We start from the raw sequence: 282,850 nt of genomic DNA, 5'->3' as shown, positions 1-282,850 counted from the left end.
CAGCAGGACAGTGTTTGTGGGACTGAGTCAAAATAAACTACAGTGTGTGTGTGTTCATGGTAATGAAGGAACATGTCACCCAGTGCACCAGCGTAGCTCATTAGTTTTTGGACAACAATGGAGCTCTATGGCACAGAGGAAGAAGATATATCAGGCTTTAGATACGCACACAATTCTTGTTGGTTATGGTTTGTTAACAATAAGGACAGTATAAAATATCGCCAGACTTATACTTTAAATGAAAATAATTTACAAAGCTTAACCCTCAGGTCAATGACTTGACAAAATAGTGCTTTTGTCCATATTTTAATTTATATACAAAAACAGCATAATTTAATTGAATCGCTTATTTTCATGAAGTGACATGTTTTTGTTTTTGAAACAGTCTGAAGAACATGTTTCTCATAGTTTGAGTTAAAGAAATGAAAGCTTGTGTCTAAGAGAGAAAGAGAGAGAGAGGAGGTATACTTGAGTGTGAGTGCGAGCTCAGATACAATTTTTTCATCTCTCACACACACAGAAATACATTCTTACAGCATAAAAGAAACAAACTATTCACCACAGTCGAGCCCGTCCCTCATAGACAGAACATAGAAAAGACTACATAAAAGACTTCTGCTCTTATAAGACTCTTCCCTGACTTGGCTCACCTTGGCAAGACCAACAAGACTCCTAATTGCGTCCTTACCTGCCCTCAATAGCTGCTTCATCACATCAAAGTTGAATTTAATTTCCGAGTTTAAATTGTGGGACTCTGATTTCTCAGTTGTGGCCTTGTAATTTCTTTTTTTTTTTTACTTTCCACAAGCGTCTTTCACATTCTCAAGTGTGTTTTTGGCGTATTAATGCTTTCTTCTTTAAGTCTTAAAGCTGCTCTTGATAAAACTGCGTATTATTTTTCAATAAGACATACAATACTAAATTAAATAGAAGTGTTCTTGTAAATTTAAAACAGTGCAGACATCATGTCAGCATAGCTGCCAGCAGAAGGATTATATAAATGCAACAGTTTGCCCTTCATTTAATACAGTGTCCAATGTGAATAGACGTCTTCATTCTCTCACATGGCACAAAACAGAAAGGACATGAATACCACCTCCAGGGAAAAAAGTCTCTCTGAGACAGTGAGGAATAAAAGTTAGAGAAAGAGAGAAAATGAACTTGTGCCGGTTACACCCTGTGTATTCAGACCTTAAAACACCCAAGATAAAAGCTCCGGCTCTTCTTTGTGGACTTAACCACATCTTTTCTTTGGCCGTCTGAATGAAACTGGGAAATCTTTGCTAAATGTGTCAGAGCTTTGTTCCCCCGGTGTAGTCACGGGTCAGAAAGTGTCCAAAAAGCTATTCACATAAAACGCCACAAACACTACAGGCGGAGGGTCTGACTTCAATAAAACCTGATATGATACACTAGTTCATTCTACGGTGGCCCTGAGAGCTCAATGCACTGCAAGTTAAGAAAACACAACACAATCAAATGAAGAAAAATCTGCACCAAGAGAAGAAGCACAGAAACTGACACTAAAAAGTGAAGCACATGGCTGGGACATGCTATATATACAATCAAATACAAAGATATTGCCAAGAAGTGAAAGTCAGTTGTTCATTGATTCCATAGCAACATCAGCGCACAGCAGCAGAGCTACGCTTCCGTCATTTTGGACTGAAAGCGACTACCGGACGGCAGTAAAACGTCTGCCTACAAAGTGTCGTACAAAAGTAAAACAAAATGTTGTCATAATTTGAATTTCTCTACCGAAATGACCTGTGTTGAACAATACAAATATTATAAATATGCATACTATTATAACTATTTACTTATTTACTTACTTATTTATTAAACGTTTTTGCCCGGCAAGTGCTTAAGTCGTGAGAACACCGCTGCAAGGCAATGGCAATATGGACGCCACTGTCAGCGTCTAGAAGCCATCGAGGCAAACAAGCAGGTAACACAATGCAAGAAATGCAAAGGCATCATGACAGAGGAGATAAGATGAGTCCTTTGGGAATATCAACATTTTCCTCAGACATATTATACAGTTACAAAGAAAAACAATATACGACTAAAATTGCAATATATTAACTTATCAACCTGATCTCACAGGTAAGTGTATAAATAGCACGACATTACAAAGACATTCTGCTTGTCATGAGGATGCATTTTAGCCATTTCGCGTGTCTTTAGTAGGCCGCGCAACAAAACTACGGTAACGTCCGCAGTTAAGTTTAGGCAACAAAACCACTCACTTTAGGAAAAACGTCATGTTTGGGCTTAAATCTGTGCGGAAACAACGTAACATAAGTACGGAAAACACGTCACAAACGTCATTAATGTATAACTTACAAAACACAACACCGGTCTCTTGTTTGAAAGACCTGTGTTTGTTGGACCCATCCACCTCCCCTCCCACCGCCATAAGCAGTCTTTCTCCCTCTTTAATCTACATCACTAGCTCTAAGCGCAGCATATTTACACGGATGCGTTTACACTGCAGTCAGTACAGACTACATGGCGTACAAATGACACGCCAAAAGCAAGAATGGTAAACACGACCCCATTTGAAGGCAGCAATAGTTCCTACCTGTGGCATTATTTTCTGCTGTACTGAATTGTTTGTCCTCCTTTTTGTTTACGGGCGACAATGTGTACATGAAGCATGCGTGCTCTGAACCACCGTTTTACCGTGTTCATACACAGAAACTTTCGTGGTGACGCATTCCTTTCACTTTCTTTCTTTTATATTTTCCTCCACAATAATAATACTACTAATAATAATAATAACTTTGATTTATCTAACGCCTTTCAAGAAATCCAAGGACATTTAACAAAGACATAATAGACACAACAAACAGAACATAACAGTAGCTAAAGGCCAAAGTTGAAGCGGTAAAAGCTTCTTTTCTCTCCTTCATCTAGAAGACGTCTGTCCTTTAATGAGCTTTTATAAGCTGACGGCATTCATGCAGCTGCAGTCAGAGCGCTTGAGCCTCTCCTTCTCCTTGGCGGGAGAGACGGTGGGATCAGGTGAGCGATGGATTTCATTTTACACACCCAGCTCTAATCCGATTTCATAATTAATTTAATAAATAAATTATTACCATAGTGTTTCTGCTGTGTTTGGTAATGAACAGCGGAAATTATTGAAATAATATTTCATAAATGTAAATTTTGAATCTACAGGACATATGATGAAAATTGATTATAACAAAGAAAGTACTTGTTTATGATTGCTGTCTTATATATTATATTATATGTGATACATATTATACTATAATATACTCATATTATACTATATTTCATAATCTATTCGATATTGCCGTACTACACTATATATTATGGTATACTATATAACTATATTATATTAATATGTTATACTGTTTTATTGCATTATATATTATTATTTTTATTTCCATATTATTTCTATATTAATATAGATAAACACTATAGTATCTTTACTTAAAATCATTAATTATATTATTCTGGTGTACACTGTTTACATACACTACACCTTGCTGACTTTGCTGCTACTTTATCAAATCACATCACATCTTGCCTTTTGACTTTAATTGCTCTTGTGTAGTTGTTTAGTCTTATTTTTTATTTTACATTTTTTATTTTGGACGGACTAGGGACGGCGTGTCAATATACGCTCCTTACATGCATCGTGTCCTTTCAAAACAAACTTCTGTTTTCACAGTAAGTTAGGTTTAGGCAACTGAACCACTTAGTTAGGGTTAGGAAATGGTCGTGGTTGACGTTAACTTCACTGACTAATGACTCGCATGACTGACGATACCGACGAGTCGCATGGCTAAAGACTGATGTGACAAAATAAATCAACGTTACTTTTAGTCTCACATGGGACACAAACACCAGTCTCCTGGTTTAAAGTCTTATTTGACCCATCCACCACCCCTCTGACGCTAATAATACTTCGTCACTTGCTCCGACCGTCAAATAACGCCGTGGGTGGGTTAACATAGGGGTTAGTTGAAAGCCCGGTTCATCACATACTGTTGCTAAAGGGTATGTCCGTCGGTCTCCCATGCCGAGAGCCACTTACCAAATGGCCGTACTTGACGAGTTGGGAGTGAGAATGGGTTGTTAATAAAGATACCAGCATGCATGCTATTCGCCATCACCATCGAAGCGTGGGGGCGCAATATCAAACTCTTCACTCAAAGATCTTTCTTAGTCACACTCATTCTGCACACCGAATCACCGTTATTCATTTATCACTCACCCCCGTAAAAAAAAAATGACTAAAATGTTTCAGAATGGTGTTGATAAAAGATGTAATCTGAGCAGCATTACATTTCTTGTTGCAGATTAGTAGCATAGAAACATAATTTCTCTGAAACACGGCTGAAATTTTTTTTTTAAAAAATGGATGATGAACACAGCTACAGATTTTCTCAGTTGCATGATAAGATGATGTGGTCGCAGGTGATGCGTATGACTGATACATTGAAAAGTGTTTCATATTTTTGTAATAAAAACTGAATTAAACACATTTGAGACCTCTTAATAATCCACTTGAATTTTGGGGTCTCTTTTCGTTCTTGCACCTAACAGGTAGGTCGACCGGGCCAGGCTCTGAAAATTCACAGTATTTCTTTAAAGATGATCCACCACAAAAGCTACAAGTAACTGAAGGATTGATGTGACAATTGTACTATACAGCGTTATGATCATATGAATGAAAGAATGAAAAATGAAAGCAAATTCACTTAAGTGAATATTCAGTCCAAGGGCACGGAGAGTCCTGTTGTTTACTGGGCTTTCACGTGAAAGGCAGACAATCCTTTTTGTGAAACCTTGTCCCCTGAACCTTGAGCAAATTGTTTCCATTTCTGAATGCCACTTAATGCATCAGAAATACATTTCAGCTTTGCTCTGCTAATGGACATTGAACCGGCAGAATGGTGATAGGAGAATTACAAAAATGCAACTTTTTCAAAAACCTACACCCCATAGAAAGGATTCCCTTTTACACAACTCACTCACCAAGGGGGGAAAAGTATGATTTCTTTTTCATTATTTGTCCTTGAGCAAACAACAGCCATGTTTTCCTCACGCCTCTGAGGAGAGGAGAGAGCACTTGTTGCCAGACACTTAAAAGGAAGAAGCATCGTCTCTGAGTTGCAGAGAGAGATGAAACATCTGCAAAACCACCAGCTTGCCTTCAACTGAGGACTTTCTGATGCTGTCTACAGGGGGGACGACAAGTGTATAATATAGTGTTATGAATTCATCATTTTGAGTAAAAAGAAGCTAATAAAAATCAACAAATACGGTCCAGTCAGCAGCAAATCTTTTCCGTTTGTGAACCTGGAAAAAATGTCTGGAACGATTATCAAAATAGTTGCCAATTCATTTTCTGTCAATCGACTATTGACTAATCAACTTATCGTTTCGTTGTATATAAACTATTGGGTAGTTTAATTCATAACAAAACATAATATTTTATAAGCTTTCCATATGTTTTGTGTGCACAAATCTTCTAAAGCTGTCAGATAAATGTGGTGAAGTAAAAAGTACAATATTTGCCTCTGAGATGTAGAAGAGTAAAAGTAGTAAGTGGCATGAAAAGAAAAGACTCAAATAAAGTAACTCAAATTTATACACAAAGGTGTTAAATGCAAGATTGGGAGCATTTCTATTGTCTCTCCGCGGCTTTCAACATGGCGGCGGCTCACAGCTAACAGCACTAACAGTGAAAACACTGCTGACAGAGCTAACAGTATTAACCTGGGGGGGAGACCGGAGGGTGGGTGCTACGCTTCCGTCGAACGAGGTGGCGTTATCAGCTGTAACCGCCACATGAGAGCTGTGCAGAGCTGCGGCCATGAGCTAGCCAGTGGGGCACGCTCACATGCACTAAAAGGCACGCACGACCGGCCGGCCGGATATGTCAACAACGGACAGAGAGAGAGACTTCATTCTCTGCTCAGGTAGACATTACTCCTTCATATCTTTACATAGCAAATAGTTGTTTGCTGCTATATTAATGCTCTGAATATCATATAGAGAACCTTTAAAGGATAAGGTATTTTTCCTGGACCATGTTTTTGTGTATAAGTGTCTAATGGGTACAACCCTTTTTGAAGTTGATCCAGTACTGAGGGAGAACGCTGCTTGTTATTGTGTGTCTCGCTCAGAGAAGTCTCGCTCAGAGAAGCATCGCTCTGAGACCTCACATCGCCTCCACATTGTCGAAAATCTTTTAGCTAACACTGAGCTACGCTTTCTGTCCTCCAACACAACAAACTCTGACAACACCGGCACTCCTCTATCCACTCTCACTGTTGTTTCCACCGTTGTCTCTTCTGGCAACAAGTCACATGGAACAATAACAAACAGAAAGTGAAATGTAAGAAAAATGTTTTATTACTCTGTAGGGTCTTTTCCATAATGTTGTCAGACATTTATGATAACAATCTGAGCCTGTCAGTGACAAAAACAAGCCCTTTTAGTGGACGTAAACTGACGGTGGTTGCCCCAAATGATCACATTACAGATTATTTAGCGGCTGGCGGCTGCAGCGTTGTCCCTCAATACTCGACCAATTCCAAAAGGTGTTATCCCAATTTGACACTTGGGACACAAAAACATGAGAAAATAAGGTTCAGGTTGAAAAATACAAAAATGATCCTTTAAGTACAGTAGTTGAGTAAATGTACCTCTGATTTGATGCAAAGATGATTACTTTGTTGGGTGGTGATTCATTAGTTATTGGTCATACATTTTTGAAGAAATAACATTGCAATATATTTACATGTATTTTGAATAGAGTACATGAAGTCAATCCACTTTGCTATGTGAATGTATTTTTGAATACATAGTGCCATACGTGCATTACAGATTTCTACAAATACCATCATTCAGCCTCTTCCAAAGAAGCTACAGGTTCCTTGATCTCCATAATTACACACCGTTTTCCAAATCGCCCTCCTAGGCTAAGGTCCTTGAGAAGATTTTTTTGTTTCTAATGAATGTCATCGACGAATTTCACCTTCTTTGAGAAGAAAATTCAAGGCTCACTACAGTACCAAGTCTGCTTCTCTGAAGCTGACTAAAGACCTCCTAATTGCTGCTAACAAATGAGACGGCTCTTCATTCATTAAAGAGCGCGAAACCTTCATGCAGTTTTTTAATCAATCAGAGATTGACGTTGGGCTGATTGACTCTTAATTAAATCGTAGTTTTCTGATAGAAAATTACATGTCATAATTATTTTGGTGTTCCCCGAAGAACAGTCCGAGGGCCTTTGTTTCTGTTATAGGGTCTTTTTCATCATGTATCAATGTTTGCTACAGATACCTGAAATAGATGTGAGTGGATAAACAAAATAGTTGAACTTAACTGTTGGATTTTAAGGTTAATCATACTTTAAGATCCTGAATTCTCTGCTTGCTGTCACTTGATTTAGGTTTTAAAAAATAATAATTTGACTTTAGAGGTAAAAGCTCTTTTGCTACGGGAGATAGGAGACAATTGGGCCCACATCTATGCAGAGAACTGGCTCCATCGTGGCATACTGAATTGGGCTGTTGCACTGGACGGGCTACTTATTTCAGCCTGTTCTCACTAAATGGCGTATGAATGGTACTCCAATTTGCTTTTGGCGTGTCATTTCACACCATATTGTCTGCACTGACTGCAATGTAAACGCATATGCATGAATATGCTATGCTCAGAGCTAGTGACGTGGAATAAAAAGTGATAAAAAACATGCTTATGGCGGGCGGGAGGCGAGATGGATGGATCCAACAAACACAGGACTTTCAACCAAGAGACCAATGTTTGTGTCCCAAAGTGTGGTGAAGTTATTGTGACGTTACGTCAGTGACGTTTGTGACGTATTTTCCGTACTTATGTTACATTGTTTATGTACATATTTTACTTAGTTTACATACTTATTTTAAGCCCAACCATGATGTTTTTCCTAAACCTAACTGTGTTTTGTTGCCCAAACATAACTGCGACCATTTCACAGTAAGGGTATGGCGTAAAATGAAACGCGAAAAGCTGTTTCACAACGTCGGGCTATTTATACGCCTTCCCATGAGATCAGTTTGCTTATTTTCTCAATTCCTACCTTAAAGTTAACCCCATCTTCAGATCATAACTGTAAGTATCAGTGTTGTGAAATGTTCATGGCCAGACAGGAACTTGTATTTGTATTTCTACTCTGAGATATTTTATTTAGCTTTGTGTTAATGCCAGGCCGGGTCTAACACACACTTTGTGTATGTGTTTGTTGTGCCTACCTGTCTGTCTGTGCTTGAATAAAGGAGTATTCTGTATTTCTGTATTGTCGTCTCCCTCCTCTCCTTCTTCTCTGACCTTCTATTATGAGTTGCTGGGAGACTGACAGAAAAGAAGCGCTGTCTGACCCTTTATATACTTCCTTTTTTCCCTTCCTGCATCCATCATCCATCCCCCATATTTACCTCCATTTCTTAAACCCTCTACCCCCTCGCGTCTTTGTTTCTGTCTCTCCCTTCAGATATCAAACATGCTCTCACTGTCCTCTAGTATTCACAGCAGCGAGTCATCCTCCCATATAATGTTGGTGGTGTCTGGGTAATAGGGTGTGCACACTAATACACACCCATCCTTTATTCACAGCTTTTCATTGTCCCCACTCTCTCATTCACACGGTGCGAGACATTGGCCTTGGGATGGATGCGTTAGACCCTATTTGCCCTGTAAAACATGTGATTTCTACCGTCTGCCCTCTCCCTATGTGTTTATGCACATGCAACAATCGCTTAAATTGAGTCTATACAACTAAAAAATTGAATTTATCAACCCCCAGCTGAGTGGCCGTCAGCATTTGTAAACCAATACAAGCACCAGCTACAGCGCGATTTGATTGATTCCCATTTGTCTGTTGTCTGTTTTGCACCTGTGTTGCTGGGAGTGAATGGGAGGAATATGTCACATAGTGATCTTTCTCCTCTTAACAAGCCAATTTATCAGGTGGCTCCTAGGTCCTTGGTGAACGTGGGTCTTTTCATTACCCAGCCTCTCCCTCTTTTCCTCTCCCTCTTTATCTGCCAATTCAAAGAAAACCTTCAACAGAAAAAAAAAAAAAAAAAAACGCCCAGGAAAAAGAAAACCCCGTTCCTTATCATAAAGAAAAAAAGGAGTAAATGACAAGAAAGGCGACGCTCCTTTTCTTCAAAGCCGGACAATGAAAAGAGGGTGAAGATGATTCGTCTTAATTAAGGAGCGGGGTAGATATAGCTAACGAGGTGGTTCTAATTAAGAGCATCCTGCGAGGTGACGAGGTGAGGCTGAGAAGCGAGACCCGGGAGAAACAAGGAAATGTTTTCAGTTTAGCATTCAAAACTGCGGAGAGGAACAAAGCTGAAATGCGAGAAATGTTCATCAAATGCTTTACCTTTGCTTTGCATAATGACCAGTTTTGTTCCGTTTGAATGGTCTGGATGACTTCTTAGCGCCGGCTGCCAGAGCCGGACTCCCGGGTGATGGAATATATTTCCCCCCCCAACAAGTGTCGAGCCTGTTTCTTCTCCCGCCGAGCCCCAGAGCCTGACACCTGGTAACAAGAATGTAGCTACTGCCCCTTCTGCCTTTATCCTCGAGACCCATTCAGCTAATCAACAACAGGTTAGATAGCGAGGTATGAAAGCAAGAAAAGACAGGGGCAGGCGGAGGACATGTAGAGCAGGATGGATAATTAAAATTGATGTAATCAGGAATCTGCAAAAAAAAAAAGAGCATCCTAATTAGTCTGTTTGGTTAATGTGTTCACAGCGGATTGTCTTATCTGATTCCCTTCTTGCTGTATGAGTTATATTTCTGTCACTTAAAGATATTATGGATAAAATTATAGCAATGTTAGAAAATAAAGTTGCAAAGTGATTTGTGATTTTTAATGAACCTGTTAAAAATCCGACCGGGCTTAGCGGGTTTTTAAAGCTAGAGTGAAGATACTGGCATCATATGAACTAGAAAACCTAACGAATCCATTGGTACCAACCATTTTCAAAGGGGTCCCTTGACCTCTGACCTCAAGATATGTGAATGAAAATGGGTTCTATGGGTACCCACGAGTCTCCCCTTTACAGACATGCCAACTTTATGATAATCACATGCAGTTTGGGGCAAGTCATAGTCAAGTCAGCACACTGACACACTGACAGCTGTTGTTGCCTGTTGGGCTGCAGTTTGCCATGTTATGATTTTTTTATACTAAATGCAGTACCTGTGAGGGTTTCTGGACAATATTTGTCATTGTTTTGTGTTGTTAATTGATTTCAAATAATAAATATATACATACATTTGCATAAAGCAAGTGTATTTGTCCACTCCCATGGTGATAAGAGTATTAAATACTTGACAAATCTCCCTTTAAGGTACGATTTTAACAGATAAAAAATGTCTGATTAATCATGACTAACTATGGACAATCATGCGATTAATTGCGATTAAAACAAAATGTTGTATTTTAATCGATTGACAGCCCTATCAAAAATAACAAACCACAGGGCAGGAACTCTAGTCAAGACACACTGCACACCCATCCACCATCCTGACCTCCACACCTGTGCTTTTTGCACAGTACTTGCATTGGCGCCGACTGTTAACACTGGATATAAATTGAAAGGTGAAAACTCATCTAATATGAACTTAATTCTTAGATACTCAACTTAATTCTTACTGTAGATAATCGACTTCAGGAGCACTTTAACCTCATTGTTCCTTTTCAAAGTCCAACGTGATAGAATACAGAGCCAGAATAATGAAGAATATCTCCCTGATCTACGGACTCTGTCGTTGTGAAATCTGCCCTTGTACACTGTAATTTCTTCCCATCCATCCACTGTCTAATACAAAACAGAAACTTTGTGAAAAGGAACCGTGAAATGTACAGTACAGGGGATGAACATCTACAATCTCATACAACCCAAAAACCCAGCAACAAATACCACTTCTGAAGGGTCAGTTTGTCCAAATCACACACATAAAACAACACATTTTCTCACTTGCACCTCGTGCAGATGCTATTGAGATTTCTGCTGCCGCCCCGATACAATCAATAATTTCACTTATGCTGCTTAAAATAGTGGAAAAAAATAGGTAACACTTCATATTACAGGTCCGCAAATTTCATGTTAATAAGGTGATAATTAGCAAGTTGCCTATTTGAAATTTATTTTGAATTACTGCCAAATGACCCCAATATTTACCTCAAAATGTATCAAAAATTACTGTATTATAAACATTATTTAATAATTTTATCCCGCTATTTCCCAATAGCTGGTCATTTATTTAATACATTTCCAGGAAAAGAATACAAAGTTAATTGATATGCTTTATTTTACATGTCTGCTGATAAATAGATAATAATTAGCAAATAACTTTTTTGAAATTTCTTAAAAAAAACTCCCTGAATCATTACATTAAGTACCAGGTTACATTTGTGTCGACAATAAGTCACACAATGGTGCAGATTTGTGAATTATGTGCTATTTTAGCATATAATTATTAAATAATGTTTATAATAAAGTAATTTTCGATACATTTTGAGGTTAATATTGGGGTTATTTTGCAGTAATTCCAAAGAAACTTATAATAGGTGACTTGCTAATTATCCCCTAATTACCATGTAAAACCTGTAAAATTAAGTGTTACCAGACTTAACACTATAGGATCAACATCGGCCGGGCCTTCAATTCATGGAGGGACCTTCGTTTGGTAAGCTGACATGTGACCTGTGATATATATAGTGATATTGTGGTATTAGCTGGCTGATGTTGCTAATCAAAAAGATGCCTGTCAATCACTTTCAGTCTCGCTGACTGTCGTTGACTTCATGGCCACAGGTGTCACTGTTAACAAGCAATTCCTGATTCTTACAGAGAGTCCATTTAACCAGAATATTAAATTAATTAAAGGGCCCCAAATTGAACTAAAGCTGAACTTCACTCTGCCGTTCTGTTTTTGGGAAAATGAGGACAATAACTGTATGTAGTGAGTGAACCACTGATCTCCCCCATTGTTTCACTGTAAACCTTCACATGACCTCAACCTCTCTCTCTCACACACAAACAAACAAACACCCAAATGAATGCAAACCAACCTCCAACCTCCACTTCGTTGTTCCTCCCATGTTTCTCTGCTGCCCTACTAAGGTTTCAGTCCTGCGTCTAACTTAGTGCCCGTCTCCCTCTCTGTCTATCACACACACACACACACACACACACACACACACACACACACACACACGCACACACACACACACACGCACACACAGAGGGCCAGATTTCAGGGACATTTCTAACTCGGCTACATGAGATGAGGGCACTCACATGACTCGTGATTCATGAGGACGCTCATAGAGCTGTCACACTGGAGGCAGGTGTCTCTCTCTCTCACACACACACATACACACAAATAGAGAAAAAGGGGAGTCTGACCTCATCCCTAAACCCTGCAAGATGGTGGTCGAATGGCTGGCAGAAGAGTCTTGTTGCCAGTCACAGGACCTAAGCTTCACACACACACACACACACACACACACACACACACACACACACACACACACACACACACACACACACACACACACACACACACACACACACACACACTGACATAGAGGGTCTTTTCTAAACAGTGAGTTGAAACCGGATCAAGCTGGCGAAGCTACAATATCATATTAAAAGTTATGACTCGTCCTGCTGATAGACGCCTCCTCTGTTTCCTCTGTTGCCACCATTTACTCACTGGCACCTATCAGCGCCCATGGGTGGTGTGTGCTACCATTACAGCTTTCACTGCTACAGACACACGGAAAAGATTCATTCAATTGCCCGGTAACAGAGAAATAAAAACGAGTGATTTGACCTTCATTGTATGCATGAAAAGATCCCTTACATTTGTTGTTCTTGACACCTGAACAGCAAAATAAATCAAGCTGTTAGTGTGAGTAATGGCTTACAAAGCTGAATAAACATTAACAATATTGCACTACCTAAAATAACAAAATAAGAAATAGTAATAAACAAATCAAAGATTAAAAAATACAATGCTGTGCTTTGATAGTTTGCAGTGAAAGCACCAGAGGGATCGTGTCTCTGTGTTTGGTTAAAGAGATTATGTGGTTGAGGAGATTATTTATAAGCTGTTGGTCTTGATGAGCTGGAGGTGGGGTTACATAAACGAACGAGGCTGTTGGTAATAATAGAAGGAGCCGTAAACATCCTGCAGCCCCTCAGTTCAGAGACAACAAGTGACCCTCAAAGACAAGAAGGTTCCTGAATGATGTGTTACTGTATCTTTGTAAATTATGTTATTTACTTCAACTTTGATTTTATTATTATCGTGTTTTAATATAGGCTATGTTTGTACTTTATTTAAAGCTCTTTAAATGTCGTCTCTGTGTTTGAAGTTGCTTTACAAATAAATAACTTATCTCAACTTAACTCAAATTAATTAATTTGACCTTGTTCAACTTAACGCAAATAAACAGAACTCAACTTAATGTAAAAAAACATAAATCAATTAAAATTACATAAATCTAACTCAACTAAAATAAGCCTAACTCGACTTAAAGTAAATAAATCAAACACAATTTAACTTACATAAATCTAACTCAAATGAACTTAAATAAGCGTAACTTAGCTTAACTCACTTCAATTTGCTTTAACTTAAATAAACTTAACTAACTTGACTCAGTTTAATTTAACTCAATTTAATTTTAGTTCACATACTTAAATAGGAAAAGGGAGTAGCCTCTAATATTAGCTATTGTAGCTAAATACACCACCCTTTAAGTTAACTCCACTCTAGTTAACTATGTTTTATACATTACTTCACAGCAGTAGATTGTATATGTGTATATTATATATAGTATATATACAGTATGATACATTACATACAGTGTAGTAGTATTGTATACAGTATAGTAGTCAACCTTTATCTCATGCTCAGTATTATAATTTAATCATAATTAAATCTTTTTGATCACTGCCAGCAAATCAGGCTGTTGCAGCAATAAGATCAGAAAATATACTAATGACAAAGTACGCATAAATTACAGTATTAAATAAGCAGTAACATAATAAAATAAGATGTAGCCTTGACTTCTAGTCGTCAGATTTCATGCATGATAAGTATCGGTATGTGTGGCAACTTTTGGACATGAATACATGTACGAGGGGGGTGATATTTCCACAGATTTGCTGCATCTCTCCACACAATCAAACTGATCTGGAACAAGTGAGCGTGGAGGATTCGGTGTCTCATATTCTAGTGCAGAAATGAACTGTGACAAGCCGTGAATTCCTCCCGCTCGCTGCAACACCAGAATTCCTCATTTGTAGACTGCGCTGTTCACTTTTTACGGGGACGCCAACGGAGGATTTGTGTCAGGAATCCGTGTCACGCAGGACACAATCCGACGAATGTGGCACAGTTTTAACACCGCTGCTAAGGTTTCTGGGCTGAGACGTCCAGCCCGTCTCCACGCTCGTCTGCATTCTGCTACATACAGTTTACACCGACTGCTGTTAAGTCAATGTTAAGCTGTTTCCGTGTCAGTTATTCTTACTTTAAGAAACTGAAAGAGAGACGACACTCAACAGCAAACTTAAAAATAAAGATTAATGACTAAAAATGTATGTAATTCAGCACCTTCAGGCTAAATGTGTGACCTTAATGCACTTTTTACATTTAAATTGTTCCTAATTTTTGGATTAATAATTGGATAACATCTGAAATTATTTGACTTGATTCATGTAAAGGTCACTTGCCTCATCTTGATTAGACATTATACATATTACTGCCTATCTAGGGGCCTCTGAACCACCCATGTTTGAATACTATATGTGACCGATCCTTGTGTGTAATGGATAATCCATATTGTCCTCCAAGACAGTGTGGGTTTTCTCGTATTATAGCTTGTCATTTTTATTATTATTATTATTATAGTATTATTATGTATTTAGGAACTTCCGGTCTTACTGTTGGCTGTACAAGGTTTATCCCTTTTTGGGATTTCTGTATTGTTTTGTGGTTGTCATTTCTGTTTTGTTTTTAGTTAATTGGTTTTGTATTGTCCTGTTTGTACAGGCTGTAATTGATTTTATGTTACGTTATTATGTTATGTTACCTGATTTATATTTGGCAAAGATATAAACAATGTCTGGTCATGTGAGGTTATTACCCGGGCAGTTTTCTTTTCTTTTTTTTTTTTATTATTCTGCTTGGTTATCAAAAAGTTTGTAAAAATTTAAACTGTATGGTGGTTCTTAAAAATATCAATAAAAAAAAGAAGGAAATTATAAATTTTTGGGGTTAACATTTTTTGTTATTATTATTATTAGCCTACTATTTTTAAATGTTTCCAAAACCAAACACACCATCCTTCCTATCCCTTCCTATCAAACTCATGCCAATCCCTCAGTGCATGTTGTTCAAAAAAATATCACCATACAATATACTGTATATAAGCAAGCATTCGTACGTCCATACATACGTGAATGTATGCACATCAATGTAGGGTACAAGGTCTATGAGCACACATCAAAACCTGCCTGCTTTGTATTTACATATGTTAACTGAATGCACAGCATTTGATACGGTAAAAATGTTTTTTTTACGTACATATATATTTCATAGGAACAGTTTGTTTATTTATTTTCTTCTTTATTTAATTAGCTAGCAGACTAAAACCAAACATTGACAATATTGATCAATAAACTTCCACTGTGTCTTCATCGGGGAGGTTTGTTTCTCTCACCTTCTACTCTTCTCACTTACTGTACACCATCCTGAATCTAACACTGTTGTGTTCACATTGGTCGGGAATCAACTCTTCTATTATTTATTAACTGGGATTTAAACTGTATTTTTATTTTATTTGGAAATTAAAATTCATGTAATACTGTATGAAAAGGCTTTCTGCAAAAAGGAAAGTAGTATCTGTGTAGCAAAAAAAGAGGATTTATGAAATAAATATTGAGGGAAGCTCGATGTGGTACTGAAGACTGTAACTGAGCAACAAATCATGCATTTGAATAATTTGAAATATTGTCTCAAGGTGTCTGTTTTTTGAAATTTTTCAGAAATCATGACATAAAGCCAACATTAGCTGAAATTATGACTCAATCGTTGTTTCTATTTTCCTCGTTTACAAGTGTCTCTTGATGTTCATAAAGCTGATAGAAAAAGAAATTTACTTCAGATTTTTTGTGACATTTTACTATAATTGCTGCCGGATAGAAACACGTCTCTCTAACCCGGTGATCAGTGCGATAACAGTGAAAGCTAGGGAGAAGAGCTCGCCGGTCTAAGCATGGAGATTCTCAAGATTCCCCGCAGCATAGCAGCCGTGCTTCGCAGTGTTTCTGCAGCTTGTTAAGAGGGGATGCCGCGCATGGTTGTGCCTGTGTATATTTTCATTTAGTCTGAATGCTTGGCACACTGGGGCGGTAAACGGAGAGGCAAGGTGGGCATAGATGGCATAGTTACTTTGCACTTGTATGTGATGAAAGAAAACATTCATTAACAGATCTAATTTACATTGCTCGGAGAGGCAGTCGGGGGGGCGCGTGGCTGGGCTGAGGGTCTGTGATTAACACCAACACACACACACACACACACACACACACACACACACACACACACACACACGCACACACACACACACACACACACACACACACACACACACGCACACACACACACACACACACACACACACACACACGCACACACACACACACACGCACACACACACACACACACACACACACACACAGTAGTTTGAGACAATAAATTGGTGAGATTCAATACTCTCCCTTTCTGTCACTGAACTCAAGAGTTTTAACTGCGAGCGTATCATACTACGGATAGTTTAACAACATTATATTTGGAATTTACAGCTGCAAACTTTGACCTGTACATTTACAATCTCTACCCCATGTATGCACCCAGGCATATCTTGTACTGCAATATATTACAGTACTTTAGGTGCAGCGTACTAGTTATGTATGTAACTTGCATCAGGTAGTCAAAAAAAGAAAATTACTTTTGTTTGTAGATTTACAAGATAGATATTCAGGTAGAAAAACTGCAGTATTCTTAATTTTAATTTCATCTGTGTGCACTAAACACCAGCCTTTGTCATGCACATGTTGTGTATCCACTCCTGCCCATAGTATGACTTCCATGTCCCCTTATTTTCCATGTGTGTTTGTGTGTGTACACTTGGTGCGTGGTATGTGTCCGCTGAGCACCTCTTCTTCCAAGTATGGTCACTATGAAGCAGAGCTGTCGCTTAGGGGCCTTTGGTGGAAATTAATGAGCGACAGCCAAGGGCAAAAAAGAGGAGACAGCTGGGCCTGTCAGCACCCAGAACAGGAGCAGCAAGCACCCAGGGGCCCGACAAGGAGGCGAGGGAGCGGAGTGAGGGGAGAGGGGACCCTCAGCATGAGGAGACATGTAGCGGGGTGGTAACATAAGACGAGCTGTATTGATCTCTGTGGGGACTCAATAAAATGTACTCAAAATACATTCGAAAATACAATATAAAGGGAGAATGAAAAAGTTTATGGTACTGATGTAAATACCTTCAATCAAATGTGACAGGGAATAAAATTAAAGGGTCAGTTCACCCAAAAAACTGTTTGCCATGTTATGATTTGAGCATATTTTTTATGCTAAATGCAGTACCTGTGAGGGTTTCTTGTCATTGTTTTGTGTTGTTAATTGATTTCCAGTAATAAATATATTCATACATTTGCATAATGCAAGCATATTTGTCCACTTCCATGTTGATAAGAGTATTAAATACTTGACAAATCTCCCTGTAAGGTACATTTTGAACAGATAAAAAACTGTGCAATTAATTTGCAATTAATTATGGACAATCGTGGGATTAATCACAATTAAATATTTGAATTGATTGACCCTAATTATCAGCTAAATTTAAGAATTAAAAGTAAAAGCACTTTTTTTGCAGCTCATCAATATGTAAGCAGCATTTTACTGTTGGAGGTGGAGCTAGTTTTAACTACTCTATATACAGTTTAGTCCAGTAATTCCCTGCAAAGCGTCACAAGATAAATCTGAGGGGTCGTGAGATGAAGAAGATAAAATCAAAGTTCTGCTCTGCCATTTCTCCAATCTTTAATTTCTTTAACCTCTTTGGCTCTCAAACTGTTATTAAAATGAAGCCATGTGTGAAGTTTAAAGGGTAAATGTCTCTTTGGTAGAACTGCTAACAATTCATAGACTTGTGAGATGAGAGTCCGCACATTGATTTTTTTTGCAAGCAAAAAAGGTTGGAACCCATTAGTTTAATCTTTAACAATGTGTTGTATTCCATTAGTTTATAATGTGTATTTAAGCAAAGCATTAATCAGTAAAGTAACTAAAGCTTTCAAATAAACGTAGTGCAGTAAAAAGTACAATCCTCTGAATTGAAGTGGAGTAGAAGTATAAAGTAGCATAAAATGTAAATTTCAATATATTTAACTACATTACACCACTGCTCAACAAGCTCACCGCCTCTGCTGCCAATATGCCTTGAATATTTTAATTCTGTTGACTTTTATTTAATATTTCTTTGTTCTGTTTCAGGCATTAGCCAATGGTTCTTTTTTTTACCATTTTGTATAAATACATCCTGTTATATTTTGACCTCTATTTGACTAAGTGTTTGTGACTCATACTGAAGCTTCTACAGTATATGAGATTAATTATCTTAAAAAATTGAACATAGCCTTACAAATACACATCTTTCTTCATTAGTAGTCGGTAGTTAAAGCCACGCAGCATCCTATACCTGAATTGGCCTTTTATGCATTGCAGCCGTGTGCAATCATCTAAAACTCCCGTCTTTTCATGTGAATGTCTCCATAGCCTTGTGTCAGAGAGCTCTCTTTTTCATGGACTGGTAATGGTTTCTATGAAGGCAGTCACACAGAAAAGCTGTTTTCCTCCTTATGACATAGTAAGTGTTTTTAAAGTTTTGTTGAATGTTAACTGCACTGAGTTGTAAAGGCATAAAGAGGAGAGAGTGAGGCGCGAATGTGAATGCTAAAAGGAAAATAAGGAGGAACAAAGGGGAAAAAAGGAAGAAAGGAATTAGTGGAGAGAAAGAGACACACTTCAGTCGTGATCCGCTGAGGTATGTCTGTCTGTTTCTGTGTTGCTGCTAATGGCTTTGCATAGAGGAGGTGCTGAAATAAGCAACACGCTGGACAGTTTAGAGTGGTTACAAGAGCAAGGACAGCCATGATCTACCTGGGTCACAAGTCTTCAAAGAATTTTAAAGAATTTAGTCTTAAGATTGTTGGTAACATTTTTCACTTATTTACTGCAGCATATTTTTACTAATACTTTTCTATTTTTTCTTTGTGTTAATAGGCTCTGGTGCTTTTAGTAATGACCCCGATGTAAACCCATGAAATGCTGAATTCATATCTCACACTTTCCATTTATATCTTTGTAGTTAACTTGTATTGAAACATCAGTTGTGTTTAATTGTTCAACCGATAATTTCTATTGTTTATCTTTGCTGTACTACTACTCTATACGTTGCTATGTGAACTTTGGGGAGGCACATTGCATTGCGGTCACATCCATAAGGCAACGTATCGTCATACAACGGTTCATACAGTATGATTAATTACGAAAAGTTATTCCTCATTTTTCGTGCATTTTCCTACGAATGTCCAGCAACACGTGACGCACATGTAGATTTCTACTCCAGTCTTTTCAATATAAAACTACTTAGTTAGGTTTAAGCAACAAAAATACTTAATTAGGTTTAAGATTGCGGTTTGAGTTAAAAGAACACCGGAAGTGGCGTAACTGAAGTACGGAAGTTACGTGACAAATAAGTCAACGCTGACTTCTGGTTTCACAAAGGATACGAACAGCGGTCTCCTGGGTTGGGTGGGTTCTATGGGTACCAACGAGTCTCCCCTTTACAGACATGCCAACTTTATGATAATCACATGCAGTTTGGGGCAAGTCATAGTCAAGTCAGCACACTGACAGCTGTTGTTGCCTGTTGGACTTGAGTTTGCCATGTTATGGTTTGAGCATATTTTGTATGTTAAATGCAGTACCTGTGAGGGTTTCTGGACAACATTTCTCATTGTTTTGTGTTGTTAATTGATTTCCAATAATAAATATGTACATACATTTGCATGAAGCAAGCATATTTGCCCACTCCCATGTTGATAAGATTATTAAATACTTAACAAATCTCCCTTAAAGGCACAGTTTGAACAGATAAAAAAAGGTGTGATTCATTTGCAATTCATCGCTTAATCAATTGTCATCCCTATATATATATATTAACATTTTATGTTAATTGGAACCAAATATAACTACTTGAAACGCTAAATTAGGCGATTTCCTCCCAGAAATTTGCTCTTGATATCATCTTTGATTAAATAATATTTTTTTTTGTAATAACTTTCTTTGCAAAAACATCTGATGTATTCGCTGAATATACCTCGAAGAAGATCTCTATATTTTCGCTCATTGGGATGTTAAAATAGTATTCCCTGCAGTTACCTTAAATATAAATTCAGCCAGTGGATTTTTATTCCCATGACAAACTCGCACAAAAGCCAGCAGTCCCTGAACCTTCAAGGTTTTCTGTTGGGAGGCCATCACAGAAGTTATTCTATCAAAACCACCACATGATGAATAAAAAATTAAATAAATGGATATTCAGACACACTTTCGAAACACTGCCCTTGCTATACCCGATGTGATAATAAATTTAAATTAATTCAAAATTAAATGCTTATAAATTGTGAAAAGGTGAAAAAACTGTTGTCCATTGCTTCTGATTAAAAAGACCATTTGTAAGGTGCCGCGAATGTTTTTTTGTGTGTCAAAAATGAAGCAAATCAGCCATTTTAATCAATGTAAGATTTAATTTAATTTTTATCAATTAAATATGAATGGCTGGGGAGTTGATTAAAAAAGTTTTGTTTGATTAAAATGTTTTTTTGGATCTTTGTGTTCTGACTTTCTTTGAAATGGAGTGAAATGACATTTTCAGACATGAAAGGCCAAAAGTGAAAAAGGGAAAATAGAGAAAGAGAAAGAGGAGGAGGACTGCAGTGAACTTTAAAACTCTCAGGTCATCTGTTTAAAAGAACTGTACATGATTTCTTCTTTATGTTCTTCTTTGCTAATGTTTTTATTCTTGATATTCCTTGTTTCTTCTTCTTGTTTAGGCTCTTGTTCGTGTTCTTCTTTGATTTTGTTCTCAATAATGTTTTTCTTTGCTCATGTTCCTATTCTTAAGGCCTTTACACACTGAAGGCGTGAACAAAAAACAACACAAAAATGAAAAACTATTCATACCAGCAGCGATGTGAAGTTGCAACAGTTGAAACATGAGTTCAATAAAAGATTCAAATAAAAGGTTTGAATGGATTTGCAAAGGCAGAGGACCAACTACTGGGATCCTTTTGACCCACAGCAGCGTCTGGCAGTCTGTCGGAGGTAAAGTGTTGTATAGCCTAAACTACTGTAAGCTATTTTATAGTGTCCTTTTGCACTGAGTGAATTCGCCTCTGGCAAACAGTTATATAGCAGCGTATATGTCTAAGGCTTTTATTGTGAACGGTATGAACTGAAGGAGTGGATGTAGTCTGCGTTGCCTTTGTCAAGGTTGAAAGGAGTAATACGCATTTACACGTGTTGCTGGACATTCATAGGAGAATGCACAAAACATGAGGAATAACTTTTAAGACATACTACGAACCATTGTTTGAGGATACGTTGAGATGTGTACATCATGTATAGAGAAACAACACATACTCAGCACATACTGTAATGTAATATACTCATGTTGGTTGTTATTTTCCAATAAATCCTGTGAGTTGGATGTCAGGCGTGTCCAAAGAGCTGACAGGTTGGATGAATGGAGTAGTGTAAGGAAGTAGGGAGTACGCTCTCTCACACACACACACACACACGCACACACACACACACACACACACACACACACAAACAGCTGACAGAGGCTAGCTGTGGCCCATGTGGGGTTAAAGACTTGTTCCACTGTTAAGATTTCAGCTACTTCCTCTCAGCAACACACCTCACACACACACACACACACACCAACACACAACTTCATTGTTTCTTGATGTAAGTGACAGGTGTGTGTGTATTTGTGTGTGTGTGTGTGCCACAGTTGTGTTTCAGAGCTGTTGGTGTGTTAAAGTTTCAGTATTGGATAGTTCAGACTCTGCTTTATAAAGCTTTAAATTACATACCTACAATGCATATCTGTTCAAAATGTACCTTAAAGGGAGATTTGTCAAGTATTTAATACTCTTATCAACACGGGAGTGGGAAAATATGCTTTCTTTATGCAAATGTATGTATATATTTATTATTGGAAATCAATTAACAACACAAAACATTGACAAATATTGTCCAGAAACCCTCACAGGTACTGCATTTAGCATAAAAAAAATGCTTAAATTATAACATGGCAAACTGCAGCCCAACAGGCAACAACAGCTGTCAGTGTGTCAGTGTGCTGACTTGACTATGACCTGCCCCAAACTGCATGTGATTATCATAAAGTGGGCATGTCTGTAAAGGGGAGACTCGTGGGTACCCATAGAACCCATTTTCATTCACATATCTTGAGGTCAGAGGTCAAGGGACCCCGTTGAAAATGGCCATGCCAGTTTTCCCTCGCCAAAATTTAGCGTAAGTTTGTAGCGTTATTTATCCTCCCTCGCAACAAGCTAGTATGACATGGGTTAGTAACAATGGATTCCTCGGATTTTCTAGTTTCATATACCAGCACCTTCACTACAGCTCTTCATTCTAGCAATCCCGCGGGTCTCAGGTGGTTAACACAGTGTTGATGGTTGTATTTGGTCATTGTGGGCAGTATTGGATTTACAGGACTGTAGTATCACTTGATGAATTAAAATGTTAATTATAAATGGAATAAACGTGTTAATGTTATGTTTTTCTTTTCAGAAATGTTAAATGCCTGTGCTTTTAATGTAATAGGGTGGGAATTGTTATATACTGTAGCTTGTAATAAAAAATATTGTTTTTATTTCTATTTTCAGTGTTACTGCAGAAACTACACATACTGTATACGCACATACACGCCTAAACGTGCACACTTAAAAACCTTTGAGTGCACACAGGTATACATGAAGAGGTATGAGGCATGCTCTCAAGTCCGCACGCACACACACACACACACACACACACACACAAACACACAGACGGAGAGAGCGCTGTCCTTGGTGGGACATTGGTGGGCTAGTGGGAAATGGAGGGTCATGTTCAGGTCTTCCTCATCATGCGTCCGAACAAAACCTGCACACTCCTCCTCCGTGGGGGAAATGCAAGCGGTGAAGGATGAATGAGCTTGAACAGGATGCACTCTAAGAACCAAACACACCTGCTCAGATTCTCCAACCTCTAAATCTACAGTATTTAATATGAATTATTGTAATAATTTAGACTGTAGATTGTATTAGAGCTGAAACAATGAGTCGATAATTAATCAGCATCACATTTGATAATTGTTTAGGTTATTTTGAAGGAAAGATTTGGTTCTGTATTATCATTATAACTTTAATATCTTCTGTTTTGAACTCCTCGGGCTTTCACTAGTCCCTGATGTTTTACGGATAAGCATACACGTGCAAAGAAAATCTGTTTTTACATAAGTTTATATGTACTTTGGCCTCCAAATTTAGGGGCTTGGTGGACCATGGGGCCACCGCTTGAAAATATTAGCGTCCCTGTAATGCACAAGTACAAATTCAGCTTCAGCATGATTACATGTTGAAGGTAGCATTAAATGCCAAATGGACTTGCATTTACAGTATATAGCACTTTTCTAGTCTTCCGACCACTCAAAGCGCTTTACACTACATGTCAGCATTCAACCATTCACACACACATTCATATTCACACATCGATGGCACAGCCTTCGGGGGCAATTTGGAGTTAAGTGTCTTGCTCAGGGACACTTCGACATGTGACTGGAGGAGATAGGGATCAAACCACTGACCTTCCGATAGGAGGGCAACCCTTTCTACCTCTGAGCCGCCCCCTTTAGGCTCAAAGCAGTAAGCCTAACAGCTGACAAATTGCTGCTCAGACTGATGAAAGTCTGACAATGTAGAGCTGAGCCTGACAAGCTGATAAGGCCTTTATTCTTGTGCCCCCCAGAGCAAAATTTACATTTTTGTCCCCTCTAGTGGTAAGGATCCAGAAAGTTATATGTCCATTTTTCATCCATCCAATATTTACCATGTTTTCTAAAGAGCATAACAGCCTCACAGGGCTGTTATGATGGCTTTAGTCATTTAGTGTTGTTAAAATAACTTTGTTATACAGAAAGGAAGTCCAGGTCAAACTCATGGTGGGACACTGGGAATCCGGACATATTTAAATTTTAAAATTTCAAAACAAAAGTCAAATTCACAGATCATTTTTCCTCTCTGGTGTTGAGGAAAATGAAACAGTACTCTGTCTTTCTTTGGGTAGACATAACACGAGGATCAGCCACAAGCATGTGGTTCTGGACGCATTCCAGTATGACCAGTATGTGTGTGTGTTTGCACATTTGTTAAGTCCTGGGCACTCCAGAGTCAGTTCTCCACTCATGCTCGAGCTGTTAATTGTGTGCTAAAGAGCATTGATGTTTTGGTTTGTGTGTGTGTGTGTGTGTGCAGCACATGCTTGTAGTCATGCACGGTATGGCCACAGCCAGTGGGGTTAATTTGGGCGCAAAAAATGTCTCTTATTTCAGGATTTCCAACATGTTTTGGAGGTTTTCTGTCAAAATTGTGAGCTAAATTTGTGGTGCAACGGTTCAACAAGCCTACGGTTCTGTTTGTATTGCGTTTTTTGGGTCACGGTTTCGGTTTGGTTCGTTTTGCACATAAAGGGGGAAGAAAAACAGAATCATTTCTAATGTGTTTGACCTCCAAATTGTACAAATAGACTGATTGATTGATAGTAATGAATGTTATTTCTATATTATACAGTATGAAGCCAAAACACAGATTTTATACATGAAAGTAAGGACTTATTTGACCTTATTGGTCAAGTAGGCCTATGTTCAGATAATTGCCTTCTTTTATGTCTCTGATAACTCACTACATAATTAGCAGGCCTGTATTTAATAGTAGTGCAACGGTTCAACAAGCCTTTGGTTTGGTTTGTACGTCATTGAATGGTTCGGTTTTGCATCCCTAATTACCTCCACCAAGGTCAAACAAGTTGGTTTGTTTGTTGGTTTGTCCGTTTGGAGGATAACTCCAAATGTCCACAATGGATTTGAATGACATTTTTTGGAGGGGTTGGAGGGGGTGGAGCGACATACATGAAACCTGCCTTGGCAGAGGTCTGCGCTCTCTGAGTGCACTTCTACTTTATATCTACTACAGCAGCAGAAAGTAACATTTGACTAAGATGAAACTCAACAACAATGAATATGAAATGATGAAATTGAACTTAAGCATTTCATCAGTTGATATTTTCTCAGCTCTTCAGTAAGGAAGTATCATTAACTACTTGACTTGGACTTGACTTACCCCAAACGTCCACTGGATGTGTTTCTGCTTCCATCTCTCTTGCAGCTCTTTTATCTGCTCCACTATCTTCAATCATCGGGTCTATTTTTGTTGGACCAGCACTCTCCTCTGAAGCCTGGAATTCACCTGTGAATGTATATAAATGGCGACATTTATTGACAATTGACTGGAAACTAATATTAAACGATGCATTGCATTTAAGACTTAGTCGCAAAATTATATAATTTAGTTTGTTTATGTAACTTCGTCTCCAACCTTTATAAATTTTTACTTGCAAATTTGTGTCATTGACCAATGGCAAACCGTCTTGACAATGCTGACCTTTGAGTCCAAAATTAATAAATATACTTTAATTTCCTTGAACAATACAAAATAAATAAAACAGTGAGCTATATATATATAAAAAAAACACTATAAAACACAATTCGCTCAGAATATCCCTGCTCCTCTTTTGTTTTTTCCTGCTGTTGAAATAATACAAAGAGCATTGAAACACCTGATTCTTGTAGTAACCTTCTCTCAAATCCATCAAAGCTGTGAGTGACAGCAGAGAGAGGACCAGTCCTCATTGAACCTTGGCGGTTGGAGGTCCACAATACACACAGATCGATGGTTGAATAGTGCCTGCGAGATGAGCTGAGCTGCACATCAATGGGAGATATTTGGGGTTTTAATAGCTTCCCCGCGCCACTTGTGGTGGGGAACAGGTGTGCCGGTTGTTGGAGGGGTCAGCCAAAAGGACAGTCAAGTGCCAGAATGACACAAATCACAACAGCACATTATTAATACAAGGGCAAAATCCACGTTGATAACATAATGGGTATATTAAAGTGCAAAGTTTTATTTTTGAAATACTGCTCGTTTACAGCAGAATCTCACATACTAACAACTTATTACCCATTAAAGTTTCCTAACATTTAGCCTGACCACTCATGTAGTCTCATTTTGGGTCAGTGCAGGCAAATATTTGAGTTAATTAAAATAACACGTATAAGCTCAAAAGCCTGAAGAAGCCACAACAAGTGGATCATTGTGGCATTAAAAAAATTGAATGATTTCTTGTATTTTGATGACATTATGAAAGTGACATTGATTATTAACAGGATCTTTTTTTTAAGAGAAATATTCTACTTTTGCTCAGTCAGAATTTATAATGATATTTCAGCTGGAGACTTCATTATAAGGGATCACAAGTTTGTGTAAACAGCTCAGCCTAAAATAAAATTAGTGTGACTGAAAAGTCAGATGTTGCTAACTTGACATCAAAAGGTGAAAATTAGGGTTATCAAAGTTAACGTGATAATAACGTGTTACAGTTAATTCGTATTAACGCAACTAATTTCTTTAACGCATTAACGCAACTTGCAATTTTTAGGTTGTAGCGGGCTCAGATTTAAAGCTAGAGTGAAGATACTGACATCATATGAAACTAGAGAACGTAAAGAATCCATTGGTACCAACCATACCACCATAGTTGATTATATTTTGTATTAATCTGAATCTGCAAAGTAACTAAAGGCATCAGGCAGAATGTAATGTGTCTAAATGTAGTGCAGTAAAAAGTCCTCTGAGATGTAGCCGAGTAGAAGTATTAAGAAGCTAAATTAAGCTTAACAGTTCTGGAGAAACTGTAGCTTGATAATTGTCGGGTAAGTTGCTGGTGACCCCTGACCTCTAGTAATAGCACCAAACTGGGAGCAAACTATTCGACCTTTAACCTCCAGAATTTGGGAGGCCACTGAGGGATTGTGGGACTTCATAGCATTACATTCCACTCATTGGTCGGTTTGATTTGTTTACTCATTTCAATTAGCAGTAAATGCCACTTGGTACATTCTTAACTGAGGCTTCAAACACAAGAAAAACTACAACTGTGCGTTCTCCAATTGTCAGCCACAATAAATAACACAGGAAATATAATGATTACTAACTATCAGGTATAACATTTAGAATTTTAGCATGAACATTTAGTCCTTTAACTTACCATGCTCACAGATCACTTTGTGATTTTCGGCTGATAAGAGCAAATTTGTACAAAATGATGTCAGTTAAATGAGGATTTTTTTTTTTTTTAAACAAGAATTCACGATTTTCAGACTTTTTCTATTAAATCTTTTCATAATCATCATACTCTCTACTTGACCTTATACCTGTGGGTATTGGGTTGATTTGTGATTATGAAAAATAGAGCCACTATCACAAATAAGAACCAACATTAAAAAGGTGCTAAATGCAAGATGGAAAGCAATTCTAGCAAAGAGTATGTATTTTTCAGCCGGTGCCGCCATTTTGGACTGAAAACGCTTATTTTATTTATAATATTTTATTATCCAACACAGGCCATTTCGGTAGAATATGACAATAGAATAGAAATATATATATATATATATTTATTTATTTTTCGCACTTTTTAGACGGACGTTTTACTGCCGTCCAGTAGTTGCTTTCAGTCCAAAATGGCAGAAGCGTAGAGTTGTTGCTGGGCGCTGATGCTGCAATGGAACGAACAATTGACTTTCAGTTCTTGGCAATATATACGTTCTTTGATTCTGGTGCCTTTGCACCGCTCTCAACATGGCGACAGCAGCTAACGGTGAAAACAACGACAACAGTGCTGACAGAGAAAACAGTGTTTACCTGTTGGGGGGAACCTGAAGGTGGTGTCGGTCGGAGACGGCGTTATCAGGTGTAACCACCATATGAGAGCAGTGCAGAGTAGCAGCTAGCTGGGAGCTAGCCAGTGGGTCACGCTCACATGCACTAAAAGGCATGCACAGCAGGCTCCACTATGTAAACAAAGCACAGAGAAGCTCTGATTACAACACACAGAGGGAGAGCAAATTCATGCTCTGCTCAGGTAGACATTACTCCTCTATATCTTTACATAACAAATAGTTGTTTGCTGCTATATCAATGCTCTGAATATCATATAGGCTAAAGAACCTGAATTAGTGTTTGAAAGATCCAGATTCTGCCTCTCCAAGTGCCATTGGTATGAGAACAAACTTGATCAAACCTAATGGGGAAAAAGGAGAATAGTGTTAGTATAGTGATTAGTAGCATAGAACTAATTGTTGAACAGCCCCTATTTACTATCAGTTATGACTATAAATCACAACTTTCAAAATAAAGTTCCTAAAATTAAACTTATTTCTGAGGAGCTCTGATGTGTTTGCTCCTCAGAGTGTATAAGTCCTAAACCATGAGTCATGAACTGGAAGCCAGTACAAGATTCCTCTAAGCATCTAATGGCCTTGACAATGAATAAGGAATAAAGAAAATGAAGTGTTAGGGTTGAATTCCCAACGATTAAAACCACAAAATGTGCAAGTGAGATTTAGCTTGTGTGGCAAAAAAATATAGGCTAAAAGATAGACTTACTGTTATTTTTTTTCGTAATAAATAAGTGTACAGAAACATACATATAGAGTAAAAATGTAAATGATTGTGCCTCCATATTTTGGTATTTTTCCCCTATTGCGATGCAAAAAGTATAAAGAACAAAAAACTAAATTAAATTAAATTTTAAAAAAGAAGAAAAAAAGGTAAATAAATAAATAAATAAGAAAAAAATAAACTTTACCATGTACAAATTAACTTCCATGTTCTAGATTAAGCTTGAGAAGCAAATACAAATACATTTTCAGAGTGTTTGGTTGAAATAAGTAGAAATATGAACTACAATATATGGATAGTAGATTTGACAGGGTGCACAATAAAACATACAGAAATATGAATGCAGCAACATTCATGTGAAATTAGCAGAAATATAAAATGTGATGTGCATTATTACCATTCTTGATATATATTTGAGTTAATAGCTTTAACATGATTTCGTGTCCTGTAATTAAAAGCACATTAGAGGTGGAGCTGTGGCCTCTGATTGGAGGGAGGGAGGCGTCAGGCAGGGTGTGTGGAGGGAGGAAGAGGAGGAGGAGGAGGGGGTTCCCCTCAGTGCGCCCAGCAGCAGTCCAGTGCGTAAAGACGCAGCGCACCAGAGAGAGCCTCTCCACCGTCTCCACCGTCTCTTACAGCCGTCCAGGATTACCGTTTTCCTCTCCATCTGAACAGACCTGCTCTCTAAATGACGCTTGGTTCTTCTCCGTGATTTTCTTCGCCATGAGCTGCCTGGATGTGATGTACCAAGTGTTTGGACCTCAGCCTTATTTCTCCTCCTACAGCCCCTATCACCACCAGGTATGGATCAGATCACTCCTCATTATTATTATATATTTTTTTATATATATACTTTATTTTTTCCCTTTTTTCAAGGATGTTTTCATATATGCAATTTGTAATTACAACAGTCTATTAACAAACTTTTAAGTAGATGAGCTTACAGACAAACCCATCAAGTACACTATAGAAAACAACCTCCACATACAAAAACAAAACAAAACTAAGAAATTAAATAATAATAATAATAACGACAAAAAGAAAGAGTAGAGTTAAAAGATACTCCTCCTTATTAATAAAGAGCTCAAACACTACTTGTGGACTTTAAATATGTTATAGGTTACAGAGACATTTAGGTTTTTTAAGTCCACCAATTAAAACTTAATTACATGCAAATAAAGGGGATTAAACAGGTAATCAGTGATTAACTATGGATAACATTTATAAAACTTAATTAACACCACTTATCTCTAACAATATACTGTTAATCAGCACTTAAAACACCAAAAGGCTTGGTCTATGTGTATGATCTACTTGCAGAGGAGCCAGTGCGTAAAGCTTGGCATTTGGAGTGAATGAGTGAAAAACAAAAAACTTTCTTTTGTGTCACTTTGCATTTATATCGATATTAATCTAATTTATGAGTCTTTTACTTAACAAGACTGTGAAGAGATTGTTTGTTCCTTCTCTTCAAGCTGATTTTAGTTTAAAAGAAAAGAAAATAAGATATATTTATTGTTCCTTTTTTGATATTCAAGTAGAAACTGGTGGATTTAATACATCAAATAGTTCCCTTACAAGTTTTTAAAGAATTTTGTAGAGTTTTTTTTTAATAAATTATTTTATTTTATCAGGACTTTGGCTCTTGGTTTGTGGCCCTAACTAGTCGAACACAATACATCTCATTCCCTTCCTAATGTAACAATGTAGAATGAGTAAAGCCCATAAATTAGGATCATGTTTTGCATGTTGATACCAATTTTTATTTACAGCATAATTGTCACATCAGTTGCTACAAAATAAGATGTCATAGACCTATTCATTTAATTTTCTCCTGTCACATTTGTAAGCTTTTACTTCATGCATGTGACTGTGAGGTTTTTGTGAGGCCTTTTCCAGACCTGTTAAAGCTCTTTTTTCACTCTCTTTAAAACCTCTCAGTCAACATCCAGGCATATTTCACATAGTGCCAAAACTCACTTTGTCTGTCACCTAAACAGACTCTGGATCCGCCAGTCTACCCATGCTGCACACCACAGTTCTATAATATATATATATTTGTATGGTTTGTCTAATACATTTGCCATATAATAATAATAATTAAAAAAGCTTTCCATGTTTTATTGAACCTTTAAGTTATTTCATATAGTTTTTGCACCATAATCTGAACTTTATTTTGTTCTATTTATCATATAAGTAAGTAAAAAAGTCATTGTGTGCAGCAGGAATGAGGTGCAAACTTATTATATGTTAAAATGATAGTACTCTACATGATAATATATCTGTGCACTGCAATTCATACAGTGATACAGTGGCAAATGAAAAGACAGGTGGACTGTGAGATGTAATTAGCGCTCATTAACAGCCACAAATGTCAACATAAATGTAATATTTTTTAAGTAAAAGAAACACCCTTGGTTTAACGTATCAGTTTATCATCATTTGTACAAAAAGAGTTTAAGTAGATGTATCTCCTACTACACACCTGTTGTGTCCTGAAAAAAAACAACACATTTTTATGAGGTTTAAAGGTCAAATGTCACATATTAATTTAAGTCTTTGTAGTATCTAAAATCCCACAAAAATCTATGCAAAATAATAGTGTGCCAACAGGACACTAGATAAACATAAATAATCTGCATGTCCCCTCTTAGAAACTGGCCTTGTATACCAAAATGCAAGACCCCCAGGACAGCGGCAGCCGGCTCGGACCCCCGGGCCCCCCAGCCATCAAAGAGGAGGACAAGGAGCTGCCGCCGGGAGCCGAGTACCTGAGCTCCCGCTGCGTCCTCTTCACTTACTTCCAGGGAGACATCAGCGCCGTGGTGGACGAACACTTCAGCCGAGCCCTCAGCCACACAACCGTGTACCCTGCCTCAAGCAGCCACAAGGCCGTAAGAGGTGTGTGTGTGTGTGTGTGTGTGTCAGTGTTGTCCCTCAGTGTGTGTTTGTCAGCGTGGAAAAGCCACTAAAACACCAGTTTGACCATCATCGGGACACTAAATTTCTCCGGTGAAATGCTTTTTGGGGAATTTATGGAGTGCTGTAAATTTATGTGTTTTCGGTTCCTACTGTTGTGTGTTTTATTTCTTTTCTTCTGATAGACTGAGACTGTTAAAAGCCAATATCATTTCCCCAGATTCAGTAACTTTGTCTCTCATAGATTTCCAACAGGTAACATTTGATTAAATATCATCATGCAAAGATATACAGGAACTTCTTCCGGCTCTATTCAGTCAAGAGTTCAGATCTGAACTACAAAATCTTCTTCTTTTTGCTGTAGAGTTGCGCTGATGTTGTTTTTTTGACGGCCGTCGTACGTTTTATCTGCCGGTTTCCAATTTTGCACTGCTATTCAGTGTGTTTTAATTTGACCTTAAACACTGTCAGAATATTTACGATACTAAAACTCTCCCCTGAAACCAGAGCAATTCTCTGTGTTTAAATTTGTAATCAAAATGTCACATTGGACTGAGTTGAGGTTAAGGATTTCTCATAGTCAACCACTGCAATAATGATCACTTCTACAACAAGCATGTGATCAATTAAGTTGTATAATTCCCACAGTGTTAGATGACATTGGCTGAATCATATGTATTCCATCTATAAATATGTGGATATCATGACAGCTGGAGAAATAGCTGGAGTATTTTGCGAGCCTCAGCTTTTGTTTATTATACCGGCTGTTACACTGTTGGCTCTCTGTTTGTTTCCCCTCTGACTTTGTGTTTGAGAGAAATATAAAGTTAAATCAAATGTAAAAAAGAAATGCACAGCAAATATTAGATTATTTTCATTTAAAGCAGGAAAAGGTACAGAAATGTATGCAACAATAGGAGTACCTTTACAAGGGTAAGATTAGGGTTATGCTCGTCTTTACTTCATCTTTGGTTAATTTTATTTCTCAAAATTTGGAGGGCAGCATGTTTTTAGTTAAAGGGTATTTGAATCATTTTTATTTTTTACCAGAATTAAAAGTATTTCCCAGGAATTTTCTTTTATATTCCTTTTAATGTCATTACGTCTAGATTGCGTCACATATTATGAACTGGTTATTCTTTTACAGAAGGAATAACACCTTTACAGTTTTGTCCAAACTTTTAGGGAATCAAAAACAAAGTATTTCTTTGTTAACAACGAATTTGCTTTATATTTTGCCTCCTTTCACGGCCATTTCTCAACTCCAGCACCTTTGCGTAATTTAGCCACTTTTGAATCCAACCAGCAAAAGAAACGGCAAAAATTAGCTACATTTTTTTGCAGTGGTTTTCGGTCAACAATTGCTTGATGAGGAATGAAGGTGGAGTTTAAAAACTTTGACCAATTTTGGAACAAAAACTCCTTCTTTCAAACCAACCGAGTGTTATTATTATAACTCTCTATTAACTCTGTATTTCTAAAACAAGACCTCAAAATTGTGGTGATTATTTCTAGGGCTGTAACTAATGGTTATTCTCATCATCCATTATCTGCAGATTATTTTCTCAATAAATCGATTCATTGTTTTGTCTATAAAATGAAAGAAAATTGTGAGAAATGCTAATCACAATTTTTTCCCATATTCAAATTGCAAGTTTTTTCTACCAAATGTCCAAATACCCAAAGATTATCAATTTACAATGACATATAACAGTGAAAAGCAGCATATACTGAAGCTCTTACAAGCAAATCATATTTTTTTAATCGATTATCAAGGTTGTTGCAAATTAATTTTCTGTCAGTCCACTAATTCAGCTGTAATTACTTCTGCAAAATGACAGATGAATAAAATACCACCAAAAGACACATTAAAAGAGAAAACGTTTAAAGGAAACGAGGTATTGTGGCCACAATATATTGCTGAAAGCTTCAGAGAAAACTAGCAAGTGGACCTTGTGATAAGAATCTCTGGTCAAACTATTTCTGAGGTCAAAAATGAACCTTCATCCTCAGTAAATCAGCTTCCTTTATAACGTACCTGTGTTGATTTCTGTCTACCCAGATGGATCATTCCCTATGAGCCAGAGAAGTTTCCCTCCGTCTTTCTGGAACAGCTCCTACCAGCCGTCGGTGTCCTCCACACTGGGCAGCGCTCTGTCAGCTCCCCACTCAGAGCTCCCCTTCCCTGGGGACCCGTACTCCTCCGCCTCCCTGCACAGCCACCTCCACCAGCCCAGCCCCGACTCCTGGCACCCATCTCATCACCACCACCATCACCACCACCATCCGTACTCACTAGGGGGCGCTATAGGCAGTCAGGGCTCAGCATACCCACGACCTGGGGTTCACGAGATGTACGGCACGGCGTTCGACCCGCGTTATGGCTCTCTGCTGGTGCCATCTGTGAGGCCTCATCACCGTCTGACATCTGGCAGCTCGGTACCGGGGCCCAGCGCCTCACCCTGTGACCTGGGAGGGAAGGGGGAATCGGGGACGGGTTCGGCCTGGAGCGGCGCCTTCACCGGAGCTGGAGCAGAGATCGGACTCAACATGGACACAGGTATTGTCAATTTTTCATGAAAAGCGTAACCGAAAATCAAAGCGCTTTACAATCTGTGAGACATGCAACATCTTCTATCCTTCAGATAAAGAAAAACTAAATGGGGAGTAAAAAAAGGAAGAAACCTCAGGATGATAAACAGTGGAGGGATCCCTCTACCAGGACGGACAGACGTGCAATAGATGTACAGAGTAGACAGAAATAACAATAGTAAAATTGTGGAGAAACAGAATGACATCATCTGTCAACAATTTAGTGGTTCTCTGTCATGTGCTACTTTGAGCCAAGAGCTTTCACTCTAATCAAACACAAGTGTTATGGTCACGAATGACTCCAGAGACCGGAGTTCACATCCAGAGTCTTGTGTATGGTTAGGTTTAGGAAACAAACACACTTTGGTTAACATTAGATTGTGGAAGTTAATTGTTAATAAACACACTGTGCCTCATGAATCAAGTCACTGTGGACCTGTATTAAACTAAACCATGATCTTTTCTCAACTCTAACCAACTGCTGTTACAACACTGTCTCCTACAATATTAGGTTCCCGTACAACTAAACTGCATTCTCAATTACGTTTCACGGGGGAAACATATTTTCTCCCAGATTATGGTCGCAGTTTGTAAATTGAAACAAAACGCAACAAAACTACTTGGTTAGGTTTAGTATCCCAGTATACTTGGGATGTTTGCAGCAGAATTTTGCAGGAGTACTGCTGTAGATTTACTCTTAGAGTAGATTATTTCATTTGTTCAGGTGAGATCAGTTCCTTAAACTCTGATAGCACTATCTTCACGTGTAAATACATATGAATTCTCTTCCATAACAGCTGTGGAAGCTATTGAAAACAACTCCAAAACATTTTTGGAGATTGATGGTTATTAATTATTAGATATGCAAACGTTTCTTGAGCTTCAAAAGTCTAGAATAACAGAACAAACCAAACCATAGCCTGGAAATTATCCAATGTTTCTCGCTCCAATGCTGTGCTTCTGACTGGGATTCGCCAATACTGGTAACTGATGTTGGTAAATTACAACACGTAGAGTATCTAATAAGCGTCAGGCATTGGGACTGGATTTGCTTTGACTTTCATCTGACAAAATCCGTTATCGAGCAGCACAAAAAGCTGGACAAAAATCGAGTGATTTTGTGTGTTTACTGGCACTGGTTCACTTATACAGGGGATGTATATTTAAACAAGATACATTTAACTGTAGTTATATATCACACGCTTGAACCGAAAAAGAGCTGTTTGGTGAATGCCGCCAAAGACTGGGTGCTGGTCCTGGCAATTATATTTATTGAAGATAAGATGACCGCACTCTAAGCTCGATTTAATGATTTAACAATATATATATAACCAATGTTTATACGTTCTCAGGAGAACACAGTGTGGTCGAAACATTAAAATGATTGGGGCTTAGTGTGCGGTCATTTCGTCCTCAGCAGATGTGAAAACCACTATTGAAAATAGCTGACAGTTTTGAAAATAGTGACATCAAAGTCAAGCAGACATCTGTCATCATCGATAACGGGCAGATTTAGATGCATTTTCACATTATTCTTGAAGTGTTTAAGACCTTCAGTATGACCACGTAGCAAAGTAACACCTTGAAAGCATGAAAAACAGATTTAAATGAAGATTTTTTCCCCCTTGCCTCAGATCAACTTACCACAAGTGGTTTGAACCAACAAACTGACTGTCAATCAGCACCTTAACACCAGCTGTCAACTTCCTTTTCTGTTGCTGCCTTGCTTTCATCCCCTCTCTGCCTCGGGCAATTCCTCCTGCTTTTATCAACAAGACGTTTGCGCTTCTTTTTCTAATCTCCCTTTTCTTACTTTTCCTTTCTTCCTCTGCCTTTTCTTTTCCTCCTTTCTTTCCTCCTCTCTCAGGTCTGCAGGCACAGGATAAGAGCAAGGATTTGTATTGGTTTTAGAGACTGCTGAGACGCTTCCCCCCCACACTTCACTCCTACTTCAGCTTTAGCCTCTTTCCTTCACTCCTGCTGTTGCTCTGCTGACAGAGAAACTGAAAGTCAGTCAGACGGCAGTTTTGTGCTGTAACTGCTTCTGGTCTACTTGCAGCTCGGTGTTACGGAGGACTGTGCAGCAGCAGCGCAGCCCTGCTGAGCTGAATGCCGACAGTGTGGATACAAAACGAGCGCTGAAACAAAAGTGGACTTGCGGAGGAGAGAGAGAATCTGATCTTGACGGATGTGGACAAAGACAAGACTCTTTGTGCTTCTGTAACAGGCAGGGACAACATTCCTAAACTGGAAAAAGTCTGGGGACAGACGGACAGAGACATGTGTTGTCAAACTCCAAAGACAAGCGCTTGAAGGACTTGGCAGGACTTGCCTCACTGGGACAACTGGGCAACAGACACTGGGAGTGTTGTGGCTGGAGGAAAGGCCGTGTTGGTGTTGAGGAGGCCGCACAGCAAGAATTTGGCAGACTGCGAAGGCAGGAGGAGTCCAAACACTTTGGTTTACACGGAGTATTGGTTCAATGTCAACTGAAAAAAAAAACACTCAGTATTTTATGGCACTGTAAAAGTTAAATTAAACAGTTTTGACTGATAACAAAAAGATATTTAAGTTATGATTTCACGAAGTGTTTCAACAGCTGCAAATAACTTTAGCTGTGTCCCAATTTCATACTGTGTAAAAACTCTAAGCAAGTTTTGAGCATTTTGAAACAACATAAAGTGTTCTCGAAAGAAATCAGTATGCATACAAAATTGAGTACGAAACTCTTGATTTATGAGTGCAGTTGATGTACACTACTGTCCCGCAATGCACAAAAGAAACAGAGGGGCTACTGACCAGCCCTGTCTCCTAAAAATTACGTTCCCATACAACAAAAACTGCATTATCAAATACGTTTCGAAGGAAACATATGTTGTCATGGATTACGTTTGTTTTTGACGCATCACAAATACATTTGTAATAATAGTCCGCATAAGGAGGAGATCAGGGTGTTGAATGGGTCAAACAGCTGGGCAGAAAATTAATTGGAATTTTGATAATCAATTAATAATTTAATTATTTTACCAGGCAACAAACATTTGTTGATCAAAGCCTCTCAAATGTGAGAATTTTCTGCTTTTTCTCAGTTTTATATGATTGAATACTTTAAGGTTTTGCACTGTTCTTCATACAAAACGAGCGATTTACAGATGTCACCTCAGGCTCTGGGAATTTTTCCAACTTTTTTTTTTTTTTTTTTACAATTTATAAGCTAAAGAATGAACCAATCATTTGAATATTATGGGGTGATTAATAGATAATGAAAATGATGATTGGTTGCAGCCCTAATTTAAATGTTATACAATGTTATACAACAATATATAACAGTATACATGCTTACTGCAAAATAGTGATGCCAGCTTACTGTTTTCTGGTCGTATTTCTGAGTCATTACATTATACAAAGATAACTGATGTCACAGATAGCCAAGAGATGACAACCTCTGTTTATAAAATAGAGATAACCTTTGGTGTTAAGAACTTGTGGTTGGATTTCTTTTTTCAAACGCAAATTTGAAAAACACTGTAGCAGCTGAAAACTATTTCCTGTGTCCATGTTGAGTGTCATCAACGTCTATTCAATGTGAAACTGTTTGATTGGCTAAATTGGGTAAAAAGAGCCTTTAACCAACTGCAGATACAATGAGGATGGGTATTTTGATTGAGAATAATGCTCTGAATATTATTTTATGGTGAAAGCAGATAAACATCACAATGACCGTGTCAACAAAATAAATGTAAACTTCACACCAGTGGCTGCTGAGAGAGCGAAAGAGGGGAGGGGTTCCTCTGATGAATGAGGAGAACGACGGCTATTTGAAGCCACTTGACTCTTTCTCTCCCTGCTCCCATGCAGCTGTCAACGACAACTGCTCTTCAACTCAGTGAACACACGCACACACACACGCCCGTCTTTATCAGCTAGTGTGGACCACGATCTCGGAGTTCTTTGTGAGGGCCGCCACTTCCACTGGAGTTAGCATGGTGCAAAAAAACAAACTAAAAAAATATATTTTTGCTGCTATAGTTGTGGGGACCGGTCACTGTTGCTAGGCAGATTTGGTTCTGAGAGTACCCAAACAATAAGCCAGTTTCAGTTAACCCCAACCAACTCTGCATCAAACAGTGTTGTTAATGGGAGCTCTTAGCATTTCATTTCTCCAGTTTTGAACTTACACTATGTTCTATGAAGATACTATTATCACTTGTAAATATACTATAGATAGATCCAACAATGTCAGTAAAGCTACATAACACTATTTAGAATATGATTTGACAATAATGTTTGAAAGTGTACTCAGGTGCAACTTTGGGGCTTTTGGACTTAAGCATTTTAATTTGAGGACACATATATATACAGTATATACTGTATATAATCTAAATCGATTTAACACCACATACCAGTAAGGTTAAATGCATTGTTTGGCAAGCCCAATAAGTTTAACATTTACATATTTATTTATTTATACACGCAATAAAGAAAGTAATCAAGCTAATTAATGAAGCATATTGACTGGATTGGCAAGTAAAAAGAGTACTTTGGATTTCTGTCTTTGTCAACTACTAAGAACTGAGTTTAGGACATAATGCAATGTTGATCCAGCTGCCATTCTAATAAGAAATGGACTCGGTGGCCACTTTATTAGGTACACCTGTACAATATAACGCAATGATTTTGAGTGTACTGCCAGCTTCCAACAGTCCAGATTTTGGAGATCTAGCTGCTTTTATAACAAGAACCAACACATGAAAATTAAGTTTACAGAGTTCAGTGGAAGTTGAACCAAGATTTTGGTTAATATTACTGCAAACTAGCTGGATCAAGGACTGCCTTAAACAGTTTTCATAACACAATACTTACCCAGCTGCTTATAATGGTACCTGAAAATGAAGTACAGCCATTCCTTTTGTGAGACGTGATAGAATTGTAAACTTGGCTCTGAAGATGTTTCCAAAGACGGGTGCTAAGTACTGGTTCCGCTTCGAGTGCCTCCAGGCATAGTTCTTTACCAGGAACTCTTTGCAGAGCGATGTAGAGTCCCAGCTGCTGCTTTTTCAATTGAACTCCAAGGTCTGCTATGGCATTTATTTAGGTTTAGAAATTGTGGATCCGTACCTGAAACATAAATTACAAATTTAAAAGGGTACCAACATCCTCACTACTGAAAAGTCCAGAGACCAGAGCTTGCATGGCATGGCTGTGTGAACTCTCCTACAATGGTTGCCCTTGACATAAAAAAAATGTTTTAGTTAGATGGATGTAATCAACCATTAAAGTTCAAGTGTCAGATTCATATTCCTCATAATACAGGTCTACCAATTGACGCCTGACAGCTTTGACCCTGTCGATAAAAGACATTCAGTGAACATTAGGGGTCACCAGTGTTTTTATTGCATTGTGAAACGCTAGTTTATCCTCAACTCGAGCACAGCCTGTATTTGGCAGATGATTTTTGTCCATGTTTGATGTCATTACTCTTTGGCTTTTGAGTGATAGGTCATATACCTGTCTTATTACAGTACCTGTAGAGATTGTCACTTTTCACCCTCACAGATTCTTTTGTGTTTCCACATTTGCAAACAGTATCCGTGTTTCCTTTCACATATTTTTATGTGCATTTTGAAGTGTTGCATTAGAAAAGCTAGCGGCAAAATCCACTAAAACTTCCTGAATTCGCTCACTTGAGGTGGTTTTTGCCTTTGCTAGAATGTAACACATAAATTGCGAAACTCTCGCGAGATGGTTAAGGTTAGGCATTGACATCGAATAGTTAAGGTCGTCGGGCAGCGAGTCTCGTCAGTTTTTGCACATTTTCGCAATTTGCGTGTTACCTTCTAGACACGGCCAAAAGAGCTGATGCAAACTCTACTTCTTCTTCTACTCTGTTTAAGCGTAGCCTATACTGCCAACGTCTGACAGAACTACGTTGTAGCGTAGTTTATTCGCTCCAAACCAGTTGATGGAAACGCACCTAATTCGCATTTCATTTTTTGCGACATTTCAAAAGTTTGCTTGAAGTTCACTTGAAATTTGGTTGGGGCGGCGTTATCGGCTGTAACTGACTGTGACTTCATTCTCTGCTCAGGTAGACATTAATCCTCTATATCTTTACATAGCAAATAATTGTTTGCTGCTATATTAATGCTCTGGATATCATGTAGAGCACCCTTCACAGTCAACCTGTCTCTGTAGATGCTAAGAGAGTCTTTTGTTTGAGATACAGTCAAACAAAAGACCTTCAATTTCAGGCATATGTTCTGTTTCTCAGAAGCTGAAGGCGTGTGTTTGAATTTGTTTCAGCTGAGAGCGAGACAGCTGTGGATTAATATCGACTTCTGACTTGAGCGACGACGGACAAGAGAAGGGTGGAGAGGTGCGGTCTCTCTCTATAGCTGTCAATACGCACAAACACACCCCTTTCTGTTTTGTTCTCTAATCTTTCTTTTCTCTTTTAGCTCTCTGGAGAGATTAAAAAATACAACAAATGCTTCTTTTCACAGACACATGAGAGTTAATTCAGATTTCCAGCAGAATAGGATGGTATGGAGCCGGGGTAAGTGTGAAACACAAGGCCGAGGTTAAGGATAAGAGCCGCCCTTTAATCAAAGCACAGAGAGGGAAGGAGTGCATTGATTCATCATTTTATTTCAGTAAATTGTTACTGAAATAAACGGTTATACCTGAATAGTTGAAGTACACCGGTCTTTGTGAATTTTTATGTTTTTACTTCTAGGATTGTGTTTTAGGAATCAGTAGATGTTCAATCTTTAATTAATCCAATAGAGCTGGACTATTTGTGGTCCACAGTGATGGAGTTTATTGTGTACCCTATTTTTTTAAATTTAATTTCTTAATTAAATGTTTTATTCTTTGCTAACATCTTGGCTACTTCTGAAGCAAAATATACTCTAAATAAATCACTAAATATTGTTCTTTTGATCAACAAATAAGTTTGAGTTTAGTGTTTTCTTCTGCATTAATAAAACAATGCAGAAGATTGTTTTACGTTTAATCAAGATTTGCTGAATGCTTGAAATGTATCATCTCTTAATAAGTTTGACTTTACATCAGGGGTCTCCAACCTTTTTACCATAAGAGCTACTCAAAAAAATAAAATTTGTGGAGAGTAACTGATTTTGAACATAAACAGAGAACCCCTGATCAATTTTTTTGAAAATTCCAATAAAGTTTATTCAAACAAGACAGCCACCTCCTCAATAATGTTGACAAAAGGAGAAAGGAATTGTTGCTTTTTGCAATTCTACCATGAAGGAGGAAAAAGAGAAGTATATGAACCTGCAGATGGCTAACCTTGCACGGCAGCTGGATTCTCGCAGGATCAAATGTCCCACAAAAAATCCATCTAGTCATGCTCCAAGTAATGCGTTTGTGTCCGGCTCGCCAGACAACGGACCAATCAGTGTTCTGTGAGGAGCTACTACAACTACGGGGCGTTGCGTAGGTGTGTGAGACGGTGAGACCTGGTGAGACTATAGCGTGAGACGACACGGAGAGGCGACTGTTCGTTCTAAACAACAACGGCGGCTACTTGAGAGGTTAGCGTAGATGCTGCAATAGCATCAGTTATATCAGAACTGGAGAGTATTTCTTCATTGAAAAAAAGAGTTAGTTTCGCAAAATTTGTGACAAATTCAGTGTTATAATTTTAACCCGTACGGCGTATATTATATTCATTTATAGGAATCACAATGAGCATGATTCCTGACTTAATTTACATTATTACATTGATCAATCACAGTGTTTTACGGTCTGTTAATTCTTTATAGCAGACCGTTGCTATGTATAACAGACCGTTGCTATGGGCGCAGCTCTGATGTCGGACTCTGGCAGACCGTTTTTGTGTCAAATTATTGATTTCTTCAATGAGTAGCCGTGTAATAAGCGGGATAATGTACAGCTAGCAGGCCATTGTTGTGAAATAAACCCTGACTGGGCGATGCAAGACAGTGCAGCATCGCCCTGTCAGGGTTTATTTCACAACAATGACCGGCTCACTGTACATTATCCCTTACTTATACAGTATTAGTCTGAATACTGAATACTTTAAATCTGCATTAATCAATCAAATGACTACATGCAACACGAAAGGGGTCCCTTATCACTACGAGTCCTTACTTTTTAAGCTTCTTTTAGCTCATTGTTTTGGTTTTACGCCACATTTACTTTATGAATCTCGTCACTCTCATCAATCGTGTTTCCAGCAGCAGCAGGCAGCTGTTTTCAGCAACAACTCTCCTTCTAGTCCTTAAACCATGTGGCTCGATGCGACAAGTTCAGGCTTGTTCAGTGGTCGCTTCTGAGGAGGGAAAGTGGACACACAAAAAAAAAAAAAAAATCAAATTACAACATTCTTCTGGAAGTTATTGATCATCACTGGCTGATAATAAATATATTTGTTAGAGGATGAATTTCATGGGTTTATCTATGAGCAGGTTGTGCGGATAAAAATACTTACAGGGAGAGGAAAAAAACTAAAAAGGCCAATACCTCTAAATATAAAACAAAATTCAGAGTGCCAAAGTGTGTGAGAGAAAGACCATTTTTTTTAAAGGATTAAATGAAAGTCTGGAGCCCACTCTCATTTGTTCATCTCACTAAAATCTGTAACTGTTGATAGAACATTTTACTTCCACTTCTTTCTTTCTCTGTCTATGTTTTATTCAAGAAAATGAAGGACGAAAGTCTTTCAGTTTGAAACTTATTGAAAATATGGGTGTTTGTATAAGTGCAATAGAAGCAATTCTTACAGAGCACTTAAAGTTTATGTTGTCTACTTGATGTGAAGTCTGGTATGTGCCTGACATTCATTTTTACCTTAACATGACAACATAAAATGTTCAACATCTCTTCAAGGTAAAAGAAAAGCATCTACTTTTCAGTCTAACCCTGAACCTCTATCCCGCTTGCCCTCCATCCCTCCATCCTTCAGTCTATGATCTCTGTCGTTAGAGCAGATCAGAGCTAAGTGAAGCTATCGGGTTTCTCCTCCCCTAACGAATGTTTACAGGAGAGACGGAGCGGAACAGCCCTTTAACAATGCAGAGTGAATCCTCCTGCTCTGTTCTGCAACATTCCCCACATTTCTACCTCGGTTTTTGCTACAGTTCTTGTGACAAGAAGAAAGACGCAAGAGAAAGAGGGATAGAAAGATGGACATCTTGTTGCAAACAACTTATGGAAAGAGGTAGAAAGAAAGGACGACACACTGGAGGGGATATAAAGACCATTTAAACCTTTAAACCTTTGACAAGCACAACAATAAAACTTAATCTGTTTCCTTTTTGTCTTAAAGTTGCAAGACAGCTGAATTATCAGTCATTAAGTAATAGATTTCAGCCAAGTTCACACTACAAGACTTTTAATGTCGTCAGATCGCAGTACTGTTCACATAACTTGTTGTCTTGTAATCGGGAGTCCTAAAAGTCGTTGTGGTTTTCATACTACATGACCAGCGACGGGATCACGCATTACAAGATCTTTCACCGTGAGGAATCCCCGATGAGTAGGTCTGGTCGGCAAACTACGTTTCGTCACAAAAACACACAAGAAGTGACACGGTAAATGACGTAATACCATGCACGACACAGGATTTTTTTGTTCAAGCAATCTTTCCTTGTAGTCATGCCTGTTGATGTTGTTGTTGGCACGCGTAAAATAGCCTGTTTCCTCACATCTTCACTATTTATTTTCCTCTACTGTATAGGTGCACCAACAAATGCACAACAAAGTCTCACGGCAGTTCATAATAGTCACAAAATCTGAATTAGAATCAGAATCAGAATCAGAATCAGAATCATGTTTATTGCCAGGTGTAAGAGGTATACAATAGGAATTTGCTTTGGTTATGTATTTATATGTATTTGTATGTTATTGTATTTATATAAATGTATTTAACATTAAATAAAATTGTATTATATATTACTGTATAAATAAATACTACGGTGGTGTAGGTGGAGTTATTACTAATCTTACACACTTTTTAATAATCTATACAAAGTTTCAGTTGATTACAGTTTCAGAGTTTTTCCAAACAAAAACGGAATTTCTGGAGAAAACACTCCTCTAAAAACTGCAAAACTTCATCCATCAGCAGCTTTAATCAAAAGAAATATCAGCCTTCAAACATCCAATGCATCAGTCCAACACCAGCATTCATATGTTTTCATTGTGTGCATGATGGAATGCCATTATGGAGCAAAGCTGACCAAATGTCAATGACATTCAGTTTGTCTTTTTCACTCTCAGAATGTCAGATGACAAAACAAACACCTTGCATCAACAAACGCAGTGATGTGCTGCATTAAAAAATCATTTAAAAAGGTTTATCTACTTGTCACGAGCCCACAATGAAACAACCGAATGTGTTCTCCGTTTAAGTGGAGGGGACGGAGTCGAGTGGAAACACAGCTGTGGTTCTTGTTATCCAGGCTCTGACTGCCAGAACTGTCAGCTGTGAGGTAAAACAAACCCTGGTGCTGAACACACACTGACTGACTTTTATTGAGGTTTGTTTACATCACGCATGCTTGATTTCCATCGATCTCAACTGGAGGAGAAGTGGAAACTGTAACAGCACCAGTGTGTAACAATTAGGGGGATCTATTGGCAGAAATGGAATATGATATTGATAAGTATGTTTTCTTAAGTGTATAATAACCTGAAACTAAGAATAGTTGTGTTTTCGCTACCTTAGAATGAGCCAATTATATCTATCTAGGGAGCGGGTCCTCTCCACGGAGTTCGCCATGTTGCACCACCATGTTTCTACAGTAGCCCAGAACGGACAAACCAAACTCTGTTAACTTTTCCTGCTTGTCAATAACGTTACTCGCTGCAGCCTTCGCCCTCTCTCTCTCTTACTTCACCACTCACTTCCCTTGTACACACACACACACACACTCTACACATTGGCCCTGCTCCAAATGATCTACGCTACTCTTACAACAAATGGCTCTAGAGAGGGTCATTCGTGTTTAAGACATGAAACCAGCCAGTCGTCTCCCAGCTCAGCTGTCTCTATATTTCTCAGAGGCAGTGAAAGCTCGGCCTCGCCTGATCCTCTGCCAACACAGACCATAGATCCCATCAATTGCTATTCTTTTATTTTTAAGGACACAGACGTCATGTCTGCTGCGTCGCCTGACTGCCAGGTTATTTTCTGAGCTGCGAGGATATATCAGATACAAGGCACACTGCGGCTGTGAGGGGAGGATCTGCAGAGTCCCACAATAGTCGGATTAAGTATCACCTCTTTCAAACGTCAACAGTGCCCCGCACAATAACACCACGCACACACTTGAACAGAGAGCTCTCCTTGTCTCAGCCTGGACCTCCGGACTACTGGGAGGTAACACTAAACAAACACAGACTTACCTGGACAGGTAACCTGAGAGGAAACCCACCTTGAACCCCCTTCCTCCATAACCCTCCCCCCCAACACCACACCATTTCCTGCCTGAGTCCCAAAAGCATTAGCAAGCACCACCATGGGGCCTCAGGTGTGTGTGTGTGTGTGTGTGTGTGTGTGTGTGTGTGTGTGTGTGCGTGTGCGTGTGCGTGCGTGTGCGTGTGTGTGTGTGTGTGTGTGTGTCCTTGATGGAGCTGAGGACCAAACAGGTAGAGAAAAGGAGGAGAGGGGAAAGAGGAGGGGATGAAGAGTGATCGGTGAGGTGTGAAGACGGGCAAATCTGGTTGGACAGGTGATCTATGGCCACGAGAAGAAGAAAAGGGAAAAAAAGTTTAGTAAAAGAAGGAGTTTAAAAGGATTTGGTCTCTCTTTTGTCTGAAGTAGTTTTAACTGAGACGGGGCGCAGCAGTAGCCTAAAGGTTTGAGATCAGAGGATCATTGGTTCAAATCCCGCAAATCCCACAACCTGCAAGGAATGTTTGAGTTAGGAATTAAAAACATATAATCTTTAAAGAAACTACAGCTGTGGAAATGCTGTGTGTGGAGATTTTTAAGGCGCACTAGTTTCGGTTTTATCAGCCAGATGTGTTTGGTCTGTCCATGAAGAGGACCCACTCCCTATGTAGATATAAACGGCCCATACTAAGGTAACGAAAACACAACGCCTCTTATTTTCAGGATGTTATACACTAAAGAAAACATACTTATTAATATTATATTCCATTTCTACCAAAAGAGCCCCCTAAATGCTACATACTGTTCCTTTAATCTCATATTAAATGTAAAGTATTTATTATCCTAATTATAAATTTACTGAAAATCTAAAGTAACAGCTGTCAGATGTAGAGTAGTAAAATATTGTCCTCCAGATATGTAGTGAAGGAGTAGTACAAAGTAGTAAAAAGTATTATCCAAATTGGAAAACCCATGTACATTTGCAGTACTTTACTGTATTAAAGTCTACAGATAATCACAGCATCTTAAAACAGTCAAAAAAAGACCTGAAACCCGGCAGTCAATGCTTTAATCACTGAAGACATTATGACAGTTAATTGCCATGTAGGTGGTGAACACAGTACACTGACCTTCTGTCTCCATCAACCCAAACCTGAAGCCTGAAGTAGCGCGTTGAGCTTCAGCCTCTGAGTCTCTGCGTGTGGACTGTGGGAGAACAGGTGGGCATAGTTTCTGTCAAACAGAGAGAGATTGATGGAGTGGGTTAGAGCGCTGGCCGGGGGTATTCTCTTACAGCAATGGCGGAGACAGAGACAGCTGGACTCTGTACACTGGACTCTGTGTGTGCACGTGTGCATATTTGTGCGAGCACCGTATATGTGCTCGTCTATAGCGAGATGCATTGTGCTCGTCCTGAAACAACAGAAGACATGAAGCAGCAACACAGACAGTGGAAAAGCTTCAGTCGTGGTATTCTTAGATCTCAGTGCTGCATTCTACACGGCTGATTGGTATTTACACATCGGAGCGTACAAAAATGAAGTGGCGTTCCTCAAGGCCCCATTCTCAGGCCTCTTCTGTTCAACATCTACAGTACATGCTACTACTAAGGGAGATTATGGAAAACTACAAAATATCTTACCATTATGAGGGCTGGGTATCGGTACTAGATACCTTTAAGGTATCAACTGAAACAACCCAGTACCAAGTAATATCAAAACCTCTCCAGTCAAACGAATTGGAGGGTGGCTGTTATGCTTCCATAACAACGTGGTCACCAAAGGTCGGGGGATGGCGTTATTAGCAGTAACTGCTGTATGAACACTGTGCAGTGCGGCTGTGATTAGCTAGCCAGTGAGTCACACACACAGCTTCCATTCACATGATGCGTATCGAATTAGGTACTCTATTGGTATAAAATAGTGCAGTTGAAAAAAATATAAACATAAATAAATATACAATAGTAATGTAAATTAAATTTGTAAATGAGTTGATGACTGTATTTCAGATGGGAAAACTGAATGTTAACAGGATGAAGGATGTATATGCATGATGAGAAGATCACTTTAAGGGTACTGGTATTGTAGTTTTTTTAAACAATACCCGACCCTAACCATAATTATGCAGACGCTGGCTGCATCTGATTCATAACGGTGCTGCTAGAGTCCTCACTAAGACCATGACAGACCATATCGGTCCAGTTCTTAGATCTGTGTGCTGGCTTCAAGAATTGATTTTAAAATTGGTTTATAAAGCACTGAACGGTTTAGGGTTAAAATACATTTCTGATCTGCTGCTCCTCTCAGATGATCTGGTTCGTGTCTGTGACCCCAGAGTCAAAACTAAGTTGCACCGCACTGTAGCTAAAATTACTTGATTTGTCTCATTTTAATTAGCTTCTTTTTTTGTTTCACTCTTTTTAAAATTCCATTCATGAGTATTTTTTTTGTATTGTCTTGTGTTTCTTTTACATATTTCCTAATGTCTTTGTCTTATGTAAAGCCTTGTTGTTGAAAGGTGTTATACAAATACACTTGCCTTGATTAAAATCGCAGTTTAAACTAATGTGCTCCCTTTGAACTGCTAGTTTATCTCGTTTCTCTGACATGACGTCCAAATCACTGACGAAGGTGGACAAAGAGGTTTCTATAACAAGCACTCACTCAAAAAGAAAATATTATCCTTCTCAGTCAAGAGAACTAAGGGGTGCCTCTTTTATCTGGTAAAAACAAGAGCATGTTTGACACAATGATGCTAACCTGCTGAGCATTTTCATTTATTAATTTCATTTTTTTTATACAGCCAACAAAGCAGTGAAGACAAGAACCAGATGTGGCATGGTGGAGGGTTGAAAGCAAGGTTTCACTCCATTTTTCACGTCCATGTGCAACAGTGGTAAAAATCCATGGCTACACAGAGGATAAAATACCTGTACTGTGTGTAGTTTTAGAGGCATGTGTTTAATCACACATCCCTCAAAACCACAGTCGCTGTACAATGGTCCAGTCAAGGGCAAGTCACTTAAGCAATGCTTTAATCAAAGGAAAAATGCATTCAATTTAAGGAACAATGTTTTAAGAAACGTGTTGCACGACTTTCCTTAGTCGGCTCTAATGTACCATCATTCTGCGTCCATCTGCCGGGACCTTCTGTCCGACGAGTCTGTAATTGAAAACACACAAAGAGCTGACATTCTAAAGGAGAAATAAATGAGCTTTTTCTTGTCCATTATACAAAATGACCATGACATGTTTCTGGGGTTTGATTGGTTTGTTGGTCAGAAGAAAGAGTCAAAGTGATTATGTGGCCATCACACTGCAACTTAAGAAAACGTAAGCGAATTAAGATGGATAAAGATAAATGAAGATCATCAACACTTTGACAACACATAGGGATCACACAGAAAAAAACTGCAAATAAGTAAAACAAAAGCAGATTAAGAAATACATTTGTCAATTTGATAACAGTCCGACACAAAACAGATATTTCCGAGAGAAACAAAAAACGTACGAATACGTCGATCATGTTTGAAAATTAATGTTTTTATTAGTTTTAACAATATGATTTCATGATTCCAGTATAATAATGTTACCAGCCCTACCAACCAACAAAAAGACGTTTAAATGCCACGATAATGCGCAAGGCATTTAGCGTGCAATAAGTATGCTTTTCTTGATTTCCGCTCGTCATTTGTACGCCATGTATCCTGTACTGACTGCAATGTTAACACATCCACGTATAAATGCTATGGTAAGATTTAGTGACGTATAAAAAGTAGGGCTGTCAGTGGATTCAAATATTTAATTGCGATTAATCTCACATTTTTTATCTATTCAAAATGTACCTTAAAAGGGAGAAACCCTCACAGATACTGCATTTAGCATAAAAAATATGCTCAAATCATAACATGGCAAACTGCAGCCCAACAGGCAGCAACAGCTGTCAGTGTGTCAGTGTGCTGACTTGACTATGACTTGCCCCAAAACTGCATGTGATTCTCATAAAGTTGGCATGTCTGTAAAGGGGAGACTCGTGGGTACCCATAGAACCCATTTTCAGCTCAAGGGACCCCTTTGACAATGGCCATGACAGTTTCTCCTCACCAAAACGCCATAACGACAAGATAGTATGACACAGTTGGTACCAATGGATTCCTTAGGTTTATCTTCACTGTAGCTTTAAAACTGAGCCCGCTACAACCAAGTAAAATCGCAAGCTGCGTTTATTGTTATTATCGCGTTAACTTTGACAGCCCTAATAAAAAACGAGAAAAACCACGTATGGTGGGCAGGTGGGGAGGTGGATGGGTTCGACAAACACTGGACCTTTAACCAGGCCGTTGTTGACTGGTGTTTTGTTTTGTAAGTTACGTTAGTGACGATTTTCACATGTTTTTTTATTGCCATTTGTGATGTGTTATATATACTTACGTATATGCAAACAATTTAAAAAATTTTTTTTTTAAAACGAAGCATTCGAATTATGATTTGGGAGCAAAATACCATGGCAACGGTCAAAGCTTCGAAGCTCTAGCTAGCCACTCTATCGCCACATCTACCGGTATTCAAACAGGCGGAAGGAAGTGGTGGAGTAGTCAAGCCCGCCTCTTACTTGATTTGATTGGCTGCCTGGGCCAATGTGACATTGACGAGCGGTGCGACTCCGCGTCTAGCGCTGAAAAGTTGAGAATATTTTTACTTTTATGCGCATCTAAAAACCGCTAGAAAAACACGACACCAGAGAGGAGAGCAAGGCGGACGCTCCGTACCATAGGAAAACAATGGTTTTGCGGGGGACATGTTTCTAGCGGCGCGTCTCTGTGTGGTCAGGGCCGAACTCAATCATAAAGTTCTCTTACATTTTGTTACAGTAGTTGAGACAGAGTTCACTTGAGACATGGCAGTTCTCAATTGCAGTAATGCAGACTTCAGAGGACATTTGGTGGCCTTGAATTTAAAAGATTTGTTTCTGTTATTATTCCACTTCTTTTTAAAATAGAAAGGTTTCAAGGTTTACTTATTTTCCACTCTTCCACAGGGTTTTCCCGATATAAACTGACTGATTTTTTTATTTTCCATCTGTGCCAATAAGCAGGACAGAAGAGAAAAAAAAGCAAGGACTTTAAAAAAATATTCTTCATTCCTCTGATGAATAAAACTTTGTAAAGTACAGTATTTATACGTAGTCACCAGTTAATCTTGTCAATCTGCAGTCTGTATAGCTACAACTAATAATACATTGAGTGCATGTTGAGTTTTTGTTTGACCTTTCTTTAAAAATTCCAGAAATCGAAATGTGGTTTTCAAGGGAATTATGGCCAAAATAGCAGCATAATTACACAAACCACCATAAAACCAACAGTTATAGAAGGTAAAAGAGTAAAAAAAGAGTAAAAGACATTTCAACACATCCAGCTGTAATATTGTGTACATGAATTAAGAAAAAAAAATCTTTTGATAACACAAAAGAAAGCAGCCTTTCGTCCCTGTTTTTAAGGAGAGAGGGACATCCCTGAATTGAGGTCTGACAGTGGGATATTGATTGAGCAGCGAACCTTGGACGCCACAGAGCCCACACCTCTCGCTCGCCATCTCCTGCGTGAAGTATTGTTGTGGTCCCACTTTATGGAGCAGACTGACCTTCAACTTGCAATAACATAGAACAAAACCAATACACCGAGTCTCTCAGTGAAACAATAAGATGTGTTATTACCGCTGTAAGTGGGAGCATTACAGAACAAAATTAACGATTATTTCTCAGAACATCCGTCTGCTTTTGCTTAGACAAGGAAATGAAATAATTACCTTAAAATGTTATTTAAACTGAAGAGTCTGTTAAAAGTACATTTGAAGGATTCTACATTCAGTAAAATTGTCTAATCAGAGTTTAAAGACCCTTTTGAACAAAAGCTACATTTGCAGACCAATTTTGGTGGAGCCACAGATTCAAGCAAGTGGATTCACACACAAATACTGTAGATCTAAATACATTTATTTTGTAAAATTAGCTTTGCTATGTATGTCACTATCTACCATATGCCAAAAAAGTTTGGCTGGGCATATTCTGTTTTATTCACACTGAAAAATCCCTGTTTTGTGTCTCCTTTTGCCCTGCCTTTAAGGTAAAATATTCTTTTAGAATATAAAAACTATAGTTTATAGTCCTTTGTATAACCCTTTCTCATCTGTGCCAAGAGCCATTGATAAATGTATGAGATATGCTGGGAATTTTCAGTGTAAATCAGTCAGCAACCTCCGGGTCTGAAAAGTGAAGCCAATGCTGAAGTGCCTTAAACTTGCATTCTTTCTAATAGCCAGCAGGGGGCGACTCCTCTGGTTGCAAAAAGAAGTCTGATTGTATAGAAGTCTATGAGAAAATGAGCCTACTTCTCACTTGATTTATTACCTCAGTAAACATTGTAAACATGAGTTTATCGTCTCAATCTCTAGTTTCAAGTCTTCTTCAATACAGCATGATGTTCATTTAGTAAATTATGGTCCCATTTAGAGTCAAATAGACCATAAAGCATGGGATGCTTTAGGGCGTGGCTACCTTGTGATTATCCAGTCTGGGAGTTGTCCCCATTTTCGTCTTAGAACTTTAACCCTTTCACAGTATGTTTTCAGTTCATGAAAGTTAATTCTAACCTTTTTGGTCGCCTAAAAATGTCTTATTCAGTGTTCGGTTGTGCTTAGCTCCACCCTCTTGTGTCACTTCTGGTTGCAAAAAACCAAGACGGGCCCGTCTCGCCCACACCATCAGGGAGGTGGAGCTTGAGGACCTGAAAAAAGGTGACGAGAGGTTAATGTCGCGCTGCTGTAAAGTGGTATCGGTGCCGTTGTATCGGAGCCGTTTTGCGAGTACGAGTATGAGTACATGAGCACAGTATCGGATCCGATACCTGATACTGGTATCGGTATCGGTGCATCCCTATTGAGAATTGTAGAGGTACTCCTGAGTCCCTTGAACCCTCTGACCCATTAAATTGTACGATGTTGCACAATATGACAGCCATTCATTACTGTGGCCTATTGAGCACAAATCATCCAACACTGAACAGTTTATTGTAATGGTGGATATCAAAAGCTCTATTATACTTACCATCCTTGACGCTATTGACTCTAACAGCTCATCCATTTTTCCTCACTTTCTTTAGACATGCAGTAACAATAAGGTGTCCCTCATCAATAGCACTCTCTGCATTACATTACTAGGTATGACATAGGTTGAGATAAACAAGAGTTAGAACATAGATTGAGTCTTTGTAATGTGGTGCTTGTCTCACTCTTGAGAGAGGAATGGGCTTAAGTGCAAGATAGGGGTCGATATAATGCAGAAACTCATGTATTGGTGTGGTGGAGAGGAGCATTTTGTAGAAGATTGTGTATGTATGAGGCTGATAGATTTCCTTTAGAAGAAAGGAAAGCATTTATATACAATGAAACTAAAGATAGAATAAATAAAAGGGGGGAAAAAGGGGATAAATACTCCCAAGTGTTGTAAGAACACTTCAGGTAGGATTTGTAAACACCCTTCTTTGATAACAGACACTTGAAAAAGGACAGAGAGAAAGGGGAAACACTGCAGTTGTTGCTGATTTAATTTTTATTGCATAACTGTGCACACACTATATGTGGAGCATAATAAACATGGGTTTGATACCAGTGACAACAGTGTTCATGATTTCTAAATGAAAGGTAATCACCAGATGTAGATTGAAGACCAAAAGCTAACCAGGCAGTGCCCCAACATCTGGAATGGCTTACATGTTATCATCACTCAAGTCTTGAATTTATAGACTTACTTTTGTAGAATTGATTTTATTAAGTAGCTGGGATTGTACCCTATATTTTACATTGCTTGGTCATGTTTGTAATTATGTTTTCGATTTGGTTTGTTGGTTTATTTGTCTATTTGTCAGCAGGATTACGGAAAAACTACTGGATGGATTTTCGTGAAATGGTGGAAGGGTGCAGCATGGGCCAAGGAAGAACCCATTAAATTGTCCCAAGGCAGATACAGGCATTTCCATTTGGTTTGTTGGTTTATTTGTCTATTTGTCAGCAGGATTACGGAAAAACTACTGGATGGATTTTCGTGAAATGGTGGAAGGGTGCAGCACGGGCCAAGGAAGAACCCATTAAATTGTCCCGAGGCGGATACAGGCATTATTTTTCACTTATAAAAACAGTCTTGGTGGAGGTCTGTGCTCTCCGAATGCCCTTCTAGTTTTTAATCTCTCTTGGTAGAAAAAGTATCCAGCTACTTTTCTTGAGTAGAAATATGAATACCAAAAAGCGGACATAGTCCATTTCATGGGAATGTCCTGCATTCAACCTAAATAAATAAAAAAGTACAATAACAATTATCAGCAAAAATGTACTTGAAGTATCAACATAAAGAGTTCTCATTATGCAGAAAAATCAATCAAAGAGCCTCCCTGAGGAGCTAATATACACAGAAAGCTCTCATTAACTTAAACAAAACATTTGACTGAAAATGGCCATAAAATTCCAGTATTTAGAAAAACAGTGGCACAAATTTCCAGAATTGAGCAGTAGTTACTTGTCCCTAACACACACTGAACAGTCTAAAGTAGGTTGTTTTGTAATCACATGTTTGCAGTTGAGGACATTGGTCCCTTTTAGCTGAAGATTAACTACATATATTGATCTCATTTGATCTAGATCAGAGGTTTTCAAAGTCTGAGACTGGAAGGCCTCCCCTCAGTGCACGCTTGGAAAAAGGTGCTCCCTCAACCCCCGTTAATTTACTTGCTTAGTTTCGCTCAATTCCTGGATGCCTATGGGATCATGATTATGTTATTTGATCCCATAGATACTAAACAATTGTGCCGAGATAGCTAATATTGCATGCTCAGGATGGATGCAAATTTGATCTACATGGTATTCACCAGTACAATGAGAATCAAGTCGGTATAACATTATAACAAATACACATGCATTACCATTAAAGAACGTACAAACACTTAAAGTTTTACACAGGACATACAAGCGTGCTCAGGATGGACGCAAAGTCCAGTGAAGTGGAGAAATATTTGGCATGTTGATAAGATGCAGAAGGTCACATGATATCAAAAGAGGTCAAAGCTCATGAGCTGTCTCCTAAAACGTGTTGTAGCTGCAGAAAAGCAACAGATTTAGCTCAAGAAGCCTATGGTGCATCTTTCTCTACTCTCTAACTGATGGTGTTTCATAACGGCACACAAGGTAAGAATCAAACTGATTCAAATATAACGGAGAGGATGAAACGATGCAACATTTAATGTTCCAAAATCTCCCATAAACAAGGTTTTTGACCTGTTGCCCTCTTTTTGCCGTCCTTGTCGGGCCAATGATTAACTAATGAGTCAGCTGTCCTATTTATCTTCAGGATATGAGGAGCCCAATAACATACCAGGAGATACCTCGGTGGACTTCGTCGACTATGAGCTGCTAGTATAAGGGCCTCACCATGGACCTGTACAAACTAGCTTTCCTCCTTGGAGCACTGACCTGCACTGGTAAGATATAATGACATCTTTGAATGATAAATATGAATGGTTCTACAATGATTTAATGCCATAAAATATATAAAAAAAGTAAGAAAGACAATACTTTGCTTCACTGTGAGAGTACCTCATCTGGACAACCCTCTCCAAACTGATTATATATGTTCTTCTTAATACTATTTGCATCATTCAATCAAGCCAGGATGTATAAAGAAACACATCTGGATGCACATAAAACATAATTTGTTCAGTTTGATGTGTTCACACTATAGTTAAAACAGTTGAGAGGCAAACGATGGGAAGCAGAGACAGATTAAAATGAATCTAAAGGAGTGACAGAAATGCAAATTTCTGTCTTCTATGTGAACCCAGAGTTGATCTGATTCTGTTTGAATCACATTAAATGTCTGAAAGTCCAGGGTTGAAATGGGATATGAACAGGTCATATCAAACCATCAATGTCACAATAAATTTGAATTTTCCTGACAATTTCAGATAAATGTGGTTTAGTTTAAATGGCATTAAATGGAATTTGAGAACTAACCCAATTACAATAATAGATACCGATTGGACAACAGTGGCACCAGATTATTCCATCTACATGGACATAATGTATACAATCATAATACAATTATCAGATCACACTAATTAATTTGATGTAGTTCCTACCAAGTCTCTAAAGGGGATATATTAGAGTAGTTTGCCCACAGATCCTTTCAACTGTCAACAGCTCTGAAGATTGCAGTTCTTTTCAGTTTTAAATATGAAGTAATTGAACTGATCTGTCCATTAGCAAAGGATATTTTATGACTATTTAAGAACAGGCAGGCACCCAATAAAACCCACAATGAGGAGCAGTCATTAGCCGTGTTTCCATTCACGTATTTTATGCGTATTTTGTATTTAATCACATTAGAATAAGCTGTGTTGAAACCTTTACTGCATAAATTCTGACGTAGCAAACATTTAACTCACAAGACTGATCTGCTTTTTCCGCTGTCGCCGTCTTCTCGGATATTCCCATGACGCGCAAATGCTTGTCTTCGTCTTTGGACAACATGAAACATGGCCAATACTAGCTGACATGAAAACGTGCCCAAATGAAACGAATTCTTGAAGACCTCTCTCCATTTTTCTCTCGTAGATGGTTAGATGGCACAAGGCGACTTGTTTTGTTTCCGGTGCACAACCTCTACTTCTTCTACTGTGTTTCTTGTCTGATTACAGCCATGCGTAGCCTACTACTAGCACCAACTTCAGATGAAACTGCTGTAGCCTAGTTTATTCACTCCAAACCAATGCACCCTAATTCACATTTCTTTTTTGCGACAAATATCATATATGGTGCACCACAGGGTTCAATCTTAAGTCCTATTCTTTTTTGTGGATATGCATTCACTCGACTCTACAAAAAAGGAAATATGATGTATCATTATTGTTATGCAGATGATGTACCTATGTATGAGGATGAATGCTATTGGCCTGGCATGTTAACCTTTGTGCCAAATAGTAAAAAATATGATGCCTGATATTAAATCTTCAGGGAACATGTTAGACATTTTGTGAAATACGCAGAAGACTGCGAGTAAAATGAGAACATTGATATCACTTATGTCTCCAGCTACAGCTAGGAGATGGTTAGCTTAGCTTAGCATGAAGACTGGAAGCAGGGAGAATCGGCTAGCCTGTTGCATTTTATATAAATTAAACAAATGAGAAACAACGTGTTAAGCTGTTTTATGAATTCTTAAAATTGTTTTTACTCAGATTTTTTTTATGGTAGTCTACTTTATAGACAAATATTCTGTTTTGTGTTCCATACCATGTTGTTTAACCCAAGTCAGACCAACAACATAACTTTGAACTGTCACATTTCCCTGCTTCTGTGCTGGTTTGAATAGCCATCAGGGTGAAATGATTCCTCTTACACAATTCAAAGTTCACGACCCTCAGACTGATGCACTTCAGAGCACAGACCTGCATGTGATAAAACGTCCATCCCAGATGACTAATCTAAATATAAATTACTTTTCTAAATCACAAATATCTAGATTAAAATTCAATGACAAAACCAGATACAGTTAGAGACTCAAAGTTGCAGTGTGAGAACAGTAAATAATATACTGCAACTATGTTGTTTTCTATGACACATCTGTGTGTGTACAGTTTAAGGTCGCGATCACAATATTGGTAATTGAGTCAACACTGGTTTTCCGGGTACACTGTTACAAATTAGATGACGCAATTTCTCGCTGTTACTCAATGGTAAATGGTAAATGGACTGCATTTATATGGTTTTAATTAATTATTTGATGCTGTAAAAGGGGGTGAGACGTCATGATTGACAGCTGCTCTGAGTGAAGTAGTCACAGCCGCAGGCTGAGGAATTGTACGAGAGAGGGGATGTAACTTTAACTTTCCATAACCATCACCAATCTGTGTAATAGAACATGTATCAGTTTGATCATAAATGTAGTTATAGAGATATTATAATATTATGTTGTGTCTTTCTAGCCAAACAGCTACCGTTACAACACGCTCTGATCTCCACGTCGTCCATTAATTCCTGATGATGGACAGTTCGTAGGGCATTATCCCTTACTTCATGTGCTGTATATTTGACAATGGATTCATATTTTTGTCTCTGATTTCAGTTAGTGGTACTGAGGTGGACGGCTACGCCAAAACTGAAGGAGCATGGATGCTCTCGCTGCACAAAAGACAGTACCCAGCAAACACTGTTGCTGAGTGCTCCGCCAAATGTGATGCTGAAACAGCCTTCACATGCAAGTAAGTTTAAACATCTAACTTTTACCTTTACATCACATTTTAACTTTTACATTTAAGAGTCTGCATCCCGACCTGACACCTATTTTGTTTTAACAGGTCTTTCATGTATATTGAAAAGGACCAAGAGTGTTGGACAGCATTATCAAACTCTAAAACCGAGTCTATCCTACGCAGAAGCAGCGCAGCGTTATATGAAAAAAAAGGCAAGTCATTTTGTCTTTTCAGTTATATAAGTAGCCCAAAGTCTTGTTCTATTATATTATGGTATCCTTTTTTTTGTCTCCTGTGAATTTTGACACATACTGAAAGGTCTACATACAGCTCCAGTTTAGATTTGACATGATATTTTGCCTCCATTACATTGTAGTTAATGTTTAGCCTATGTTGAGTGAGCAGTGATGTTTGGACAGTAAGCAAACACAAGACGCACATTGAACACTACTGTGACTCAAATTTTGGGGGTGAAACATCACTTCAGTGGGATCACATAAATGATTCACTCAAAGAATCGTCCACCAGATAAGATTATTTTACTAGCAGGCTGATTTTATTGAATCATCAAACATGCAATGCTGATAGTGTCCTTTGGTGTATACTGTTTTTTTTTGTCTTGTCTAGAATACCTCCTGGAGTGTGTAAATGGAGTAGGATCAGATTACAGAGGAACAAAGTCTAAATCAAAAACAGGAAAGATATGTCAAAGATGGGCAGCAACATACCCACACAGGCCTAAGTATGTATTCATCAGGTTACTTTACATATCACATCGTATCCTTTTATATCTTTTCCTATAATTTTTCCTCAATGTGTCTGATGCAGCTTCACACCGGACGAACATCCACGAGCAGACCTGGAGTCGAACTTCTGCAGAAACCCTGATGCAGACAGCGGGGGACCCTGGTGTTACACCACCGACCCCGACACCCGCTGGGAACACTGCAATGTACCCAGCTGCACTGGTAAAAGTCATTTGTTTTGTGTCAATCAATGATGCCAATGCTGTGTCAGAAATCACATCCTATTCTCCTTATTTCCAGCTATTACACAGTCCGCCATCTAGTGGACTGTCCAGATTATTCTCAAGTGTAAAATGCACTGTCCTCAAAAGTTTCCACAGTAGACCAATACAGCAGAGAAGCAGTGTGATGTGCCTGTTTCTTTACAGAGGAGTGTATACACTGCAGTGGCGAGGACTACAGAGGGAAAACCTCCACTACAGAAAACGGTTTCACCTGCCAACGCTGGGACTCCCAGAAACCTCACAACCATGGCTACATCCCCAGCGCGTAAGACCACAAAACAGCACAATCCATCAATCAAGTAGGGCGGTCCTCGACCAAAGAAATTCTTAGTCGACTAACATTCAAACAGTTTTGTTGACCAATCGTTTAAATGATTTAATTAACAGATCTGTAAAACTGAATTTCTCCACAAAGAATCATACAAAAGCACCACTTTATCTTGTGTTTATCAGAGATGTGCTCATAAGCTGCATAGAAGTCATTCAGCATGAAAGAGCATAAAAAAAATGACTAATCAACTAAAGAAATCTTAGTCGACTAAGGCCAAAACGACCGATTAGTCAATTAATCGATTAAGAGGGGGCAGGCCTACAATCAACCACAAGCAGGATTTGATAATATTTAATAAATGTTTATGTTAAATACATTCATTTTCTAGAAGCGTAACATCGTTTTTTGTCCTACCAATTCATTTTACTGTTCCATTAATGCTTTCCCTAGTCTCCCAGAGAAGTATCTTGAGGAGAACTACTGCAGAAACCCCGATGGAGACCCCAAACCCTGGTGTTTCACCACCAGCCCATCCAAACGATGGGACTTCTGCTCCATACCCCGCTGCAGTAAGTCCAATTATTTCAATATTTTAATTTTTTTTAGTGTGTTAGTGTTGTATTTTCTTTTGCTGTATGGTTGTATGTAAGTGTATGGTTGTATTTGTATCAGGGCTCAAAACACTGACGCTACTTGACTTCTTTTTTTTTTCTGTGTGTTCTGCAACCAAACCATTTCATCTTCTGTAGCATCCGAGGCTCCCACCATCGTCCCAGAGCTCACCTGTGCCACCGGTGAAGGTGGAGCGTACCGAGGCACGATCGCTGTGACGGAATCCGGCAAAACGTGTCAGAGCTGGTCGACCCAGACGCCACAGAAACACAACCGCTCACCAGATAACTACCCTTGCAGGTAAGAGGAAAATGTTGTATTTCTTAAATGAAGGATGATGATCGTTGGGTTATTAATCATTATTACTGTCTGTTTTTTGTCAGAGGCCTGGATAGCAACTACTGTCGTAACCCTGACAACGAAAGGATGCCCTGGTGTTACACCACTGACTCAGAAACCCGCTGGGAGTACTGCAGGGTGCCGAGCTGTGGGGATGCAGCCGGACCAGGTAAAACATTGATCAGATGATGATGTTAACTTCAAAACCTGCTGCACTTGACTCACAAAATTTAGCAAAACTGAGGAGTTGTAAGGAAACATGATTTATATACCTGCTCAGTAGTGTCCTATAATCTGTTCATGTACTTTGAAGAAAGAAAGGAAAAAGGTTAAAGGATTAGGCAAAGCAAAACTTGATTTCTTACCCAATTACAATAATGTTAATGATAGTTGTGATGGAGGTACACTAGAAGAGAGGAAGACACAGCAACCAGGGGCCAGTTGCATAAACTTAGCATTCATAGTCTTGGCCTTAGACAGGTTAGACTAGTCTAATTAAGCCTTTCTGTTGCTTAAATATTAACTAAAACACCAACAACTATTTCAAATAGTTAACTATTTCAACTGTTTATCAATAACTTTCTTGTTTCTGAACATTTTTAACGGTTCTAATGACCGTTGGATTACCATTTTCTTCCATACTTGGTGTGTTGTTGTATCACTGAACTGTCTGTGACGTCGCTGTTCCACCGCAGATCAGATCAGATCCATCAGCTGTCGTTGCTGCATCTGCCATTTTTTTCTTCTTCTTCGTTGTTATTAAAAAAATAGTAAAATAAAATAAAAATAAAAGGTATAAATATAATTAAATTAATAAATAAATATATATATATATACAAACACATACAGTATATATATATATATATATATATATATATATATACATACAGTATATATATGTACATACAGTATATATATATATATATATGTACATACAGTATATATATATGTACATACAGTATATATATACACATACAGTATATATATATATATATATATATATATACAGTATATATATGTACATACAGTATATATATATACATACAATATAGTATTACATTAGTCACTCGTAGGGAAACTTAATGCAGCAGGTAAATGTAACTGTCTATATCAAGTCTGATTTAAAGTTATATTTAAGACAAAGACTAGGTCAATTTTAATGCAACTGGCCCCATGCCTTGAGATTGAAATAATGACTTATAGAACTCCTAATTAGCTGCACATAAAAATGCCTCAATGAATTAGCCTGATTTCCTGCCTCTTGCTGCAGATGAGCCAGTGATCCCCCCAGAGGAGGAAGACTGTTATGAGGGGGACGGGACGACCTACCGTGGCGTAACATCAGAGACCATCAGTGGGAAGAGATGTCAAGGCTGGAGCACCATGATTCCTCACACCCACAAAAAAACTCCACAGAACTTCCCTAGAGCGTGAGCATCAAATAGCAGCAACAAGCCAACAGAGATCACTGGTTCTTATTGATTCTGGGAGTAAAACAACAAAACCTTGCAGGATATTGGTTCCTGTTGTCCTGACGTTCCAGGTTTTCTCTTTCAACAGGGACCTCAGGAGGAATCTGTGCAGGAACCCTGATGGAGACCGAGCTCCCTGGTGTTACACTACAGACCCCGCTGTCCGCTGGGAGTACTGCAACTTGGAGAAATGCCCCACCTCAGGAGGTGCAACACCAACCCGACCTTCTATTCCCCAGGTCCCCTCCATCGCCACCCAGGGCCCACAACAGAGAGGTAGATTATTCAACATTGTAACTGAATGTTTGTCAGAGATTTTGCATGTTTTATCCTTTAATCACCCACTTGTTTCTCTCTTTTGCTGTGTTAGACTGTAAGATTGGAAATGGAGATACATACCGGGGTACAACCTCGATCACCCTTCTGGGCGTGACCTGCCAGGCCTGGAGTGCTCAGAGCCCTCAACAACACAACAGCTTCACCCCTCAAACTCACCCCACCAAGGGTCTGGATGGCAATGTAAGTGTGTGCGTTCCTGCGTGAACCATTTTGAGTGGCAGTAGCTCAGTCCGTAGGGAAGTGGCTTGGGAACCAGAAGGTTGCCGGTTAAAGTCTCCGCATTTACCATGTACAACGTGTGAACTGGTAGCTGGAGAGTTGCCAGTTTGCCTCCTGGGCACTTCCAAGGTAAACACATTTAAGTTACTCTGAGGAACTTTTAACTGGTTACGAAACAGTCTCAATTTAAGACTGATGCCTCTCTACCCCTTTAGTCCACAGGGACCGCCAAAATCAACACAAAATGAAAGTTCTTCATAGTAACTTTAATGTTAAAAGCTGGTAAATCATTATATTTTTTTCTCCGCTGTCAGAAATGCAGAAACCCAGATGGCGATGTGAACGGACCGTGGTGCTACACTACTGACAGGAACAAGAAATGGGACTACTGTCAGATCCCCGACTGTGGTATGTGAACACTATTTGTGTGTAGGACAGTGGACTCTGTGTCCAGAGTGACTTATCTCACAAAATATTTCTATTAAATTTGGTGCAAACATTCATGACTGTGAACTTTCTCTGTAGCTGGAATGTCATGTGGGACGCCAGCCACCAAACCGAAGCGTTGTTTTGGTCGGATCGTGGGAGGCTGTGTGTCTAAAGCTTACTCGTGGCCCTGGCAAATCAGCCTTCGCACCAAGTGAGTACAACTACACTAAAATATAATTCCAAGGGATGTACAACATTTGCAAAAAAAAGATATATAAAAGACGATGCAATTTTTTTATCGACGCAAACAATAACCTAGCCCCAGTTTGTGCCTCTTATGTATAAGCGTACAATCAAGTCACAGAGGTAACCATCAGTTTCTCTAAAAGTTAATTAACTCCCAATGTTTAAAAAACCCTGGCAGTCACAACTTGGGTTAAAAACCCTTTTTATTATCCAGCAGATGTTTGTTTTTTTTCTATCCAGATAGTTTGAAGAGTCTTTGAGGATTCTTGAAATACCTTCAGAACAGCGGTAAATGTTTTTAAATGACCTTCTGGTTTTTCAAATAACGCCTTTTAGAGAAACGGATGGTTACCTCTGTGACCTGCATATATGTGAATATATGGGAGGCACAAACTGGGGCTAACAATAACCAATATGTTGATAATGGGACTGTGGTATACTATATTTAATCTGCAAAATAAAGCCCATATTTCATCTTGACTTGTGAATTGTCGCAGCTTAAAGACAGGTTAATCCAACATCCTGTTTAATGGTAGAAACACTAAGTTACATTACTGTTTTGAAATGAAAATGTATAGAAAACAGTATTGACATTATTGAAATGAATGCACAACATGTGTATAGAAAATCATATTTTCCAGCTAGTGTTCTGTAGTTGTAGAAATAAAGAAACCGTATATTAGCAGTGGCCTCTGGCTGATATCTTACAGTAGTCTATTTTACTCGTTTTCTTATTTTATTTCACTTATAATGTCTGTTAAAGTCCATGATTTTGTACCCCCCTTGAAAACAACATCTCAAGGGCTTTATCCGTAAGTATTGAAATAAAATCTGATATTACAAGAAAAGATTATATTCCTCTATGAATGTGTTGCCTTAGAGAAATCAACCTTTGCTATCAAAGGAAGGCCCGATACCTTTTATAAAATATGGGGGAAATTCCTACATTTTTGGGAAAATAACTAGGTGACGAGTTAGTATGAAAGATGTGAGCAGATAATGTAAAAAAAAAATAATTGTATACCAGCTTTTTAACTTATTGTTAAAACCTATTAACCATTTTACATGTAATATTATACCTCTATATCCATTTAATTATTTTTTTATTTATTTATGTCCCCTTTTCCCTTTTTTTCTTTTTAATTATTATTAATAGAAGTATTTTTCGTTTAGGATATTTATTTACTTAGTTTATAAAATAATTTCTATGTTAATTGTATTATCGCTGTTATTGTTTATTTTATATTTGATTTGAGTGAAGATTATGGACAGAGGAAGATGGGGTGAAGGCGGTGATACATTTGTGTATGTCTTGATGAAAAAACAAAATGCCAATAAAAATATTAATTAAAACAAAGGCCATGTTATATCTCTGTTCTGTCCTACTTAACTACATTTCTGTGTTTCTCTCTATACCAGCATCGGAGCTCATTTCTGTGGAGGAACTCTGATTCACCCTCAGTGGGTCCTGACTGCTGCTCACTGCCTGGAGAGGTCAGAGAGAAGATTAAAAAACATGTAAAGACTAAATCCTGTAATAACACAACCACTGGAGTGTGTATGTTTATGAATGTGTTTTGTACTGTAGGTCCAAACGGCCTGCAGCCTACAAGGTGCTCCTGGGCATCTACACGGAGAGAGCCAACGAGGCGTCGAAACAAGACAAGAACCTGGAGAAACTGATCCTGGGACCCAACGGAGCCGACATCGCTCTGCTCAAACTGAGCACGTGAGTCTTTTCATCCTACTACCACTACCACTACTAATACTAGTACAACTATCCTTCCTTTACTCACTGTTGCCACTCAGTGGTGGAAAGTAACTAAGTACATTTTGAAGTATTTTGAGTATTTCCATTTTCTGCTAATTTATAGTTTGACTCCACTACAGTTCAGAGGCAAATATTGTACTTTTCACTCCACTGCATTTATTTGATAAATCACTTGTTACTCTGCAGATTCAGATTATTAATACAAAATGTTTTCAACAAATAAATGTATTATTAAAAGATTAAGGGAGGGATGCGCTACTTAAATATATGTAAAGTACCCAGAAGTAATTAAAATTAGCGATATACACATTAATTTATCAATATTAATATCTAATAATGTAATTTTTTTTTTTCTGAAATGGGCCACACTGAATGATAACTTGATGCTCATACTTTTTTACTTTTATTTAAGTATGATTTTGAATGAATTACTTTTACTTGTAACAGAGTATATCTACATTGTGGTATTGGTATTTTTTAGTAGAAGATCTGAGTACTTTTTCCACCAATGGTGTTTTGTGTGTGTTTTCAGCCCTGCACTAATAAATGACAAAGTCATGCCAGTTTGTCTGCCAGAGAAGGACTACGTTGTTCCGAGTGGAACCGAGTGTTACGTTACCGGATGGGGTGAAACTCAAGGTACGTCACAGTACGTTAAAGTATGTAAACATGTTCTAGTAGAAACCCAAATAACAAGTATTCACCCGAAAATGAGAATAACAGGTCCTCTTTAAAGCCAAATAATCAGAAATGATCCTGCACTTAAGCCAAAGTTAACATATTTTATCAAATGTGTTGCTTTTTAAATTAAAGATACACATAGATATTCTGAAACTAAAAAACTGGATAACTGCATGGACGTGTGTTGCAGGTACAGGAGGGGAAGGGGTCCTGAAGGAAACTGGTTTCCCCGTGATCGAGAACAAGATCTGTAATCGTCCATCGTACCTGAACGGCAGAGTCAAAGACCACGAGATGTGTGCTGGAAACATCGAAGGAGGAACAGACAGCTGCCAGGTATGAAACACCCCCCCAAAAAAACTATGAACTATGAAGATTTTAGAAAACTATAAAGTGTTGTGTTTGCCACAGTGTCTTCTTTGATATGGTTGTTGATTATTTTGGAATAATTCAGTTCCCTGGAAAGAGATTTCACTTGATCCGGTCTGTTTGTTGGACCCTTATAACAACAATCTAAGCCTAAAAACAAACACTTGTAGCGGACGTAAACTGACGTTGAGGAATTGCCCCGAGCGATTACTTTGCAGCCTGTTTAGTGGCTGGCGGTTACAGCGTTCTCCCTCAATACTGGACTCATTTTAAAACGTGTTATCCCCATTAGTCACGTAAACACAAACATATTGGAAAATAGGTTGAAAAATACCAAAGTTACCCTTTAAGATGAAGCTATTCTTTTAATTACCGTCCTGTGTTCTATGTGACTGGTTCCCAACCTATTTTCCTTGGTGGAACATAGCTAAGTACATCTACTCAAGTACTGTACTTAAGTACAATTTTGAAGTACTTTTACTTTACTTGAGTAACATTTTATGGTACTTCATACTTCTACTCCACTACATTTCAGAGGAAAATATTGTACTTTTTACTCCACTACAAAACAGCTTTAGTTACTAATAACTTTACAAATTAAGATTTCACAAACAAAACATAAGTTTATAAAATATGATAATGTGCTACAGATTAAACTATCCAAAAGTAGTTAAAATTTGCTTCAAACCCCACCCACTGTCACATTCAAATGCTGCTCACGTGTTAAAGCATCAGTAATAATGTTCCAATAATATGATGTACAATATATATATGAATACAAATGTGCCATAACTGTGTCACTTGTAGTTCAACGACTGTTTTGGCAGCAGGTGAACTGAAAACATTGTTTCTCCCTGCAGGGTGACAGCGGCGGCCCTCTGGTGTGTAATTCCCAGAACAGGTACATCCTGCAGGGTGTGACATCATGGGGTCTGGGATGCGCCAACGCCATGAAGCCCGGCGTCTACGCTCGAGTCTCTAAGTTTGTCGACTGGATCGATACAACCATCAAAACCAATTAAAAAGAAACAGTCAGGAAGTGACTGTTCGTTGTGCTTTTTGAAGATACTTTAACATGTGTGTACTTCAACACGACTACTTAAGTTTGTAGCCTGGTGTGATCTGATGTCAACAGGTGTTCTGTTTCCTTTGGTGGAAACACAATGAGCAGATCATGTTCCTGCTTTTGAAATGTAAAGCTGTGTTTTCTGTAAGAGCTGAAAAATAAAACGTAACACAAATGAAATTTGGGAAGTCATCATTTATAGTATATGTACAAAAAAATCTTCACAAAGACAGTCACACAGTTTCACTTAAATTTGTTGGTTCGCCACATCCTCGTTTTTCCTGTGAACAAAAACACACGTTATTATTAATAGTAAATAGAAAACACTTACACTGCATTAATTCCAACAGATCGCATTAAGAATAAAAATGTGGTACAGGTGAATCACTCATTAAGATTGTATTATATTCAGATAATCTTGGTAGATATTAAAAATGTAATTTATTCACATGTAATTCCTTTACTCTCAAATTAGGCACCAATTACTTTATTAAAATTAAAATTTCAGTTATTTTATAATTTTTTGTGTAATATAAAATAATTTGTTTATAAATTATATATTGTATCATAGCTGATAGGAGACGATAACAATTACATTCTTGTTACATTACTAAACTATTTATTAACAGTTTATTGTTGCACACATTATAACACTATGTTATATATATATATACTGTGTATATATATATACTACATATATTTGTATTTATATATGTATTTATTAATGATTACCAAATGATTTGTAAACCTTTAAGAAATCGTTCATAAAACATCTATTTAGCCATTTTTCACCTATTAGGAAACTCAATATCATCGATGGTCTCAGGAAGAGGAAGTCCTCTGGTTTCAGGAAGCAACAACACCAAACCTCCAGCTATGAACGCGACCACTCCTGTAAGAAACAAAACTTTAAATCTACAAATGTTGGGCTTCACGTCAACATTATGTGAAAGCATGGGTGACAAGGATAGAGTACATAGTTTTAGAATTAATCATCTAATTTATGTACGCACCCTTCCCCTCACAACCTACCAAAGATGATGAGTGGCAGCTCCAGCCAGATGGCGGCCAGTCTGTAGAGCAGGAAGGGAGATACGATGCCGCCAACATCAGACAGAGCAGAACAAACTGACACGCCCAGGTTCCTGTATCCAGTTAATCCAATTAACCAACATTTAGCAATTACACTGTTTATTCCAGAGCTGCTGTGTCGTGAATGTGAAAGTAGAGTGACCTCACCTGATATATGTCGGGTAGAGCTCGGTGTTAACAAACAACACCATCTCAAAGACCACGGTGATCCCCAGCCGACCGATGCAGGCCACCACCGTCTTAAGCCAGAACATACCTGACGCACAGAGACAAAGAGTTACAAAGTTTAAACGCACCTATTCTTTAGATAGAACCTCTGAGCTGAAGCGTAGGCACAACTGTTTTTTAGATTTATAATGACACAGGTCTTTCGTATTATACTTCTTGTACTGACTAAGAACAGGAAGTTCTTCTCACTTTCAGGGATGAAGGCGGTGATGAAGCAGGCGGCTCCGGCTACGAAGTTGGCGGAGGCGAAGGGAATGCGTCTGCCCATACGTTCGATGGTGAAGAGGATGAGGAAGGCAGCAGGGAACTCCACCAGGCCAGAGATGAAGAAGTCGAGGTAGACGTTTCCTCCTGTTATCCCCAAACGCATGATGAGGCCTTGATAAACCATAGAAGAGGTGAACCTGAAGAGATGGAAACCAGAAGATTCAATATCTGCAACATTTTTTTGGCCCACAAATCTGATTTTAGATGAGTCTCACCAGTTGAACATGAGGATGAAAGTGTGTTTTCTCATATTTGGAGTTCTGATCAGGTCCATCAAAGAGGCAGAGGAGGAGTCACCCTCCTCAACAGTCAGCGTCTGAAACAAGTTATCATGATCCAGTTGTGGCATTAAAGGGATAGTTTGGTTGTTTTGAAGTGGGGTTGTATGAGGTACTTCTCCATAGTCAGTGTATTACCTACAGTAGATGACGGTTGGCACGCTGACTCAGGAGATCACAAAATGACAGGGAATGATATTGAAGAGAGTTAGTTGTGTTTCCTTTCAGGAGAATTGAGAGGTTAAGTAAACGGTTGAATGGATTTACCTCAAAGTTCCCGAGTTTCCTCTTGTTCTCCTTAGCTATAGCTTCTGTGATCTCCAAAGCTTTGGAAGTCTTGTTCTGAGAGATGAGCCACCTCGGAGACTCTGGGATAAACCTGAGGCACAAAACATTTGACAAATACCAACATTTCAGCAACTGTTAACCAACACATGTAGTGGACGCTCTAAGCTTGGTCTCCTTCTTCTTCTAATGTTTCTTGACACCGGGGAGATTGTGATTTATTGTTAGCACCTTAACCTCTAGGCCACCAGGTGCGGCGGACAACCTACAATTCAACATTTCGTTCAGTGGCTGGCAGTGCTTCGGAGACACAAGTGTGACCAGGAAACCTGTTAAATAATTACCAGTAATCCATATTAAATGCCAGCGGCAGCCAAAAAAATCTCTGTTCAACTCTCATAGGAATGAACGGGAGCTTGCTTCCAATGCTGTATCCAGTTCTCTTAATACATCCGTGTATTTGAGGCTTAAAGTGGGGGGGTCAGGCTGTCGCCGTCTTGGCATTGACGACGTAGACATTAACTCACAGCTAATCCAAAAATAGGCGAAGAGGTGGATTTTCGGTGGGGCTGAGGCCGCCAAGGTGACGCAGCATAGCAGACAGCTGGCAGCTAGCAACCTGGTACGATATCCACCTGTCACTCAAAGCAGCAACGCCCTCGATTAAGGCGAACTTTAAACCTTATTATAATTAAAACGGGTGAGTTATATAAACATTCATCCCCCGTACAGTTGTCATGAACGGGGATTTTATCTACAGAGACCAAAACTGTTTTGCGTACAAGGCTATAAACATATTTGTTTCTGTTGTAAAGTCGGGCATTTTAACATAGCAGTCTACGGGGATTGACTCGCTTTTGGAGCCAGCCTCCAGTGGCCATTTGAGAAACTGCAGTTTTTGTCACTTCCACGTTGGCTTCATTTTTCAACACCGGAGGTTGCCGCTTGGGAAAACCCTTGACAAGAAGTGTGAACCGAAAAACAGAAACGTGTGCCTTCCTTTATGACTTGATTTTTCTGATAACAAAGTACTTAAACATGCAGACATACAAGAGCCTGAGGGACAGGATGATGACTGCAACCAAATCTACCGCCAGGACAGTATTGTTGAATGTAAGCTATTTTACCAGTAGTAGGTGAGGAAGAGGATGTAGGGTGCAGAGAAGACGATCTGCAGCCAGCGCCAGTCAGTGATGAAGTAGGCAAGCAGAGGGAGGATGAGGAGGCCGGCACTGTAGAACATCTGGTACACATTGCCCACCGTCCGTCTGTACTTCACTCCAACAATCTCTGTGACTGACAGAAAGACAGGAAAGAAAACACTGACTCAAGGCCTTGTAGGAAAATTTACCAACACAAGTTAAACAATAACGTAATGTTTTTTTCAACGATTCTTATTTTCATTGTTTTACTGTTCATTTATATGGAGGACGGAACCTGCCAAATTAAAAAATAAATAAATAAATGACTCAATAAATAAATAAATGTCATTAAATGTAGAAAAAATATTTATTTGCTCTTCTGTTTAATTTTCCGTTTTATCTATTTATTATTGAATATTCTTTTTAATTTTTTTAATTTTTAAATGTATTCATTAAAAAATAAATAAATAAATGCAAAAATAAATAAATGAAAAATGAATAAATGCATGAATAAATAAATAAAGATTTAAAAATGTATAGGAAATAAATAAATACATTTAAGTATCAAAGTCATCATTACGCAGCACATATGTGGTCATCCAGCCTCCTTTGGCTGCAAAGCCAACGATGGCCCTCAACACCAGGATGGAGATGGCATCTGGAGCCACAGCCTGTACGATCCCTGCGATCGCATTCAGTAAAAAGGACAACAGGAAACTCACCTTCCTGCCAAACCTGCGGAAAGAAAGACATTAGGCGAGGATCCCTTTCAAAATAGGACAGGCTTGATTGAACATACATGCAGAAAGAGCACGTCGGTGAAGTCTATGCCAACGGGAAGTGAAGGGATTTATGGGAAGAGTGGTGTAACAAAACCAGTGGCATGTGATAGAGGTAACCAATCATCTTTTTTGTTGACAGTAAATTAGTTTTAAGTATAAAAATAATAGCTTACAGGTATTTAAAAATACTGAATTAAGCAGCTCTAAGGAGGCAAGCCTGTTAGGTATAAATCTAGACCAACCTGACCGTCAGCTTTCTGCAAAATACAACTTAAGTTACTACAAAAGAAAGAATTCAATGCCTCACCTGTCAGCAACGAAACCAAAAGTAAAGCTGCCAACAAGGAAGCCCACATTGAGAATGGACTGGTACATGTCCACAAACCATCCATCTGAGCACACCAGGTTAAACTGGGACCAAAAGGAAAAAGGTTACTCCATACAGGATGTCTTTGTGTCTGTTCAATAAAATATTAAATTATTTACTTTGGTTGCAATTCAGAAGAAGCTGAACTGTGATTTAACCTTTAACATGTGCATAATTTGGTTATACATTGAGATATGTTTAGTGGGTTTTTTAGTGGGTTGGTTTGAACCCTAAATGGAAGCACAAATGCATTAAATTTCTCTTCTCACCTCTGTGGCGAAGGACTTCCTGCCTTCATACTGATACTCCCAGCCATCCTTGAGGACAAAAACAAAACATTGCTTTTTCTTCAGAAGATAAAATGACTCTCACACATCAAACTTGTAGAAAGAAGGAGCCCTTATAATCTGACCTAATGCTCCTTCGTTGGTGTGACTCTTTTGCAAAAATAAACCTTAACTCTGCAAACCCTTGTGATTTATGCTGTTGACCTCCTGAGAATCTGTGCACACCACTGCCAAAGACTTTTGTACTTCTCACAAGGCCAATAAGGTACTGAATTTTACCACATGAAAGCAACAAGTACATCTTTACATAACTCCAGGGTCAAAAGGAGTTGTCATAACTTTTAAAGATATGAAAACCTGTTGCTTTAAAGGAATAGTTTGACATGTTGGTGAATAAGCCTTCTGGCAGAGAGTTAGATGAGAGGACAGTTAAAGCCTCTTCTCTGTACAGTAAATATGAAACTGCAGCCAGATCTCACTCCCAACTAGTCAAACATCGCCGACTGGGCAACGTCTCTCCGCATCGGAAAACTGACGTAAGGAGGTGACAGTATGTGACGAACCGGGCTTTCAACTAACTGCAATATAAACCCAACCGCTGTGTTATTCGACGGTCGGAGCAAGTGACGTAGTATTAATAGCGTGGAAGTCCGCTAACGGCAGGCGGGAGGGGTGGTGGATGGGTCGAACAAACACAACACTTTCAACCAGGAGACCGCTGTTTGTATCCCGTGTGAAACTAAAAGTAATGTTGACTTATTTTGTCACGTACGTTGTCAGTCCCGTGAGTCGTTAGTCACGTGACTCGTCATTGTCAATTCCGTCACGTAAATCGAGTCAGCGAAGTTAACGTCAACTATGACCGTTTCCCAACTCTAACTAAGTGATTGCGTTGCATAAACCTAACCTCCTATGAAAACTTTATTTTGAAAGGACACTATGCATGTAACAAGCGTATATTGACACGTCGTCCTTAGTTTGTCCAAAAGTAGCGCAAGAGGTGTACCCCGTGCGTCGGTCTCCGATGCCGACGGGCACTGACCAAGCGGCGGTATTTGACGAGTTGGGAGTGAGAATGTGTCGGCTCACCTTTATAACTGAAATACTTTTTAATTTGATATATATTTAGTATCTGAGATGTCATCTCACCAAACCATCCACTAAAACACATTAAAGCTTTCTACTGCAGAACCAAATAATCCAACAGTTTTTAGATCAATCTCAGCGGTCTCACCTTGCACGTGGTAACTGGGACGTCACTGAGGTCCAGTTCCTGTGTATCACAGCTGAGTTCAGTGGTGTTCCAATCCACCTCGTATTGCTCACAGCTGCTCTGCTGCAGCACTCCAGAGCTGTTGACCAGCGGCACCGTCAGCCTGCGGCTCTCCGCCAGGCTCCAGCCGCACGCCTGCCTCCTCTCTACCACCGCAGGGTCCCGACACCAGTGATGTGGAGTGAAACCCTGGAAGACGACACCGACGTACACGCCTGAAAAAGGAAGTGACACCAAACAAAGCAGGAGGAAGACACGCTTCTGACAGCGTCCGAAAGGCCCAGCCTCCTCCAGCAGGTCATCAAAAGTCGTCATCGCTACAGTGATCCAAGTTCTCGGTGTTGAAAATATCAAAACAAATCAAGTTTGGGCTGTTCAGTACACCCTAGATCAGTGTGAAATGCCAGAAATTTGCTTCACCTTTGACAGACTTCACCTCTTCTTATCGATCTGGAGATAACGTCCAGAAAAACCTGTTGAAAGTGCAGCAGAGTTGAACACAGACAAAACATGAACTGAGCCAAGCCAATGCAATTTCTATTAATAGCCGATTCTATAAGTGTGCTACCATATCACATAACACACATGTTGGCACACAGACTGTGTTTGAAATCGCAATCTAACATACTGCCTACTCATATTGGTTAATTCTTCTTCACCAGTAGACCCTATATAATACCAATAACATTTTTATGTAGACGAATAATAAAAAAAAAAAAAGGGAAACGCCCGGCATCATTTTATCACTCTACCACGACAGATTCATGTCTTGACATGTCTGTGAGTCACTCCACTTGAACACAAAACATACAGGTTGTGAAACGAACTGGCAACCATTTGTTGTGAAGTGAATGCAGTGGAATGGGGAAGGGAGAATCCGACATTGAGTGGCTGAATGTTCAATGTTATCAATAGCACCGTTAAAATATATCTAAGTGCTGCAACATGAGAACAGTCTATAGTGAAAACAACAATAAAATCAGAAATGTCAGCGCTTAATTGTGTGACAATAGAAATGACACCGCGTCTAGGCTGCGTGATGAACGTCTCTACGCTGAACAGTCTGCTGTTCATCTCAGTAAATGAACCAGGGGTTGCCTCCTTCCCTGCCCGGAGAGATTTGCAGAGATGTGGCGCGTATTGTTAACTTATGAAAGGCCCCCAAAGCACTTGAAATATATGCAACTCAACTATATAGGCATACTATTTACTGTGTACTTCTAGTTCAGAGGAAAACATTGTAGTACTACATTTACCTGACAGAAATGTTACTGCTTACGTTGCAAATTCAGATTTAACTTGCAAAATATAGCAATTAATATATGATGCATTATTATTATCATTATTACGGCTGTCAATCAATTCAAATATTTAACCGGGATTAAACGTTTTATCTGTTCAAAATGTACCTTAAAGGGAGATTTGTCAAGTATTTAATACTCTAATCAACATGGGAGTGGGCAAATATTCTTTCTCTATGCAAATATATGTATATAGTATAAACTATTGGGAATAAATTAACAACACAAAACAATGACAAACATTGTCCAGAAACCCTCACAGGTACTGCATTTAGCATTACAAATATAAATAAAATATGTTACATTTTAAAAATTTATTAAAATATTCCTGCAAATACAGTGGTGAAGTTCAACGTCTGAAATTCTTTTATTCAATTTCACAATTATTCTTTTAAATGCTGCTTTAACAGCTGCAAGAAATAGCCCAACAAGCATCATTGTCTATATTTGGCACACTTGATGAATAAAAACATTTCAAAAACATCCCCTCTTCTGATTTTTTAACAAATCACACCCTGTCCCTACTACATAATCAATGTGTATCTACTGCATACTGCCTACTAAATTAACAATAAAGTATGCCACTAGCAGCCAGGCCCAGCTCTAGACAACAGAGGGACCTAGGTAAGATTTTCTTTGGGGGCCCTCCTTACAGTGACAAGAAGACAAAAGCTCTGTTACAGATGTTAGCCGAAATAACCGTCACAAACGTACCTTTAGCGATTTCAGTCCATATCAGTCCTGTCGTTCTGCTGAACAGTGGCTGCCGCTCACTCGTGGGTGTGCTTTGTGCTACTGGTTTCTCTCGGTGAAGGAGAGTCCGGGGGTGGGTGTTTGCTCATGATAAAACTCGTTCTTTGGCCCGGGGAATTGTTTACTCATGATCGCCGATTGCCTAGTGGCTAAAAATGATATTTGACCTCACACAAAATTCTTAATGAAAATCCTGTAATCTGGGAAATTCAAAATGGCCACCGTCCTAGTGACCATAATTATTTTCATATTTGTGTATGTAGTAAAACAGCTGTTCAATAAGTGTTGCTTTAACCAGGGATGTCGCCAAATCAACCAGTACTAAAATGTTAAAGGGTTACAACTTTAAGTCTGGGGTAATGTTTAATATTTTTTCTTCAAACACTTGGAGACCATGTTATGTTAAAAGAAAACTCTTTAATCATGTATTTCTGTAATAATTATATAATAATCCTGAGTTTATGCAGCACTGTCTTAAGACATATTTCAATAATTCATCCAACATCACTGAGGCTTCACAAAGAATCTTGAAAGCAGTTTAGTCTAAACACTGAATTCTTTGTGAGTGATAACCATCACAGACAAACATTGAAAACTTTGATATAGCTCAGTCAAAAACAAAGGAGGTTCCTAATATATCCACAAGCATCACTGTTAAACAACATAAATCAATACTTTGCTCACAGAAGGAGATTAAACAGTTGCTGGTTCTTTATTGGTCGATACGTCGTTGTTGGGCAGCAGGTTGGCCGGCTGCTGGTTCCTCAGTGCAGCTTTCTCCTTCACTCTGAACACACAAAATTACAAGATGTACATTCAGTACAAAGTTTTACATCATAGAGAGCTGCAACAATTAATTGATCAACAGAAAATTGATTGCCAGCATATATAGATACAGATAATCAATTAATCATTTGTCTTTTTTTAAGAAAAATGGAAAACATGAGGATTGTTTTTGTCATAAATAACAGTAAACTGAATATCTTTGGGTTCTTGGCTGTTTGTCAGACAAAACAAGACATTTGAAGATGTCACCTTGTGATGTGGGAAATTATAACAAGCATGTTTCACTATTTTATGACATTTTGTATACAAAAGGAATAATCAAGAAATTAATCTGCAGATTTATTGATAATGAAAATGATCAATTAAAGTAAATAATAAGAAAAAGCATGACTTCAACATGATATGTGAGAGACTGCATCCAGAATACGTATTTATGCACATACATGCACTAGATACAAACAGCGGTGGAAGGAGTACTCAGATCTTTTACTTAAGTAAAAGTAGCAATACCACAGTGTAAAAATACTCTGTTACAAGTAAAGGTCCTGCATTGAAAATCTTGGTAAACGTACATACGTATCAACATCAAAATATACTTAAAGTAGCGAAAGTAAAAACTCATTCTGCAAAACTCATTACGCAGAATGGCGCAGTTCAAAATAACTAGTGCAGTGCCCGTTCGAACCCGTCTGGAATGGGCCGATTGCTTGGCCCTCAGAAGTTCTGCTTGCAGCGTTGTTGAGAACTGCAGTATTGCCGCTTGCACCCGCCAAGTGTAAAGTTGATTGGATGAACGGTTCTTTATTTCTTTCTTCTGTATTATCATTAGTCATGCAAAGAGCAGTTATACTTACATACACAGACAGGCAGACAGAGAATACTTCCTTTATAGGACGATGATGCTGCTACAGCGCCAATTATCAGCCAAATGGCACCAAATTTGTCATGATCAGTCGGACATCATATCTACACATGTCCACCAAATGTGGTCCCAATAGCACAAAGTGTTCAGGAGATATGCCATTTGTAAAGTAAGTCCTGACCACATCATTTGAGCTAACTGTGAGGGCCAGCTCGAGCAAATCTGTATGGAGAATCAAAAATCCAACAAATTTCTATTTCCGACTTGGTCCAGAGATGGTCCGTACCAAATTTGGTGACGGTTGCTCAAAATGTGTAGGAGGAGTAGCAAAAAAATCTGATTTGGACATAATTCAAAATGGCAGAAAATCTAGACGCAAGTGGGTGTGGCTTATATGGAAAGATTCGCCTGGACCCACAGAGTCCAGGAAAAAAAAAACAATAGACTTTTGTTTATGAAAGTTACGGTTATAGCGCCACCATCTTGGACCACATTCGATTGCACTCCCTTGGGTCCTGAGCAATACACACTCGCCAAGTGTGAAGTCAATCTGATGAGCGGTTCTTGAGCTATGCGAAGGACACACAGAAAGACAGGCAGGCGGGCAGAGATTCCTAGCTTTATAGTTATATATATATTATATCGCTCGGTTATAATTAGTGATATGTCAGCATCACTAATGTGGCAGCTGGTAAAGGTGGGGTTAATTTCAATTACTTTATATACTGCTGGGTTCATTAGTTGATTTATATTTTGTATTAATTATCAGAATCTACAAAGTAACTTCTGTTAACAAATAAATGTAGTGGAGTAAAAATGACAATATTGGCTTCCAAAATAGTGGAGTAGAAGTTTAAGTAGCATAACATGGAAATACAGTACTAAAGTACAGGACAAGTACCTCAATATTGTACTTGTACTTGAGTGAATGTACTTGCCCGTAGTTCATTTCCACCACTGGATACAAAAACACAGAGCCATATACTGTATATACTATGGATTGTGCCAAAATGTGTCTAATAAAGGACTTCATTATTTATTTTCTTGCTTTATGGATTCAGCAGTGGATACTCACCTTTCTGGGAACTCAATGTCATCGATGGTGTCGGGTAGCGGCACACCTCTAGTCTCAGGAAGCAGCAGCACCAAACCACCGGCCACGAAAGCCAGAGACCCTGCAAAACACATTAGTGCTTAGAAACAGTGTCACCGTTACATAGTTTGTCCACCTGAATGGCACTGATAAGTTAAAATGTAAAATGTCCGCACAGAGCCTACGTATACACCCTCTGATGATGACATTTACATCACAGTGGACCCTCAGGGATCCCCGCGGACGCGCAAAGTATAGCTACGGATTTAGTCACTATGCTTTAAATCAACATAGGCTATCTACCGATTGTACTTTTTTTAAAGACCCAAATATCGATATCAGTATCAGCCTCAAAGATGAAGTATCGGTTGGACCATAATCGAATTGACCAACAATTTAAATTGGGCCACTTCCTCTGACAGTATCAGAAAGTTTTATAAAATTCATGAGACATGTAAGTACATTACGTAAAAAAAAACAGCATTTAGAGAACACTATCATAGAGGCCTTTGTTACACATTTAGAAAAAAAAAACATGTTTTTTCCCCTCAGGTTAGATATCTAACAAATATTCTCACGCCATAATAATATGAAACCCACCAAAGATGATGAGTGGCAGCTCCAGCCAGATGACGGCCAGTCTGTAGAGCAGGAAGGGAGCAATGATGCCTCCAACATCACACAGAGTGGAACAAACTGACACGCCCATGTTCCTACAGACAAAACAACAACCAACAAATATTTACTGCTCTAAACACTGTGACAGGTAACGATACTTAGGTTCAGCTTTGCATGAACTAACTGCCAACATTAGCATGCTGATGCATTAATGTTTGCATGATGTAATACCTACAGTTAGCTTGTCAATATTAGATGTAACAACATCTGGATGTTAATAAGCTGACATATAACATGTAACATTAAGCATTTTAACTTGCTGGCGTTTAGCATAAAAATATGCTGACATACTTCTTTTATTAGCTGATGTATTAATGTTTGCATGCTAAAATACCTAAAATCAGCTTGTTATATTGACATATAACATGTAACATTAAGCATTTTTGCATTTTGACTTGCTAACATTTGGCGTGGATGTTTAGCATGATAACATGCTAACAGACTAACTGTATGCATGTTACATGCCACTGTACAATTTAGGGTAGTGTAAAATAAATTTTTTAATACAATTACGAGTTAGCTGGCATGAGCAGTAATAGCCACCATGGCTGAACAGAATAAATCAATATTAAAATTACAAAGAAATGTATATTTGTCTATATAAATCTGAGCAGCGATTGCCTGAATGTAGCTGGTAGAGTATTGCAAACCTCATTTATCAGTGAGCTGGTTGTGGTGGTCAAAATTAGCCTTTTTTTAGATGATTATTTCCCACTTTAGTCCAAAGGAACTCACAACATGTGTGTTTAACCTTGGTAGAAACAAGAGCTAGATGATATTTTGCAAATTGCCAGTGCATCCAAACAAACGACTGAGAGCATGTACAGTTTGTACATTTTACCTGACAAATGTCGGGTAGAGCTCGGTGTTAACAAACACCACCATCTCAAAGGCCATGGTGATCCCCAGCCGACCGATGCAGGCCACCACCGTCTTAAACCAGAACATACCTGCAAGGACAGAGAGGAATGTTCAAAGAAAAGGTTTCAGAGAACCAGAACATTTGAATGGCTTGTGACTTACTTTCAGGGATGAGGGCGGTGATGAAGCAGGCGGCTCCAGCTACAATGTTAGCGGAGGCGAAGGGAATGCGTCTGCCGATACGTTCGATGGTGAAGAGGATGAGGAAGGCTGCAGGGAACTCCACCAGGCCAGAGATGAGGAAGTCGATGTAGACGTTTCCTTCCAGAATGCCCAGCCTCATGATCAAACCCTGGTAGACCACAGCACTGGTGAACCTGGAGGAGATGGAGGGAGAGTCGTATGTTTGCTCCAAAGATGGATCATTATATGAAAAGAAACTGTTATTACAGAGCTTTATTCCAAAATGAGATAACCACATCCTTAAAATTGTTATTACTGTTGTAACAGCAGCACTGCAGCTTATAAAAGTGTCTAGATGTGTTCTAACTATGAAAAACAAACATACTCACCAGTTGAAGCTGAGGATTAAAGTGTGTTTTCTCATTTTTGGAGTTCTGATCAGGTCCATGAAGGAGGCAGTGCGGGTGTCTGCGTTATCATCTGTCAGAGTCTGCAGAATCAAACATCCATTATGAGTTATGCTGCAAATATAAATGATCAACTGTTTTTTAAATTACATTTGAAATACTTCACAATTCACATCTGCAAAGCTCTGATTCTGCAATGCATTTATATGTAACTGTTGTACGTAAAAAACATTTTTCAGCTATTTTACTCATAATTTCCAGATATTGTACAGGGTTTTTTCAGATATTTTATAGATTTATTTTCAGATATTTTACTTATGATTTCCAGATATTTTACAGATTTTTTCAGATATTTTACAGACTTTTTTTTCAGATATTTACTGATTTTTTTTTCAGATAACTTAATAATAATTTCCAGATATTTTACTGATTTCTTTATGATTTTTTATTAATCATGTTCATATATTTTATTATTTTTTTCAGATATTTTTAAAATCATTTTCTGATATTTTATTGAATTTATTTTGGGATATTTTATTAATAATTTTTACATATGTTAATTGTTTTCTGATATTTTACTAATAAATTTCCAGATATTTCATTGATTTTTTCCCCCGGATATTTCACTAATATTTTCAGATATTTTCCTGATATTTTACCAATTTTACTGCATATTTTAGTAAAAGATTCATTTTCTTGATCCCAAAAAATTGAACTGAAGTGCAAAACATATGCATATTATATAGTATAGTATGACTAAAAACTCGAACACTGTATACATAATGAGCATCTACCGTATACAAAATGAAGCATAGAAAAAAAGACACAAATAAAGTGGTGAAGTTGTAATAAATAATAAAAGGAAGCGGTATTAAGGCATGAAATACAGCTATTGCAGTCGTAGCAGTAGTAGTGTAGTGTTTTGTCTTTGCTAAACCAGCACCTACCTCGATGTTTTTGGACAATGTCCTCTTGTTCTCTTTGGCTATGGCCTCAGTGATCTCAACAGCTTTGTCATTTTTCTTCTGAGAGAGAAGCCATCTTGGAGATTCTGGGATAAACCTGTAAATACAAACACTTTCATGAAGCAATGACAACAAACTTGATCTTGACTTTTCATCTTGTCAGGAAGGATAAAAATAATGTGAGTATATCAATAATGAAATAAGAATTTTTGCTACTTATTGTTGCCTTGCAATCAAACAAGGTTTTAACATATTTCAAGGTCCAGTGGTTAAAAAAAAGACAAAAACAAACCAAAGTCATCATACTTTTGTAGTGTTTGACCAAAGGCAGTGTTAAAGCTGCACTTGTGAATTTCTCTAATAAGTGAAGCCACAAAGGTAGATAACAAGTTAGATCTTTTTCAGTATTTCTGGTGTCGGGTACAGTATGGACACTGGTGAAGGTAACACTTAATCGTAACTCCCTCCTATTGAACATTTATAAGTAGAACATAAACAATAAATTAAAGGTTTATAACACACTATAATATAGTTGTAAGCTGATATACCGTAAGGACATTTTTAAGTGGCCAAAGAGTTCAAAGGTGAACTCTGAAAGCATGCTTGAATTTGTCAAGTTGTTCAGGCTTCAAAAAGAAGTGAATGGGAGATGGAGTGAATGTTCATATACCAGAAACGTAAAGTGACCGTACTTTTACCGTGGTGAGAAATTTTAATGTATTCAGGTAATGTTTTTCTTTGTGCTTGCGGTCTTTTAAATTCTGTTTTTTGGTTCAAGACTTCACTTCCTGTGTAAAGCATGAAAATAAAAGCATAGCAGGTGTTTCCCACCAGTAGTATGACAGGAAGAAGATGTAGGGGACGGTGATGACGACCTGCAGCCAGCGCCAGTCGGTGATGAAGTAGGCGAGCAGAGGGAGGATGAGGATGCCGACACTGAAGAACATCTGGTAAAGGATTCCCACTGTGCGTCTGTACTCCAACCCCACGATCTCTGTGACTGAGAGGGAAGAAGAAGTAGAAAGGATTCACATATAGAATAACGCTACAGATGTGTTTGTTGTCCCAGCTGTGAGGTTAAATGTTGCTCTTACTCAGCACGTATCCGGACACCCAGCCTCCTTTCACCCCAAACCCGTAGAGCGTTCTGAAAACCAGTAAAGACACGTAGTTTGGAGCCACGGCCACCAGGATTCCTGCGATCCCATTTAACAGGTTGGACATCAGGAAGCTCATTTTCCTGCCAAATCTAAAGGCAGAGACACAAACAGATGACAGAATTAATGCTTCAGGCATCAGTTTAAAATGATATAAATCTTTTAGCAGCAATGTTTCAGTTGTACCATAAAACACATTAGGAAAATAAATGCAGCATCATCTTGTTGAAGTGTTATTATTATATTGTTGAGCGCCAAGAGGCCCCGGGGTAGATCCAGAACACGCTGGAGAGATCGTAAATCTCGTCTGGCCTAGGAACGCCTCGGCGTCCCCCAGGAAGAGCTGGAAAATGGTGCTGGGAAGAAGGACGTCTGGAATACCCTGCTAAGCCTGCTGCCCCTGGTACCAAGCCCCGGATTAGCGGAAGTAAATGGATGGATGGATAACCTCACCTGTCGGCCAGGTAGCCGATGGCGATGCTTCCAACCAGGAAGCCCACGTTGAGAGTGGACTGGAACATACCCACCCACCATCCATCTGAACACACCAGGTCAAACTGGGACAACACACAAACAAACAAGGTCAATCATAACATGTATTACTCTCTTAATGTTACTCTTGAAACTCTTAAAACAAAAATACAAAAGAAACAATTCAAAAAACGAAATTGTGTTCATATTCATGACTTTTTTGTTGCTTTTTCAATCTCCGTAGTTCCTCTACAAGCACCTTAGGAGGGAGCAGCTAGTTGTTCGCCAAGAAACAGCTACTGTACAACACACGACTGCCCCTGAAACCATACATTGTCATTTTGACGTTTCTGGATTAAACAAATGAGATACAACATATTAATAAGTGAGCTTTAAAGGTGTTGGTGGGCGAGCTTTTGAACTTTGGAGATAATCAGGCTGGCTGTTTCCCTCTATTTTGACTCTTTATGCAAATCACCTCCTGGCTCTAGCTTCAATCTTGGAAAACTCTTGGAAATAAAGCAAATAAGCCTATTTCCCCAAATGTTGAACTATTCCTTTAAAATGACAAATAGAATGCACTTTTTTTTTCACTGGGATTACCTTGTTTTTATAAAATAAATTGACCATCAGAATAATTTGAAAAATGCAACACTTGCACAAAAACTTCCTCCAAGCTGCATCATATTAGGTTTCACTAGCTCCAAAATTGTTTAGATAATATTTGATTTGCTTACCTCTGTAACAAAGGACTGTCTGCCCTCATAGTCGTACTCCCAGCCATTTTTGCAGGCAGTTGTGGGAGTTTTGCTGAGGTCCAGTTCCTGTGTATCACAGGTGAGTTCTGTGGTGTTCCAGTCCACGTCGTACTGCTCACAGCTGCTCTGTTTCAGCACTCCAGAGCTGTTGACCAGAGGGACCGTCAGCCTGCGACTGTCCGCCAGGCTCCAGCCGCACGCCTGCCTCCTCTCCACCACCGTAGGGTCCCGACACCAGTGATGTGGAGTGAAACCCTGGAAGACGATACCGACAAACACACCTGCAAAAGGAAATGACACCAAACACAGCAGGGCGAAGACACGCTTCTGACAGCGTCCGAAAGCCCCAGCCTCCTCCAGCAGGTCATCAAAGGTCGTCATGGTGATCCAAGCTCTTGGCGGCTGAAACTATCAAAACAAGTCAAGTGTGGGATGTTCAGCACACCCTGGATCAGTGTGAATTGAGAGAAAGTTTGCTTCACATTTGACAGACTTCACCCTCGTCCTCTGGTCGATCTGGAGCCGAAGTAAAAAAAAGAGGAGTTCAAAACATGTGACTGTTTAATGGAGTTTAACAGAGAATAACAGTGGAGTTACGTAATGCTTGAATGAACTTGAACTGAGCCTGAGCCAAAACAAATTCTGTTAGTATGCTAAAAGTGCTACCAGAGTTGCATAACACAGATTTATGCACAATCATTGTGTCACAGGAGACAGACTTTGTTTGAAGTCGCATACTAATGTACTGCCTACTACATACTCAATCTGTATGTACTGCATACTGCCTACTAACTTAACAATGAAGTATGCCATTACCGGTCAGGCCCGGCTCTAGACAACAGGGGACCCTAGACAAGATCTCTTTGGGGGCCATCCATATAATGATGTTTCACTACGTTTCACAAGATTTTTTTTGTCTAATAAATAAACAACTCATTTACATACAACAATCATATAAACACAATCAAAATAGCCGTAATGAACGTACCTAGCGTAGCGATTACCGTCCGAATCAGTCCTATCGTTCTGCCGATTAGCGGCTACGGCTCACTCGTTCTTATTTGGCTCAGTGGGTGGACTTTGTGCTACTGGGTTAGCTCGCTGAACGAGAGTCCGTCGCTGAGCAACGGCTCTCACTCGTTCTTTGGCCCAGTGGGTGTTTGGTCATGAGCGACTCTAGTCCAGTAAGAATGTGACTTTACCTCAAACAAATTGCAAAAAAAAATATTTTTTTTTTTTATTGTATCATACTCCTAAAGGTATCCTCTTTGAAATATGGAAATTCTTAATGGATAATCTGAAGGTAAAATCCTGAAATACGGGAAATTCGAAATGGCCACCATCCGTCCTATTGACAATAATTATTTCATATTTGGAAGGGTTACGATCAGAGATGAGTAGTATTTCTGTTACTTGTATTTGAAATACACAATCTGGGTAGAATCAGACTGGATATCTGGATAGAAAAATATCAGATCTGGGTAGAATATAGGACCAGATCTGGGTAGAATACAGGACCAGATCTGGGTAGACTATAGGACCAGATCTTAGTAGAATAGGATCGGAGAGTGGCTGTTACTGTGAAGCAGTAACTGGAAACACAATGTTTATGTCACCGCTGCTCTTTTTGACAAAGTAGCCGCTTGACAAGCGTTTACTTTAATATCAAACCACACTTGCTGTTACCACGGTAACCACAGATATCGCCGAAGCAACCAGTACTGAAATCTTAAAGGGTTACAACTTTAAGTCTGGGACAATGTTTAATAAATGTTGTTTTTTTTAAAAAACACTTGAAGCCCAAGTTATGTTAAAAAAAACTCTTTAATAATTCAATAATGTATTTCTATAATAATTATATAATAATCCTGAGTTCATGCAACGCTCTCTTTACACATAATTCAATAAGTCATCCAACATCACAGAGGCTTCACAAAGAAACTTTACAGCAGTTTCGTTTAAATTCTTTGTGGGTGATAACGTTCACAGTTAAACACCAAAAACTCAGTCAAAAACAAAAATCAAGGGAGGTACCTAATATATCCACAAGCAACACTGTTAAACAACATAAATAAATACTTTGGTCACAGAAGGAGATTAAACAGTTGCTGGTTCTTTGTTGGTCGATACGTCGTCGTTGGGCAGCAGGTTGGCCAACTGCTGGCTCCTCAGTGCAGCTCTCTCCTTCACTCTGAACACACAAAATTACAAGATGTACATTAAGTACAAATTTATATCTAATACAGAGCTGCAACAATTAATTGATCAACAAAAAAATGATTAGCAGCAATTTTCAATCATTTTTAAGAAAAATGGAAAATGTGAGGATTTTTTTTTGTCATAAATAACAGTAAACTGAATATCTTTGGGTTGTTGGCTGTTTGTCAGACAAAACAAGACATTTGAAGATGTCATCATATTGTAAACAAAATGAATAATCGAGTAAATAATCTGCAGATTAATCGATTCTGAAAATAATCCATAGTTGCAGCCCTGATCTAATATACATCATTGAGGAAAAACATGACAGCATCGTCAGCATAGTATGTGAGAAACTGCATCCAAAATACGTATATAAACATGCAATAGATACAAACAGTGGTGGAAGAAGTACTCAGATCTTTTACTTAAGTAAACGTAGCAATACCACAGTGTAAAAATACTCTGTTACAAGTAAAAGTCCTGCTTTCAAAACCTTACTAGAGTAAAAGTACATGTATCGGCATCAAAATACACTTAGAGTACCAAAAGTACTCATTATGCAGAATGGCCTAGTTCAGAATGATATATATTATATCACTGATGAATTAATATGTCAGTATCACAAACACTCACTAGATACAACTACATGTGTCTAATAAAAAGACTTGGTTATTTATTTTCTTGCTTTATGGATTCAGCAGTGGATACTCACCTTTCTGGGAACTCGATGTCATCGATGGTGTCGGGTAGCGGCACACCTCTGGTCTCAGGAAGCAACAGCACCAAACCACCGGCAACGAAAGCCAGAGACCCTGCACAACACATGAGCGCTTAGAAACAGTGTCGCCATTACATAGTTTGTCCACCAGAGGTCACTGACAAATTAAAGGTTGCATCCTAAATTCTATACTAACATGCTATTTAGTACGCTAAAACAGTATGTGAGATTTTTTAGTATGTCCAAAACCTTATTATGAAACCAATAGTACTTGAATTATATACTATTTCCGGTGAAATATTACAGTATGTAACGCTGGACACTACTGTAGCATAAATATCCCACATTGCAATGTGGTAGTGACGACAACGTTCATAACATACGTTGAAGGACAGCTCTTTGGTAGGCGTAATGCATTTTTAAAATAAGTTCAGACGTTATCATTCTCACAAATCATCGTTTGGTCACATGAGGTTGGCACGTGTTACCACGGTTACGTGTCTCCAACCAGCAAAGTGGCTCCAAGGGAACAACGACGTCATAAAACATCTGTTTTTCCCCTCAGGTTGGATATCTAACAAATGTTCTCACTCCATAATTAAATGAAACCTACCAAAGATGATGAGTGGCAGCTCCAGCCAGATGACGGCCAGTCTGTAGAGCAGGAAGGGAGCAATGATGCCTCCAACATCACACAGAGTGGAACAAACTGACACGCCCAGGTTCCTACAGACAAAACAACAACCAACAATCATTCACTAAACACTGTGTCAGGTAGCTCTTCTGACATTCAAGAGAAGCATTTTTCATTTTATTGTTATGTTGAACAAGCTAAAAGTTGCTTGTTGGCTGCTCCATGAGGCCGTAGGCTTAAAGCTCATTCCACACAAGAAAACAAAAGTCCTGGATGGTTGAAACAATTCAAGCTTTTATATTCAAGTCAAGGAAAACATTTCAAGTTTGGCCTGAGGGTGTCAATAGTGGAGAGGGTGTACTGTTACCTAAATTAAAATGATTAATCATTTGTTCATTGGCAATTTTAGGACATCTCACTCAGCTCTTTTTCAGCTTTGTCAGCTCTACAATGCCACACTTTTCTCAACTTGCAGGCTGAGCTGTATTTTGCAAATTGCAAGTGCATCCCTCCCAAACAAACGACTGAGAGCGCGTACATTTTGTACATTTTACCTGACAAATGTCGGGTAGAGCTCGGTGTTAACAAACACCACCATCTCAAAGGCCATGGTGATCCCCAGCCGACCGATGCAGGCCACCACCGTCTTAAACCAGAACATACCTGCAAGGACAGAGAGGAAATGTTCAAAGAAAAGGTTTTAGAGAATTAGGAAATCTGAAATGGCTTCTGACTTACTTTCAGGGATGCAGGCGGTGATGAAGCAGGCGGCTCCAGCTACGATGTTAGCGGAGGCGAAGGGAATGCGTCTGCCGATACGTTCGATGGTGAAGAGGATGAGGAAGGCTGCAGGGAACTCCACCAGGCCAGAGACGAGGAAGTCGATGTAGACGTTTCCTCCCAGAATGCCCAGCCTCATGATCAAACCCTGGTAGACCACAGCACTGGTGAACCTGGAGGAGATGGAGGGAGAATCGTACGTTTGCTCCAAAGATGGATCATTATATGAAAAGAAACTGTTATTACAGAGCTTTATTCCAAGATGAGATAACCACCATCCTTAAAATGGTTATTACTGTTGTAACAGCAGCACTGCAGCTTATAAAAGTGTCTAGATGTGTTCTAACTATGAAAAACAAACATACTCACCAGTTGAAGCTGAGGATTAAAGTGTGTTTTCTCATTTTTGGAGTTCTGATCAGGTCCATGAAGGAGGCAGTGCGGGTGTCTGCGTTATCATCTGTCAGAGTCTGCAGGATCAAACATCCATTATGAGTTATTCTAATAATATGAAAATTCAACTGTTTGTAAAAAATTACATTTAAAATACTTCACAATTCATATAAAAAATTCAGATATTTTACATTTTTCTCTGATATTTTACATTTTTTTTCGGATATTTTACTAAAAATTTTCAGATATTTTATTGATTTTTTTTTTCAGATATTTTACTAATCATTTTCTGATATTTAAAAAAAAATTTCGGATATTTTACTAATAATTTTCAGATATTTTATTGATATTTTTCAGATATTCTTTACTGTTTTTATTAAATATATATATATATATATATATATACTGTTGATACACACACAGGGGAATTGAAGTGTGAAAACATAGGCATAGTATATGTATAGTATACTTAGTGTAGTATAACTAAAAACTAGAACACTGTATACATAATGAGCATCTAAATGAAGCACACACTTTATTTGAACAGATGCATGCATTACTTCTGTTTAGAACTGCTGTAGTGAACTGGACACCAGTCTGATCTGATGTCTTATTGTGTGTTTTGTCTTACCTCGATGTTCTTGGACAACGTCATCTTGTTCTCTTTGGCCATGGCTTTAGTGATCTCCACAGCTTTTTCCTTTTTGTTTTGAGAGAGAAGCCATCTTGGAGATTCTGGGATAAACCTGCAAAGACGAACACTTTCATGAAGCAATGACAACAAATTTGATCTTGTGTCGGCATAAACATACTTTAATCAAGAGGGATTTAAAGAATTTGAGTTCATCAATAATTCAATTATTGCTATGTTTGTTTTTGCTTTTCAAAATCAGTTCAAGACTTCACTTCCTGTGTAAATCACAAAATAAAAGCATAGCAGGTGTTTCCCACCAGTAGTATGACAGGAAGAAGATGTAGGGGACGGTGATGACGACCTGCAGCCAGCGCCAGTCGGTGATGTAGTAGGCGAGCAGAGGGAGGATGAGGATGCCGACACTGAAGAACATCTGGTAAAGGACTCCCACTGTGCGTCTGTACTCCACCCCCACGATCTCTGTGACTGAGAGGGAAGAACAAAGGTTTCACATATCAAATAACACTCAACATGTGTTTGTTTCTTGAACTTTGTTGGGACTGTAAATCCCCAGCTGTAAGGTTAAATGTTGCTCTTACTCAGCACGTATCCGGCCACCCAGCCTCCTTTCACCCCGAACCCGTAGAGCGTTCTGAAAACCAGTAAAGACACGTAGTTTGGAGCCACGGCCACCAGGATTCCTGCGATCCCATTTAACAGGTTGGACATCAGGAAGCTAATTTTCCTGCCAAATCTGAAGGCAGAGACACAAACAGATGACAGAATTAATGCTTCTGGTATCAGTTTAAAATGATATAAATCTTGCAGCAGCAATGTTTCAGTGGTATCATAAACACATGAGGAAAATAAATGCAGCATCTCCGGTCTTTCTCATTTACCACATTAAAATTAAACCAGGGAGATGAACACAGAAGTGCTTCAATGCATCTGACTAACTCGGTCGTCACACCTGCCGACAACATTAAAACAAATCGTAGTCTTACATGTCGGCCAGGTAGCCAATGGCGATGCTCCCAACCAGGAAGCCCACGTTGAGAGTGGCCTGGAACATATCCACCAACCATGCATCTGAGCACACCAGGTCAAACTGGGACAACACACAAACAACCAGGGTCAATCATAACACGAGAGTGGCATCAATCTTCTCGTCTAACTCTCGGAAATGAAGCACATGAGCCTATTTTCGAACTATTCCTTTAAAGGAACAAAAACTGCACACATTTTTTACTGGGATTACCTCGTTTTTTGGCCATAATTGCCAAAAATATATGAATCATATTACACAGCTTTGTTCAATACTTGATTCTGGTCACAGTGTTCTACCGTCTGTTATTTCTTTATAGCCGTTGCTATGGATGCATTTCTGATCTCGGACTGTGGCAGTCCATTTTTGTGTCAAATTATTGATTTCTTAAGTAGCCGTGTAATAAGTGGGATAATGCACAGCTAGCGGCTCATTGTTGTAAAATAAACCCCTACGGGGCGATGCAAAACCGGGGTTTATTCCACAACAATGACCGGCTCGCTGTACATTATCCCTTACAAACTGCATTGCATTGTTGACTTCATAGGTTTCAATAGCCCCCAAAATTGTTTAGATTGTATATTATTTGCTTACTTACCTCAGTAACGAAGGACTGTCTGCCCGCGTAGTCGTACTCCCAGCCATTTTTGCAGGCAGTTGTGGGCGTTTTGCTGAGGTCCAGTTCCTGTGTATCACAGGTGAGTTCTGTGGTGTTCCAGTCCACGTCGTACTGCTCACAGGTGTTCTGCTGCAGCACTCCAGAGTTGTTGACCAGAGGCACCGTCAGCCTGCGACTGTTCGCCAGGCTCCAGCTGCACGCTTGCCTCTTGTCCACCACCGCAGGGTCCCGACACCAGTGATCTGGAGTGAAACCCTGGAAGACGATACCGACGTACACACCGGCCCAGGGCATGGACACCATGCACAGCAGGGCGAAGATGCGCTTCTGACTTCGGCCAAACTTCCCAGTTTCTTCCAAGATGTCGTCAAAAGTGGTCATGGCTGCAAAGGTGTTTTTGTGTCTCTAAAAACTAATTTCAATCACAGTGTCTACAGCCTCCCTCTGCAGAGTGACTACTGAAATGTCTGTCCTTTGGGTTTTTAACAGGACAGGCAGGAGCAAAGGTCCACAGAAAGACGTTGTTGCTGTATGGGGTAACGCAGTGGAGCATTATCACGTTTGCTATCACTTTTTCAGACGTCAGACTGCATGCGTCTCTTAAACGGACTGCCCAGGTGTTTATTAACATAAATGCACCATGGGCTTGTGCAGCCCGTCGCTGCATGCGTGCACACAGTCAGTAATACTGTTAATTAGTCAACATTTACTTGTAGCCTCTGGGAGTCGGTTAAACATGAAGATCTGAGATCTGGCTAGTAATCTTTGCAGGTGGGGAGCTGGTAAAAGGATCATGTCCATGTCACCAAGTCAAGTCTTAAGTTATTTAACACATCAAGATGAGTGCAAGTCAAATCTCAAGACCTCCCGAATGTTTCCAGACTTGTGCAGGACAAGTTAAGAGTCCTTCAAAACAAGTGCAAGTCTAAAGTTCTTTGAGACATGTCCAATTCAAGTGTGGTATCCTTTGAAACAGGTAAAAGTCAAGTCTCATGCTATTCAAACAAGTCCAAGTCAAGCCATTAGGACCAGTCCCAATGTCCAAATTTCAAGTCCTCCCAGATGAGTTCAAGACAAGATACGAGTCCTTCGAAGCAAGTGCAGGTCTAAAGTTCTTGGAGATGAGTCCAATTCAAGTCTGGCGTCCATCAAAACAGGTAAAAGTCAAGTCTCAAGCCGTGGGCACACTACCCGCATCAGGAGCGCGTGGCGTCTGCGTCGCGTGGTGGCTGCGTGATGCAGGAGTCTGGTGTTCACACTAGACGCTTGTTGACTGCGTGTCGGCTGCGTGATGCAGGAGTCTGGTGTTCACACTAGACGCTTGTTGGCTACGTGTCGGCTGCCTGTCAGCTGGGTTTCTGCTGCTGCTGTCAGCCCTTTCTTTCTGCATAGAGTTTGCCTTTTAATGGCCATTTAACTTCATGATAAATATAATTTATATTTATTTTAGACAGAGAAAGGTTCAGAAACGTGTGGTAATTTGTAAATAATAGTAATAATCCACAATTAAAACTCCGTACTGTATTCATTTATGATGCTATGATGTCACTGCTTGTTCCACATCACTGTCCGGCACATATTTCAGAATAAAAGCCTTGTGTTAACAAATGAAGATATTCTGTGCAAAGAAAACCCGCTTTAGGGCTTTTATTTCGAAATGAAAGCAGGAAGTGTTGATTTAAACCCCACACTTTATCAATTCTTGGAGCTCTCAAAGTGACTGCGTGTTCCACAGCACTGACTGCTCATATTTCAGAATAAAAGCCTTGTGTTAACAAATGAAGATATTCTGTGCAAAGAAAACCCGCTTTAGGGCTTTTATTTCGAAATGAAAGCAGGAAGTGTTGATTTAAACCCCACACTTTATCAATTCTTGGAGCTCTCAAAGTGAATGCGTGTTCCACAGCACTGACTGCTCATATTTCAGAATAAAAGCCTTGTGTTAACAAATGAAGGGATTCTGTCTATAGAAAAAACGCCTGTGGGCTTTTATTTTGAAATGAAAGCAGGAAGTGTTGATTTAAAAACAAGTTAACTTTCAACTTTCAAGTCAACTTAACTCTACTTTTTTTCATCTCCGTAACATATTCTACAGATAGACCTCGAAACTGTAGTAAAGTCTTGCTGGAATGATGTTCATATACAGTCAATAGATCACCTTCACTGTCTGTGACATATTCTACAGATGTCCAGACATGTAAACTGTATTATGTTGCTGATATGATGTTCATATACTGTCAATAGATCACCTTCACTGTCTGTTGCTGCTGGGACACGCAGCCGAGACGCGAGCGGCTCGCATGTAAAATAGGCGAGCCTTCTATTCTATAAAATAGACGCGGCGTCAGACGTGCGCCTCATGCGGGCAGTGTGTCCACTCTAACCTGTTAACATGGACGCCGAAATAAAAAACAACACGCCACGCAGCCGGCACGCGCCTTTCATGCGGGCAGTGTGTCCACCACTTCAAGTCATTCAAACAAGTCCAAGTCAAGCCATTAGGACCAGTCCTAATATCCAAATCTCAAGTACTTCCAGATGAGTCCTAGACAGGCCACGAGTCCTTCGTGACATGTCCAGGTCTCAAGTTCATCGAGACGAGACGAGTCCAGGTCAAGTCTGGGGTCCTTCCAAACAGGTGAAGTTCGAGAACTCCAGGTCAATTCTTAATTCGAAACAGGTAAAAGTCAACTCTCAAGTCATTCAAAGAAGTCCTAGTCAAGTCTTAAGTCCAGCGAGATGAGTGCAAGTCAAATCTCAAGTCCTCCCAGATGTTCCCAGACTTCCCAGAAGTCAAGAGTCCTTCGAAACAAGTCTCAAGTTCTTTGAGACGAGTACAAATGAAGTCCAAGTCTAGTCTCAAGTAATTCCTGACAAGTCAAAGTCAAGTCACTCCACTAAAATCTAAATCAAGTCTCAAGTCTTTCCAGATAAGTCAAAGACAATTTGAAAAAGAGAATGCGATCAAACCACAGCAGTGATAAACAGCGGATCTTATTTATTCAAATAATGCAATATTTTTTACATCAATGTTTTTTTTAAATAGGAAAATTAGGCAAAGAGCTGAAAAACATATCAGACAACATAACTTACACCAACTAAAACATAATAATGATCTCCCATAGTACCGAATCATCACAGAAAACTTCTTGTGCTTCTTTTAAGTCAATATATTCTCCAAACTTCTGAATTTAACTTTCACATAACCCAAAGCAGCTCTCTGCTCGAGTGTAGACAAACAAAGCACAAGAATGTCCATTCATATCTTCGTAGGAACGAGAAGGTTCAGTGCAGTACCCATGCAGATGAGCCACGCTAACTTTGGTTGTTAAATACAGCAGAAACAGACTTTATGCAACGATGGAAAAAAAAAAAAAAAGGACTTCACATACTAAACTTACCATCTGCTTCTCTGTAATGAGGAGTGCTACTGTACATCTCCTCGGGAGAGATGAGTTGATTATAAAAGTGTCAAACACAGGTACATGTGGTTCAAACTTCCTTCTAACAGGGTCAGGAAGTTAAAAGCGTCCAGAGCAAAAGCTGAGGTCAACATGCTGAAAGAATGTTTAAAATTAAATTTCAGAATAGTCGGTCAAGTCTGCCAACAGGCTGGATTTTATAATAAATATGGATTATTGACATTTCATTTGTAATTTAATTGTTCTTTGGAAACCTGCTCCGTGTACTTTAAACCATCACCTCGTTGTTTAAGCTCTCAAAGGGGGATTTCACTTTGAGTAAAACTCTTTGTAATTTCAGATATGGTTATTCTACAAAGACCTTTGCAAATTAACAGATGACATGATAAGTGAGATTTTAGAGCAAGATGTGAAGCTTCAGTTCTTTCTGGAGTCTGACAATTTTACTCAAAAACTGCTTGTGAAAATTTCAGTTTGTGATCTCAGATATAATAACACAGGAAAACAAGTTACTGAACACCCACAGCAAAGGGACAGGAACACGATCATGTTCTCTATTTGTTAATCATTATGGCACATCCCAAACTCATCCATATAAATTTCAAGATTTTTTTATTTTTAATCCTTTTGTCATTTTTTGTCTGTGTTTTGGTGACGTCCTACAAAAACTTCTTAACAAATTTTGCATACAAAGCTTTAGAAATACCCTGAATGGTTATTGATTGATAAGAGATTTTAGCATCACACGTTTTGTTAATAACTTTCTGTGGATTGAATACTGAGAAAAATGAATTTACTGTCATTCCCCCTTCGTACTGTACACAATGTAATCAATGTACATAATGTAATACATGTCTTGAGTCTGTGTGAGTACACTGTGTTTGTGATTGCAAATCAATACAAAATCTATCAATTAATCATTAGATGCGAACCCAAGGTCGCACATTCATCGAAGGTAAATTTGGAGTGATTTAATCAAGTCAAGTAGACTTCTTGGTTGACAACTTGCTGATGAAATGACAAATCTGCTGTGAGAAGCGGTTAAAAGCTGCTGATAAAGAGCTATTAAGTGGACCTTGTATTAAGATATTTTTTGTTGAATCACTAAGAAAACATTAAGGCAGAAACTTTTAGTCAATTAATCAGTTAGTTGATCCACAGAAAATGTAATTTAAAGTTATTTATCAACCGTCAAACATTCTGTGTTGTCAGCTCCCACAACGTGAGGATTGGTTGGTTTTCTCTACATCTTTGGGTTTTGGACTGATGTTCAGACAAAAGACGTCACCTTGGACTCAGAGATCTTGTGATTGGTACCTTTCACCATTTTATGACATTTAATAATCAATAATGAAAATAATTGTTATTTGCAGCCTTATAAAACACCAAATATGTTCCTAACTGGTACGCACACTAGAGAAGAAGAATCAACCGCAAAGAGCAGAGTCAAGTCCAACATGTTTAGTTAAAGTCACAGGAACTACAGTTTGATTTGTTTTGACTTAAAAGCGGGAGAATGACGTGTTGCCAGAACTACATTAGTGTAAAAGTTCAGCTATTTGTGAGCTTGTAAATTCACTGCGTCCTAATTGTGTAAACCAAAAAAACACATCCAACTTCACAACAACTTGTTTGGCTGGCATCAAAGAAAATAATCTGCAAATGGGACGGCACGCAAACACTCTGTGTTTATACTGTTTACTCATATCACTCAACACTGCAGTCAGTTTGATTTACTTTACCGGCCCTGGATCTCCCATCATTACTGATATAGTTTGTGAAAACACTAGTTTGATTATTAAGCAGAAAATGTGTTAAGTGTAAGTCAACTGAATGCATTCTTGACACTTTAACGCTTCACGTCTTTCTTCACATGCATTTGGCTAAAAAGGGCTGATGTCGGCACTACAAAAACTTGGCTTTACCGAGTTAACATCTCGCTTTTGCTGCAGCAACATCCACAATCACAGACCTGAATACCAAAACTGAGCGTTTAATGTACGAGAGCGTGCAAGCGGAGAAAAAAAAAAAAATCCCAACTTCAATACATTAGTGCCAGCGGTGGCGGTAGAAATATGGCTTTGGCGGGAGAAGGAGAGGAGAGGGAGAGGGACTTCAAAAACCAACACAACCTAAACTAACATCTCATGTCTCACTTTCAACCTCCGTCCTCGTCGACCATCCATTCACACTTAAGGCCATCTCTATTTATCGCACAGAACAGAGATTTGTACAGATAATCAGCTCAGACAACAATTTAAATAATCATAAAAACAAATGTGTGAGCAATTCACAGGTGAAGACAACAAACAAACAAACAAACAAACAAAACGTCCATATTATAGAACATTATCCTCTATGTACAAAGTCTCTGATCAAAACAAGACAAAATCAATCTGTCGCCGGACATGATTCATCGATGAAAATGCAGAGTAAGTTCATCATCAGGAAGGCATCGCGCTTTCTTTTCGTGGGGAAAGAAAGAGAAAAACATCTGCTATTATAGCAACTGTAAACAGCAAGAAAAGACAAACGGGTGTCTTCATTCCCTTTAGAAACAACACAAGCCGACACCTTCGCTTTCTCTTTGATAGCCGTTGTTTTTCCCCCAAAATCTGCTTAATTGTTTCACTATTGAGCTACTTAACTATACATCTCACCACAGTTATCAAATACAGTCCTGGACATTAAAAATCAACCTTTTCTTTTCATTGTCTGCAATGAGACATGTAGACAGGATTATTCTCAACTGCTACAATAAAGTGCTAAAGCAAATGGCACAACTTCAATTTCAAATAACTCCAGAAGAAAAGAAAAATATCATTTAATTCACATATTTTCACTGACATGCCTCATTGCAGAGTCGACGTGTTAAGATTAGATGCCCTTTGTGCCTCTGGGGTTGATTTTTTTTAGAGTCTATATTAGATAAATGTGGCAAAACAGAAGTAACTATAGTGAAGCAACTTCTTATTTCATTTCAGAATTATGAGAGAATACGGTGCAGGTCAAAAACAGCCTGCAGAACACTTTAAATAATCAGCTATCAATAAATAAGAAACAATATGCTAACAGTCTGTAGACAGTGGACTGGATAGAGTCTGAGGCTGAGTAAAGGTGCAGTCCAACAAAAAAGAAAAAAATCCCAAAAGAGAGGAACGGTTTCAATATGTTGTTGGTATTTCACTGTTGTTGTTGCTGTTATGGAGACATTCACTGAGAGAGAAGAGTTCAGATTGGTTGTGGCAGAGGGCGCGGGTTGGATGAAGTGACATCACACCCTGAGGAGGTCCTCGTCACTGTCATCCTCGTCCCGCTTCCTATTGGATGTCGTGTTGTTACCGTGATTAAGGCCCGAGGAGCGAGGTTTGCTGCTCTTCCTCTTCCTGTCCGACTCGTCCAGGAGGCCGACCAGGTCCTCGTCGCTCTCCTCCTGAAATTAAAAAACGTCTGTTAGACACCTTAAGTTAGAAACACCTGGACAGATGTTGGGGCGACACTCACCTGAAGGAAGGGGCTGCGATGGGCCGCGGAGTGCCTGGAGAGCCCGGAAGATTTGACCACTCGCACCCCCGGGACGCTCAGCACCTCGTCCTCGCTGTCGTCGTCGTCCTGATCGTCCAGCGAGAACGAGCGAAGGCCGTCCGTGTTCACCGGCTTGGTCGTGATGTGGCCGTTGCCGTGGTTACTCTTTCCTCGGTGGGAGGACGAGGAAGAGGACGTGGGAGGGCCCTCGAGCTCCTCCATCAGCCACTCCATCTCCTCTTCACCCCCTTCTTCGTCCACGTTGACCTGAGGATTTAAAGTCATCTTCAATCAAAATGTATGAAAGCTGCCCCTTTGGCAGCTTGGCCCAGACAAAACCAGTACAGACAGTGATAGTCACGTGAAAGCTGTCGTCACGTGAAAGCCGTCGTCACGCAAGCGTAACGCCGATGTGGCGTTTGCGGTCTAGACACAGGGTAAGAATCAAGTGACCTCAAAGACTCTTGTTGGGTATAAAATTGTCCTTTAAAAATATGTTGGCTATGTAGTTGCTGGTGTGATTTTGAAGGTAGCCGCAGAGGAAGGGATTGGTGTTGTGTTGTATCAAATTTAGAGAGGCAGGTTATTACGTAATTAAAAGGTTTGCGGTTGCCTGTGAGAGAACGTGAAACCCGGTGCATGAAGGCCTTCTTCTGCACGTTGCTGACAACGTGAACTGAACAGCCGCCTTACATAGACTGCGTATGATTGGATGTAATGATACAGAGTCAGGTAAGGCAAGAGGAAGAGGAGACATTTTTAGATGCAGCATCCTTCAAAAGCAAAAATTCCAAGTAGTTGGCTGGAAAAGTGCGTTCACAGTGTGTGAAAAAGTTCTGAATTGAGTCATTAGATCAACCTACCTTGGAATATTTATAAGAGACTTGGTTTCCTCTCCTGCAGCAGCCAGCAACCTTCTGGATCACCAGCTCTCTGTTGACGGACAAGACAAAACAGGCATTCGTGAAAATTCAACAACGTTCTTTAAATCTTTAAGCTTCTCTGCATTTGTTGCTCTCGGTCTTCACCTCCTCTCTCTCTTGTGGAGCAGAAGCCCCAGCAGACAGACCGACAGCCCCACCAGCAGGACGCTCAGCATCACCCCCAACGCCTGGCTCCGCCTGGAGAGAGATGGAGCCTCGCTGTCGTCTTCGTCATACGTGCGTGCGTCAACAGTTCTGCAAAGAAATCAAGAGAGGAAGACTTACACATGTTTCTTAAATTTAGAGTAAAAGCTGTGTCTCAGTGTAAAAGCTTTTACTCACGTGAGACCACACACGGCGTTCGTGTGCCACACGAACAGATACTGGCATTCATCCGTCTCCAGCATGAACTCGGGGATGCCTTCGCCTGCCGCGGGGTTACAGTGGAACATGATGGTGGACGACACCATTTTGGTCTTCTCCCGTCCACACGTCGACTCAGAGGACACCATCACGTCCAGGTTTCCTCCTGAAGGGAAAGCAGAGACGTTGAGATGTTCATGTATTTGCTAGTATCAAGAGATTTTCAAACTGTTAGTAATTTAAAACATCACTTTTAAGACAACAATGAGCTCGTTGTAAGACTTGGCTCAGTACAGTGTAGCTATACTAAACAAGTTGACATTAGCACATTAAAATACTAGACTAAGCCTGCAATGAATGTGATTTGTTTTACATTCAAAGCTTCAAAGCATTAAAGACGAGGAGATAAGCAGTAGAATGATTTTTCACACCACCAATCTCTGATTTCCCTCAGCATTAAATCACCTTTAATGTAGTACTTGGCCTTGCTGGAGGAGCCAATCCTGCGTTTGTATTTCCCGTTGAGTTTGTCCTGGCAGATGTTGGCGCCAAGACAGGTGGGCATGGAGTTGTTGGTGATGCCGGACAACTGGATGTAGTAGATGTAGCGGTCGCCGTTGGGACGAATGTCTCCAGACGCCTGATGTTGGCTGAGAGGAGGAGGGTAAATACAACGGAGAAGTTCTTTAGACAATCTCATTTATGCAACATGGAGAGATATTTGGCACAGGATTAAAACACAGGTGGAGTGTGTGCTTGTCTTACCTGAAGTAGAGCGCTCCCAGACTGAGGCTGGCTCCGGTGTCGGGAACCTGTATCGTCCCGTTCACCATCACCACCTCACGCTGCTTCACCGCACACGCCGACCGAGTCTCCCAGCCAATCAAAAACTCACATGAAGTCTCATTAAAACTGTGCACACAAAAACAAGATGCTCTTAGCATGGTGCCAGATTGAATAAATCAGAAAGCAACATTTAAGACTTCAAGGATCAGGTGTGTTCAAAACGTAATGTGATGAGTAGGTTATTAACTACTATTGCCCGTGCATTAAGGTGCCATTGATTGTGCCCACGGTGGTATGATGATGTATGTGAACTTGTTAGATTTTTTCTAATGTCAGAGACTTAATCCTGGAAGAAGGTGGCAAATTCATGACATTTGGTTCACGAGAGAAGCTCGCAGGAATTGATCTTGTTGGATTTAGCAGTTTGTCAGTAATCAAAGCAAGCTATATTGTGTTAAGTAAAGTACATATCTTTTAAAAAATATTAATTTCATAGAAACTACTTTTGTATCAATCGAAACATACCGATCAAGAAAAACTGAAGAGCATTTATACTGATTGCAGATAATCTGACTTTCTCATGAAGATTGTTGCTGAGAAATGTTTCACAATGTGCCTCAAATGATGCTTTAACCAAAGAAAGTTGAACTTTAAAGACAAACACTCTGTTCTGTCATTAACTGGTAGTTAGAAATCCCGAACTAAAGAGTAAATGAGTTGTAGAAAGTGGTTTATTGTCTATTGCAGCATCACGTATAGTGGTTAAGACATCACAACGATAGGTGCGAATGACCCGTACGGTCCTTATTTACTATAGATTAGTACTCTATTTAATAAAATAACACCTCAAAACAGCTGATTTCATTGGGGTTTGTGTGTTACCTGACGAGTGCCGGGTGTCCGACGGTGGAGCCACAGCTCAGCTGGATCACAGTCTTGACCTCCACGCCGTTACTACAGACGTCTTTTCCCGCTGAGTAACTGACAGAGATCTTCCCACCTGCAGGAGTAGAGAAGTAGAGACTGTGAACATGAACTTTTCTCATGCACAGAATCAAAACACAGCTGTGAGAGTCACAAGTCACTCTGTTTGACTCAAAGCCTGCACTTTTTGTTAAATTCTCCTGGCAACAAAACGGTAAAATATATATAAAAGGTAACCCTAGGATATTAGAAACTTCAAGCAGACATCATTAGTGTCCTCAAAAAGTCCAACATCAGGCACCCTAAACACGTATATGATGGGAATATTCACCAGTGTAGCTCATTCTCTGGGTATAAACTCGGCCCAGGGTCTGAGTCACTCCCGCTGCCGAGTGCCGGCACACGGTTGCTCCTTCTGGACAACCTGGCAACCCACCGTGGATACCCTGACACAGGTTGACGTAGTACCTGAGGACACAAAAACAGGAAAGAGTTGAATAAAGTCATAGACTAGATTAGTCTCATAGACTTTTATAAAATCAGACTTCTTTTTGCAACCAGAGGAGTCGCCCCCTGCTGGCTGTTAGAGAGAATGCATGTTTAAGGCACTGAAAATTAAACTAGGCATTATAAGGAGTTGAGTAGAGCCAGACTTACGAATCTCCTTGGTGGCTAAACTTCCAGGGCTCAGTGAGGGAGGACAGAGTTCGGAGGTCGAAGGTCTGATGCTGGCTGACCAGCTTACACTCCATTTTCATCGGTGGACAAACGGCGCTGGTGCGCCACTGAAAAGTGGCCGAACAACCCGCTGTCTCTGAGAGCAGCTGTGGAGAGCCGCGGTCTGCAGACTGGTCGCAGGTAAACAGGATGGAGGACTGACGCTTACCAGAGACTGGAGGAGAGAGAGAAGAGGCAGCATGGTTTTCAGAAAGGAGAGAAGTTATGCATAGATATAACCTCGCACATTTTATTTTATTATTTCCTTTTTTTCCCTTTTCTTACCGCATTGGTGTTTTTTGTGTGATTAAAAATCGTTTATCATACCATTGAACTTATGTTTTGATATGTCATATTTGTAAATGTATATAGGTCAGGGTTAACTGTGGAATGGGGTTTTGTTAAAATGCATCAAACTACATTGTATAAGACTAATACAAACTAATAAAAAAGGTAATCAAATATAACACAAGAAAGCATTTTGGAAGGTTTAAACAAATGGGAAAAAGCCCAAGTTTAAGTGTCATAAATGCACACAGGTGCTCTGAAACAGTGAGAGAGATTAGTCATTTTATGTTAATAAACTGTGGACATTTTTCAACTTTGCTCATTGCTTTGTTATCATTCTACTTTCCTGTCTGCCTGCTCTATATCCCACGACTTCAATCTATGCTTGAGTCCTAAACTTCCAAAGTAATAGTTGGAGTTATAATGGAGTTCACAGAGATGGTTTTAGCTTCCTCACTCCCGCCAAAAAGCTGTCACCTTCATTGCAGAATCCCCACTTCTTGTCCGTGTCATAGTTGCTGGTGGTGGAACACCACTTCCTGCCGTCTGTCCTGCCTTCTTTGGTGCAATCTGTGTACGACTTGTTCAGGAGAGTGAAGGGGAACACACACACCTCACCCTCATTTGTCACTGGAACACACAAACAAACACATTAGTTAAATTGCTGTCTAAAAACTATGATTATGATCTAAAGAAGATGAGTATATCAGACCTACCTGGTGAGCAGGGATCTCCTCCGCCATACTGCATCAGAACGGCCTCCTCTTCATGTTTGAAGTCCATCGTCATGGCCTTGCTGATGCCAAAAGATGAGGCCAACATGTCTGAACCAGAACCAGACACCCGGCACACTGCGCTGTTCTTACAGGCCGGCTCCGCCACTGAGCCGCAGACGTTGATGTGGTAGATGCTGGAGCCCACTGGTACCTAACACACAGAGACTTAACTTCACTACAATATTTAAAAGGGACAGTGTGTAGGATTTGGTGACATCTAGTGGTTCAGTTGCAGATTGCAACCAACTGAATACCCCTCCGCTCACTCTTCCCTTTCCGAGACTACCATACCGACTAAACTGTTGTACCGCCAGCCCCTGCCTGACTTCCGTTGCTCTTATAGTAGTGTTATCATGGAAATGGCGATACCACGGTTTTGCACTCTACGGATCACGTTACCGCAGTTTGAGTAAATCGAGTCTCAAGACCACTTTTTGGAGATTTCGTCTCAGATTCGATTGCATTTTTACTCGGTCTTGTCTCGGTTTCAGACGAAATGGCTGTTCAGCTTAAACAAATCAGTGCACGAGAAGAGAAATGGATGTGAGGAAAGCAAACCAACGAGTAAAGTCGAGGAAAAAAACAGAAGGCTCTTCTAAATTTTCATCTTCATCTCATCTGATCACTCCAATAAGCGGATGTTTTCACAGCGACATGGCGAAGTGCTGATTGATGTTTCATGTACGTAGTGTATCATAACAACTGCTTGTATATCCGCCGTCCTCGGTCTTCCGGTTCCCCTTTCTGAATGACAAATACAGACTACCGCAACAATTTAATATTCTCTGACCCACCTTTACCTCGTGAAATATAAAACAAACTACAGGAAAATAGATTTGCCAAGATGAAGGGACTATTCATGTGCACCTATTGTCAAACGTGATCTCGGTGGACAGACAACAAGCTCACCTGGACTTCACCAGAGAGGGTCGACAGGTCAAAGGTGAACTGCAGTTGGGAGTCTGTGAGCTGGCAGCCGCTGGTGTTGGTGTGGGTGGCGTCCGAACAGACTAAAGGTGTCGCCCACTCAAACAAATAAACACATCCCTGCAGCTTCAGCATTTGTGGAGAGCCCTGGGTAAAGATATAAAAGGTCAAAGCTTTGTTAAAAAAATTTAAAACATCCTCAGAGAAGTAAAGTAACATGCATGTTTTAGTATTCTGATCATAAAAGGAGATCACAGTGCTGACTGACCAGCTCCAGGCCTCTCTGGCAGGTAAAGATGATAGTCGAAGTGTAGTTCTTTGCAGGATCGGTGGCGCACTTGGTGGAGCTGCTGTAAGTGATGGACACCTCCCCTGTTGCACTGTTGATCTCAGGACCGCTGGTGGTCCGCCCAATGTCCTTTAAGAGACAGAAAGAGAGTTAAAGAAAGAAAAGGGTGGAGGCAAAATTATTGAAAGAGACACAGGAAGAAAAATAAAGACAGGGCAAGAAGGATCAAATCACACACAAAAATAAAGACAGAGGAAAGGGGAAACTGAACAACACACCATCATTAGCCTTCAATTTTAAATAGCAACTCTGAGTGGTTTGAGTGATTGGATAATAAACACTCTCACTCAGCATTTCACACTGTTTTTATTAACTGAAACTCTATACAGACTCTATTGCCACACAATCTAGAAACCTGAACTCAAATTAGAGTCAGACGTACTTGTTAATATTAGTCACTCTCTTAATGATTTCCCCCTAAACTGTAACGGATGAAAGACTGAGATTTGAAACTAAAATGATGTAGCCGTTTCCTTTAAGTTTGAATGCTTTACTTTGTTATCAAAATGTAAAACACATCAGGTAAGAAAAGCACTTTGGTGGACAAACTGTTGACCAAATGTCATGAAATGAGCAGGTTGCAAATTGCCTCGCTGTGGGACTAATAAAGGATTATCTCATTTTATCTTAGCTTCAGCTTACACTTAGAAAATCTCTATGCTATGTTGTACTGTCTACGTTTAATACTTTTTTGTTAGGAGCCATTTTTTTTGTTGTCTGTTTTTATCATTTAGCTTAAATTGTTTGAAAAACCAAAGTAAACTAAAATTTATACTTACTAAATATTTTTCTGGCATACTAAATAGTATGGATAGTATATTATTTTCTTGTATATTTCTTAGTTTTTTTTTGTAAATGAACCAAAAATCAAATTGAAAATTCAGTTTTTTGTTTTTCTCAGTATATTCCCCCCTCCCTTTTTACATACAAATGCTCTAATATGCTGTCGTACAAATGTGCATTTTCCCGAAGTGTTAAAAATTAATTTGGTTAGGATCTTGTAATTAAATTTGAGTTATTTCAAATATTTTTTTTATGCCATGGCATTAAATGCACATACGTTTCATGAGTACAAATTGTAGCATGTGATATGCATTGATAATAAATAGCTGGAACTAATTCCAGTTTTTATAATAGCTGTGAGTCGTCCTGTTGCATCAAGAGGTGCAATCGGACCTTTTTACACGTCGTCAGTCCAAAGTCAATGCTCTGGTTTTCATCATAAAGGCATCGAACCACATGGAAGTGAGGATAAAGTAACTTGTACTTTATCTCCCTTGTATGAAAATAGTGTGAAAGAGAATGTGTGTGTCTCACCACAGGAGGTCCGTTATCAGGATCTATACAGACGGCGGCTCCAGGGGGGCAGATGACCCCGGGGATGGGGTTTAGAGGCAGACAGATGTTGATGTAGAAGTCTGGAGATCCGTCACTTTGGTCCACCGCATCGTCTGAAAGGAGAATAGAAACAGGAACATGCAAACAGTAAATATGGACGCACCATAAATGATGCACATGGATGAAAATCGACACTGACATGATGCATATAGGGCTACATTTGATCTCCGTTATTTTGAGATTTGCTTTAGAGCTCCTGACCTGTTGCTGTGTAGTATCCACTGATGTGAATCAGAGGAGTCAGGTCTATAAGAGCAGAGCCGTTCTGGACTGAACACTTTACCTGAAACATTGAATAAAAAAAGGAAACCAAATGAATGTCACAGGTACATCCTTGTAGCGTAACAGCAATAAAGCAGAGGAATTCAACCATTTTTATTCAATATAATGGCTTTCGAATGTTTTCTTTGATTCTTTTCTTCTTTTTATCCTCCGAGTTTTAAGAATTATTCTGGACAAAATGTGTCCGATACAATCCCACACTTTCTACGGCACCCACATAATTCAATGCTACATTCCTGTCAGCTCTGATTATCCTTGAGAAGCCGATTGTCGTCCGACTGCAGACTACGCACAGCTGAAATTCAATTTGCTCTGTGAAATGGCCAATGCAATGCTAATTTGAGAAGGAATGTTCCATATTTTTCACTTCACTATGTGGAAATAATTCTTTAATATAAAAAGTTGCACTTCTATACGGTACTTTTCTGAATACACTGACCTTTTTGAGGCTGTTATGTAGTGATTTTTTAAGTTAAAAAGGAGAATTTGCCACCTTTTATGTGGATGTCCAATCAGTGTTGATGGTAAATGTAGTCAATTGAAGTAATCATTTCCTCAGTACGTGCTATATTTGACTGAGAAAGCTGCATCAGGGAGTCACCAACCTTTTTGAGACTGAGAGCTACCTGAAGAGTGGAGAGTAATATGGAGGGCTGTTCTCATACACCATTTATAGCTACACCTACGAAAAGTAATGCACTGTAATTCGTATATATAACTCTCAAAATCAATTTGTAATCCACGTAATCGTGAACCAGGAAGTATAAAGAGCGACAAACACTGTAGGGCGGAGGTCGGGGTGGATAGGTGGGTCAAAAAACACCACACTTTCACCCAGGAGACCGCTGTTCGTACCCCAACTCAACCCCAAGTCAACTTTGATTTATTTGTCACATAACTTCCATACTTAAGTAACGCCACTTCTAAGTTATCTTAATACAAACCATGATCTTTTCCTAAACCTAACTAAGCAGTTTCCTCTGAAGACGGAAGTTTATTTTGTACTCATCTGACTTATCACACTGACAGATACACTAAACATTCTTACCGGCTGTTCGCAGGCCAGGTGGGTGTGGAAAGAGAAGAAGTGTGTGCAAGTCTCAGCGGTGGAGGCAATGAGAACCGGCTCCGGAGGGCCCAAAGCCATGTTAGGAGGTCTGTACAAACACAACGTAGATATTCACAACATAGCTAGATATTTCAGTGTTAACATGACGGATACATTACTGGTGTTTTGCAACAAAGATCATCATACATTTTAAAATGTCTGATGGGTGAAAACATATTTCATTATCATCTTTTTTCATACACAAAAATGAAAACAGTAATGAAAAGCAGAAAATCCAACAAGCGGGACGTACCTGCAGATGAAGTGGATGACGGTGTTGTGTTTGAGTTGGGGGTTTGCTGGGCAGGCACTTCCTCCTTCGTATGACAGCTCCAGAACGTGATCCTTGTACGTGAGCTTCTTGCTGACCTCACCGCCGCTCACCACGGTCGCGGCATTCTTAATACACACAGCTGGAACACAGTATGCACAAAGGTATTTTACAACTATTGCAAAAATACAGTTGTATTTAAGACTATACGGTAACACTTTATAATAACCATCATTTATAAATGCTGTTCATAAATTGATGAACAGCTGATTAGATTCAGATTCTGCCGAGAATCACAGATATTATTAATGATTTTTCAATTTTGGAATAAATGTGCGAATGTTGAACATTTTTGTCATTTTCTCATAAAATACTGCACCCACTTTAATAATAAAAAACAAATCTAGCACATACATCCCATATTTGTCTATCACTGTGTATTTTGATGCAGGTTAAACATTCCCATAATTCTGATTACAAATTCAGACCTATTGTGCAACCTTGGCTGAGCTATGTGCTCCCTTCCAGTTAACTGTGCAATAACCTTCTACTGCCGGGTAAGAGAGCAGTCAATAATTTGAGAAGTACTGGAATTTCAGGTCTCTTATTATATTCAACGGTGACGCATGTCCTCAGTGTTACATAAACCACACACACGTCTGAGCAAGACTAAACAGTAACCAGGAGAGAAGTGAATGAATTCTTAATGGTTCCCTCTCCTCTTCTTATTTGCTGCTACTGTTAGAACATCTGATTTGTTCCAAGATAGATCTGGATATATAATATTCGCAGGCGAGTAGTTTTTCGTGTCGTTTATACGTCACGCCTTTGGGAGGGAGCCAAACCCCTGGGGTGGGAACCACTGGATGAAACTACCCAACTGTGTTTTACTGAGTACTTCTACTTTTGATACTTTAAGCACATTTAGATAATAACACTTTGTACTTTTACTTAAGTAAAAAATCGTAGTACTTCTCACACTCCTCTTCCTACTTTACAGTTTGAGCAGATAATGAAGGAGGAGTGGGGTTTCTTATATGAATCAAAGATGACTTGGGTACCCAGTCACTGGATGGATGTACGTACCGGTTTCAGGGCTGCATCCGGCTTTCAACACATTTCCACAGACGTTCATGCGGAACATCTTCCTGTGATCCTTATGATCGTACACAGTGTAACCTTCTTCCTTTGTCAGGGAGTTGAGATCAAACTGATGACCTGGAAGAGAGAGGAGGGTCACACTTTATAAAAATACGAATACATTTATCCAGTTTTTATTGTCACCAGACAGTAAAATGATAAGAACATACTAGTAATATGTTTGTATATATACAATGTGTACAGAACTGCTGGTTTATTCTGAATGTCTGACCTGTGGCGGGGTTGGTGACCCTGCAGTTGTCATGTTGGGTGCTGTTAAGAGGGCAGGCAGCAGCTGTTAACCAGAGGAAGGTGTACACACAGTCCTCAATGGCAGAGATCAGAGTAGGCCGGGAGTCCTGGACGGGAGATAGGAACACACACGTTTTATATTTTTATTTAAATAAACACCGGTCCTTACCATACTGCCCTGGTGTACTTAACACAAGAAAAGGTCAAAAACAGAGCAAAAGATCGCATGAGCGAGCGAGCATTTGAAAAGGCAGCGCGGCGGTGCTGTGAATGAGAGAAACAAATTGTTCTGATTGTTTCACAGCGGTTACGTTCTAAAACACAAATAAATAACCATCAAACACAGATGATTTACTGTGGAGACAGACGCTCTCCTCTGCATTTCATTTATTACATCCAATGTGCATCAGTAAATATATGCAACACTAAATGTCGTCGCAGTGAGACGTAACCTAAGATTTGTTTTTTTTCAACATACTTTTTAGATGAAACAGGCGGACACACTGAACTGCAGCTGCAGAGTGTGTTTACCGCTGTGACCACCAGCAGTCCTCGTCCCATGTCATGTTGCTTTTTCATACGTCAGCGGACTAATATGCCAAATCTTCGGAAGTCTATAGACCACGGTGGAAACGCAGACAACAGTGGGCTGCAGGAACCTTTTAGTTCCTTGAAAAGTAGTTCAAGGAACTAAAATTACCAGGAACTTCTGGGTGAAAACCCAGTTTCAGTCTAACAAGTTCCTGAACTATCAGAAAGTACGAATCCCCAAAGAGGGATTTTATTCCCACCTAGAACTATCGTACAGGAATTGAATGCCTTGTTCCTGCTGTCGAAACGCACACACAAACCCCACAGACAGGGAGTCATACCTCTTGTATAGCTAACTGAAAACTTCTCCTCACCACTTTGTCTTTGTCACACTTGAAGCGGATGATGCTGCTCCTGTTGCGGCTTGCATTGGGACACAACTGGCCGCTGGTGTACTGCAGCTTCAGCACATTTCTGTCCATCGTAGGACCGGACTCCACCTGCCCCAGACTCACATAGTCCTCTCCGACCTTCACACAGGACGCTGCATTGGACGGACACTTCCACGAACCTGTCACAAGGTGAGCAGGGGGTCAACTTTGACTGAGTCAGAAGAAATTCATTTTCAAAATGCTCTCTTGCAACTTAAATTATGACAACAAACCAGAGTTGGATGCTACAGTATTACTGAATATTTAACTGACCTCCCTGCTGCACCAGCGACCTGCAGACGTTGATGTAAAATCGTTTCGTGGTGTCGTCCGTAGAGGGCTCCACCTCCCAGTTTCTAGAGTCCATAGCCAGAGGGGAGAGGTCGTACGAGTGGCCCTGATCGTCACTGAGGACAGACCACACATACAGAGGGGGAACATTCAGCGTCACATATGTTTAAGGTCTCTACAGATTTCTGAACAACTGCTAATAACATTATAGTGACTGAACTGTTCGAATGTGAGTGAAGATACTGGTATCATATGAAACTAGAAAAACCTAAGGAATCCATTCGTACCAACTGAGTCATGTTAGCTTGTCGGGAAGCCCTGATACCAAAAACAGATTTTTACACCTTTATTGCCTGATAACTAACTGGTATATTGCTATTATCCTATAACTTGTACTGTTACCTGATTAATCTAGGTAGAGCTATGAGAAATGAGAAACAACTGGATGAAAAGTGTGCATTAAAACAGAGGAAGAGGAAAAAGAAAAGAGAAGCAGACGGAGGACGATGACATGTGTGAGGTGGTGGAGGATTGTTACTTGTAGGAGCAGCTGGTGGTTTTGACCGGGACGCAGGCCAGAGCGGTGGGCCATCTGAACAAGTAGGTGCAGTCTGGAGTCTCTTTGATGAACTCTGGTGTTCCCTGAACAAGTGAAACAACACAACACACAATGAGTTACCACCACTGACTTTACCAATGACTTTATAAACATCACTATTTTTGTGGACTTTATTTAGCATGTTCTGTGTGTTCTCTTCGGCCCAGATGTCAAGCAAACATCAGTCAGTCCTTTCGCACTCATGTTAACTTGTCGTTTACCTGTGTCCATCACAATATTTCACATGTTTTGGTTCAATTCCTTCAATTGGAACGGATTTTTATCTCACTGGAGTCAAACTGCACTGGGATTCATTTGGAAACGGTCCGAGACCACCTCTTGCAAGTGGTCTCGGACCGTTTCCAAACGAACGTTGCTTTGGTCAGCACCAGAGTACGATTACTGCGTTCACAACCGCCCAAACAAACCAAACCAGAGTTCGATTAAAACAGATTAAACTTTGGCTTGTGAAAGTTTTTATGAAAGAATTTGCATGGTCTTTTCATTTATTTAATAAGTCAACCCTTTAAAAACCCAGGAAGATCTGATCAGCTGGTTTTCTGTCTTTTAATGTGTGAAACTCACAGGATGCCTGTCCGGGTGGCAAGAGAAGTAGACCTCGGTGGATCTTTGGTATATCTTATGACAGGTCTCTCCATTAGTGTAGTTCAGGATGAGCTGGTCTCCCACATAACTCAGAACCTGGGTCGCCATTCCTGCACACACACAAGAATAATGACACAAATTAATATCACATCAAAAATATAAATATATTCAAACTGGGTTTGGTTGTTTTTTTCCGTACCTGCAATCTTTTGGTTGGCCCCTTGCACCTGGCAGGAGGAGACCGATTCGTTGCCGATGTCTTTGTGCGTGCAGATGCCTTTCTGGAGCCCGCCGCAGACCGACAGGTGGTAGACGTACTTATCACTGGTGACGGGGTAATCTCGACCCTTCAGAGAGCTCAGGTTGAACTCGTAGCCACTCTTGGGGTCACGAACCTTACAGCCATCACCTGGGAGGACACGTTTGGATGATGACCAAAGAGGCACATATTCTTGTCATCATGGTTTAATCAATATAAGTAGTCAGTACTGTTTATTAATACTTCATTATGGCCTCTGATATGATGGATGACATGATGATATCACCACAGCTGTTTGATTTTCATCAAATTCCAAACTAATCACATTTCAAATAGCAGTGTTTGTTATCTGCACAAATGATCCAAAAGCAGCAGATTCAATCTTAAAACATTGGTATCCACAATTATCATCACTTTGTCACATACCAGCCCTGTCTACAAAAAATTATGTTCCAATACGACTAAATTGCAGTCTCAGTTACGCTTGGAAGGAAATGTATTTTGTCGCGGATTACATGTCTTTTACGAATCAGAAATACCTTTTTTAAATCAGCGGACAGCCGCAGCGAGTGACGTCACCATGACGTTGATATGCAGGTGACGCAGTATATCGAGCAACAGTGAATGAGAATACGTTGAATAAAAACATTATTGAATAATAACGGGTATAACAAGCAAGAAAGTCCACTATTGACTGTTCGTGTCCCGTGTGAAACTGAGTCATTTGTTGCGTTTTGGTTTTGTTTTGTTTCCATTTACAACGTTAACCATGTGTTTAAAACGGTTTAAACTGCGACCGTAATCAGGGAGAAAATACGTTTCCCTCAAAACGTATTTTGGTTATGCAGTTTAGTTGTATGGGAACGTAATTTTATGGGTGACGGAGTTGCACATACACTTGTGTTTTTACCTTGAGACTTCCTGATGGGGCAGGCCTCAGATGTCCTCCAGATGAAGACATATTCACAACCATCTTTACGGTCAAACATGGGGGAGCCCTAGAAATACACAGACACACATACAACAAAAAAATGAAAGCTCCACATTATCAGTGATTTCACTGGTTAGTTGCACGTCTTGTGTCTTGTTCTCGTGGAATATGCAAATAATAAACTTAAGAGTAAACTGCAAATTAAGCTTAGCACTGATGCTTCAACCCAAATGAATCTGCTTGCATGAGCTGAGGACAGACTTTGTTTTGTGACTGTTCCAAATTCAATAACATCAATATAAGCCGATACAAAATGCTATTTAAGGTACCGGCATGTTAGTATCATAAACCAATCATCCTCTGTGCTATAAAGTACAAGGACCTCTAATACTCACTGGGTTGTCATCACACTGGAGGATGATGCGCGTTGAGTAGCGGGAACTACTTGTGGAACCACACCGGTCTCCGTTCTGGTACACGATGCTTATGGAGCCGTCCTCCGCCGCCTGCGGTCTGGACTGGACGTATCCCAGGTTGTAACTTTTCCCATCAATCGTGCCGCAAGAACCCAAAGGACCCACTGGAGAGAAGAAAAGAACGTATCTAACTACAGTCTGACAGGAAGAATGTAATATGTTGATGATTTTAATAGCAATCTGACTTTGTGATGTGATATACTGCATGTTGTTTTATTGCAAAGTGTCCACATTGTTTTACTAATCTCAGGAGCTTTGTCACATAAAACTAAACTAATAAATAGTCAAAGTTAGCGCTGATATGGAAACATACCACAGTATGGAAAGTGTATGCAACATCACAAAGCCCAAAGTGATGTCCTTAAATTTCTTGTTTTGTCCAAATATAAATTTTTTGCCACAGAAGTTTATTCAATATAAATCAAGCTGGTATGTTTCTGTTATGCAATGAAGAAAAGGCCAAACTCTTGTTAAGTATCCCATATTCTTATCTTATTTGATCATATTTATCTATTTATTTTAACTTCAAAAAGCCCACATGTCAGTCAGTCTAAACCTCTTATTTACTGTATATGATTGCGTGGAGGAACATACTGACCTGGACAGTCGTTCACACGAGGGAGAGGTTTGCAGACGTTGATGTAAAATCTGCGTGATTTGACCCCATCTGTATCTATGGCGATCCAGGGGCTGTCGTCTGCGTCCCGGATCAGGTGCCTCAGGTCATACTCGTTACCATGGGAATCTACAGGTAACAGAAAAGTATATTTACCCACACAAGAAAAAAGGCAATTTAAATTTACAAATGGTTTCATCCTGTGTTCTGTGTGTCCGTACCAATTATCTGGCAGTCAACCGGAGCAGGGATGCAGGCCAGAGCGGTGGAGAACTCAAAGAAGACGTTGTGGACCACGTGGTTGGTTAAAGAACTCAAGTCCTCTCGCAGCAGCTTCAATGAGCCGGGTTGAGCGTTTGGATCACACACGAAATTAATGGTGAAGGTGTCCCGAGTTGCTGATGCAGAAGGGAAATTTAAACAAAAGGTTGCAGAGTCAAGAAAATGTTTTCATCTTTAAAAAGGTCTTAAAAGTTTAAAGTCACACAACTGTAAATACAATAAATGCACCACAGCTGATCAGAGTTAAAGACATAGTTTGGATCTTCGGGGGTTGTATGAGGTACAGCATTTTAGCCACCTAAAACAATCAGTTTTGTGCGCTATATTTGTTTGACTTTTGTAAATTTGAGCTAAACCTTTAAAACACCAAAGTCACACAATAACTCAAACAAACTAACTGATCGAGGCAGCGGTAGACCAGCAACTCCCGTGTTATGAGAGATAAAATTACTGTTTTTGTCAAAGGATTCTGGTGGCTTTGAAGAGAGCATAGATAACGGCTTCAGTTACCCGTCTGAAAGGGCTGTCTGACGGCAAGTTAAAGCAGTGAAAATATTCTAAATATAGCGCACACTTAAACTAATATTGATTTTTTTAATGTGTAAAATCCGTTTTGCTGCTGCCCCCGCCAACAGCAGTACATTGCTTTGCTCCCGTGCTGGTACTCCTGTCTGTTTCTCCAAACTGTAGGTAATACACTGATTATGGATAAGTACCTCATACAACCCCACTTAAAAAAAAATCCAAACTATCCGTTTCAGTGAATAAAAGCAAGACAATATCAGTTACAGTAAATAATTACCTGTGGGCTCGTCCAGGGTTCCCTTATATGTTAGTGTGAGCAGGCCATCGGTGGAGTACTGGAGGGTCTTCTCCTCCCCAACTGGGCTGGAGGGATGCCCGTCTTCCAGCTCACAGCCGGCCATGCCATTTCCACATTCTGTCACGTTTGAGCAGATGTTCACCTACAGGGAGGTAAAGAAGGGAGGGTTATACTTTTGTTGGACTTTTAAGGAGGAGTTGTCCTTATATTTTATAGACATTAACTCAAAAACTAAACTCAAAAATTATGAAAAAATTGCCTTGTCTTACATTGTAGTAATGTAAGACGTGTTATAATGTTATACAGAACAACCACGTTAAAGATGTCAACTTGTTTTTCACTATTCTCAAACATTTTATGGATTAAATAAATCGAAAGATGAATCTATAATCACAATAATGATTTTATTTATATCATTATTATTATCATTCAAACAATGCACGAGTGCTGCATTATTAACTGTTAGCAGAGTGCCATCACTGCGTCCGTCTTACCAGGAAGTCTTTTCCATTTGCACTTGTCTTGTATCCCGTCTGAGAAGCCAAAAGCTGAAGGTTGAACTCAAAGCCAGTGTTGGGGTCCACCACAGCACAGTTCTGAGACACAAAGTTTTACAGGTTTTTAATCTTTCCAATCTATTGTAATCACATCAATTTCCCAGAGTAACATTTTTCCATATTGTTGTTTTATCAGATTGCTTAAACAACACAAGATGAGATTAAGTTGTAGCTGAACTCACGTTGTTTGTGGTGGTTGTGATGGCACAGGCTGCCCTGGTCTCCCACATGAAGTTGGCAGTACAGTTCTGGTACATCAGGAACCGCGGGCCCATTGACTGCACAGCGGGGAATACGAGCACAGTCACATCTCAAGACACATGCAAAGCATTAACAAGCTGCACTCCACTTTACTGTATGAACTGCAACAACTCACCACAGTTCCTTTGGAGCAGACCAGGTGGATGCGAGTCGTGTATGTGAGCTTCATGCCGTCTGACATGCAGATAGAGCCGTCTGTGAACTCCAGCAGCAGCTGGTCCGGCCCCTCGATGACTGGCCCTCGCTTAGAAACGCCCATGTTACTGACGGACACAACCTCCTTCGGAGAGCCCTGAGGACAGAGGGAGGAGAGTTTTAAAAAGGCACACTAAGCAATATGTTCATGCAAAAAAAAAAAAGATTTTATGAGCTTAGTTTTGAAGTTACTATTCTGTTTCTAACGGTTACAGACCTGCTCGGTTATGTACTTCATCTGGCAGACGGACGCATGGCGGTCGCAGCCTTGTACAGCGTTGATAGGCCGACATATATTGATGTAGTACTTCTTCAGGTTGGCGGTGTCAGACAAATCCATGGCCTGCCAGTTGCTAATGGAGGTGGCGCGTGACAAGCTGGAGGCAGAAGAAGGTAAACATGCTGGACTGAATCTGTGTCTTCTTGTTTGTTCATTTTTCTCTGGATTTTGTGAATATTTGGACAAGTGTGTTATGTACGACGGCATAGTAAGGCCACTGTAGGTAAAAAAATAAATAAATTACGGAGCCACGGGAGGGGGGAATATTCCAAAATTAAAGTCATAAATTTATGAGAAAAAAACTGAGATTAAAGTGAGTAAATTTACAAGAAAAAAAATAAGAAATTATCTGAGTTTAAAGTCACACATTTACGGGATAAAAACTCTGAGATTATAAAGTCATAAATTTGCGAGAAAAAAACAACAGAATTCTCTAAAATTAAAATTACAAATTAACGAGAGAAAAACTTGGATAATCTGTGAGATTAAAGTGGTAAATCTCTGTAAAAACACAAATTTACGAGAAAAAATCTTGAATATTCTCTAAAATTATAAAGTCACATATTTATGAAAAACAAAAAATTAAATTATCTGAATTTAAACACACAAATTTACAAGGAAAAAAACTTGGGACATTCTCTGAGATTAAAGTGGTAAATTTATGTGAAGAAACACAAATTTACAAGGAAAAAACTTGAATATTCTTGTATTAATATTGTATTATGCCTGCAGTGGCTGACCTAATCAAATCATACTTTGCAATCGGATTTGGGAAAAAGAAAATACTCATGATTTAAGCCAGATTCACCATATTATTATAAGCATCCTGATGAAATTTACGACTTTAATCTCAGAATATTACCTCCCTCCCCCGGCATTGTAATTATTATTATCATGTTTTTTACCTACAATGACACAACATGTATCGATGCATTACCTGGATAAGTCGTACTGCTCAAGAGTGACGGGATCTGTCACCAAACACTCATGAGGTCTTTCAGGACATGCGTAGGATGTATACCAGCGGAAGTTATAGGTGTAATTGTCCTCAACCTGGATTCAGAAAATTCAGATTAGAATTACAGATCACCCTGGTGATGTATAGAATATGCCTTAAATAGAGACCAACAGAAGACCATAAAAAAAATATCCAAAAGTGTAGCCATGTATTGTAAAAATGAAAACAAATAGAGTATATCAGCAACATCCAGTTTACCTGGTATTCTGGTTTTCCGGCTCCGGCTTCTGGGTCACAGAGGAAGGAGATGAGAGTGGATCTGAGAGTGTGTTCTTTGTTGTTGTACTGGGAGCCGTTACTGTAGCTCAGCTGGATCAGGCCGTCGTAGTACGACAGACGGGAGTTCGCTTCCCCAAGACTCCAAGAACTGAAGTGAGAGACGGAAAAAGTATGATAAGGCCTAAGTCATCATATTGTCATGTCATATCACATTTCCCTTTAGACTTAAACTCTACAGTATATATTAGATTTGACGTGTTTTTTACGTCATTAGAGAAAAGAACACATTAAAAAGCACAGACATGCACACAGGAGGATTTTTCATATTCTATAAAATCCAACGTGGCAAGCAAACAGGGTATTATAAGCACATTATGAACTCTTCTGTGTTGAATCTGCTGTCTGGTGATGACACCTTTAATTATGTGGTTGTGGTTAACTGCAGGAATGTGTGACAGTGTGCTCCTGCTTGCACTTCCACGGCTCCTCCGTCTTACCTCTTTTCAACCTGGCATGTTCCGGCCTTTTCAGGACAGCTGGCAGCCTTGACGGCACCACAGACGTTGATGTAGTAGTCATAGTTGCCGCTAGTCAGGTTGTAGAAGCCGCCGTCGGCTTTGGAGAGAGGCGACAAGTCGAAAGAGAAACCTGTGGAGCAACAGAGGCCGGTTAAAGAGGAGGATTAAAGAGTCAAAGACATAAACGCTCAGCAGCGTTGATCAAACTTGTGTGTTTATGTGTGTGTCGTACCAGCCTGAGGATCCTCCACCTTGCAGTCGTCTCCCTGAGTCTTGGAGAGGACGCAGGCGGCAGCAGTGTACCATTCCAACTCGTACACACATCCGTCAGGCGAAACGCTACGAAGGACGGGAGGGCTCTCCAGATCTCCTGCAAGAAGAAGAAGAAGTGTAGGAGGAGACAACATTATCACAACCAAACAGAAATGAAAGAGAAAAACAGAGCAGAAGATATATTTAATGACGACTCATCTCCCTGTTTAGCCTACCTGGTTTGCATTTGAGGATCAGGATAGTTTGGATCCTCGTCTTTTTTTTGTTGCAAAAACTTCCATCAGTATACACCAGTCTGATGTCATTTCCTATTTTAGTCTTCTGGGGAGATGAGAGGAAGCCGCCCAGGCTGATGAGCCCATAAACCTTGTCTGAAGCAGAGACACAATCAATACACTAAAGGTTACAACTATCACTGACAATTTCATGAATTTGGTTTTAACAACTCCTTGACCTCCCTCCACCCTTCTACCACCATCATTCATTAGTCTTTCGAAGACTCTTACCCACGGCACAGATGGAGGCGTTCACCGGGCAGCCGGCAGCAGCTCCTGTCTGGATCACTTTGTGACAGACATTCAGGTAGTAACGCGAGTCCGGCTTTGGAGATTTAGCATCCACCGCCTCCCAGTTCCCATCTGACCCTGGAGCAGCACACACAGACACAGGAAGATGATGTTTAGCAACAACAAACAGAAAGGAAAACATGTTACACTGAGTGAATACGGCCACCACCAATTGCATTTTTTAGAGACAGATATTGACATTTAAACTCACCAGGGTATCTTGTGAGGGGTGAAAGGTCGTAGTGTTTTGTGTCATCTCTGACTCGACACAGTAGATCCTCCTTCTCCTTGATGCAGGCGAAGGACGTATCCCAGTCAAAGTAATAAGTGCAGTCCGTCTCCCCTGCAAAAACCGGAGTCCCTCGCCCACCGTTGGCTGCAGAAAAAAACAAGACAAACCGTGAATTAACGATGAGTTGTGACGCAATTCCACCCGTCACACAATTTTGAATAAATGGAACAATCTGGCCGTAGATATAGACAACTACTCTGCAAAAAAAAAACGCTTTGGGAGGAGTTTTGTGCCCTCAGCCATTACTGTCTTAAACAGCCTGGGCACCCTGTAACAGACTTGTGTTGCTGTGATGTTCTTGTCTGTTTATACCCTGTTCTGTTGTGTTACCTGTTCTGAGTGTTTGATTGTGTGCAGAGCAGACTGTGAAAGCAAGTTCCCTTTATAGAGGACAATAAAGAATGAATCTTAAACAAGGGGACAGTAAAAATGCACAAATCATACATCATCCCATGACTGATTAACTTTAGAAATGCCTTGAGGTTGGGGGAGAGACTTTTCTAGAAGCTCAAAATGGTGAAAAAATACAATATGTGGTTCATTAATGGAAGAATACTAGAGAAGTCACATTGCATGTTTTTCTTTTTTGACCTATAAATGTAGTATTCTTTGTTTTTGCATCTCCAAAAGTAAACTAATTGAGCCGAAGAGATGAAATTAATCACGTCCCTGTGATTCATCATCATTCATCTTATACATACTTAATTTAATCAGGAAGTCACATTGAGATAGAGATCTCATTTACAAGTGAGACCTGAGCAAGATTTAAATATACATACATATAGCCAACAGCATGAAAAGTTATAAATAAATGCTTTCTAAAATATCCGTGGTGTAAGTGTATCTAGAATTACTGCCTCGTTGTTGTACGCCTCCGCCAATAACTCAAGGTTACATCCGTGTCTGTCCAAAATGTGTTTTGTGAGGTCACAGTGATCTTTAACCACCAAAATCTAATCAGTTCATTCTTGAGTCCAAGTGGATGTTTTTTTGCCAATTTGAAGAAATTCCCTCCAGGCGTTCCTGAGATATCACGTTCAGGAGAACGGACTGTACGTATAGACAACCCGAAAAACACAATGCCTCTGGCTTTGCCTGTTGCCGGCGCGGAGGCATAAAAATTAGATAGAAAAACAAGCATATTATGTAAAACAGTCACCTAAAATCAATAGAATGTCTAACCACATTATTGAATTGCCCCATCGATATCAGTGTGTCAAGCTTCAGTCTACTCTGTAAATTATTCCAGACAAATGGGGGCAACATATCTGAGGGCTGTCTATCCAAGATTAGTATTTAGTGCTGGAACATGTAGTGTTAGCCAGTCCTGAGAACAGGTGTTGTGAGTATAACATCTTAGACACAGGAGAGACAATAAATAAGGTTTGGAGTAGTCATTTATAAATAAATAGATAAAAATGCTGATCTCTTAATTTCACTGAGATATTGTGCTTCATGTACAGCACAAATTGTATGTACAGCTCATGGTAGCAGTGTGCCTGAGTGTCGGCCACAGTGTAATTCTTGATATGACCACCAGATGGTGCCGAAGTGAAAAATAAATTATGATTGTGTACTGATGATGTTTTTTAGAAATGTCTCTGTCTTACATGCAGTCTTGTTGCACTCAAAGTTGATGATGGTCATTCTCTGGAAGCCGGTGGAGCATCTGCTGCCATCTGGGTAGATCAGAGTCAGATCTCCGTCTGAATAACTGCAGATGGGAAAAAAAAAACACAGGAGGGGGAGAAACAGGGTTGGAGGGTGAAACAGTTAAGAAATTAATAAAGTTGATTTACTGACAATGTTCAACATTTCATCAATGATCAAAATAATGGTGATTATCATTTTGGCCATAATTGTACAACTGTGAGATAAAGTTCCGGTTTCAATATCATCAAAGAAGGAAGCAGGGTTTTTACAGCATGCATCAATTAGTTTGCATTTATAAAATCTCAACTTACCGACAATAACATAAAAACAGAGCCCTCTATTATTTATTTACACTATTTATGAAACCATGATTTTCCCCATCATTGTACCATCAAAATCAAAAGGGAGCATCAGTACCGACTGACAGAAAACACAAACAAACTCTGACCAGAAGCACCAATCAGCTGACTGACAAAAACACACACACACACACATTACCGTAGCGTCTGGTTCTGATATCGTCCAGCCACCTTCTTCACGTCTCCGGTCTTCTTCACCTGGCATGACGAGATGGACTGGTGTTTGCCACATTCAGCAGTGGGGATCTCTCCGCACACGTTCAGGTAGAAGACGTAGCTCTCATCGCCGTCACTGGGCCCGGAGTGAGCGTAGTACGGATGCTCTGTAGCTACACACACAAACAAACAAATGGCAGAGGGTTTAGGCGTACATATTAATCCAATGATTTATTATTATCATCATCATGAGGCCCTTTTCGGCCACAGGAACTTTACCCAGGGACTAGGAACCTTTTGAGGAACTCATTACGCTTCGACCGCAGGAACCAGGGTCTGAATTAAGTTCCGGGGACATTTTACGCTCCAAAAAGGCCCTGGACGGGGGAAGTACTTTCTGAAAGTACAGGAACTTTTGGGGTGGAGTTTACAGGGAGTATTTCTCTTTGTGTGATAACATTAAAAGTAACGTTAGGCTTTGCTGTCGGCTTCCCGACTCATTTAGAAAAAGAGAGAGAGATAGAGAGAGAGACTGCAAGGGCGAGTGGTAACGTTAGAAGAGGGAGACAGAAGAGATGAGAGAAAGAAAAATGATTCTCTGATTGTTTCACGGCTTTATCGTTCTAAAGCACAAATAAATAACCATTAAACACTCAACAGATGATTTACTGTGGAGATATACATTCTTAGTTTCATTTTCCTCCGCTGCATTTCCTTCATTACATCCAACGTGCATCAGTAAATACTATGCAGCAGTAAATGCCGTCGCAGTGAGACATAACCTAAGGTTAATTTTTTTCAACGTGTTTTTTAGATGAAACAGGCGGACACACTGAACTGCACGCTGCAGAGTGTGTTTACCGCTGTGACCACCAGCAGCCCTCGTCCCATGTCATGTTGCTTTTGCTTACGTCAGCGGACCAATTTGCCTGATCTCTGCAGGTCTTTAGACCGCAGTGGAAACGCAGACAACAGTGGGCTGAAGGAAACTTTTAGTTCCTTGAAAAGTGACCTAAAAGTGTGACGAGGGCTTTTGGCCTCTATTTGATAGTATAGCAGATAGACAGGAAAGGGGAAGAGAGAGGGGGGGGGGACTACATGCAGCAAAGGCTGTAAATAAAATAAACATGGGAAAAATCACTGACAGCAATCAGCTTCAATTTGAAATCAGCAGTATCCGACTTTAAACATTCATATGTACAACCATTTGTATTATTAACACCAGGAGATACAGTACTTAGACTGTGGCCTTAGAACTTAGAAAAAGGCCTTTTTCTATTTCGAGCAATGAGCTGACAAAAACCAGGAAGGTCAGTACAGTTTACTCATAAAGTTAGTTCCTCTAACTGGGATAAAAACAGCAGCACTATGAGCCAATAATTCTTGTGGGTTAAATATGTAACTGTGGATAACACAAGAGAGAAGGAATGTGTTGAGCTTCAATTAATAATTAGTATCAATAGTACTGGGCTAGGTGGGGTTTCCAGTTTGTTACTTCCAAGCCTCTCTAGAATGAAGAAACACCTTCTTCTGTCCTTGTGTGTTTCACTCTTGTAGCTTTTAAGAACCAGTTTGAGGAATGAGAACACGACTGCAAACGTACAGTGTTTTGGCTGCTACTCGCTTCCTTAAGAAGGCTAAATTAGGATCTAAGAACTCAACGTTAACCCCAACAGGTGGGTCAAAAATCCACTTGCCCAAAGTGGATTGTTACTAAAAGGCTAAAGTTAATTGTCAAGTTTAATCTTTATTTAAGTGCATGAATCTGCAGTTTGGCCCACATCCCTTAACGCCACCCAACTAAACTCCTGTTGCCTGCTCATAAACTCCGCTCCAAAAGCGAGGAGTATCCTGGCAGATGGCTCCCATCCTCTGTTCAGCCAGTTTGAGCTCTTGAGCTCCGGGAAACGCTATAGAGTCCCTGTAGCAAGATTTATGGTATTGTATTGTATTCTTGCAAGTGCCCGATCGGTACTGCGTAGGAGCAACTCTCAAAAGAGATGAGAAAGAAACGACATGTCTCAGGGTCGCGCCGCACACACACACACCTGCGGTTTGGAAAAGAGACAAACTAAACGTGCCGCACATGCCTGCGACGGTAAAAACAAGGGGAAATGCCTTTTTTAAGACAAGACCATAGGACAACACTATTCGATTGCTTATAATTTAATGACTATTCGAAAATCATGACCCATCCCTTCTTCAAAATAAAAGAAAACAGGAAAAATTCTAAAATGAATTTGTGGGCTGGATGTAATTCTGCATTCCTAACAGGTCGGGGGTCTAGTGAAATAGTCTCAGACCAGTGGGGTGGTAGTTCCCTGGTTTAGAGGAAGAACTACTTACAGCTCAAGGTGAGAGGCGTGAGGTCTATGGCGATGTCGTGCTGCTCGCTGGTCAGTTTACAGGTGTGGCTCTCCAGGTAGTCTCTGTGACAGGCGTATTCAGTCACCCACTCCACCTCGTAACGACAGTTCAACCCCGCTGTCATCTTAGGAGTGCTGCCCTGTGAAACCAAAAGAAAAAACATGTTAAAATAAAACAAATAGACACAAGTTTGCTGTGTATATACTGTATATGAGCGTGTGTGACCTACTGAGTGTCTGCTTGACGGACAGATGAAAGTGATCGTGACGGCAGGAGTGTGTTTGTTGCAGATTTCTGGAACAGGTGAATCTGCAGCGACTTCATACTGTAACCTCAGTCTTGAGAAGAGAGGAGACAAGGAACAAAGTAAATCTAAACTTAAAGCAACAGAATGGAAGATTTGTCCAGACAGCCTACTCTTATTCAAACAGATGGAAAGTCAGATGGCAGATATAGATACCTGTCGCTGGACAGCAGCTCTAGCTGTTTAGTAGGAGAGCCCATGTTGAAGGAGCCATGACTGGTGACCAGACAGGCTGCAGAGCCCTCTGGACACGATTTGTCTGGTTTGTCTGAGAGAGGAAGAGGAAGGATATGAGATGATGGGAAACACTGATTGGACATCCACATAAAAAGGTGGCGAATTTTCCCTTTAAATGCATGAATAAGTACAACACTTATTAAGAATAAAAAGACTATTTTTCAAAGTCTTAAGAGAGAGTGATGCAAAAAGACATTTCTGTTTCAGTTGACTGTGACAGTAGTAAAAAAAAAAATTCTCTTTTTCTGTGGTGACTTTTTTTTTTTTTTTTACAACTCGGCAGTAATCAAATACAAAACAAATACACACATTAACTTCAGTATTACTGAATACTTAATGTGATCAGTAACTCATTTTCTAAGTCATGTATTCATCCATTCATCCATTCATCTCTCCACCCTCCCTCAGGTACTGACTGAGACTGCGGCAGATGTTGATGTAGAAGTCGATGTTGTCGTCACCGTCGTCCACCAGATAGCCATCCTTGACTTTGATCAGAGGGTTGAGGTCGTGCTTCTTACCGTCCGAGTCAAACACGTAGCAGGGCACCTGGACACAGAGCAGGATGAGTCATACTGACATCTTCTCATCATCACAAGTGTAAATGTGACTGGCAAAAAAAATCAGATGTATGAGATTGACTTTTCCGGTCACAGCCGATCAGCTGACAACCGGCTGGTTTCAACCGGTGGTCGATCGATCGTTGCAGCTCTAATATAAATTATAAGATTCCCACTTCCCAAATGATTAAAATTTTTTGCATAAATATGTGGATTTACATCTGACCAACAAAGTTATGGGTCTGTTTCTCTCTCACAACACATGTCTGTTGCTTAAAAAGCAAGTTTAATTCATTTCACACATTCTTTCCAGTTGAACTTACATTACCGGCTTCATTGTGACAACATGTGACATGTCCTCTACGCTGATAAACACATGCTGTTAACATCCTCACAAGAGTGGGAAGACATATAAAACACCTCTCTGGCTCTATGACTCTCACTTATCACACCTCAACAGACTCGGCAGCGGCTTATTTCCTTCTTACACATAAAAACCTTCTTGTCAGTGAGTCAGATGTTCCACCACATACCTCTTTGTGTGGCTTGAATTTATCTTTCTTGCAGGCGGTGAAGGTCCTCCACTCGAAGTAATGCACACACTGAGACACGGCCACAAACTCCGGGGTCCCCTGCAGCACACCAACACAGGATTATGAGTAAGACAGATAGTTTCCCGTTTATTATGGTGACTAATATATTATAATGCTGAGAAACAAGCAGCAATAATTCAGCACACAGACGAATAAAAGGAAGGTTTATCATGTGGGCTGCTTTATGGCAAATGCGTCTGTGTTTCTCTTATAACACAGAATATGCATGACTTATTTTGTTAATGTTAAAAATTATGCGGATGATTTCTTTTACATTTTAATTTGCCAGGAGAAATTAAACATAGATATCGCCATGAAACTTCCCCAGCTGATGACTTACATTAAGACAATTATTTTTTGTATTACAAATTTTCTGATGGTTTATGTTTAAATATGCAAATGAGGCATTATCTAATTAAATATGTGCTAATTTGCATACATTTCCAGAACAGAAATCTGAACATTGGATAAAGCCAGGTTCAAAATTATTGTTTCATTTTGTTGACATATTAGAGTCAAAGGTTTTTACAGAGAGGATTTGGGATATTTCTTTTTATCCCTCCATAAATAGGAAAATAGCGTTAAAAAAAATGTTTTTAGGAAAAGAATGTTCTATAAATAAGGCTATGAATGATATATGGACAAACCCTCTGTAAAAACCTTTGAACGTTGGTGGATGTAAGTGCTACTGAAGTGGATATTTCTGGCTCAGTGAGAATTTTTTTTTGAGAAAACAACCTTTAAAGATATGTATTGCTAAATTCCATAAATGTTAAAGACACTACAGGTGAATAGGGTAAACATTTTAACTACTAGATATCACCATTTTCCTGAAATTGTATGTTTAAATATGCAAATGAGGCTTTATTTAATAGTAACTTTGGATGAATTTAGGAAAACTTACAGGTGCAAATAGACAAAGTAGTAAAATAAACACCTAAATATGTATTTAAGATGTTTTCTTTCTACTAGTCTGACAGACGACACGTAATGGAAGCAAAACAGGCCAAACTGCATGAAAAAAACAATGTTTTTGCCTGTAGTGTCTCCCCTTAACTTTACAATTATTCCCAACATGTACAGTTGAGTGCACAACCACAGTCTCCTGCTGCTTGAGTGGTTGAAGGTTCAATGCTTACTCAAGGGCTTCTTCAAGAACACTTGTTGAGAGAGGGGAGAGTGATATTTACATTCCCATTCTTCATCAACATTTTACCTGCTCCTGTTCCTGAGAGTCAAAGCAGCAAGTTTCATAAAAGCTACTTTCATTTCTCCACTTGACATTTTGTAAACTGACAGTCTAGCGCCGATCGTCTTCTTCTTCTGCTCTTTGTGACTTTACAGGAAATGACTAACGGTAATGTCAAACCACCACTAGGCCACCCCTGAAACCACAGACACACACTGTTGACTCAACTGAGCGTAAATACACAGCAGGTGACTGTCATTGTCCTACATTATTTCTTCACAGAGATACACTTCCTTTCACCGCAGCTGGCAGCAGTTTGACAGGTATTAAATAAATGTCATTTTAGCTTTTTGATTTTTTTCAGGTTTGTTTCAGAGAAAGAAAATAACAATTTTATCTTTAACTCATTGAAATATGAGTGAGATGAAAACTCAAAAACATCAGGAGGGGTTTAATCTTCGTTTCAGTCAGCTAGGCATCTATCCAATTCCTTTTTTGCAAGTAATAAATAACTAAAAACAGCAAAGCACATTAATATTTCAATATTGCACAACAGTGAAAGTGCATGGTCATGGTGGAGCTTTATGCTCAAGCGAAGTTTATTATTTTACACCTTTGTAGCATGTTCAAAGTATCAGTGATGACAATAAACTGCATCTACAGTACAACTCATAACAGCGGAATTTCTACAGATGAAACCTGATTACTTGGACACATACTATATCCTTAACCAGGTTTCTGATCAGACCGGGCTGAGTCTATTTGGGATTATGTGATCTTCCTGTTACAAACGAAAACATGGACCTACTATTTAAGTTGGTTTCCACCGCTGAAAAGTACGATTTGTAAAATTTAAGGACACACACACACACACACACACTACAGAGCCTGTCCTCTCACTTCGCCACAGCAATGAAATAAAATAAAATTACAGAAGTCGGCCACATTAACGCTGCTTAATGCATGTAAATAAGTGGAGCAGACATCACAATATGCTTCAGATATTTAACAGCAAGATACTTTAGATACAGACACACTGTATAAATACAAAACCTAACAAAGGCTGCGATATAGTCTATTTATTTTCAACCTACAATAAGACACACAATGCATTAGGTTGTAATCTCTCAAAACAAAGCAGTACGGTTGTTGAATGGATCCACTGCAGACACTCACAGAAGCTGCTTTTGTGCTTCTGACAGAACAAACAATGTCGACCAGGTGTTGGCTGACACACAGGAACAAAAGCAACTGATAATTGCCACTGAGTGAGGGGTTAAGAGCCTTGCTCAAGGGCACCTCAGTGGTGGTAATGAGCGAGTGGTAAGCGCTGCTTTTTTACTTTCCCCCTTCAAATTTATCCTGCAGGTTCGGGGGTTCATACCAGCAACCCGTCCGGTCACAAGCCTGCTTCTCTAACCTTCAGGCCCCCTATGTATTAGCTTAAACACAGCTCCGGGAAAAACACAAATCATATGTTTAAAGAAAAACACCTCCTTGTGTGTTTGAGTCTTACCATGGTTTTCCCACACTGGAAGCTGATGCTGGTCTGAATGTTGTTGCTGCTCCCCGGACATATTTCTGTGCTGTTGTAATCCAGCACCATGCCAGAGAGCCTCTGCAGGGACAGCTCACCTGCACATTCAAAACAAGAGAAACAATCAGTCAATTACAGACAATTAAGCCTTTAGTTTGTTCAATAGATGACAATGTCAATACAAAAACATTTAATAAATACATTTTCTTTACTAAAGGGTGGAAACACTGACTTTTTCTACAAAGGCCGAAAGGTGATGGACAAAATGGGTAATGCATTTATTTGAATAATGATAATTGTAGATAACTAGCATATAGTGGATCTATGCTCCCCCATGCTGACCCCATGACACATGTTGAATGACAACCCCCACATTTACATAATGAGGCCGTGTTGTATAAAGAAAAGAATACAGAAAGAAATATGTTTAAGGAAATAAATAGGAGGAAATGCCGAGGGAAAATCAGGCATAAATAAATAAATACATACATAAAATGTATTAATGAATAAATACATTTTAAAAAATAATTTAAAATGAATAATAAATAAATGTAGGTTAATATAAATGAATTAATTCATAAATAAAAATTAAATTAGAAGAGTAGATAGATAACAAATAAATAAATAAATGTAAGTTAATATATAAATAAATAAATAAATGGGAAAATTAAATAGAAGAGTAGATAGGGGAATTAATACAATGGTAAATAAAAAAGAAGTAAATTAAAACAGAAATATCAATTTATTTCATATTCTATAAATTAATGCTTACATTTATTTTTAATATTATTTTTGGTACATTTAATGCCATATTTATTTATTGAGTCATTTTTTTATGTATCTTCATTTTTGTTATTTTTGCAGGTTTTGTCCTCCATAATATTCATGGTTGATTTGAAGTGAAATACTGTTCAGGTCATGGTGCCTGACAACAGTTGTTGTTATTGCTATAAAAAGATTATAATAACATTTTCTAACAAAACTTAAGTAGCACAAAAAACACACGCTCATTCTCAGACTGGGACTCAGAATATTGTCTTAACCCACCAACCTCTACTGACCTACACACAAGATAAACCTCTGCACCATTATACCCTGACCCTGCAGTCATTATTTATCAGCTGAATAGAAACCGACAGCAGTGGGAAATGTTCTGCATGAGAGGAACATTTAGGACTGGAGCAGTTAAATTAACTCACAGCAGGTCGGCCAGATGAAACCACTGTGAGAGGAACTGATATCTGTAGATGAGTTACCAAATGTAACGCTGTGACAAGCTCAAATTTTTGCATCGACAATCAACTAAAAAGGTCAATAACTTCTCAGTTTCTTTCTTCCTGCAGGTCATTTAGCAGCCAGACATTTAGCCTGAACTAACGATTAATTTCATTTGGATTGATCAATAGATTAGTTGTTTGGTCTATAAAATGTCAGAAAATGGTGAAAAAAGCCCAAGATGACGTCCTCAAATGTCTTGTTTTGTCCACAACTCAAAGATATTGAGTTTGCTGTTATAGAGGAGTAAAGAAACCAGAAAATATTCACATTTAAGAAGCTGGAATCAGAGAATTTTGACTTTTTTTTCTTAAAAAATGACTCAAACCGATTATCAAAATAGTTGGCGATTAATTTAATAGTTGACAACTAATCAATTAATTGTTGCAGCCTGAACAGAAACAAATTTGGATTCAGTGAAGTGTTACAACTACAATTACCCTTTGTTATGTACTGTACTTGTGCATCTGTGTGTGTCTAATTGATGACCTCATTCTAGTCTTCCTGTTTGCATTTCAGTGTCTCTGTTCAATTTATACTGTTATGAAGAAATACTAAAGTTCTCATGTCTTTTATGAATCGCGTCGTCAGTCTAGGAGAAACTTTCATGAGCATTTGAAGTGTGTTTATGTGTTTATGTGTGTGTGTGCTCTCTGCTCCCTCTGATAGGGCTGCACTGCTATCACAACGGGACCATAAAGGAATGTAACTGAATAACATTGTGACCTATTAACGCCAAAAACTACTGTAGGCTGCAGGACTGCTGACACAACGCTCATGTCCCAGCCTGTTGCACTGCTTCAAGTCCTGCAATACACAGTTACAGTTATTATCGGACATACAGTATCAGTATTATGACTGTTTGCAACAGATAAGGAGCAAAGCATGCACGGTTTCACTGGGATGTCTCTAGATGTTTAAAGTAGATAAAGTTGAAATAATTGTCGTTTATAATTGAAAATATGATCCTCTATTCAAAACTTTACTTAAGTAAAAATACAGAAGTATTATCACCTAAATGTACTTTAAGTATTAAGTAAAAAAAAACAGCAAACAATTCCTAGTTTCAACTTTTAAATTGTGAGGATTTGACACTTTCCTTTGTCTCATGTGATAGTTAATTGATTCACTCATTTGGACTGTTTGTCTGACCAAACAAGCAATTTGAAGACGTCACTTTGGACTTTGTGATGGACTATTTTCTGACAAAAAACAATTAATCCAACAAGCAAACAAAAAGGTAATGGATAATACAGAGTAATTATCAGCTGATCCGCTGTAAATGACATCAATCTAAGGGGACTACAGCCACTGATCAAACGTTTTACAGGCACTTTTCAATTCAATACAGGTGAGATATTTGTTACTCCAAAGATTTTGACTTGAGGAAGAACAAAAGACATAAATCTGTTTGTGAGGATCTGAGGTTTCTGAGTCAAGACAGCATGAATAAAACCTTGAGTAAGGAGTACACAGAGAGAGAGAGAGCTGGTGAGTGAGCAGAGCGTGACATTTGTGTCTATTTGTGTTTGAGAGCGTTTCTGCTTGATGATGTGTTCCTGTGTCATGTGATAAGTCAGCCAGCATGATTAAACTGAAACTCATCTGACCACCCTGCTTCTTGTTTGCCGTTCTTTCACTTTCCATACGTGATCTTCCTCTTGAAAGAGAACTCAAATCTAGTTAGGACATGTTGATAAAATAAGTTGGGAAGTATTCCCTACAACAACAACACCATGAGTCAGCAGTTTTCAGCTCTTTGTCACCCTCAGAGTCGGATGACATGCTGAGAGCTACCAGACACCAATTTGTCACCAGGCGAAGGTCACGACCTCACACTGCAGGACGAGTTGTTGTTGTGGGACACTGAAATAACTCCGTCTGGCAGCTTGTCGTCTTTAGAAAGGTCACGGGCAAAATCAAAGACCGTGATGCAACTGAATTTGAGAAACAGCCCCAAATAATCACGGCAAAATGTAAGTCATCTTTAGAGAAGAATTTGCGCAGGCCTATAATGTTTGATATTAACAGTAGCTAACGTGACATTTGGCATATGGTCTTAATATGATTACACAGCATGAACTGTGACATCGTGACACCATTTCTGCAACAAAAGCACTGATTGTGACCACTGGGAAAGTTGAGAGGTGATATATACATAGCAAGATGGACAAAATGGATAATACATTAATTTGAAGAATGAAAATTGTAGCTAGTTTGCCTAGATCACCTTTATTCTTTCTATTAAGGCTGTCCTCGACCAAAGAAATTCTTAGTCGACTAATCGATTAGTTGCTTTAACTGACAGATCTGTGAAACTGAGATTCTCCACAAAGAATCACACAAAAGCAGAGATGTGCTCATAAGTTTCTTGGAAATAAGTATGTAAGTACAGTATGAAAAAAATAGATAAAAACGACTAATCGACTTAAGAACCAAGACCAAAACTACCGTTTAGTTGACTAATCGACTAAAGCCAAGTTCAAACTACAAGACTTTCAAAGTCGTCATATCGCAGTACTGTTCACACTACACAACCTGCTGTCTTGTAATCGGGAGTGTTTAGTCGTTGTGGTTTTCACACTACATGACTGACCGGCGACAGGACGTCACACACTACAAGATCGTTCCCCGGAAGAAATCCGAGATGACGTCTCCAAACTACATTTTCTCACTAAAACACGCGTGAAATACACAGTAAATGACGTGATACCATACACTAGACACATTGCTGATGTTGTTGTTGGCACATGTGTTCACAAAGTAGCCTGGTTTCCACACTCTTTTTTACTTATGTATTCCTCTAGGTGCAACAACAACTTTGCTCCGTGTTACAAATACATCACATACAGTAAGTTCCTCTACTGTTACAGGCAATCCCTCCTCCCACAGGTTTCCGCTCAACTCGTGTCTCGCGCTCTCATTGGCTGTAGCTCGTTGCCGGAGTCCCCGACAGGTCCAGATATTTAGCATGCTAGATATCATAGCCAACTATATCCACTTCTTATATACATTCTATGTTGATTACTGTAATACAACTTGTATTCTTTTATCACATTTTTCATTATTAATAATTAGTATCTTAATTACTCAAAATATAAAAGGTAACCAAAACCTGATGCCTGGTTGCTCGCATTGCAACCACTCAAAATGCATCACAAATCTGTGTCTGTTGATGAATGATAATGGGATCAGCACATTGCTCCCCTGGGCTAAACAAACCTTTAATTAGTGGTTTACAAAAACTGTGGGGCGCTCCTCCCCAGGAGGCTCATTGCTTGGGGGGTGGAAAAATGTGGAGCAGAACTAAAATTGAGTGAATCTGATTGATGTGGAAACAATGAACAACAAAGAGGGCTTTCACCCCAGCAAGGGAAGTTGGCGAGTTTCATTCAGCAAAAACGCAGATGGTGAGATGTTTGACAAGGAAGAGAAGAAAGACAATTCAAGAAAACGGTTTAACCTGAAATCAATAAATTAAGCCCATATCTGAGGTTCACTGTAAATATATCAGGTGTCTTTTAGATTCAGACACAAAGCCTTGACATTTGTGTCAAATAATTTGCAAAATAGTGGAAGAAAAAGACCCTCACAATTTCCCAAACCCCAAAGTGATGTCTTCAAAATGCTTGTTTTGACCAACCAACAGTCTAAAACTCAACATGTTCAGCTTACTATCATAGAAATCAACAAAAAGCAGTGATTCCTGACATTTGAGAAGCTGGAAACATAAAATTTGCTCCCAAAAATAAATTATAATAAATCACTTAAACGATAAATCGATTATCTTTTTTTTTTTTTTTTTTAAAAGGTGGAAGGAAACACAAAGTTTGTGTTCTTGATAATGTCCTTTCAATAAAATAACATTCAGCTTGACTTTTGGTTAATAAGTTCTATAGCTGCAACTAACATTTACATACAATCACCCCATCACAAGAGCTCAAGTTGATGTCTTCAAATGCTTTGTTTTGTCTGATTAACAGTCCACAAAGCAGCGATTTCTCACATTTAAGAAGCTGGAAGCAGCAAATATTTGGCAATTTTATTTGATAAAACAACTGAAACTATTAACATGTTATTAAATTTGTTCGGTTAATCGACTAATTGATTCAGCTCTACTAATATTATTACATTTAAATTGGTTTACAGGGAGGGAGGGGCGAGATTCTTATTCTGCTTCCAAACAGAAGGCATGACAGCCACTGCCTTAAATTAGGTTTAATTCATTTACGCCAGCGTGATTAAATAAAGATCAGGGCTTCTCTGTTCACTGAAGGTCAGGTTTGAAGCGGAGGAAGCAGATCAAGCTCCAATAGTTAATACAAACACTGCAGGTTAACCACCAATGAACTGGACAGGAAGAAATACTACGACAGAATTTATATGAAATTGATCATTAGAAATATTGGCACAAATCCTTAATTACTAATTTATCAAACTTAACATTCATACCAATTAACACAGTTTGACAATGTAATCTTTGTTTTACTACAAGCTGATTTGCCTTCTGTTCATAATGTGTAGTACACAGCAACCCAAACAGTCAGCATCCGGCTACTGTTGTAACTTAATAGCACTAGTTTAGCTGCCGGCTAGCTTTAGGTAACTTAATTTGATGTATTCTCAATTAAGCTTAAAGTTGCTGATTGAGTAAAGTCTTACTAAATAATGTTAATGTAAATAACTGAGCATCTAAAAAGGTGTAGCTCCTGCCTGACTTCCAGCTTGCAGTGAAGAGGTGCTGGTCTGAGACAGAGATGTGGATCTTGCTGACACACAGCAGCAGCAGATTCAGCCTCATCAGCACAGAGATCAGATCTGCTAATGTACTGATAAAGCTCTGAAAGCCTAATCAATAAAGCATCTAGAAAACTCCTCAGCGGTCATGACAGCAACAGGAATTAGATCTGTGCATGTTTGATGATGCTCTCTGTCACTAAGCAAACCAACAGTGGTGACACGTCTTATCCTCTCAGACATACAGCAGAGACGTACCGACAATACCTGAGGACCCGCTCCCTATGTAGATATGAAGGGCTCATACTTAGCGAGCGTAAACACAACGACGCTTCATTTCAGGTGATTATACACTAATGAAAACATAGTTACGAATATTATATTCCATTTCTGCCAATATATCCCCCAAAGCTAATTTCATGCCTCACACAGAAACAGACTAGATGGAGTGTGTGTGGCCAAGATGACCAAACTGTGACCAAAACACCACCACAATGACACTACAGCTATATAAACACAACAGCCTCCAGGATGTAGATTCGTTCCGGCAGACAGTGTCACTAAAGAGCCGTGAAATGTTCTGCTGTGTGGTTGTCATAAGACATCAGAGTCAAAGACCAGCTCACATGCACCTTAATACTCACTACTCACTCAGTTTAAGCTTTTGCCCTGTGGATTTCATTTCAGGGCACCCGTTAGGAGAACTAGTAGATTCCACGTCTCCTTCGTCACAAGTGCTATTGATACGCTTAATAGCTTAATAGCATATAGCACTCTGGCTGCACCTTTTTGCACTTCGTTTGCACACTTGCACACTTGCATGATTGTATATGCGTCCTTGGTAGGGGTAGGGGAAATAAAATCAATACAGCATGGTATTGCAATATTTTGAGTGGCAATATTGTATCAATACACGAACGTCAAGTATCAATTATTATATAAACTAATAACCTCTTAACAATCCAACCGCTATTCTGTCTTACAGAGGTTGTAGCAGCTCAGTCTTAAAGCTGGAGTGAAGATACTGTTATCATATGAACCTAGATGGTACCAACCATGTCATGTTAGCTTGTCGAGAAGAACGCTAAATAACGCTTCAGTGTTGCGCTAAATTCTGGAGAGGAAAACCCATTTTCAAAGGGTCCCTTGACCTCTGACCTCAAGATATGATATATTCCCGCTTGTGAGACAATAAAGATAACCTAAAAACATTTTAACAGAGCAGTATAATGGGCTGGGTGCCATATCAGACTGTCCTGTAAAGGTAAGTGTGCACCAGTGGGTTGTACTCACCGACAGACTGGTTTGCATTGGTGGTGAGGTTCCGGGCGCAGACAGCGGCGCCGGGGCCGCAGCTGGTTGATGGTGAAGACTCGCAGAGCTTTAGCGTGTAGCTCACTTTATTATCCTGGTCTATGGCCTCCCATTTATAACTGCAACACAAGAAATAGAAGAGATGAAGTAAAGAAGAATTATGGAGAAACATTTAGGCACACTCATATCAGACACACATTAGGTCTCAGCCCTGCAGCATCTGATCAGTTTCAGTTTAGAGACTTCTTCCTTATTGTGGATATACAGAGCTGTCTACAATGGTAACAATGGTGAGAGCGGAACCTATAGTATTACCTAATTAGTTTTTGATTAATAAATTAGTTGTTCAGTCTTTACATTTCTGAAAATAGAGGAAAAGCAAATCTTCACATTTGAAAAAACTGTAGCAGCAAATGTTGGGCATTTTCCGCACCACAATATTCAGTCTTATACAGTGTATTCTCTAAATTTGATTGATTCTTGTAAATCAAAATTGTCTTGTGGAGCTGAAACAATAGTTGATTGACGTAAGAATAATCTGCAACTGTTTGGATAATTGTATAATTTTAGCAAAAAATGACAGCTTCTCAAATGCGTGGATTTGCTGCTTTTCTTTGTCTCATGTAGTTATAAACTGAATATATTTAACTTATCTCCTATATCTCCATATGACCAATGCAAGAGTGATAAAGGACAGAGGCTGTGATATGCTGTACAGATTAGAAAGCCCCCTGAGGCAAATTTGTGAGATAGGGCTATATAAATATAATGGACTTGACAAGCAATTTGACGACGTCACCTTTGGTTTTAGGAAACTGTGATGTGTATTATTCATTATTTCCTGACATTTTATAGATCAAACGACTCATTGATTAATCAATCATGAAGATAACAGTAAGCCTGAGGAGCCATTGTGTGTTGCAGTTTTAGTTAGTTATTGTTAATAGTTTGTCTTGTCACCCATGAGTAATTTCTTATTTGCATGGAAACTGAACCTACACTAATGTTTTCCTTGTGACACTTATGAGTCATTTTTGTGTTGAGTTTATGTTGCATTTAAAAAAGTAAAAGGGGCCACACGTAACAACAAAACAGCTAGTCAACAATATAGACATAACAGTCTTGAATTATCCCTCAGGAAGTAATCTTGTGAACTACTTCTGCAAATGCAAATGGCACCAAAACAAGGAAGTAATAACATGCAGGTTGGCTTGCAACCTTACTGGTTAACTCACTCACTGGTTATCATTCCTGGCTTATTGCTGCTGAGTCAATATTTGAACAGCAGCTGCCTGAACAGAGCTCTACACAACTACAGCTTGTAATCTTTATTTTACTTTTTTCTTCTTTATTCAAGGTTGTTTTCATTTATGCAATTTACAGTTTGTAATTACAATAGTTTTATAAACCATTTTTTAAGTAGATGAGCTTATAGACAAACTTATAAAGTACACTAGAGAAAACAACTTCAACATTCAAAATTGCAATAAAATTAAGAAAAGAAATAATAATAATAATAATAATAATAATAATGATAATGATAAAAAGAAAGAATAGAGTTAAAAAAAACAAAAAAAACACACATAACAAAACAAAAAAAACAATAATAATAAAATTAAGAAAATAAATAATAATAATAATAATAATAATAATAATGATAAAAAGAAAGGTTAAAAAAAAAAAAAAAAACACAACAAAAACAAAAAAAATAACAATAAAATTAAGAAAATAAATAATAATAATAATAATAATAATAATAATAATAATAATAATAATAAAAGAAAGAATAGAGTTAAAAAAAAACACATAACAAAAAAATAAAATAAAATAATAATACAAAAATACAAGTAATAATAAATTAAATAAGAAAATAAGTCAATAGAAAATAAAAAGGGGGGAGGGGAGGGGAATATATAGTAATATCATTTAATCTTATGATATAACTACATGCTGTTATGGCTGCTTTATGGAGGAGGCTGTCATGTCCTCCTCTGAGTCATGTCAATTAACAATGAATTTCTTATTTGCATGGAAACTGAACATACACTAATGTTTTCCTGTTACTCATTTTATGTTGCATTTAGAAAAATAGTAAAAGTGGCCACACATAACAACAAATAGCTAGACATAATATAACTTGAATTATCCCTCATGAGGTAATCTTGTGAACTATTCCTGCAAATGCCACCAAAACAAAACAAGGAAATAATAACATGCAAACCTTACTGGTTATTAACTCACTGGTTATCATTTATCAATGATTTTTGAAGCAGAAAATGACAAAATTACTGGTTTATTATTGCTGTGTCAATATTTGAGCAGCAGCTGCCTGAACAGAGCTCCAGATAACTACAGCTTGTTATCTTTCTATTAGCTATGATATGACTACATGCTGTTATGGAGAGGCTGCTGGCATGTCCTCCTCTGAGTCATGTCTATTAACGTTGCTAACACGTAGCAGATAGCTAGTTACATGACAGTTTCCATGTCAACGTTAGCAGCTAGCTGCTGGAGGTGTGTGTTTGTTAGCTCTACCTGCAGAGGTCCTGGTACCACGGACTGCTGCTGTCCTCTTCTGCTGCTCCAGAAAGGACCGATACACATCCCAGACTCACCACTAACCAAAGAGCCAGCTTCAGAAAGGGGGAAAGATTAGATTTACACTGAAATAACATGTTTATAGCGCTGGGTAAAGCCTAAAACTAAGACGACATGATACGGCAGAGAGAGAGAGAGAGTCTATCTGCTGCTCTGCTGGAGCAAATCAGTAAGGAAGTGAACGCACCACATGACAGGACATCACATGACACCTCATGATGCTGAGTGGTGACGCATTCATTGTCTGTGGGAAAAACTGAAGACTCGACTGGCTTTGGGTGGGTCTTTCTGCACATGCTGAGTAGTCAATTCCTGCACACATATATTCATTTAATTTATTATATATTCAATTCATTTATTATTATTATTATTATTTGTAAATTACTCTATTTTTTTTTTAATAATAAAAAAATATGTAGTATTAGAAATGTATAAATAAATACAAAATAAATATAAGAAAATGCTTGTATTTTATTATTTGTCTTTATATTTCCATTCCATTATTTTCTTATTCTTTTACAGATGTATTCCTATTTATTAAACTTATGACATCTCATGATGCTGACTGATGACACCTTCACTGTCTGTGGGAAAAAACTGGAGAATCAACTGCCTTTGGGTGGGCCTTTCTGCACATGCTGAGTAGTCAATTCCTGCACACATATATTCATTTAATTTATTATATATTCATTTAATTTATTATATATTCATTTAATTTATTATATATTCATTTAATTTATTATTATTATTATTTGTAAATTACTCTATTTTTTTTTAAATAATAAAAAAATATGTAGTATTAGAAATGTATAAATAAATACAAAATAAATATAAGAAAATGCTTATATTTTATTATTTGTCTTTATATTTCCATTCCATTATTATTCCATTATTTTCTTATTCTTTTATAGATTTATTCCTATTTATTGCACTCCTATGACTCCATTCAACAGTTGTAATGACCCCAGTTCAAGATGCTCCAGGAGGTTGGGGAACATAGCTCAGTCATCTATATAAAAATGCATTTTTGTCTATATTTCAGTTGAATTATTTAGTCCTCAGTGATTAATCCTGGATAGCTTTTTAACTGCTTAATGGGATAATATTGAACAGGGTAAACAAGATATTTCTATTGTTTTGTTGCAGGTATGGCTATCACATGACATCTCATGATGCTGACTGATGACACCTTCACTGCCTTTGTGCACATGCTGAGCAGTCAATTCCTGCACATATATATTCATTTTTTTGCATGTAAATTACTCTATTTTTTTTTTTTTTTTAAATAAAGAAAATTTAGTATTATAAATTTATAAATAAATACAAAATAAATATAAGAAAATGCTTATATTTTATTATTTGTCTTTATATTTCCATTCCATTATTTTCTTATTCTTTAACAGATTTATTCCTATTTATTGAACTTATGACATCTCATGTTGTTGACTGATGACACCTTCACTGTCTGTGGGAAAAACTGGAGAATCAACTGGCTTTGGGTGGGCCTTTCTGCACATGCTAAGTAGTCAATTCCTGCACATATATACTCTATTTATTTTTATTATATTAAAAATGTTTAATGTTTTTGTCAGTTTAGGTTTGAAGACTACAATTTTGTTAGCAGAAAGTCTGTGTTACACACTGGGGGTGTAGAGCTTGAATTACATGTGCATTTACCAGGCAGGGATGATGATCTAATGAACAACACTATTGATTTACCTTCAGGGAAATGTATCTTATAGTGTTGTTGGGTTATTGACCTATACTTGACACTAGATATTTCAGCCTGTGCTGCAAAGATTTTGACAATTCTTTATAAAATCAATCTTTTCTAAGTCTCCAAACTTTATGGAAGTGCACTAATAACTTGCTGGAGTGGGGGCGGCTGTGGCTTAAGAGGAGGTAGAGTAGGTCGTCTACTAATCACAGGATTTGCAGTTCAATCCTCCGGTCGAAGTGTCCTACATGTAGGCCTTACCCCTTTAGGTAACTATGATGTACAGTTCAGTGTCCACATCTCCAGGTATTTTCTTTCTTTCTCTTTGAAATATGTGTTTCTGATATATTAGTGATGTAAATTCAAGTTGTTTATTGTTTATTGTTAATTTTCTTTGCACAATTTAAGACTATACAACATAACAATAAAATAAATGAATAATATACAGTGCAGGAAGAGGCAAAAAACCCACTGGGCTTATCTGAAGCCTCCACCCAGAGACAAGATTAATATAAAGAAGTAATATGACCTCATAATAGTGATAACAAACAATTAGGACAAGATATAAATAATAACAACAATAACAATACAGTAAATATATCAAAAAAGACAAGTGTGTGTTGCGTGGAAGTGTATGGTTAGTGTTTGTGAGGAGGATATTGATTTAAATATCTATAAAGACTTCTGGGAAATCATAAGCAAACAACATTGTGAGTGGTAAAAAATAAAATTTAGAATTCAAGACATCCAAAATAACTGTCATATACTCTCAGGTCCATCACATTGAGTATAAATAACAAGTATTAACTAGTACACAACCGAAAAGTTGAAATGTACAACATTTTCCATTGGACATGAATGCAGCATTACTGATGACAACAACAGCGCATCATTCACCTCCTAGTGGTATTAAGTAAACAGGTGTTTGCCAACAAAAAGAACAGGTATGCAGCTTTTCTAGTTACACATGTAGTGCTGCATGTTCAGTGGTACCTGAAGGCAGCATTCCTCATGGCACATGGACAGGCAAAAGACCTTTAACCCTAAATGGTGCTGTACAAAGCAAGTCTGCTCTAATACTGTCTCATTCAGACCCAAACCATGTAACCATAACCATAACCATATATATAACATTATCATTTAATTATAATTCAGTATGTTAAGAGTCAGTCCTCATTCTGGGAGAAAGATTTCCTGAAACACAATTATAATATTGACATCCTTCAGGTGCTTCAGCTGTCATATTGCACCCTCTAGTGTTCATGTTGCACCACCACTAAAACTCTCACTCATCATTAACTGAGAGAAGACTGCTTATTCAGGGCCAGCTGTCTAAACAGAGTTGGATATTTAGGTACTTTCCCTCAGCTATATTCTCAGTTGCTGAAAAAGGGGTTTTATCTTTTATTTACATGTTTTCATTACATTTCCAAAATTCATACTAAAAAAGCTCCCTTTTGAAGTATTGTTTGGAGCATTTTCCTTTGCATAATGTCCTTTCCATAATGTTTTCAGACACTTATAATAACAATCTGAGCATGTCAGTGGCAGAAACAAGCACTTTTAGTGGACGTAACGTTGCATTGACGCTGCTCATTTGCCCTCGCAGCTCGTTTTCGCGGCTACCGGTTACAGCGCTCTCCCTCAATACTGGACCAGTTTCAGAAATTGTTGGCCCAATTAGTCACCTAGACACAACAACATGGTGAGATAGGGTCCAGGTTGAAAAATACCAAAGTTACCCTTTAATGGGCAGTATGAACAGAAGGAATAAAAGTATGATTCCACCGTTGCCCCATCACCAACATGAAAGCAGAAAGGTTAAAGCCTAGTAATGGCAAACACCAATGTGTTGTGAATGGATATTCAGCATCACTGATCCATCTACTGTGGCGCCCTCTACAGTTCAGACTGAGAGCTCAGAGCTCATAATTAGAGTGAAGTGATGACACCTGATGAGAAGCCTGATGGTGATCAGATGTCTGTCAGAAAGCCAGCAGAGGTGTTTTGGGTTCACAGCTTCTGTCTTTGTTAAGGTTGTGTTGCACTATGTGGCTTCTGGTCTTCATCTGCACGTCTACCGGTACAAACTGAAGCATTCAAACTTCATATTCTGCTAAATAATGATGATTACTTACTCTCTATTTCGATGCAGTTGTTGTTGGTGTCCCCGTACATCCAACCCAGAAGACTACCTGTAATGCAACAGGTTGGTGTTCATTGGATTAATTTTTACATTTGCTAAAATATACAAATTATTTATAAGGAATTCCCTGATTTTTTTGTAGATAATGTTACTGTCGCTTCAATGCTTGACATGCTGAAGCCAGCGACTACAGGAGCTTTGAAAGGTATGTTATCTAGTATATTTTATACACGTGGAACATGCAAAAATCAATCAATATAAAATTACCCTGTTACTTCCTATATTTGATTGGATTTCTGCTTTTCAGTTACTGTTGTCCACTTAAATTACACCCAGAATGCAACTAATCCTGCAACAGGTTGGTGCATATTAGTTTTTTAAGACTTTGAATTTAATTTTGTGTTTAAAACAATGTGATTAAATTCTCAGATTTCTGTAGATATGGTTGTTTCAATGCTTGAGCCACAGCAAAACAGAAGTGCAGAAACCTTGGAAGGTAAACTCAAAATATGTTACACATGTTAAATATAATCTTTTTTTCCAGTGACATGTCCAGTTTATCATGTTGTAGAGCTTGAAGAAGACATGATTGTCCAAGAGGGAGACATTTTGATTCCGGTAAGATGGAGAACTTTTGTTTTTTTTCCCCAGATGGCTGGAAGAAATATGTATTTTTTCACCTTAAGACTGGAAGAAATGTCTCCAACATGAGGGGAAAAAAAGAGGAACACACACTTGATATTAATAATTTTGCACTAAATATTAGCTTTAGAAGACTAGAAGTTTGTATGTGGAACTGTCAGTAATGCCTAACTGTTGTGGCTGTCTACAGGAAGACAGGAATGCTGTGCAGTACGTGTGGTCAGACGCCATCGTGCCGTACACCATCAGTAATGAGCTGGATGGGTTGTTGTTGTTAATGTGGTTGTAACCAGATCTAATGTAAGTTAAGTGCAGATGATAAATCGGTCTCTCTTTTCACTCCCGTCAGCTGATCGAGAGTTTAACATCCTCGCTGCCTTCAGGATGATCTCAATTTTCACCTGCATTCGCTGCCGACCTCACACCACAGAGCTGAACTACATCAAGTTCAAGAACGGCAAAGGGTGAGACATGGTTCTGTTAAAGGGTCAGTTCACCCAGATTACAAAAAAAAGCATATTTTCTTTTATATCTATCTAGCCATGCAGAAAGTTCTTGTTTTATTGCCTGTATAATCATTATCAGGGCTGTTCTCTAACAAAGAAATTCTTAGTCGACTAACACTCATAGGATTTTTGTGGACTAATTGATTTAATCGACAGTTTCCCCATAACGAATCGCACAAAAGCACCGCTAGAGGTCGCTGTCGTATTCTTTTATATCTTCTTTTGGTGATCGATCATGTGAGTAGGTGATACTAGCGGGTGCAATAGGCCCCTATTGACCCATATCTATGGTGCTTATAGCGACTGATAATGTCTATTTAATAGCCTGACAACAGTCTAATCGGCTGGATGTGATCACATTTCTTGGACCTGGCTAAAAGCCTGAGATTCTTTTCCACCCAAATACCATCCAGACTGAATTGTCACTTTGTTTTAGCTTTATTATTTGAATTACTGGTTTGATGTTAACACTGCTGAAATTTACAAAAATAAATACAAAAGCAGTGTCCCTCCTTGTTGCTCTGGATCCATTTAGGAAAACTTAAAAAAATAAATAATTATGGACTATTTCTTCAGTAGAAAGAGAGAAAAGGCTTTTTTTTTAATAATTTGTGTGAATCGACTCTTTTGTCTTACTGGCTTCTTTCTGTTTGTCTCTCTAGCTGTATGTCCTTTGTTGGTTGTCAAGGAGGAGCCCAGTCGGTATTTTACGCCCGCTCGTGTAGCGTGGGGAATCTCTGCCATGAGATCATTCATGCTCTGGGGCTTCATCATGAACACACCCGCAAGGACCGGGATCAATACATCACTGTGCAGTGGCAGAGCATCATGCCAGGTAAACACCGGATTAATTCCCTGTATACAAAAAACACGAACTGTCACCAAACTGTTTGTACATTCTGCAGACTTTATCTTTTTTTTTTTGTCCTGACACATTATCATGTTTTTAGGTTAAAGGCTACACAAGCAGACTTTATCCTTTTTAGATGAGAGAAACATTCAAAGACACGAAAATAAGACAGTGCTTTAGATTTAAAGATTAGTATGAAACATTTGGACAAAGCTTCTGTATTTTCATTTTGTGTGCAATGTTGCAAAAGACCAAGGCGTAATAAATCATTTCTGATTTAAGGGAAAAAAAGGTACTTCAATGCGAAAAGTGGAAACACTCTGAACCTGACGTATGACCTCGACTCCATAATGCACTACGGACCGTAAGTTCTGACCCATCCTCACTTATTTGGAGAAACAGATTATCATTGCTTGGTTGAACAGTATGGAGTCATAGGGGTGCCATTAAAATAGAATAAGAGAATAAATGTGGAAATATAAAAGAGGAATAAGTGACAGAATTTTAAAAAATAATTAAAAATACAAATAAATAAATACATGAGGAAACATGCATTTTCATTTATTTGATCATTTTACTGTATATATTTTATATATATATAAAAATATATATTTCTGTATTTATTAATTTTTTTATAAAATATTCTTTTCCCTATTGCTTTTGCTATTCCTTGAAAGGCCAAGCTGTCAATCAACTGGCTTTGGGTGGGTCAATTCCTGCACACTTATATTATTTTTTTGCATGTAAATTACTCTATTGTTATTTAAAAAAATAATGAAAAATATCTAGTTTTAGAAATACAAAAATAAATTTGAAAATAAAAGAAAATGCTTATATTTTATTTGTCTTTATATTTCCATTCCATTATTATTCCATTATTTTCTTATTCTTTCACAGATTTATTCCTATTTATGGCACTCCTATGACTCCATACAACAGTTCTAATGACACCAATTCAAAATGCTCCAGGAGGTTGGGGAACATAGCTCAGTCATCTATATAAAAATTAATTTTTGTTTATATTTCAGGTCAATTATTTAGTCATCAGTGACTAATCCTGGGTAGCTTTTTATCTGCTTAATGGGATAATATTGAACAGGGTGAACAAGATATTTCTATTGTTTTGTTGCAGGTATTTTTTTCAGTAAAGATGGAAGTCCGACTCTGTTGTCGAAGCAGAGCGGAGTGCACATAGGTCAGAGGACACATCTGAGCCACCTGGACATAGAGACTGAACAGACTCTACCACTGTGGTAACAAACTCCTCACTACACATAACACAAGTTCGGTCTTTTAACTGCATGCTTGTATTTTGCTTTTCTTTATTTATATAGAGGGATATAGCTATCAAGCGCTTTACAAATAAAATGATTTCCTCTTCCAGCTGAGCGGATGAAATCGGAGTGAGTGGGGTCGATGCTGGTTAACCTGCATTTGCTGTGACATTTAATAAAATTATAAAAAAATCCTGCTCTGTTTGTTCTTTTGTTTTTTTTAAGCCTACCTGCCAGCCCAAATACAAAAAATTCAATTAAACCCTATAGGTCTGTAACACCAAAGGATATAAATATACCGCTCTGTGATCTGAAGCAGGTTGGACCAATTTACACACCTCACCACATTACAACAGTCCTTGAATCACTGTGACAATAAAAACAAAAGGCAAACAAATAGCACAAATTGTACGGCCAATCAGTGATTGTAAAATAAGGCCACTGACTGTATTTTAACCCAAACCGGTAATGTCCAAAGCTAAAATATACTGATCTTTTTGTACAATTTTTTTTTTCCTTATCCTCTTTGGTATCCCCATAATATTCCTACATACACTGTATATTTTTACTGTGATGTATAACATTCATCAACATACTTTGAGTTTTCATCTTAAAAATTCAAATCTCCACCACTGATGTAGAAGAGAATAGAGACCTTTTGATGCTGCTGCAGTGTTTATTGATATATATGTGCATGCTGCAAATATGAGCACTGATTTTAATATGGATTTTTTCTTAATTCTATGTTATTTGTTCTTAATGTATACTTTATCCATTATTTTTACTTTATGATTTTACTTGTTGACTGTGATCTTGTATTTTATTGCTTGTACTTTCTTTAATTTGTCCTTGTTTGTGAAGCACTTAGTAATGGTGGTTTTGAATGGTGCTTTATAAATAAAGTTATTTTATTTTCTAATATATCTACTCCATTTTATCAAGTGTTTAATCTTGTTTTCCCTGTTTTTAATGTTCATTCTCCTTCATTGTAAAGCACTTTGTGCTGTATTTCTTGTATAAAAGGTGCTATACAAATAATGGTTTGTCTTGTTTTCATTCCTCAGTATTAAATGACTACAACAGTTTATCTCTACGATAACAGTAGGCACACAACAACAATACAGAGCAAACAGGAGACACTCATTCCTCTAACAACCATTGTTCTGTCTCCTGTACATAAACCTGTCTGACAGACGACCTTCAGTTTGTGTGTAGGTTTGTGTTTAGTCTGTAGGAGGAGCTAAGAGCGCAGACCGGCTACTGAACACTATGCAACAGTCTCTTACTGTCTACCCTCCACTCACCCTGCAGAAAGGATATACAGTAAGACTACTAGTTAATGTGCAGTCAGCATTCAAAGGTAAGACAAATCACTTTTTTCAATATTGAAAAATTCCTAATTTGTGTTGATTTATTTGAGAAATAGGAAGTTCCTGGATTACATATTCTAGTATTGTGCATGCTTTAGTGTTTCCCCCATAAATGAATCCTTTTGAGTGTAGAAAAACCTCTGAAATAAAATGTAAATCAGCTTTAACTGGACATTTGTGTTTGTATCATTATTTTCTGCATCAGTGTTTGTTTGGCTTGTTAAGTGACCTTTGTATTATTATATACTGTATGTGTTCAGCACTTGGTAATGGTTTTCAGATGATGAAGAGACAAAGTTCAGCACATTTAATGTGTGTGTTAGTGAGCTGGCACACTGAAGCTGGAGTCTGATCCTTCTGTCTGTGCAGGTGACGAGACAAAGTGTCAGGTTTATTTGGGCTTCTCAGATTTACTGTGTAAATGCTTTAGCTCTCACACAAATAACCAGCCAGGGGATAAACTGTTAAACTGTATATATGTAATCATCCTCATTTGGACGGGGTTTTATTTTGTCTATAGGGGAGGTGGGGTGATTTTAACATAACCTGTGCTGATAGCTACTGGTGTTCTCTTTTGAGCCCCGTTTCTGGAGCCTATATTTGTTTACATTTTGGCAAACTGGCACCATTAACAGTTTGCCGAATTAGCTGTTCCTGTTTGTAATGCACCCATGGATGTACAGACAACTATCACTTGATTAATTTGATACTGAAGACAACTTAAAAATGTGATGATTCTCGGGCAAGTTCTGAAGCGTCTTTTTCTTTGATTTCAAAGTGGATCTATGAACGTTTATTCATGATGGACATCAGAGATAATATCCTCTGGAAGTGACTCAGATTCATCTCATGCAGTAACTTTTAAAGCTCTTATATCGATGATCCACGTTTCTCTTCTATACATCTGCTGTATATCTACAGTTGACGATGCTGCATGGCATCCCTGGTGTTCAGACTACATGACAGAGGACCAGAGGTGGTGAGGGAGGTGCTTCTGGAGCGAGGTTGGGAGGAATATGACGGAGACGAACGGGAGGAGGAAGACTGGAACCTGTACTGGCGGGGCTCTACGTTTCGCACCTCAGAATATCACAACCTGTTGCCATGGCAGCGCCTCAACCACCATCCCAAAACTGTTGGCATCACACGCAAGGTGAAGATGGTCTGACATGTTGTGTTGACTTTGTGTGTTAAAAGAAATGCAGAGTTTTTTGTGTTGTCCGATATAGACTACAGAATCATCCACGTGTTTCAACACCTTTTCATCCCAACTCGTCACATACTGGCGCTTTGTCCGACCCCTCAGCGCCACTTTTCGGTCGCAGTAAACACGTGTTTAACGTTGTGAATTAAATAAAAACACTTGCTTAGTATTAGGCAACAAAAGCACTTATTTAGGTTTAGAAAATAACAACACGGTTTGGCTTAAAATGACTGTTTGTACAGTGAAAATGTGACTGGACGTTCTGAACATGGGACACAAACGATCAGCTGATTGTAAATTGAAAGCGTAATGTAAGGCAGGGGAAACAAACAGCGGTCAAGACTTTCAAAAAGGATATATCATAGAGGATGTATTGCCAAAGGAATAATCTGTTTTACAAATATACTATAGCAATAATGCAATTTGTTTTTGCATTAATCTAAATTGAAACTTAATCTGAGGGCTGTAAATGTCTCGTCATCGGTCCAATGAAACTGCATTTGCAACATCTTTCCTTGGAAGGGAAGTGGCCCTACGCATCAAAGTATGGCGCTCTACGTGGCCTCAAATAGTTAAGGTTAGGATAGGTTGTCGGGCAGCGAGTCTTGGGAGAGTTTTTGCAAGCTTTTGCAGGTCTCGGATCACATTTTGCATTTTGTGAGTTCCCTTCTAGACACAATCTGGTTGCCTAAATCTACCTTCCTGTGAAAATGTAAGTTTATTTTGAAAGGACACTATGCATGTAACGAGCATATATTGACATTTAGACATGTCCAAAAGTAAAGCAAGAGGGGTGCCTAGTGCATCGGTCTCCGATGCCGAGGGGCACTGACTAATATACTGTATATAACCAATATATTTGACGAGTTGGGAGTGAGAATGTGTTGCAGCACCAGGTGTAAATGGGGCCTTTGCCAAGAATACCAAACCAAAAGTTTCCAAACAGAAATCATAATCAAAGAATGATTTGTGATTGTTTTGGAAGGACTACTTGGCACGCAACCTGAGGAGAATGAGAGCCACGTTCCGTTCATCTCTCTACGACTTCAGTCCCACCGCCTTCATCCTCCCCAACGACTACACCCGCTTCCTGTCTGAATACAACAAACTGCGTCTGATCAGAGGGCCGTCGGTCTACTGGATATGTAAGCCTGTAGATCTCTCCAGAGGCAGAGGGATCTTCATCTTTGAGGATATCAAGGACATGGTCTACGACTGCTCTGTGATCGTACAGAGGTACATCAGCAACCCTCTGCTGATCTCCGGCTACAAGTTTGACCTGAGGATCTACGTGTGTGTGAAGAGCTTTCACCCACTGACTGTTTACGTCCATCAAGAAGGCCTAGTGCGTTTCGCCACAGAGAAGTACAACCTGTCGTCTCTGCATAACCTGTACGCTCACCTCACCAACACCAGCATCAATAAGTTTGGCCCCTTCTACAAGACCGAAAAAGAGAGAGTGGGCCAAGGATGCAAGTGGACCATGAGCAAGTTCAGGCATTTTCTCCACAGCCAAGACATCAACGAGCTTCTCTTGTGGCAGAGGATCAACAACATCGTCACGCTGACCCTCCTCACCATCGCTCCCTCCGTCCCCTCCTGTCCCAACTGTGTGGAGCTGTTTGGCTTTGACATCCTGATTGACGTCATGTTTAGACCTTGGCTGCTGGAGGTCAACTACAGTCCTGCGTTGACTCTGGACTGCCAGGCAGATATCACAGTGAAGAAAGGACTCATTAGCGATCTGATTGATTTGATGAACTATACAATGATTGACAGTTTGAGAGAGAGGGCTTATCAGAGACAAGGGTACAAGCAGCCTTGTTTCCATTCAATACCGCCTGTGCTCACCAAGTTTAAAGAAACCAAGTTTAAGAAGCGAAGGAGCGGTAGCCAGTCCACACAGATGCTCCCTCTGATAACAAGTCATCGCCCACCTGAAAAGATGAACCAAAGACAGTCCAGACATGCTTTTGTAGCGGACTACCAAAGGCACCTTCCCCCTGTTGACCTTAATAAGATATATGCATACAAGAGCAGAATAGTTAACACAAAAACCCACAACGACAAGACCCTGAACCTTATCCTCGGCCCACATTCAAGGACAAACGTGTCAGTGGTAAACAGACAGACGTGTCCAGCTCTCGCACCGTGGCTGATGGACAACAGGGGTCTTCACGTGTCTGAGGTTACAAACCGTGACGACGCTGAAACAGAAGCTGAGCTGGAGCTCTCTGGAGAGACAGACGTTTCCTCTTCGATACCTGATATCCCACACAGGGGGCTGGGATTCAGACATTCAAAGCTCCCGAACATTTGCAGGTAAATACAGTACTGCTGTGCTTTCTATATGCATGTAAAAAAACAAACACAATGCATTGTCTTTGTCGAAAATGTGGTTATGATAGTGTTTGAATGCAGAATTTATAAACGCTATAAACGCTATAAACGGTCTACAGGGAAGATCTTCTGCTGAATTTAAAGGGATAGTTCGGGTGTTTTGATGTGGGGTTGTATGAGGTACTTATCCATAGTCAGTGTATTACCTACAGTAGATGACGTCTGCACGCTTCCAGTTGGGAGAAACAGACAGGAGCATCAGCACGGTAGCAAAGCAATACAATGCTGTGAACGGGGGCAGCAGCAAAACACTGACAAGAATCTATATCAGTGTAAGTGTACACTATATTTAGAATATTTTCGCTGGTTTATCTTGAGACAGCTATACAGCCGTGTGCATGCCGACAGCCATTTATTGTTGGTAATACACTGATTATGGATAAGTGTCTCATACAACCCCACTTCAAAACACCCAAACTATACCTTTAAGAGACATTTCAAGTAAGCATCTCCAACTCCAACTCTTCATATAGTTTAACAAACAAATGTTGTGATTGTTGATTCACAGTGGGAGTCACAGACCAGTAAGGGTGGAGAGGACCACCACAGTACTGAACGGACAACATGTCCCTCCGCTCAGAGTTGGAGACTTCATACGGACATTCCCCTTTAATACAGCCACTCTGAGGGCCTCGCAGCATCAACTGGATGTTAAGATGGTCATGCAGGAGCTTCACAAGCTCACTGCTCAGCTGGCCTCATCAGGCAAGAAGTTGAAGAGAGAGGAGGAGGAAGAGGAGGTGAAGAAGGAGATAGATGGTGACTTTGATTCACTGTTGTGGGGGCCAAAGGATCCTCCATTGCTCAGTCAGTGCTTTAAACCCACTTAAAGTGGCGTTCCTTTTTCTTTTCTTTTTTTTACTTTCTGGATTTATTGCTGAGCCCTGACGTCACAGCAAAGCCGACGTGGCGCAGCACAAGCCATTGGAAATACAGCAGCATGTGGAAAAGAGGTCTTAGTTATATTGAATCATTGAAGTGTGATATCGCTTGTCAATCAGTTTTTTAATTAAATATTAAATAAATCGTCAGTAATGAATTATTTGCTACATGAGGGTAAAATATAAAGTTAAATCAACAATGTGAGAACATCTCTAATCTCATAAAAGTATTTCCTCCCAACACTACATCACCAAACACACATCACTCTCCGTCTCACACATTTATCTAAGATGTCAGATGGTAATTTTCTTTTCCTTGATGCGTGCTCTGCCTGATGCGTACTTGGTTTCCTGTTGTCCGTTGGGGTAGATGGTCTTGACCGTCCCATCAGGATACTCCCTCCTCTTGTACTGGGAAGTGTGGAGTTCTCTCTGACCGTTGGGGAAATCGACCACCTTCTCACCGGACCTGGAAGAGACGATGATCCAGAAAGCAAAATGAACTTTGATCACAGTACAATGTTTTCATAAATATCACAACATTTTAGCATGTGCTTTTTAATACTTCAGTAAGTAAATAACATTAAAACATTGATATTGATTGATGATAATGTTCATTTACTGAAAGGGAGGTACAGAGAGGGAGAGACATGAGACAAACTACTGCCTGAGGTGAAAGGGAGAGGTTCATATTGGTGCTCTAAAACAACAGGAAGTTAGTTATTGTAGTTTGACCTGTTGATTTGGTTTGTTCACCAACACCGTGAGCAGTTGGTGCTTCAGCTGTGACAGACTGCTCATGGAGGACTTAAAGTTACTCTAACATACTTTTTCTTACTCCTTCTCAGACATGATACACATTTTTAGATTCAGTGTGACTTACACTTTCTGAGGATATATTATCTCTGCTAATGTTCACTATGAATAAACGTCCATAAATCCAAAAAAGACACTCCAGACCTCGCCCGACAATCCTCACGTTTTTGTTTTTTTAACGTACAAAACACACAATTAATATGCTCTCTTCAAAGCCACAAGACTCCATTGACAGAAACAGTAATTTTACCTCGCTGATCATTGTAAGACCCAGACAGAAACAAAATAAAACTCATCAAAACCGTCTTGATCAGTCTTTCCACAATAACCAACTCTGTTTGCTTTCTGCTGAAACTTGGCATTAGTAGTTTGAAGTATGTATTATTTCAACCTGCTTATAGCTATTGTTAGGAAGTTAAGAGGCTATGTCAATCCTGTATGCACAAAAATAACACTGCTTTGCAAGCGCACAAAATAAATTGTTGCACGCGCTTCCACATGCGCCAAAAGAGGTGGAATGGCACCAGCTAAAATCTTGCCTAGGGCACCAAATTGGTCGGAGCCATATCTGGTGTAAAATGATGCACAAGACAGAGACTTGGGTCTGAATATTTCACACTCAGACAACAGAACATGACACTGTAAGATAGTGTAGATAAGATGATTTTTCCATCCCCTCAATCAAATGTTCAGGGTTTGATATCAGTGTCTGTCCTGGTTACCTCATGGTGTCATTTATTTATGAGGGTCCCTGTTAGCTGCCACTTTAATGAAAGCCGCATGGCTGTCTGACCCTGAAGACACCCTGAAGCTGATCCTGAAATAGAGCAGAGACTCCAGTCTTACGGTGAGAGGAGAACGATGGTGCCGTCAGGGAAGATCGTCCTCTCGCTGCCGTCAGACTCCAAATACTTGATGGTCTGGTCTGGAAATAAGATCTCTCTCTTTCCCCCGGGGTGTCGCTTCTCTGTGACAGAAAGACACATGTTATAAATGAAAGACTATGAGCTGTAGTCATACACAGGACTGGCAGGTCTGGCAAATTTTTCCATTTTCTGTTAGAGATGTTAATGAACAGTGATAAAATAGGTTTAAAATGATACTTTCTGTTCATCAAATCATAAAAAATGTAAATGTAAATCAACTTTTATCGTAACACATTGTACATAGTACAGCACACAGTAAAATTTAGACTCTCCATCCTAGTATTAGGAGCAGTAGGCAGCTACTATACAGCTACCCAGGGAGCAGTTTGGGGGTCCGGTACCAGTATCTCATTGTTTTTGTTTACTTTTGTTTTAATCTCTTACCAATCTGCTTGTTGGGGAAGTGAAGGACCTCCAGACCACTCGGGTGAATGGTATGAGTTGTCTGTGAACCAGCATAGTAATACACCTGTAACACACATTAGCATGATCTTAGTGGTCCAAATGAAAAAAAAAAACGTCATTGACAAGTTTGATCGGGTCGATGCAGCACAAAAATACAGCTATGAAAACAAAAAAAGGATCTCACTGATTATTACAGCATCTGAAGCCTAATATTAAGTTTTTAAACATACATAAAGGTAACAAAGGCGGCCACAGAGCTCACCACTTTCCCATCTTCTAAAATGTGTTTGACGTCTCCGTTGAAGAATGTGACTGTTTTCGTCTTCTGGTCTGCAGAAGTGACTTTACTTGCCACCAGGCTGCATCCGTTAGAGAGAAGCTGCTCCATCTGGGGAGATAAAGAAATTTCAGTATCAAATTGGCAACATGGTGGTTAAGTGGTTCAGTTTTCGATTGAAAGATTTTGGTAATTTAGACTAATTTCTACAATATACTTTAGCAGGTAACCATGTGGGTGATTGTTCGTTTTGGAATTACTATGAAGAAATGTACATCTTTAATAGGGCAATTATTTATATGAAATATAATCCTTATTAGCCCTGAAAGAGCTTGAATCCTTGATTTATTTAAATTTCAATACAGTTTTTTCATAGTTTACAGTTGTTTTAGTAACCCTTTAAGTTGTGAAGATAAAATCAAGTCTGAGCAGTGACAGAACTGGCACAGGGAGCGTATCAACTTTCACTTCATAAACATGTAATGAGGTCAGTCAGTGCTCTGACACCATCTTTTGTCCGTCCTCATAAATTATTGCCAGGATGCTTAAAGACCACTTAACAGTGTACTATATACTAGAATCATTTGATACCAACAGGATTTACACAGCAGTCAAATTAAATGGAACAATGGGCTGGCAGCTTTGAGTGTTTGAGGACAACATTTATCTGAATGTAGATATGTGTTATTAACAGAAAATTTTACCAAACAAGTCTGTGTGAGGAGCGTTATTTTATTTATTTTTTTGTAATTTTTGTTGTCAGTTTGACAAACAGGTGACACATTAGAAAGACAAAGGTGTAATGAAATATACAGACATGAAACAGGCGTTTCATAATTTTTGTTAGTGGGAGTATTCCAACTGTTTGTGTGCATGTATGAAAGTGTGTACAATATTCATCATATATTAATAACTGTGATCAGAGGAATGTGCAGGTATGTGAGGAGGAGGAGAGACATAAATTAATATATAAAAAATTCAATAAATAAAATTTAAAAAATAGGTAAGTAAATGGTAATAATAATAATGTTGATAAGTTCAATAACTACCTAAATAATAATTTTAAAATAATGAAATAATAATAGTAATAATAATCAAATTTATACTACTACTACTACTACTACTAATAATAATAATAATAATAATAATAATAATAATAATAATAATAATGTAAAAGTAATAATAGTAAAGTAAAAATAAATAGGTAAATTAATCAATTAATAATAAGGGGTTCGGTGAGGGCTAACAGAGTCACCTTTTTTTTCTTTCTTCCTTTTGTCTCCTTGTATTTAGTTTTCTTATCTTTTTCTCATGGGTGTCATTGCCTTGGGCCACACGTTTAGGAGGGAGTCAGTCCATTATGAGTGAGTTTGTTATTTTTCTTTTCTTTCTAGTTTTTCTGTTGTTTGAGGGGACCCCGCCATCACCAATGACACCCCCATGGCAACTGTCCGAGGAGAGTTATTGCAGATATTTCTGTCTGCTTTCGTGAAACTACAGCATACCTAAAGGTACCACAATTCAGGGTAAAATAAGACTGACAAACTATTAATAAGGATAAAATAGGGGAGATTACATATTGTTATGATGTGATTTGTGACCTGAAGAGAAGAAGACCATATAGTATATTTTACCTCTGTTTGTCCCTCCTGGTGTTGAGGGTATGTTTGTGCAGTATATCGTCCGGCCACTAGGCAGCACTGCGGCGTAACTGTTAGTGTCTTCCTCAGCTCAGAGTTTTCTCTGATCAGCTCCTCCAGCTGGCGTCGAACTACAGACCAATCATTCTCTCTCTGCTTCAACTGCTGCTGAAGGGCCTCCATCTGCAGCCTGAGGGCCTGCACACACACACACACACATACACATAGGCTCCGTATGTGAGTCATGTGTTGACTTGACGAAGTGGGAGTATGTAATGAGTTTGTAAATGTTTGCACAGGTTTACGCCATGCTGTGTTTAACAACTCTGCATCACACCTGATGATGAGAGTGTCCTACAGGAATAAGGAAACAACTTCCCGGGAATTTCAGTCAAAACGAAAGTGACACCAAAACCGTACAGGTGATGACAAACTGAAGTTCCCCGAATTACTTAGTTTTTAATTTTTTAGCACGTCATAGTGCAACACTTGTCTGCTACACCACTAAGTTTGGGGTCAAAATGCTAAATTACAGAATTATATTATATCATTAATTATTGAACACGGCAAATAATTCGATTTTCAACATTTTCAGCTGGAACATATTGGAGGAAATATGTTATATACATACTGTATATAATGTCCAAGTCCTGCTGTTTATTGACCTCATATGAATATATTTTGATTACATTTTGTTGAATCACGTTATTGTCTAATGAAAAACGAAACACACAATTCATAGTACCAATATCCCGTAACGCTGCTGTTTTAGAAAAGATCCTCAAAATGTTATAGCGACAATTTCATCAGTTTTACTAACTCACTTCATGTAATGAGACTGAAGATATATGTTGAATTGATTCAGTCACCATGATTGAGACATTGTTCTTTTTGTTGAAACTGCTTTATAGGCCTTTCATACGGCACGCGGTTTGCACTGTGGTCGCCGCTGGGTTCAGCGGAACCGGAAGGTCGGTGGTTCAATCCCCGGCTCCTCCAGTCACATGTCGAAGTATCCTTGAGGAACATACTTAACCCCCTAAATTGCTCCTGAAGGCTGATATCAGTGTGTGAAAGGGTATATAGATTAGATCCTCATGGGCAGGTTGGCACCTTGTGTGGCAGCCTCTGCCATCAGTGTATGAATGTGTGTGTGAATGGGTGAATGCTGACATGTGTAAAGCATTTTGAGCGGTCGGACGACTAGAAAGGAGCTATATAAATGCAACCCATTTAACATTTATGGCGGTATTTGACGAGTTGGGATTGAGAACGGGTTGGGATGGGCGTTTCTTGAGGAAAGCTGCAGGTGGAGGCCAAGCATTCAGCCTGTTCCGATCGGGTGCGTTTTCTAGAGCACTGCATTAGTTGATATAAATTGGGTTGACAAAATAATAGACACACCTGTCAGTAACACATAATACAGTTCAACAGCACCACAAACTGCAGCCTCCAAAATATCAAATCAACAAAAGCTGAACCCTATAACCTTTGTGGAAGGAGGATATATTGCAGGATTGTGGCGTTAGTTTTAGCTAGGTGTACCTAATAAACTGGCAACAGAGTGTATATGGGGGTCTAGTGTGGCTATGCTGAGATATGACCTTCCTTTTTTGGGTAAATTGTTAGGATTTTTAGGAAACTTGGAAGTGCTGATTATCTGAGTTCTACATCCTGATCTGCCAGGAATAAAAGCTGACTCCGTCTTTTCTTAAGAACTCATGATATCAAATTATATGAACAATCTATTACCAGCAGTTGTTGCATTGTAATCCTAAAATATAGTACATTATACAATGTAGAAGAGGAGATAACACTTGGCAACCCTCTACACAAAAACAATGTTTGCACAGCACTCTGTTGGTATGTTAAGTTTCTTTGGCAGTCAAATAAGAGCTGCTGTTACCACGCCTCCTGACATTAACTTTCAAACGAGGCAATGATAATCATTTCCAGTCTGATGAGTGTGTGAAGGAAATCAGATGAAAGACATGCAGCAACTCGCTTAGGTCTGTCTCAAAAACACAAAGTTAATGAATAGGAAAATACGTGCTTGCAGGCATTCGCCAGAGTGTGAATCATCAAAATTCAATTTACATGAACACACCATTTTAGTTTTCCGGGTAGCTTCAGAATTAGCCAGACAAATTACAGGTACAGTAATTTCCCAGCAGCACCCTGCTTCACATTCATGACACCATCTACAACAACAACACAATCTATTGTCGTCCAGTAGAGGGTTTCACATTTACTTCAGACTCTTTGTCCTTGCATTGAAAGGTTGAAGTGGTGCATGAAAGCATTGTTGAAGTACTACTATTAAAGAGCTTGTTATCTACTAAATGCAAATGCACAATGCAACACTGGTGGTACCAGTTCTGCAAAATACCCCGCACCAACAGGTGTGGGTGGCATTCATGGCTTAAGGGAATACTGGAACGAGCTTTTCAGAAATGCAGGATAGTAAATTATTATCGAGGCATGGCTCTGACACAGGTTAGTGTGATTTCACGAGGAAGCAGTTCACGTCCTTCGTGTCTATGAGGAGCAATCAAATGTGTCAACGCAGCTTGGCGGGAGAGGTGGTGTTGTGAAACAGGACAATGATGTCATGAGAAAAGCTAGTTTGTTAAGCAACACTGAGGCATAATAGCTGCCAAATCAATATTTGTACGGCTTGAGGGATGGGCGGGCGTTGTTTTATCTTGTTATTATTGTCAACACACCCTGAAAAGACACAATCAAACAATGAATTTAACCTACTGACAAGTATAATATACCTGTGTTGCTACAGCCTGATAGAACTACAGAGTTGGAGGTGGATAACACTAAGTGGAACTGATCCTATTGTTTAATCAAATCCAATTATTGCTCCGATCAGATTGTTTTGTTTGGCTGTTCACATTATTTTTTAAATGAGGCCAATATCAGATTCCAGTGTGAACTAGTCCCGATTATGAACACACGTCTCCCGCAGCGCACTGTTGTACGGATTTGTTGTTCACACTGTATCATAATCATCCCCGGGACAATGGGGCGCCATCAGTCTCAAGCCCTGACAGTATCTGCGGTATTATAGAAAAACAAGTGCCAAAACCAGTTTCTAGATCTCTGGCATCAGTCTGATACCAAATTATCGTTTCTCGTGAGATCTCTAGTGGTGGGATCGTGACGTGGATGGCTTCACTAAAACAGATTTCATCCACAATTCCAGGATGTCAACTACATCTGTCAGCGCCTCGCCACAAGACTCTCACGGCAAGACTCTCAGCTCAGGCAACACATCCCTCTGAGAAAGCGCTTAGGAGTTGGGTTGTATTAGCTGGCAACAGGGACGGGTTACTGAGTGACTCCCGCCTGCGCAGAATTGTGACGAATGTCAATCTATTGTGATGTGAATGCCGATATGACTGTTCAGACTGAGGTCGCATTGCAAAAAAATCTGACCTGTACCTGATTTAGGACCAACATGAGTCAGGATTGAAAATATCAGATTCCATGTGATTTGAGCCGTTCACACTGTTATGAAAAAAAATCTGATTTGGGCCACTTTTGCCTGCAGTGTGAACGTAGCCCAAGACACATTTCCTCCCACCAAAAACTGACCTGGACTTCGCTGGTTTCCAGTTTGTGCAGACTGTGTTGATTTCTCGTGTCCTGGCTCTCTTCTCTGTCAGAGAGGATGTTATCTCCTTTGCAGCCCGTCTTCAGCTCCTCGTTCCGATCCACTCTCTCTCTGCATATAAACAGAGCAACTTAAGAAATGATGCAAAATATTATAAATAATAATAAAACAAGACAAACAGTTTATCATGTTCACCATCTTAGTTTAGCGTGTCAGCATGATAACATTTGCTTATTTGCACTGAACACAAAGTAGGGCTGCCCCTTCTTAGTCAATTAGTCGTTTGTTTTGGTTTTAGTCGACTGAGATTTCTTTAGTTGATTAGTCGTTTTTTATGCTTTTTTCATGCCGAATGGCTTATTTCCAATAAACTTATGAGCACAGCTGGTAAGCACAAGATTTAAAGTGGTGCTTTTGTGTGATTGTTTGTGGAGAAACTAGTGTTAGTCGACTAAGAATGTCTTTGGTCGAGGACAGTCCTAACACAGCAAGCATTGCTGAGACTGATGGGAATATTAGTTTTGCAGGTATTTTAAGTATTAGACAAATTAAACATTTGACCTGATGATGGCGCTAGGTAAAAAGTTAGGGGATCAACAAAGTTATTGCAACTCATTCTGAGGCAACATGAATGCCTTCAAGGATATCAATCTAATAGTTAAACAAGGTCTTTAAAGGACAACTTCTTCCTCCATTACTGCTCTCATTATGATCTTGTAAAACTGTTTTGTGTTGTTGATACTATAACAATGAATTAAGCTGATTGGAAAAGGCCAACATGTAGAGCAGTGGCATTTTGTTGCTGGATTTGTACATCATTTCGTGTGCGTGCGATGTGTAGAGGGAGAGAAAAGATATGATGATAAATCACAAAGGAAGTGTAAGCCAAATTAAGATTATTGGAAATAGGCCAACATGTATAGCAGTGGCATTTTGTTGTTGGATTTGTACATCATTTCGTGTGCGTGCGATCTGTAGAGGGAGAGAAAAGATATGATGATAAACCAGAAAGGAAGTGTAAGCCGGCATTATGCTCAACTGATAAAACATGACACCAGCCTACAACACTTCCTGGGCCAATGCAGCGATGCTACGAGATGTGGCAGATTGTTGATCATGTGATAGTAGTAGAGTAGTATAGTAGAGTGCTATCAGAATACCACAAGCTGGTTTTACCTGAGAAGTGCCCTTTTTGTTACATCTGGACCATCAGCTTTCTTTTCTGGTTTCAGTGAGCGTGTTGTCAACATGTTCTGCTGCCCTGAACATGAAGAAATACACAAAAGAGACTTTGAAGAGGCAGAATTATGGAAATTACCTGTATAATTTGAGGCTTTGTATGCTTGAAACAAACATATAAGTGAAGTAATAATAAACAAAACACATGGAGGACGGTGGATTTTGCCTCCTATCACAATTGTAAGATGCAGATTCAATCAAAAATCTCAAAACCAGACCAGAATATATGTTACATTTTTAGATTTTCATTTAAATAAATGTCTGTTAAATCACTAGCTAACGCTGAATGAGGGAACACAATGGTGATTGAGCAATTGGCCTACTGATGAAAGCTCTTGTATTTGCAGTAGTACAAACTGGGTGTCTGCCGCGACACTCCCAGGAAAAATCCAACACGTTCTCATTCCAACTCAAACTCAAACAAACTCACGCTTTGTCAGACCCCTCGGCGTCACTTTTCGGTCGCGGTAAACACATGCTTAACGTTGTTAATTAAACAAAAACACTTGCTTAAGTTTAGGCAACAAAATCACTTAGTTAGGTTTAGGAAAAAAACATCATGGTTGGGCTTAAAATGCCTACGTTTGTAAAGTGAAAATGAGACAAACGTGAACACGGGACACGAACGAACAGCAAATTGTAACGTGAAAGTGACACTTAACGCACGAGACATGAACAGCGGTCTCCTGGATGAAAGCCTTGTGTTTGTTGGACCCATCCACCTCCCCTCCCGCCCGTCTGCCTGCCCTTAGTGTGTCTCTTTGCTCTTTAAACTACGTCACCACACTCCTGGAGCACTTTCTCTGAGCGTTTACTGTTGCTGCGGATGGGTTTACATTGTAGTTACTTGAAAGCGTTTCCTACAAACACTAAGGGGTGCCTTGAGCTTTGGTATTACACGCCGATGGGCGTGACAGAGCGTTGGTAAGTTGCGCTCTGGGAGTGAGAACGGGCTGGAAAAATCGTCGCTCTCTGGGAAGTAACTATAATAATGAATTAAGCTGATTGGAAAAGGCCAACATGTAGAGCAGTGGCATATTGTTGTTGAGATTTGCACATCATTTCGTGTGCGTGCGTGTAAGTGTAAGCTGGCATTATGCTCAACTGATAAAACATGACACCAGCCTAAGATCCAGAAACACACCTGCAATTACAGCTTATCGTCATAAGTTCTGCCAAAGAGAACGAAAGGCAGATATTTGAGATTGTAACTTTAAACATATGTCAAAATTACCATTACAATTTAGGGTTTTATCTTCTCTGTTGGAGCTGGAGGAAGAGGACTGTTGCTGAGGCCCTAATCCAGATCCAAGACTCTGGTCCTGTTTCTGGATCCCAAGAAACATCCATCTTTCTTCAACCTCGCTGGCATAATCATCCTCTGAAAGGTTTAAATGGGAATCCTGGAGGCCGAGGCAGGGAGGAGGAGATGGGAGCTTGGGAAACTGGTGACACTGGGAGGGTGGGTTATCTTCATCCTCACTGCCACCACCATCACCAGTAGAGCCTCTCGTAGTGGAATGCGTGGGAAATGTACTGCGTTTCAGAGGTGTTGGGACTTGACTTGCTGCTGCTGTTGTCGTAGCTTGTTTCTGCCCTTTGACCCAGTTTGAGCCTGCGCTGCTTCCTGGTCTTGACTTGTTGCATAGGCAGAGATGAGAATGTGTTTTTGTTTCATCGCAGCATGTGGATAGAGTTTCCATGTTAAAGCTTGAGACTCTCTCCATGTGGTCGTTCTTAAAACTAACAATAACTTCCTGGTTTCTCGTGGCCCGAGGGGACACTCTGTTGTCCGTCAAAGGGGGGGAATTGTTGAAATGTTGCAATAAGTCTGATTCATATGCAGCGCTGAGACGTTTGGGGGTCCAGATATGTGTGTTGTTCTGCTGCAGAGATTGTTCCCATAGACCCTCTGAGGTGACAGCAGACATTTGTCTGTGAGGTGCTGTGAATTCAAACTGACCCTTCACCTCGTCTTCATTAACAAGCCTTCCTGCAGTTTCACCCATGTTTTCCATTTCTTGGTGCCTCGCCCTTTTCTCTGTGAAGGTCTTGCTATCACAGGGTGTTGGCTCAGACAGTGATCGATTAATTATGCACTCTGTCTCATTCTGTTCTTCCAAATGGCATTTCTCTGTGGACTTTTTCTGTTGTAATTGGCTAACTTTCTCATCTCTGCCTGTTCCTGTAGGAATATCAGTTGTGTGTTTTACTTGGAAAAGCAGAGTTTCAGGTTGGGACACGAGAGGAGTGTTGAAGTGAGTTTGTTCTTGGCTGCAGACCTGAGCCTGACCCTGGATCCTTTGGGTCTCCCTCTGGCTGCACTCGGGTGTCTGAGGATTATATGAAGCAGAGCAAAAGTCTTGTAAAGTCCTAAACTCTCGGCTACGCTCGGGCTGAAAGGTCAAAGACTGGAAGGTTTCAAGCTGCGATCCTTCGTCGTTAAAGACCGTAGATGGGGCGGAGGAGCGCCTCTGGATGCCGGAGGTTAACTTCCTGCTGGGAAGCTGCAGGCGGAGGGAAGCCCTCCTCTGAACCTCCTGCTGATCAGTGACCTTTAGATTATTTCTGTCCATCCTGGAAAAGCCCTCACCCTCCTGCAAGAAGTAACGTCTCTCTGTTAACCTCATCATCCCTCTGAGGTCCTGAAAAATAAAGATTGAATGAGTCACATGCACATGTTCATATTGACATTTAATAGAATGCATTACAGCTGTTTTCTGCCCACACGGGTGACTTTTTATTTGATTGGACGGGTAAAATGGGTTTGGGCAGCTTAAGATAAGTTGGGTGAAAAGCTAAGATACGTTCTAATGTATCGGCCAATTAATAAGATTGAGATTGAAAGGGCAATAGTACACACAATAACACGATAAATAAATGAAAACTAAAGACCGATAACATTTGTAACCCTGCTAGCACGCAGACTAAACTGGAAGCAAGCACAAGCTCCAACCCACTCTGGCCTTATGAAAGATGTCATGCAGCACCTGCATTTGGAAATAAAAGTTCTCATTAAGAGGGAGTGAAGACAAATTCCACCAGATCTGGCAACCCTTTATCAACCACTTCAATAACACTTTATAAATGGTAAATTGATCTTCTATCATTAGCTTGTATAATATTAAATAATTAGTTTATAAATTATATATTGTATCAAAGCTGATAAGAGACTAACAATTACATTGTCTGATTACATTAGTGAACTATTTATTGACAGTTTGTTGTTATACACTAATATTTTATATTAATTAATCTATATTAAGTATTTGTTAGTGATTACCAAATGATTTGTAAACCTTTAAGAAATAATTTGTAAAACATCTACAAACATTACATAGATAGATGGAGCAGAAATCAATTATTAACCTTTGACAAATTATTATTTACCTATCTAAATAATGTTTGTAGATGATTTACAAATGTATTAATCATTTAACAAAGTATTATAATCATCAGTTGCAACTTTTTAATAGCCATCCAAATAATGTTTGTAAAAAACAGTTATTAACTATTAAAAAGGGGTTAGAAATATAAATATCTATCTATGTAATGTTTACAATTTCTTAAAGGTTTACAAATAATTTTCATAATCATTAAATTATACACATTCCTTTTTACATTTTTTAATGCATTTCTGCCTTGTTGTGCAAATGAGGGGGCTGTCACTCAGCGTGTGTCATGGGGTCATTCATTTATTTATGATTTTGGCAGGGTCCGTCCTCCATAGTTATGCCACAGTAAACTACTGTAGGCTATATATTATACTATTATGTAATATACCTGCAGCTGCTTTGGCTCAGAGATTTCATGCACTTTCAGCTGCTCCTCTACACACTCCCTGAAGATCAGCGTTGGCGCCCAAACGGAAAAAACAAATGAAGGGTTAGGGTTAAGATAACAAAGAAGTAGAACACATGTTCTGAGTTGTAGGCCAGGCGTCTGAGTACCTGTCTTCAGTGTTAGCAGAGGGCCTGGCTGGGTCCTGGGCTCCATCTCGGTGTACAGTCTGGTCAGTCCCTGTGGTGGTCGGGAAGTGTCTCTGCTCTGCCGTCTCTTCTTTGGATGTAACTGCATCTGAGTGGGAGACAAAGTTGAATATACAGTACATTATGCTGATGGATCAGAAAGGATTGAGTCTGCAGGATAGGACGTGAAGGAAAGCTTCACTGTGTGAACCGCTGGAGGCCAAAAGTATGTGACTGGATGAGTGCCAAACATCTCAGCCTCCTGTGAGATAGTATGGATGACAGTGAGAAAACTCGACACCGCTGTGAGTTGTAGCAGCAGGTACAACTTTACAGTAAGTGTTATTGGAGTCACAGGTTGGCTTGACAATCTGAGAACAGTCGTCTGATTGTTAATCTGTCTGACAGGCCTCTGATGCTGCAAAGCTACACTTCTCAGAGTCCTGCTGGATTCAAACACTCACAATAAACAAGCCATGATCACGTCCTATTAGTTTAATAATCACTGTTCATTTCAATAACTACAAAATTAACCTATGAGATATTACATTCTACTGCGAGGAACTTTAATCTTGTGTTGAATTTGGTGGTCCCTGTGGACAAAAGCGGTAGTGTTTCCAAGCACCAGAGTCCCTTTAGAAAACCTCTCATTTTACTACAGCAGAGTCTGACAGTCTGCCCCGCTCAGTCCTGGTTCTGGTTTCCCCGTGCCTCCCTTCCCTCCAGCGGGCCCAGCAATACGGCCTGGGCCTCCAGCAGCGTGGTGTCGGTGTTGGCTCCCAGCAGGGACCGGGGCAGGTCATAGTCAAGTCATCACACTGAAACACTGACAGCTGTTGTTGCCTGTTGGGCTGCAGTTTGCCATGTTATGATTTGAGCATATTTTTTATGCTAAATGCAGTACCTGTGAGGGTTTCTGGACAATATTTGTCATTGTTTTGTGTTGCTAATTGATTTACAAGAATGAAAATATACATATACTTGAATGCAAGGATATTAGCCCACTCCCATGTTGATAAGAGTATTAAATATCTCTCTTTAAGGAACATTTTGAACAGATAAAAAATGTGCGATTAATTTGCGATTACTCGCGATTACCTATGGACAATCATGTGTTTAATCGCGAATAAATATTTTAATTGATTGACAGCCCTAGTAATTTGTGTAAATTGTCGCTATACATCGCTCTTCCAAGTTTCATTTTTCATTGGCAATCAGTCCCAAAAATCTGGCATAGTGCATGAGATGAGTGGAATGACAAAGCGGAAAATGATTCAGCCCAAACTGTTGGGCTTTAATGGAAAATTATATTATTGCTGCCAGTTGTGCCCATGTGGCAACGCAGTGCTGAGTGAGCATGTTTTGATGTCATCACATCTAAAGCTGCGTCCTTCCCATTATGCAATACACAGTTCACACAAAGAAAAAAACAGTCACTCTGCCTGAAGTAATAGGGAGCAGTGGTGGAAGAAACACACTGTAAAGTCCTGCATTCAAAATCTTACGTAAAAGTACAAAAGTACTCACATCAAAATGCACTTAATGTAGGCATACCAAAAGTCAATCAATTAAAATATTTAATCGCGATTAATTGCGTGATTGTCCACCTCTCCACCTCCTGCCGGAGCTCCGACTGCAGGTCGAAGGCGGCAGCGAAGCCGGATCTGGGTATGTCCGCGGCGGGCTGTTTGCTGCCTGTAGTCTGAGCTGAAGGAGTTTCTAGTGAACCTGTGTCCCGTAAATCACTTTGACTTATTTCGCCAATTGCCGATTTAAATCTGAAAGCACAAAACTAGAGGGGCAATACGACATGGACAGAAACCGCAAGTTTTATTGAATTTAAATGAGACTGAGCTGTGGTTTGCTCAACTCGGAACAACCTACACTCTTTTTAATTATTTCTGTCAAGATCTACATTGAAAAACATGTTACAGTACATAAATTCATCATAATATCCATAGCAAAAAACGCCCATAATAAGAGAGGTAACTGTAAATACATGTCTACTGTGTGTGTGTTATATGATATGAAATTGGCCTACTATCAATCCTAGTCATAAAACTAATCCTCCAGGTAGCTAGGTAGTATCACTGTGCTACCGAGGGTATCAGACCAGACTGCTGGGCTTTAATTTAACTTGATCCACTGCATAGTTGACTGAGTAACCCAAAATACAATTAAATCATTGCTGAGGAAGAAGCACAGGGGAGGGAGAGGAGGTCAAGGATCAGAAGAGCTACTCATCTAACAAGGTCTAGATTAAATCCAGCATTGTAGTCACTCAGTATAACTCTAAACTACCACATCAAAGCAATAAAGCAGTAAAACCATTCATGACATGAGAGAAATGTGAAAAACAAACAGATGTATTATATAGGTACTATAACTGTTGATTGCTTTGACGTTTCATGTGTCTAGTCTTGCATAAAGGCGGCTTTTAAATCCTGAATCTGGAATGAGGTCACGTCCTCTCCAGGTCTCTAAAACCGGTTTGACTCCTAACGTGCTGTCTGGACTTGCAGCTGAAGTAGAGAAGGAGTTTGAAGCATGCAAAGTCCGAGGCATGCAGAGCTGAGGCCTAGGGTTAACCCCCTTCTCCTTCTCCTCCCTTAGGACTCTACATTCCACGCAAACCTCATTTACTTTCCCTTACATAGTAGAAATCACTGACAGCAGCACTATGTCAATCTCCTCGTGCCTACACTATCCATCATCAATTCCCAGGGATCCACATCTGCGTACTCTGAGGAGAATTTATCTTAGTTTTTTTAGCATCCCGCGGTGGAGACGTACAGCTTTAGGGAGCTGAGACGCTCAAAAGCTGTCATTCATGATAAACTGTAAGTCATTCAGCAGCTTCTGGGATTTACTGAACCCTCAGAGTAGCAGAAATGGTTAATTCTCACAGTTTGTGCCAGGAAACGGCAGCACTGTATGCTTTGAATATGAAAACTTTCCATAACATTTTTCTCCCATGATTGGCGGTCTGTCAAAAGTCATATCAGCTGGAGCTATCAGTATCTGACAGAGCTTGTCAGGGCTCAACCTGGCATGCAGATTTTAGAGTTACGTCACCAAAGATATTTCACCAAGTTTGAGGTTAGTTTGTTGTTAAACCATGTCTTAGTTTCCTGTTAAGAAACAGAGTTTGTGTTATTTGTATTTTAAAAGTTACAGGCTGGTCTTGGCCCTTGTAAGCCACACTGGTCCAACAGTGGAAAGCAGCTGGTGACTCACCTCCTCGGGCTATAAAAGGCGGAGCTACGAGCACGGAGCTGAACTGCAAGGCAAACTCAAAGAAGTCGTCAACCATTTGCTCTGCCCTCTGAGAGAATCACTTCCAGACCTGATACTGACTCTCACAAAACAGGACATTCAAACCTGAATGGAAATACACACGAGGACTGAAAGAAGAATTCAAAACCTAAGAGAGGATTAAAAACTGAAGACATTGAAGAAACTTGTTAGGCAGGTTTTTTTTGTGTGTGTGTTTGCTGGGTGAGACTGCAGAGACTTTAAGTGTGAAGGGATTTCCTTGTCAGTTTAGATAAGAAAACTTTTGCTCTTTCTAGTTTGTAATTATTTGACTGTTCAAATGGAATCAAACACAACCAATGGATCTGGTTTCCACCATGGCGAGGAATGCGATGCCTCAAACAAGGCGCTGTATAAGTTCTATGCAGCTGTCATGATTATAATTTTGATCCTGGCGTTGCCTCTGAATGCATCTGTCCTCCACCTCTTCATATTCAAGCTGAAATTCTGGAAATCCAACAGCAATAACATCTTCCTTTTCAACCTGGTGTTGGCTGACATTCTGCTGCTCATCTGTTTGCCCATAAAGGCATACAACTTCATCCACGGAGAGAGGAGGAATAAAGACGACACAATCTGCAAAGCTATGCTCTTCATGTTGTTTTTAAACCGAGGGGCCAGCATTGCCTTCCTGACGGTGACCTATATTGATCGATACTTTGATGTGGTGCACCCCGGTCGAAAGAATCTCCTGAGAGCGCTCAAGAAATCTCCTCAGATCTCGATCATCATCTGGGTGCTTCTTCTGCCTCTCACCGTTCCCACCATGCTCAAGAACTTTGACTGCTGCAACAGCCTCAACCGAGAAGCTGGTGCCACAAAAGAGGATCTCTTGGTTACGGTAATGTTTCCATGCTGGATGTGTAATTTGTAGGGCTCTAAAAGTTTATGTGATAATAATGCATTAACGCAAATTTGTTTTAACGCTACCAATTTCTTTAACGCATTAACGCACCTTATTTAAGTTGTAGCAGGCTCAGTTTTAAAGCTAGAGTGAAGATACTGACATCACATGAAACTAGAAAAATTAAGGAATCCATTGGCATCAACCACGTCATACTAGCCTCCTTGCGAAGGAGGTTAAATAACACTCCTAAACTTATGCTAAATTTTGTCGAGGAAAAACTGTCATGGCCATTTTCAAAGGGGTCCCTTGACCTCTGACCTCAAGATATGTGAATGAAAATGGGTTCTATGGGTACCCACGAGTCTCCCCTTTACAGACATGCCCACTTTATGATAATCACATGCAGTTTGGGGCAAGTCATAGTCAAGTCAGCACATTGACACACTGACAGCTGTTGTTGCAATCAATTAATTTGCAATCACTCGCGATTAACCATGGACAATCATGCGATTAATCGCGAATAAATATTTTAATTGATTGACAGCCCTAGTAATTTGTGTAAATTGTCGCTATACATCGCTCTTCCAAGTTTCGTTTTTCATTGGCAGGTTTTCACTGTCAGTCATAAAAATCTGGTATAGTGCATGAGATGAGTGAAATGACAAAGCGGAAAATGATTCAGCCCAAACTGTTGGGCTTCAATGGAAAATTATATTATTGCTGCCAGTTGTGCCCATGTGGCAACGCAGTGCTGAGTGAGCATGTTTTGATGTCATCACATCATCCTTCTCATTTATGCAATACACAGTTCACACAACTGACAAATATCCTTGCATTCAAATATATGTATATTTTTATTCTTGGAAATCAATTAACAGCACAAAACAATGACAAATATTGTCCAGAAAACCTCACAGGTACTGCAAAAAATATGCTCAAATCATAACATGGCAAACTGCAGCCCAACAGGCAACATCAGCTGTCAGTGTGTCAGTGTGCTGACTTGACTATGACTTGCCCCAAACTTCATGTGATTATCATAAAGTGGGCATGTCTGTAAAGGGGAGACTCGTGGGTACCCATAGAACCCATTTTCATTCACATATCTTGAGGTCAGAGGTCAAGGGACCCCTTTGAAAATGGACATGACAGTTTTTCCTCTCCAAAATTTAGCCTAACTTTGGAGCGTTATTTAAACTTCTTCCCGACAAGCTAGTATGACATGGTATCAATGGATTCCTTAGATTTTTCTTAGTAAAGCCAGTCGGGATTGCCATGGACCCACATCATTCAGACATCAAGGATGTGGGTCCATGGCGTCCTCCATGAGGGTTATCTCATTCAACAGCCTCATTTAGATAGAGCCTGTTTCCAGAGCTATTTTTAACACAGCATTGCTAAAGTTGAGATGTGTTAAACCTGGAGTGTGTCAAACTGTACTAAACATGACAGGGCCGCAGTTTAGAAAAGATATGCTGAAACCAAAATATTAATATTGTCAATAAAGGAGGAGATGCTGTTCACCATTTATTACACATTTTATATATATATAAAATATTAAATAAAATAAATAATATATAAGATTCTATGCACAACATGGTGCAGTGGATAAGATGGAAGCATGTCTATTGTTTTTGTACAATAGACAATGGTATTGTGTCAGAGGTCAAGGGACCCCTTTGAAAATGGCCATGACAGTTTTCCAAAACGTAGCGTAAGTTTGGAGTGCTATACAGCCTCCTTCCCTCAACCTAGTATGACAGTTTGTACCAATGGATTCATTAGGTTTTCTAGTTTCATATGATGCCAGTATCTTCACTCTAGCTTCAAAACTGAGCCCGCTACAACCTAAAAAGCGCAAGCTGTGTTAATGCGTTACAGACATTAGTAGCTAAATTAAAATGAATTTACGTTAACGTGTTATCGTGTTAACTTTGACAGCCCGAATATATATACAGTGGTTAAACTGATAACCGGTGCAGTCCCAATATACAATTTTTAGGGACACAATGCACAATCAAGAATGCAAATTTGTTTGTTGATGTATATGACAAATAATTTTTTTCTGATTTAAGGGTGTGGCGGACAAGTTGCGAGAAACGGTCTTCTTCACCCAGATCCTCATCCCTTTCGTCATCCTGGTCTACTGCACGGTACGCATCGTCAACCGGCTCAGGAGAAACACAGTCGGGGACAGGACCAAGCTGAGGAGAGCAATGTTTTTAGTGACCGCCGTCATGGTGGTCTTCTCCGTCTGCTTCCTCCCCTGCACCATAGCCAGGGCGGTTCTGCTGATCGCCCGGGTCAAAGACTGGCCTGACGCCAGAGAGGATAGAGCTGCCGCGTTCTTTGATGGCCTCATGGTCCTCTCCTACATGGACTGTCTGCTGGATCCGCTGGTCTACTGCTTCTGTAGCACCAAGTTTAAAAGCATTTATCTCTCCAATTATTTCCCTTTCTTACTGAAAGGCGATCAAGTGCCGGTAGAGAGCTCAACGGGAAACACATCGCAACCTCGACGCAATAATGTCATTCCAAAATCACCAAAACCAGAGGCTGTTTCTATGTGTAATGCAACCTGTACAACCACTATCTGAGACTGACAATGTGCCCCAAACATGTACTTGCTTTATGAAAGGGGACTCTGAAGGTAAAGTGCGCTATGAGGACAAGACGTAGAGTAGTTATTTAAGTTTATATTGATTCTTAAAGTAATAATCTCAAAGATTTTCATTTAAATAAATGTCTGTTAAGTCAATGGCTATCACCACATGAGGTAACACCATGGTGAATGAGCCTATGGCCCACTGATGAAAGCCCTTGCATTTGCAGTAGTATGAACTGATAGTCTGTGGCGACATTCCCGGGAATTCTTGACACTGTTTGGATCTCTGGGAAGTGAGATCCAAAAAAACACCTGCAATTATCGCAATAGGTGCCGCCAAAGAGAACAAAATGAATATCTTTGAGATTGTAACTTTAAATAGAAATATATAGACGTTCATATGTAAATAGGAAGATCTGGTTCTTCCAAAGTAAGTTATGTGTTCTTCAGCATTGTAGATATACTGTAGTAGTGACTCATCAGGTGAAATAGTCTCCTAATAGTCTAGAATATACTGTATTAATGTTGGTGGATTTCATTTAGTGAAACATGAGGGGTTATTTTTAAGGGGATTGTCCCTGAGCCAAACTATGCACATCTGTTTCTCGGTTTTTCTTGGACATTGAGTCGTTATGACCTAAAAAAATTCCTTTCAACTGTTAGAGGCGAAAAAGAAAAGAAGCAGGAATTGTATCTGTCAACTCATACCAATCTCACACAACCTTTATCTACAGTTTCCACAATCAAACAAGCATTAGTGTTTACTGCCATCAATTATGGCTCAGAAGATATAAACATGTCACCCGAAAGTGTTTAAATCTTGTCAAATACATTTTCGTGAAGCTGTAAATGGTGAGGAATTCCAAACTAAGGGAACTAAAGAAAGAAGGGGTTTCAAATGTGTGCATGTAACTGACCCCAAAATAGATGCATATTGTGCCACGGTCAGTCCTCTATTACATAAGAGTCAGGGCCTTTCTCAAACCAGCCCCTACACCCTCTCCGCCATATTAAGTGCCATCCCAAACTAATGCATTGAGTCTGCATCAACTGGGCACGTGTAACAGCGTTTTGTGTTCGTCATGGAACACGTTACGTACAAAATGCAAGTTCCGTCTGTACGTAAACGGACATCGACAACTGTTAAGTTGTATTTAGGAACAAATGTGTAGTCTAGAAAACAGCAGACGTTTTCATTTGATTGTTAAGTGTAGTATATTTACAGGGACGGTCCCAAAAACCAAGCAGCTCATAAACAGAGAAGATGTTTGCACAAAAAGAAAAAAAAAAGCATGGGAGTAAGTTTTATTTCTGTATAATGCATATTCTTGTTAATACTGTGAACCTTTGCATAGGGGTGGGAATCACCAGAGACCCCACGATACGATATTATCATGATACTTAAGTCACGAGACCATCTTATGGTGATTTTAAACATTTTGCGATAAGATATGTTGCAATTTATTACCTTTTATCCAAATCATGCAGTTTGTCAACATCTGTTTTATCTAATAAGAAACAGTTTTCACTAAGTTTTCATTCACATGTCTTAAGGTCAGACGTCAGGAGACCGCTTTGAAAATGGCCATGCCAGTTTTTCCTTGCCGAAATTTAGCGTAAATTTGTAGCGTTATTTAGCGTTCTTGTCGACAAGCTAACATGACATAGTCGGAAACAATCAATTCCTCCAATTGAGGTTTTCTCTCTTCTGAAAGACAGAATAGCGGCCGTCGGATTGTTAAGAGGTTAATAGTTTATATAATAAAAGATCGGTACTTGACATCCGTGTATCGATACAATAATGACACGCAAAATATCGCGATACTATGCTGTATCGGTTTGTTCCCCCACCCCTACCTTTGCATATGCCCTAGAATATATCTTTGCACATTCCTGCCAAGCTCTTTCATTTGAAACAGATACAGTGTACATATTTTTTTTAAATGTTTTAATATTTTTATTGTAATTTTTTTCTATTCTATATTTATGTTTCTTGTTTATGCACCAAAACACTAAAACAAATTCCGATTTTTTTCCATAAGCTTAAGGCCTATTTTATGTGGAGTGAATGAGTCTGCCACCTCACTGAAGCTTGTTATTAGCGCTGTGTATAGCAGTTGCCGCTTGATACGAAAGCATGGTTACGAAACGTTACGACAGGTCCTGTTTCCGTCGAAGACAGGGAAGTTCGTCACCTACACCTTAAAGAAGGGGTGCTTTGTTCAGCTGTTAGTTCACTCCGTCACATAGTGGGAGTGGGGAGGGTCCGGTTTGAGAAAGGCCCCTAATCCTAAAAACCCATACAGGAAGTTGATCATTTATATAACTGTTTATACTGTATGTAAGAGATGGGTTTACTGTATATATTTTCTGTCTGTCCGTTAATCCAGCACACAAAACAAGATGCCTCAAAAATGTAGATGTACAGTATACGTCACCTGGGTGATCTCACTCACCTTGATGATATCATCACCAGTAACAATGCAGTTAGTGAAAATATGTCTGCTGGTCACTGTCTGGCTACATATAAATAGCTTACTCATTAAAGTAGTCAAACAGCTGGGGGTCTGGTCATTCAGGGTTTAATTTCATGTAATTCACTCGTCTGTGTGTTTAAGATGCATCACCGCGCATCATAAAATAAGTCATTGCTTTGTGGGAAATGGTGAATCACTGCAACAATACAATGAGATATTTGTGCTGTGGAATATTATGCAACGTCCTTGTCATGTTGAATTTATCATAAAATGGAATTAAAGTGGGAACACAACTGAGGAAAAACACGAAAAAAAAGCGGCTGCTCCTGATGGAAAAAGAGGAGGGGAAGAAGATCCCACTACAGCTTTGTATTAGATTCAAACGCCTTTATTAACGTGGCTACATGATTAAAAATAAGACCGATAACATACTGAACTCAGGGGTAACAAACAAGCGAAGAACTGTATATATACACAGAGTATTTGGCTCTGCAAATGTCACATCTGCACAACTGACAATACTCTACGTGTATGAAAACACTGCAAATATTTACCGAGTAAAGAGAGGAACATGTGCCTTAAGGTCATATATAATGTTACCTTAACTAACACAAACGTTTGCGGCCCTGCAGGGTTGTTTTGTGTTTACTTTGTCATTCAGTTGTGTAGATTTGACCTGGTCAGAGCTGTATGTTCATAGTATATATTCTTTGTTTGTCTGTGAAAGTCAATATGTTTCATTCTTGTTTTTAATTTTGTAACCACATTACTGTAAATGTACCAATCTGCCCAATTACAAATAGGACATGACTCCAATATCTATAATTTACTATCACTAATTGTACAACTAAAAAAAAAATTAATTACCAACTCTACAAAGTGAGATATGCATGCTAAAGTTAATTTATTAATTAAATTAATTTGGGATTTTAATGGCTCACACACTTGTGAGTAATGACAATGAATGCAGCATTACAGCAGCTGTACTGTATTAGCATTATTAAATGCTAAACGGTGTTTTGTTACAAATAGAAATAGGTGCTGATAATACTACTGATGTTAACGTTAAGGATTTATAAAAAATTCTGGTTTATATGACCATAAATATAAAACAGATTCAGTTTAATGGAAGGGATTTTGGAATCAAACAACTTCTGAATTCTTTGGATTATTATATATAAGGAATTTACATACCTATAACTATGGTCCTCGCATATTATAAGTTTTTTTTTTTAATATTATAAATGTCCCAATACATGATTTAAATACCATACCCCCTCGACCATCACTCAATTAAGTGACGCTGTCATGTTTAACAGAGAAGGGATCACATTCAGAGACTGACACATTTCATAAGTTTTACAGGTGGCATTGTGGGAATACTTGTCTTTTATGTCTTTTTACTACTGCTGTAATGTGTAATGTGAATGTATAAATATATTTTTTATCTTTGAGTACATTTCTGCTGACTGATCCTTCATCTTCTTTCTGGTCAGAAAATCATTGAAATATCTTGAATTCATTTATTTAACGGTTGTTCTCTGACGAATGATTACCCAACAGCTGCTTAGTGTGCCAACGTTGTCACACAAAAACATTCCCATGGAGTTCAGATATGAGTCACAGTGCATTTAAGCAATCTTTGAAACATCTGGGAAAAAAGCCTGGGTGTGGTTTTGATTAGTGGATCTATTGTGTCAGAAATGCCAAGCTATTGATAAAAAAAAGGGAAAGCAGCCTCACAAACAAGTAGCTGACTTCACAAACATCTCTGGACTGTACATTTATGGCTCCAAATAATACCAAAGAGGTAAATGTTTGACACATTTGCACTTCAATGACCATAAAAGCTGTAAGGTGACTTACTGCAAACAGCATGTTTTATGACAATCACAAAGGATAACAAAGGATCAAAAGAAAAAGGAAGATCTAACATTAGTACATTTTAAGCTCATACATGTAGCAAGTTAACGCAAATTAGTTTTAACGGCACTAATTTCTTTAACGCATTAATGCAACTTTCGATTTTTTGGTTGTAGCGGGGTCATTTTTAAAGCTCCAAGGTTACACTAAATTTTGGAAAAACTGTCATGGCCATTTTCAAAGGGGTCCCTTGACCTCTGACCTCAAGATATGTGAATGAAAATGGGTTCTATGGGTACCCACGAGTCTCCCCTTTACAGACATGCCCACTTTATGATAATCACATGCAGTTTTGGGCAAGTCATAGTCAAGTCAGCACACTGACACACTGACAGCTGTTGTTGCCTGTTGGGCTGCAGTTTGCCATGTTATGATTTGATCATATATTTTATGCTAAATGCAGTACCTGTGAGGGTTTCTGGACAATATTTGTCATTGTTTTGTGTTGTTAATTGATTTCCAATAATAAATATGTACATATATTTGCATAAAGTAAGCATATTTGCCCACTCCCATGTTAATAAGAGTATTAATACTTGACAATTCTCCCTTTAAGGTACATTTTGAATTTTGAACAGATAAAACGTGTGATTATTTTGTGATTAACCGTGATCAACTATGGACAATCATGCAATTAATCGCGATTAAATATTGTAATTGATTGACAGCCCTAGTAATTTGTGTAAATTGACACTATACAGTGCTCTTCCAAGTTTCGTTTGTTACTGCCAGGTTTTCAGCGACAGTCCCGAAAATCTGCTATAGTGCATGAGATGAGTGAAATGACAAAGCAAAAAAAAAACAACACGTTAATGCATCAATAATTATAATCCAGTAATATAATATATAGTATTTTGAAACGGGCTATTCTGCATAATTAGTACTTTTACTTTTGGTAGGCCTACATTAAGTACATTTTGACGTGAGTACTTTTGTACTTTTACTTAAGTAAGATTTTGAATGCAGGACTTTACAGTGTATTTCTTCCACCACTGCTCCCTATTACTTCAGGCAGAGTGACTGTTTTTTTCTTTGTGTGAACTGTGTATTGCATAAATGAGAAGAACGCAGCTTTAGATGTGATGACATCAAAACATGCTCACTCAGCACTGCATTGCAACATGGACACAACTGGCAGCAATAATATAACTTTCCATTAAAGCCCAACAGTTTGGGCTGAATCATTTTCCGCTTTGTCATTCCACTCATCTCATGCACTATGCCAGATTTTCCATATTGTCCATAGTTAATCGCGGGTAAAATACTTTAATCAGCCAGCCAACCAGCCCTAGTATTCTGAACGGTAGCATTTGATAATCATGTCAGAATGGATGTGGATGAAGTACCAAAATGAACGAGTAGCAGTGATTGTTTCCAGCAAGCTACTTTCTTACTGCACAGATTTTGAATCTGAGGGCACGGTTTACAAATCTGTTTATTCACACTGGATCTTTATCACAAAATACAAAAACCTTTTGAAGTGACACAAAATAATACCTCTACTGGTCATAATGCATATCAGAATTTCCATTCATTATGAAACTTACTGTTAAAGCACCAACGTGTAGGAATGTATATGACTGTCGCACTTTTAAAGGTTAACTATTTTTGTTCGTTAAATCTATTGTGCGGTCTATTTGCATTAAGCTCCTTCGTCTCAGTTTCAGTCTTTTTCAAGTCGCCAAAGTGTCTACTTTTCAAATCCTACATGACAGGACTCTACATGTTCATATAAAATCTGGGTCAGACAAGATTGGTTGTTTTGTCTGTGTCAACAGAGACGTGGTGTTGGTATGGTTTCAGGAGGCAGTAGCTGGTTCTTACCCTGACTGGGACATGTGGAGACACAACAATCCTCTGGCCTCCTGTTATCTGATGGAGGAGATGACACTGGGGAAACTGGGAGCTGTGGGGCAAACATGGAAAGACAAGACAGGAATGAGAATGAGAGGAAGCATGTGAGAGGAAAAAGAAGACATAAGATGTTTCTGATCAGAGTGATAGAACTATGAGAGCGGATTATAAGTGGCAGGTTTTTCAACATGAATCCCATCACGTTAGTGTGAGGAGCTCTCTGAATCACCTAAAAGGTATTCTACATATAAATGGATACAGTATGATCTTATACTGCAGTATGATGCATTTTCAAAGCTAGACCAGATGACAAATACACAAAGAAATGCATGTTCTCTCCTCCACGTTTGTTTTCCATCATCCATGTTTTATTAAGTGTTTTCCCTGAATATTTCCAGGCCTGGTGGTAAGGCAGAAGAACCCCTTCGAAGTTTGTTTTCTTCTGGAGTAACAAACACAACAAAGAAAACACACATTTGATTAAAGAAGTCTCGGATGAGCATCTGGTAAAAGTTTCATTATTTGGTGTTCATTACATTTTTGTTTTGATTGATTTTTAGGCCACTTGGGGGCAGAAGAACCGCCCTGACATACTGGGCCTTTCTCAAACCACCCCCTGCACCTCATTTTATGTGGCCCACGAGAGCTTGCAAAGAATATCATTTGCTTATCATACAATTCTATGCCGCTTTACAGAAGTACGGTGTCCATAAACTACATGTCCCACAATGCACCTCGATTTTGTTACCAGTGCACTGAAGCGTCTCAATATCAGTCGTCGCCAAAAATGTCCAAAAAAATAATGTTTGTGTGAATATATGAGTACAGGAAACAGCACAAGTGTGCACCCTTGGTTGCACTACTGAAAAACAGTTTAGGGGAGAGGGATATGTCGGGAGGTGTTTTAACTCCTTAGTGAATCAGGAAGGGAGCGGAGAAATGTTTGGCGTGTGTGGTGTGCTTTGTCTGCAGCCAGCGACGCAGAAGAGAAATGTTGGTGTGTGTGTGGCCTGGGGGTATGTGTGTGTGTGCGCTGTGCACCGTCAGTGACGGCTACTCCGTCACGTTGTTGTACCATAGTTCTGCCCCTCTCAACTGTGACCAAAAAGATAAACAAAGTCAATGTGCTTGATAATATCTGTGTGATTGTAAAAAAAAAAAAAGAACTTTATTATTCACTTGAAGCTTTTGATCTTTGATGGATGAGTAATGATGAGGGTTTCTTAATCTCATAAATCCATGGGATCTATGTTATAATAACACATAGAAATGTGAGTGTGTGTGTGCCCACATTCAGTATTTTTGTGTCTACGTACAGTACATGCATATATATCGATGCACAAGCATGTGTTTTTGTTACTGAACTCATTTTATTTTTTTAAATTGTACAATAGTTGTACAATTGAATGTCTGCTTGAAATAATTTTTTCCTAGACTTCTGCTTTCGGAGCTAGATATTAATGAAGTTATTACTCAAACCAATAATAATCGAATGCAGAGGCAATTATGTAATATGATAAAGAGCAGATATATTTATATAGTCTTACAGTTATAACAGGCCCTTTGAGGGCAACCATAATGCTGGTGTGGCACCAGGATGAAATTGAGTCTGCCCTACAGTACACCCTCTCCCTGACTACTACCGGTTAAAGAAAGACCCTTATTATCACCTTTTGGTTTGGTCTTCACTAACTCTCATAAACATATCTGGTTTAAAGGGATAGTTTGCATGTTTTGAAGTGGGTTTGTATGAGGTAGTTCTCCATAGTCAGTGTATTACCTACAGTAGATGATGTTCAACACGCCCCGGTACTCCTGTCTGTTTGTAGAAACAGACAGGAGTACCAGCACGGGAGAAAAGCAATGTACTGCTGTGGACAGCGGCAGCAGCAAAATGGATTTTAGACACCTAAAATAATCCGTATCAGTTTAAGTGTACTCTGTATTTAGGATATTTCCACTGCTTCACCTCGCTGTTAGACAGCCCTTTCTGGGGAACTGAAGCTGTTATCTATGCTATCTTCAAAGCCACCATCGTTATTGTGTTATGTGGTGAATCCAAAATAAAGGCCAACGTACACCGGCGTCGCTGTGGAAACAGGCTTGATAAGAGGTAACGATAGAGGAAATGTGCAGTAAAACAGAGATGGGGAGATATCTTTCTGTGGGTTCATCACTCAGAATGATTCATTTCACATTAAACATCTGATTATTTGACATTCAAATATTGATTAATGGTGCTTTAATGCAAGAAATAATAGCATTAACCTCTTTTACCCGATGAACCCGGTACTGGGTTCGGCTGAGCTGAGTGTTAAAACACTGCCTTTAAAAACTTCACAAAATGCTGTGGTGGTCTTTTTTCTGAAATTGTTTCTAAAAGACGAGGCCTTAACGCTACAAAAACAACACTCCAAGTGTGTTTTATCTAAACAATGTTTGTTTGGCAATGATTTCAATATTTAAGTTACAAAGTTAATGCACGAGAAATTGTATTTTTACTTTTATTTACTTACTTTACTTATTTTCGACCGTCTTTATATTGAATTTACTTACTTGGCTTTGGATTCTTTTTTATCTTATTTACTTTTGTTATTGATCTTATTTGTTATTATCTAAGTTTTTCTTTATTATATTTCATTATTATAATAAAACTACTCCATTTGGAGACAAAATTATACAATTTAGTTGTTTTTTATTGATTTTATACTGTGCACGATGGTAGAATGTGATGATGCCCAGGGTAAATGTCATGACCAAAGGCTCCATTGTGTGCACATAGCCTCCTGTAGTGGATATCAGTAGTATTTTATAGCCAGATTCCCTTTCAAGAGATAGAAAACCCATTTGGTACACTTTGGGTATCCAAGTGGCCAAATGGAGAATCCACCTAGTCCTATCCTTACTAAAACCTTTGTAGAATTTATGTGCTTTGTGTTATTTATATCTGCTTTGGCACAGTTGTAGTCAAGGAGTTGCTGAATGAATTAGGTGGCATCTGTGTGCATGGCATCATTGCTATAATGATATCCACTGTCTAATCTAGAAAACATTTAAGGTGAGGATAAAAATGTAAATTTTTCCTTTGGTTCATCACAATTTACTACTCAATGTTACTTACACTGGGGATGAATTCTCTGAGGTCTTACCTATCCAGAGAGATGAAGGTCGTGCATATAGACCTGCTAGTTGTGGAGCTATTCTTGGTTTACTTTGGGTATGTTTGCGTAGGCGAACCACACCTTCCAGCACCCTCGGGCCATGTTGTAACACTGCTCCCTTCACACTCACATCAAAACACAAATTCGACTCAAAGGCCGTTAGCGTTTGGCATTAAAACTTGTTGTTTATCTATCAAAATGGAATATCTTTCCAACCCATCTTGAGTCAAATGTAGAAAGCTGGGTGACCTAGACGTCACTTAACAAGGCGTAAAGTACCTACGGTACCTTCTCAGAACTCATGGCAGTCAGCACAGGCGGCAAGCCGATCCACCGCAGAGGCACACAGGCAGGAAACACCAGCCCTTCGAGACGGAGATAAAGAGAGAGTAAGAGTGAGAAGCAGATTAGAGTGTGAAATAAGACTTTCAATATCTAAGAGATAGTGTGTGTAGGAAGAAACATGTTTACACTCATACCGATTCTAATAGATTTAAGAGACGTGTCTTCCAGAGCACCGTGCTCTAAGTGCGGACAAAGTAAACAACTGAGTGTCTGTGTACTGTCGCCATCATTGCTGGTGCTTTAAAAAAAAAAAGGTACTGAAGAATGAGTAAGATGTCCGTGGATTACTACTGAGGCATAAAATTAAAAAAAAGCCTGTGCAGGAAATCACAGAGGCAGAAATGAAGAAAAGATAAATTCTTAGGCGTCTTATCTGAATAGAGATAGACAACAAACTGCTGTGTGTGCACAGTATGTGGGTACATAGTAAGAAACATCAGTCTGCATGGTTCTCCTTTCAACATGGAATAATCCGTCTTTCACGCCAGCTGCGCAAGCACACAGTTTGCTCAAGGTGAAGTGTAATATTGTGAATATTATGTAAAGCAAAACAACACATTTTCTGACTCTGCTCTGGTGTTTTTTTTTGCCATGCTTGAGACTTTTTACGTTGCAAGATGGAAAAGTACAGACGCAAAACTCAATGCACAGGATATACTTTTAATTTCTATTTGTTCCTCTCATGGTAGTGCACAAGAAAAGAGTGATTCACAAATCAAAACACAACTGTATTTACACATTCACATGACCGAAAAGGTGCAGGGATAAGAGAAAACCTTATTTTATCAGCCCTTTACTCAAAACATAAATAAACAATAGAAATAGATGGTCTGTCCATTACAGTTACTTAATAACGAATACTTACAGTAACATAAAGAAAAGGAAGAATCAAGCCAAACACAATAATTAAAACCAAGACTAAAAACTAAGGAAACAGATTACCTGCCGCTTCATATAGTCAAATTATTCTTTCTTTATACAGAGCTGAAATATATTAATAAAATCCTTTAAATCATTCTGTAGAGAATTCCACAGCACTGAATCACACATCTGCTTTAAAGTAATCTGTGCATACTGATGCTTTAAATGAAATGTCCTTCTATGGTCCTCGTCCTCTGAAAAAAAAAAAAAAAACGTTTGTATATTTTCTGGTAATACTCTGCTTTTTGCCCTGTACATAACTAATGTCTGTTTCAATAGTCCTGACTTAATAACACTGTTGTTGTGTTCTCTTGAATCCACTTTATGAATAGTTCTTATTGCTCTTTTCTGTAATATAAACAATGGTTTTACATTAATTCTGCTTTGAAATGATACTGGTGCCATTCAACCACAAAGCCTTCTCAAGAGAGCGCAGCCACATTTTCTGTTGAAAATGATGGTCTTGATGTGAGAATGTCAGACTTTGGTGTGAAAGCAGAGTAAATAGACTTAGCTACATGGTACGAATTAGAAGTGACAACCATGCAGACAAGCCTGCTTTTATGTGGTCCATGGACTGGTGTACAGTACAGTTCTCCAGGTGATAATCTGGTGTTACCGACTGTTACAGGCTGTCCATTTAAATTGTATAATGCTGTTGCAATGCAAAAAAACAAATAACCCCCTCCAGATTTACCGTCCCTCCTGCTCCCACTGCCTCTCTCTGTATACATCCATGGCCTTTCTCCTGTCCTGTGCATGAGAACTAATGCCCCCCGTTGCTGATTGGCTGGAATAGTGTCGTGTGGCTCGGTCTAAGCCACTTTGTTTGTTTCCCGTTTACAGAGCCAGCAGGGCTGTTTATGAACACCACATTTTTTTCAGCGCCCACACAGATTAGAAACTGCATCTTTAAGGTGTGAGAAAATGATTGAACCCACGGTAACTGGAGCTTTTCATCAGCAAGGCTGGGCGACGAGGGTATTTCACAACATTGATATACTGTGTGTATCACATATAATATGGCAAATGTATATAAAAAAAATCACATATAAAATAACTAAAGGAACAGTTTGTAACATTTTGGGGGATCTATTAGCAGAAATGGAATATAATATTCATAACTATGTTTTCATTAGTGTATAATCACCTGAAGCTAAGAATTGTTGTGTTTTCGTTATCTTAGAATGAGCCCTTTATATCTACATAGGGAGTGGGTCCGCCATGTTTGGCCAGAACGGACAAACCAAACACTGATTGTAGAGACAGTCTTTCGTGTTTTTACGTTACTTGAAGGCCACCGTAATTCTCCGACACGCTTGTGAAACTGTGGTAACGTGAGCCGCAGAGTACAGAGTGCCTCTGAGCGAGGCGAACGGCGTTACGACGGTTTTGCACTCACATTACTGCAGTCTTGGAAAGAGAGGAGTGAGTGGAGGGGTGCTCAGTTGGTTGCAATCTGCAACCACACCACTAGACGTTGCAAAATCCTACACACGGTCCCTTTTAAATCAATAATTAATAAGTTAATTAGTAATAATTAGTAAGTTAATTCCACCAATAAGCAACAGAAAAGTCAATATACTTGAGAATACAAAGCTAAATCGATATGTTTTTCTTTTCATAGTAGAGTATATACAAAGAATGGACACAAACAATAGTATCCTATAATATAATACCATTGAAAACAATAGCCTTGTTAAATTAATAAATATATAGAGGGAAATGTATTGTCCTGATTTATCATTTCTAAGGCAATACATTGCTGTTTTATTGGATTTATTAAGTTGTAATATGTTATCTTGCACTACGCTCAAAAAACAACACAACTTAAAGGTCACCTATTATGCAAAATGCACTTTTCCATGTCTTTTAAACATCAATATCTGTCCCCAGTGTGTCTACAGGCCACCATAGTATCATAAAAGACCATCCTCTCTCTTTTTCTCCTCCTCCGTTTGTCCGGAAATGGGTACAGAAAAAAAATTCGCTTTTTTCCTTGTATTCTGACGTCATTAGAGAATGTAAGCCACGTGAGGGTTTCCTGGTCGAACCAGAGAGAACCTTCAGTAGCTGACCCCGGCCCACAGCGCGTCACTGTCTCTCCTCCTCAACCGAACTTGAGCAAAGTAGCTCCTACAGTTAGTCTGCAAGAACCAGCAGAACAGAACAGGCTTCATGTACTCCCATCATCTAAATATAACATGTTCTTTCACAAAGGCTTTATGTAATTACACTGTTTAAACAGATGATATTTATATATTATATATATTTGATGTCATGCATGTAGCAGATTACAGGTAGTAAATAGTGACTTGTAAGCAACACAACACATTTCTGTTTCACAGTCAAACTTTATTTGAGTAGACAGATGACAATATTAATTATTCACAGCATTTGTAATCATCCCACCTGTTAGTTAGTTATGTGACATGGTGCAGGAGAAAGTCTTCAGCTCTGGTAAACTATGGTAAGCTAAGCTCCGGTGGTCTGTAGTCATGGTAACACAGAGACAGCTACTACTGTAAATAATATACCATTACTCTGATCTTCCATACATTTATCTTTTAGCAGAAATAATGAACTGACTACTGTTTCACATCTTCTATTTTCCACCCTGATGGTCGCTGTGTTTACACACCGTGTCATAGCGGTAGCATGTAGCTAACCCGTTAGCATGTAGCTACATGCTAACGGGTTAGCTACATGCTACCGGGTTAGCTCTGTATCTCCATGTAAACAGAGCCATCTGCCCACAGCTGTCTGCTCTCAGCTGTCTGCTCTCCTCTGGGATGATTCTGTCGGTCATTTCTCACAGATGGATCTGTAAAGACAGACGTAAAACAGAGTGTATGTTTACGGTTTACAGAGTTGATGCATAAGGTAAACACTGAGCTAACTAACAGAGATATAAATAGTATTATTTACCTGAGAGAAACCGTCAGGAAAACCTGGAATCTGGACCGCAGATGTTCATCATGTGTCGCCGATTTCTGATCAGATTCCTCCGGTAACGTGCGCTGGGTGAAGTTTCTGGTTTATAAACTTTAAAGTGGTTTATAAGCTCTATTCTAGCTCCTCTCTCTCCCTGCTCTCAGGCCGCGAGGGGGGCGGGGAGGGTGACGCTGTGTTGTTGAGGACGTTTGATTGACAGAAAACGCTGACCAATCAGAGCAGAGTGGGAGGAGACAGAGGCTACAGACACAGAAATCAGCACTTTTGGAAATGGGCTGAAACAGAGGTTATAGAGACATGCTGGAATGCATGATCTGATTGTTTTTTTGAAAAAAAAACTTCAGAGACATGGTTTGGAGGTGTCTGAGACCTATAATAACTAGTTTAAATGGAGTATAATATGTGACCTTTAATAGACGTGTTTTTATATTTTTTTTCACAAGACTACAAGAACATGCATTCAGAGCTATTCATGTGTTTTTGTAAAGCAGATGGATCCACAAAAGGTCACACGTCTTCAATTATCAGATGATTCTCTGCATGACAAGTGGCCCTCCACCACATTGCGTTTTTTCTTTTTGGTTACTTATCTATATCATGCATCTGTTTTTGTACTTCCTTGTGCTGCTGTGACACTTTCATTGCCATGCATAGAATACACATAGAAGTCTATCTTGTGTTGTCTTAATGCGTTGGCAAATTTGAGAGAATTGTTTCCTATCTTTCTACCTTCACAGGGATTTCAGGATCATTCTGTAGGTGTATAATTGGAATCATAATTTTTAAAGAGGAACTGTACACAACATGTCGGTGGCTGAGAGGCAATGTTGCAATGACTATTAAAAGATGCACTGTTGTGGTCAGAGGTGCAACAGAACAGATGTCTACATGCACCGTGTTAAGACATGAGTGCTGTTGCAGAAGTTATGCAGCATTGCTCTTTTGTGCCGTATTACATAATCTCTGGGACAGAGCGTGACCAAGTGGTAAAACGTTGACATGCAAGCAAGCAGACTTCACTTTCAGCAGACTTCTTTCGTAGGAAAGTGAAGTCTGGCACGGCTTTAAAGCAATTTACGTCAACGTTTTAAATCATTAGAGTATAGCTTGTTGGGTCTTAGTGTTGTTGTCAATGAAAACAGCAGCAAAGACTAGGAGGCAGAGGAGTTAAAATATGCTTTTGTGCTTTTAATTGAGTTTACGTGCATATGGGTGTGTGCTTATGTGCTCTTGTATTTTTTTCTTTAATGGCATCAACCTGCCGAGGACTACACATGAAAATTAGCCTGTATGGCTAAATCTGGCATATTTACATGATGGCTCATGCTCATCTTAAATAACATAAACAAAAAACTAAGGCTGTCAAAGTTAACACGATAACGTGTTAATGCAATCTCATTTTAACGCCACTAATTTCTTTAACGCGTTAACATAACTTGCAATTTGTAGGTTGTGGCGGGCTCAGTTTTAAAGCTAGAGTGAAGATACTGGTATCATATGAAACTATAAAACCCAAGGAATCCATTGGTACCAACCAGGTCATGATTAGCTTTAGCATGTTGTGAAGGAGGCTAAATAACGCTCCAAACGTACGCTAAATTTTGGAGAGGAAAAACTGGCATGTCCATTTTCAAAGAGGTCCGTCGACCTCTGACTTCAAGATATGTGAATGAAAATGGGTTCTATGGATACCCACGAGTCTCCCCTTTACAGACATGCCCACTTTATGATAATCACATGCAGTTTTTGGGGCAAGTCATAGTCAAGTCAGCACACTGACACACTGACAGCTGTTGTTGCCTGTTGAGCTGCAGTTTGCCATGTTATGATTTGAGCATATTTTTTATGCTTAATGCAGAACCTGAGAGGGTTTCTGGACAATATTTGTCATTGTTTTGTGTTGTTAATTGATTTTCAATAATAAATATATACATACATTTTCATAAAGTAGCATATTTGCCCACTCCCATGTTGTTAAGAGAATTAAATACTTGACAAATCTCCCTTTAATGTTCATTTAAAACAGATACAAAATGTGCGCCTCTCCGGGAACCATCACCTTAACGTGGTGGAGAGGTTTGTGTGTCCCTATGACCCTGAGGGCTGTGTTGTCTGGAGCCTCGTGCTCCTGGTAGGGTCTCCCATGGCAAATTGGTCTTAGGTGAGGGGCCGGACTAAGAATGGTTCACAAAAAACCCAATGACGACACGAGGCAGAGGAGGAGTTACCCGGCCCGGAGGAAGCCCGGGGCCCACGTCTGGAGCCAGGCCCAGACGGAGGGCCTGTCAACGAGCGTCTGGTGGCCGGGCTTGCCACGGAGCCCGGCCGGGGATACCCCGAAAAAGGAACGTGGCACCTCCCTCCTCTCCATCCTGTGGGCTCACCACCTGCGGGAAGAACCGCTTGGGTCGGGTGCGCTGCCACACGGGTGGCAGTGAAGGCCAGGGACCTCGACGGACTGGATCCGGGCGGCAGAGGCTGGCTCTGGGGACGTGGAACGTCACCTCTCTGTGGGGGAAGGAGCCGGAGCTTGTGCGGGAGGTGGAGCGCTATCAGTTGGATCTGGTAGGGCTTACCTCTACGCACAGCCTCGGTTCTGGAACCGTACTCTTGGATAGGGGTTGGACTCTATTCTTCTCTGGAGTTGCCCATGGTGTGAGGCGCCGGGCGGGTGTGGGGATACTCACAAATCCCCGGCTGAGTGCCGCTACGTTGGAGTTTACCCCGGTGGACGAGAGGGTCGCCTCCCTACGCCTTCGGGTTATGGGGGGGAAAACTCTGACTGTTGTTTGTGCGTATGCACCAAACAGCAGTTCGGAGTATTCGGCCTTCTTGGAGACCCTGAATGGAGTCCTGTATGGGGCTCCAGTAGGGGACTCCATAGTTCTCCTGGGAGACTTCAACGCGCACGTGGGCAACGATGGAGACACCTGGAGTGGCGTGATTGGGAGGAACGGCCTCCCTGATCTAAACCCGAGTGGTCGTTTGTTGTTGGACTTCTGTGCTAGTCATGGATTGTCCATAACGAACACCATGTTCGAACATAAGGATGCTCATAAGTGTACGTGGTACCAGAGCACCCTAGGCCGAAGGTCGATGATCGATTTTGTAATCGTATCATCTGATCTGAGGCCGCATGTTTTGGACACTCGGGTGAAGAGAGGGGCGGAGCTGTCAACTGATCACCATCTGGTGGTGAGTTGGGTCAGAGGGTGGGGGAAGACTCTGGACAGACCTGGTAAGCCCAAACGCGTAGTGAGGGTGAACTGGGAACGTCTGGAGGAGGCCCCTGTCCGAGAGATCTTCAACTCACACCTCCGGCGGAGCTTTTCTGGCATCCCTGTGGAGGTTGGGGGCATTGAACCCGAGTGGACGATGTTCAAAGCTTCCATTGCTGAAGCTGCGGCGGTGAGCTGTGGTTTTAAGGTCTTAGGTGCCTCAAGGGGCGGCAATCCTCGAACACCGTGGTGGACACCGGTGGTCAGGGAAGCCGTCCGACTGAAGAAGGAGGCCTTCCGGGATATGTTATCTCGGAGGTCTCCGGAGGCAGTTGCAGGGTACCGACGGGCCCGAAGAGCAGCAGCCACTGCCGTGACGGAGGCAAAGCAGCGGGTGTGGGAGGAGTTCGGAGCAGCCATGGAGAAGGACTTTCGGTCGGCACCAAAGTGCTTCTGGAAAACCATCCGGCACCTTAGGAGGGGGAAACGGGGAACCATCCAAGCTGTGTACAGTAAGGATGGGACACTGTTGACCTCAACTGAGGAGGTAATCGGGCGGTGGAAGGAGCACTTTGAGGAACTTCTGAATCCGACCAATACGCCCTCTATGGTAGAGGCAGAGCTGGAAGCTGATGGGGGACCATCATCAATTACCCTGGTGGAAGTCACTGAGGTAGTCAAACAACTCCACAGTGGCAAAGCCCCGGGGGTTGATGAGATCCGCCCAGAAATGTTGAAGGCTCTGGGTGGGGAGGGGCTGTCTTGGATGACACGTCTCTTCAACACCGCGTGGAAGTCGGTGACAGTGCCTAAGGAGTGGCAGACCGGGGTGGTGGTTCCCCTTTTCAAAAAGGGGGACCAGAGAGTGTGTGCCAATTACAGGGGTATCACACTGCTCAGCCTCCCTGGTAAAGTCTACTCCAAGGTGCTGGAAAGGAGGGTTCGGCCGATAGTCGAACCTCAGATCGAAGAGGAACAATGCGGATTCCGTCCTGGCCGTGGAACAACGGACCAGCTCTTCACTCTCGCAAGGATCCTGGAGGGGGCCTGGGAGTATGCCCATCCAGTCTACATGTGTTTTGTGGACTTGGAGAAGGCATATGACCGGGTCCCCCGGGAGATACTGTGGGGGGTGCTGCGGGAGTACGGGGTGAGGGGGGCACTTCTCAGGGCCATCCAATCCCTGTACGCCCAAAGCGAGAGCTGTGTTCGGATCCTCGGCAGTAAGTCGGACTCGTTTCCGGTGGGGGTTGGCCTCCGCCAGGGCTGCGCTTTGTCACCAATCCTGTTCGTGATATTCATGGACAGGATATCGAGGCGTAGTCGGGTGGAGGAGGGTTTGCAGATCGGTGTGCTGAGGATCTCATCGCTGCTTTTTGCAGATGATGTGGTCCTGTTGGCATCATCGGTCTGCGACCTCCAGCACTCACTGGATCGGTTCGCAGCCGAGTGTGACGCAGTCGGGATGAGAATCAGCACCTCTAAATCTGAGGCCATGGTTCTCAGCAGGAAACCGGTGGTTTGCCTACTCCGGGTAGGGAATGAGTCCTTACCCCAAGTGAAGGAGTTTAAGTATCTCGGGGTCTTGTTCGCGAGTGAGGGGACGATGGAACGTGAGATTGGTCGGAGAATCGGAGCAGCAGGGGCGGTATTGCATTCGCTTTACCGCACCGTTGTGACGAAAAGAGAGCTGAGCCGGAAGGCAAAGCTCTCGATCTACCGTTCAATCTTCGTTCCTACTCTCACCTATGGTCATGAGGGTTGGGTCATGACCGAAAGAACGAGGTCGCGGGTGCAAGCGGCCGAAATGGGTTTCCTCAGGAGGGTGGCTGGCGTCTCCCTTAGAGATAGGGTAAGAAGCTCAGTCATCCGTGAGGGACTCGGAGTAGAGTCCTTGCTCCTTTGCGTCGAAAGGAGCCAGTTGAGGTGGTTCGGGCATCTAGCAAGGATGCCTCCTGGGCGCCTCCCTTGGGAGGTGTTCCAGGCACGACCAGCTGGGAGGAGACCACGGGGAAGACCCAGGACTAGATGGAGAGATTATATCTCTACTCTGGCCTGGGAACGCCTCGGGATCCCCCAGTCAGAGCTGGTTAATGTGGCCCGGGAAAGGGAAGTTTGGGGTCCCCTGCTGGAGCTGTTGCCCCCGCGACCCGATCCCGGATAAGCGGTTGAAGATGGATGGATGGATGGACAACAGAACATGACACTGTAAGATAGTGTAGATAAGATGATTTTTCCATCCCCTCAATCAAATGTTCAGGGTTTGATATCAGTGTCTGTCCTGGTTACCTCATGGTGTCATTTATTTATGAGGGTCCCTGTTAGCTGCCACTTTAATGAAAGCCGCATGGCTGTCTGACCCTGAAGACACCCTGAAGCTGATCCTGAAATAGAGCAGAGACTCCAGTCTTACGGTGAGAGGAGAACGATGGTGCCGTCAGGGAAGATCGTCCTCTCGCTGCCGTCAGACTCCAAATACTTGATGGTCTGGTCTGGAAATAAGATCTCTCTCTTTCCCCCGGGGTGTCGCTTCTCTGTGACAGAAAGACACATGTTATAAATGAAAGACTATGAGCTGTAGTCATACACAGGACTGGCAGGTCTGGCAAATTTTTCCATTTTCTGTTAGAGATGTTAATGAACAGTGATAAAATAGGTTTAAAATGATACTTTCTGTTCATCAAATCATAAAAAATTTAAATGTAAATCAACTTTTATCGTAACACATTGTACATAGTACAGCACACAGTAAAATTTAGACTCTCCATCCTAGTATTAGGAGCAGTAGGCAGCTACTATACAGCTACCCAGGGAGCAGTTTGGGGGTCCGGTACCAGTATCTCATTGTTTTTGTTTACTTTTGTTTTAATCTCTTACCAATCTGCTTGTTGGGGAAGTGAAGGACCTCCAGACCACTCGGGTGAATGGTATGAGTTGTCTGTGAACCAGCATAGTAATACACCTGTAACACACATTAGCATGATCTTAGTGGTCCAAATGAAAAAAAAAACGTCATTGACAAGTTTGATCGGGTCGATGCAGCACAAAAATACAGCTATGAAAACAAAAAAAGGATCTCACTGATTATTACAGCATCTGAAGCCTAATATTAAGTTTTTAAACATACATAAAGGTAACAAAGGCGGCCACAGAGCTCACCACTTTCCCATCTTCTAAAATGTGTTTGACGTCTCCGTTGAAGAATGTGACTGTTTTCGTCTTCTGGTCTGCAGAAGTGACTTTACTTGCCACCAGGCTGCATCCGTTAGAGAGAAGCTGCTCCATCTGGGGAGATAAAGAAATTTCAGTATCAAATTGGCAACATGGTGGTTAAGTGGTTCAGTTTTCGATTGAAAGATTTTGGTAATTTAGACTAATTTCTACAATATACTTTAGCAGGTAACCATGTGGGTGACTGTTCGTTTTGGAATTACTATGAAGAAATGTACATCTTTAATAGGGCAATTATTTATATGAAATATAATCCTTATTAGCCCTGAAAGAGCTTGAATCCTTGATTTATTTAAATTTCAATACAGTTTTTTCATAGTTTACAGTTGTTTTAGTAACCCTTTAAGTTGTGAAGATAAAATCAAGTCTGAGCAGTGACAGAACTGGCACAGGGAGCGTATCAACTTTCACTTCATAAACATGTAATGAGGTCAGTCAGTGCTCTGACACCATCTTTTGTCCGTCCTCATAAATTATTGCCAGGATGCTTAAAGACCACTTAACAGTGTACTATATACTAGAATCATTTGATACCAACAGGATTTACACAGCAGTCAAATTAAATGGAACAATGGGCTGGCAGCTTTGAGTGTTTGAGGACAACATTTATCTGAATGTAGATATGTGTTATTAACAGAAAATTTTACCAAACAAGTCTGTGTGAGGAGCGTTATTTTATTTATTTTTTTGTAATTTTTGTTGTCAGTTTGACAAACAGGTGACACATTAGAAAGACAAAGGTGTAATGAAATATACAGACATTATGAAACAGGCGTTTCATAATTTTTGTTAGTGGGAGTATTCCAACTGTTTGTGTGCATGTATGAAAGTGTGTACAATATTCATCATATATTAATAACTGTGATCAGAGGAATGTGCAGGTATGTGAGGAGGAGGAGAGACATAAATTAATATATAAAAAATTCAATAAATAAAATTTAAAAAATAGGTAAGTAAATGGTAATAATAATAATGTTGATAAGTTCAATAACTACCTAAATAATAATTTTAAAATAATGAAATAATAATAGTAATAATAATCAAATTTATACTACTACTACTACTACTACTAATAATAATAATAATAATAATAATAATAATAATAATAATAATAATAATAATGTAAAAGTAATAATAGTAAAGTAAAAATAAATAGGTAAATTAATCAATTAATAATAAGGGGTTCGGTGAGGGCTAACAGAGTCACCTTTTTTTTCTTTCTTCCTTTTGTCTCCTTGTATTTAGTTTTCTTATCTTTTTCTCATGGGTGTCATTGCTTTGGGCCACACGTTTAGGAGGGAGTCAGTCCATTATGAGTGAGTTTGTTATTTTTCTTTTCTTTCTAGTTTTTCTGTTGTTTGAGGGGACCCCGCCATCACCAATGACACCCCCATGGCAACTGTCCGAGGAGAGTTATTGCAGATATTTCTGTCTGCTTTCGTGAAACTACAGCATACCTAAAGGTACCACAATTCAGGGTAAAATAAGACTGACAAACTATTAATAAGGATAAAATAGGGGAGATTACATATTGTTATGATGTGATTTGTGACCTGAAGAGAAGAAGACCATATAGTATATTTTACCTCTGTTTGTCCCTCCTGGTGTTGAGGGTATGTTTGTGCAGTATATCGTCCGGCCACTAGGCAGCACTGCGGCGTAACTGTTAGTGTCTTCCTCAGCTCAGAGTTTTCTCTGATCAGCTCCTCCAGCTGGCGTCGAACTACAGACCAATCATTCTCTCTCTGCTTCAACTGCTGCTGAAGGGCCTCCATCTGCAGCCTGAGGGCCTGCACACACACACACACACATACACATAGGCTCCGTATGTGAGTCATGTGTTGACTTGACGAAGTGGGAGTATGTAATGAGTTTGTAAATGTTTGCACAGGTTTACGCCATGCTGTGTTTAACAACTCTGCATCACACCTGATGATGAGAGTGTCCTACAGGAATAAGGAAACAACTTCCCGGGAATTTCAGTCAAAACGAAAGTGACACCAAAACCGTACAGGTGATGACAAACTGAAGTTCCCCGAATTACTTAGTTTTTAATTTTTTAGCACGTCATAGTGCAACACTTGTCTGCTACACCACTAAGTTTGGGGTCAAAATGCAAAATTACAGAATTATATTATATCATTAATTATTGAACACGGCAAATAATTCGATTTTCAACATTTTCAGCTGGAACATATTGGAGGAAATATGTTATATACATACTGTATATAATGTCCAAGTCCTGCTGTTTATTGACCTCATATGAATATATTTTGATTACATTTTGTTGAATCACGTTATTGTCTAATGAAAAACGAAACACACAATTCATAGTACCAATATCCCGTAACGCTGCTGTTTTAGAAAAGATCCTCAAAATGTTATAGCGACAATTTCATCAGTTTTACTAACTCACTTCATGTAATGAGACTGAAGATATATGTTGAATTGATTCAGTCACCATGATTGAGACATTGTTCTTTTTGTTGAAACTGCTTTATAGGCCTTTCATACGGCACGCGGTTTGCACTGTGGTCGCCGCTGGGTTCAGCGGAACCGGAAGGTCGGTGGTTCAATCCCCGGCTCCTCCAGTCACATGTCGAAGTATCCTTGAGGAACATACTTAACCCCCTAAATTGCTCCTGAAGGCTGATATCAGTGTGTGAAAGGGTATATAGATTAGATCCTCATGGGCAGGTTGGCACCTTGTGTGGCAGCCTCTGCCATCAGTGTATGAATGTGTGTGTGAATGGGTGAATGCTGACATGTGTAAAGCATTCTGAGCGGTCGGACGACTAGAAAGGAGCTATATAAATGCAACCCATTTAACATTTATGGCGGTATTTGACGAGTTGGGATTGAGAACGGGTTGAATTGGGTTGACAAAATAATAGACACACCTGTCAGTAACACATAATACAGTTCAACAGCACCACAAACTGCAGCCTCCAAAATATCAAATCAACAAAAGCTGAACCCTATAACCTTTGTGGAGGGAGGATATATTGCAGGATTGTGGCGTTAGTTTTAGCTAGGTGTACCTAATAAACTGGCAACAGAGTGTATATGGGGGTCTAGTGTGGCTATGCTGAGATATGACCTTCCTTTTTTGGGTAAATTGTTAGGATTTTTAGGAAACTTGGAAGTGCTGATTATCTGAGTTCTACATCCTGATCTGCCAGGAATAAAAGCTGACTCCGTCTTTTCTTAAGAACTCATGATATCAAATTATATGAACAATCTATTACCAGCAGTTGTTGCATTGTAATCCTAAAATATAGTACATTATACAATGTAGAAGAGGAGATAACACTTGGCAACCCTCTACACAAAAACAATGTTTGCACAGCACTCTGTTGGTATGTTAAGTTTCTTTGGCAGTCAAATAAGAGCTGCTGTTACCACGCCTCCTGACATTAACTTTCAAACGAGGCAATGATAATCATTTCCAGTCTGATGAGTGTGTGAAGGAAATTAGATGAAAGACATGCAGCAACTCGCTTAGGTCTGTCTCAAAAACACAAAGTTAATGAATAGGAAAATACGTGCTTGCAGGCATTCGCCAGAGTGTGAATCATCAAAATTCAATTTACATGAAAACACCATTTTAGTTTTCCGGGTAGCTTCAGAATTAGCCAGACAAATTACAGGTACAGTAATTTCCCAGCAGCACCCTGCTTCACATTCATGACACCATCTACAACAACAACACAATCTATTGTCGTCCAGTAGAGGGTTTCACATTTACTTCAGACTCTTTGTCCTTGCATTGAAAGGTTGAAGTGGTGCATGAAAGCATTGTTGAAGTACTACTATTAAAGAGCTTGTTATCTACTAAATGCAAATGCACAATGCAACACTGGTGGTACCAGTTCTGCAAAATACCCCGCACCAACAGGTGTGGGTGGCATTCATGGCTTAAGGGAATACTGGAACGAGCTTTTCAGAAATGCAGGATAGTAAATTATTATCGAGGCATGGCTCTGACACAGGTTAGTGTGATTTCACGAGGAAGCAGTTCACGTCCTTCGTGTCTATGAGGAGCAATCAAATGTGTCAACGCAGCTTGGCGGGAGAGGTGGTGTTGTGAAACAGGACAATGATGTCATGAGAAAAGCTAGTTTGTTAAGCAACACTGAGGCATAATAGCTGCCAAATCAATATTTGTACGGCTTGAGGGATGGGCGGGCGTTGTTTTATCTTGTTATTATTGTCAACACACCCTGAAAAGACACAATCAAACAATGAATTTAACCTACTGACAAGTATAATATACCTGTGTTGCTACAGCCTGATAGAACTACAGAGTTGGAGGTGGATAACACTAAGTGGAACTGATCCTATTGTTTAATCAAATCCAATTATTGCTCCGATCAGATTGTTTTGTTTGGCTGTTCACATTATTTTTTAAATGAGGCCAATATCAGATTCCAGTGTGAACTAGTCCCGATTATGAACACACGTCTCCCGCAGCGCACTGTTGTACGGATTTGTTGTTCACACTGTATCATAATCATCCCCGGGACAATGGGGCGCCATCAGTCTCAAGCCCTGACAGTATCTGCGGTATTATAGAAAAACAAGTGCCAAAACCAGTTTCTAGATCTCTGGCATCAGTCTGATACCAAATTATCGTTTCTCGTGAGATCTCTAGTGGTGGGATCGTGACGTGGATGGCTTCACTAAAACAGATTTCATCCACAATTCCAGGATGTCAACTACATCTGTCAGCGCCTCGCCACAAGACTCTCACGGCAAGACTCTCAGCTCAGGCAACACATCCCTCTGAGAAAGCGCTTAGGAGTTGGGTTGTATTAGCTGGCAACAGGGACGGGTTACTGAGTGACTCCCGCCTGCGCAGAATTGTGACGAATGTCAATCTATTGTGATGTGAATGCCGATATGACTGTTCAGACTGAGGTCGCATTGCAAAAAAATCTGACCTGTACCTGATTTAGGACCACATGAGTCAGGATTGAAAATATCAGATTCCATGTGATTTGAGCCGTTCACACTGTTATGAAAAAAAATCTGATTTGGGCCACTTTTGCCTGCAGTGTGAACGTAGCCCAAGACACATTTCCTCCCACCAAAAACTGACCTGGACTTCGCTGGTTTCCAGTTTGTGCAGACTGTGTTGATTTCTCGTGTCCTGGCTCTCTTCTCTGTCAGAGAGGATGTTATCTCCTTTGCAGCCCGTCTTCAGCTCCTCGTTCCGATCCACTCTCTCTCTGCATATAAACAGAGCAACTTAAGAAATGATGCAAAATATTATAAATAATAATAAAACAAGACAAACAGTTTATCATGTTCACCATCTTAGTTTAGCGTGTCAGCATGATAACATTTGCTTATTTGCACTGAACACAAAGTAGGGCTGCCCCTTCTTAGTCAATTAGTCGTTTGTTTTGGTTTTAGTCGACTGAGATTTCTTTAGTTGATTAGTCGTTTTTTATGCTTTTTTCATGCCGAATGGCTTATTTCCAATAAACTTATGAGCACAGCTGGTAAGCACAAGATTTAAAGTGGTGCTTTTGTGTGATTGTTTGTGGAGAAACTAGTGTTAGTCGACTAAGAATGTCTTTGGTCGAGGACAGTCCTAACACAGCAAGCATTGCTGAGACTGATGGGAATATTAGTTTTGCAGGTATTTTAAGTATTAGACAAATTAAACATTTGACCTGATGATGGCGCTAGGTAAAAAGTTAGGGGATCAACAAAGTTATTGCAACTCATTCTGAGGCAACATGAATGCCTTCAAGGATATCAATCTAATAGTTAAACAAGGTCTTTAAAGGACAACTTCTTCCTCCATTACTGCTCTCATTATGATCTTGTAAAACTGTTTTGTGTTGTTGATACTATAACAATGAATTAAGCTGATTGGAAAAGGCCAACATGTAGAGCAGTGGCATTTTGTTGCTGGATTTGTACATCATTTCGTGTGCGTGCGATGTGTAGAGGGAGAGAAAAGATATGATGATAAATCACAAAGGAAGTGTAAGCCAAATTAAGATTATTGGAAATAGGCCAACATGTATAGCAGTGGCATTTTGTTGTTGGATTTGTACATCATTTCGTGTGCGTGCGATCTGTAGAGGGAGAGAAAAGATATGATGATAAACCAGAAAGGAAGTGTAAGCCGGCATTATGCTCAACTGATAAAACATGACACCAGCCTACAACACTTCCTGGGCCAATGCAGCGATGCTACGAGATGTGGCAGATTGTTGATCATGTGATAGTAGTAGAGTAGTATAGTAGAGTGCTATCAGAATACCACAAGCTGGTTTTACCTGAGAAGTGCCCTTTTTGTTACATCTGGACCATCAGCTTTCTTTTCTGGTTTCAGTGAGCGTGTTGTCAACATGTTCTGCTGCCCTGAACATGAAGAAATACACAAAAGAGACTTTGAAGAGGCAGAATTATGGAAATTACCTGTATAATTTGAGGCTTTGTATGCTTGAAACAAACATATAAGTGAAGTAATAATAAACAAAACACATGGAGGACGGTGGATTTTGCCTCCTATCACAATTGTAAGATGCAGATTCAATCAAAAATCTCAAAACCAGACCAGAATATATGTTACATTTTTAGATTTTCATTTAAATAAATGTCTGTTAAATCACTAGCTAACGCTGAATGAGGGAACACAATGGTGATTGAGCAATTGGCCTACTGATGAAAGCTCTTGTATTTGCAGTAGTACAAACTGGGTGTCTGCCGCGACACTCCCAGGAAAAATCCAACACGTTCTCATTCCAACTCAAACTCAAACAAACTCACGCTTTGTCAGACCCCTCGGCGTCACTTTTCGGTCGCGGTAAACACATGCTTAACGTTGTTAATTAAACAAAAACACTTGCTTAAGTTTAGGCAACAAAATCACTTAGTTAGGTTTAGGAAAAAAACATCATGGTTGGGCTTAAAATGCCTACGTTTGTAAAGTGAAAATGAGACAAACGTGAACACGGGACACGAACGAACAGCAAATTGTAACGTGAAAGTGACACTTAACGCACGAGACATGAACAGCGGTCTCCTGGATGAAAGCCTTGTGTTTGTTGGACCCATCCACCTCCCCTCCCGCCCGTCTGCCTGCCCTTAGTGTGTCTCTTTGCTCTTTAAACTACGTCACCACACTCCTGGAGCACTTTCTCTGAGCGTTTACTGTTGCTGCGGATGGGTTTACATTGTAGTTACTTGAAAGCGTTTCCTACAAACACTAAGGGGTGCCTTGAGCTTTGGTATTACACGCCGATGGGCGTGACAGAGCGTTGGTAAGTTGCGCTCTGGGAGTGAGAACGGGCTGGAAAAATCGTCGCTCTCTGGGAAGTAACTATAATAATGAATTAAGCTGATTGGAAAAGGCCAACATGTAGAGCAGTGGCATATTGTTGTTGAGATTTGCACATCATTTCGTGTGCGTGCGTGTAAGTGTAAGCTGGCATTATGCTCAACTGATAAAACATGACACCAGCCTAAGATCCAGAAACACACCTGCAATTACAGCTTATCGTCATGAGTTCTGCCAAAGAGAACGAAAGGCAGATATTTGAGATTGTAACTTTAAACATATGTCAAAATTACCATTACAATTTAGGGTTTTATCTTCTCTGTTGGAGCTGGAGGAAGAGGACTGTTGCTGAGGCCCTAATCCAGATCCAAGACTCTGGTCCTGTTTCTGGATCCCAAGAAACATCCATCTTTCTTCAACCTCGCTGGCATAATCATCCTCTGAAAGGTTTAAATGGGAATCCTGGAGGCCGAGGCAGGGAGGAGGAGATGGGAGCTTGGGAAACTGGTGACACTGGGAGGGTGGGTTATCTTCATCCTCACTGCCACCACCATCACCAGTAGAGCCTCTCGTAGTGGAATGCGTGGGAAATGTACTGCGTTTCAGAGGTGTTGGGACTTGACTTGCTGCTGCTGTTGTCGTAGCTTGTTTCTGCCCTTTGACCCAGTTTGAGCCTGCGCTGCTTCCTGGTCTTGACTTGTTGCATAGGCAGAGATGAGAATGTGTTTTTGTTTCATCGCAGCATGTGGATAGAGTTTCCATGTTAAAGCTTGAGACTCTCTCCATGTGGTCGTTCTTAAAACTAACAATAACTTCCTGGTTTCTCGTGGCCCGAGGGGACACTCTGTTGTCCGTCAAAGGGGGGGAATTGTTGAAATGTTGCAATAAGTCTGATTCATATGCAGCGCTGAGACGTTTGGGGGTCCAGATATGTGTGTTGTTCTGCTGCAGAGATTGTTCCCATAGACCCTCTGAGGTGACAGCAGACATTTGTCTGTGAGGTGCTGTGAATTCAAACTGACCCTTCACCTCGTCTTCATTAACAAGCCTTCCTGCAGTTTCACCCATGTTTTCCATTTCTTGGTGCCTCGCCCTTTTCTCTGTGAAGGTCTTGCTATCACAGGGTGTCGGCTCAGACAGTGATCGATTAATTATGCACTCTGTCTCATTCTGTTCTTCCAAATGGGATTTCTCTGTGGACTTTTTCTGTTGTAATTGGCTAACTTTCTCATCTCTGCCTGTTCCTGTAGGAATATCAGTTGTGTGTTTTACTTGGAAAAGCAGAGTTTCAGGTTGGGACACGAGAGGAGTGTTGAAGTGAGTTTGTTCTTGGCTGCAGACCTGAGCCTGACCCTGGATCCTTTGGGTCTCCCTCTGGCTGCACTCGGGTGTCTGAGGATTATATGAAGCAGAGCAAAAGTCTTGTAAAGTCCTAAACTCTCGGCTACGCTCGGGCTGAAAGGTCAAAGACTGGAAGGTTTCAAGCTGCGATCCTTCGTCGTTAAAGACCGTAGATGGGGCGGAGGAGCGCCTCTGGATGCCGGAGGTTAACTTCCTGCTGGGAAGCTGCAGGCGGAGGGAAGCCCTCCTCTGAACCTCCTGCTGATCAGTGACCTTTAGATTATTTCTGTCCATCCTGGAAAAGCCCTCACCCTCCTGCAAGAAGTAACGTCTCTCTGTTAACCTCATCATCCCTCTGAGGTCCTGAAAAATAAAGATTGAATGAGTCACATGCACATGTTCATATTGACATTTAATAGAATGCATTACAGCTGTTTTCTGCCCACACGGGTGACTTTTTATTTGATTGGACGGGTAAAATGGGTTTGGGCAGCTTAAGATAAGTTGGGTGAAAAGCTAAGATACGTTCTAATGTATCGGCCAATTAATAAGATTGAGATTGAAAGGGCAATAGTACACACAATAACACGATAAATAAATGAAAACTAAAGACCGATAACATTTGTAACCCTGCTAGCACGCAGACTAAACTGGAAGCAAGCACAAGCTCCAACCCACTCTGGCCTTATGAAAGATGTCATGCAGCACCTGCATTTGGAAATAAAAGTTCTCATTAAGAGGGAGTGAAGACAAATTCCACCAGATCTGGCAACCCTTTATCAACCACTTCAATAACACTTTATAAATGGTAAATTGATCTTCTATCATTAGCTTGTATAATATTAAATAATTAGTTTATAAATTATATATTGTATCAAAGCTGATAAGAGACTAACAATTACATTGTCTGATTACATTAGTGAACTATTTATTGACAGTTTGTTGTTATACACTAATATTTTATATTAATTAATCTATATTAAGTATTTGTTAGTGATTACCAAATGATTTGTAAACCTTTAAGAAATAATTTGTAAAACATCTACAAACATTACATAGATAGATGGAGCAGAAATCAATTATTAACCTTTGACAAATTATTATTTACCTATCTAAATAATGTTTGTAGATGATTTACAAATGTATTAATCATTTAACAAAGTATTATAATCATCAGTTGCAACTTTTTAATAGCCATCCAAATAATGTTTGTAAAAAACAGTTATTAACTATTAAAAAGGGGTTAGAAATATAAATATCTATCTATGTAATGTTTACAATTTCTTAAAGGTTTACAAATAATTTTCATAATCATTAAATTATACACATTCCTTTTTACATTTTTTAATGCATTTCTGCCTTGTTGTGCAAATGAGGGGGCTGTCACTCAGCGTGTGTCATGGGGTCATTCATTTATTTATGATTTTGGCAGGGTCCGTCCTCCATAGTTATGCCACAGTAAACTACTGTAGGCTATATATTATACTATTATGTAATATACCTGCAGCTGCTTTGGCTCAGAGATTTCATGCACTTTCAGCTGCTCCTCTACACACTCCCTGAAGATCAGCGTTGGCGCCCAAACGGAAAAAACAAATGAAGGGTTAGGGTTAAGATAACAAAGAAGTAGAACACATGTTCTGAGTTGTAGGCCAGGCGTCTGAGTACCTGTCTTCAGTGTTAGCAGAGGGCCTGGCTGGGTCCTGGGCTCCATCTCGGTGTACAGTCTGGTCAGTCCCTGTGGTGGTCGGGAAGTGTCTCTGCTCTGCCGTCTCTTCTTTGGATGTAACTGCATCTGAGTGGGAGACAAAGTTGAATATACAGTACATTATGCTGATGGATCAGAAAGGATTGAGTCTGCAGGATAGGACGTGAAGGAAAGCTTCACTGTGTGAACCGCTGGAGGCCAAAAGTATGTGACTGGATGAGTGCCAAACATCTCAGCCTCCTGTGAGATAGTATGGATGACAGTGAGAAAACTCGACACCGCTGTGAGTTGTAGCAGCAGGTACAACTTTACAGTAAGTGTTATTGGAGTCACAGGTTGGCTTGACAATCTGAGAACAGTCGTCTGATTGTTAATCTGTCTGACAGGCCTCTGATGCTGCAAAGCTACACTTCTCAGAGTCCTGCTGGATTCAAACACTCACAATAAACAAGCCATGATCACGTCCTATTAGTTTAATAATCACTGTTCATTTCAATAACTACAAAATTAACCTATGAGATATTACATTCTACTGCGAGGAACTTTAATCTTGTGTTGAATTTGGTGGTCCCTGTGGACAAAAGCGGTAGTGTTTCCAAGCACCAGAGTCCCTTTAGAAAACCTCTCATTTTACTACAGCAGAGTCTGACAGTCTGCCCCGCTCAGTCCTGGTTCTGGTTTCCCCGTGCCTCCCTTCCCTCCAGCGGGCCCAGCAATACGGCCTGGGCCTCCAGCAGCGTGGTGTCGGTGTTGGCTCCCAGCAGGGACCGGGGCAGGTCATAGTCAAGTCATCACACTGAAACACTGACAGCTGTTGTTGCCTGTTGGGCTGCAGTTTGCCATGTTATGATTTGAGCATATTTGTTATGCTAAATGCAGTACCTGTGAGGGTTTCTGGACAATATTTGTCATTGTTTTGTGTTGCTAATTGATTTACAAGAATGAAAATATACATATACTTGAATGCAAGGATATTAGCCCACTCCCATGTTGATAAGAGTATTAAATATCTCTCTTTAAGGAACATTTTGAACAGATAAAAAATGTGCGATTAATTTGCGATTACTCGCGATTACCTATGGACAATCATGTGTTTAATCGCGAATAAATATTTTAATTGATTGACAGCCCTAGTAATTTGTGTAAATTGTCGCTATACATCGCTCTTCCAAGTTTCATTTTTCATTGGCAATCAGTCCCAAAAATCTGGCATAGTGCATGAGATGAGTGGAATGACAAAGCGGAAAATGATTCAGCCCAAACTGTTGGGCTTTAATGGAAAATTATATTATTGCTGCCAGTTGTGCCCATGTGGCAACGCAGTGCTGAGTGAGAATGTTTTGATGTCATCACATCTAAAGCTGCGTCCTTCCCATTATGCAATACACAGTTCACACAAAGAAAAAAACAGTCACTCTGCCTGAAGTAATAGGGAGCAGTGGTGCAAGAAACACACTGTAAAGTCCTGCATTCAAAATCTTACGTAAAAGTACAAAAGTACTCACATCAAAATGTACTTAATGTAGGCATACCAAAAGTCAATCAATTAAAATATTTAATCGCGATTAATTGCGTGATTGTCCACCTCTCCACCTCCTGCCGGAGCTCCGACTGCAGGTCGAAGGCGGCAGCGAAGCCGGATCTGGGTATGTCCGCGGCGGGCTGTTTGCTGCCTGTAGTCTGAGCTGAAGGAGTTTCTAGTGAACCTGTGTCCCGTAAATCACTTTGACTTATTTCGCCAATTGCCGATTTAAATCTGAAAGCACAAAACTAGAGGGGCAATACGACATGGACAGAAACCGCAAGTTTTATTGAATTTAAATGAGACTGAGCTGTGGTTTGCTCAACTCGGAACAACCTACACTCTTTTTAATTATTTCTGTCAAGATCTACATTGAAAAACATGTTACAGTACATAAATTCATCATAATATCCATAGCAAAAAACGCCCATAATAAGAGAGGTAACTGTAAATACATGTCTACTGTGTGTGTGTTATATGATATGAAATTGGCCTACTATCAATCCTAGTCATAAAACTAATCCTCCAGGTAGCTAGGTAGTATCACTGTGCTACCGAGGGTATCAGACCAGACTGCTGGGCTTTAATTTAACTTGATCCACTGCATAGTTGACTGAGTAACCCAAAATACAATTAAATCATTGCTGAGGAAGAAGCACAGGGGAGGGAGAGGAGGTCAAGGATCAGAAGAGCTACTCATCTAACAAGGTCTAGATTAAATCCAGCATTGTAGTCACTCAGTATAACTCTAAACTACCACATCAAAGCAATAAAGCAGTAAAACCATTCATGACATGAGAGAAATGTGAAAAACAAACAGATGTATTATATAGGTACTATAACTGTTGATTGCTTTGACGTTTCATGTGTCTAGTCTTGCATAAAGGCGGCTTTTAAATCCTGAATCTGGAATGAGGTCACGTCCTCTCCAGGTCTCTAAAACCGGTTTGACTCCTAACGTGCTGTCTGGACTTGCAGCTGAAGTAGAGAAGGAGTTTGAAGCATGCAAAGTCCGAGGCATGCAGAGCTGAGGCCTAGGGTTAACCCCCTTCTCCTTCTCCTCCCTTAGGACTCTACATTCCACGCAAACCTCATTTACTTTCCCTTACATAGTAGAAATCACTGACAGCAGCACTATGTCAATCTCCTCGTGCCTACACTATCCATCATCAATTCCCAGGGATCCACATCTGCGTACTCTGAGGAGAATTTATCTTAGTTTTTTTAGCATCCCGCGGTGGAGACGTACAGCTTTAGGGAGCTGAGACGCTCAAAAGCTGTCATTCATGATAAACTGTAAGTCATTCAGCAGCTTCTGGGATTTACTGAACCCTCAGAGTAGCAGAAATGGTTAATTCTCACAGTTTGTGCCAGGAAACGGCAGCACTGTATGCTTTGAATATGAAAACTTTCCATAACATTTTTCTCCCATGATTGGCGGTCTGTCAAAAGTCATATCAGCTGGAGCTATCAGTATCTGACAGAGCTTGTCAGGGCTCAACCTGGCATGCAGATTTTAGAGTTACGTCACCAAAGATATTTCACCAAGTTTGAGGTTAGTTTGTTGTTAAACCATGTCTTAGTTTCCTGTTAAGAAACAGAGTTTGTGTTATTTGTATTTTAAAAGTTACAGGCTGGTCTTGGCCCTTGTAAGCCACACTGGTCCAACAGTGGAAAGCAGCTGGTGACTCACCTCCTCGGGCTATAAAAGGCGGAGCTACGAGCACGGAGCTGAACTGCAAGGCAAACTCAAAGAAGTCGTCAACCATTTGCTCTGCCCTCTGAGAGAATCACTTCCAGACCTGATACTGACTCTCACAAAACAGGACATTCAAACCTGAATGGAAATACACACGAGGACTGAAAGAAGAATTCAAAACCTAAGAGAGGATTAAAAACTGAAGACATTGAAGAAACTTGTTAGGCAGGTTTTTTTTGTGTGTGTGTTTGCTGGGTGAGACTGCAGAGACTTTAAGTGTGAAGGGATTTCCTTGTCAGTTTAGATAAGAAAACTTTTGCTCTTTCTAGTTTGTAATTATTTGACTGTTCAAATGGAATCAAACACAACCAATGGATCTGGTTTCCACCATGGCGAGGAATGCGATGCCTCAAACAAGGCGCTGTATAAGTTCTATGCAGCTGTCATGATTATAATTTTGATCCTAGCGTTGCCTCTGAATGCATCTGTCCTCCACCTCTTCATATTCAAGCTGAAATTCTGGAAATCCAACAGCAATAACATCTTCCTTTTCAACCTGGTGTTGGCTGACATTCTGCTGCTCATCTGTTTGCCCATAAAGGCATACAACTTCATCCACGGAGAGAGGAGGAATAAAGACGACACAATCTGCAAAGCTATGCTCTTCATGTTGTTTTTAAACCGAGGGGCCAGCATTGCCTTCCTGACGGTGACCTCCATTGATCGATACTTTAATGTGGTGCACCCCGGTCGAAAGAATCTCCTGAGAGCGCTCAAGAAATCTCCTCAGATCTCGATCATCATCTGGGTGCTTCTTCTGCCTCTCACCATTCCCACCATGCTCAAGAACTTTGACTGCTGCAACAGCCTCAACCGAGAAGCTGGTGCCACAAAAGAGGATCTCTTGGTTACGGTAATGTTTCCATGCTGGATGTGTAATTTGTAGGGCTCTAAAAGTTTATGTGATAATAATGCATTAACGCAAATTTGTTTTAACGCTACCAATTTCTTTAACGCATTAACGCACCTTATTTAAGTTGTAGCAGGCTCAGTTTTAAAGCTAGAGTGAAGATACTGACATCACATGAAACTAGAAAAATTAAGGAATCCATTGGCATCAACCACGTCATACTAGCCTCCTTGCGAAGGAGGTTAAATAACACTCCTAAACTTATGCTAAATTTTGTCGAGGAAAAACTGTCATGGCCATTTTCAAAGGGGTCCCTTGACCTCTGACCTCAAGATATGTGAATGAAAATGGGTTCTATGGGTACCCACGAGTCTCCCCTTTACAGACATGCCCACTTTATGATAATCACATGCAGTTTGGGGCAAGTCATAGTCAAGTCAGCACACTGACACACTGACAGCTGTTGTTGCAATCAATTAATTTGCAATCACTCGCGATTAACCATGGACAATCATGCGATTAATCGCGAATAAATATTTTAATTGATTGACAGCCCTAGTAATTTGTGTAAATTGTCGCTATACATTGCTCTTCCAAGTTTCGTTTTTCATTGGCAGGTTTTCACTGTCAGTCCCAAAAATCTGGTATAGTGCATGAGATGAGTGAAATGACAAAGCGGAAAATGATTCAGCCCAAACTGTTGGGCTTCAATGGAAAATTATATTATTGCTGCCAGTTGTGCCCATGTGGCAACGCAGTGCTGAGTGAGCATGTTTTGATGTCATCACATCATCCTTCTCATTTATGCAATACACAGTTCACACAAAGTACAGAATTATTTTGTGAAAACAGTCACTCTGCCTGAAGTAATAGGGAGCAGTGGTGGAAGAAACACACTGTAAAGTCCTGCATTCAAAATCTTACGTAAAAGTACAAAAGTACTCACATCAAAATGTACTTAATGTAGGCCTACCAAAAGTAAAAGTACTGATTATGCAGAATAGCCCGTTTCAGAATACTATATATTATATTACTGGATTATAAGTATTGATGCATTAACTATTTTTTTTTTTTTTTGCTTTGTCATTTCACTCATCTCATGCACTATACCAGATTTTCAGGACTGTCGCTGAAAACCTGGCAGTAACAAACGAAACTTGGAAGAGCGCTGTATAGCGACAATTTACACAAATTACTAGGGCTGTCAATCAATTAAATGATTTAATCGCGATTAATTGCATGATTGTCCATAGTTGATCGCGATTAATCTCAAATTAATCGCACAATTTTGATCTGTTCAAAATGTACCTTAAAGGGAGATCTGTCAAGTATTTAATACTCTTATCAACATGGGAGTGGACAAATATCCTTGCATTCAAATATATGTATATTTTTATTCTTGGAAATCAATTAACAGCACAAAACAATGACAAATATTGTCCAGAAAACCTCACAGGTACTGCAAAAAATATGCTCAAATCATAACATGGCAAACTGAAACCCAACAGGCAACATCAGCTGTCAGTGTGTCAGTGTGCTGACTTGACTATGACTTGCCCCAAACTGCATGTGATTATCATAAAGTGGGCATGTCTGTAAAGGGGAGACTCGTGGGTACCCATAGAACCCATTTTCATTCACATATCTTGAGGTCAGAGGTCAAGGGACCCCTTTGAAAATGGACATGACAGTTTTTCCTCTCCAAAATTTAGCCTAACTTTGGAGCGTTATTTAAACTTCTTCCCGACAAGCTAGTATGACATGGTATCAATGGATTCCTTAGATTTTTCTTAGTAAAGCCAGTCGGGATTGCCATGGACCCACATCATTCAGACATCAAGGATGTGGGTCCATGGCGTCCTCCATGAGGGTTATCTCATTCAACAGCCTCATTTAGATAGAGCCTGTTTCCAGAGCTATTTTTAACACAGCATTGCTAAAGTTGAGATGTGTTAAACCTGGAGTGTGTCAAACTGTACTAAACATGACAGGGCCGCAGTTTAGAAAAGATATGCTGAAACCAAAATATTAATATTGTCAATAAAGGAGGAGATGCTGTTCACCATTTATTACACATTTTATATATATATAAAATATTAAATAAAATAAATAATATATAAGATTCTATGCACAACATGGTGCAGTGGATAAGATGGAAGCATGTCTATTGTTTTTGTACAATAGACAATGGTATTGTGTCAGAGGTCAAGGGACCCCTTTGAAAATGGCCATGACAGTTTTCCAAAACGTAGCGTAAGTTTGGAGTGCTATACAGCCTCCTTCCCTCAACCTAGTATGACAGTTTGTACCAATGGATTCATTAGGTTTTCTAGTTTCATATGATGCCAGTATCTTCACTCTAGCTTCAAAACTGAGCCCGCTACAACCTAAAAAGCGCAAGCTGTGTTAATGCGTTACAGACATTAGTAGCTAAATTAAAATGAATTTACGTTAACGTGTTATCGTGTTAACTTTGACAGCCCGAATATATATACAGTGGTTAAACTGATAACCGGTGCAGTCCCAATATACAATTTTTAGGGACACAATGCACAATCAAGAATGCAAATTTGTTTGTTGATGTATATGACAAATAAATGTTTTCTGATTTAAGGGTGTGGAGGACAAGTTGCGAGAAACGGTCTTCTTCACCCAGATCCTCATCCCTTTCGTCATCCTGGTCTACTGCACGGTACGCATCGTCAACCGGCTCAGGAGAAAAACAGTCGGGGACAGGACCAAGCTGAGGAGAGCAATGTTTTTGGTGACCGCCGTCATGGTGGTCTTCTCCGTCTGCTTCCTCCCCTGCACCATAGCCAGGGCGGTTCTGCTGATCGCCCGGGTCAAAGACTGGCCTGACGCCAGAGAGGATAGAGCTGCCGCGTTCTTTGATGGCCTCATGGTCCTCTCCTACATGGACTGTCTGCTGGATCCGCTGGTCTACTGCTTCTGTAGCACCAAGTTTAAAAGCATTTATCTCTCCAATTATTTCCCTTTCTTACTGAAAGGCGATCAAGTGCCGGTAGAGAGCTCAACGGGAAACACAACGCAACCTCGACGCAATAATGTCATTCCAAAATCACCAAAACCAGAGGCTGTTTCTATGTGTAATGCAACCTGTACAACCACTATCTGAGACTGACAATGTGCCCCAAACCTGTACTTGCTTTATGAAAGGGGACTCTGAAGGTAAAGTGCGCTATGAGGACAAGACGTAGAGTAGTTATTTAAGTTTATATTGATTCTTAAAGTAATAATCTCAAAGATTTTCATTTAAATAAATGTCTGTTAAGTCAATGGCTATCACCACATGAGGTAACACCATGGTGAATGAGCCTATGGCCCACTGATGAAAGCCCTTGCATTTGCAGTAGTATGAACTGATAGTCTGTGGCGACATTCCCGGGAATTCTTGACACTGTTTGGATCTCTGGGAAGTGAGATCCAAAAAAACACCTGCAATTATCGCAATAGGTGCCGCCAAAGAGAACAAAATGAATATCTTTGAGATTGTAACTTTAAATAGAAATATATAGACGTTCATATGTAAATAGGAAGATCTGGTTCTTCCAAAGTAAGTTATGTGTTCTTCAGCATTGTAGATATACTGTAGTAGTGACTCATCAGGTGAAATAGTCTCCTAATAGTCTAGAATATACTGTATTAATGTTGGTGGATTTCATTTAGTGAAACATGAGGGGTTATTTTTAAGGGGATTGTCCCTGAGCCAAACTATGCACATCTGTTTCTCGGTTTTTCTTGGACATTGAGTCGTTATGACCTAAAAAAATTCCTTTCAACTGTTAGAGGCGAAAAAGAAAAGAAGCAGGAATTGTATCTGTCAACTCATACCAATCTCACACAACCTTTATCTACAGTTTCCACAATCAAACAAGCATTAGTGTTTACTGCCATCAATTATGGCTCAGAAGATATAAACATGTCACCCGAAAGTGTTTAAATCTTGTCAAATACATTTTCGTGAAGCTGTAAATGGTGAGGAATTCCAAACTAAGGGAACTAAAGAAAGAAGGGGTTTCAAATGTGTGCATGTAACTGACCCCAAAATAGATGCATATTGTGCCACGGTCAGTCCTCTATTACATAAGAGTCAGGGCCTTTCTCAAACCAGCCCCTACACCCTCTCCGCCATATTAAGTGCCATCCCAAACTAATGCATTGAGTCTGCATCAACTGGGCGCGTGTAACAGCGTTTTGTGTTCGTCATGGAACACGTTACGTACAAAATGCAAGTTCCGTCTGTACGTAAACGGACATCGACAACTGTTAAGTTGTATTTAGGAACAAATGTGTAGTCTAGAAAACAGCAGACGTTTTCATTTGATTGTTAAGTGTAGTATATTTACAGGGACGGTCCCAAAAACCAAGCAGCTCATAAACAGAGAAGATGTTTGCACAAAAAGAAAAAAAAAAGCATGGGAGTAAGTTTTATTTCTGTATAATGCATATTCTTGTTAATACTGTGAACCTTTGTATAGGGGTGGGAATCACCAGAGACCCCACGATACGATATTATCATGATACTTAAGTCACGAGACGATCTTATGGTGATTTTAAACATTTTGCGATAAGATATGTTGCAATTTATTACCTTTTATCCAAATCATGCAGTTTGTCAACATCTGTTTTATCTAATAAGAAACAGTTTTCACTAAGTTTTCATTCACATGTCTTAAGGTCAGACGTCAAGAGACCGCTTTGAAAATGGCCATGCCAGTTTTTCCTTGCCGAAATTTAGCGTAAATTTGTAGCGTTATTTAGCGTTCTTGTCGACAAGCTAACATGACATAGTCGGAAACAATCAATTCCTCCAATTGAGGTTTTCTCTCTTCTGAAAGATAGAATAGCGGCCGTCGGATTGTTAAGAGGTTAATAGTTTATATAATAAAAGATCGGTACTTGACATCCGTGTATCGATACAATAATGACACGCAAAATATCGCGATACTATGCTGTATCGGTTTGTTCCCCCACCCCTACCTTTGCATATGCCCTAGAATATATCTTTGCACATTCCTGCCAAGCTCTTTCATTTGAAACAGATACAGTGTACATATTTTTTTTAAATGTTTTAATATTTTTATTGTAATTTTTTTCTATTCTATATTTATGTTTCTTGTTTATGCACCAAAACACTAAAACAAATTCCGATTTTTTTCCATAAGCTTAAGGCCTATTTTATGTGGAGTGAATGAGTCTGCCACCTCACTGAAGCTTGTTATTAGCGCTGTGTATAGCAGTTGCCGCTTGATACGAAAGCATGGTTACGAAACGTTACGACAGGTCCTGTTTCCGTCGAAGACAGGGAAGTTCGTCACCTACACCTTAAAGAAGGGGTGCTTTGTTCAGCTGTTAGTTCACTCCGTCACATAGTGGGAGTGGGGAGGGTCCGGTTTGAGAAAGGCCCCTAATCCTAAAAACCCATACAGGAAGTTGATCATTTATATAACTGTTTATACTGTATGTAAGAGATGGGTTTACTGTATATATTTTCTGTCTGTCCGTTAATCCAGCACACAAAACAAGATGCCTCAAAAATGTAGATGTACAGTATACGTCACCTGGGTGATCTCACTCACCTTGATGATATCATCACCAGTAACAATGCAGTTAGTGAAAATATGTCTGCTGGTCACTGTCTGGCTACATATAAATAGCTTACTCATTAAAGTAGTCAAACAGCTGGGGGTCTGGTCATTCAGGGTTTAATTTCATGTAATTCACTCGTCTGTGTGTTTAAGATGCATCACCGCGCATCATAAAATAAGTCATTGCTTTGTGGGAAATGGTGAATCACTGCAACAATACAATGAGATATTTGTGCTGTGGAATATTATGCAACGTCCTTGTCATGTTGAATTTATCATAAAATGGAATTAAAGTGGGAACACAACTGAGGAAAAACACGAAAAAAAAGCGGCTGCTCCTGATGGAAAAAGAGGAGGGGAAGAAGATCCCACTACAGCTTTGTATTAGATTCAAACGCCTTTATTAACGTGGCTACATGATTAAAAATAAGACCGATAACATACTGAACTCAGGGGTAACAAACAAGCGAAGAACTGTATATATACACAGAGTATTTGGCTCTGCAAATGTCACATCTGCACAACTGACAATACTCTACGTGTATGAAAACACTGCAAATATTTACCGAGTAAAGAGAGGAACATGTGCCTTAAGGTCATATATAATGTTACCTTAACTAACACAAACGTTTGCGGCCCTGCAGGGTTGTTTTGTGTTTACTTTGTCATTCAGTTGTGTAGATTTGACCTGGTCAGAGCTGTATGTTCATAGTATATATTCTTTGTTTGTCTGTGAAAGTCAATATGTTTCATTCTTGTTTTTAATTTTGTAACCACATTACTGTAAATGTACCAATCTGCCCAATTACAAATAGGACATGACTCCAATATCTATAATTTACTATCACTAATTGTACAACTAAAAAAAAAATTAATTACCAACTCTACAAAGTGAGATATGCATGCTAAAGTTAATTTATTAATTAAATTAATTTGGGATTTTAATGGCTCACACACTTGTGAGTAATGACAATGAATGCAGCATTACAGCAGCTGTACTGTATTAGCATTATTAAATGCTAAACGGTGTTTTGTTACAAATAGAAATAGGTGCTGATAATACTACTGATGTTAACGTTAAGGATTTATAAAAAATTCTGGTTTATATGACCATAAATATAAAACAGATTCAGTTTAATGGAAGGGATTTTGGAATCAAACAACTTCTGAATTCTTTGGATTATTATATATAAGGAATTTACATACCTATAACTATGGTCCTCGCATATTATAAGTTTTTTTTTTTAATATTATAAATGTCCCAATACATGATTTAAATACCATACCCCCTCGACCATCACTCAATTAAGTGACGCTGTCATGTTTAACAGAGAAGGGATCACATTCAGAGACTGACACATTTCATAAGTTTTACAGGTGGCATTGTGGGAATACTTGTCTTTTATGTCTTTTTACTACTGCTGTAATGTGTAATGTGAATGTATAAATATATTTTTTATCTTTGAGTACATTTCTGCTGACTGATCCTTCATCTTCTTTCTGGTCAGAAAATCATTGAAATATCTTGAATTCATTTATTTAACGGTTGTTCTCTGACGAATGATTACCCAACAGCTGCTTAGTGTGCCAACGTTGTCACACAAAAACATTCCCATGGAGTTCAGATATGAGTCACAGTGCATTTAAGCAATCTTTGAAACATCTGGGAAAAAAGCCTGGGTGTGGTTTTGATTAGTGGATCTATTGTGTCAGAAATGCCAAGCTATTGATAAAAAAAAGGGAAAGCAGCCTCACAAACAAGTAGCTGACTTCACAAACATCTCTGGACTGTACATTTATGGCTCCAAATAATACCAAAGAGGTAAATGTTTGACACATTTGCACTTCAATGACCATAAAAGCTGTAAGGTGACTTACTGCAAACAGCATGTTTTATGACAATCACAAAGGATAACAAAGGATCAAAAGAAAAAGGAAGATCTAACATTAGTACATTTTAAGCTCATACATGTAGCAAGTTAACGCAAATTAGTTTTAACGGCACTAATTTCTTTAACGCATTAATGCAACTTTCGATTTTTTGGTTGTAGCGGGGTCATTTTTAAAGCTCCAAGGTTACACTAAATTTTGGAAAAACTGTCATGGCCATTTTCAAAGGGGTCCCTTGACCTCTGACCTCAAGATATGTGAATGAAAATGGGTTCTATGGGTACCCACGAGTCTCCCCTTTACAGACATGCCCACTTTATGATAATCACATGCAGTTTTGGGCAAGTCATAGTCAAGTCAGCACACTGACACACTGACAGCTGTTGTTGCCTGTTGGGCTGCAGTTTGCCATGTTATGATTTGATCATATATTTTATGCTAAATGCAGTACCTGTGAGGGTTTCTGGACAATATTTGTCATTGTTTTGTGTTGTTAATTGATTTCCAATAATAAATATGTACATATATTTGCATAAAGTAAGCATATTTGCCCACTCCCATGTTAATAAGAGTATTAATACTTGACAATTCTCCCTTTAAGGTACATTTTGAATTTTGAACAGATAAAACGTGTGATTATTTTGTGATTAACCGTGATCAACTATGGACAATCATGCAATTAATCGCGATTAAATATTGTAATTGATTGACAGCCCTAGTAATTTGTGTAAATTGACACTATACAGTGCTCTTCCAAGTTTCGTTTGTTACTGCCAGGTTTTCAGCGACAGTCCCGAAAATCTGCTATAGTGCATGAGATGAGTGAAATGACAAAGCAAAAAAAAAACAACACGTTAATGCATCAATAATTATAATCCAGTAATATAATATATAGTATTTTGAAACGGGCTATTCTGCATAATTAGTACTTTTACTTTTGGTAGGCCTACATTAAGTACATTTTGACGTGAGTACTTTTGTACTTTTACTTAAGTAAGATTTTGAATGCAGGACTTTACAGTGTATTTCTTCCACCACTGCTCCCTATTACTTCAGGCAGAGTGACTGTTTTTTTCTTTGTGTGAACTGTGTATTGCATAAATGAGAAGAACGCAGCTTTAGATGTGATGACATCAAAACATGCTCACTCAGCACTGCATTGCAACATGGACACAACTGGCAGCAATAATATAACTTTCCATTAAAGCCCAACAGTTTGGGCTGAATCATTTTCCGCTTTGTCATTCCACTCATCTCATGCACTATGCCAGATTTTCCATATTGTCCATAGTTAATCGCGGGTAAAATACTTTAATCAGCCAGCCAACCAGCCCTAGTATTCTGAACGGTAGCATTTGATAATCATGTCAGAATGGATGTGGATGAAGTACCAAAATGAACGAGTAGCAGTGATTGTTTCCAGCAAGCTACTTTCTTACTGCACAGATTTTGAATCTGAGGGCACGGTTTACAAATCTGTTTATTCACACTGGATCTTTATCACAAAATACAAAAACCTTTTGAAGTGACACAAAATAATACCTCTACTGGTCATAATGCATATCAGAATTTCCATTCATTATGAAACTTACTGTTAAAGCACCAACGTGTAGGAATGTATATGACTGTCGCACTTTTAAAGGTTAACTATTTTTGTTCGTTAAATCTATTGTGCGGTCTATTTGCATTAAGCTCCTTCGTCTCAGTTTCAGTCTTTTTCAAGTCGCCAAAGTGTCTACTTTTCAAATCCTACATGACAGGACTCTACATGTTCATATAAAATCTGGGTCAGACAAGATTGGTTGTTTTGTCTGTGTCAACAGAGACGTGGTGTTGGTATGGTTTCAGGAGGCAGTAGCTGGTTCTTACCCTGACTGGGACATGTGGAGACACAACAATCCTCTGGCCTCCTGTTATCTGATGGAGGAGATGACACTGGGGAAACTGGGAGCTGTGGGGCAAACATGGAAAGACAAGACAGGAATGAGAATGAGAGGAAGCATGTGAGAGGAAAAAGAAGACATAAGATGTTTCTGATCAGAGTGATAGAACTATGAGAGCGGATTATAAGTGGCAGGTTTTTCAACATGAATCCCATCACGTTAGTGTGAGGAGCTCTCTGAATCACCTAAAAGGTATTCTACATATAAATGGATACAGTATGACCTTATACTGCAGTATGATGCATTTTCAAAGCTAGACCAGATGACAAATACACAAAGAAATGCATGTTCTCTCCTCCACGTTTGTTTTCCATCATCCATGTTTTATTAAGTGTTTTCCCTGAATATTTCCAGGCCTGGTGGTAAGGCAGAAGAACCCCTTCGAAGTTTGTTTTCTTCTGGAGTAACAAACACAACAAAGAAAACACACATTTGATTAAAGAAGTCTCAGATGAGCATCTGGTAAAAGTTTCATTATTTGGTGTTCATTACATTTTTGTTTTGATTGATTTTTAGGCCACTTGGGGGCAGAAGAACCGCCCTGACATACTGGGCCTTTCTCAAACCACCCCCTGCACCTCATTTTATGTGGCCCACGAGAGCTTGCAAAGAATATCATTTGCTTATCATACAATTCTATGCCGCTTTACAGAAGTACGGTGTCCATAAACTACATGTCCCACAATGCACCTCGATTTTGTTACCAGTGCACTGAAGCGTCTCAATATCAGTCGTCGCCAAAAATGTCCAAAAAAATAATGTTTGTGTGAATATATGAGTACAGGAAACAGCACAAGTGTGCACCCTTGGTTGCACTACTGAAAAACAGTTTAGGGGAGAGGGATATGTCGGGAGGTGTTTTAACTCCTTAGTGAATCAGGAAGGGAGCGGAGAAATGTTTGGCGTGTGTGGTGTGCTTTGTCTGCAGCCAGCGACGCAGAAGAGAAATGTTGGTGTGTGTGTGGCCTGGGGGTATGTGTGTGTGTGCGCTGTGCACCGTCAGTGACGGCTACTCCGTCACGTTGTTGTACCATAGTTCTGCCCCTCTCAACTGTGACCAAAAAGATAAACAAAGTCAATGTGCTTGATAATATCTGTGTGATTGTAAAAAAAAAAAAAGAACTTTATTATTCACTTGAAGCTTTTGATCTTTGATGGATGAGTAATGATGAGGGTTTCTTAATCTCATAAATCCATGGGATCTATGTTATAATAACACATAGAAATGTGAGTGTGTGTGTGCCCACATTCAGTATTTTTGTGTCTACGTACAGTACATGCATATATATCGATGCACAAGCATGTGTTTTTGTTACTGAACTCATTTTATTTTTTTAAATTGTACAATAGTTGTACAATTGAATGTCTGCTTGAAATAATTTTTTCCTAGACTTCTGCTTTCGGAGCTAGATATTAATGAAGTTATTACTCAAACCAATAATAATCGAATGCAGAGGCAATTATGTAATATGATAAAGAGCAGATATATTTATATAGTCTTACAGTTATAACAGGCCCTTTGAGGGCAACCATAATGCTGGTGTGGCACCAGGATGAAATTGAGTCTGCCCTACAGTACACCCTCTCCCTGACTACTACCGGTTAAAGAAAGACCCTTATTATCACCTTTTGGTTTGGTCTTCACTAACTCTCATAAACATATCTGGTTTAAAGGGATAGTTTGCATGTTTTGAAGTGGGTTTGTATGAGGTAGTTCTCCATAGTCAGTGTATTACCTACAGTAGATGATGTTCAACACGCCCCGGTACTCCTGTCTGTTTGTAGAAACAGACAGGAGTACCAGCACGGGAGAAAAGCAATGTACTGCTGTGGACAGCGGCAGCAGCAAAATGGATTTTAGACACCTAAAATAATCCGTATCAGTTTAAGTGTACTCTGTATTTAGGATATTTCCACTGCTTCACCTCGCTGTTAGACAGCCCTTTCTGGGGAACTGAAGCTGTTATCTATGCTATCTTCAAAGCCACCATCGTTATTGTGTTATGTGGTGAATCCAAAATAAAGGCCAACGTACACCGGCGTCGCTGTGGAAACAGGCTTGATAAGAGGTAACGATAGAGGAAATGTGCAGTAAAACAGAGATGGGGAGATATCTTTCTGTGGGTTCATCACTCAGAATGATTCATTTCACATTAAACATCTGATTATTTGACATTCAAATATTGATTAATGGTGCTTTAATGCAAGAAATAATAGCATTAACCTCTTTTACCCGATGAACCCGGTACTGGGTTCGGCTGAGCTGAGTGTTAAAACACTGCCTTTAAAAACTTCACAAAATGCTGTGGTGGTCTTTTTTCTGAAATTGTTTCTAAAAGACGAGGCCTTAACGCTACAAAAACAACACTCCAAGTGTGTTTTATCTAAACAATGTTTGTTTGGCAATGATTTCAATATTTAAGTTACAAAGTTAATGCACGAGAAATTGTATTTTTACTTTTATTTACTTACTTTACTTATTTTCGACCGTCTTTATATTGAATTTACTTACTTGGCTTTGGATTCTTTTTTATCTTATTTACTTTTGTTATTGATCTTATTTGTTATTATCTAAGTTTTTCTTTATTATATTTCATTATTATAATAAAACTACTCCATTTGGAGACAAAATTATACAATTTAGTTGTTTTTTATTGATTTTATACTGTGCACGATGGTAGAATGTGATGATGCCCAGGGTAAATGTCATGACCAAAGGCTCCATTGTGTGCACATAGCCTCCTGTAGTGGATATCAGTAGTATTTTATAGCCAGATTCCCTTTCAAGAGATAGAAAACCCATTTGGTACACTTTGGGTATCCAAGTGGCCAAATGGAGAATCCACCTAGTCCTATCCTTACTAAAACCTTTGTAGAATTTATGTGCTTTGTGTTATTTATATCTGCTTTGGCACAGTTGTAGTCAAGGAGTTGCTGAATGAATTAGGTGGCATCTGTGTGCATGGCATCATTGCTATAATGATATCCACTGTCTAATCTAGAAAACATTTAAGGTGAGGATAAAAATGTAAATTTTTCCTTTGGTTCATCACAATTTACTACTCAATGTTACTTACACTGGGGATGAATTCTCTGAGGTCTTACCTATCCAGAGAGATGAAGGTCGTGCATATAGACCTGCTAGTTGTGGAGCTATTCTTGGTTTACTTTGGGTATGTTTGCGTAGGCGAACCACACCTTCCAGCACCCTCGGGCCATGTTGTAACACTGCTCCCTTCACACTCACATCAAAACACAAATTCGACTCAAAGGCCGTTAGCGTTTGGCATTAAAACTTGTTGTTTATCTATCAAAATGGAATATCTTTCCAACCCATCTTGAGTCAAATGTAGAAAGCTGGGTGACCTAGACGTCACTTAACAAGGCGTAAAGTACCTACGGTACCTTCTCAGAACTCATGGCAGTCAGCACAGGCGGCAAGCCGATCCACCGCAGAGGCACACAGGCAGGAAACACCAGCCCTTCGAGACGAAGATAAAGAGAGAGTAAGAGTGAGAAGCAGATTAGAGTGTGAAATAAGACTTTCAATATCTAAGAGATAGTGTGTGTAGGAAGAAACATGTTTACACTCATACCGATTCTAATAGATTTAAGAGACGTGTCTTCCAGAGCACCGTGCTCTAAGTGCGGACAAAGTAAACAACTGAGTGTCTGTGTACTGTCGCCATCATTGCTGGTGCTTTAAAAAAAAAAGGTACTGAAGAATGAGTAAGATGTCCGTGGATTACTACTGAGGCATAAAATTAAAAAAAAGCCTGTGCAGGAAATCACAGAGGCAGAAATGAAGAAAAGATAAATTCTTAGGCGTCTTATCTGAATAGAGATAGACAACAAACTGCTGTGTGTGCACAGTATGTGGGTACATAGTAAGAAACATCAGTCTGCATGGTTCTCCTTTCAACATGGAATAATCCGTCTTTCACGCCAGCTGCGCAAGCACACAGTTTGCTCAAGGTGAAGTGTAATATTGTGAATATTATGTAAAGCAAAACAACACATTTTCTGACTCTGCTCTGGTGTTTTTTTTTGCCATGCTTGAGACTTTTTACGTTGCAAGATGGAAAAGTACAGACGCAAAACTCAATGCACAGGATATACTTTTAATTTCTATTTGTTCCTCTCATGGTAGTGCACAAGAAAAGAGTGATTCACAAATCAAAACACAACTGTATTTACACATTCACATGACCGAAAAGGTGCAGGGATAAGAGAAAACCTTATTTTATCAGCCCTTTACTCAAAACATAAATAAACAATAGAAATAGATGGTCTGTCCGTTACAGTTACTTAATAACGAATACTTACAGTAACATAAAGAAAAGGAAGAATCAAGCCAAACACAATAATTAAAACCAAGACTAAAAACTAAGGAAACAGATTACCTGCCGCTTCATATAGTCAAATTATTCTTTCTTTATACAGAGCTGAAATATATTAATAAAATCCTTTAAATCATTCTGTAGAGAATTCCACAGCACTGAATCACACATCTGCTTTAAAGTAATCTGTGCATACTGATGCTTTAAATGAAATGTCCTTCTATGGTCCTCGTCCTCTGAAAACAAAACAAAAAACGTTTGTATATTTTCTGGTAATACTCTGCTTTTTGCCCTGTACATAACTAATGTCTGTTTCAATAGTCCTGACTTAATAACACTGTTGTTGTGTTCTCTTGAATCCACTTTATGAATAGTTCTTATTGCTCTTTTCTGTAATATAAACAATGGTTTTACATTAATTCTGCTTTGAAATGATACTGGTGCCATTCAACCACAAAGCCTTCTCAAGAGAGCGCAGCCACATTTTCTGTTGAAAATGATGGTCTTGATGTGAGAATGTCAGACTTTGGTGTGAAAGCAGAGTAAATAGACTTAGCTACATGGTACGAATTAGAAGTGACAACCATGCAGACAAGCCTGCTTTTATGTGGTCCATGGACTGGTGTACAGTACAGTTCTCCAGGTGATAATCTGGTGTTACCGACTGTTACAGGCTGTCCATTTAAATTGTATAATGCTGTTGCAATGCAAAAAAACAAATAACCCCCTCCAGATTTACCGTCCCTCCTGCTCCCACTGCCTCTCTCTGTATACATCCATGGCCTTTCTCCTGTCCTGTGCATGAGAACTAATGCCCCCCGTTGCTGATTGGCTGGAATAGTGTCGTGTGGCTCGGTCTAAGCCACTTTGTTTGTTTCCCGTTTACAGAGCCAGCAGGGCTGTTTATGAACACCACATTTTTTTCAGCGCCCACACAGATTAGAAACTGCATCTTTAAGGTGTGAGAAAATGATTGAACCCACGGTAACTGGAGCTTTTCATCAGCAAGGCTGGGCGACGAGGGTATTTCACAACATTGATATACTGTGTGTATCACATATAATATGGCAAATGTATATAAAAAAAATCACATATAAAATAACTAAAGGAACAGTTTGTAACATTTTGGGGGATCTATTAGCAGAAATGGAATATAATATTCATAACTATGTTTTCATTAGTGTATAATCACCTGAAGCTAAGAATTGTTGTGTTTTCGTTATCTTAGAATGAGCCATTTATATCTACATAGGGAGTGGGTCCGCCATGTTTGGCCAGAACGGACAAACCAAACACTGATTGTAGAGACAGTCTTTCGTGTTTTTACGTTACTTGAAGGCCACCGTAATTCTCCGACACGCTTGTGAAACTGTGGTAACGTGAGCCGCAGAGTACAGAGTGCCTCTGAGCGAGGCGAACGGCGTTACGACGGTTTTGCACTCACATTACTGCAGTCTTGGAAAGAGAGGAGTGAGTGGAGGGGTGCTCAGTTGGTTGCAATCTGCAACCACACCACTAGACGTTGCAAAATCCTACACACGGTCCCTTTTAAATCAATAATTAATAAGTTAATTAGTAATAATTAGTAAGTTAATTCCACCAATAAGCAACAGAAAAGTCAATATACTTGAGAATACAAAGCTAAATCGATATGTTTTTCTTTTCATAGTAGAGTATATACAAAGAATGGACACAAACAATAGTATCCTATAATATAATACCATTGAAAACAATAGCCTTGTTAAATTAATAAATATATAGAGGGAAATGTATTGTCCTGATTTATCATTTCTAAGGCAATACATTGCTGTTTTATTGGATTTATTAAGTTGTAATATGTTATCTTGCACTACGCTCAAAAAACAACACAACTTAAAGGTCACCTATTATGCAAAATGCACTTTTCCATGTCTTTTAAACATCAATATCTGTCCCCAGTGTGTCTACAGGCCACCATAGTATCATAAAAGACCATCCTCTCTCTTTTTCTCCTCCTCCGTTTGTCCGGAAATGGGTGCAGAAAAAAAATTCGCTTTTTTCCTTGTATTCTGACGTCATTAGAGAATGCAAGCCACGTGAGGGTTTCCTGGTCGAACCAGAGAGAACCTTCAGTAGCTGACCCCGGCCCACAGCGCGTCACTGTCTCTCCTCCTCAACCGAACTTGAGCAAAGTAGCTCCTACAGTTAGTCTGCAAGAACCAGCAGAACAGGCTTCATGTACTCCCATCATCTAAATATAACATGTTCTTTCACAAAGGCTTTATGTAATTACACTGTTTAAACAGATGATATTTATATATTATATATATTTGATGTCATGCATGTAGCAGATTACAGGTAGTAAATAGTGACTTGTAAGCAACACAACACATTTCTGTTTCACAGTCAAACTTTATTTGAGTAGACAGATGACAATATTAATTATTCACAGCATTTGTAATCATCCCACCTGTTAGTTAGTTATGTGACATGGTACAGGAGAAAGTCTTCAGCTCTGGTAAACTATGGTAAGCTAAGCTCCGGTGGTCTGTAGTCATGGTAACACAGAGACAGCTACTACTGTAAATAATATACCATTACTCTGATCTTCCATACATTTATCTTTTAGCAGAAATAATGAACTGATTACTGTTTCACATCTTCTATTTTCCACCCTGATGGTCGCTGTGTTTACACACCGTGTCATAGCGGTAGCATGTAGCTAACCCGTTAGCATGTAGCTACATGCTAACGGGTTAGCTACATGCTACCGGGTTAGCTCTGTATCTCCATGTAAACAGAGCCATCTGCCCACAGCTGTCTGCTCTCAGCTGTCTGCTCTCCTCTGGGATGATTCTGTCGGTCATTTCTCACAGATGGATCTGTAAAGACAGACGTAAAACAGAGTGTATGTTTACGGTTTACAGAGTTGATGCATAAGGTAAACACTGAGCTAACTAACAGAGATATAAATAGTATTATTTACCTGAGAGAAACCGTCAGGAAAACCTGGAATCTGGACCGCAGATGTTCATCATGTGTCGCCGATTTCTGATCAGATTCCTCCGGTAACGTGCGCTGGGTGAAGTTTCTGGTTTATAAACTTTAAAGTGGTTTATAAGCTCTATTCTAGCTCCTCTCTCTCCCTGCTCTCAGGCCGCGAGGGGGGCGGGGAGGGTGACGCTGTGTTGTTGAGGACGTTTGATTGACAGAAAACGCTGACCAATCAGAGCAGAGTGGGAGGAGACAGAGGCTACAGACACAGAAATCAGCACTTTTGGAAATGGGCTGAAACAGAGGTTATAGAGACATGCTGGAATGCATGATCTGATTGTTTTTTTGAAAAAAAAACTTCAGAGACATGGTTTGGAGGTGTCTGAGACCTATAATAACTAGTTTAAATGGAGTATAATATGTGACCTTTAATAGACGTGTTTTTATATTTTTTTTCACAAGACTACAAGAACATGCATTCAGAGCTATTCATGTGTTTTTGTAAAGCAGATGGATCCACAAAAGGTCACACGTCTTCAATTATCAGATGATTCTCTGCATGACAAGTGGCCCTCCACCACATTGCGTTTTTTCTTTTTGGTTACTTATCTATATCATGCATCTGTTTTTGTACTTCCTTGTGCTGCTGTGACACTTTCATTGCCATGCATAGAATACACATAGAAGTCTATCTTGTGTTGTCTTAATGCGTTGGCAAATTTGAGAGAATTGTTTCCTATCTTTCTACCTTCACAGGGATTTCAGGATCATTCTGTAGGTGTATAATTGGAATCATAATTTTTAAAGAGGAACTGTACACAACATGTCGGTGGCTGAGAGGCAATGTTGCAATGACTATTAAAAGATGCACTGTTGTGGTCAGAGGTGCAACAGAACAGATGTCTACATGCACCGTGTTAAGACATGAGTGCTGTTGCAGAAGTTATGCAGCATTGCTCTTTTGTGCCGTATTACATAATCTCTGGGACAGAGCGTGACCAAGTGGTAAAACGTTGACATGCAAGCAAGCAGACTTCACTTTCAGCAGACTTCTTTCGTAGGAAAGTGAAGTCTGGCACGGCTTTAAAGCAATTTACGTCAACGTTTTAAATCATTAGAGTATAGCTTGTTGGGTCTTAGTGTTGTTGTCAATGAAAACAGCAGCAAAGACTAGGAGGCAGAGGAGTTAAAATATGCTTTTGTGCTTTTAATTGAGTTTACGTGCATATGGGTGTGTGCTTATGTGCTCTTGTATTTTTTTCTTTAATGGCATCAACCTGCCGAGGACTACACATGAAAATTAGCCTGTATGGCTAAATCTGGCATATTTACATGATGGCTCATGCTCATCTTAAATAACATAAACAAAAAACTAAGGCTGTCAAAGTTAACACGATAACGTGTTAATGCAATCTCATTTTAACGCCACTAATTTCTTTAACGCGTTAACATAACTTGCAATTTGTAGGTTGTGGCGGGCTCAGTTTTAAAGCTAGAGTGAAGATACTGGTATCATATGAAACTATAAAACCCAAGGAATCCATTGGTACCAACCAGGTCATGATTAGCTTTAGCATGTTGTGAAGGAGGCTAAATAACGCTCCAAACGTACGCTAAATTTTGGAGAGGAAAAACTGGCATGTCCATTTTCAAAGAGGTCCGTCGACCTCTGACTTCAAGATATGTGAATGAAAATGGGTTCTATGGGTACCCACGAGTCTCCCCTTTACAGACATGCCCACTTTATGATAATCACATGCAGTTTTTGGGGCAAGTCATAGTCAAGTCAGCACACTGACACACTGACAGCTGTTGTTGCCTGTTGAGCTGCAGTTTGCCATGTTATGATTTGAGCATATTTTTTATGCTTAATGCAGAACCTGAGAGGGTTTCTGGACAATATTTGTCATTGTTTTGTGTTGTTAATTGATTTTCAATAATAAATATATACATAAATTTTCATAAAGTAGCATATTTGCCCACTCCCATGTTGTTAAGAGAATTAAATACTTGACAAATCTCCCTTTAATGTTCATTTAAAACAGATACAAAATGTGCGCCTCTCCGGGAACCATCACCTTAACGTGGTGGAGAGGTTTGTGTGTCCCTATGACCCTGAGGGCTGTGTTGTCTGGAGCCTCGTGCTCCTGGTAGGGTCTCCCATGGCAAATTGGTCTTAGGTGAGGGGCCGGACTAAGAATGGTTCACAAAAAACCCAATGACGACACGAGGCAGAGGAGGAGTTACCCGGCCCGGAGGAAGCCCGGGGCCCACGTCTGGAGCCAGGCCCAGACGGAGGGCCTGTCAACGAGCGTCTGGTGGCCGGGCTTGCCACGGAGCCCGGCCGGGGATACCCCGAAAAAGGAACGTGGCACCTCCCTCCTCTCCATCCTGTGGGCTCACCACCTGCGGGAAGAACCGCTTGGGTCGGGTGCGCTGCCACACGGGTGGCAGTGAAGGCCAGGGACCTCGACGGACTGGATCCGGGCGGCAGAGGCTGGCTCTGGGGACGTGGAACGTCACCTCTCTGTGGGGGAAGGAGCCGGAGCTTGTGCGGGAGGTGGAGCGCTATCAGTTGGATCTGGTAGGGCTTACCTCTACGCACAGCCTCGGTTCTGGAACCGTACTCTTGGATAGGGGTTGGACTCTATTCTTCTCTGGAGTTGCCCATGGTGTGAGGCGCCGGGCGGGTGTGGGGATACTCACAAATCCCCGGCTGAGTGCCGCTACGTTGGAGTTTACCCCGGTGGACGAGAGGGTCGCCTCCCTACGCCTTCGGGTTATGGGGGGGAAAACTCTGACTGTTGTTTGTGCGTATGCACCAAACAGCAGTTCGGAGTATTCGGCCTTCTTGGAGACCCTGAATGGAGTCCTGTATGGGGCTCCAGTAGGGGACTCCATAGTTCTCCTGGGAGACTTCAACGCGCACGTGGGCAACGATGGAGACACCTGGAGTGGCGTGATTGGGAGGAACGGCCTCCCTGATCTAAACCCGAGTGGTCGTTTGTTGTTGGACTTCTGTGCTAGTCACGGATTGTCCATAACGAACACCATGTTCGAACATAAGGATGCTCATAAGTGTACGTGGTACCAGAGCACCCTAGGCCGAAGGTCGATGATCGATTTTGTAATCGTATCATCTGATCTGAGGCCGCATGTTTTGGACACTCGGGTGAAGAGAGGGGCGGAGCTGTCAACTGATCACCATCTGGTGGTGAGTTGGGTCAGAGGGTGGGGGAAGACTCTGGACAGACCTGGTAAGCCCAAACGCGTAGTGAGGGTGAACTGGGAACGTCTGGAGGAGGCCCCTGTCCGAGAGATCTTCAACTCACACCTCCGGCGGAGCTTTTCTGGCATCCCTGTGGAGGTTGGGGGCATTGAACCCGAGTGGACGATGTTCAAAGCTTCCATTGCTGAAGCTGCGGCGGTGAGCTGTGGTTTTAAGGTCTTAGGTGCCTCAAGGGGCGGCAACCCTCGAACACCGTGGTGGACACCGGTGGTCAGGGAAGCCGTCCGACTGAAGAAGGAGGCCTTCCGGGATATGTTATCTCGGAGGTCTCCGGAGGCAGTTGCAGGGTACCGACGGGCCCGAAGAGCAGCAGCCGCTGCCGTGACGGAGGCAAAGCAGCGGGTGTGGGAGGAGTTCGGAGCAGCCATGGAGAAGGACTTTCGGTCGGCACCAAAGTGCTTCTGGAAAACCATCCGGCACCTTAGGAGGGGGAAACGGGGAACCATCCAAGCTGTGTACAGTAAGGATGGGACACTGTTGACCTCAACTGAGGAGGTAATCGGGCGGTGGAAGGAGCACTTTGAGGAACTTCTGAATCCGACCAATACGCCCTCTATGGTAGAGGCAGAGCTGGAAGCTGATGGGGGACCATCATCAATTACCCTGGTGGAAGTCACTGAGGTAGTCAAACAACTCCACAGTGGCAAAGCCCCGGGGGTTGATGAGATCCGCCCAGAAATGCTGAAGGCTCTGGGTGGGGAGGGGCTGTCTTGGATGACACGTCTCTTCAACACCGCGTGGAAGTCGGTGACAGTGCCTAAGGAGTGGCAGACCGGGGTGGTGGTTCCCCTTTTCAAAAAGGGGGACCAGAGAGTGTGTGCCAATTACAGGGGTATCACACTGCTCAGCCTCCCTGGTAAAGTCTACTCCAAGGTGCTGGAAAGGAGGGTTCGGCCGATAGTCGAACCTCAGATCGAAGAGGAACAATGCGGATTCCGTCCTGGCCGTGGAACAACGGACCAGCTTTTCACTCTCGCAAGGATCCTGGAGGGGGCCTGGGAGTATGCCCATCCAGTCTACATGTGTTTTGTGGACTTGGAGAAGGCATATGACCGGGTCCCCCGGGAGATACTGTGGGGGGTGCTGCGGGAGTACGGGGTGAGGGGGGCACTTCTCAGGGCCATCCAATCCCTGTACGCCCAAAGCGAGAGCTGTGTTCGGATCCTCGGCAATAAGTCGGACTCGTTTCCGGTGGGGGTTGGCCTCCGCCAGGGCTGCGCTTTGTCACCAATCCTGTTCGTGATATTCATGGACAGGATATCGAGGCGTAGTCGGGTGGAGGAGGGTTTGCAGATCGGTGTGCTGAGGATCTCATCGCTGCTTTTTGCAGATGATGTGGTCCTGTTGGCATCATCGGTCTGCGACCTCCAGCACTCACTGGATCGGTTCGCAGCCGAGTGTGACGCAGTCGGGATGAGAATCAGCACCTCTAAATCTGAGGCCATGGTTCTCAGCAGGAAACCGGTGGTTTGCCTACTCCGGGTAGGGAATGAGTCCTTACCCCAAGTGAAGGAGTTTAAGTATCTCGGGGTCTTGTTCGCGAGTGAGGGGACGATGGAACGTGAGATTGGTCGGAGAATCGGAGCAGCAGGGGCGGTATTGCATTCGCTTTACCGCACCGTTGTGACGAAAAGAGAGCTGAGCCGGAAGGCAAAGCTCTCGATCTACCGTTCAATCTTCGTTCCTACTCTCACCTATGGTCATGAGGGTTGGGTCATGACCGAAAGAACGAGGTCGCGGGTGCAAGCGGCCGAAATGGGTTTCCTCAGGAGGGTGGCTGGCGTCTCCCTTAGAGATAGGGTAAGAAGCTCAGTCATCCGTGAGGGACTCGGAGTAGAGTCCTTGCTCCTTTGCGTCGAAAGGAGCCAGTTGAGGTGGTTCGGGCATCTAGCACGGATGCCTCCTGGGCGCCTCCCTTGGGAGGTGTTCCAGGCACGACCAGCTGGGAGGAGACCACGGGGAAGACCCAGGACTAGGTGGAGAGATTATATCTCTACTCTGGCCTGGGAACGCCTCGGGATCCCCCAGTCAGAGCTGGTTAATGTGGCCCGGGAAAGGGAAGTTTGGGGTCCCCTGCTGGAGCTGTTGCCCCCGCGACCCGATCCCGGATAAGCGGTTGAAGATGGATGGATGGACAAAATGTGCGATTAATTTGAGATTAATCACATTTAACTATGGACAATCATGCGATTAATCGCTACTATATATTTTAATCGATTGTCAGCCCTACAAAAAACATATTTGACTCCAATGGAACAAGAAGTTTAAAAGCTGATGTAACCATGTCACAAGCTTCTTTTGCACGCATCTAGTATGAGCACAAAATATTTCTCAACCAAAAGGTTGAAATACGTCGGCCAAATGTGTGAAAGGCTGTTTACGTCAAACTTGAGAGACATACAAATACTAGGAATGTTGAGACATCACTTCACCGTTGTTTGCAAATTTGCTCTAAGTACTTGTAGTTCTTCCCTAAAACCTACATCTGCCATGTTGAAAGAGGATGTGATTGAGAAAAAATTACTTCAATCATGACGTCATTAAACCAATATTTATGCCCGTATGGTGATTAATACTTGGGGTGTAAGAAAATTAGGACTGTCCTGGACCAAAGACATTCTAATCGATTAGTTGATTTAATCGTCAGATCTGTAAAACTGAGTTTCTCCACAAAGGAACCACTTTAAATCTTGTGTTTACCAGAGATGTGCTCATAAGTTTCTTAGAAATAAGTCATTCAGCATGAAAAAAGCATTAAAATATGACTAATCGACTAAAGAAATTTTAGTTGACTATGATCAAAACGACGGACTAAGAGGGGGAAGCCCTAAAGAAAATATAAAAAATTTAGAGTATTGCGATATTATGTTTTGTGATACTGCATTGATTCTCAAAAACACTATAGATTTTTAATTAATAGTTTACATGCAAATATTAACTCAGTCAATACATTATTTCATTTGCAAATATATGCACCATCTCAGTGTATGTGTTATCTGAAAGAAGTGCTATGATGTTGAATAAAACAGGAAATGTGCTACTTGCAAATGCATATCCCACTGTTCTGATAAACAAAGTCATTTTTTTTACTTACATTTTATGCACATGGTGGTGTGTTCTTTGTGCTATGACAGTCAAAAAATTGTAATCTGACAAACTGCATAATTTGCAGATGAAAATAAATAGCAATTTATCTTATCGCAATACTCAGAATATTGTAAAATGTTTAAAATCGCAATAATATTGTATGGTGTCTTAAGTATCGTAATAATATCGTATTGTGGGGCCTCTGGTGATTCCCACCCTTATACACAGCCCTGATTAATACTCCCACTGAACTGGTGGGAGTGATGAAACACTGATATTCAAAACAGTTACAACTACAGAAATCTTTCAGACGATTGAAAACATGTTCGATCAGTCATATGAATTCAGTGTAATGTAATTTCTTCAGTAGCAAGCCAGCAATGATCACAAGCACTGCACTGTTTTCCTAAACCTCATCCCTATGAATCGTAATTATAATTTCAATGCATGTAATGTAGTTTTTGTAATCATGATAAATGTAAGTGCAGTACCAGCGTACAATATAGAGAGGTGAAGTCCCGCCCCTTCCTGTGGACCACTATGGGACATTATTTCGGAAAAAATATGAACATAGTCAACGGCGAGAGACAAATAATTTTTTGATCCCGTTTGAATTGCGCCATGAATCACACGTGATGTTTGTCAATTTTAAATATAATTTTGCAAGTCAAGAAAGTTGCAGTTTGTTGTAGAACTGTTGAAGTATCAGACTGTGAAAATACGTAATTAGAAAAACTACACACCCAAAAGTCGCATAAGTGACGTCTCTCTAACTGAAGCTACGATGTCTGTGTGTTTTGTACTGGGATGGTCTCACACCAGCAACCGGTTTCGCTCGTTCTCTCTCTTCCCGGCTGATAAAAAGAGCAGGAGCCGCTGGATAAAACACATCAGGTAAGACAACGTTACATTTGTGATTAGTGTTGGTGACGTATGTTGTCCAAGACTTGTCCAAAACTAAATGATACTACGACAAAGTGAGACTTTTTTGACTTGCAAAATTATGTTTTAAATTGGCAAATTCAATTCGGATCGAAAACATATTTGTCTCTCGTCGTTGACGACCATTCATATTTTTTCCGAAATAAGGTCCCATGGTGGTCCACCGGAAGGGGAAGGACTTCGCCTCTCTATATTCAACACAATCTTTTTCCTCTTGAGTCTCTCTGTCCTCCCATCTGTACGACATCATTGATCTTGTCCATAGATGACTTCATATGTGATTTTCCCACTGCTATCGATACCACATCCAAGAATAGAACTTGACATGTGCAGGCTTGATGGTATCGTTCTGAACTGCCACCTGAGGAATTTCACAGGAAAAACACCTTGAACGTGCCAGTTTCCAGTTACCACTTGCAATAAACAAACTGTAGATGATTTATCACCTTCTCTTATAATACTACGAGGCTTTTAAGGTGGAAACCAACGTCTTTCATGCTGTGCTTCTGAGTCAGTTAAGCCCCTGTCTTTAAACCACACCTCCAGCTGACAACAAATTCTTCCTCTCTCTAGGATCGGTGGCAGCCTCACATAAAAAGGGCTAACAGACTCACTGAGACGGGGTGTTCTCTCTTCTCTATAATCACTACTTCTTTTTCAGCTCATGCTGTGTTTACAGTGCATGTTTCCCCAGCATGTTTTGGCCAGCCGAGTTGTGACAGAGCTCCAGAATCAGTGTAAGGCTCTCAGAAGGGGACTGTTGAATTTAACGGATCCCAGTGAGAAGGGGAATCGGTGCCTGAAGAGAGAAGATTCTGGGTCAGAGGCAGCTACAACCACCTCCAAAACGAAGGATTTAACCTGCCTGGAAACAACTTTAACCCTTCCTATTGCTTCTGTTTCACATAAAACAGGACTTCTTTGACTGCAATTCATTCCACTGCTGTGGAAATAGTGCTACTTCAATGAATTTGACATCTAGACAACAAAACATGTCTACAAATGGAACCATTGACCACTGCAAAGTACCCAATAATTTCACATACAAAACCCTCTCCGGGCTGGTGATTGCAGAGTTCGTGCTGGGTCTGCCTCTCAACCTATCGGTCCTCTACGTCTTCATCTTCAGGTATGAACACAATCTCATAATCTATCACTGCCGTTTCCCTATTTTCTGAAAGTACTCAAAAATGTAGATTAGGGAGTGAGAAGTCAGGGAAAGCAATCAGAGAGGGGAAAACTTTCAATTTAGCCAAAAAACCTGTTCATTTGTGTTTGCACAATTCATCAGCTGGTGGGAATTTCCTGGCATTTAGCCTCTCTGGGTGATTCAAACCACAAGAAAGTTGATGAAGTCACTTGAGGATAGCATAGATAAGTCCAGCTGTCTTCGACTTCCTATTATGAGCACTTTCTATAACCTGGATGACTGAAGCAAAAGCTGAAATTATGCCAACGTTGAAATGGTCACATAGTGGTGGCGCCCACTGTGATCAATTCAATTTGACTGTTGATTCAATGATTGATCTGATACATTTTCAATACAAGTAGTTTCGTGACGTTTGCAGGAAGAAATCCTAATAGATGCATGCAGTGAATAGAAGAAGAGAGGGACTGTAGTAATATCCTGTTAGGATTCTTATTTGATGGCAAAATCTGTTTAACTAACGGTGAATTTCTGCAATGAAAAACGCTGAACTTATCATTAAAAACTTCGTTCCTCAAGTGGGTCGTTTAAGTCGTGTAAGATTCATGCAACTAATTTCAAATTGCTATAATAAGATTATATTGGAAATGCGTTGGGGATTCAAAACCACATTGCAAATTCAGGATGTTGCTTTAAAATGGAAAACATGTGGAGCAATTTTACTTCCTTAAAAAGTTACAACCCTTGGTTGTACTCACTTCCCACAGACGACGAGCTGTGTGTGCTAATCTTGAGATAAACTGATAAATGTGAGGAACATACTGTGCTGTGGATGGAGAGTATCATTGACAGTACTGAAACACACCAGTGTGCAGAGTCACTGTTATCTTTGGCACCATTGGATATTTCCACCAGTGCAAAAAGAAAAGCAGTGGAAATTATGAAATACTAAGAAATGAAATATAAATATCATATTACTACATGAACACATGCATCAATTGTCGATAGTAGATCCTATTTGAGTCGTCCTATCTTTGACGGCATACAGAGACTTTCTTGTTGCAGATTAAACTTTGTGAAGCAAATAACTGTATTGTCAATGACTTCCTCTTTAGGTTCAAGTTCTGGAAGAACAAAAGTATCTTCCTGTTCAATATTGTGGTTGCTGACTTCTTGCTGGTGGCCTGCCTTCCTGCCAAGGCCCACCATTATTGGTATGGCCTGAGACGCAGCCAAAACAAAGTGGCGTGCAAGACGATGCTCTTCATGCTGTTCCTCAACCGCGGAGCCAGCATCGCCTTCCTCATCACCCTCTCCATCGACCGCTACTTCAACGTGGTGCACCTCGGGAGGAGGAATTTCGTCAAAGTGCTGAAGAAATCTCCTCAGATCTCCATCGTCATCTGGCTTCTCTTGCTGCCTCTCACCATCCCCACCATGGTGGGATCCTTTGAGTGCTGCAACAGCCACGGCCGCGAAGTTGAGACTATTTATCACGATGTGACAGACACCTTCAGAGAGGTATTATTTTGATGTCTTTTTGTTTTGATTTCCTTTAGTCTGCATTAGCGAAGTTGTAAAATATGTTAGTACCTTACGTGGAAACCAGTAGGAGCATAATAGCCCAATAAATACTCCAATGTCAGGGCTAACCACTGTCAACACTCAATAAGAACTACAGTTATTTACACTGACTCATACCTTCACACACACTTCCTATGAAGCTGTCATTACAGTTTATTAGCTTTAATGGTTAATCTAGTTCCCCTAGTTCCCTGACTAACAGCTTGCCACAGGCAGCATCAACAAACCTGTCCAGGCCAGCAGGCAACTCCAGAGTATGAAAAGTGAAGCCAATGTCGAAGTGCCTTAAACTTGCATACTTTCTAATAGCCAGCAGGGGGCGACTCCTCTGGTTGCAAAAAGAAGTCTGATAGTATAGAAGTCTATGAGAAAATGAGCCTACTTCTCACTTGATTCCTCAGTAAACATTGTAAACATGAGTTTATGGTCTCAATCGCTAGTTTCAAGTCTTCTTCAATACAGCATGATGTTCATTTAGTAAATTATGGTCCCATTTAGAGTCATATAGACCATAAAGCAGGGGATGCTTTAGGGCGTGGCTACCTTGTGATTGACTGGTTGCTACCACGGCGTTGTCCGGTCTGGGAGTAGAACGTGTTTTCATCTAGCATCTTTACCCCTTTCACAGTGCGTTTTCAGTTCATCAACGTTAAGTACAACCTTTTGGTCGCCTAAAAACATCTTATTCAGCATTCGGTTGTACTTAGCTCCACCCTCTTGTGTCACTTCTGGTTGCAAAAAAACAAGATGACGACGGACAAATGCTGAATTTAAGGCTTCAAAACTGTAGTTCACAAACCAATGGTTGACGTTAGAGTGACTACGTCCACTTCTTATAAACAGTCTATGGTCCAGGAATCACAGCATCTTAAACTCTGGACAAGTTATATTTTATGTTGATTAACTGATGAGTTGATGAACAGAAATATGCAACTATTTTTTAAGGAAAAATCCACTCTCAAATGTGAAGATTTACTGTTTTTCTCAGCTTTCTTAACTATATATCTTCGTGTTTTGGACTGTTGCTCAGACAACAAGACAAGTGAAGACAAGAGCTTGAGATGACTGGTAATGCTGAAATTTAGAAATGATTCAGAAACCTCAGCAACTGCTTTGAGTGGGGGGTATCGATGATTAACTCTGTTGACTGTCTGTAGATACTGTACATGAATGTATCATACTCATAGTCACTTTTAATTTCTTCTAAGGTCGTCTACTTCACCCAGATCATCATCCCCTTCATCATCCTCGTCTACTGCACGGTGCGCATCGTCAACCGGCTCAGGAAGAAGACAGTGGGGGAGAAGACCAAACTGAGGAGAGCCGTGTACGTGGTCATGTCTGTTGTCGTCGTCTTCTCTATCTGCTTCCTGCCCAGCACTGTAGCCCGAGCGGTGCTGCTGGGCGTCAGGCTGAAGGAATGGCAGGATGCAGAGGACGTAGTGGTTCAGGTCTACGACAGCCTCATGGTTTTGTCTTACATTGACTGCCTGCTGGACCCGCTGGTGTACTGCTTCTGTAACTCAGGGTTTAAAGATGCTTACATAAACACCTTCTGTCCCGCGTTTCTCCGGGAGAAACTGCAGAATACTGACTTTGGCTTGGGAACAACAACGAATACAATTACAACTTCTGGAGTTAAAACTAATTCTTTGCCGCTATTAGAGAAATGATTTTATTTTTTTTTCTTAAAAGGTGCAGTGTGTAGGATTTAGCGGCATCTAGTGGTGAGGTTGCAGATTGCAACCAACTGAAACTTCTCCCATGTGCTAAGCGTGTAGGAGAACTACGGTGGCCGAAGCAAAAACATGAATGTCCCTATCTAGAGCTAGTGTTTGGTTTGTCCGCTCTGGGCTACTGTAGAAACATAGCGGCCGGCTCCGTGGGAGCGGGTCTCCCTATGTAAATTATTTATAAACGGCTCATTCTAAGGTAACGGTATTTTCAGGTGATTATAGTCTAAAGAAAACATATTTATTAATATTATATTCCATTTCTGCCAATAGATCCCCCTAAATGTTACACACTCTTCCTTTAAATTGAATGCCTAAATGATGAAAGCTATCTCCAAGGTGTTTATTTACCATTACCTCTCAGCCAAACAGATAAACCTGCATAACCGCTGGTCCGACCACACTGGAGTTTTCAGCTACGCTGGCAGATAAGACTTTTTCTTAGGAAATGTGGGGCATTTATTGAGCAATACTGATAAATCACTCAACCTGACCTCATTCCTCCTCGTTTAGAATTTGTTATCTGTGGGCATCATCTGATAAAACCATCATCAATCTAAATGGTGTACGTGGAGCCCTGTTTGTGTCCAGATGTTCCACTCTGTATCATGCACTTATTTGTGTGTAATCTGCTGATATATTTTCTCACTGTAACCGTCCAGAGTTTTTAATAACCTTCTATTGTAGCTACCTTTTGAACATTTTAAGAACTAATCATATGCTCAATAATGGGCCTCATGCAGGAAGCGTTATGCAAACAAATGTTCTCTTATTTTTGTTCGGACCCATTGATTACTGGGATTCACCAATGTTTTCTATTTTTCTAAATATTGCGATTGGTCGAGAGAAATCTGACTAAGATAAGAGAAAACATCTTGTTTTCATAGCCCACAAATTGTCCTCATCTGCTCTATAGTGTTTAGGGGACATTACCTATGCCAATACCTGTCTTTATATAGTGTTCAGGGGGTGTTAACAATGCTAATAATTGCCCTTATATAGTGTTCAGGGGGTGTTACCTATGCTAATAATAAACAATCGGCCACAGGCCTCAAGTTTATGATAAGGTGGGATTCATCATTCAGCACATTTGGGTAAAAGTAGATTTGGATGGTTGAGAATGTTTGGTGCATCTGGAGTTGACTTCTCTTATATTTTCTATTAACAGAAAATTAAAAGAAAATATAAGAAAAAATTAAGATAATGTTGCTGCATGAGGCCTATTGTGTTATATAAATCTGTAAATTTATGCTCTCAATTGTTCACTGTAAATAAATCAACAAGAGTAGTCAGGGAGGTTTCAGTCAAACAGACATGTCCATGCATGCACATACAATCCTGTGATAAGGGTTGTTCAGCCACAATAACTGTAAACACCTTGGTAGGAGTGCAGGGCTTTAAGTGGATTAACAGGCTCGTGTATAAAGTTGAGCTACTGTCTGAATGGTGTTCCGCTCGTCTGGCTTCATATTATGTGGCTGCCGCCTGATCTAATGTAAAACTCAATATGCTAAATCTTTTATAAGGATATGAGTTAGATGTACATTTATTTTTTCAGCTGTATGTTTTAAATAGCACAATTTATGTATATTTTTATATTATTATTTACTTGAATATATTAAGGCATTTTAATTTATTAGGATTTATTTCAAAGCAGGTGTTAAGATGAATATAGCATTTCCCTTGTGATTGTATTTTACAGCATATGATGGTACCTGTAATAACTACAAAGTACTCAGCGTTAGCAGTACAGTATAGACCACACATACTGTACTGCTGTACTGTACGTATTCTCTTACAGTGTTTGCAGAGCTCTCATTCACCACTCAGGAAATATATCTGTGTTCGTTATCAGAAACCAGTTGTACCTGTCCGCATTGGGGTTTTCTCTCTGTGCCAACACATTGTGAACTCCACCACCTTTTCTAACATTGTTAAACATTTCAATATCGTACAAATGCTCATTGAAGCTTTTGGAAATAATTTCTTTCTGTGGTTGCGTTTACACGTCCCATCTACAACTGATGTGTAACTAATTATTCATGTTGTTGTAGGGCTGCATGATTATGGCCAAAATGATAACCGTGATTATTTTGATCAATATTGAGTTCATTATTATTTATCAGTTATTTATTGATTTTAGGGACACAATATTTCTATTGCACTTTCATATTTAAATAAACAGAGCACTGCTTTCATTTCCATGTTGTGCTACATTTCTACTTATGTACAAATCTTTGCATCAAATTAAAACTGGTCCTTTTGCTGCACAATTAATTGAATGTTAATCGCGATCACAATTTTTGTTCAGTTTCCCACAATAAAATGAACATGATTGACTGCTATATTGACGTTTAAAATGCTCCGCTCATAGAAAACTCTGTTGCATATCAAATCAAGCGCTTCCTAAACTAACAGCCAGCCACCAGGGGGCGATCCAGATGTTTTGACTTCACTGTCATGCTGCTGCATGTGCACCATATGTGCAGCCTGTGAAAAACTTCCCTGAATGTTGCAGCTGCAGTCCAGAGTAGAAGAGTAATATACGGTTTATTACTGTTTTGATGACAGAGAGCAGACGGGAAAAACGAAAATGCACTGAATTCAGGTGAAGAAAAACCTGATCTTACGTCTGATTTTGATGCAAAGATTTGTTAACTAGCAGGAATGTAGCTCAACATGGAAGTGAAAGCAGTGCTCTGTTGATTTAAATGTGAAAGTGCAAAAAAAGTTTTTTTCCCCCTAAAATCACTCAATAATCGTGATGAATAATGGTGATCACAATATTGATAAAAATAATCGTGATTATCATTTTGGCCATAGGGCTCTGGGGGTCTTCCTCCAGAAAAATTTGAGTTTCAGAGACTTTGTTTCCTGCATTCTGGTGATTTTAAAAGAATGAAAATAAAAAAATAATAATAAGTACACTGCAACAGCATTTTTTTGTTAAACTTTGAATTTTACCTTTAATTCTCAGGAAAGAAAACTGAATATTTCGTCCGTCTGGTGTGAACTTGTGTGAATTTCATTTCATTTCATTCATATTCATCACTTTTTAAATCATGCTTTGCACCTGCTTGAGTATTTTTTTCCCTTAGTACTCATTTCTCACTCTGCGCTGTGTCGCTGGCATAAACTGCTCTCTTCCGCTGGTGTCGCTCTATTGTCGTCCGAGTGGAAACAGTAGTGCTTATAGACGCTGTACAGCGCCAGAAACAGGTTAAGATAACGAAGAGGAAAAAAGTGTGAAACTTTGCCATAAATCGGGAGAAATACGAGAGAATTGTGACAGAGAGAGGGCAATGAAAAATGGGAGTCTCCCGGGAAAATCGGGAGGGTTGGCAAGTTTGCTGTAGGGTCCGTGTGTAGCGGCATGACAACTCCCCAAAAGTGAAGCCAAAACATCTGGATCGCCCCCTGGTGGCTGACTATTAGTTTAGGAAGCGCTTGATATGATAAGCAGCGGACTTTTCTATGAGCAAAGCATTTTAAGCATCAATACCACAGTCGATCAGGTTCATTTAACTGTGGGAAGCCCAAATCATGATCGAGATTAATATTTGATTAATTGTGCAGCCCTGTGTCGTTTCTTCTTTTATAATCAGATTAAACCAGCCCGTCTACATTCTGGTGTTTAAAGGAGGTTATAAATTATGTTCAACAACAACGACTACAAAAATGTGAAACCTGAGTGGACCGCAGAAACCTGGCAAGCTGTTTTAAACTTCCCTCATTCACACTGTATATCATTTTGTAATAAATGATTTGTATAAGATTGAGATACGGACTGACGATCTTTGTATACTGCTGCTGTAAATAAACACAATACAGGTCTCAGCAAAAAACCCTGATACATAAATACACGCTAAGCAACGCACCAACATGCTTTTACTGTGAAACCACCTTCATCTTTTTCTAATGATGTAACCTTATCCCATAAGTACAACGAGTACAAATTACAACACATGTCCCTGTTGTACCCTCCTACATTATTGCCATTGTCTAAATGTTTACGTTGCTAATTGGCAGGAAGGTGCTACTGTTTGTTTGTTTGTTGTGTATGTGCATGATTTTGTCATCAACAACAGGTCAAATATAGAACATTTCCATGTATTGTTGTCTATAATTTCCTAACTTACTTGTGCCTTTTTACAACCCTGTGTTTAGATGCATTAGCACCTCATATTCACCACCTTTCCCCAATAATATTTGAAACACTTTGAGGTATGTACCCTTTGTACTGGGAAGGTTGTGTGGATGTTGTAACAGGAGAGCTGGTGGTGGTTGTCAAGTTGAGGCTAGCAGCCTCAGAGCAGCAATATCACAGCAACAACAACAGAGAGTAGAAGCATGAAAACAGAGACAAGCAAACCCTAAACAGGAAAACACACATCAGTGTTATTGTTGCCACCTTCTTTGCAGATTGGCTCCACGCCCTGTCTGCTTTTTTAAAGCCTATAAAGCCTTAATGGCTCAGACTGAATGTTGTTTTAATGAATTTAACTCATTATGACATAATGTGTTGAGTTGGAAACTCTGACGAATTCAGGGCAGGAGAGAAAGATTAACTGCACACTTCATGTTGTAATTCTAATTGAGCTTTTCCAAGTTCATGATAGGGTACCTCCTAAACTGAATCTGCAGCCCCGTTGCAAGATGACACAATAAAGCTCAAGGTCAAAGCATCTAATAAGAACGCCGTTCTTAGTCTGAATTGACTGCAGTGTAAATGCATCCTTGTGAATATGCTACGCTCCGAGTTAGTGATGTAGAATAAAAGGAGAGAGAGCGAGAGAGAACGCTTATGGCGGGTGGGAGGGGAAGTGAATGGGTCCAACAAACACAGGACTTTCAACTAGGAGACGGGCGTTTTGTTTGCAGGTTACGTTTATCAATCTAATTTCTAATCTGTACTGATGTTACGTTGTTTCCGTACATATTTTACTTAGTGTACATACTTTTTTTAAGCCCAACCATGACGTTTTTCCTAAACCTAACTAAGTGGTTTTGTTGCCTAAATCTAAGTGAGTGTTTTCGTTGCCCCCTGCTGGTACTGCACCTTCACCTTTATTCACACGTGTATAAAGTATCATTTGTATCATTGTGTAATATTCTTGCCTTAGCGAGGCAAAACGTGACACTGACACGCTATCCTCTTGTGGACAGGCTGGTCTATTGCACGGTATGGCGGAATCTGAGAATCTGCTCTGTGCCGTTATGGTTTGAGTTTGTTGCATATGAGTTGTTGAAAATGCTTAATTACAATACTGATTTTTGGCTCTGGATGAAGTACAGCCTACACGTGACATTTAGCATTTTAGACGTGCACATGTTTACTCAGAAAAGGCCCAATTGTTGATTTGGGGATTTTAAGAATCAACATTAGGTCATTCAAACAAATATCACAATTAATCAGAAAGTTTTTATCAGCCTTAAACAGGAGTGTGTGCTGTTGTTCAACACTGACCTGTTCCTAGTAGAGTCAGCAGTCTACTCTGCTCCTGTAGGACCTTGTGGATCTGCTCAATTTGCCGCTGAACCACCTCGTATGGATGATCTGGAGCCTATCCAACAGACAAACATTAAGAACTTGGCCAATAGAAGAGAACAGAAGTTGTTGCAATTGCTCTGTTGAGCAGTTTCAGATGCTGCACAGGAGAAACAATCATCTGATGTTCTACTGCTATCTAGTGGTAAGAAGAACAACTGTACTAAAAGTGAAAAAAAAAAAAAATTTTTTGCATCTCTCACAATGTACGTACACAGAAATACAAATATCAGCTAAGTAATACTTACTTGTTGCACAGTGTGATTTACAGTCTGAAAGGCATCCAGGTTGGTAGCAGTTGGCTGGTATTGTCCACTGCAGACAGCATCATCAGGGCTCAGGAGAGAGGAGAGATCAGGGGGAGTCTTGCCCACCATTGGTTCGCCCTGAAAGGCCATCGGGCCCAGACTGTCCCCTTGGTGCTCCACGCCGCTGATTCCAGGAGTGGGTGAGATAGGTGCAGGAGTCTGAACCGACTGATTGGAGTCTGTGCTTGTCCTGTGGTACGTTCTCTCTATGGGTATTTCAGCAGACATCGTTGCACGATACTCACTCAGCTTTCATACCGGGCTTCTCTTCATCTGAACGTGGACAACTGCAAAATCTATCACAAGTGGATTATAAAAACATAAAAATGCCACAATGAGAATGAAGTAAAAAACTTACTGAGAATTAAATAATATATATTTGCATTTGATACTCATTCTAAAAGTGGGACAAATTGGAACTGGAAATATGTAGGCTGAAAGTCAAAACAGACACTTTCTGTAGCCTAATTGATGACTTAATGTGTCTGACATTTATAAGCCAATCTGCCTGTGTGTATAATTAAAATGAAGCTATAGGTTAGAGAACTTTTGTTTAATTTGCTGATTTGTTCTCATTTAGTGCTCATATTTTTATCTTTCTGAAAAAAATAAACTCAAAGTTTTCTGTCAATATTCAATATACAAGTGACGCTGCTATCAAATTGACATTTAAATGAGTATCTTAACAGCAATACACTCATTAGTGTTCAGAAACTACAACTCCTTTGAGGGGTTATCAAAGTGCCAATGGCTTAGACTGTGAACTATGTTGCTGAATGCTGATAAAACAATCATCATTTTATCTTTGTTAAAATGACAATATGCTGGTTAATGAGCCAAATTAACCGTAAAGCTTTAACAGAAGATTTTAGTAACATTATTATTATTTAATGCAGGAGTCTTTGAAGGACCTGGAAATGTCTTTAAAGTAATTAGCTAGCTAGTGTTAAGTGATTTTGCAAAGATTGGCTTTTAGGTTAAAGAAAATCTGAAACAAATGCTTTGTGACTTTAATATATTGGTGTTATTCATCAATTCAAAAGTCTGAATGTAAAAATGATGACTAACTACAGTAGCATTACAAACAGGGGCTTTCAAAGCTATGCCCTGCCACTGAAAGTTCAACTGTGCACCAAACTACATTCAAAAATCTATACATTTACTGTAAACTAGCTTAAAATGAATAATGAACCCTATAATTTTCGACTGACAGTTTCAAATAAATGAACAAACTGGTAATTCCTCCCCTCCGGCTGAGTTAAAATGTAATTTTGTTGTAAAAACAGCATACATTTAACGTTATTTAGTGTTAATTTACCTTCAGTCTTGGGGTCAGGCTGAGTTGAGTTGCCGTTGAGTGAAGTTTACAGTTGCTACAGTTACCGTGCAGCATCATCACCTGCGTCACAACTCGTGTTTTGCGTCACAATTAAACAATTTACTCTAAATGCAGACAACTCTCTCTAAAACCAGAGACTTAATTGATACGTGATTACAATCTTAATTGATTGATGACAGCACAAACATTTACTTTTCCTCCGAGCAGGTGTACAGGTAGCTGACTAACTTCCGGTAAGACCTTTCAAAATAAACTGTCACAGTTTGGTTTACATACAAATCATGTTTGTTATGTCTTTCTGGTGTTACTGTCTGTAAATTTTGTTATATGTACATTTGTCTAATTTTTCACCTTTTTATACTAGGCTACATATGATTATGTCCCATTGCAATATTAAAGGGAATAGGTGTAAAGTAGTAGACATTAAAGGTCCCATATCGTGCTCATTTTCAGGTTCATACTTGTATTTTATGTTTCTACAAGAACATGTTTACATGCTGTAATATTCAAAAAACACATTATTTTCCTTGTACTGTCTGCCTGAATATGCCTGTATTCACCCTCTGTCTGAAACGCTCCGTTTTAGTGCATTTCAATGGAATTGCAACGGAATTGTGTTGCTAGGCAACAGCTTGGGTCCATGTTTTCACTTCCTGTCAGCTGATGTTATTTACATAAACTGCTACAGGAAATAAACTGGGACACATTTAGAAAGTTTACGTTTAAAACCGTGTAATGGTCTAAATATTGTATATTTGTGACATCACAAATGGGCAGAAATCCAAACGGCTTGTTTCAAACGCACAATTTCTGAATACAGGCTGTGTGTGTTTCTCCATATATTGAGTGTTTTGATAGTTTAACAGTATTTATATAGCACTTAAACCTGCTTTATAATGTAAAATAGCTGAAAATCTCACTTTTTACAATATGGGACCTTTAAGATAATGAACATTCATTGATCTATTTCCCCTCCGTGCAAAACGTAGACATCTCTGAGATTTTACATTATTGTTGTGCAAGGAAATAATCTTTCTGTGTTATATATGAGCAATGGGGTACCGGGCAAAATATGCACAGGCCCGATGTCATCAGGGAATAATTCAGCCAGAAAGAATGGGAATAGGATGGATAGAGAATCAGAAAATATAGTTTGATTGCATGTTGAATGTTATGAATTTAGGTCTACATGGACCTAAAGATGATGTCATGGCAACACAGGCCAGTGTCTGTTAGTAGTACACTTTGTGACATCTGAACAGTTTTTTTTGTATGAATTCTTACCTTTCTGGCTCAAAGGTCAGCCTCAAAACCTGTGCTGGTTTATGTTACCTCAGTGGGGGTTTGAGCCATGCACTTATACCTTAAACACACCACATGATGGCAGCATGATCGCATCGTGTTCTAACTGGACAGATTCAGGGACAGGCCTGGTGTTAAATGGGGGAAAAAACAAGTGATGGAGTTTGTATAAATGAAAGACAGACGGTAATGATGCAGTATGAGATTTAAAACATCTATTTGCATTTTCTGTACAATTCTGCTCACCAGTCACAAATAATGTTTACATTTTGTCCCATTGGATTGACGATCACAGTCACGATCACTATAGCTGGCCAGAGATGTACCAAAATTTGCCGGATTTTTCTGGTCTTTTGAGGACATGCAGCAGATTTCTTTTCGCTTGCCTACAGTAGTTGAATTCTGGTAGCATTTCTGGCGAACACAAAGCCTTCTTCAATACCTGAGTGTTGGCACAGATACCAAAAACAATCCTTTGATACCTCACTTTGAGGAATACAAACATATTTTTCTTAAACATTCTTAACGAAAGAAGCTAAACCTCTCCCATGATGAATGTTAACTAGACACGTACTGCTTAAATAAGATAGACTATATATACAATTTGGGCTATTGGTTCAAAATCTGTAAGTAAAGAGATTATGAATGAATGAACCAGATAATAACGCCTATATGTTTCAGTGGACATATCTTGGTTGGTGACAAAAAAGTACTGATGCTCGGTACTGGTTGTACTACAAGTGCCTAAAAACAGTCTAGACATTACTCGAGGATCTCAGCCTTCATCAGATTCATTCCAAAAAGTAGTGGTCAGATTTGGCTTTTAAAAGCCGGTCAGGTCCTGTTCCTGGTCCTGGTCCTGATCCTGGTCCTGGTCCTGGTCCTGCAGTCTGCATCATGGAGGCGATCCAACGCAGCAGAGATCCATGGTGGCGCTCTGCCATTTCCAAAGTGGCCGATCTTATCCTTCTCTTGCCTTTTTTTTGACTCTGTGATGGCGATGCCAAGCTTTGGAGGACCTGGCTCCAAACACACTCTGTCCTCCTGCTGCTGTGTGTGTGTGTGTGTGTGTGTGTGTGTGTGTGTGTGTGTGTGTGTGTGTGTGTGTGTGTGTGTGTGTGTGTGTGTGTGTGTGTGCTGTACCATCAAAACACACACATATACTGTACAAATCACACATGCATGCAGATTAACAGCGCTGACAGATGAGTCATTACTTCAGGCAAAGATCAGAGGAAGGACTGGAGGTCATCCAAAAATCAAAACCACAAAAGAGCAAATATATGAATACATTTTTAATTAAAAACATATCTGCTAGTCTGCTGCAAATTCAGTAAGAAAAAAATTATCAAATAATACAAAGTTTAAATATTCAATAACCTTTTTAGAAGGGCCAGATTTGAAAAACAGTGAGGTGCCAACGGGGCGGATATTTACATTTCATATATCTGATCTGCAAAGCTAGGAATTTAAATGTGAAAATAATACACATTTATAATATCAGTAGGTTGTTTTAATAAACACAATGTTGCATTTAACATATTTTTTGAATTCCCTCTACTTAACCAGCCTGGGTTAAACCGTTTTAACAAAATAAGTATTTCTGTGACATAACAACTGAATGGGCTAATTAGCCTACTGATAAAATGATGATCTTCTAATAATCAAATATTGTAAACACCCATAAACTTGGTGTTATGTTAGCAGGATATTTACATGAAAACACAACAATATTGCTCTTAACAGTCTGTAACAGCGCCAATAGAATGAGTGGTAACGTTGATGAACGGGAATAAACTCTCTTATTAAAAGGACGGATTCGGAGGTACTATTGAATATAGGCCTGGTCTACAGCATACAGTTAGATCTCCACCTCTCGTAGGATGAGAGGTTAAGTGATCTGTGAGTCGATAAGATATTCCTGAGGATCATTTACTCTGCTATTTTTAATTAATTGTATTAAAACTGATATGCATATTGCAGTGTATATAGATTCAAACAGCACTCAGGAAACAGAAAAGACACATCTGGTTTCAGAAGCTTTTAATAATATGTTTTATTCCTCTACAGACTTCTAAAAAAAGCAAACTGTAGTAGTTTCAAAGTTGAACTTAAATAATAATCATATATAAAGCAACCTGAGCATAAACAACATGACTTTTATCTGCGGTTTAATTCAAAACAGTCATGTATTAAAAACAGTGAAATGTGAAGTCAAACGCACTAAATTAGATGCCTTCATGATCACATTTTGTGTAGGAGTTCACCACTTTTTCCACCAGATTTCATTAGATTATATACACGTTCATATATCTAACAAATTGTACTGCATGTATACAGGAGTATATTTTGTGTTAGGCCTTCAGAAAAGTGCTACAATACACGTAATATGCATAGATATTGAGGCCTTGGTATGTTTACTAATAGCAAAGAGCTGAGAAGACTGGCAGCCTTTATCAGCGTCCACACTGCAGTTTCTGTCACGTGTCGTTGGATTACATCAGGCTGAAATCTGCAGTGTTATTCTTTCAGCACAAACTGAGCTACAGCTTCTGACAATCACAGTTTCTTTTCAGCGAGATGGAGCAGTTGGGCTCATGAGAAATGTCTCTTAACTCAGAAATATTGACTTTGACAAGGGTAAGATATCAGACTGATATTCCTTAATGCAGAAAAGATATAACTTGATGTTTATACTGTATATTTAAAACGCAAAGCTTTTGGATTCTGGAAGCATTTTAAAACTCACTCCATCATTGCAACCTTACTGAAGTCGATGGTTCTTGGCCGTCATTGGCTATTTAGACCTTAGCCTTGATTCCTATTGGACAGGAGACTCCTGTCCCTCCCAGACCACAGTACCCATCAGGGTTTTTATTCAGGTACTGCTGGTGGTAGTCCTCGGCGTAGTAGAAAGGCTTGGCGTCTGCTATTTCTGTTGTAATCGCACCAAAACCTTCCTCTGTAAGTACCTGAAAGAAGCGGCAACAAAGACACAACATGTATGGATTAACATGGATAAAAAAAAAACTGGATCAACACATGGAGTTATTAGTAGAAACGATGGAAGAATAGAGAGATGAAAACTCCAGTGATCTCTGTGGGAATCAGTTTTTGCAGCAACAACAAAGAACATAGCAGGAATGTGCCAAGGACAATAGAACAAGAATAGAACGCATGATGGGAAATTCAAAGGGATGGTTCAGGTGTTTTGAAGTGGGGTTGTATGAGGTACTTATCCATAGTCAGTGTATCACCTACAGTAGATGGAGTTTGGAGAAACAGACAGGAGTACCAGCACGGGAGCAAAGCAATGTACTGCTGTGGACGGGGGCAGCAGTAAAATGTATTTTAGACACCTAAAAAAATCAATATCAGTTTAAGTGTTCGCTATAATTATAATATTTTTGCCAGTTTACCTTGCTGTCAGACGGGGAACTGAGGCTGTTATCTATGCTCTCGCTAAAGCCACCAGACTCCACTGAAAAAAACTGTAATTTTACCTTGCAGAACGTGGGAGTTGTCACTTACTATTTCATATTTACTTATGTTTATATTTATTTTAACTGCATCATTTTATGCCTTATAGATTATAATTTTGCTTTTATATTTATTTGTGTGATTTCCCCTTTCATATACAGGCTACATATTTTATGAGCATTGTTGGAGGAACCTGACACCAAAGATTTTCATTGCCAATGACTGCTTTGCTGGAATTGAGATATGACAAATAAAAAACCTTGAACCTTGAGTTGTTGGTCTACCGCTGCATCGATCGGTTCGTTTGTTTGTGTTATTGTGTGACTTTTGTGAATCCGAACTAACCCTTTAAAACACCAAAGTCACACAATAACGCAAACAAATTAACCGATTCATGCAGCAATCCTTGTGTCCTGAGAGGTAAAATTATAGTTTTTTCAATGGAGTCTGGTTGCTTTGGTGGGAGCATAGGTATCGGCTTAAGCTCCCCGTCGGAAACATAGACTGTATAGCTGTCTCACGGCAAGATAAACCGTTGAAAATATTATAGCGTACACTTAAACTTATACAACTGAACTATCCCTTTAAGTTCTATTTGATCTCTACAAACTTTGGATTGTAAGTGAAAAACAAATGCAGATATCCTGTTTTTTTTTTTTAAAGCACTTCTTTATGTTTGTATCCTATTTGTCTGCACTGAACCAATTTCTCACTCGACTTTCAGCCGAACAAATCTTATCAAGGCCTCATACTCCGAAGTGCTTATTGTCATCTTTGAACAAAAGGAAGAAATGTGTCTAATGTGTTTATGAAAAACACATGTGCAGCTCCAGGCGGGGCAGTATTGTACCTACAAACACAGACAACACACACACACAAACACATATTCATAGTAGAATCAGTTGATGATGACACCTTCTCCTCCTTGTGATAAAAACAACTCAACCAGATGGCACGTGGGTAAATTAATAGACAAAGAGAAGCATGAAAACACACTCACACACACTCATGAAACTTGAATTCCTCATGGAGGGTGTTGCCGTGTTTTTAGAAAGTGTGCAGGCATGTTTACAACACAGCATGGGTGGTGGAGGAGCTTAATTTGGTTCGACATTTACATGTTTAGCCTTTTATCTGCAAAGCTGCTGTTCTTACGCCCGACGAGACAGCTACCCAAACCCAAATCCTCTGAAGCGACTACACCAGGTTTATGGTAATCATCCTGTTGGCCACACTAAATAATATTAAAACAGAACCATCCTTCAGGCTTTCAAACATCACGATGAATGCATTTACTTTTTTAGGGAACTTTTATTTAGGAACTCAAATTAGGATCCATGATGATGGATGGAGGCTAAGTAAAAAGAGTTGTTCTATGTTTACTGCATTAAAATTTGATGTGAATGCTTAATTTACTGGCTCAATATTCAGGTTAAATATTTAATAACTGGGCGCTTCATTTCATTTTGTGTATTCAGCTGCATTACAATCACATAATCACAATCACAATGTTCCATTTCGTGTGATTATGGAGCAGTTTCGACTCGCTTATTAACTGAAATGGTTTATATATACTGCAAAAAATCTTAAAATTGAACTGAATAATTGAAGCAACATTATCTTGATACTAATGGAGGGATCCATGTGGCTTAAAGGTTATTGCCACTTGTTGAAAATGAAATGTGAGCTACTCTTGGGTGAAATTATCTCAACTTAAATCAGTGTAAAAATATATTCTTTACATTATAATAAACGGCAACATACAATAATGTGAATAAAGAGCTAAATAATTAAATATGTATAATGCTAGCCTGTGATGAAAAAAAGAAACATGTAACTGCTATACCTTTTCAAATCTGGTAAAAGCTTTCTTTCTTTCTTTAAAAAGAAAAATCCAACATGTTGAGCTAATTTCAAGAGTAAAGGTTTTGCTCGACTGTTATTGTTCTGCCACCAGCAGTCGGTTTCATTTGAACATTGTGTTGCTGTAGCAACCGCTATTGTTACCCAGCTCTAAAGCACTGCCAGTTTAACTGACAATGTTAGTCAGACGTAACCAAGGAAATATTAACAAGACATCTTTTATCTTCTCCTTACGACAGAGTATTCAAATCTTGACTTTTTTTTTCCTCATACAATTATGATTTTTTTTTGCTGAAATTTTAAGAATTTATTCTCATTTTATTAAGACTTTATTCTTGTAATATTATGACTTTATTCTCATTGAATTATGACTTTATTCTTGTAATATTATGACTTTTTTCTCATTGAATTATGACTTTATTCTTGTAATATTATGACGTTTCTCATTAAATTACAATTTTATTCTTATAATATGACTTCTTTCTCCTTGAATTATGACTTTATTCTTGTAATATTATGATTGTTTCTCATTAAATTACGACTTAATTCTTGTAATATTACTTTTTTGGATTAAATTACAACTTCATTCTTGTAATATGCCTTTTTTCTCATTAAATTATGACATTATTCTTGTAATATTATGCCTTTTTTTCTCATTAAATTATGACTTTATTCTTGTAATATTATGACTTTGTATTCTTGTAATATTTTGACTTTTTTCTTATTAAATTATGACTTTATTCTTGTAATATTATGCCTTTTTTTCTCATGAAATTACGACTTTATTCTCAAAATCTCCAATATTTTACTGTGATAATTAATTTTTAGGGTTGGTCTATCAGCCCATCACTTTGGTCCAGAAATATCTCTATTGGACGGATTGCCTTGTAATTTGGTACAAACATTTATGTTGGATGTCCACTCCTTCCTTTCTTACCTTTCACAAACAAAAGCCCGAAACATATAATATTTGTTTATTCGTCTCGCACTCGGTGTATAAAGGCCTTAACGCTGTGCTTAAGTAGACCTACAGCCTCACAGACTCTTAGTCTTGTTACTTTCGGTCTCTTGTTTGTGGTATCCTTTTCTCGAAGTGTGTTCATTGCTACACATTTATCTTTTATCATATCTAAGAGAAGAGAACAGGACAAGTATGACTGTCAACAATTATACAAATCTATACATTCAGTTGAAAACAGAGAGACCCAGCAAAGAACAGCAGTATAAAAGCAGAAGTGTGATGGCATCATTTTGCAGACAGGCTTAATGTTAAATGGTACAAATCCTTGTTTTGAATGCACTTTCACTTTAGAGGATTAAACTCCCGGGGGAAATACTAAAAAGTTATCTGTTTATTTTTAGTCCAAAGAAACAATCAGACTTAAAGTGGTGCTGGGTAATTTCACACATTACTGCCCCTAATAGTTAGTGAGAGGTAATTGTTTGAAAACCATTTCAACTTCATTGACGTCAGCGCTCGGAAGTTGTTAAAGAAGATGTCAGCAAACAAACCCAGAGGGTCTGTGATGTTGCTATAACAAAATACCAAAGAGACAAAAGATCCAACGTTGGCGAGTTTAGCTTTTAATGGACAGAGTGTTTGCTCCCTGCTGTTTGATTCATCACTTCCTGTACTGACACCACAATTTAATTTGAGTGAGTAGGGTGGAGGTACAACACAGCAGTTAGTCAGAGTGGGACTCTCCTCTCTGTTGCAGCTGCACTTCATTATTAAGACTTTTACATACAGCAGGCACATTTATTTATACAGAACCTTTCAAACACAAAGGGCGAACAATAGTAATAAATTACCCCCTAAAACAAAGGTTTTAGCTTTCATTTAAAACAATTCTATTGAGTTTGAGCAGACCTCAGCTGTTCTATAAGGTTTTTTCCAGATATGTCAATCATAGAAACTAAAAATTGCTTCACTATTTTTATATTAAAGGGATAGTTTGGGTGTTTTGAAGTGGGGTTGTATGATAGTCAGTATATGACCTGCAGTAGATGGCAGTCACCACGACCCCAGTTTTGGCAGCAAAATGGATATTAGACACCTACAAAATCTGTACGCTATATTTAGAATATTTTACCGCTTTATCTCGCCGGAAGAAAGCTATACAGTCTATGTTTCCGATTTGTAACTGAAGCCGTTATCTATGCTCTCGCCAGAGCAACTAGACTCCATTGAAAAAACAGTGATTTTAGCTTGCAGAACACAGGATTTGTTGGTCTGCCGTTGCCTCGATCGGAGGTCGATTGGTTTGTTTGCTTTCACCAAAGTCACACAATAGCACAAACAAACTGATCTGATCGCTACTATAAAACTTGACCATATAGGATAAGCAATAGCATTACATCAATTGTTTCTGCTGCACATACACACGATCAATCGATACGATACGATACGATACGATACGATACGATACGATACGATACGATACGATACGATACGATACGATACGATACGATACGATACGATACGATACGATACGATACGATACGATACACTTTATTGTCCCCTTGGGCAAATTTGTTTTGGACTCAGTGCTGCTCACCATCAGCTGCCTCCACAGCAGCATCAATACATAGAAACAAACAACAATCCATTTGTAAGCAGCGAAACACAAACAATGTAAACCTCAAACAACATATATTGCACATTACTCATATTGCACAAGAACTATCTAAAGACTGAATAAATAAAAGGTAAAGAAATAAGAATAAGAAGAACACCATATTGCACAACCATCAGCCTCAAGAAACATCATTTAAAATTTAAAATTTTGATGGAGGTGGGCACAAACGAGTTCTTAAAATGGTTCAGTTTGCATCGAGGGACTCAGTATCGTCTGCCAGATGGTAAGAGCTCATACTCAGAGTGGAGGATGTGAGATGGGTCCAATCCAATAGTTATGTGACAGTGGAATTTCAGAGTTTCAGTGGAATGCACATAACGCAAATATTTGTGTCGGTCTCGGTGTGAAATATTCCATATTTCCGTTTAATCGCTGATGTGTAAAGGCCGTAAAGGTTCTCTGATGATACACTTAAGTTTAAGGTCTCTGCAGGTCTCCACAGAAGAATGTGTTCTTTTGTAACTGTAAGTCTCAGAGGATCACAGAGTAGCAACACTCAATGAAAAACACTAACTGAAAATCTGTACAATTTAAAAAGAGACAGCCACGTGAACGTCTCCAAATGACCCTGGTCATGTTCGGTTACGTGCAGTCAGGGGAAGCTTGTTCCAACCCTGATACTTCAGACAGATTTTTTTTTTCTTGTCTACACTGCTGTACAACTTTTGAAGGAATATTCCAATTAAAAAAAACACGAAGAAACATAAAAATGTCAATAGAAACACTTCAGCTGCTGATATGAATGGTCAACATGTTTCAAACACTCAGTTTCTATCACCTCCCAAACTAAGAACTTCCATTGGAAGTAGCGTAAACTGTATAGTAATTTATTAGCAAAAAAGACAATAGTTTGGGACATACATAACTTAAAGATGAATGTCAGAGAAGTAAATTATGCATCAAGAGTGATTTGACAAATTTCTATCAACGTTTTGATGTGTTTTTGACACAATGGGTCGCCACTGGAATCCACTGTAACTGCTGTATATCCAATTTGACTGCAGCTGCTCTCCTACTTTCAAGCCTACAGAGGGGAGTAAAACGATTCTAGTGGACTATTCCTTTAAGATATCGAATATGAGCAGAAAATATTGGCTATATTGGGCTTTAAGCTAAAGAAATATGTGCATTGACATCAATCCAACACTACCTGTCATACCCAAAATGGCTGCATTTCCCATGAAACTGGTCTAGTGGCATCCTCAACCACCCTCCCTGCCTTTTCAGTGCGTTTGTTTGGGCAGGTCCTGCCGCTGTGTTAGCAGCCTGCTATAGATGCATAATTCACATCCATTAATTTGCATGTCAGAGAAGTAGATTCCTCATTTGAAATGCAAATACCTTGACTGCTCTGGTAAAGCAGGGAAAACGTGAGCAATACTGATAAGCACCCACGAGGCAGAGAGGCAGAGAGAGAGAGAGAGAGAGAGGAATGAAAAAAAAAAAGAAGGTGAAACTGGCATGTTAAAAGCGCTAGAGAGGGATTTCATAGACAAAGAGGAACTGAAAAGAAAGAAAAGCAGCTGTTTTGTGTTCAGAAGAAGATATACAAGTGTTCATGAAAAGAGAATGTAGCCGGAGAGAGGTGCATCAAGAGGGAAAGAGATGCCAGAACAATGAGTACACAATGCTTTAGCACCCACAGAGCGAGCACACATTATTACATAAAGCAAGCACACACACACACACACACACACACACACACACACACACACACACACGCACACAGTTACCACTTCCACCTGCCATTTTAGACGCAGTGCACACCCTAATGATGGGTAGGAGGCAAGAGAAGAAAAGGGAGGCTCCTTTCATGCTGCAGACAACCGCCAGCCGCCTGCAAGGTAATTTTCTGCAGTGCTGTTGTACTTCACACACACACACACACACACACACACATATATACACACCAAATTCCCCAATCACTGTGTGTGAACAATACAATCAAGCCAGGCAGCATAGAGAACATAGTCAATATACCCTGACACCAAATTAAGCAGACTATTCTCTCCCTCTTTATCACCACTCCTGGCCTCTCTTCTTCCATCCGTACGTCACTTTTTCACTTTGATGTTTGAAATGTGGAAGAAGAAGAAGAAGACATTATTTGACTCCGGGGGATCAGAGTAATAAAAATTCAGCAAGTGTCTGGGAGGTGTGTCCTGGGAAAATCTCTCTCAGTGCCGTGATGCATTTTACATGTTCAGTTTGTTTGGAGCAGGGAGAGAAGAAGAAGAAGCGGCGTCGGGCGGCCACCGTGGCTGCAGGGACAAAGGGAAAGAAAGCCACCTACAAAGACTTCATCAACAGGAAGGAGGACGACTCCACCCGAGATTTTTTTTTGGGAGTCATTAATATTTTAAAGATGGCGCTGTACGAATGCATGCAAAGTCAACGTACGGAGGTGGATGCTGCTTCTACTCTCAGCAGAGAGAGAGAGAGAGAAAAAAACACTAAATTATTGAAATCTTTTTTGGCACAAAGCTTTGTATAAAACATCAGATACAGAGGACTTCAGATCAAATATATAGTTATAGACATAAAAAACATAATCTGAACGAACCGTAACAGTCAGTATATGCATATGTGTGTGTGTGTGTGTGTGTGTGTGTGTGTGTGTGTGTGTGTGCACGGTAGTTTTGCAACTAAAGCGTTTTTTTTTGTGGAGGACAGATTTAAGGCCCAGATGGTTTGGCATGGAGTGTGTTTGCTGTAGGCCAACTGTTCACACACACACACATACACAGTCACACACACACACACTCACACACAGATGGGAGAGGGTGGGGGAGGCAATCTGGTGAGAGAAAAACGAGAGAGGAAACAAAACCTAGAAAGATTGATAGAGAGATGTAGTGGTTAGATGAAGGGAATCTATCTAAGACCATTATAGATAAAAGCTTCATTCATTACACCTCGCAAAAATTCAATACACGCCAAAAATAAATATTCTCAGAGCCTTTCTGCCAGCTAAAAATGGAAATATTGACTACAGGATGACTCTGTAGAACTCACTGTGTCAACACATTTAAAAGGGTTAATCCTCTGAGGAGCAGGAATGTGCTCAACAAATGTCTGTTACATTATTATATGTCTTGTGTTAAAGTGGAAATGTTGGTGTAAAGGTCTGAAAAGTGAAGCCAATGCTGAAGTGTCTTAAACTTGCATTCTTTCTAATAGCCAGCAGGGGGCGACTCCTCTGGTTGCAAAAAGAAGTCTGATTGTATAGAAGTCTATGAGAAAATGAGCCTACTTCTCACTTGATTTATTACCTCAGTAAACATTGTAAACATGAGTTCATGGTCTCAATCGCTAGTTTCAAGTCTTCTTTAATACAGCATGATGTTCATTTAGTAAATTATGGTCCCATTTAGAGTCAAATAGACCATAAAGCAGGGGATGCTTTAAGGATGTATTAATCACTTATTTTATTGTATTTAAGTTGTATAATTTTATTATATTCAAGTTAAGTACAATTTTTTTAATTTAAGTATAATTTTAAGTATAATTTTACTCTTGTTTCTTATTATTTAATTTATCACTTATTTTATTCTATCTAAATTGTATAACTTTATTCTATTTTATTACTATTGTACTAATCCCTTATTTATTGTATTTAAGTTGTATAACTTTATTCTATTTTATTATTATTTTATTAATCACTTATTTTATTTTATTTAAGTTGTATCATTTTATTCTATTTTATTGTTATTTTATTAATGTACTATGTGTTTTACTTCACACTGTTTTACTACTGTTACTGTTATTATAGCTTTTAATTTAATTTTATTACATTTTCATCATTTTATTGTCTCTTGTACATTGGTCTCAGATTATCAAATTGTTAGACTGCTGAACTGTTTTGTCTTTTCTGTTAATGTTTTCTGTTTTCATGGTCCATACTTGTCTTCTTTTCGGCTTGTCACTCATCTGTAAAGCACCTTGAACTGCACTAACCTGTAGGAAAGCTGCTATATGACTAAAGTTTGATTGATTGATTGATTGATTGATTGATTGACTGATTGATTGATTGTGGAACAAAGAAATCCATAAATCAAGGAAAATCCCAACATAAATTTGTGATATCTTGTTTTGTGCCAGTAAAGGTCTATCCTCTCGGGAACATGAATGTGCTCAGTGAATTTTTTGGCAAACTGCTCTCTGGATTCTGACATTTTTCATCTTAATGCTCACACTTATTTGGATTCTTTTCCTTCAGCATCGTGTTTGTTGTATTGCATTTTTGTTTCTCAATTACATCCTCTTTAGACATCTAATGTGACACAACACATTTCACCACAGTTCAACTCAACGCAAGAGGGACCAAAAGCACACTTGCACACGTCAGCTCCTTCTCCAGTTAATGTCCACTAAATGGGCTTTCTGGGCCCTGAAACTTCCTGCACATATAACAAGCTGCATGATATTAATTTTTACAATTATCTTAACATTAAGATACTTTTGGGGAAACGAGCTGCTGGTCTTTTGAGCCTTGGGAAATAAGAGCAAAGATACTTTGATATAAAGGGTTTTTTAAGCGAATTTTAAGCACCTTTCAGACATTCACACCTTTAAATTAATCTGAGGGGAAGTTTAACATGCCGGTCTCGTGTCTGAATAAGCACCTCGGTCACTTTAACGATAATCAAACTCTTTTATATCACTTTCAACTTGGACCAAGTCTGAATTGAATGCCGTCAGATTAACTTAATGAGGTTAAAAACCCAAATTACAACACACACAGAGGGAGAGTGACTTCATTCTCTGCTCAGGTAGACATTACTCCTCCATATCTTTACATAGACAATAGTTGTTTGCTGCTATATTAATGTTCTGGATATCGAATTTAGCACCTTTAATGTTTCCATTTTTGACATGTAGGTGTTTCCTTACTTTTCCAGTTTTGCAATATGAGCTTCTTATAAACTAATGACGAAAAAAGAATTTGCCATTGCAACGATGGAATAAACGATTGTAAGTTTATTCCATCGTTCCTGTTTGACAAATGGATATTTATTTGTTTTACTCATTGGCGGCTATAAATTAAAAGTGAGGGCGTCACTGAAGCGATTAAAATGTCCAAAATCACCCCACTTGTCTACAGAAAACTGCAATAATGCTTTCTACTGTAGTTGCAAATCCATTCAAGCGCTTGAACCAAGAAACCAGGTTTTTGCTCAACACATCAGCTCGTGTTTCCGTTATAATATCACAAATACAGTGTTTGATGTGTTCAGAACTTCAGCAGTAATAGAGGCGGAAAGAGTAAAACAAAAAGACTTTAAAAGACAAATCTAAAAGCTAAAAGAGGAAAAGGAGGCACGAACAAGGGGAGGAATAAGAGAGAGAAAAAAAGAGCCTCTAATGAAGACCAGACTACACTAGAAGAGAATAGAAAAGAATAGAATAGAGTAACCTCCTCTTCGTCAGTTTCCATGGCAACAAGCCCTGTTGGTGGGATAGTGGTGCAGAAGTCTCAGCAGGAGAGAGTTCAACAGAGGGAGTGTGTGAACATCTTTTGTGTGTGTGTGTGTGTGTGTGTGTTTGCTTTAAAAGCATTCAGATATACTGTATTATTGTAAATGTTACACGCACAGACAGAGCCATTATATTTCAGTATTCATCTGCTGACGCCAAAAGCATCTGTGTGAGTGTTTCTGAGACGGAGTGAAAGAAAGAGGGGATGGGCAGCAGAGGGGGATGCTGGGAATTGGAGTCAGAGAAAAAGGAAGAAGATGAGGACAGAAGAAAGGAGGACCATTAAAGGCTGATTGGTGAATAGATGTTTGTACCTTCTGGTATTGATCTTTGGAGGCCAACGCTTCCTCCAGCTGCTGCTTTGTGTCGACATAGATGGCTGAGCGGTATTCTGTCCCAGTATCGTTCCCCTGTCGCATCCCTGAACACACACAAATGAATATGAAGATTTGAAGATTTCAGCTGACGTGAGGAGCCTTCGTCCTCCTCAGTTCTTGGCTGAGGCAACTTCACATCGTCTGAAAACAACAGCTGACAGCATTTTCCAAAAATATAACTTGTGTGTCTTGGCAGAACTGAAAGAAAGCCTTTTTTTTTTACTGTGAACTGATCATTTCATCACGTATTCCTTTCATCATTTCAACGTCAGCTTGTCAGCCTGTCAACCACGACGTCTGGTTAGCTCAAAGGTTTCAGCCACTCGAGTGTTTCAGCTCTAGAGATGGCAACGTGTGTCAGTCAGTCTGTCAATCACACACTTTGGTCAAACGTGAAGTATTTCTGTTGCAGAGTATAAATCCTAATGACTTTGATGGCCTCCTGACTTTTGATCTTGTGCAATCGACAGGTCAAAATTTCACATTTGAGTTCATGACAGGATAGTACTGACACTAATTCTCATCAGCCTTGCTGACATGTAGCATGCTAACATGTTGTAACGTACTAAATTAACATGTTAAAGCTCGGGTAGGCAATTTATTCTAGAAGCAGTTTTGTTATATTTGTTGAAATCCTCTTTATATCCTGACAGCAGCCAATAAATCAAATGCACTGACAACAAAAAAAGAAAATAATCCAGTATCTGTGGCTGTCGCAGGACTGTAATAAACCCGTCCAATCATTTCATTTGACCTGAATACAATTATTGGACGGGCTACTCGAGTTTCAGAGACTTTGTTTCCTGCATTCTGGTGATTTTTAAAGAATGAAAATAACAAATTAGTACACTGCAACAGCATTTTTTGTTTAAGAGGCCAACTTTTAAATTTTACTTTTAATTCTCAGTAAAGAAAAATGAATAATTCATCCCTCTGGCGTGAACTCCTGGTATAAACTAGGCTAATATTCATCGGGTTTCATTCATTCATTGCTCCTGTTTGAGTATCTCTTTCTCTTAGTACTCTCCATTTTGCTCTCCGTCTCTCACTCACTGAAGGCTCTTTCAGACACAACGCAACAACGTCACCACCACGCTCTGAAACCTGTTATTTCTAATAACACCGGCTTTGCTGCGATGCTGTGATGCTGTGATGCTGTGATGTGCGGTGAGTGTAGCTCAAACCACGCCGTGGTGTCGCGTACAGCTCCCCTCTGCTGGGAAAAGACATTTGGTGTCGCTCTATTGCCGTCCGGGTGGAAACAGTAGAGCTTATGGCTTATACACGATGTACAGTGGCATGTTGAGATAACGAAAAGGAAAATAAATGGGAGAAATGCGGGAGAATTATTTGCAATCTAACATGCTAACTCAAACATGTTAAAAAGCTATTATTAGCTTATTAACATGTTAAACATTTGAAAAGTTTATCTATAAGTGCTGAGTCAAGTCGTACCTTGAGTCGGGTTGTGGCTTTCCCAGAAAACTTTGAGCAGGCTGGCGAAGCTGATCTTCTCTGGATGGAAGACGACTCTCACCACCTCGGCGTGACCTGTCCTAGCTGCAAAATACAACATCGGTGAGTTCATGAGAGACTGTTCTGTTCAACTACTGTTTCCAAGTTCAAGAGCACACTATCAGGTATTTCAAGAAGTTCTAAAAGTGCTTAGAGATAAGACAGACAGACAGACAGACAGGCAGCTGGTGTTGGTAATGAGCGTGACCCATTACGCTGCACCTCATCTTCCTCCTGTCTCTCATTCTACCTCCACTCCCATCTCTCCCTCTCTCTCTCTCTGTCTTATTACTTTTTTAATATCAGGAGTTATGGATTCCTACGGTAGATATTGGCGAACAGAGACAAAGCAGCGGTCGATATTAAATTAATGCCTCGCCAGGACAATCTCGCAGGAATAAATCCATCTCGGACAAGACGGGAAATAAAGAAGTGTCTGGAACCGGAACAGAGAGTTGTTGTCCACATAATGTACATTTAACTGTAAAATGACTTTACATTCTCATTATGTCACAACTGTGTTTGATAGTTAACCACAGAAGTCTTATCTTAAGTGTTGTATTCCTTTGACTGCAGAGGAAGATGACTTTCAGACAAGAACTGCAATTGAGAAAAATAATTTAGAGTGGGAGTGTTTTGTTTTTTTAAATCTAGTAAATACAGGTGGATTTATTTTTATTAAAAAGAAAACACATGCAAATTTAATCATCACATTACCATCACCTACACTGATCTGAGTGTAAATATTTAACCAACTGAAGATGATAAAGGTGTGAGGAGCACTTCATTTAGCCAAGTGTCGTCTTACAGTGCTTTGCCAAGATACTGTGTTGATTAGAGAAACACATCCAGCAGTTCAAACCGGGTTCAAATCCAGCTGTTGTTGTTTAGAAATAGTGAGAAGTTGTCTTCAGCAGCAGGCTAGTTTAGGATAAACTCTAACCGTTATATTAAGAGATGTAGGAATATGATGAAAAACAAATGTCTATTTCAACAATTCCCATTCAAAGGATATTCACGTGTTAGAAAGTGTACATATTATAAAATGTATGCAGTTTACAGATATATTTCTATATCCAAAGACCTACAGACTGACTTGTGAGTCTTGTGAGCAAGCATTTTATTCATCATGTTATTTTACCCGGATTTAACAAAAGAAAAGTGGTCCGCTGGATGCTTCCTGGAGGTAATGGATACGTTATTTAGGACTGCAACTAACAAGTATTTTTATTATATATATCTTTAAAATATTTGTAAATTAATCGGTTAATCATTTAGTCTATAAATATCAATCACAATTGTTATGAGAGACTCTTTAAAATCCCAAATTACTCATTTTATACGTCCACTCGTTCACTACTGCCTATATAAAAAACATGAAATAGTTTACTCAATAGTAAATTGAGATTTCTAACTAATGATTTCTTACTAATCATCCTCACTTTGCATCGTCACCGACAGCTGTTGAGTCACGCAACTCATTTTTGCATCTATAAAATTAGTTTTTTTTAGTTTTTTTTATTAGAAGAAAGTACTATTTTCATTCCGTTATGGCATTTTGGAGGTCGCTATGTAGTTAATACATTTACACAATCAAATAAAATGTCACACAGTAACTGCAGTACACTATATTGTAAATAGGGAGTGATTTTTCCTGCAGTTGATTTCAGTTAAACAATTTGATTATTGAAAATGAGTTATCTTGCTGTATATATGTGCACCAACATGCATAACGAGGACATGAACTCATTTTCTCAGCTCTATATAGATGTGACTGTTTGACAGTTATTTGTTTATGTTAAAGTTTCTAGAAGAATAAAGTTAGGAAGAAAGAGAGACAGGTGGTGATGCAGGTCTAATGGGGGATTCAGACTGTACTGGTTGGCTGGAGGAATCACTGGGAGGTCTGGACACGCATCACACAGAAACACACTCAGTCTGCTCAGAGTGGTCAGGCTTCAATAGCAGCCTTATCCATGCCCCGGTATAATAGGGCCGGGGGGAAATGATTCACTCTTCTGTTTATGTGCGTCTTGTTTTCCACAGTCTATTGACTCTCAGTAGACAACGCGCTGCCCAGTACGCTATGTGTGTGTGTGAGTGTGTGTGTATCGGTGTGCAGGAGCTACCTGTGCAGACTTCGTTGTAGGTGGGGTTAGGTGTGTATCCTCCCGCGTAGCCCACTTGGGTGGAATAAACCCCTTTTTGTTTCCAAAACTTCCTCTCCACTCCCCAGAAACAGCCCATACCTTTGAGATAAAAAGATAAAACTTTGATAAACAACAGCCTTCAACATCCAATTCAACAGACAACAAGACAGAGAAAAGGCCTGTTTGTGAGTATTTACTTAAAGTGGCAGTAGGCAGAATGTTTTTGGCATCATTGGGCATTGACCAATCACAGGTCATTTCAGAGAGAGAGCGCGTTCCTATTGGCTGTGCTGCCTGTACCAGAATGCATTTAAATCACCTGCTTTTGAGATTATGGTAGAAAAAAATATATACTGTATATTGATACTGTCTAATATGCAAAATAAACCATGAAGTAGCCATGTAGGTCATACCAGGACTAATCAAACTGTCTTCATTTCCTGGTATATTTATTGACCGGACGACACTCACCAAATACGGCCATCTCTGTCCCCTCTGGAAAAGGTGGAACAGTCTTGTTGCCGCTCACATCGTGTTTGGCTGCAAGAGAAAGAGAGACAGGATGAGATGTTATGAACAATAAAATAACAGGAAGGATGTAAATGACCAATATGAACACCTGAACTTCACTAATGAGTCCAAACTGACTGACGGGTGGAGAATGTGAGAGAGATGTCTTTTTGATTACGGTGTACTCAAACTGCCAGGGATTGCTTATCAATTTTCATAACATGACTACTTTAAGCCACATGTTATTCCTCAGTCCTGACGCTTCCTGGGTCAGAAGTAGACTGTGGTGTAGTCAGATCCTTTACAAAAATACCACGGTCTAACAATACTCCATCACAAGTAGGGATGCACCGATACCGATACTGCGTCATGTACTCGTACTCGTACTCGCAAAACGGCTCCAATACAACGGCACCGATACCACTTCACGGTAGCGTGACGTTAACCTCCCATTACCATCTTTTGGGTCCTATTGCACGCGCTCACGCCTCACCTCCCCGACGGTACGGGCGCATTAGACTCCTTGGTCCGTGTTTCAAGACGGGTCGGGTGGGTTGCCGACATCGCCGCAGACCCCTGGCGCCTTTTACGTGGGCCGAGCCCCGCCCTGGGGGCACGATATGGCTGGGGCGCACTAAGGACAGTCCGCCCCGGTGACACTTTGGCCACGGCCCCAGGAAGCATCTGCGCCCCGAGCCTTCCCAAGCCGTCCTAGAGCCGGTAGCGGCGCACCGCCTCATATGCGGGACTCCCCAGCCTGCTGTGTGTCGCTCACACCCTCCAGCTGGCTGTTAACGGGTCTTTTGGCACAGAGAAGTACTCATATCGGTACTCGGTATCGGCGAGTACCCAAATGTAGGTACTTGTACTTGTACTCGGTCTGAAAAAAGTGGTATCGGTGCATCCCTATTCACAAGTTTAGTCTTGAATTCAAAGTGTTACTTAACTAAAAGCAGAGAAGCATTATCAGCAAAATGTATTTAAAGTATCAAAAGTACTCATTATACAGAATGGCTCCTTTCACAGAGTTATTTCATCAAAGAATATCATTCTGTTTTTATCACTAACGGGTCACAATGGATGCATGAGTAGCACGTGACGGCTGCGTATCTCACGTCTATTGCGTCCACACCAGCAGCATTTTTGCTGCTGCGCTGCTGCTGACAGCTCTTTCTTTCTACATAGAGTTTTCCTTTCATAAAGGCCATTTCATTAGAAATGTTGTTTATATTTATTTTAGACAGAAAAAGGTCAAGAAGCGTGTGCTCATTTGTAATAATCCACAATTAAAAGCCTGTACTCTATTCATTTATGTAACCGTGCAAGTCACTGCATTTTATCCAACACTGTCCTGCAAATATTTCAGAATAAAAGCCTCGTGTTAATGAAGGAATTCCGTCCACAGAAAAAATGCTACAGGGTTTCTATTTTGAAACGGAAACAAGAAGTGTTGAGTTTAAAATAAATATGAACTTTTTGTCATGGTCTGTGACATATTCTACAGATATGGACATTGAAACTGTAGTAATGTTGCTGGTATGTCAATATACGGTAAAAAAAATCATTTTCACTGTCTGTTTTTGCTGTGAACCGCAAGTCAGGTTGAAAAAATAGGCGAAGAGATTCAGTTGCTGAGGCGGACTGAGCGGCTGCTCTAACATGTTAACGTGGGCGACGAAATAAAAAACAACAGGTTTTGCAACGCATATGCGCTGCTGACGCGTACTGAGTGGCCGGAACAATATTTGCCTCAGAATTGCAGTGGAGTAGACGTATAAAGTAGTAGAAAATGGAAATATACAAGTAAACTCCAAGTATGTCAAATTTGTACTTAAGTACAGTACTTGAGTAAATGTACCTAGTTACTTTCCACCACTGGAAGTAGACAGCAAGCTAAAAACAGCATGACAGCTGCTCAGGATCTAATTTGTGAAGTGCTCCCACACCACTACAACATGATTTCCAAACAGCTCGCCATGTGTACAATACATATTTTAAATGGAAAAAATACATATTTCATAAGACTCCACCACCAAAACACAAAAAAATACAGTGCTGAATTCACCTAAGAGACACACACACACACACACACACACACACACACACACACACACACACACAGTGACCCACTTAAACAGCAGCAAGCAGCTCTGCATAACTCCATAACAGCTGCATTCACTCTAATCAACACAGAGCCAGAGGTGCACCAGGACCCATTTGAGGCCACCCAGCCACCTGGCTGAGCTAACACGCATTAGCTTTAGCATGCCGGAGGCTGTGTGTGTGTGTGTGTGTGTGTGTGTGTGTGTGTGTGTGTGTGTGTGTGTGTGTGTGTGTGTGTGTGTGTGTGTGTGTACAGATGGCTTGCTGTACGATGCTGTGGGGGAGGGAGATGGATTAAAATAAATGGGATGGGGTAGAATGAGAATGAACCCAACATCTGGATCCCCCCTCCTTACACCCTCCCCCTTCTCTACACACACACACACACACACACACACACACACGTTCTTCATGCATGGAAGCATAATTGTTGTGTGGAGCAGCATGCCTATAGACAAAAGCAGCCAGATGGATACTGCCAACCAATCAGCCTCCAAACACACACACACACACACGCACACACACACACGCACACACACACACACACCATCAGAGCCTGATTGGTGAGGCTTCGTCTTGTCAATCAGTATAGATTCTGCATCCTCTGTTCACTGATCATTTAAACTTGGTACACACACACACACACACACATCCTCTGAAGTCATCCTTGTTTGTCTGATTACAGCAGAAAGCTTTCATCCAGTCAGTCCGACTGTCTGACAGACTGACAGACATCTTCAGAGAGAGACACGTTCTCATCTTCCTCTATATTCTGAAGGAGGAAGGTTTTGGAGCGCTGCAGCCATTTTCCATCTTGATGGGTTGAGTGTCCTCACATCCAGTCCCTTTACAGTCCTTACTGTTAATTTAGCTTCCCATCATTCCTGTTGTTAGTACCATCAGGTTGGAAACAACATTTAATGTGGATCCACATAAAAAATGCTACTGAGTCATCCCATCAATTTGCATTAATTGTGATTAATCACACATTTTTTATCTGTTAAATGTACCTTAAAGGGAGATTTGATCATAACATGGCAAACTGCAGCCCAACAGGCAACAACAGCTGTCAGTGTGTCAGTGTGCTGACTTCACTATGACTTGCCCCATTTTGATTTCAAAATGAACATTTAAGATCCTGCTACTTGGTACAGATCCTCTTCCTCCTCTCACATTATCTTCTGTGTGCGTTAGTAATGGCTGCCTTCAGGGACCAGCGAAGGCATGTTCATTACTGGCCCCACACACACACACACACGCATGTACACACGCACACACACAAACACACACTGGGAGATAAACAATTTAAATGTAAATGTCAGTGGGGAAAGACAATAAGTCCAGACAGAATACTAATGAGTCTAACAGCTCTGTGTGTGTGTGTGTGTGTGTGTGTGTGTGTGTGTGTGTGTGTGTGTGTGTGTGTGTGTGTACACATGGGTGCACGGAGAGCATGATTAAAAATAAAACAAGAGCTGAAGGCAGAAGATGCAGATCAGCTGTCTGTCGCCTATTTCCTACTCTACCTCTAAACGCACACACGCTCTGAAATGTACACAGTTTTCGCTTTTAAGCACGCCTTTCTTGATTTCCGCGTGTCATTTATACGACATGTATCCTGCACTGACTGCAATGTAAACACATCTGCGTATAAATGCCACGGTAAGAGTTAGTGACGTCTTATAAAAAGCAAGAAAGACCATTTATGGCCAGTGGGCAACCTCCGGTTCTGAGAAGTGAAGTTAATGCTGAAGTGCCTTAAACTTGCATTCTTTCTAATAACCAGCAGGGGGCGACTCCTCTGGTTGCAAAAAGAAGTCTGATAGTATAGAAATCTATGAGAAAATGACCCTACTTCTCACTTGATTCGAAATCAGGCACACACTGCCATTTGTGCTGTTTTTCTGCCAGCATTTTCACAATGCCTGTGCAGGATTTGTGGGTTTGACTTGCTGACCTGGTGCTGCATGCAGAAAACAACTGTAATCTTATTTGTGGCTGGTATATAAATCTCATGGGCTTTTTAAATCTAACATGCGAACACATTAATATGCACGACAAGGCGCCTCTAACGACATTAAGCACTGTGTAATTTTGTAAAGGTGCCACATTTGACTGCAAAGACAAATGGAGGAAACGTTAATTTTACACCTTACACATGATTAAAGGTAATTGGCAAAAAACAGTTTAACACACATACAGTATATATGCGTTCTTTCCCAGAGTTAAATGAGAAGATCGATATCTCTCTCTCATCAGGGAGTGGAAGGCCACATAGGTGTTTTCAGTTAATCGGGCTGATCAGACCTCTGCTCATGCTGTGATGTGTGGATATATAATAAACTAATTGATTGACATCTTCCTGAGTCTCCAGTTAGCTTGGTTGCACCTGTTAGGGCGGGACAAATTACACTTTTATCATTCTTATCTGTAGATGAAGATTTGTGACCTCATAAATTCCCCTCAAAGCTCCAACCTCCTACTGAAAACACCTTCTTGGATGTACAGAGGCTTTAAGGATGGAGCTAGATTAGCTTAGCTTAGCTTAGCATAAAGACTGGAAGCAGAGGCAAACAACTAGCCTGGCTCTGTAAAAACTTCTAAAATCAACCTTATCACTGATTAACACTCTGTATAGGGCTGTCGGTATAACCGCAATAATGCAATACCACGCTATTGACAAGCCAACCGCAGGGGATGGCAAAGCAACCGCCACTAACCGCTATGTTGAAGTTTTTTCTCTTCTGATATCTGCAATGAGAGCGCTGCTTATTAACACTTTGGTACAAACGCCATCAGCGTGATGAGGCGCTGATTGTCTATTCTGTGTTGAGCGCGTTTTTCTGGTCTCCGAGAGTTACAAAATGTTCAACTTAGGGTAAAACGCTGCGCTCGTCAGTGTCACTATTTTACCCAACCATCCAATCACAATGGAAGAGGGGCCGGACAAATACCACAAAGACAATCAATCGTCACATCGTACATGTTGGCTACAAGTGGCGTTAAAGCAGCAGTGGGTAGAACTGGAGCAGATATGATTTAAAAAGTTATTTTAAAATGTACGGATTATTCTTTAGTACCCTGACCGATATCACTACTGACATTCCTGTATCATTACGTTGTGACGTCTGCTGTGTTAGCCATGTGTTTACGACGTGCTTATTTGCATATAGAGCAGGGAAGTGAGATCAGATCACAAGTGGTCACTCAAGACGCACGTGGAGACTCATTCTAATACCAGGTGTGAACAGACGTACTTAAAGCTGTCCACTTGTGATCGGATCACCCAAGACGCATGTCTGGTCCAGGTCTGTACAGGGCCTAACATTCATCTCTCCGCTCTCCCTGATGCAGATTCGTCTCACATTAGACCAGAGCAGCAACTAGTGAAGAAAGTAAATAAGCTATAGAATAAAAAAAGTCTAAAAATAACCACACAGGCCTAAGACGAGGGATAAATAATTTCCCAAACATGAGAAAGAAAGAGATAGAAAATGAATACCTTTTGAAAAACATTCATTAATATTCTCCAGTTATCTCGTCCTTCACACATTCTGTATATACCGAGGCATTTTTCTGGAAAGTAATTATTCCGTGTGGCACTCCTTTGAAATGCCTGTTCTCGTGGTCGCCTTTATCTCACTGGGAATGATAACAACGCTTCTTGTTGATTAATTGAATTCATATTCTTGTGTGAGGTCGGATGCAAACAGTATGTGCGTGTGTGTGTGTGTGAGAGACTCAAGACTGTGTGAGTTTCTTGTATTTTCACAGCATTGCTTAACGTTGCATTGGCACAAAAATATGGAGGATGTAGAAATACACAAATATCTTGTTTCTCACACTTTAAAAAAAGGTTTAAAAGTGCAGGTTGTTTCCATGCATGAGCACGATGATGTTTAATCCAACTACTGTATATAAAAAGCCAGTTTCTGACTGGTTTGCACTGGCAACTAATTTTCTTTTATTTAGCGGTAAAGAGCAGTGAACAAGGTTAGAAAAGCACTTCAGGACACTTCACATCAAACAGCTAGCCTCTTCATTCTAGGTACATGTGTGTGTGTGTGTGTGTGAGCAGCCAGCCTGCCTTCCAGTCTCCACTACAGCTCCCAAAACCCTGTCACAATAATAAGCCTGATCACAGAGCAGGCCTATATCCATGGTGACATCTGTGACACACACACACACACACACACACACACACACACACACACACACACACACACACACACACACACACACACACACACACACACACACACACACACACACACACACACACACACACAAACACACACACACACACACACACACACTCACACACACTCACACACACTCACACACACACTCACACACTCACACACACTCACACACTCACACACTCACACACTCACACACTCACACACTCACACACTCCATTAGTGCTGCTCTATTTCAGCTCGGTACATGCGTGTGAAGGCAGGCAGGGCTGCTCCAGAATCAGCACGTCCTTCATCACTTTTTAATTGTCTGTAGTGAAACCACAGATAAAATATTCAAGATAAGAGTAGAACATATACAGGTCGGCATTGAATTTATTGTTGTATAATGACTACATATCCTTACAAGGATTTCAATTCCATGAACTCGCATCCTAAAGATTTACATCAGCGTATGAACGGCGGATAAAACATTCTGCGGAGAAAGTTTTGCCAATTCCAAGATAAAGCAGAAGACAAAGTACGTTTACGTCATCCTGCACACAGAGCTGACTGTGATGCTGAGTCAGGCTCCTGCGTCACAGTCGACTTACTTTACTTCTCTAACAGAGTGCTGCAGGGATGACGTCTTTTTGTAGGCCAACCGGGAATTTGAGAATCGCCCCGGTTCCCTCGACATGGCCATTTTCAAAAGGGCTCCCTTGACCTCTGACCTCAAGATATGTGAATGAAAATGGGTTTTATGGGTAGCCATGAATCTCCCCTTTACAGACATACCCACTTTATGATAATCACATGCAGTTTGGGGCAAGTCATAGTCGAGTCAGCGCACTGACACACTGACAGCTGTTGTTGTCATGTTATGATTTGATCATATTGTTTATGCTAAATGCAGTACCTGTGAGGGTTTCTGGACAATATTTGTGATTTTTTTGTGTTGTTAATTGATTTCCACTAATATATACGTACATACATTTGCATAAAGCACCATATTTGCCCTCTCCCATGTTGATAGGAGTATTAAATACTTGACAAATCTCCCTTTAAGGTACATTTTGAACAGATTAAAAAATTTGCGATTAATCACGATTAACTACGGACAATCACGAGATTTATCGTGATTAAACATTTTAAATCGATTGACAGCCCTACTATAAATGTATCTTCACAATCAATATCATAAGTGAATATCAGGACAGTGATTTTCTACCTCTGCTATACCCGTTTCTCTCTGCTGGAAATTAAAGGCCAAGAGATCCAGACGTGGGGGCCTCACAACGCTGCCCCCGAGCCTGGAGAGGAGCTACAACCTGGCCTGGACGTCCAGGACTCCCCCTTTCTTCTCCTCCCCCTGGAGCTCCAGACCTGACAGTGATAAATGAAACACTGCAGCTAATGTCTGGCTAGGGGATATTGAAGGGTCTATACACACACACACACACACACACACACAGAAAAGATTGCCTCAACTGCACTGCAATTAAATCTACAAAGTAACCTCCCCCACCCTCTCCTCCTCTTCTTCCTCCTCCTCCTCCTCCTCCTCCTGTGTCTCTCTCTCTGATTGCCTGGTTTCTTCATCTTCCTCCTGCTGCCCCTTTTTCTTATCAGCCTCCCTTTACATCTCCCTCCTCCACCCATCTCTCTCTCTCTCTCTCTCTTTCTATTTATTTCTCCCCGCTACAGTGTTTCCCCCCTCCCTCTATATCTGAGCCTCTCAATCAGCCACTCTGATTGCCATCATCGTTTTTATTACTGCCCATCATTACAACCATCAGTGTTATCCTTATTGTTCTGCTGCTGACAGCCCTCTGAGCTCGTCTCACAACACACAGCACATCTCAAGGAAGAATATTTTGAAGGTTTTTATGTTGGAAAAACAAACTGATTCACGGGATTCAATGGGCTTTAGACACAATAGCCAAGGTTGTTGTTAAGGAGATGCTTCCCCTTGTATGTAAATGCGGTAGAAACACTAAACTAAAATGATGAAGGTTGTGCATACTTCCTGAGTTTCCTCCAGGAAGTAGTTTAGCAGCATTAAACAAACATTAAAATACAAGTTTATCCATGCAACTATTTAACTTCACCTCAATGCTTCGTGTAAAACACGTGTACACAGTGTCCTTTCTCTATTTGGGTCGAGTCTGACCGTCCTTGGGTCTCTTTTTTAAAAATCAATTACATCATGTTTGGTTAGGTTTTCCACGAGTTCATTCTAGATCACATACCAAATCTTGGCCCCTTTAACCCTTAAAAACGCAGGAGATCATTGTTTGCATGATCCTGTTTAAATCAACCTAATATAAAAAACATAATAGCTAGAGTATTCATTCTTTTTGCAGCGGAATGCTAAGGATTCTGTCTCTCACGTCTTTACGTTGTACGCTCGTGATGACGTCACTATGTTACGCGCGGTACAAACAGTGCTCGAAGTGGGCCGTCATCCCTGGAGCACTCTATTCCCCAGTGAAACAGAATATTTGAGCGGTCTACAATTACAAGAGGGATTTAAATGAAATTATTTGCATTTGATTGGATGGATAAAAAGTGGGCGGGCTTAGAATGTAGCGTGATACGGAGCTACGGACGACTGTGGCTCAACACACAGCTTCTGTGTTGCTAAAAGTCGCAGTAGTGACTTCAGGAAACAAACCAAAAGACGCTGAGAGGCCGAGGTCGGGCCTGGTTCGCTTTGTCCGACGCTCTGCCGAAATGATTCACTGAAATTCAGCAGTATGTTGAATAAAATCTTATTTAATGAAAAGGATCAACTTATTATAACACGCACAAAACTATAATCAGGATAATCAACAGCGAGCAAAAGAAAGTGGCAGGCAACAAAAAAGACGACAACCAATACAACAAAAACAAATACAATAATAAAGGACAATATCACAAACACTAACCAACACCAACACCAAATATATAAACCATCACAAACCTTATTATCGTTACTAAACAATAAAAAGTCACTCCTTTCTGAATTCGTTCATGGCTCCTACAGTTGCAGATTGATTGATTGATGTCATGATATTATTGGTTGAAATCGGTTGGTAACTTAGGTAAGCACACGTCATACGAGCAGAAAAGATGATTGGATTTTTAAATAAAAATATGAAGAAATAGATTTTTTGTAAGTTCATTTGCATATATTGTTTAATAGGTGCACACATCTGTACGTTAAATTAATTCTAATTCATTATTAAAAAGTGCACTAATTAAACATAGTCTATAATTTCCCTTTAATTAGAACCAAATGACATGGTGCTTTGCAGGAAACCTGGGAAATTATTCAATAAAAGTGTCACCACAGCTCCTCTTTTCCCCCTGAAGATTAATGCTTGCGAATGTGAAGCGGCTGCTGGAAGACATTGTGTGAAACCCTGCATATGGGGTCTCTATTTTTCTGGTCACATGAGTGCACATACCATAATAATAATAATAATATTGAATTATCTCCTGCACTATACGACACCTTCTTCAGCGAATCAGAAAAGGTTTGTTTCCTGTTTTGTTCTCCTTTTCGTCATCTTCTCCGAACCATTGAAAGACTTGATTACCAGCTACGTGTGTACTTAGAGTGTGTGTGTGTGTGTGTGTGTGTGAGATCGATCCCTCAGAGCCATTAGTAGTGAGCCAGTATGTGTGTGTGTGTGTGTGTGTGTGTGTGTGGGGGAGGGGGGGGGGGGGGTCGGACGGTGGGTCGCAGGAAATAGTACTTAATGCACTTTGCACTGAAAAGACTGATTGAACCCTTTCAGACATGGGAATTGCTGTTTACATCTACAGAATATATATTTAAGTAATGTCTTCTTGCATTCACACATAGGCTAAATGTACTACACAATGCTCACGAGGTACACAGGGTTAGTTATACTTAATGAATGGAGGGATATGTTGTTTACTGCAACATGTATACAAGCTTTTATTAACACCAATACATTTATGATAATGTTGAGAAGGCTGCTCTTCAGTTAGTTTCAGGTGATTATACACTAATGAAAACATAGTTATTAATATTATATTCCATTTCTGCCAATAGATCCCTCGAAATATTACACACTGTTCCTTTAAGTAACAGGAGTATTTTCAGACGATGGTATTTCTACTTTTACCACCCACTGCTACCAAGCATTATCTTGTGTTTTTGGCGATCGAATCAGGTAAAACAATATTAATTTCTGAGTGACAACACCGTTAACCTCTCAGCCTCAGTCTCTGTCTTGTTTCTCTTCCCCTCCATCTTTTCTTCTCCACCTCTCTTCCTCTCTCTATGGGTCTCCCTCATCTGTTATGTCTCTCACATTCTCCCCCCTTAAACGCCCGTCAAGGTTATCATCAGGCCGCCTGCTGATGGAATCGCACACACTTTCGTTCACTTGGTATCCCTCTGTGTTGTCGTGGTAACGGCTGTGACAACGGGTGAGATGGATTGAGGAGCGCCTGAACCTGATAACGCCGCACAGTCGCTTAACGTGTACAAGAGATGTGATGGACGGACTGATACGGGTTTACAACACCGGCTTCACCTGGATTCAACCTACATCATCTCCTGAGTATCTGATGAACTACATCAGGACATTCCACCCGTATCAGAGTGGTGGAGGTGAAGTATTCAGATAATTTACTTAAGTAAAAGTACTAATACCGTACTGTAAAAACACACCGTTACAAGTAAAGTCCTGCAGTGAAAATGTACTTACAGTATGAACCCTAACTCTAAAAGTAAAAGTACTCAATGCAGAAAAATGTCCCCTGTGACTGTTTACTACTGTTATATATTCTATCAATAGATTATTACTCATGCATTGATGTTAAAGCAGGATTTTATTGTTGTAGCTGGTCAGTCTGTTCTCATACACTGTCCGTAGCTATACCTACAAAAAGTAATAGACTGTAATTTGTATATTTCACACAAAATCAATTCGTAATCGTGAACTAGGAAGTATAAAGAGCGACAAAACGCCGCATTGGGAGGTCGGGTTGGATGGGTGGGTAAAAAAACACCAGACTTTCACCCAGCAGACCGCTGTTCATATCCCGTGTGGAACCAAAAGTCAACTTATTTGTCACGTAACATCCGTACTTAAGTTACACCACCTCCGTAGTTATTTTAACCCAAACCACGATCTTATCCTAAACCTAGGAAAAGATTTTTCCTAAAGCAAGTTTTGTTGCGTAACCTTCCTGTGAAGACGGAAGTTTATTTTGAAAAGACTTTCTTTCATTTCACTACTAGACCATCTATTGTTCAAAGTTCACTGCTACTTTTTTTCTGCTGCTTCTCAGGTGCAAAAACAAAACAGAGAAATGAGTATGTCCACTTGAAAACACAAATACAGTTATTTTATCTTTGCCAGCTAAAGCTAAGTGAACTAACTGTTAGTTGGAAAACAGCTGGCTAAAGAGTGTTTGGCTTCAACTGAGCTGCTGCGTTCAGCGTGAGGTGACAAGAAAACAACATTTCTAAATAAACTTGATATCTTGCAATCACAGCCTTATTAGCATAATATCATTCCTGATATTTATGTCAAATATTCCCAGTTAAAAATTACACGTTCCACAACAGCAAGCTGCAATAATAATGATTTACACCCACAAGTACACCTGCTAATTAAAAGACCAGCTGCTGGAGTGTCAGAACACATCTGCATTCAGCTGTGATGAGGATGACATTAACTTCTTCATTAGGCTTGTGTTTTCACGTTTCTCCATCTGTGTATGATTGTTTGGAGGGGGAGAGGGGGTTTACTAAAATGTCAATTAGGGGTATTATTAATGTCCAGGTAACATCAGAATACTAGTAACACGTATTAGGTTTTTAAATGGATTTTAAACACCTCAATTCGATATAATTAACCTCTGAAAAATTGGTAAATTCCAGGCTCCATTAGATCAGACTGAATACCACTTTTGATACCAATCAGCTTGATTTAGCAACAAAAACATAGCAATTATTATATTATTTGTGCAGTTATTACTCAATTAGAGGCGTGCAAATGGATATCTACTCTTTATCTGTATTAATTCAAACACAACCTGCTTTGTATTTAAACTCTGTTTTGTGTTTCATTACTGAATCTTCTAAAAGAAACAGCACCAACAGCCACGTGTTTGCAGGTCATTGGTGTTAAAGCTCAGACAGTTTGGGAATATGAAGGAAACGATTAGAAGATTAATTGAATATTCAGTCAAATTTGTCATATCCTTTGTCAGAATATGTTTGGGTTTTGGACTGTTGGTTGGATAAAACAAGCAAATAGAAGAAAGCACCTTGGAGCTTGTGATGGATATTTTTCACTTTCTTAATGTTGTAGACAAAATTATTAATTGGTTAATTAAAAATATAATCCGCAAGTTGTAATTTATTATAATTTGTATTTTTTTATTTTATAATTTTTATTTATTTATTTATATTTTTCTATTTTATTTTGTTATTTTGTTATTTATTAATTTATTTATTTTTTTATCCTAATTTTTATTTTATAATTTTAGTATAGTACAGTATATTACTACAGCTTTTTTTTATTGTTGATGCACGGAGCAGCCAATTTTGATTTTGAGGTCGGAGTTGTTGACGGTCTTCCGACTTTCAAAGTCGGAAATCTGATTTCAGGGGGCGTTCCAGTTGAAAATTCCAACTTCCCAGATCAAATGGAAAACAGCATTAGTAAATTATGGTCCCATTTAGAGTCAAATAGACCATAAAGCAGGGGATGCTTTAGGGCGTGGCTACCTTGTGATTGACAGGTCTCTACCACGGTGTTATCCAGTCTGGGAGTTGTCCGTGTTTTTGTCTTAGAACTTTAACCCTTTCACAGTGTGTTTTCAGTTCATGAAAGTTACCACCTAAAAATGTCTTATTCAGCGTTCGGTTGTACTTAGCTCCGCCCTCTCGTGTGTCACCTCTGGTTGCAAAATACCAAGATGGCGACGGCCAGAATGCTGAACTCAAGGCTTCAAAAAAGCAGTCCACAAACCAATGGGTGACATCACAGTGACTACGTCCACTTCTTATATACAGCCTACGGTATCATCCTGTTTGCACAGTTCTGAATCTAAAACGCTCCGATTCAATATCAGCTAAAGATATTCAAGAAGTCAAACAATATGGAAACAGCTGCTTTGGTCTTTAGTTAAAGGCTTCTGGCCCGACTTGGCCTGCTTCATATCCTCTGGGTCAGTTTCCAGAAAAAAAACAATTCATCACACTCTGCGTTTTAACTTGCATATTAAATTGACATGAAACCATTTTCCCGAAATATAATAATCCAATTGATTTGGTCAAAGACGTCCAACAAGCATTCATACACAAACCTCTTGCTTGGCTGGGTTGGCCTTCCTCTGGCTGCTGGTTGACTCTTTGAGGTCAAACATCCGTTCTTGTCCGGTTCAGAGACGTTGTTTGGTTCTTCAAAAAAATACTTTGTTGGCTTTAAAATTTACGGGTCGACTTATCGGATTTTGTGGTCACGCTACACTTTGTCTCCGAAAACCCGGTCGGGTCCGATAGCTCCAATATCGTTCAAAAAGAGAAAATCGCTTGTTTTGTTGTTTGGTTTCCATAGCCCTTTCAGAAGCTGAGTTTTCAGTCGTTTGAAAGTACTTTTTCTCTCTCGTCTTTTCGGGAGCCGAGGCAGAGTTTGTCCCCATCCACCACCACCACCACCTCCACCACCACCACCACGCCTGGACATTTCTTGATTTCCTCTGGCGCTGCAGCCCTGAGCCAGACAGACAAAGGAGGGGAAGCCCTGCCAAGTCTCTCCACTGCAGGCATGGCTTTTCCTTTCCTCTCTGCTCCCTCGCTCTTTCTTCGTCTCTCTCGATTGTGGCAGCGTTCCCGAGAAGCTTTGGCGACGCTCCAGCATGTCTGCCACTCCGTCTGAACCTTTCCATCCATCCATCCATCCCAATCGTCCTTTTTTCGCGGTGGACCCCCGCCCTCCTAACCCACATCCTCCTTCCCCCCGTCCAACCCCCTCCAGTCTGAAAAATACTGAACACACTTTGGGTAGATCAATCCAAACTAAATTTAAAAGACTCAAACATTTGACTCTGCACTCCTCCCATCTTCCCACTTCTCTCCCAAATAACAGCAAGTCAATATCTTCTCCAGGCAACCTTTACACTTCCTACTTATTACTGTCATCTTTTCTCTTTTTAATGTTAGAGGGTGGTGAGTGAGTGTGTGTGTCTTGTGTCTTTTGTTCAGTGCCAGTGCAGATCTATTCATCATGTGCCAAGACTCAGCGCCCTCACTTGTAGTGAAGAGGGGGCAGTTTGGTGCCAACTGCCCCCGACTGCCAACTTGGTGCTGCTGCCGGTCTGTTTACATAAAAAAACTCCTTATCTCACACATACACACACTTTTCTTTAAGCCATTTACACGTTAGAGTGACAATTATGGTTTAAAATAATTAAATAAATCAATATATGTATGGATTGTTAAAAGCCAATACTGATATTTATTAGTTGAAGCTGATATTTAATGCTTAGTATCGAATGTCGTCTTCTGTCTGTCTCTATCTCCTCTGTTTCAGTGCCCGGGACAGTGCCGCTGACACATTACTGTACACACACATACGCACTTCTACACACGTCAAACAGCGATATCCGTCTGAGGATAACTAATAATAATTAATGTTGACTATGAATAATGAATAATGTGGGTATTATTACTTATTTCATGGGCTATTTGGGGATTTATACATTATTATTACATACTTATATAAAAAAAAGAATAAAAGTAAAGCATTTAAATACTGATTTGGAGGTCGATTACCATGGCAACGGTCAAAGCTTCGAAGCTTCGCCCTACATGTTACTTTGCAGATTCAGATTAACGCAAAATATAATCAACTAATAAATTATAATATATTATTATAGCCTAGATTAAGCTACCCAACCAGTATATAAAGTAAAATTAGCTCCACTTTTACCAGCTGCAACATTAAAGTGAAGAACACTATAATAATAAAATATATATTTTGAATGCAGGACTTTTACTTGTAACAAAGTATTTCTACATTGTAATGCTGTAGTATTGCTACGTTTACTTAAAGGTCCCATACTGTAAAAAGTGAGATTTTCAGGTCTTTTATCTTATAAAGCAGGTTTAAGTGCTTTATAAATACTGTTAAACTATCAAAACGCTACAAAAACACACAGCCCGTATTCAGTAAATACGTAAATTGCGCATTCGAAACGCGCGGTTAGGATTCTGACAGGAAGTAAACATGGACCCAAACTGTTACACCCAAACTGTTACCTAGCAAGGCAATTCCGTTGCAATTCCATTGAAATGCACTAAAACGGAGCGTTTCAGACAGAGAGTGAATACAGGTATATTCAGGCAGACCGTATAAGGAAAATAAAGTGTTTTTTTAACATTACAGCATGTAAACATTTTCTAATAGAAACACAAAATACAAGTATGAACCTGGAAATGAGCACGATATGGGACCTTTAAGTTAAAGATCTAGTACTTCTTCCAGCACTGATACTGTAGAAGCTGCATAGATAGTGGATGAGCAAAAGAGTAAATATACAGTAAAAAAATAAATGTTGTATTCTTACAAGTATGCACATTGCACTACCATATATCATGTTTAATTATCATATATATACACACACCTTAACAAGGTCAATATTCATTCATGCAGTGTACCAAGAAGCAAACTGACCTACTGCGCATGCGCAGTAGCAGCTGCAGGTGCTAACAGCTAAATGTACAGATAAGTCTACTTTAACTTAACTAATTACATCTTTATAACGGATTTAGTTCACAATATATACGGAAGACAACTCCACAAACGTTACCCAGAGATAACAACAGAGGGAGAACAACAAATAAACGTTTTGTTTCGCTATATGTATCGTTAACATATCATAAAAGTTATGTGAGTTATGCTAAAGAAGAAGCTAACATGCTACAGCCAGCTTACCGGAGACTTTGAGTCCGGTCGTCCGGCCGGGAAGCGCTGTTTCTGGGGTCGGCATCTGGGCTTTAGAGCCCATCTCTCCCATCCCTCTGTTGACCAAATGACGCCAAACCAGACGGAGCCTGGAAGAGTAGACCATTGATCTATAACAGCTGCACTTCCTGCTCCACACTAGCTCAGTTAGCTCAGCTACATAACAGTGATGTTATCTAACGTCAACACACAGGCTTGTGTAATGTAAAGGTACCCACGTGTTTACTCAACATTGACCTTAAACTATTCAACTATTGCTATATCTACTATTTAATGTGCGCCGAATTCACCATATGACCTGGTTATATCTTCAGTTAGTTGATTAATACACTTTAAAACATGTGAACCGTCATTAATAACTAATATAACATTAAATTGTTAGAATTCTGAATGGAGTTTGGTTATTGTTGTGCTGCAAAAATAATTCCACTCCACTCTGAGCTGTTATCTGTTATCATTTACAGACTTAGCAAGAGTTTTAGAAAGATTTTATATAAAAATCACAATTAAATGACAACTGCTATTTAAAAAAAAAAAAAAAATGTACCCATAATGTTGGGTTCAAGTGAATTTCTGCACAAATAATGAGAGAGATTCTCAACTTCTTACTCCTTTTCTTCTTCTTTCAACTATTTAATTGGCATCACATGTGAGCCGAATTCACCAGATGACCTGGTTATTTCTTGATTTAGTTGATTAATACACTTTGAACAAGTTGCACTGTCACCAATAAGTAATATAACACTAAATTGTAAAAATTCTGAATGGAGTTTGGTTATTGTTGTAAAACCATTCCAACAGTTGTGCTGCAAAATAATAATACCGGAGACAGGTGTCCTTCACTCCACTCTGAGCTGTTGTTATCATTTACAGATTTAGCATGAGTTTTAGAAAGATTTTTGTACAAAATTACAATTAAATTACAACTGCTATTTTTTTATTTTAATGTTGGGTTCAAGTGCTGGTGAGATAGTCTGGTATTCAAATTATTTGTATTAATAAAAACACATGTTAATTTTGGACACAAGGTATTAAAAAATCTTAAAAAGTAAAAAAATAAAAATAAAATGTGTATTAAATTTTACCAAAGTATCAAAGATAGTTTGGCCTACATTCATTATCACAATAATTTATTTATAATAAGTTTGAGGCACTCACTTTTGACCTATGTAAATAGCCTTTAGTCTTATTATTTTAACTTAATTAGGCTCATAATCAAGCATAACTTTATTAATACAGACTATTGTACAATGGTGCAAAGTGGTGTGAACTGTACACACACAGCAACATAGATAAGAATCGATGGAAAAAACCCAGAGCTTTACACAGTCATGTCCTAACTTGTGATTATGCCATCATGTTTGATGCAATCAACACCACATTCCTGCTGTTTCCTTCTTCCTTGTTGTGGCGATGTTTCCTGTTAGTAACTACACATCCTTCTAGATATTAACCATTCTTATTATCTTCTATTATTGTATTAGCTTAACATGCTTATTCACAGTATTTAAATCAGCAATGTAGATGTAAATGTATAGCAGAAATGGGCTTTAATCAGGGGATGTATATGCGTCAGTGTTTCTATTTAAAACTGTTGTACAGATATTAAAACCAAAACATCACATAATATTAAATGAAACCGAAACATCTTATGGTAGAACATTGTAGTAATACAGTACATAAATATAGCTGGATATCGCATCTCAGTAAAATATGCTGAGTAGAATTATATGACACTTATATGCATAGACTGTTGATAATATATACAAACAGCATATCACCCATAAATTTGCTATACAGTATATATTTTATTTTATTTTATTTTATTTTATTTTATTTTATTTTATTTTATTTTATTTTATTTTATTTTATTTTTTTATATTTTTTAATTTATTTATCTACTTATCTCATCCCATTCTCATAAGCCATAATATCTCATTCCTCTTTCTCATTACATTTGTGCATTACTGTTCTTATCATTGTCTTTCTTTCTTATTAATGTTATTCTAGCTTGTTATTGTCATTTTATCTTATCTTATATATTGCTTTTAGTGCTTTCATGGTTTGTGGCTGTAATGGTGCAGTCAAATGAGTGCACCACAGCCTCCCCCATCAGTCTACTGGTTCCCAGTATAGGCTACGCTGGCTGGGTGGGTGGGTGGGGGTTGACAGATGATGAGCCATATGGAAGAACCCAGGAGGAAACGCTGTTCATGTTGGAAAAATATTAATTTCAACGTCTCATTGTTGCCGTATGAAGGTGAGAATCATCAATAATTCAGAAGGTTTGTGCACAATTTCACATTCCAGCAAAGAGGACGGGAGTAGATGGAGTACATTTACTCTTAAACCTGCAGTAGGCAGAATATTTTTGGCATCATTTTGGCAAAAATTACATAATAATCTTTCAACATATTGTAAATCAAGTGTTCTGAGAGACTTCTGCACCTCCTCATGGCTCTGTTTTCAGATTACCTGTCTCATGCACTACTGTCAGGATATAGTGAATATACATGTTTCTGATCACATTTGCTCCAATTGTTCCCACTGCTGCTTTAAGTAGGCTACCATTGTGACATACTTGTACTTTACTTGAGTATTTGTTGTCTATACTTCTACTCCATTGCATTTATTTGTCACTTTGATGTAAGCTAAATTGAAATCAATCTTCTTATAGACCAAGAAGACAAACAAGCATTGAGTCCTATAGACCATATGGCCAAAAGTAGGTGGGCACTTTTATCCTTCTTGCACTTTTGGTAAGGGGCTCTTAAAACAGCAGATTTGAGGCCCATGGTTTAGGAATGGTGTTTAATCTCCAAGGTAGTTTGTAATTTGTATCATTGCTGGAGCAGGATGATTGTGAATAGGGTGATAGAATAGGATGATGACTTTTTTTTTAATAGATTATATATGTGTTTTTGTATGTGTATATACTGCTGTGCATATATGTGTATGTATATATATATGTATATATAAATAGATTTTTTTATTTTATTGTTTTAAATTTTATTTCTGTTCTTGTGTATATTCTTTTTACCTATATATCTATTTTTTGTATATAATATGTTTTTCCTGTATCCATACTGGCTTATTTTATATTAATATTAGGTTTATTAAGTTTCTTTGTAACGAGAATGTTATTATTGGGGACGTTTGTGAATCAATAAATATAATATTGAAAAAAAGGAATGGTGTTTAATGACATCTGGGTAATATAATGTCCATGGATGATATTGGTAATGTAGCATGTTTTTTATTAGGCCTATTTGTTGCTTTGTTGTTTCCCTGAAACCATTTAGATTAAATCAGCCTATTAATGACTGTTTCACTGGGTTTTACATGATGCTCTCACTCTTTCTTTCCTCCCTACATCCTCAGGAGAGGATGAAAAGCAGAGGGAGGAGGACAGAGCTGGAGCTCCATCTGACTCCCTCTCTTTCAGAGGACCACCCCCTCCTCTCCTCACTCCTCTCCTCTCTCCCTCTGACTGCGCCCAACTTCTCTCCCTCCATCCTTCCATTCGGCCACTGTATCCACCTCCTGACTGACTGCACCCAGCACACATTAAACCTGATTTTTTGGAGGGCTTAGGATATTGCTTGGGCTCCTTCTGGGTTTGGACTTATATTTGTGCTTGACGAGTTCTTCTGCAGAGAGAGAGAAGGAGAAGAAAAAAAAATTCAGCTGCAGAAGAAGAAGAAGGACGGTCCGACCTCTCCGCATCCCCCGCAACATCCCTCCGCATCCTCAGCATCCTCTGGACCTCCAGAGGAGAGAGAGAGCACCGCGGGACCGCGCGACAAATCAAGCCGGGTTAGAGCGTTCCATCACCGGACGAACAGAACCGTCTGCATCGGTGTGTTTTATGGAGGTCTTCAAACCTCATGATGGTAAAAAAAAAAAAATTAGAAAAAAAAAAAAAAGCTGCGCCATTTATCCTGCACCCTGCTGCTGAAAGGTATTGTTCTGTTTTTCCCACACATATCTACAATTTATTTTAATCCAATATAAATACATATTTTTTTAGGCCTTGTGGTTTTCCATCCTTTCATCTGCACCATCTAAATGTGCTGCAGCCGCAGTGAGCTGTCGAGCTCTGCGGAACTTCTGATTTCTGCCTTTTTTTTTTTTTTTTTCCTGAAATATGATCACACACACACACACACATAGGATACACACCTAAATACTGCACAAAATGCATCTGTAATAGCCTATTTTGCTCTAATAGTGCATGGTGTATTATGGTAGTTATGGTGTTCTAATTATATAAAACACTATTATTTATTATATGCAATGTGATGGGCCCAAAAAAAATATTCATTATGTTATAATTTGAGATATTCTGTGTAGAATACTTTACAGGCTGTAACACACACACACACACACACATAGGGTACACACCTAAATACTGCACAAAATGCATGTGTAATAGCCTATTTTACTCTGATAGTGCAAGGTGTATTATGGTAGTTCTGGTGTTCTAATTATATAAAACACTTATTTATTATTATATGTAATGTGGGCCCACAAAAAAATATGCATTATGTTATAATTTGAGATATTCTGTGTATAATACTTTATTATAGGCTGTAACACACACGCCCGACCCCCACAAAGGCAGCCATCCCCCCCACCCCTCCTCCTCTCCCATCCTCTCCTCCATGAGCTATCTGGGTCATTAGCATTTCACTGGTTAATGAGGCTGCAGATGGGTCCTCTCCTCTGCCGGAGAGCCTTTGAGCAGCACTAATGCTGCTGCTGCTGCTCCATCTGCAGCAACCACACTAAAAAATAATAATAAATATGTTACATGATGTGTTTGGGAGCTTGCATGTGGGATGAGGAGTAAAGAATTGCAGCAGCAGCAGCAGCTTCCTCCCCTGCAGCTGTGTCATTAATGCAGTGGTGTATAAGAACGTGCATTATGGCTGCTGCTGCTGGATAATGGAGGATAATGCTTTAATGGTCCGCAGTGCTGCTTTAAAGGACCATACAGCTGGTTTTTTTTTTTGCATTCTTAAATACTGCATATTTGAATAATTTCTCTCTGCATGCTTCATTATATCTGTTTTTTTTTTTTCAGGAAGGCATTATTTGTCATGAAAATCCCTTTGCAGATCAATCAGGCACCATGTCTTCTTTTTACTGGAGTTGAAATTGCATCATCATTGTGTGAGATGCAGTTAGAAGTGTTGGGAATGCTACCTTAGGATAGGGGGGTCACATGATTGAATGGATAACATAGAAAACAATAGATTTTGACACACAAAATAATATTTTTCTCGTGAAATACTGTGGACGTTCTTTGGAAATCCTTCAAATGCATCAATCTGAGAAGAAAGAAACATCACAATATGGTTGAAATCGCTCACAAATCAACTTATTGACTCTAATCTGTGAAATGAGATAGCAAGTATAGACATTATTTAGTTTTAAGTGTCCCCCCCAAAAAAAGGTCAAGAACCACAGCCTTAAGTCTCATAATTGATTTTCATAGCAAAGTGAGAAATGAATGCAGAGGCTGCGTTGGATGGTGCAGAAACACATTCATGGGCATATTTTTAAACATGCTAATGCTGGTATTGCCCTTTTAAGTTCCTTATTTGTCATATGTCAATTCCAGCACAGCAGTCAGGTTCCTTCAACATAAAATATGTATATATGTAGAAGGGGAAATCACACAAGTAAATGTAAAAGCAAAATGATCATCTAAGGCATAAAATAGTGCAGTTAAAATAAATATAAACATTAACATAAGTATAAAATAGTAATGTAAATTTGTTGACGACAGTATTTCAAATGGGATTTTAAGTCGTCGTAGTTAACATTCATGGTTTAATCTTTAAATATAGCAAGTATAGTTTTGTCAGTTCTGTCGTTGGCTAGAAGCTGTCCCAGCATGCAGCCTGTTGTGTGGAGGTCAGCAGGACATCCTCTACAGTACACTCATATATAGACCATTACAGCATCTTAATCTCTCCTGAGCTGCTTGTCTGACTTTGGACTGCAGGAGGAGACACTTCACTGCAGAAAAAAACCCACATACAGCAGCTTTAACGCAATGTACTGTAAGTAACTGTAGACGGTATAATCACAGTATCAGTATAATCAGCATCATAAATGCTGTAGTCGCTGTAATTCCTTGGTGTACTCAGTATACATTCATACATTAATATAACCAGTAGTCAATATACTGTACATGTAAGTCAGTATGTCTCAATATAGTGACATTTGTTTGTAAAAAATACATTAAATAGGTCGGAAACATTTCTTCTTTTTATATAATCAATGTCCCTTGATGCTTTTTGATATTAAACACAAAAAAAGAACAATACTAAACAATAACAACTTGAAGGTTGAGGAAACTATTGTGAAGGATACAGTGAGGGATAAAGCAGTGAACAAAGCCAAGTGAAGCCGAACAGAGAGGTATAAAAGGATAAAGTGGGATTGAGAGCAGGGCTGGAAGAAAATGGGATTGAGTGGAATTGGTTGAAGTGAGACAAACTGAAGCAGAACAAAATGTACGAAAAACCTGGACAAAGTAGAGCTGAGACTGATATAGAAAGACAGATCAGGACACGGCGAGGGTGGAAACGTTATGGGTCGTCTCTCCTCGTGTTCACAGCGGACCTTGATTTAAATGTCCATACAATTAAGGCACGCGGTGAATGCCAAGAGAGAGGCCTGGAAATCAACACGCTGATCAGAGAGCGCCGCCTCTAGTGGCCACATTTAAGATCCTCAACTGCAGATTAACAATGACTAAAAATCACAAGTACATTTCTAAACCACCAACATGGTTTTCTTTAATAAAGATGGCAGATTTCTGGGCTGTTTTGTATCTGGGAAGAGCTTCATGCAGTACCACTAACTACCACTAGTGGCCACTACATGGCGCTCCAAGAACTCCCTCACTAGTGTCGATTCATTTTAAAAAGTCCCAACTTCTCTCTATGACGTTGAATAAAAAATTTGACACTAAATTTGACATTTTTTAACTTGTGTGTTTGGGGATTTTGAGAATTATAGTACAATTAAGAAGATATTATGTCTCTCAAAAAGATCTACTGTACACCAGTAAAACGTCCACCCACTGTGCTGGAAAAATACAAACGTGCACATTCCTAAGGTCATGACAGGTGACACTCATTGCCCTTAAGGCCTATTTCTGTTTCGGTGTCGGTCACTTAGTCAACAAACTTGTAGCGCCTATTTGAGGACAAGTAACCCTAAAAAGGACAGAAGTGTCAGTCAAATAGACAATGTGAGATATACGACTGTGAGCCTGCACACAAGGGTATAAATGTCACGAAACGGAGAGCCTCCTGGCTCTCAGCCTTGAACATTTATGTTGATGTTTGTTTGCCCACTTGCAAGTGTTTATTAAACCTTTAAAGGACTTTCTCTTGATTTTCGAGTCCTTCTTTACAGAAATTGCCTCCACACCCACAAAGGGCCTTACAAAAGTAAAACTAAATAATTTCTATTCTGTTGTCATAATTTAATGTCTCTACCAAAATGACTTGTGTTGAACATTAAAAATATTATAAATATGCAGACTATTATAACTATTTACTTATTTATTTCTCCAGCACACAGATTCGGAGA

General features: G+C 39.5%; 13 protein-coding genes and 1 pseudogene across 22 annotated transcripts; 7 read left to right on the top strand and 7 right to left on the bottom strand.

The window, feature by feature from the left end:
* The first annotated feature begins 29,465 nt into the window (after positions 1-29,465).
* Positions 29,466-38,141, top strand: vgll2a (vestigial-like family member 2a). Of its 2 annotated transcripts, none has more exons than XM_074616065.1 (4): positions 29,466-29,804; positions 31,658-31,904; positions 33,985-34,482; positions 36,574-38,141. In XM_074616065.1, the coding sequence occupies exons 1-4, from the start codon at positions 29,727-29,729 to the stop codon at positions 36,621-36,623; spliced, it is 873 nt and encodes a 290-aa protein (XP_074472166.1). In that variant the 5' UTR covers positions 29,466-29,726; the 3' UTR covers positions 36,624-38,141. The 2 variants fall into 2 exon arrangements, with proteins under 2 accessions (XP_074472166.1, XP_074472165.1); XM_074616064.1 differs by having other exon boundaries at positions 29,587-29,804; positions 36,382-38,141.
* Positions 38,142-55,287: 17,146 nt separating this feature from the next.
* Positions 55,288-67,216, top strand: plg (plasminogen). Its single transcript, XM_074616483.1, has 19 exons — positions 55,288-55,423; positions 58,066-58,201; positions 58,298-58,404; positions 58,820-58,934; positions 59,021-59,160; positions 59,367-59,487; positions 59,944-60,062; positions 60,243-60,405; positions 60,489-60,613; positions 61,715-61,874; positions 62,005-62,192; positions 62,287-62,435; positions 62,789-62,882; positions 63,000-63,114; positions 64,569-64,643; positions 64,738-64,878; positions 65,453-65,559; positions 65,792-65,937; positions 66,831-67,216. The coding sequence occupies exons 1-19, from the start codon at positions 55,375-55,377 to the stop codon at positions 66,990-66,992; spliced, it is 2,412 nt and encodes an 803-aa protein (XP_074472584.1). The 5' UTR covers positions 55,288-55,374; the 3' UTR covers positions 66,993-67,216.
* Position 67,217: 1 nt separating this feature from the next.
* Positions 67,218-75,366, bottom strand: LOC141756625 (solute carrier family 22 member 2-like). 4 transcript variants are annotated; one of them, XM_074616486.1, is made up of 13 exons: positions 75,053-75,366; positions 72,999-73,510; positions 71,747-71,794; positions 71,418-71,521; positions 70,909-71,063; positions 70,314-70,482; positions 69,169-69,280; positions 68,839-68,939; positions 68,546-68,760; positions 68,276-68,384; positions 68,069-68,181; positions 67,829-67,928; positions 67,218-67,317 (listed from the first exon to the last, which is right to left on the bottom strand). In XM_074616486.1, the coding sequence occupies exons 2-13, from the start codon at positions 73,350-73,352 to the stop codon at positions 67,284-67,286; spliced, it is 1,614 nt and encodes a 537-aa protein (XP_074472587.1). In that variant the 5' UTR covers positions 73,353-73,510; positions 75,053-75,366; the 3' UTR covers positions 67,218-67,283. The 4 variants fall into 4 exon arrangements, 2 of the variants coding, with proteins under 2 accessions (XP_074472587.1, XP_074472588.1); XM_074616487.1 differs by having other exon boundaries at positions 68,069-68,109; XR_012591498.1 differs by having other exon boundaries at positions 67,294-67,317; positions 68,050-68,181.
* Positions 75,367-75,488: 122 nt separating this feature from the next.
* LOC141756624 (solute carrier family 22 member 2-like) lies at positions 75,489-83,954 on the bottom strand. The gene is made up of 11 exons (XM_074616485.1): positions 83,292-83,954; positions 82,537-82,640; positions 82,021-82,175; positions 81,758-81,926; positions 80,909-81,023; positions 79,944-80,044; positions 79,534-79,748; positions 79,352-79,460; positions 78,433-78,545; positions 77,815-77,914; positions 75,489-75,878 (listed from the first exon to the last, which is right to left on the bottom strand). Exons 1-11 carry the CDS (start codon positions 83,691-83,693, stop codon positions 75,785-75,787), a joined length of 1,677 nt encoding a protein of 558 aa, XP_074472586.1. The 5' UTR covers positions 83,694-83,954; the 3' UTR covers positions 75,489-75,784.
* A 1,163-nt stretch (positions 83,955-85,117) lies between these two features.
* Positions 85,118-90,896, bottom strand: LOC141756623 (solute carrier family 22 member 2-like). The gene is made up of 11 exons (XM_074616484.1): positions 90,317-90,896; positions 89,678-89,781; positions 89,273-89,427; positions 88,991-89,159; positions 88,671-88,785; positions 88,016-88,116; positions 87,605-87,819; positions 87,421-87,529; positions 86,846-86,958; positions 86,227-86,326; positions 85,118-85,503 (listed from the first exon to the last, which is right to left on the bottom strand). Exons 1-11 carry the CDS (start codon positions 90,716-90,718, stop codon positions 85,410-85,412), a joined length of 1,677 nt encoding a protein of 558 aa, XP_074472585.1. The 5' UTR covers positions 90,719-90,896; the 3' UTR covers positions 85,118-85,409.
* A 2,419-nt stretch (positions 90,897-93,315) lies between these two features.
* On the bottom strand, positions 93,316-136,864 carry igf2r (insulin-like growth factor 2 receptor). Its single transcript, XM_074616450.1, has 51 exons — positions 136,628-136,864; positions 134,072-134,211; positions 126,746-126,864; positions 123,981-124,079; positions 123,304-123,436; positions 122,807-122,918; positions 122,576-122,684; positions 122,326-122,485; positions 119,963-120,152; positions 119,422-119,525; positions 117,731-117,895; positions 117,460-117,597; positions 117,169-117,324; positions 116,913-117,050; positions 116,660-116,810; positions 116,142-116,310; positions 115,863-115,978; positions 114,863-115,022; positions 114,566-114,742; positions 114,372-114,467; positions 114,127-114,228; positions 113,612-113,774; positions 112,749-112,925; positions 112,510-112,656; positions 111,831-112,015; positions 111,415-111,502; positions 110,445-110,654; positions 110,225-110,355; positions 109,580-109,683; positions 109,024-109,157; positions 108,694-108,890; positions 107,769-107,895; positions 107,483-107,614; positions 106,379-106,538; positions 106,066-106,174; positions 104,937-105,018; positions 104,655-104,788; positions 103,257-103,406; positions 102,971-103,135; positions 102,002-102,212; positions 101,763-101,915; positions 100,938-101,172; positions 100,612-100,748; positions 100,239-100,356; positions 99,336-99,482; positions 99,036-99,220; positions 98,550-98,736; positions 98,313-98,462; positions 98,148-98,217; positions 97,264-97,551; positions 93,316-97,192 (listed from the first exon to the last, which is right to left on the bottom strand). The coding sequence occupies exons 1-51, from the start codon at positions 136,765-136,767 to the stop codon at positions 97,034-97,036; spliced, it is 7,509 nt and encodes a 2,502-aa protein (XP_074472551.1). The 5' UTR covers positions 136,768-136,864; the 3' UTR covers positions 93,316-97,033.
* Positions 136,865-140,456: 3,592 nt separating this feature from the next.
* LOC141756608 (hatching enzyme 1.2-like) lies at positions 140,457-143,869 on the top strand (annotated as a pseudogene).
* A 1,064-nt stretch (positions 143,870-144,933) lies between these two features.
* ttll2 (tubulin tyrosine ligase-like family, member 2) lies at positions 144,934-149,784 on the top strand. Its single transcript, XM_074616006.1, has 4 exons — positions 144,934-145,185; positions 146,117-146,348; positions 147,385-148,721; positions 149,308-149,784. The coding sequence occupies exons 2-4, from the start codon at positions 146,130-146,132 to the stop codon at positions 149,627-149,629; spliced, it is 1,878 nt and encodes a 625-aa protein (XP_074472107.1). The 5' UTR covers positions 144,934-145,185; positions 146,117-146,129; the 3' UTR covers positions 149,630-149,784.
* A 3-nt stretch (positions 149,785-149,787) lies between these two features.
* LOC141756349 (centrosomal P4.1-associated protein) lies at positions 149,788-179,169 on the bottom strand. Of its 3 annotated transcripts, none has more exons than XM_074616007.1 (10): positions 179,047-179,169; positions 175,568-175,649; positions 162,559-162,685; positions 158,546-158,630; positions 157,351-157,480; positions 153,739-153,942; positions 152,090-152,215; positions 151,807-151,891; positions 151,343-151,463; positions 149,788-150,149 (listed from the first exon to the last, which is right to left on the bottom strand). In XM_074616007.1, exons 3-10 carry the CDS (start codon positions 162,683-162,685, stop codon positions 149,975-149,977), a joined length of 1,053 nt encoding a protein of 350 aa, XP_074472108.1. In that variant the 5' UTR covers positions 175,568-175,649; positions 179,047-179,169; the 3' UTR covers positions 149,788-149,974. The 3 variants fall into 3 exon arrangements, with proteins under 3 accessions (XP_074472108.1, XP_074472109.1, XP_074472110.1); XM_074616008.1 differs by having other exon boundaries at positions 179,038-179,107; XM_074616009.1 differs by lacking the exons at positions 175,568-175,649; positions 179,047-179,169 and adding an exon at positions 162,392-162,449 and having other exon boundaries at positions 149,790-150,149; positions 162,559-162,686.
* Positions 165,854-169,474, top strand: LOC141756272 (12-(S)-hydroxy-5,8,10,14-eicosatetraenoic acid receptor-like). The gene is made up of 2 exons (XM_074615873.1): positions 165,854-166,732; positions 168,814-169,474. The coding sequence occupies exons 1-2, from the start codon at positions 166,172-166,174 to the stop codon at positions 169,333-169,335; spliced, it is 1,083 nt and encodes a 360-aa protein (XP_074471974.1). The 5' UTR covers positions 165,854-166,171; the 3' UTR covers positions 169,336-169,474.
* A 9,420-nt stretch (positions 179,170-188,589) lies between the features above and the next one.
* On the bottom strand, positions 188,590-239,832 carry LOC141756483 (uncharacterized). Of its 3 annotated transcripts, none has more exons than XM_074616234.1 (14): positions 239,620-239,832; positions 238,242-238,597; positions 237,913-238,009; positions 216,756-216,832; positions 213,277-213,358; positions 199,738-199,864; positions 199,571-199,628; positions 197,028-198,432; positions 195,725-195,809; positions 194,530-194,659; positions 191,015-191,218; positions 189,357-189,482; positions 189,075-189,159; positions 188,590-188,731 (listed from the first exon to the last, which is right to left on the bottom strand). In XM_074616234.1, the coding sequence occupies exons 2-14, from the start codon at positions 238,527-238,529 to the stop codon at positions 188,607-188,609; spliced, it is 2,889 nt and encodes a 962-aa protein (XP_074472335.1). In that variant the 5' UTR covers positions 238,530-238,597; positions 239,620-239,832; the 3' UTR covers positions 188,590-188,606. The 3 variants fall into 3 exon arrangements, with proteins under 3 accessions (XP_074472335.1, XP_074472334.1, XP_074472336.1); XM_074616233.1 differs by having other exon boundaries at positions 188,591-188,731; positions 197,022-198,432; XM_074616235.1 differs by having other exon boundaries at positions 188,591-188,731; positions 197,022-198,384.
* LOC141756484 (12-(S)-hydroxy-5,8,10,14-eicosatetraenoic acid receptor-like) lies at positions 203,005-212,382 on the top strand. The gene is made up of 2 exons (XM_074616236.1): positions 203,005-203,911; positions 206,523-212,382. The coding sequence occupies exons 1-2, from the start codon at positions 203,351-203,353 to the stop codon at positions 207,042-207,044; spliced, it is 1,083 nt and encodes a 360-aa protein (XP_074472337.1). The 5' UTR covers positions 203,005-203,350; the 3' UTR covers positions 207,045-212,382.
* On the top strand, positions 228,164-236,290 carry LOC141756485 (12-(S)-hydroxy-5,8,10,14-eicosatetraenoic acid receptor-like). The gene is made up of 3 exons (XM_074616237.1): positions 228,164-229,110; positions 230,244-230,649; positions 231,921-236,290. Exons 1-3 carry the CDS (start codon positions 228,947-228,949, stop codon positions 232,383-232,385), a joined length of 1,035 nt encoding a protein of 344 aa, XP_074472338.1. The 5' UTR covers positions 228,164-228,946; the 3' UTR covers positions 232,386-236,290.
* A 3,138-nt stretch (positions 239,833-242,970) lies between the features above and the next one.
* Positions 242,971-275,438, bottom strand: msraa (methionine sulfoxide reductase Aa). 2 transcript variants are annotated; one of them, XM_074616238.1, is made up of 6 exons: positions 275,207-275,438; positions 258,916-258,984; positions 258,424-258,543; positions 256,235-256,339; positions 254,717-254,823; positions 242,971-243,914 (listed from the first exon to the last, which is right to left on the bottom strand). In XM_074616238.1, the coding sequence occupies exons 1-6, from the start codon at positions 275,340-275,342 to the stop codon at positions 243,744-243,746; spliced, it is 708 nt and encodes a 235-aa protein (XP_074472339.1). In that variant the 5' UTR covers positions 275,343-275,438; the 3' UTR covers positions 242,971-243,743. The 2 variants fall into 2 exon arrangements, with proteins under 2 accessions (XP_074472339.1, XP_074472340.1); XM_074616239.1 differs by lacking the exon at positions 275,207-275,438 and adding an exon at positions 272,577-272,894.
* Between the last annotated feature and the right edge of the window lie 7,412 nt (positions 275,439-282,850).

Source organism: Sebastes fasciatus, chromosome 18 (genome assembly GCF_043250625.1).
Source record: "Sebastes fasciatus isolate fSebFas1 chromosome 18, fSebFas1.pri, whole genome shotgun sequence".
Lineage (NCBI taxonomy): Eukaryota > Metazoa > Chordata > Actinopteri > Perciformes > Sebastidae > Sebastes > Sebastes fasciatus.
Note: the sequence above shows the minus strand (reverse complement) of the source record. Positions and strands in the feature narration are given on the sequence as shown.

What these genes read in the sequence shown, in the direction of transcription:
- vgll2a (XM_074616065.1), top strand. Translation starts at nt 29,727, where the DNA reads ATGAGCTGCCTGGATGTGATGTACCAAGTGTTTGGACCTCAGCCTTAT. An exon ending in ACAGCCCCTATCACCACCAG is followed by an intron (nt 29,805 to 31,657) that starts GTATGGATCAGA and finishes GTCCCCTCTTAG; the next exon opens with AAACTGGCCTTGTATACCAA. An exon ending in CGGACTCAACATGGACACAG is followed by an intron (nt 34,483 to 36,573) that starts GTATTGTCAATT and finishes GTCTACTTGCAG; the next exon opens with CTCGGTGTTACGGAGGACTG.
- plg (XM_074616483.1), top strand. Translation starts at nt 55,375, where the DNA reads ATGGACCTGTACAAACTAGCTTTCCTCCTTGGAGCACTGACCTGCACT. An exon ending in CCAGATAACTACCCTTGCAG is followed by an intron (nt 60,406 to 60,488) that starts GTAAGAGGAAAA and finishes GTTTTTTGTCAG; the next exon opens with AGGCCTGGATAGCAACTACT. An exon ending in GCTGCTCACTGCCTGGAGAG is followed by an intron (nt 64,644 to 64,737) that starts GTCAGAGAGAAG and finishes TTTGTACTGTAG; the next exon opens with GTCCAAACGGCCTGCAGCCT.
- LOC141756625 (XM_074616486.1), bottom strand. Translation starts at nt 73,352, where the DNA reads ATGACGACTTTTGATGACCTGCTGGAGGAGGCTGGGCCTTTCGGACGC. An exon ending in CACCGCCTTCATCCCTGAAA is followed by an intron (nt 68,385 to 68,545) that starts GTGAGAAGAACT and finishes TCTGTGCGTCAG; the next exon opens with GTATGTTCTGGCTTAAGACG. An exon ending in GATATTGAGTTTCCTAATAG is followed by an intron (nt 67,318 to 67,828) that starts GTGAAAAATGGC and finishes TTTTGTTCACAG; the next exon opens with GAAAAACGAGGATGTGGCGA.
- LOC141756624 (XM_074616485.1), bottom strand. Translation starts at nt 83,693, where the DNA reads ATGACGACCTTTGATGACCTGCTGGAGGAGGCTGGGGCTTTCGGACGC. An exon ending in GACAGTCCTTTGTTACAGAG is followed by an intron (nt 82,641 to 83,291) that starts GTAAGCAAATCA and finishes GTGTTGTCCCAG; the next exon opens with TTTGACCTGGTGTGTTCAGA. An exon ending in CACCGCCCTCATCCCTGAAA is followed by an intron (nt 79,461 to 79,533) that starts GTAAGTCACAAG and finishes CTGTCCTTGCAG; the next exon opens with GTATGTTCTGGTTTAAGACG.
- LOC141756623 (XM_074616484.1), bottom strand. Translation starts at nt 90,718, where the DNA reads ATGACCACTTTTGACGACATCTTGGAAGAAACTGGGAAGTTTGGCCGA. An exon ending in GACAGTCCTTCGTTACTGAG is followed by an intron (nt 89,782 to 90,316) that starts GTAAGTAAGCAA and finishes GTGTTGTCCCAG; the next exon opens with TTTGACCTGGTGTGCTCAGA. An exon ending in GGTGGCCGGATACGTGCTGA is followed by an intron (nt 89,160 to 89,272) that starts GTAAGAGCAACA and finishes CTTCCCTCTCAG; the next exon opens with TCACAGAGATCGTGGGGGTG.
- igf2r (XM_074616450.1), bottom strand. Translation starts at nt 136,767, where the DNA reads ATGTTATTTCAGTGTAAATCTAATCTTTCCCCCTTTCTGAAGCTGGCT. An exon ending in GATCCTCAAATGCAAACCAG is followed by an intron (nt 117,051 to 117,168) that starts GTAGGCTAAACA and finishes TTCTTCTTGCAG; the next exon opens with GAGATCTGGAGAGCCCTCCC. An exon ending in GGTTGACTGCCAGATAATTG is followed by an intron (nt 112,657 to 112,748) that starts GTACGGACACAC and finishes TGTTACCTGTAG; the next exon opens with ATTCCCATGGTAACGAGTAT.
- ttll2 (XM_074616006.1), top strand. Translation starts at nt 146,130, where the DNA reads ATGGCATCCCTGGTGTTCAGACTACATGACAGAGGACCAGAGGTGGTG. An exon ending in CTGTTGGCATCACACGCAAG is followed by an intron (nt 146,349 to 147,384) that starts GTGAAGATGGTC and finishes TTGTTTTGGAAG; the next exon opens with GACTACTTGGCACGCAACCT. An exon ending in AAGCTCCCGAACATTTGCAG is followed by an intron (nt 148,722 to 149,307) that starts GTAAATACAGTA and finishes GTTGATTCACAG; the next exon opens with TGGGAGTCACAGACCAGTAA.
- LOC141756349 (XM_074616007.1), bottom strand. Translation starts at nt 162,685, where the DNA reads ATGCAGTTACATCCAAAGAAGAGACGGCAGAGCAGAGACACTTCCCGA. An exon ending in TCTGCTAACACTGAAGACAG is followed by an intron (nt 158,631 to 162,558) that starts GTACTCAGACGC and finishes CTTCATGTTCAG; the next exon opens with GGCAGCAGAACATGTTGACA. An exon ending in TTTTAGAAGATGGGAAAGTG is followed by an intron (nt 151,892 to 152,089) that starts GTGAGCTCTGTG and finishes TGTGTGTTACAG; the next exon opens with GTGTATTACTATGCTGGTTC.
- LOC141756272 (XM_074615873.1), top strand. Translation starts at nt 166,172, where the DNA reads ATGGAATCAAACACAACCAATGGATCTGGTTTCCACCATGGCGAGGAA. An exon ending in AAGAGGATCTCTTGGTTACG is followed by an intron (nt 166,733 to 168,813) that starts GTAATGTTTCCA and finishes TTCTGATTTAAG; the next exon opens with GGTGTGGCGGACAAGTTGCG.
- LOC141756484 (XM_074616236.1), top strand. Translation starts at nt 203,351, where the DNA reads ATGGAATCAAACACAACCAATGGATCTGGTTTCCACCATGGCGAGGAA. An exon ending in AAGAGGATCTCTTGGTTACG is followed by an intron (nt 203,912 to 206,522) that starts GTAATGTTTCCA and finishes TTCTGATTTAAG; the next exon opens with GGTGTGGAGGACAAGTTGCG.
- LOC141756485 (XM_074616237.1), top strand. Translation starts at nt 228,947, where the DNA reads ATGAATTTGACATCTAGACAACAAAACATGTCTACAAATGGAACCATT. An exon ending in CTCTACGTCTTCATCTTCAG is followed by an intron (nt 229,111 to 230,243) that starts GTATGAACACAA and finishes CTTCCTCTTTAG; the next exon opens with GTTCAAGTTCTGGAAGAACA. An exon ending in TGACAGACACCTTCAGAGAG is followed by an intron (nt 230,650 to 231,920) that starts GTATTATTTTGA and finishes ATTTCTTCTAAG; the next exon opens with GTCGTCTACTTCACCCAGAT.
- LOC141756483 (XM_074616233.1), bottom strand. Translation starts at nt 238,529, where the DNA reads ATGTCTGCTGAAATACCCATAGAGAGAACGTACCACAGGACAAGCACA. An exon ending in TCTGCTAACACTGAAGACAG is followed by an intron (nt 199,629 to 199,737) that starts GTACTCAGACGC and finishes GCTGATCTTCAG; the next exon opens with GGAGTGTGTAGAGGAGCAGC. An exon ending in TTTTAGAAGATGGGAAAGTG is followed by an intron (nt 189,160 to 189,356) that starts GTGAGCTCTGTG and finishes TGTGTGTTACAG; the next exon opens with GTGTATTACTATGCTGGTTC.
- msraa (XM_074616238.1), bottom strand. Translation starts at nt 275,342, where the DNA reads ATGGTCTACTCTTCCAGGCTCCGTCTGGTTTGGCGTCATTTGGTCAAC. An exon ending in GACCGGACTCAAAGTCTCCG is followed by an intron (nt 258,985 to 275,206) that starts GTAAGCTGGCTG and finishes TTTCTCTTGCAG; the next exon opens with CCAAACACGATGTGAGCGGC. An exon ending in GACAGAGATGGCCGTATTTG is followed by an intron (nt 258,544 to 258,915) that starts GTGAGTGTCGTC and finishes TTTATCTCAAAG; the next exon opens with GTATGGGCTGTTTCTGGGGA.